General features: G+C 43.1%; 4 protein-coding genes and 2 long non-coding RNA genes across 9 annotated transcripts; 3 read left to right on the top strand and 3 right to left on the bottom strand.

Annotated features, from left to right (window-relative positions):
- The first annotated feature begins 25,015 nt into the window (after positions 1-25,015).
- Positions 25,016-68,335, top strand: FAM167A (family with sequence similarity 167 member A). Of its 2 annotated transcripts, XM_086703822.1 has the most exons (4): positions 25,016-25,372; positions 31,109-31,208; positions 43,917-44,709; positions 65,089-68,335. In XM_086703822.1, the coding sequence occupies exons 3-4, from the start codon at positions 44,344-44,346 to the stop codon at positions 65,350-65,352; spliced, it is 630 nt and encodes a 209-aa protein (XP_086559948.1). In that variant the 5' UTR covers positions 25,016-25,372; positions 31,109-31,208; positions 43,917-44,343; the 3' UTR covers positions 65,353-68,335. The 2 variants fall into 2 exon arrangements, with proteins under 2 accessions (XP_086559948.1, XP_025778169.1); XM_025922384.2 differs by lacking the exons at positions 25,016-25,372; positions 31,109-31,208 and adding an exon at positions 43,398-43,580.
- A 59,910-nt stretch (positions 68,336-128,245) lies between these two features.
- On the bottom strand, positions 128,246-148,172 carry LOC112858162 (L-threonine 3-dehydrogenase, mitochondrial). 2 transcript variants are annotated; one of them, XM_086703820.1, is made up of 9 exons: positions 148,044-148,172; positions 137,402-137,600; positions 135,304-135,346; positions 134,934-135,004; positions 133,031-133,180; positions 132,766-132,938; positions 131,840-131,930; positions 129,337-129,606; positions 128,246-128,757 (listed from the first exon to the last, which is right to left on the bottom strand). In XM_086703820.1, exons 2-9 carry the CDS (start codon positions 137,583-137,585, stop codon positions 128,618-128,620), a joined length of 1,122 nt encoding a protein of 373 aa, XP_086559946.1. In that variant the 5' UTR covers positions 137,586-137,600; positions 148,044-148,172; the 3' UTR covers positions 128,246-128,617. The 2 variants fall into 2 exon arrangements, with proteins under 2 accessions (XP_086559946.1, XP_086559947.1); XM_086703821.1 differs by lacking the exons at positions 134,934-135,004; positions 135,304-135,346.
- LOC147581639 (uncharacterized) lies at positions 147,517-156,034 on the top strand. The gene is made up of 3 exons (XM_086702945.1): positions 147,517-147,527; positions 147,611-149,396; positions 149,795-156,034. Exons 1-2 carry the CDS (start codon positions 147,517-147,519, stop codon positions 148,389-148,391), a joined length of 792 nt encoding a protein of 263 aa, XP_086559071.1. The 3' UTR covers positions 148,392-149,396; positions 149,795-156,034.
- Positions 156,035-156,943: 909 nt separating this feature from the next.
- On the bottom strand, positions 156,944-216,963 carry MTMR9 (myotubularin related protein 9). Of its 2 annotated transcripts, XM_025921732.2 has the most exons (10): positions 216,782-216,963; positions 203,126-203,234; positions 198,401-198,526; positions 187,732-187,905; positions 185,153-185,370; positions 184,027-184,188; positions 181,317-181,458; positions 179,293-179,513; positions 168,696-168,847; positions 156,944-162,767 (listed from the first exon to the last, which is right to left on the bottom strand). In XM_025921732.2, the coding sequence occupies exons 1-10, from the start codon at positions 216,961-216,963 to the stop codon at positions 162,604-162,606; spliced, it is 1,650 nt and encodes a 549-aa protein (XP_025777517.1). In that variant the 3' UTR covers positions 156,944-162,603. The 2 variants fall into 2 exon arrangements, with proteins under 2 accessions (XP_025777517.1, XP_086559945.1); XM_086703819.1 differs by lacking the exon at positions 168,696-168,847.
- LOC147581638 (uncharacterized) lies at positions 189,066-197,732 on the bottom strand. Its single transcript, XR_015250109.1, has 2 exons — positions 194,460-197,732; positions 189,066-194,220 (listed from the first exon to the last, which is right to left on the bottom strand). It is a non-coding gene; the product is annotated as an uncharacterized LOC147581638 (long non-coding RNA).
- Positions 216,964-217,311: 348 nt separating the features above from the next.
- On the top strand, positions 217,312-234,937 carry LOC147581637 (uncharacterized). The gene is made up of 3 exons (XR_015250108.1): positions 217,312-217,513; positions 224,921-224,975; positions 234,736-234,937. It is a non-coding gene; the product is annotated as an uncharacterized LOC147581637 (long non-coding RNA).
- Positions 234,938-243,092: the final 8,155 nt, after the last annotated feature.

Below are 243,092 nucleotides of genomic sequence, written 5' to 3'. Positions count from 1 at the left end.
GTCGTGCCTCAGACAATGGCATGACCACTACAACAACTGTACCTGTGTCCTTGATCTCAGAGCCACGGTCAGTTGACATGTGCTTACATCTTAGACACCAGTACTCCTGCTTCAACAAGCATGTCTGCATCCCAGACCCTGGAGCTACAGTGGCCTGCACATGCTCACACACCACACCTGGCACTATGATCACTTGAATGTGCATCAGACACTGGTACCATCACTGTAGAGAGCATGACTGCACATCAAATCCAGCACCAAGAAAGATCTTCTGGGCCACAACATTGCCCTGTGGGGAATAAAAAGAACAGGAGGACCCCAACAACCTTTGCTAAGATGGACCCCAATACATAAAGACCTATCACCATCACTGTGAACACCTGCCACCTTGGCTGCTAAGAACCTCCACAGTCTTTGGTGATGTTGACCTCAGCTTCCAGAGCCACACAGAGACTACACCACTGTGTCTTCCCCAGATCTGGAGCTAAAACTATGCCCCCAGAGCTGGAGCCATAGCACCTCACCCAGCCAGTTCCCTAGAGCCCACCCAGAGGTGAAGTTCTTTCCCCACTAAAGCCAGTTTGTAAAGTGTGGAAGAGGTTATGGCTTCCTTAAATGTGCAGACATCAACATAAGGCTCTAAGGAAAATGAAATATCAAGGAAACATGGCACGATGAAAGGAACACAAAAACTTCTTAATAACTGACCTCAAAGAAATGGAAATCTATGAATCTATGATAACAAAATAACTGTTTTAAGGAAGCTTAGAAGCTATGAGAGAATACAGACACATAACTCAGTGAAATCAGGAAAATAACACATAAATAAAATCAGAAGTTTAACAAAGAGATGGAAATCATTAAAAAGAACTCAACAGCTGAAGAATATAATTAACAAAATGAAAAATTCAATAGACAGTGTCAACCACAGACTTGATCAAGCAAGAATAATCTGCAAACTCAAAGACTTGATAGTTTGACATTATCTAGTTAGAGAAGAAAAAGGAATACAAAAGTGAAGGAAACTTATGCAGTTTACAGTAAACTAGCAAATAAATCAATTTATGCATTATGGGATTTCTGGAAGGAGGAGAGAGAAAACTTATTTTTAAATATAGTGGCTGAAAAATTCTCAAATCTTGGGAGGAGAAAGGACATCCAGATTCATGAAGCTCAAAAGTCCCTAAGTAAGATTAACCTAAAAAGGACTACATCAAGAAATATTATAATCAAATTGTCTAAAGTCAAGGACAAAAAGAACTTTGAAAGCAGCAAGAGAAAAGAGACTCATCTCATATAAGGAAATCCCCATAAGACTATCAGTGGATTTCTTAGCAGAAATCTTGCATTCCCAGAGAGACCTGGATAATATATTTGAAGTACTGAAAGAAAAATATGCCAACCAAGAATACTATAACCAGTATAGTATCCATTAAAAGTGAAGGAGAGATAAAGTTTTTCCCAGAGAAACAAAAACTGAGAGAGTTCATCATCACTAGACATGACTTAACAATAATGCCCAGGTTCTTCAGATTGAAACAAAACATGCTAAAGAGGATTGTATCAAATGAAAAAAGCTTCTGCACAGCAAAGGAAAAAAATCAATGAAGTGAAAAGACAGTCTATGGGATGGATGAAAATATTCACAAGCCATGTCTGATAAGGAATAATATCCAAAATATATAAGGAACTCATACAACTCAATAACAAAATAAAACAAAACAAGAAAACAAAAAACAAATGGGCAAAGACCTGAATAGACATTTCACAAAAGAAGACACACAAATGGCCAACAGGTACATGCAAAGGTGCTCAACTTCACTAGTCATCACAAAAATGCAAATCAAAACCACAATGAAGTATCACTTCACATTTTTTTAAATGGTTATTATCAGAGGGACTAAAGATAACAAGTTGGCAAGGATGTGGTGAAAAAGGAATCTTTGTACACTGTTGGTGAGACAGTAAATTGGTACAGGCATTATGTAAAACATTGTGGAGTTTCCTTAAAAAATAAAAAAAAATTAAATTACATTACGATCCCATTTCTGAGTGTATATCCAAAGAAAATTAAATCGGTATTTCAAAGAGATCTTCATTCCCATGTTGATTTCAGCATTAAAAAATCACAATAGCCAGGATATGGAAACAATGTGTTTGTTGAATCGATGAGTGGATAAAGAAAAGTTTAATATATATTAAAAAGAAGGAAATCCTGCCATTTGTAACAACATGGTAATAAATAAATGAACAGCTAAATAAAGCTGAGGGAAAAAGTAAAGAGGTATTAAAAAGGTATACCAAAAATATTTTTTCATACAAAACAGGCAATAAAGGATGAACAAAAGAACAAAATGGAGATGACACAAGTAGAAAACAAACAGTAAAGTCATAGCTCTAAATACAAATAATTGCATCAAATATAAATGGATTAAACACTTCAATCAAAAGGCAAAGGTCATTTAAGACTGAAAAAAAAATAGCAAGCTAGCTACAAAACATGCACTTTAAATTCAGACCAACATTAAAGATAGACCAACAAGTAAATTAAAAGATATAAAAATGTATATGAGCAAACAATAAATATAACTGGAATGTCTATGTTAATATCAGACAAAATAGACTTTAAAGCAGGGGCTATCACTGACAAAAGAGGTTTAGTTTATAGTAACAAAATGTCAGTAAAGCTAGAAGATGTACAAAATTATAAACGTGTATGCACTTATACAACAACAACAACAACACCCTGAAGCGTATGAAGTAAAAACTGACAGAATGAAAAAATGTAGTGTAGGGGTGCCTGGGTGGCTCAGTAGGTTAAGTGTCCAACCTCAGCTCAGGTCACAATTTCATGGTTCGTGGGTTTGAATCCTGCATTGGACTCTGTGCTCACAGCTCAGAGCCTGGAGCCTGTCTCAGATTCTGTGTCTCCCTTGCTCTCTGTCCCTTCCCCACTCTCTCTCTCTCTCTCTCTCTTTCTCTCTCTCTCAAAACTAAATAAACATTTAAAAAAATTTAATGTAGTTTATAATACAAAAATTATAGTGAAAATTTTGATAGTGTTCTTTCAGGAATTGATAGAATAAGTAGAAAGAATATCAGTAAGGTTAAGATCTGAGAAATGCTATCAACTAACTCAATTTAACTGATGTGTATAAACACTCCACCCAGCAACATCAGAATACCTATTCTTTTTAAGTCAGCATGGGGCATTTATCAGGAGACTCTATGCTAGGCCATAAAACAAGCCTGCAGTGACTGTGAAAAGATTAAAATTATACAAAGTACATTCTCCAACCACAAGAGGTATTACATTAGATATCAATAATAGAAATAAATCTGGCAAATCTCCAAATATGTGGAAATTGAACAACACATTTCTAAATAACTTCAAAAAAAGAGAAATTAGAAGGGAAATTAGGAAATATCTTGACCTGAACCAAAATTTTAAAAATGCACATCGAACTTTATGGCCACAACAAAAATTTATAGCTTTAAATGTCAACATAAGAGAAGAAAAGAAATATCTAAAATCAATGAAAAAGAAGAGTAAGTCAAATCTGATGTAAGCAGAAAATAGGAAATAATAAACATCAGAGTAGGAATCAGTGAAATAGAAGGCAAACTAACAAAAAGAGAAAATCAATGAAACCAAAAGGTAGTTTTGATAAGCCTTTAGCTAGAGCAATCAGTAAAGAAAAGACCCCATTTTCAATACAGAATCTCCAGAAGATTCAGAAATTTAAAACGAGGGTAAAAGTATACTAAAGAAAAAATAATTAATGAAAGTTTACTTAAAAAGCAGTTAGACTCCACCCTCTTGCTTTTTCTGTCCTACTCAGCACACCTTGGCCTTTGCCTCTCCTCATCCCAGCAAAAGACTGGAGGTTTATTCTCTGTTGAGGTTACAACAAAGAGACTCTGTACTGGGAAACTCCAGGCACAACTGAAGACACAACTTATATACTGATCTTAGAGGGATTAAGTGAAAATTTGCTTACTGAAGATTGAGAACTGCCAACCTCAGCTTTCTTCCCAATGCTGTATGCAGAGCACAGGCATCCAGACCTGTGCTTCCAAGCTGGAGAGTAGAAAGGTCTTCTTTGGGTACTCTGACCAGCCCAGAGTCTAAAGATGCTATCATGAAGAGTTTTCATGGAAACATCCCAAGTCCTGTCATTCTATATTGAGAACAATCCCCCTGCCCCCACCCATGGGCTCAGTGCTTCCAAAGAGGTTTTTGGGTATACCACTCTGAAATATGAGCAACCAATCAAGAATAAGTATTTGAAAAAAAGCATCTACTCACTACATCAGACAAAAACAAAGCAAACAGGAGGGGAAAGAAAACAACTTGGAGGAAACAGAGCCTATGCAGGAAGGGGCAACTTTGAAAAGACTATTACTGATATTCTTAGAGAGTTAGCAGATAATACTGAACCATGAAACCAGAAAAAACAGGATGTTTAAAAAAAGGAGAAACAGAGACTTTAAAAATAAAAAGAGTCTTAGGAATCAACAAAGAAATGGAAGGGCTGAAAGATAAAGCTGAAGAAATCTCAGAGAAAGAAGATAGAGAAAAGTGAAAATTAAAGAACCATAAAGGAGGTCCAACTTTCAAATAACAACAAGAACAAAAACCCCACAAAGATAGAAAAATAAAACAGAAACGTGGAAATTATCAAAGAACTAGTTAAAGAAAATGTCTGAGTTGAAAGACGTAAATTTCCAGATTGAAAAGGCCCATTGAATGTTCAGCTCAGTGGATAAAGATAAACCTACACCGGCACTGCATCACAAAATCTCAGAACAATGAAGTAAAAGGAATATCCACACATTTCCAGAGAGAAAATCAGTGAACAGAGGACCAATGGCCAAAATACCTCCGGACTCCTCAAAGTAACACTAGAAGCTAGAAAGTACCATAATGTCTTCAAAATTCTAAGGGAAAGCTATTTCCAACTTAGAATTCTGTCTTAAGCCAAACTATTAATTAGTGTGAGAGTAGAATAAAGACATTTGGGGGCATGCAACACCTTAAAATGTTGATTCTCAGGTGAGGTGCAGGGAAATCTCAAGAAAACAGCTGTGAAACAGGCTTAGGAAGAAACCCATACATTTTGGAGAAGGTCAGAGGCCTCTGGGGGATTTCTCCAGTAAGGCGATATTACCATATTGCTTTGTCATGTTTGAACGTGTTGAGAAGAGATTTACACAACTAGTGACAATTAATTTGGAGGGGGCTAAATTAGTGATAAGCACATAGATAATTAAGCAAATGAAAAATCAAGTCAGTTATATCCAGGGAAAACTTAATATTGTGCTTTAAAAAAATAAGCATAGTATACTATATCTTTCAACTGTGAGTAGGGTTTATATAATCATAATACAAACAATGAATATTTATCTAATAAAAATTATTATATAGCTATACTGGAAAGATGGTGCTATAAACAGGGTGTCTCAGACAGACTAAGAGCTAAATTTATTTCATAGTAAGAAGTAAAAAGGTCTTGTCCGAAACTGAAAAATCAAGAAATAACAGTCTAAGCATGCTTTTTGGCAAAATGGAGGTAAATGTCACACATATCAGTTGGAAATGCTAAGACTAGGAAGCAGAAAATGGCAGGCAGTTGGCAGAGGCAAAAAAAAAAAAAAAAAAAAAAAGGCTTTTGTTTTCATAGCAAGCCTCTCTTGAGTCTTTAAACCACATACATGTATTACCCTGATAGACACTAAAACTAGATTTTTTTAAAAGAAGAATCAAAAGAGAGATGACCCAGAACATGGGGAGGAAATGTTCTCTGCCCATAGGTGGACTAGTGCCCAGACACAAAGGGAGAATCTGGGACTGTGGCTCTGAGAAAAATTGCAGAGCACTGGATGCAAAAGGCAGCAAGGGAATGTGTTTTTTAGCAGCTATCCTGAAGTTGACCAAATTGGTAGTCCTGTCCCTAATCCTTGGGAATTCCAACAGGAAATGAACTTGTTTCAGAAATAGCTCAATTCAAAACTGGAGAGGGTTCGGGGCCTATCATAAGTATCATAACTCCTGGGTCCTAGAGAAGGTGCCTGAAACCAAATGGTCAGAAGAGCACAGAGCAGTGGCTTCCAATTTTTTTTAGTGTGACTCAGTTTACATTACAGCTCAGTATCTAAATGGGAATAACTAAATGCAAAGTTTTACCAAAAAACACTTCTTTTTATGTGTTTTATTTTATTCTACTGTATTCTATTTTTATCTCTTCTTTCTTCTGCGTGCTTTATTCTTTTCCGAGCTATTTCATTTTTTAAAAGGCTGGTTTTGACATACTAAATTGATTCTCACTACCATTCAGTCATCGAGTCCCAAGGAGCCAAAAACACTGGCATGAAGGACCGTGAAGGGACTTGTGCTAGCCTGGGAAGCAGCTGGATCCGGAGTGAAGAGCACAGGCTTTACTACCACACAGTTTGGAGCTGAAATCCCAGTTTTATAAACTTACTGGCTGTGTCACTTAACTGCCCCCAGCTACAACTTTGTCGTCTCTAAAACTAACATAACGAAACCCAGCTCTGAGGGTTCTTGAGCAGCAGATATGCAAAGTGCCTAGCCCTCAATAGGCACTCAGAAAATGTCCATTATCTTCTCTTTTAAATCAAAAGCATAATGCCCCCAAGAATGTGGGTCCTTACAAGTAAGTCCTCACATATCCCTGAAATAGCTTAAGGGTTAAGACCTTGGAATCTGGAACAAGACTACCTGGGTCAGACCCTGCCCTAGATACTTAACAGCCCCAAGAACTTCGGCAAATGTCTAACCTAGCTGGGGTTAGTTTCCTTGCCTTAAAATGGGGACAATGATAATGCCTTAGGATCTCTTAGGGTTTTGTGAGGATTCAATGAGCCAATATATACAAAGCATTGAGAATGATTCCTGACATATGAATACCATGCACATATTTACTATCATCATTATACTGACACATGAATGCTATGTAGACATTTATCATCACCACATTAACAACACTTGAAGGTTGTGCAGAAGTTTACCATCATCACCACAATTGTGTTGGCTGGGCTTATGAAACAAGTGACAGCGAGGGGGAATCCAAGTCCCCCAGGGAGGGCAGGGAGCACGAACTATTTGGAATGTCCACATTGGCACAGCTGCACTAATGGTTTGCAGCCAGACACTATATTGACTTGTCGGTGTCAAATCTTTTGAAACGCACTATAGGGATACCTAGGTGGTCAGTCAGTTAAGTGTCCAACTCTTGGTCTTGGCTCAGGTCATGATCTCACAGTTCATGAGTTCAAGTCCCATGTTGGGACAGTGCAGAACCTGCTTGGGATTTTCTCTCTCCCCCTCTTTCTGTCTCCCCCGCTTGTGCTCTTTCTCTCTCTCAAAATAAACAAATAAACTAAAAAAACAAAACAAAACTGTACTTGTACCTATTTGCTTAGAAAGGCCTCTCAACCCCCTCAAACTGCCCTCCCTGCCAGGGATGAGAAAGCTGAACATGAGGTAGAATCCAATTTAGAGTAATATGCAAAAATGAGGATGGGCAGAGCCTTGATATGGTTGTTTAGGATTTTCTAAGCACTCGGATTGTCCTAGGATCTGAATTATAGTATGGATTTGGGCAGTTGGCCCACTCATCCATCAGAACCAGGCAAGAAATGAGTGGCAGATGTAGAGTATATATAAGAAAGTCATCAAAGATGTCTGCTAGGGAAAACTGAGAAGGGTTTGGAGCAAAGTTTGCACTGGTAACTTTCTCATGCCCAAAAGACAGAGATGAGAGGACCCCCATCATTGCCTAACTACCAGGAGTGGGCAGCTGAGAGGGTTGGAAAATGTCATAATATCTGTAGTTGCCTAGCTAATGTCCACTCTCCTTCCCCCTTCTAATAAAACTCATTTTTGTGCAGGAATACTCTTCTCTCCTTCAAGTCCAAGTAATCTGAGGAAATCTGGCCCCAAACTACCCATGAACCAATCAGTATATTTCATCCCTGAGACCATAGCTATCAGTTAAATGGTGGAAATTGTTTTAAGTGGATCCAACCAGGGTGAAAAACAGAGTTCTTGCTTGGAATTATAAGATAGGAGGGCTTGACTTGAACTTCCTACTTTCACTAATTCCCCCTCTCTGTGCAATGTGGGAGCTCATGGTAGCTACCTTAGGATCATAGAGGAGTAGGATTAGAGTAAAGCCAACAGTGCAGAAGGAAGAGAAGAGAAGTGTAAAGAAATCAGTCCTTTTTGATGTTGTTGGCTTGCTGGATTAAACCAAGCCTGAAGTCTTCCCTACTTCAAGACTTTCCAGTTTTTCGAGACAGTAAATTCCCTCTAGTTGAGTTTTTAGTTCTTTGCAGCAGAAAGTCTTGATTGAAAAACAAAACAAGCATAACAGGGGTTGCTGGGAGTGGGGGCGGGCAGGGCAGAAGTCGACACAGGATAAAGATGGCTGGCAAATGTTCAAGTCTTCATGTGATATTGTGAAATATATATTTGATCTTTGTTCCAGTTTCTAACACAGGCTCCTAAAATCCTTAGAATTTCTTAAGTGGTGAGATGACAAAGGTGTCTTTTGTTATGCTAATGAGGTGGCTTTTGGAAAACCCCTAGGTAGCCTAAGGATGGGGGCTGGTTGCCGGGGAAACCAACACGTGATTTTACCGTGTGATTACAGCTTTAGAACTTTCAGTCCCACCCCCCAAACTCTGGGGTGTGGAGAGCTGAAGATTGAGTTCAATCACCAATGGCCAATGATTTACTTAATCATGCCTACGTAATGAAGCCTCCTTAAAAAAAACGGAAGGACAGGCTTCTGAGAGCTTCCAGGTAGATGAAGACATGGAGATTTGGGCATGGAAGCTCCAACCCCTTTCACCTTATTGTGCCCTATGCATCTCCTCCATCTGACTGCTCTTGAGATCCTGTTGGTGATTTCCGAAAACCTCCTAAAGTCTGTATTCTGTACATTCCAGAATTCTGTGCATGGAATTAGTCCTGGGCTGAACTGCATCCTCCTCAAAATACATATGTTGAAACTCTAATATCCAGAACCTCAGAATGTGACAGTACTTGGAGACAGGGCCTTTAAGGAGGTGATTAAGTTAAGAAGAGGCCATTGAGGTGGGCCCTACTCTAATCTGACTAGTATCTTTATTAGAAATAGAAATTTAAACTCACAAAAGAGACTCAGGACATGCAAATGAACAAAGAAAAGGCCATGTGAAGACACAGGGTGAAGGTAGCCATCTGCAAGCCAAAAAGAGAGGCCTCAGAACTAAACCTGCTGACCTTCATCTTGGACTTCCAGCTTCCAGAACAATGGAGACAATAGATGTCTGTTATGTAAACAATCCAGTGTGTGGTATTTTGTTATGACAGCTCTAGCCAACCAATACAAACAACTCTAGATGGCCACAGGCTAAGTGCTCCTGAGATATCCATTTAAGTTGACTACTATTGTCTAAGACAGTAGACAAAACAGTTTGGAGCAACCTGTGGATGACGTAGAAGTTGTTGTTTTTACTTTTGCTTTGGTTTTCGTTTTGTTTTGTTGACTTTTTCTAACTGCCTCTCAAAATTTCCCATCTCTCTACCTCTGGTAAGAGACATGTTCCCTAGTCACAGGGGAGGGCAACAACCCAGGGCCTGACCAGCCATAATACCTTACCTCTCTGACAACAAGGATTGGTTTTAGATCCCAGCATAGCCAACAAGAGCTCCTTGATTGCTATACAGATAACGGTAATAACAGCTGACTTTGATTGCACCTTACTATATCCACCTTTTTTTTACACCCTTTAGTTCTCAAATAACTCTACAAGATGTTTTCTTTCACTATTCCCTGAGAGATTGAGTGACTTACCCAAAGTCACTGGGTTAGTAAAAGGCTGAGCTGAATAAATACCCAGAGAGTCTGGCCTTAGTACCCATCTCTCTGCTGAAGACACTAGGCTAGAGCCACTGGATGGGTGTTTTTCCCACAAGGCAGAACACAAAGAAGCTAGGTCCCCGAGCATGAACTGTTCTCTGCTGGACCCTTGGGTAAGTCAGAGCTCATCTGCCCTCTTGCCAAGATCCCAGACCTTGTCCTGGAGATGCAGTAAAGATCCCAACTTGGCTGACAGTCCCAGGTTCCTCCTTAATCAGCCATCCTGCCCCTCAATTGCAAATGGAGATGCCAGTATCTATTAGATAGACTGATTGTGGGCTTTAAAAGGAACTGACAGGGAAAAGGATCTCATACTGGGCAAGGAACAGATGCTCATTAGGGACCCCGTTCACTTTAGTATCAACCTGGAGCAAATGGAGCTTATCTGTACAGTTGCTAAGATGTTTCTTTATCCCAGAGTGCACTGACCTTAGCTGTGTCACCAGAACACAAACCTATAATTTCCATGCCTGATGCAAGGATAAGAGCTGCCATGTGGGGTCTTTGGGGCACCCCTTTACCAGAAGCCAGCATCCTATTTGTCTTCTAAAGTTCTCTCAAGACAAAAGGCTTTCCCCTGTCCAAGAAATCTCCTCACATGGAGATCCTAAGGCCTCAGAGGGTTCTGAACTGCTCAAAGCCAGGCCCCAACCTAACACACCCCAACAACTTCCCAATACCTTTGGATTGGGACATTGTTCCTTTGAGCCTACATAACCCTCTCCCTATCCCCAAAAAAGAGAAGGAAAAATACACCACCAGAGAAAAAGAGGTCCAGTGTCACTGATACCTCAGTGAAAGGTAGTCTGTGGCTGCTTTCCTACTTGTCAGCTAACTGGGAAATGTGCCCAAGGGCCCAGGATGTAACTGGTGTGGATTTTGTGCTGAGAAGTGGGAACAGCCTCAGAGCCACCCATGGAGGAAGTTTGGGACCAGCACTGGGATACTTGAGGCACCGGGAGAGGGGGCCAGTTAGAGGACGTTCGAAAGGGGATGGAGTGGGTGGAACATGTGTAAAGTGCCCTGGAAAGCTGCATCCACACTTCTGCTACCTCTTCACCATGTGTGAGCCCTTTGAGTCTCCTCTATAGTTCTAGGCCACACTTTGAAACAGGGTGCCCAACTGCCTTCATCTTATCCCCACTTGAGTGTCAACCTAGGATCTCAGACTTGACGTGTCCATGACCAATCTCTCAATTTTCCCTCCCAGACTTATTTCTTCCCCAATTCAATGAACCAACACTGCCATTGACTCTTACTCAATCTAAAATGCCCACTAGTCATCCTCTTGATCCCAATCAACAAATCCTTTGGGCTCTATCTCCAATGTGATCTAGAATCTGCTCATTTATCTCCACTCCCATGGCTGTCACTTCAGCACAAGGCATCTGTGGCCTTCTCTGGCACTTTTAACTCCCCTCTCCCTAGTATTTTCCTTTGAGTCACCATTTTATTTGCTTGATAGTATTTATCAAAAGCTCAAGTTACCTTGTTCATTGGTTTATTAGGTTGCTACTGACAGTCTTTGCTCACACTAGAGTACAGATAAGCCCCACAAGAAGGGGGCTTATCTTCTCATCCATCACTGTATCCACAGCCCCTTGAACAGTCCTTAGCACATTGAAGGTGCTAGGTCATTGTTATTGAATAATTGAAGGAATCCCCATCCGGGTCTTATCCCCATTTTACAGAGTTCAGAGAAGGAAAGAGATCTGCTCAAGGCTGCAAGCTGGCAAGCAGTAACAGCAGGACTGGATTCCAGGTCTCCTGACCCACAGTCCAGTCCTCTTTTCTCTCCAACATTTCACTGCTTAGAAAACTCTTCCCAGATTTCCATTCCACAATCCCACTAATTACTGGTTTGAGTTGAGAGCAGATGTTCTGGGAGCTTCAAACCCTGAAGGCTGAGCTGCCACAAATCAAACTTTCTCAGTAGTTTAGAGAGGTCAGCAACATCTCCAGCTTGGCAACTCTAGGCCTTCTCCAGACGACCCCCCGGAGGCTGCCAGGCCTGCTGGGGGCCCACTGCTGGTGAGTCATGGCTGAGTCAGTGGAAGCTCTTTCAGGGATGAGTGCCCAGAAGGGTCCTGGCCTCTCGCAGGGCAGTAGCAGAAGCTGAGACTGAGACAGGCAACTCCGTGGAATACAGACCAAGCCCCAGAAGCATGGAGAAACAGGCCACTGCTGGGGCTGAGGCTTGGGAGACACAGTGGCTATAGGGGATGGAATCTGGGGAATTCTCCCCACTGAGGTGGGAGAGGCCCCCACACAACTTGGGAACCTTCTAACTCACTGGGATCAGGCCCCAAATAGCTCCTACCACTATCTGAAATGCTTTAACTTTTCACTTATATCACCAAAAATCTTTTCATTTATATTACCAAAAAAAAAAAAAAAAAAAAAAAAAAGGACTGAAGTCTAAGTAAAAAGATACACATCAACAATACACTAAAATAAAACATTTTAAAAGTAGATGAGGGAAGAATGAGTCAAAGGATAGAATGAGTAGAAAAGTAAGACAGAGCCAAGAATGAAGACAGTAGGCCCAAAGCCTGCTATGAAGTCCTCTCTACTTGCTAAGGAGGGCCACACATCTGGCTCTGAGTTTTCTAGAACCCAGAGTGAAGAGGGCCCAGAATAAAGAGCACCACAGCTCAAGAATCACAATGTCCAAAAGAGAAAACCAAATCAGTTGCTCAAAGAACCTCAGTTCTTCTGAGGCTGAGGTTACAAATAGTCCATTCATGCTCTGGAGTTATCCAGCGGGTCCCCTTGGGGAAGGAGGGGGCGATGGGACACTATGTCATGTAGGACATAACTCCTCAGTGCTCCTCACAAAATCTCAGGGATGAGACTGTTTTCTGCAGTGCACCATGGTCAGTTCAGGTCACATCAAAGAGTGGCAAGGCCGAGGAAAACAAAACAGGCAGAGTAATCAACAGAATCCCATCTGAAGCCCCTTTCAGCCTTCGGTACTGGGTGAGACAGGGCATGGACAAATCATTTTAACTCTTTGGGCATCAATTTCCTCATCTTTAAAAAGAGAATAATAGGGGTGCCTGGGTGGCGCAGTCAGTTGAGCGTCCGACTTCAGCTAGGTCACGATCTCGCGGTCCATGAGTTCGAGCCCCGCATCGGGCTCTGGGCTGATGGCTCAGAGCCTGGAGCCTGTTTCCGATTCTGTGTCTCCCTCTCTCTCTGCCCCTCCCCTGTTCATGCTCTGTCTCTCTCTGTCCCAAAAATAATAAATGAACGTTGAAAAAAAAATTTAAAAAAAAAAGAATAATAATTACCTTCACAGAATTTCTATGAGGATTAGCAAACTAATATTGGCCCTGTAATGGGCTAAATGTTTGTTCCCCACCCCTACCCCCCCACACACAAATTCATATGTTGAAATCCTAACCTCCAAAGAGATGGTGTTTGGATATGGAAGTTTTGGGAGATGATTAGGCAAGAGGGTGGAGCTGTCATGAATGGGATTAGTGCCCTTATAATAAGAAACAAGAGAGAGATCATTTCTGTCTCCATCATATGAGGACATAAAAAGAAGGTGGTCACCTACAAACCAGGAAGAAAGCTCTCAATAGACACCAGATCTACACCACTTTGTCCTTGGACTTCACAGCATCTAGAGCTGTGAGAAATAAATGTTTGTTGTTAAGCCATCCAATCTATGGTATTCTGTTATAGCATCCCAGAATGACAGACAGATACCGATATATAATAAAGCTATAATAATTAAAATAGTGCAGTATTGACTGATTCAGGAATAGACAACTTGATCAGTAGAACTGATCTGTGCATCAGTAGGATGATCTGTGCATATGTGAACACAAAATATATTAAAATGTTGGCATTTAAACCAGTGGGAAGAGGATAAATGATTCAATAAATTATGGAGTATTTGGGCATCCATATAGGAAAAAAAATATATATGCTCAACCTCAGAGGCAACCACAGAAACAAAAAGTAAAAGCAAGATACCATTCTTCCATATCATTGAAAATATCAGACAATATCAGGAGCTGGCTTGGTTAATGGGTAAATGGGTCCTACCAGTTGGGATGCAAAGGACTACATCTCCATATGGAGGGGAATCTGTTAGTATATAGCAAAAAGGAAAAAGGCTTAGTCCCCCACAATTTCACCCCCAGGAACCTATGTTGGAGAAGCACAGGTAGATGAGGATGATACTGCCCTCCTGTGACTGGGAACAATGGAAATATATCCATCAGGAAGGGAGTGGATCCAAGTGGCTCAGATCAATCTATATTAGCGTCAAATCCTATTGGGGAGGTAAAAGGTAAATGGAGTCAGCGGCTCTTGAAATTCGCTCTGATATACAAGTGCTTTAGGTTATAAGCATTTCTGGAACGAATCATGCTCACAAACCAAGGTTTTACTGTACTCTCTCCACCTCCCAGAGGTCTGAGCCCCTCTTTCTGTGGCCACTGCTCCTCCAACCTACCTCAGAAAGGCCTTTAACCTCCCAGACCACTCCGCTTCCTTCAGGATCTGCTCGGTTCCCAGTGCCACTCAAGTTACAGAATGCATCGCACAGAGAAGCATGGGTGGCTCAGTCAGTTAAGCGTCCAACTCTTGATTCCAGCTCAGGTCATGATCTCACGGTTCGTGGCATCGAGTCCTGTGTTGGGCCCCACTCCACACTGACATCATGCAGCCCACTGCACTCCCTCTCTCTTTGCTCCTCCCCTGCGTGGGCTCTCTTCTCTCAAAATAAATAAACTTAAAAGAAAAAAAGAACGCGGGGTGCCTGGGTGGCTCAGTCGGTTGGGCATCCGACTTTGGCTCAGGTCATGATCTCGGCGGTTTGTGAGTTCTAGCCCCGCATCAGGCTCTGTGCTGACAGCTCAAAGCCTAGAGCCTATTTCAGATTCTGTGTCTCCCCCTCTCTCTGCTCCTCCCCTGCTCATGCTCTGTGTTTCTCTGTCTCTCAATAATAAATAAACATTAAAAATTTTTTTTAAAATAACAGGGAAGAGATCCTTCCCTGTCTTTCTGTAAGTCAGAGTGGGTGAGGCAGGTGATGGCCAGGGCACACCTGAAGTGAACTAAGGGAGTCCCATCAAGCTCATTTCCAGGTGGGAGAGGACAAATGTCCTAGCTTTCAAACCACCCACCCCATAGCCAGCTGCCCATCCAGAACATTCCTGGCATCCCTGATTTAGCTCATTTCCCTCCTATAAGAATATATGCTCGTTCATTCATTCATTTGTTCACTTAGACAAGCATCACTGATTAGGGGCCCATCAAATTTCAGCCCTGTCCCAGGCACTGGGAACAGAAGTAGGACACCATCCTTCACCTCACAGGGTTTGGAATCTAGTAGGAGAGACAGACAAGAGACCAGTGACCTCCCAGTGAAGTGTTAAATAGCTGTTTGCCTCGGGGGACAGGGAAGCATAGATGAGGGGCACCAATCCCAGTTAGAGGAGTGGCTACTGGGAGAAGGGGAGAGAGAGACAGGATTAATACCCTTGGGGAAAAATTGGAAAACCTATGTATTCTAGGATCCGCAAATAGGTACATCTGAACAGATTTATTAAACATTTATTAAACATCTCTACTCCCTTCTAACACTTAAAGTAGATCACACAAGTATAAATAGCCCAGAACCCCATATTTTGCAGGTGCAGGATATATTTGCATAGACATGTTTATATGTGAGTGGGCTTTAAAAATCTTGGTTCTGGGGCGCCTGAGTGGCTCAGTCGGTTGAACATCCAACTTTGGCTCAGGTCATAATCTCACGGTTCACGAGTTCGAGCCCCACATCGGGCTCACTGCTGTCAACTTGTCAGTGCAGAGCCTGGAGCCTGCTTCAGATTCTGTGTCTACCTCTCTCTCCGCCCCTCCCCTACTTGCACTCTGTCTCTCTCTGTCTCTCAAAAATAAGTAAACATTGAAAAAATTTTAAAATCTGATGGCAAGAAATCTTTTGTAAAGACATAGTTCAGAAGTACTATGACGTTTAAAGTTTGGTTCTTATTTTAAACTTGAGACTCTGAGATTGCACAGGCCTGAGTCCTTTGCACAGCTGGACTTCAGGGTAAGAAGGGCCAGTGAGGGGTGGGATGGGGTTGAGAGGATTCTGTGCAGTCGCTCTAAGCTGCGCTTCTCTCCCTACTGCCAACAGGTCATTTTTCCCCCTTGGTAAAATTCAAAGAGAATCCAACTCTTCAGCACCATAAGCCCTGACTTGCAAGGATGCAGAAATGCCTATGTAGGGAACTGGCTCTGGAAATGGAGGTCAGGTTCAAGGAGAACAGAGTGGGTCCTACAGAGAGAAGGTATGTTGAGGCTGTCTTGAGGTGGGGTACACCATGGGTAAGGCTTCGCTGCACAACTCTTGGCCCAGGCTGACCTGGCCCTTCCTACAACAGTTAGACTACCTGGGCCTGCATGGACCAAGACCTTCATCGGAGGGGCAAGGGGGAAAATCAGGAGGAAGTTCATTAGTTCATTAGTTCATTCTGGCTGTGTCGTGTTCACTTACACAGGCTCCTGACTCCAGAAGACCAGGCCACTGAGGAAGAAAGTGTCTTAGTTTTTTGGTCTGCTCTAACAAAATACCCGACTGGGAGGCTTATAAACGACAGAAATTTATTTCTTACAGTTCTGGAGGCTGGGAGTCTAAGATCAAGGCAGTAACAGATTGGGTATCTGATGAGAGCCCACTTCTTGGTTCATAGCTGGTCGTCTTCCCACTGTGTCCCTACATGGCAGGTGCAGAGAGGGAGCTCTCTGGGGTCTCTATAAGGACACTAATCCCATTCGTGAGGGCTCCACCCTCATGACCTAATTACCTCCCAAGGCCCCACCTCCTCATACCATCACAGTTGCAACATAATGAGTTTTGGGGGGACACATGCAGACCGTAGTACCATTCTGAACACATCTTCCTTTTCTTTACCTCCTCTCTCCTTCTCCTTCTCTCCTTCCCCCTCTCTCTCTTCCCCCTCCCTCCTTCCTTCCTCCCTCCTCCTGTTTCTCTGTCTCTCTCTTATTCTGTCTTTCCTTCTTGCAGCTTATGACATCATCACAACCAACCATAGTCAAGGAGGGCTGATTCTGTTTGCAAAACATTTTGAGCCGATCATGAAACATTAACCTGAAAGTGATTTATCAGGGGATCCTGCAGAGGTGATTTCTCTGTGTTCATCCATCTGTCAGTTGCACCTTGGCCTTCTCCCATCCCTGAGTGCAGTATAAGCCCATCTTTGTGTGCTATTCTGTCTCCACTGCCAGTTCTCTCTGTGAATCAGGAGCAGTCCTAGTCATGAGATGTTAGCAGAATGGCAGCCGACCATGCCGAGCTCAAGCTTGCTACCTACATTCCCCACCAGAAAGTGCTCTGAGTCTGTGCCTAAAACCCGTGGCCCAACCACGGGGCATATTTGTCTGCCCCATGCTCCATCCTATTTTCCTGGTGTCAGATTCCAAACAGAGCTACCTCATGTGCAAAGACAAACAAGGCAGCTAAGATATTCGGGAGTACTGCCAGCCTGGTTATTTAACATTTGCTCACGCTGTGCGTTAGACTACGAAGAGCAAAAGGCACACCTCGTTTCAGATGGTACACAATCAAAGAATCAGTTGGCACACAGACAACAGAAGAAACATCATATATTAGGTGCCTACTCTGTGCCAAATGTTATGTCAGGCATTTTATAGGCGTTAATTCTAATCTTCATACTAACCCACTGTGGAAGATACTGTTACCCCCAATGTGTAAGTGAGAAACTGAGGCTCGGAAGCCCAACCACAAGTGACAGAGTCAGGACTAGACCCAAGGTCCCCGAAGCCTGAAGTGTGCACTACAATATACTTCCTTCCAACCTCACTGGTCAGGATGGGGTGCAAGAAAAAGTGTGTATCCCACTTGCTTTAGCATCTATGGGGACAGCTGGTTTGAACTGATGTTAGGAAAGCAGTGAAGTATAAGGGGGATTCTGTCCCCAAGTAGGGAGTTCTGTCTTCTCGCTAGGATTCCTGGAAAAGGGGCTGAATATGAAGATCCACAGACAGGCTTCTCCCAGAATCCCTCCCCAGTGCTCTGTGACAGATGACCAGGACTCTGTTATCTTTTGTGACCAGGTCTTGATCTGTCTGTAAAACCCATGCTTATGGCCTAGGTTTTCTTAGTGATAGAATGATTAAGTTGGACTTCATGCCTGTGTGTGACAACATCTCCTCCTGACACCCACCCCTGACCTCTGGTATCATCAGATGTTGGCTGATGGAAATGAGAAGAATAAACTCAATTAGCAGTAGCTGTTGGATTGGCCTCTAGGAGCGCTGTTCAGTTTGTGAAGCAATTGGGCATCTCTGTGCTCTCTTCCTTAGAGGGAGAGTTCTATGGCAGGCTCTAGGGACTTCATCCTGACTGTGGCTCTGTGACCACCTCATTACCCACCCCACCCCCAACTGGTTTAAAGCAGGGCAGAGAATAAGCAGGCTCTCCTCCAGGATATGGGGGTACAGCTGTTCATGTATGTCTTACCTGCTAGCTCTCATCCCAGCCTCTGTCTAGCTGGCTTTGACCTCTTACTGGCCCAGTATCTGCCAGACCCTCCCACTTCGCAATTTCTGGTCCTGCTCCCTGCCACTGCCCAGCATGACAGATGGGTAGGAAGTATCATGGAATCATGGGTCAGAAGATGCCAGAGCTTGAACCCCTCATTTTGGTGAGAAGGAAACCAACCAAGGGGGAAAGTGATTTGACACAGGTCTAATTTGCCACAGAGCCAGGATGAGAACCTGGCTCTCCTGGTTCTTTTCCAGGGCTCTTTCGATCATTCAAAGGAACCAGGCTCGTTGGGTGAGGTAATGCTTCGAAGAATCTAGAAAGCTCTCCCCTACCCATCAGGACTGTTTCACTGCCATCATTAGTGGAATCATTTCTGGTTTCCATCAAATGCTGCCCATGCCCAGGGATGCCTTCTTCCATTGTCACTAGAATGTGCTGGTTCTGCACCTGGAAATACTCTCTGCAGCATCTTCTAGATGATGATTCTTACAAGTGTCCAAAAGATAAAGGGACAAACTCTGCAGGAGATACCGTGATTCCACGATGGGGGAGAGAGTGCTCCCAACAGCAGTGGCTCCTGTTTGAGTGCAGGATGCAATTTGCTTTGCATCTTAAACAAACCAGAGAGGTAGCCCTGTAATCAGGCTCACTGCTAACATTTGAGAGGTCCAAAGCAAATGTATAAATGGAGGCCCACGTGCCATGTGTCTAAATATTTGAGAGTTATAAACCAGGCTAACAAACTGTTAGATAATATTTGTTCTTTCCTCTTGCCTTGACAAATGTACCTTTATAACAACCTCAAAGGCAGGTTCTAATTCTACACCCTTGGATTCTTGGAACAAGGTGGGCTGGGGGCTGGAGGCTGCCCACCCATGGCCCTCCCTCTTTCTTTTCCTACATGAGGGCCCTTATGCTTAAGCAGGGGACACCGCAACCCTCTCCCACATTCCATAGACCAGGAAAGAGGCCTGCACAGACTCAAATTTGGGCAGGAAATTCCTGGGTCCTGGATACTTAGAGCTCTGAGTAGAAGGGAAGGTGTGGACCTTGAGAGGGCATGTCCCTGGCCCCATGGCCACCTTACTTGGAGCAGGCCCAGAGCAGGGTTCTCTAAAGCACATGATCCAAGGCAGGCCCTCTTGCCCATTATAAGGACAGGACTATTAAAATTATTTCCATTTTAGGGGCACCTGGGTGGCTCAGTCAGTTAAGTGTCTGACTCTTGGTTTTGACTCAGGTCATGATTTTGTGGTTCATGAGTTCGACCCCCACATCGGGCTCTGCACTGATAGCACAGAGCCTGCTTGGGATTCTCTGTCTCCCTCTCTCTGCCCTTCCCCCACTCACCCTCTCTCTGTCTCTGTCTCTCAAAAATAAATAAATAAACATTAAAAAAAATATTTCAATATTGTAGATGAAGGAAGTGCCGCTCAGAAAACTTGAGTGACTTTTTACAGGCACACATCAGCAACCAGAAAATCCAGGGCTTGAACCTGACTCTGCCTGCTTCCAGACACCTGCTGTTCCCCTTCACCACGCTCCTTTCCCCACCACCCATCCTCACCCGGGAAAGGCAGTGAGCCACTCCCCGCCATGGGTCTAGACTTTCATGGCCTCTTACCACCAGTAAAATGGAAACAACCTCTTTATTGGTATCCTTGCCTCCTGCCTTGTCCCCACATCCATCCAGTCTCTCTGAGATATAAAAGCCATGACACGCTCCCTTCTTAACCTCTTGCCTTCAGGATCACATCCAAAGGCCTTATCTGGCCCATCATGCCCTTTTGTAGTCTGCTCAAGTGCATTCCTATCCGGTCCACACTATTCCCTCTCTTGCCTCACTCCACCTCCGGCCTCCCCCAAACCTCTCCCACCCAGCTCCCACTCATCTTGCTCATCTGGGCTTAGATGACAGCCATCAGCTCCCTGACTCCAGTTCTCAGGTCAATGCTTTGCTAATTACCGGCCTACACTAATGAGCTGCAGGTGCTGTACCCCAGTGCCTAGCACCAGGTGACACGGTGAGCTGCCCACATATGCTCATTGAACTAATGAGTTCCCCACAAGAGGGGAAGCTGGTCTCCATCTCCCTCCCGTGCTTCAGCCTGAATGATCCCCTCCTGAGGGATACGGGCAGGAAGAAGCCATTATTGTTGCTAGCACCAATGCCAAATGACCAACGCTTCCTGGATCCTCTTGAAACACTGGGCCCCTGGCTGGAAAAGTCTCTCCTAAAGGCCAGTGGTGGAGCCTAGTGGACTCTGGCCCATGCCTACAAACCCTAATCGCTCCCTGGAGCAGGAGAGTGTCCTCCGTGCACCTCGGCCAAACAAATTTCTTCCTTCCTTCCTGCTCTCATTCAGTGGACGGGCACCAAATTTCAATCACCAAGAGGGATACATAGGAGCCTCAGACAATGGAGTTTGCCCTGGAGTAGCTTAGAAACTCCAGTGGGAACCGGTGAGACTAATTTAGATAAAGCTTTGTGATGTGGGAGGGCCAAGAAGGCAGAGGCCCAGCCCAGCTGTGCAATCTGTGCAGTCCCTTGGGGGAAAGGCGAGGCCTGGTGATGGTCTGTCTCCACCCTGTCACCTCCCTGGTGTCATCTCCCACAGCCCTTGTGACCCTCCCCCATCACTGCCCTCCAGCGTGAAGCCCCCTTGCTCTTCCTTGACTGTGTCAGACATGTTTGCTCAGCAGGCACCTTTGCCCTGGCTGTTCCCTCTGCTAGTTCCCCAGATACCTCATGACCAACCCCCTCATCTCCTTCAAATCTTTCTTCTAAAGTTACCTTATTGGGGCACCTGAGCGTCTCAGTCAGTTAAGCGTCCAGCTCTTGATTTCAGCTCAGGCCATGATCTCGTGAGTCAATGAGTTCGGGCCCCGCGTTGGGCTCTGTGCTGGCGGTATGGAGCCGGCTTGAGATTCTCTCCCTTTCTCTCTCTGCCCCTCCCCAGCTCGTGCTTTCTCTCTCTCAAAATAAATAAGTAAACATCAGAAAAAATAAATAAATCAAGTTACCTTATTAATGAAGTCATCCCTGTGTGCCGCGCTTGGCTGTGGTCACTGAGGCGGCCTTGCTGTTTGCGTCCAGGGACTGGTGCAGTGGCATGAAGTGCCCTAGGCTCAGGTCAGACCATTCTGGGAGCCCTGCCACTACCTGCTGTGTGACTTTGAGTAAGTCCCCTAACCTCTCCAAGCCTGGCACCCTCGCAGGTAAGAGGGAGACTATTTCTTGACCCCCTTATTGCACAGGTTTTCTGTAAAAACAGGAGAGATGTCATCTCACCCATTCTGGGACTGCTGGAAAGGAAGCTGCTTGATAACCTGTAAAGTGCTGTGCTAATGTCAGCGAGGCTGTTGTCCGCCAACACACACACTCACCAAGGCGGTGCAGACATCCCACACATCATTACGCCTTGCCCCTTGAAGGTCAAATTGGATACCTGGACCGACCCACAAGGCAGCCCTAGACCCAGCGTGCTGTCTCAGGGTCCGGACTCGTCCTCCCAGGCTTGGCCCAGTGTTCCCTAGTCCGCATGGCCAACTGGAGGGGAAGAGCCCCCAGATGGCCCTGCTGCTCTGGGCCATGGGGATCCCCTGCCCATCACTGGACTCCAGCCCAGCCTCACAGGACCCCACATAAAAGGCATGAAAGGCCATGCAGAGCAGGAGACACTGGGTACCCCGAACACAGGACCATTTTTAAAATTTTTTTTTTCAACGTTTATTTATTTTTGGGACAGAGAGAGACAGAGCATGAACAGGGGAGGGGCAGAGAGAGAGGGAGACACAGAATCGGAAACAGGCTCCAGGCTCTGAGCCATCAGCCCAGAGCCCGACGCGGGGCTCGAACTCACGGACCGCGAGATCGTGACCTGGCTGAAGTCGGAAGCTTAACCGACTGCGCCACCCAGGCGCCCCGGGGACCATTTTTAGTCTGTAGTAATATTTCCTGATGTTGCCATTCACAAAAACTATGCACTGCAGCCAACAAAGAAAATTAATGCAAGTGTATAGAAGATATTTGAAAGCCTGTTTTTTCTACCACCCAGAGATAACCACAGCCAGTACATGCATATATCCTCCCAGTCTTTTTTTTTCTACACATATAAAAAAACTAGACATTAGATATTAGAATTAAAGCTTTCATAATGTCTCATTTACTTAGACATTTGGTACTCCTATCGTATTTACTTGGCGTGAAATCAGCAGCATTTTCCCACATCCGAATATTTTTTGAAAATATTTTTGTATGCCTACTTACTACCCTATGCTGGAGCTCTACACATAAACTCATTTGACCACCACATATGGTTAGACATTAGGGTTAAAACTGTTCCAACAGAGACCTGGTTCCTTCTCCTTCTCCTCTCTCCCCACTCACTGACTGTCCTGGTCTTCAGCACTGACTGACCACCCTCCTGCCCAGGCATGTGCCAGGCAGAGTGGGAGGCACAGGGGAAAGACCCCATCCCTGCCCCGGACAGGCTGCCTGTGTACGTGAAGACAGAAACAGTGCACTCACAAAAAAGCAGAACAGCAGCCCCATGCCGAATGATGGGTTGATAGGGGGAAGAAAGTTGAAAGCATTTCCAGATGGGATGGGATGGCTCCACCAAGAAGACATCGGAGCACTTATCACATGCCGGGGCCAGAATACACTGGCGGCCAACAGGGCAGATGATCAGTATCCAGCACAGGGCCGTGTGGTCAGGTCCGGCCAGCCCCAGAGAATGCTGAGTCTGGACCAAGCCGTCTCCCTGCAAACATGGTTCCTGCCCCTTTGAGCCTACAGCCTCAGAAGGAGAGAGATATTAATCAAATAACTTCACAAATAAAGATCACATTACAACTGGTCCACAAGGGAGAGGTAGGTAGGGCTAGAGGACATGTAACCTGGGGCTCCCTCGGGAGGCAGAAGTGTGGCCAGCCCCATGTGGAAAGAGCAGGTGCAGAGAAGGACCTGGAAGAGTGTCTGGAGAGCAGAGCAGCAACACAGGATGGCCTCCAAGGGGTGGGCAGAGCCAGGCCCGGTGGGCCATGCTGGGCTTTAATCTTGGGAGGAATGGGGGTTGTTGGAGGGCTGTAAGCAGGGAGGAGTGGGGCTTGGATTTCCCTTTGGAAGAGTTTGCTCCGGCTGTGGACGAGTAACTGGCCAAGGGGTGGGGGCAAGAGTAGACGCAGCACAACCGGTTAAGAGGCCTGCTGCAGGAGCTGGGGCAAGCTGATGGCGACCTGCGCCAGGGTAATGGCCAAGGGGATGGGAAGAAAGGGAAGGACCGGATTGATATCTCTAGGATCAAGAGGTTGGGTCGATGACAGGACTCTCCTAAAAAATGCCCATTCAAATACACTTGCTAGCTTAGAAGCATGAACCTGTGAGCATGGTGCTCGCATTAGCAGGACGTCTCTGTGGACAAAGTCCCTCTGCAGACATCCTAGCGAAGGCAGATAGGAAGAAGTGGGATGGAGCCCAGATGGGGAACCACAATGAAGGACAGAGCACCAGGGGGCAGCACCAGGGGCTGGGCATCTGTGGGGACTGAGTCGTCCCAAGCAGCCCAGCCCATGGGACCTGGGGCAAGTCACTGTGCAGCCCCACACCTCTGTGCGTGGGCACATCTGTCCATGGAGGAAACAACACCCGCCTTGCACCCCCCGTATGAGTGTGATGGCAGATTAGATCACTTTGGAGGATCCTGCCAACCTCAAGTGTCTTAGGAAAGGAACTTGGCCATGTCCCAGACTGCCCTAAGAATGAAGCCAACTTCCAGTAATCAGCCCTGAGGTCAGGGGTTCCAGAAGGAAGTGGAGCCCTTCCGCTCTGGACTAGAGCCCTGTGTCTCCAGTCAGGACTGACCCCAAAGGCCAGGATGGGGCAGCCGAGCTGCTGTCCTGTATGTGTTGTAGGTGCCTGGACCTGTAGACTCTGGTGGAGCACAGACTGGTTCTTAGACCATAACTCTTTCCAGTGGTTGACAGGGCACATAGTAGTTAGTACGTGTCATCAGGCACCCTGTGGTTTGTGGGGAAAACACGTGCTCTGGGGCAGGTCTGGGAGACAGACCTGGAAGACGTCTGTTTCTACTTAACCTCTGGTTTGTACTTAGCCTCTCTGGGCCTCAGTTTTCTCATCCGTAAGCTGGAAATGCCCACATCTGTCCTGCAGAGTCGCTGTGACGGTGTGGCGTAGGTTAGGTCCTCAGTAACGGGATTTGGGCTGGTAGTCTGAACTCAAGCCGCCTGTGGATGGGGTGTAGGCTCTAGGCTCGCTCAGGCCCGCTGGAAGGTCGTTCTCTTGCCCCCTCCACGCACGCAAACTGCTGACACTGGCAAAGCCACGTTGCCATGCTTAGGGGAAAAACTGCTTTGGTTTCGGCTTTAATAATAATAATAATAATAATAATAATAATGGATATTTGGGTTTGGTTTCGTCTAGGCTTTGGCAAACGCCTGTGGTTTGTTTCTACTTGCGGCTGGGCGGCGGCTCTGGTTCAGGTCCCGGCGGGGACCGAGCAACTGGAAGGGCTTTAGGACCCGGCTGCGCGTCTGCGGGACCCCGCGCGTCCCGGTCCCGGGAGCGGCGCGCGGAGAGGCTCGAATGAGAGGCTGGAGGGGATCGGGCTGAAACCGCTCGCGGTGAAATAGCTCCGCCGTCGCCAGGCAACCGCCCTGACGCAACGCAAAAGAAAAAAAAAAAAAAGTCCCTTAAAAAAAGAATAGTGCTGAGAATTCACGGGAGCAGAGAGAAAGGGAGGCAGGAGCCGGCTCAGCCCCGCAGGCTGGGGCCAGGAGGCTGTGGCGAGGGTAGCCCGCGTCCGGAGAAAGAGGCGGGGATCTCTGTGACACCCTTGGAAAGGGCCTCGGAGCGCCTCGCAAGGTAGGTTTGCAACAGGGGCGGGAACGTTCCCAGGGCTGGGGTCCAGGCTGGGGTCGCGGATGGGCGTCGGGCTGGGGATGGGCCGGGGGCTCGGGGCCGCAGGTCCCTACAGTAGGGGCTGGCAGAGACCAGCCTGGCCCGGGGCTGGGGAGCACCGATCCTGCCGGCCCCTGGGGGCTCAGTTCCCTCGTATGGAATGGGACAGCCTGTCGGATTCTATCTCCCTTCTCCTTGCTGGCCCGTTCTGCGGTTAAGATCTGGATGGAGATTTGGGGTACACGGTCTGAGAGGGAGGAGCCCCACTCAGTCTCTCCAGGTCTACTCCCAGACTGCTTATCATCTCTGAGCCCACCCTGTCCCTTCCGTCCTACTTCAGGCTCCGTGACATGAAGTTCCTGCCCTCCCTAACTCAGAAGAAGTGGCCCAGGGCACTTGGGCCCTGGGTGTTCTGAAGGGCTGAGGCCAGTGTGATCAGAGGGGACTGCGCAGCCCAAAGGGCCCCAGAGAAATGAGCAGCTCAGCCTTAAGACTGCACCCCCCACCCCACCCCCTCACTGAGAGAAGGCAGGAAGGTCTTTGGTCCTTGGCTAGTAGACAGGTGTCTCCTTCCACCAAGTCAGGTTGGATATTCTGCTTTTAAAATAATCCCTTATTGCCTATATCTGGTCTTCATTCCCTGTGGCGTATGGTTCCTCCGGAGAAGGTCCGGAAGGCAGGTTGGTTCCAGGCTGGTGGGCCGTGACCTCATCTTAGCCCACAGGCATGTTCTCGCAGATCAAGTTTCCATCGACTCCCAGCCATTCCTGGTGAATCCCAGGTGGGGTGAGCCCAGGTCCCCATCAATAGGGAAATCTCCAAAGTGCCCAAGGGAGACATGGCCGGGAAGCAGCTTTCCTCCTTATGCCCCAGAGATGGTCCTGCCACCCACCAGGCAAGGGATGGCGAGTGTTGGGCAAAGTCCTGGGACAGCGGAGGTGACCATGGCGCCTCTAGCCTGACCACGTCCGCTAGTTTCTGCTAGCATGTTTTTCAGAGGTTTGGCAAAGCAACCACGAGCTGTACTTAGAGTGGATAAAGACGACAGCTCTTTCCTGAGTGCACTTACCAGTCAGGCACCGCTTGAGAATGCTTTGCATCCATTGGACATTTTATCCTCACAATCGCCCTTGGAGAGGACATCGCATCCCCATTTTGCTGATGGGACCCCAAGAGATTCACTAGCTCTGTGCAGCTCAGGTGCCTGGTGAAAGAGCAGGGAGGGTCAGCCTCACGTGCCTGACTCCTAAGACAGTGCTCTCACAGGAAGGCTGCTTTAGGAGATCGGGAGGGAGAGGCCCAGAGAGGGGAAGAAACCAGTGGCACCCAGAGAAAACGAGAGCTGGCTGGCAGGGCTCATCCTGTGTCCTGGGAATGTCCCCTGCCGTCCTGTGGAGCCAGGAAACCCATTTCTTGCATCAGTAGCCTGAAAGTCCCTGCAGTGAGGCCTGGCTCGCTTCAACCCCACTTGCCCCAAGTGGAGAGACGGATCCTGCCTCACCCCCTTTTCCTCTTTGCCCGCCCAAAGTCCTCCAACTTTTCATACACTTGTTCCTGTTTTGTCCTCCCAAATACACGCATAGATTTCCACAAAATTAGTAGTCGCGCTTCTGTGCCTACCAGCTTGGCCTTCCTCCAAAAAAGGGACTCTGGCGGAGAAGTAAATCAAGTCCGTGCCTAACTGTTTGCTGAGAGAGACCCACAGAGCCTCAGGCCCACGGGGAAGAAACCGCTTGTTAGGCTTCTCACACACTCGGGTGGTTTCCTCTAGGTAAATTTTGCTAGTGGAAAACTCCCGTGGCCCCACAAGAGCATCTGGAATTTTCAGACTCCTCTGGGAGCTGTGCTTTAACTGGCAATGGCTCTTTGCTTGACTGGGATGTTGAACTACTCACAAAGCTGAAAGATGAATGATACTCTGAATGCGTGGCTCCCCGTTTTACAGAATAGGAGTGAGGGAGTGCTTCCTGATTGGAAATGTCTGGGGACTAGCCAGGATGGCTCTCAATACGCAAATGTACACTGGGATTTGTATTGGGGTGAGAAGAGAGGAAGTCTTCAAGGCAAATTCTGAAGCCGTCCTCAGGCACAACTGGAAGGCGTGGGGAGGGTCTAAAGAGAGGGTATGAGCAGGAAGGGTGAGCCTGGAGGAGAGAAAGGGCTTTAGCAAGCACTTGGCAATCAGTCTGTAGAGTTTGGGTTGCCCTAGAGGGTCCAGTTGCCCATAGGAGTTTGGAAGGCTGCCAATGTCAGCTTTTAGGACAGTTGCCCTGGTGCGTGAATGCCTAGAGCTTCCCCACCCCTCCCCCCATGTCTGTCTGGAGAAGCTAGGGAGAGAAAGGAATGGAGAAAGAAGTGGGCAAGAGGAGAAGTGAGAGGCTTGCACTCCCCACACCATCTGCTTTCTTCCTGAATGCTACCTGACCCCTACCCCAACCCTGCAACAATGCTCAACCCAGAAAAACGCCTTAGAGATGAGATTGCATGAAGCAGCAACCTGGTTCCCTGTGGGCACTGCCGTCCAAGGAAAGACTCTGATCCCTAGGGGTAGAGGAGTAGCAAGCACTCCAGCAACAGGGGACTTCTCACCCCAGGGCCCCTGCTCAGCAGCCTTTGCAGAGCCCCAGGAAGGGTCAGGGGTTCAGCTTATCCAGAGGTACAGACTGAGCCCTATTTCTTCAAAGCAATCTCTCCAGTATGGCCAGAAATCCCCCTCCCCAGTATCTGATCTAACTGTGGGAGATGGTAGTAGGTCCCAAAAGATTTCCTCATAGGGCTTGTCCCGTGAGACCTCCAAGGGAAGGTCCAGCAAGGAGCTGGTTTTCCGGGTACATAAGGGGCCCAGACAGGGACCTCCACTGTGGCCACAGTTTCGGGGCTTATTGAAGGCTGAGCAGCGTTTCCTCATTCCAGGAAGCCAACAGAGCCTCTGAACATGAGCTGGGCACTTCAGCCCTGCAAGGCAAGCTGGGGAACTCTCAGGGCGATAAGGACCCAGGAAGATCCTGGATGAGGATCCTTGACTGAGAGGCCACTTAGAGCCCTCACTGTGCCCCTACCCTCACCCCCCAGAGAGTTAAAAGTGACAGTACCTCCTTAGTCCTGTGAGCATTTATGTGTGCTGTGCCTTAGGGACACTGAGGCCCGTCTGGTCCTTAAGCCCATTTGGTCATAACTTTAGGTTTTGCTGTGTTGTTTGTTTGTTTACTTGTTTGAAAGAAACCACTAAAAACTATGGTGAAGGTGAAGGCAAATCTTATTAACAGGTTGGATGGAAGCAAGCCTCAGACCAGACTCTGCCACACATGTACACATTTTTTGAACAACTATTTATTTGCAGACAAGTCCCACAGAATTCATAAAGCTCGTTCTGTGGTCTCAGTGAGGTCACAGCCATCTGTCTCTCTAGGCGCCCTGGCCACACCTTCCCCGAGAGCTCCCGAGATTCTTTCACCCTGCCTTTCAAGGTCAAGAGTGCCTCAAATAATTTTGACCAACCCACATATCTTGAATACTTCTGTTTTCACTAAGGAGAATGCATTTCTAACATTTCCTCTGTTAATTATCAAGCCCAGTGTTGAGTAGAGAGCAAGAAAGACACCCAAAGCACCTGTCACAGCCCCCTGTGGAACGCCGACCCTGTGCTTGGGGCTGCTGGCCAGGAGCGGGGAGTCCTGATTTGAATGCACCCTTGTTAAATGCACCTTTGTTGCAGCTAGCCTAGTGAAACCACATAACATCTCACTCCATCTACAAAGGGTTTTAAGATCAATAATGGTCATTGCATCACAGATAAGGCAATAGTCTTGCCCTCAAGGAATGTGGCTTCTGATCAGAGTTGCACATTAGAAAAGACACTTTGTGCAGCCTAGAGTACTGAGCTGACAATAAAGTCATGTTCTGAACATTCTGGAGCACACAGATGTACATGAACTAACTTTAATGGTTTGGTAGCCATTTACCACTTTGACAGGCCAAGGAGAGGCCCAGCCAAGTGTTGATATGGACGGGAGGGGACAGTCCTATTAGACAGAGGCATAACTAAGAATCCACATATACCCTATCTCACTGGATCCTTCAGAGCTTTGAGGTAGGTTCCATTATGAACCAACCCCATTTCATGGATGAGGAACTTAAGACCTGGAGGGTTACCCAAGGTCATAGAATGAGTAGGTGTTAGAGCTGGGCTATCAACCCCTGTCCACCAGACAGCGTGGACATTGCTCAGCAGGCTGAATCCATGCTGGAGGCACCCCATCCCCCACCCCAGCCCCAGCCCCTTAGGACAGGCCCTGCCCAAACACAGGGAAACTCTAAGGACCCTTCAATCCCTGGAGGGGTAAGCACTCCCAGACAGAGCATGAAGTGAACTGACTTGCATAAGCACAGAGCATATCATGAAATTTCTTAGGAAGTCCTTGCTAAATCATTAGGCTTTGGAACTTGTAGCACAGAGTGAAATAGAAAGCCCATCCTCCAAACAAATTCCCATTTGAGCTGGAGTTTGTTTTATTTGAAGTTGAAGCCAATTATACTGTGGATTTGGAGGATCCTAAATCTGCCTTGTTTAAGGGCTGAGACAAATCCCAGTCGGGGGACATTTCAGTGGGCCGCACCCCACAGGGAGAAGGTGCACATCCCCAGGGCCTTTAGCTGTGAAATGGCACCCTGAGTTTCAGTCAACTGTGAACTGTTCCCTACTTTTATAGCCAGAACACCCACTTGAACCGTGTTCTGCTTTGATCTCTGCAAATTGCATTAAAGGCAACTCTGTGTCTGCTTTCTGCCCCCTAATCCCCAACACCATGGCCTTTGGCCAGAAGAGTGCTGTGGTCACATGTGGCATTCGGCTGGGGGGACAACAGGCCGCCTTGGCCCCCGCCTGGGCATCTCTGCCTTGTCAGGCATTTTCACGGAGGAGGACCTTTGCTTTAGACTCCCGAATTTCCCATGGCTAATTCTGTCCCCCCTTTCCCGCTCTGCCCTCTCCCCCGCTCCCCATGGGACTCCAGGATTCTCAGGCACCTTTCTCCCTGCCTGTCAGAGCACAGCAGCCCTTTCCCAGGGCCTCACAGCCTTGGAAAGGACACTGTGGCGTCGACTCTGGGTGGCCCCGCAGCCCCCTCCCTGCAGCAGCTCTCTGCTTTCAGTGAGACAATAAATTAGATCTGCAGGTCCCTGGAGCCGCGCGGCCTCTCCCCACAGCAACAGGAAAGCACAACTCTTTCTTGGTGATTTTCTCGGCAACTTCTTGCACTGGGCAGAATGATAGGCAAGGTTTCCACGTTCCCAGCCTTATGTGTAGCAGGAGGCCTGTGCGTCTGCTCTGAGCAGCCGGGAGCAGAGCCCATCAATTATTCAGCATGGACTGAGCACTTTGAATGTGCAAAGGTCTTAACAAGAGTTTTTTTTATAGCTTCTTGCCTCACTATATCCCAACGACATGAAACAAGGTTTCCTCGTCTTCTAGACAATAGAAGCTCAATTTGAATCAGAGGAAGAATCCAGGCCCAGCCAACCCCACTCACGAAGCTGTGTGACCCCAGACAAGTTTCGTAATGTCTCTGGTTTGCGGTTTGTCTGTGTGGAACTCTCAGGAAGGTCTCTCCAGCCCAGACCATAATGTGTGGGGGAAAAATTGTAAACTTTTTTTTAAGAGAGTGACTTCAAAAATGTTTGTGATTTTTCTTGTGGTTTCAGGTATGGAAACAGAAGCTTTGAATGATAAATCGAGGTGCAGCCATTAGCACTGGACCTGAGAAACCGAGTTTCACTGAGAGACACTCCCAGAGGAGCGTGGGTAAGTGGGTGGCTTTGCCCCCTACCCTCATGGGTGCAGCTCGGTGACATGGTGACAACCCATGAGCTGCTGTGGTCTAGACTCTGTGCATGTCAAGGGGGAAGGAAGCGCAGAGGCCACAGCACCCAAACTGCAAATTTTGCAGGGGGGAAGCAGAAGCCCGGAGGCGGGGGAGGTGAGTTGCCGCAGTCGCTCGGGATGGGGACAGGGTCCCCGGAGCTGACTCTCAGGCCAGGAACTCTTTTCTCTCCCACCCTGGGCTGGGTCTGTCCAAAATGGTTGTCTCATTCCCGACTGCCAGCAGCAGCGCTGTGACCCTGGATGGGAGCAGGAAGGTGGAGGGGAGTGAGGAACACAGGCTACTGAGCCTCCCTGCACCTGCTGGGGTCCCAGACTGGGATCCACACCCATCGGCCCGCCCTCCCTTGCCGGAAGCCTCGGGTCCAGGCATCCCAGCCGCCCCTGGGACTGGCCTGGGAGCCACCGTGCCCCCCAACAGAAACACCACAGACGAAAGAAAGGAGTTCTGTCTCTCATGCCCCCATGCCAGGCACTTCACTCAGGTTCCAAGAAGTCAGGTAACTTGTCCAGGAGGGTTTCACAGTCACGCGCGGCAGAACTTTCCTGAGGCTCAGGTCCTCTCACTGCCAGGCCCTGCCCTCAGAAGGGGGCTCTAGCCCAGGAGAGAGCCCCCATGCCGCAGCAGTTTTGCTCACCGGCGTCAACAGAGAGGGACTGCGGTCTAGGTGCTCGGGTCTCGTCCCCCTCAACTGCCCAGATCAATTTTCTAGGCAAATAAAGCATTGCCATAGTAATATCCACTTTATCTTTTTTTAATGTTTATTTATTTTGAGAGAGTGAGAGAGAGCATGAGCAGGGGAAGGGCAGAGAGAGGGGGACAGAGGATCTGAAGCAGGCTCTGCACTGAGAGCAGAGAGCCCGATGTGAGGCTCGAACTCACGAACCATGAGATCACGACCTGAGCTGAAGTCTGACGCTTAACTGACTGAGCCACCCAGGTGCCCCCATAAGAATATTTAAATGTTGTTATTTGCCCCTGGGATTCCTAAGAACCTGGGCTTTGAAACATTGAAACTATATAATGTGTGTGTTCCTATTACTTTTCTACATATGAAGCTACTTTGGGGACATGGTCACAATGGTGGAGTAGGAAAAACTTGGGCTGAAATGGTGGTTTCTTCACTTACCTGTGTATGATCTGTCAGGTAGAGATAATATTATTCCTATCTCAGGCCATTTCAAGGCTTCAGCTAGATGTTTGCACAGTGCCTGGTACATGATAGCCACTGGAAAATGGTTCTCTTCCCCCTCTTCCTCTTGATTCTAGGAATATATATATATATATATATTTATATATATATATATATATATACATATATACAAATATATATATAAATATATATATTTATATATATAAATATATATATTTATATATATAAATATATATATTTATATATATAAATATATATATATACAAATATATATAAATATATATATATATATATATATATATATATATAACATTTATTTATTTTCAAGAGACACAGAGAGACAGAGTGTGAGTGGGGAAGGGGCAGAGAGAGAAGGAGATACAGAACCGGAAGCAGGCTCCAGGCTCTGAGCTGTCAGCACAGAGCCTGATGCGGGGCTTGAACCCACCAACAGTGAGATCATGACCTGGGCTGAAGTCGGATGCTTAACCGACTGAGCCACTTAGGCACCCCTAGGAATTTATATTTTTATTCCTGCATTCAGAAAGAGAGAAAATGGCCTCTTATATATTTCTTTTATTTATACAGAAAATATGCAATAAAATTGAACTGATGATACCAAGCAAGTAGCTGTAAGAAGCATGGGGAAGAATTGGAATCAGATTGTGCCTAGACAGATCCCAGTTAGTGTAGGGAGGTGACTTAGTCCCCTTTTGGTGGCAGGGGACAGAAGTCCAGCTTAAATTAGCTCAAGTAAAGGAGAGGATTTATTAGTGCATAGAATTGGAGGTTTACGTCTTTGGGCACTGTTGGGTCAATGGCTCTGAAGATGTCATGTCTCTGTCTCTGTCTCTCCTTTGGTTCTCCTTCCTAAAGGCTTATTCCTTCTCAATGCAAATGAGTTTTCTCCATGAGGCTGAGAAGATGCACCTTGGAAACTCCAGGCTGAAAAGCCACCCTATTTCTTCAGATGCCTATATTTAAATCCCATGAAAATATTCAGAATAGCACTGGTTGGCCATGCACACATCCACTGGACCAGTCACTCTTGCCAGAGTAAGGGCTCAAATGAATGTCTAAGTCTGGGTCACATGAGCACCCCTGGGGATGGGGGTGATGGGCAGGGATCTATGACTCACAGTCCCTTCTGAACACTGAAATGACACAGGAATAGTCCCCACAGAAGGGATGCTGAAGACATTTTTGTCCATCTAACAGGTACATCATAAATGTAACAAAGTAATGTGGTCCAAGGAGATAAATGGTCATTACCTAAAACCTAGTTGGTGCAGAAAAGTTCAAAAAAATGTTGTTAGGGGAAGAAGCAATCAGTTCCATTCAGAAAGAACATGTAGAATGAGGTGGTGTTTGAAATAGGCTTAAAGACTTAGTCATAGTCATACATGAGGTCATGGGGGAAGGATAAAACATAAAGTTGAGGCCAGCTCCCCAAGCTACTTGCTCACCAGTTCAGACTCATTCTGACCTTGAAAGTCTTACCTATGATCTTGCAGAAGGTCTTCTACTGGACAGGTGTGGAGGTAGAACTACTCCAGCTAGAATGTGTTCACCAATTCACAACATCGTCATCCTCAGCATTTATGGAGCACCTACTGTTTGCAGAGCCTGTGTTCAGGACACAAAAGAGAAAGTAACACTCTTCTTATTGAGGAGCTAGACATCTGGTCAGGGAAATGGGACACTCCCACAGTTTAAGGTTGAACAGGCCATTGTGAGCGAGCATGCCAGAAACCAGTGCCGGGAGAATTCAGAGAAAAAATGACCCAACAGGTGAGGTGTCCTAGAGAACTTTTGAGAGGGAGCAACCCCTCAGCTGTGCTTTAAAGCAGAGCTTTAGTCTTTGTGAGGAGCAGGGAGGTCCCAGGCAGGCCATTCATTCATTCAATAAGTTTATTGAGCACCTACTACGTTCTGAGTGCTAGGGGCACAGTAGTGAACAAGATAACATCACTGCCTTCACGGAGCTTACATTCTAGTGGGTGAAACATACTGAACAAGGAAACAAATCAACATATAACATCAGAGTTATATGGGGAGTGATAGCAGCTACAAATTAAAATGAAGGGAGGATATCTCCATAGGATGGTCAGAGCCGGTCTCTGTGCGGTCTCTGTCTAGCATCGGAGCAGACATGAGTGAAGTGGGTGCATGAGATCAGGCAGAAGTCAGTTGACGGAACCGAGGCTGCAGGGCAGGGAGTACAGTCCCAGACTCTTAGAAGACATGGCTGGATTGTCACAGTGGCTTGCTTGCTGCCGGGAGGAGTCATCCAGGCAGCAGACAGACGATTTCCAGGAAGTAGAAAATGAAGGGTTCTTCCGGGTTCTCCCCCTGCAGGTGAGCTGTCTGTAGATCATGGGGGCATTGAGGAAGACCCCACTGATGTGCACACCCCGGATACATCCCCCTTCCTTACCGTCATCCCCGACCACATGCCCAGAACACACATGCGACAATATAACCCATCACACACACACACACACACACACACACACACACACACGCACACACGCACACACACCCCACACAATGTCCTAGCACATTTCACCCCCTACCCACCATCCAGTCTGTGCAAGATGTCATTCCCCCATCTCAGGCGCTCCCTTCCAGACACCAACTCAGACCAAGACATGGCATAAAGATGAGCTATGTAGGGCCAGACCAGCGGGTGTCCCCTCCTGCTTCAGTCACCATGGCAACCTCTGACAGGAGAGAAAACACGGGCTTTCTGGCAGCTCCTTGGAGCTCCCTGGCTCCTTTGGGCAGCTCTGTAGGGCGCAGGGCTGTGTACCCCCCACCCCCTCCGGGCCTCTCAGCCTGGGTGTTAGCACTCCTGCAAGTCTGCAGAACACGGACTAGAATTTCACCGCCTGCCTGGGCCACCACCACCCGGAGGTCAGGCCTGAGTGGGGGCCCTGGGCTCTCTGATTAAGATAACCATCAGGGTTTTATGGTTAAACCTAGCCGGAAAAGCCTGCCTTGTCAAAGCTCCGCCTCCACGTCCCAGACCTCTTGACCCCTCACCCACCTGCGGGGGGTGGGGGGGGGCTGGGGGGAAGAATTAGCTGCTTTAGAAAAGGAAAGAAATAAATTCAGGTGTGAGTTGTGGCCTGGGCCACCCTTAATTTAAGTTTATTGAACATGCCATCATCTACCAAGCCCTTTCCCTCACTCTACCTCTTCTCAGCCTCACCACAGCTCTGCAGTAAGGAGGACACTGCAAGAGCCTCACTTTCCAAACAGGGGCCCTTGTGACTCTCAACTAGAGAAGGGACCACCCTGCTCTGAGGGACACATGGAAATGTGGGGAGGGGAGATTTTTTTGTGGTTGTCATGCTGTTTTATGACACTGCTTAGCCCTCAGTTATGTACTTTGTCTCCCCAAATGAATTCTGCATTCCCCCTCATTGCAGTCAGGGCTCTTGGTTGTGAGCGACAGAAAACAGTGTCACCCACGGCCCTTCCCGAACTGGCAGGAGGCAAAGACCCAAGGGAGGAAACAGGGAGAGCCAAGACAGCTCCAAAACACAAAGAGTGGCAGGCACGGCCCTGTGAATTAAATTATTTGCCTGAGACAGACTCGGTGGGGTGCTAGGTTTTTACTCACACGATATCCCCAAAACACTTCTGACTCCAGATGTGTGAGTTTTCCGCACCAAACAACCCTCCGGCTCTCTGCAGGCACCAACTGGGTGTCGTCGGATTTAGCTCCGTTTCGACACCATCTAGCTGAAGTTGGTGTCAGATCCTGCCAGGCGAGGGCTCGGTCCCACCAACGGCAGCCACTTCACATGCCAACTGCAAGTCCTAGGCTGTCGCCTGTACTTCTGACCTACTGGCTCTAAGATGGGAATTGTCCCCAACCCCCACCTCTGATTCACTAAGTTTGCTAGAATGGCTTAGCAGAAAACTCAGGGAAGCATTTGCTTACATTTACCTGCCAAAGGGAGAGGTACATAGGGCAAGGTGTGAGGATGGGGTGTAGAACCCCTCCAGGTGTGCCCCTCCCGAATTTCCATATGCACACCAACCCCTCTTTGAACTCCTTCAGTTAGGGTTTTTATGGAGGTTCATTAGGTATGCATGATTGATTAAATCACTAGCTGCTTGTGATTGGCTCAATCTTCAATCCTCCCCTGCCCAGGGCAGGGGTGGGGCTAAAATTTCCAACCTTCTCATCACAGAGTGACAAGCAGCCCCATGCTTGGGGGGAGAGGGGGAGCTTTCCAAGAGTCGCCTCATTAACATAAACTCAGGTAGGTTTGAAAGTGGGCTTGTCATGAATAATAAGACACCCCTTTCACCTCTGTGGCTCTAGAGCTACTTCAAGAACTAAGAACAAAACCCAGATATGTCAACAAGAAATATTCTTATGCTCTTATCACTTAGGAAATTCCAAGGGTTTTAGGAGCTCTGTATCAGAAACTGGGGATGGAAACCAAACACTGTATATATTTCTTATTATATGTCACACCCTCCAACAATCCTTTAGCAGGGATGGTCTGGCTAAGAGGATGCTACCTCATCTGCACTGCACAGCTGCCTCCAAGGCTCATGCGGCCACAAATGAATCCTAACCATTTTTCCATCTGGGCCTCACACACACCAGATCCTGAGGCCTGGGTCTGGGCATCTGACTGGCCAGGCTCAAGTCACAGGCTCACACCTGGCTGTCAGGGCACGGAACAGGAAGGAGGGAGGATCTGATCCTCCCCTTCCAGTGAAGCAGAGGTACCCAACCTGCCTGCTGTCCAGCACAAAAGGAGGCACTCCCTGAAAACAGGATAAGGCAAACAAACAAGACAAATACCAACAAATATCCACTGTGTTGTTTTATATTCTTTGTCCAATGCATGCTTATGTTGGTTATAAATGTCAGAAACACAGTTTCTCCCTGTGGTGAGCAAGATGGCCCCCAGCAACCCCAGGTCAGCATGGAACACAGCTGGTTTCTGGATAATTCTGGTACAGAAACCTAGGAGAGTTCTGATTAGCCCAGATTGAGCCAGGTGACCACCTACTCAGGACAGAGGGCATGCCCATCCCGTAGGAAACACACAAAGAAATGCTCTTTCCAGAAGAGGGAAAGGACCCTGGGTAGAAATCACCTCGTGATGCTGGACACAGGAGAGGTCCTCCAGTTACACCTGTGATGCTGGAATGCCCTTCGTGCCAGCTCCCAGTCCTGGTGCTTGATGCAAGACAAAGCTATTCCTGTCTTCCTAGGGCCTGGCAGCCTGTGTCTGGGACTCTGAGGTCAGGGCAGGTCTCATAGGATGGGTGGTGAGGGTACCAGGACCAGGTCCCCTCTGCTTCTCTGAGCCCATCCAGACTGGCTCAGACTTGAGCAAGTATAGGCCACAGTGCACCAGGTGGGGGCCGGGAGGAATCTGTTCTTTTGGCTGGTTCATTCCATAAACATTTATTTTTATTTATTTATTTACTTATTTTTAACATTTTTATTTTATTTTATTTTTTTTGAGAGACAGAGACAGAGCACTAGTTGGGGAGGGGCAGAGAGAGGGAGATACAGAATCCGAAGCAGGCTCCAGGCTCTGAGCTGTCAGCACAGAGCCTGATGCGGGGCTTGAACCCACGAAACTGTGAGATCATGACCTGAGCTGAAGTCAGACGCTTAACTGACTGAGCCACCCAGGCGTCCCCATTCCATAAACATTTAGAGAGAGCAGCATGGTGTTAAGTGCTACGTGTTCCAGGATACGAAGCCTGGTTCTCACCCTCATGAAGCTCAGAGTCCAGTAGAGGAACCATCAGGAAAGTGTCCTGTAGAAGTGCTGTGGCTGGGTTGTGAGCCAGCCCGGAGCTGTGCCGCAGCAGTTAAATCCCAGCTTTCCCCTTCGTTAGTCCTGTGACCTCAGGCAAGCTACTCAACCTCTCTGTGCCTCAGTCTCCTCATCTGTGGAATGGAGACCATGCTAATCCTTGCCTTATAGGGTTGCTGTGATGATTAAATGTGTTAGTACATGTACAGCTCCTAGAACAATGCCTGGCGTGGTCCGCTCTGAGTAAGTGTCCGCTAATGTTGTGATGACATAATTGTTTCTCCGACATGCTCTCCTTGCATCCCAGGCACACGCAGCTTGGGCAAGTCAAGGAAGACTTCCGGAAAAAGAAAACCCCTGAGCAATGCGGCGTGGAAGGGAGGGAAGGGTGTTCCAGGCTGAGGGACCGGCTTGTACAAAGCCACGAGGGTGCCAGGGAACGTGGTACTCACTGGGACAGGGGTGTTGGAGAAGAAACGGAACAGTTCTGGCAAAGAACCCCGGACTGGAAGGGCCAGGCACGAGTCTGGGGATCCAGACAGGGAGAGGGCGGCTTCTGAGTTTTTCAGAACGGAGAGCAGTAAGGAGTGGGAGCCACCAAACTACCCAGGCTCATACTACCCTCACCCTTGAGAGAGACAGAGACAGAGAGAGTGGGTTAGCAGTCCCTGTACCCTTCCCTGCCCACGGAGTCCATCTAGGAAGTGGGTTTGAAAGTCGTCCAAGTAAACAGATTAGGTCATAACGAGACCAGGTCATAATTGGCTGAATGACTGAGCTGCACCCACCTGGCTCCTCCAGCGGCTCAGGAATTAGCTTAAGGCGGGCACAGCCTCCTTCGTGGCAACCACGATGGGCCAGAGTGAGCCAGGAGCGTGTTTGAGCAGCGGTCCTCCTGTGCCGTGTATGTCCCCAGGCGCTGGCATGTCACCGCCCAAAAAGGCTGATGCGCCCCTGAGGCCTGTCCTCTGCTGCGGGGAGTTTCATGTTCCCCTGCAGCCGGGTGGCCCGCCTGGCAGGGCACGCCTGGGCCTGGTGGGGTTAGTGTCTGGCCTTGTTCTTCTGGGTGCATCCTCTGGCTTCCCTCCTCCTTGGGCTGTCTGCCTTTGCAAAGCTCAGAGTGAGAGAAAATGTGTTCCTCGGAGCAGGAAGGACTTAGTTTAGATGTAAAGAAAGCCTGTTTGCCCAGGTGTCAGAGGCTTCTTCCTCCCAGGGCCTGCACTCCAGAGTCCCTGGTTTGTCCCTACTGCCCTTTCAGACCAGAAAGCTGTCCAGTGCTGGCCTCTGCTCCCCTGCACTCGGCTGGCACCTCTCCACCAGCTCAGCATCCACTAAGTGCCCACATCCCTGGAGTGACTTGAGTGGGTGACCTTCCGGCTCAGCTCGCAGCAGCCCAGCTGGAGGGGAGGGACAGCTCCATATGGGGCTCTCAGGCACCAGGGCATCCAGAGGGTACGCTCCCTGGGACAACGTCTGATGACCAGGAGACCGGAGAACAGATCCTTTTTCAGCAAATCCTCACCACCTGGATGTGCTGGGGGCATAGGAAGCAGGCTAGGGCTCTGTCCCTGCCTGCTACATGCGACAGGGATGTAGTGATCCCAGAATGAGTCCTTGACTCAGACCTCTCCACACCCCACACATGCCTCAATGATAATAATAATCCTCAGGTGGGTACAGCTCTTCAAAGGTTGCAGAGAGCTTTCATGTACAATCCAACTGATCCTCCCACCATCTTCATAAGGCCGGTTGGGGTAGGAAGCACCCTTGTACAGAGTAGGAAACTGAGGCCGAGAGGAGAGAGCTGAGCCCATGCACTGGGTTTATGGGTAGCAGATCTGGGACCAGGGCTGAGGTATTCGGCCCCCTGCCCTTGCTCTTACCAAGTGGATAACACACTGTCAAGGCTGGATCACCCCCTGGGGATCCTGAGCTGTGGACAGGGGTGTTTAAAATATGAGCAGGGCGGGAAGGGAGTGGGGATACAGAGTGGTGTTTTCCTAAGCTGGGCTGTTTTTCTTCCTGTCACAGGCCTGCTAGTCACCGCCGCATGGGGAGAATCTGAGCAGGAGCCCTGAACCTCTGGGGGGAGGTGGGGCCGGCTGACTTCATCTCAGTTGGCTTCCAGGGAAGGATGTAGGGTGCAGGTCAGGGACCAACAGGGTGACTGCTCAGTGCAGCGCAGAGGGGTTTATGTGGTAAGCTGACTGATGTAGCACTGATAGCTCTCATCATCTTAGGTATAATATTTTTGGGGGGCCTGGGTGACTCAGTCGGTTAGGTGTCCGACTTCAGCTCAGGTCATGATTCCATGGTTCATGGGCTGGAGCCCCGTGTTGGGCTCTGTGCTGACAGCTCGGAGCCTGGAGCCTGCTTCGGATTCTGTGTCCTGTTCTCTCTGCCCCTCCCCCGTGTCCATTCTGTCTCTCTCTCTCTCTCAAAAATGAATAAGCATTAAAAAAAAAAAAAGAAGAATATTTTTTAAAGTATAACTTTGTCTAGGGCTTACTGTATAGCAGGTACCATGAAGGGCTCAGTATTTGTTACTTTAGTCCTTGAAATGACTCAGGAAGTGGACATTATTACCCTCAGGGCCGGCTTCGTGAGCGAGGAACCCAGGCAGCCCCACTGGGCCCGGGCTTGTTAATGCTCTCCTGTTGCCATCTTCAAATTCTTAGTACTTTTTTAACAAGGAGCTCTGCATTTTCATTTTGCGCCAAGCTCAGCAAATTACGTAGACAGTCCTGGTTACCCCCGCTTCTTAGAAGAGGACACAGAAGCACAGAGTGGTTGTGAAGGGACGGGTCCAAGATCACAGAACTGGGCCCCTGGGGGGGGGGGCGTCTAACCCCAACGCCCACACCGTCTGGAGTGGAGAGGCTGACCAGAGTCAGAAGTCTGTGCTCAAGTCCCACTGCTTGGGACTCTCTGTGGTCATGGGTGACTCACTCCATCCCTCCCAGCCTTGATTTTCTCATTTGTGAAATGGGATGATGATCCCCTTTGATCCTCGGGGCCATCATGAGGCTTGAGGGAGAGGATGCACACGCACACGAGTAAGCTCAGAGGATCAAAGGATCATCACTAGCTGACTCACAGCGCATTGGCGTTCCTGTTGATGCCTCCTCCAAGTCATTCTGACACCGTCTTCACGGGCCTTCCCTGTGAGTTAAGAGAAACTCCCCCTGCCCTTAGAGGCGGCCACATAAAGTCATTGAGTCCTAGCTGTTTCCCACCCCAAAGGGAAGACCCTTCCTTTACAGGTTCTCCCTCTGGCCACGGATGCCCCTGCCCTCTGCGGTGAGTGTGCAGCTCGGGGAGAGAAAAGGGGGACTTGGAATCCACATGGTCTCCTAACACAGCTGCGGTGTGGGGAGCGCTGCTCATGGTTTGTCTGCAATTAGATCCTCTCCAAAAATCTTCACTGGAAATAATCAGAGCTCCCCTGTCAGTGGAGAGAAGTCCTATAAGGTAGCACCGCTCAGAGGCCCGCTCAAAACAGATCCTGGTACCTCTGCAAAGAGGCAGAGGTGTCTGGGAGGGGCTGCCAATGGGTCTTTAGATTTGGAGAGAGATTCTAAAGAAGTCTGTGTGACCTTGAGGCTGCCCAGAAACACCCTTAGAGAACACCCCATATTTGCAGAGCAGCTCAACCTGCAGAAAGTGTGAACAAACCTTAGTCCCACAAATCCCCCAAACCTCGGAGGTGGCTATTAGCACCCCCATTTTATAGGCGGGGAAACTGAGGCTCAGCAAGCCTGACAGCACCTACAGCTAGGCCATCTGATCCTTAGCCTAGTGTTTCTATCTCAAGACCAGTGGTTCTCGACCCTGGCCACTCACTCACATCACCTAGGGAGCTTTACAAATATGTGATGCCTGAGTCCCACCCCAGAGCCCCTAGGAGTGGGGCCTGGGGAATCCATTTTGGTGGAAGTTCCTCGGGGGTTCCCAACAGTATGGTTAGAGGTGAGAACTAGGTTTCTCCGCCATTAGTTGGGGTAGAATATTTCTCCTCATTCCTCAGGGATGTCCCAAAACGGGGGCCAGGCTCTGAGCAAGGGGAGGGCCGCTAGATTTCCTTAAGTCACATCACGTTGCAGGTGGGGATTGTAGAAACAGTCCAGAAAGACAGCAATCTCTCTTCTTCTTTTTAAAGTTTATCTTGGGGGGTGGGAAATGAGTGGGGAAGGGGCAGAGAGAGACGGGGACAGAGGATCCAAAGCAGGATCTGCGCTGAGAGTGGAGAGCCCGACGCGGGGCTCGAACTCACGAACCGTGAGATCATGACCTGCGCCGAAGTCGGACACTTAACTGACTGAGCCACCCAGGCGCCCAAGCGCCTCGAGTGTCTCCATTGCCAGGTGGGAAAGAAGCCCCACGTCCCCCCTTGGGGACTGAGCCTGTGTTTTTATTTCCCCCTCCCCACTTCTCTGTTGCCTCCTGTGCCTGCCCACCCACAAACCCCTGCCCAGTTCCCATCATCCAGACAAGTAATCAGAACTCTTTGTTTTAGTTTTTCTCCTTGCAGAGATCTTTTTAGGCGCACACAAGTCAATAAAAAATCTGTCCCTTCCCTTCCTCTTCCACACCAACAGTGTGCTCTCCAGACTATGAGCGTCCCGTTGTGTTTTTTTCATGTAAGCTTTGTCTTGGACATCGTTCCGTGCCAGTTCATTCTTTCTCTGTATGCCTTCTGCACACAATTTTAAAACTCCCCTAAGAACCAAAGATTTCTCTCCCCAGTCCGAGTCAAATGCCCTGCTCTGATGAGCCCATCGCCACTTGCTTGGACCTTGTGGGCACAGGGACGCAGCTGGGAGACTGGGGCCTCACTCTGACGCCTGGTTGCTTCCCTACTGTGCGCTCCGACAGGAGGCAAGAGCCTCAGCTCCGACCACCTCTCCAGAGTTGGGAAGGCCAAAGCAGATCAGAGAGCCACAGCCTTGTCCATAAGGCTCTGCCGTGTGGGCATTTCAGGTGAATATTAGACCCATCTTTCTAGAATGGTGAGTCACAAGCTTGGCTCGGTTTAGTAATCCTCCTTGAGTGAGGTCGGTCTTCCCTCCTCTGCTGCAGGTTTATTTGCTTCCTCCTCTGAAGAGGTGAGGTAAGGTGTTGTTCTTGGAGGAAGAAGCTGAGAGTGTGTAGTAAGACCTGAAAAAGCCAGTGGACGGGGGCTGTGGTGGGCAGGGTGGGGCGGGGTCAGCGGTCCCGGAGGCGGCACAACTGGGTCTGCCTGGGGACCCACAGGTAGCCGTTGCTCAGAGGAGAGACCTGAGCCTTCAAAATCCGACCACCCAGCTTCGTCCTTGCTAATCCCCAGGAGCTCTCTGGTGAGTCATAAACCTCTCAGAGACTCAGGTTCCTTGCGTGTAAAATGGGGACAAAAAGAAGTAACCACAGACTTGTAGTGAGGATTACAGGAGATAATGGAGGTGGAATCGTTTCATAAATGGTGAAACACTGTACAGAGCGTTGAGTCCTTATTAACTTCTCTGCATTGAGTTAAGGCTTTGAAGTTGCCTCGCTTCTAGTCCCGAGCCAGTAATCAGCAGCCTTGTCACCTAGCCTCTCTGAGCCTCAGTTTCTCCTCCTGAGGAGCTCAGGAATGAGGCAGGCCTCCTGCTAGGGGAGGGACCCGTCCTGACATCATTTCATCCTTCCTGCAGGGCCTCCCACCAGCAGCAGCTGCTCACCTCCTGCCCTTCCCCTGTGGAGGGAGCCCAGTCCCGCTTCCCTGCCAGTCTCTGATCCTCCTGTGCCTCCAGAACTGACAGATCTTCTTGGCAAATCTGCCCCCCAAAGATTCCTGCTACCGCTTGTCTATTCCTGCCTTTTGTGAAGCATGGCAGCCACGGGACTCCGGGAAGAATCTTAAATCCTGAACCTCCACAGCCGCTCTGGAGGGAACTCTGCGTGGCTCATCCACAGTCCCTCTCGGCTCCGGGAGCTGCTCACATCCTAGCGATGCCCTCAGGCGCCTTCACCCCAGCTGGATGAGATCATTCCAGAGCTGGACCCAGCCTTGCCACCCACCAAGATTTCCGCAGCGCCCCCCACCACCTCCCATGTCTGGCTCCCCCAGCAGACTCTAGAATGTCCGTGCCCCAGATCCAAGTAGAAGAAATGGTAGGTGGGGAAGAAGAGCCTGGAGCCGCCCTGCCTCCCGATGACCACCTCAGGAGCCTGAAGGCCCTCACGGAGAAACTGAGGCTGGAGACCCGAAGGCCCTCCTACTTGGAATGGCAGGCCAGGCTGGAGGAGCAGACGTGGCCCTTCCCAAGGCCAGCTGCTGAGCAGGGGGAGTGTGGAGAGGAGGAGCCCTCGTCCCCCCAGAGAGAGCCCGGGCAGCATGCTCCACGTAACAGGGGTGCCAGCCGGGCTGCTGGGCCGCAGCCCGCCGGGAAGCTGGAAGGCTTTGAAAGTATCGATGAAGCGATAGCCTGGCTCAGGAAGGAACTGGTAAGTGGGTGCCCCTCCAAGAATCCCCAGAAAAGATGCCTCTCTCTCTCTCTCTCTCTCTCTGTCTCTCCTCTGTGTCTCTCTTCATCTCTCTCTGTCTCTCCCCCTATCTCTATCCCTCCCAATTGCATATCTGTCCATTTTCCTATTACCAAGGGTAGACCTCATTACTGTGCGGTTACATGAGGTAACCATGTGCCAATCAGCCCCTCCTCGCAGGTACTTATGGAGGAAGCAAGTGTGCCCTGTGACCCCCACCTTCTCCATTGCCCCCTGGAGCAGAGTCCCATACTTTCGTCCCTGGACCGCTAAGGGTGTTCCTGGAGTGTGATGCCCCTCCTCTCTGAAACCCTCCCACCCTCCATCCAGCCTGGGGCTGGTGGCTCCTGAGGGCGCTGTGCTGGAGCGCAGGGCTGCGTGCTGGGGGGCTGCTGTGAGTGGCTCAGGTTCAGCCCAAGGTGCTCTGTTCCTACTGAGCAGTGTGTGAAGAACTGCCCAGGGGGTGGCGTGGCTGATCAGGCCTGCAGTGAAAACTCTGGGCTGCCCCCATCCCCCCCCCCAGGATGAGTGGGAATCTGCCCAGAAGTCAGGATGAGGGTGGGGCTGGGGGAATGCGCATGAGCAACAGGTATGTTTGGGGCGTTCACAGCTTGACCTTTTCTCTGCCCACGGGCACAGCAGGCTCCCATCAGTGGCATCTCTGAGCAGGTGAGAAAGGGGATGGTGTTCACAGCTTTGCACCCATAGCCCAGGGGAGAATCACTGGTCCAGGCATGATGCTAATTGTCCCCATAATCTCAACTCCTCTGCCTCCTCATCACCTGTGGCCCAGGTCACACCTGTCCCGTCAGGCCACTCTGGCCACAGGTGAGCCAGCACCCAAAGGCCAACTGACTTCCAGAGCCACTCATAACTCCTGCGTCAACAGGGTAAGCGGAGGCCTGCCTGGTTTGTTCTGCAAAGTCCTGAAAAATAAATCCTCACTGGGGCCTGGAATTCCTCATGGGGTGAAGTAAATAATTGGGGTAGGGGGAGGCGAGGATCAGGGACTCAGGTGTCTGATTAATTGGAAATCTTTTTTTGGTTTTAATCTTTAATGATGAAACTCCTTCTCAAACACACCATTCCGCTGTGTCTGTCCTTAGTAACTGGAGTGTGAGCTGGCTTGTGTAGGAGGCAGGCCACCTGTGGATTCACACTGCGTCTCTGGGTGCTCCACTGCCACTGGGTACTCACGGGGGCGTGGGGGGCAGTTAACAGGTGAGGAAAGAGGGACACACAGTGGCCAAAATGGCCCATGGAAACTGCTCTTTAAATTCCTGAGGCTGAACTGCTTTAATTTGTTTTCATAAAGAGAACAAAAATATCCCCATCAATCAAGGATTCAATTACTTGGCTTTGGGTCCATTTGAGGTTTTATGGCTTCTGGGAGTGGAGGCTTTTGCTTTCTAAATAAATTTAGGATTCTTTGTGGGCCCCCCTTTGGGGCGGAGATTAGAGAAGGAATTCCCTGTGTGTAAACCAGTAGGGAGTTCTCTAGAACTTGTCCTCCTTGTCCTCTAGATAAGAGAGGTGTCTCTCAACCCCAGCTGCATATTAGAATCACCTGGGAAGGCTCAAAACATCCCAGAGCCTAGACAGGCCTCAGATCAATCAAATGAATGTCAGTGGGGCGGGACCCAGGCATCAGTAGATTTTAAAGCTCCCCGGGTGCTTCCAAACTGCAGCCTTGATCGAAAAGCATTGCTACAGATGAGCAGGCTGTGCTCCTTTTTCTTGCCCAGCCATTGCAAACCAAGTAGCATGAGTGCCCTCGCCAGCCTGTGCTGAGAGAGGGCAGGTGGGCCAGGTGAAGGACAACCACGGGTAACGTAGAGAGCAATGCTCTGTAGGCAGAGAGAGACGCGCTAATTGTCAGGACTAACTTGGCTGCCGAAGGCTGTCTTAAAGAAGTACAGGGAATATCAGCATTAAATAGTGCTTTGTATTTGTGGTATTTTCTTTTTCCTTTTTTTTTATATACAGTGTGGTAGGCGTTTTCTTTTTTTAATTTTTTTAATGTTTGTTTATTTTTGAAAGACAGAGAGAGACAGAGTATGAACAAGGGAGGGGTAGAGAAAGAGAGGGAGACATAGAATCCGAAGCAGGCTCCAGGCCCCGAGCTGTCAGCACAGAGCCCGATGTGGGGCTCGAACTCATGAACTGCGAGATCATGACCTGAGCCGAAGTCGGATGCTTAACTGACTGAGCCACCCAGGCGCCCCATTTTCTTGTATTAGTTTTTATTTAAATTCCAGCTAATTAACATGCAGTACAATAGTAGTTTCAGGTATAGAATCTAGTGATTCAACACTTCCATACAACTCCCGGTACTCATCACACACAGCAAGTGCATTACTTAACCCCCATCACCTATTTAACCCCTTCTCTCTGGTAACCATCAGTTTGTTCTCTAAGGTTAAGAGTCTGTTTCTTGGTTTGCCTTCTCTCTTCTTCTTTCCCTTTTCTTGTTTGTTTTGTTTCTTAAATTCCACACATGAGTGAGATCATATGATATTTGTCTTCCTCTGACTGACTTATTTCGCTTAGCATGATACTCTCTAGCTCCATTCACATCATTGCAAATGGCAAAATTTCATTCTTTTTGACGGCTTAGTAACATTCCATTGTCTATGTATATACCGTCTGTTCTTTATCCATTCATCAGTCAGTGGACACTTGGACTGTTTCCACAATTTGGCTATTGTGGATAGTGCTGCTATAAACATGGGGATGCATGTACCCCTTCAAACCTGTATTTTTGTATCCTTTGAGTAGATAGTACTCAATCCTAGGTTGTAAGTAGTTCTATTATTAACTCTTTGAGGAAACTCCATATTTTTTTCAAGAGTGGCCGCACAGTTTATTTGCATGGTATTTTCCACCCTCCCCACCGTTTCTCTGTGCTAATGGGGGTGGGGAACAGTAATCATAATAATAACAATTCTGAGATTTGTCACCAGATGAGTGTTTATTGTGTGTCAGACACTTCACATGCATTACTTACCTCTTTGGATTGTCACATCACTTTCCTGTTAACCCCGTGTTACAGAGGAGACGACTGAGGCTCAAAGAGAAATGTGGCAATAAACGAGAGAGTAGAAATTTGAACCGTGGCCCGACTGGTTGCATTGTCCATGCTTTTCTTAGCCACCATACTACCTAGGATCTTCCAAAGGCAATTGATTTTGCTTTGTGGTTCCTAAAAATGTGTGTTCACAAAGATGCTAGCAGTCAACAGAATGCATGGGAAGGGGAGGGTGGGGGAAGAAACGAGATTGAATGAGAGTCCGGTCCTCCTGCCATTATTACATCAGACCTGTGTGATGGCTGTTATTGTCTCCATTTTACAGATGAGTAAAGTGAGGCTTATAGAAGTCAGATGCCCTGCCTAGGATGATATGACTCGTAAGTGGCAGAGCCAGAGCGTGAACTCAGCCTTTACCACTGAGAGTAGAGGGCTATGGGGAGAGAGGCAGGAGGTGAGGCAGGAGAGGCGGCCCTCCCACAAACGGCCCCATTGGGCATGCTGAATCAGCAACGACAGGGGTGCATTTGCATTTGTGTTCCAGAAATCACTCTGGAGCACCTCTTGGAGCAGTGACTCCCAAACTAATGTACACGCAGATTGCCTGGCTCTCTTGTTAAACTGAAGATTCTGATCCTATTGGTCTGGGATGTGGGTCCATGATTTCAAATTTCCAACAAGTTCCCAGGAAATGCTACACTGTTGATCCATGGACCATACTTTGAGATCCAAGGACTGAGAGGCATGCAAGACTGAGGCCAGGGGACCAAGAAGGGACTTCAGAGGGAAGCCCCAGGGATCCTCAGGCCCGCACCCCGAGCCGTGCTGCTGCCATAACCACCTTTATAGCTTGGGGCTCAGCCAGTAAAAGGGCCTCTGAGAAGGAAGTCCCAGCATCCCACACTGAGCTGTCCGAGAACCAGATTCCATCAGATTGTATGTCTGAGGTCAAAAGCAGCTCGAATGCACACTGGCAAGCCAGCTTGAACGTGCACTTCTGCCCGCTTATCTTCGGGGATTAAATAGTAACAAAGGCCACTTGTAAAATCCTTGGACTGTTGAGCAGAGTTCAGCGTCTGAACAACAAACCCATTCTCACATTTTTAAAATTTTAGTCAAAACAGTAATCTCCATGCCATTTGTTTTCCTAATTCGTCATCTGTTAAGTCATTGAAGATGTCATTAAAAATTAACCTGTTTTCTGAACCCAGTGAAAGTGGTTTCAAATAACCTTTGTTTTATTTTAAGCCTGGAATTAAGTTTTCTCTATACCTGGGCAGGCTCTCTCTGCCAGTTTGTCAGGCTTCTATGCAAATTTGTCTTTTCTCTCGATGTGGCCAAGGTAACAGACTGAAAATCTGTAATTCAGTCAATCAGGCCGCTGATTTCCCTACATGATGCCAGACCCTCAATTTGATGGAAGTTTTGGCTCAGTAGTGGGTTTGTGCCCAGGAGAGGGCAGGCCTGAACAGCCCTATGATTACCGCAGGGCTGTCCCAGGAGCAGTTAATAAACTCAGTGAGGCTTTGTTGTCAATGTTGACTCTTCTAGAGGCAGACCGTGCTGGGTCTGGATGGACAGACTAGTCCACCCCCAGCCTCCTACGAGGCCAGCTCAAAGGCAGAGAGTGACTGCCTGAATCTTATTTTCAGGGCAAGAAAGGATCCTAAGAGCTCCTTTGGGGGTACACTCTTCCTCTCCAATTTCACCACAGGGAAAATGACAAGTCATTCTTGCCATGCTCCGGGGATCTGGGGGCAGGGCACACGTTTCCTTCAGGTTCCTGTGTTGGAGGATACAAGGAAGGTGGAGATCCTCAAACCCCATTGGTGTTACCCCTCCCAGCTAGAAAGGCCTGGCCCTTGGCTTTCCAAGTTTCCAGGGACCCTGTGGCCTTCTGACTATGGCAGGCTCTGTGTTTGCAGGAGACTGACTCAGACGCCAGTCAAGTGGCCGTGGTGCATCTCTGCTGGTTCCAGACTGTTCGTGTTGCTAGCAAGTCCCAGCTTCTGGCGTCATGCCTTTGGGGAGGCCTCGCGAGGTGGCCAAGTGGCCTAGTGTGGGGGCATTCCTTCAGGAAAGGGTGAGCTGGGACGAGCCTGAGCCTGACGCTGTGGGACTCAGCTCTCTAGCTGAGTCTGGAATTCAGAACATTTCACAAACCTCTCTGACTGTGCTTGGTCCCAGAGCTTGTAGCACAAGCGGAAAGGGGACCTTCCCTTCTGCCTTCTCTCGTCAACCCTGCTAAAATGTTCTTGTCAACCCTGCTAAAATGTTCCCCTTGCCAACCTGAAAGAGAAAGAAAAGGGAGGAATCTCCTCTTGGCCTGTGTGGTGCCCAAACTAAAAACAAAACAAAACATTCCAGCTTCCTAAAGGGTTGTCTTAGTGGCAAGAATCCTTGCGCGCTGGCCGATCTTTTTTTTTTCAGCTTCATGCAGGTGTTTGATCCCTGCAGAAAGCCCCCCAGAAAGGTATTTATGGTTGTTAGAAAAAGGGAAGAGGAACCTGACAAGTTTTAATAATTCTAGGGCCTGCCGTGGCAGGTGGCAGGAGGTCATGGACCTGAACTCAGCTGGGCCCTCCGTGGCCACAGCTTGATTTCAGCCTCTCCCGACTAACCCTTTCTTGCCTGTGCTGCCTGCTTGGCAAGCACATGACTGGTGTGTCCCAGGCACAGCTGACAAGGCCGGGGTTATCCATTTCTGCTGAGCCATACAGCCGAATGGCAGTTCAAACTCACGAAGCATCTTCTGGTGACACAAAGTGAGAAATGTGAAAGTGAAGCCACGATAATGCTTCTAGGGAACATCCAGGGAGCATGTTATGGTCCCCAAAGCACTTTTACAGGCAGTATCCTGTGAGAAGGCTTGGAGGTATTTGCTATTCCCATTTTACAAAGGAGAAGATGGAGGCTCAGAAAGATGATAAGCCTGAGATCAGAGAGGTTAAGGGACTTAACCCCAAAGTCATATAATGCAAGGGCATGGCCAAATGAAGACACAGACCCACATCTCCTGGATCTGGATCCAGATCACTCACCTTGTACCAGATATAGGTACTCACGTTCAGTGCTCTAGTCAGTGGGACCAGGAGTTGTCAGAAAGTCTGTATTTCAAACCCTGCCTACTGCATGTGTAAACAGGATGCATGTAAAGGGTTACAGAGAGTTATTAGCAATGCCTCATAATCACCCTTATCCGGGACTGGGGCAGCTGTGGCCATTCCGTGATAAGGATAATCGTTTGCTCACAGCCATCCAGGGAGGTGCTGGCTGAGCTGGGGTTTGAGTCACAAGAAGTTTCTAGTCCGAGGGTTCCTTTGCCCAATTCTAAGTCTTCTCCATGTAGCTGGGGGCTTTCAGCCCGTCCGGCACGAACAGCCTGCAAGAGAAGATTCTGTTCTGTTAATCTGGCCACATACTGGCCCTTTGGTGGTTATTAAAGTATTTGTAAACAAAGGCACCAGCAAAGGAAATAGGACAAAACATCAACGATCTTTCCTTCTGGGTGCCAATATTATTCTTTGGACTTTTCTGTAGCTTCTGAAGTTTCCAAAAAAGGAATATATTACATATAATTGGGAAGAAAAAAGATTTAAACATAAAAGGCAAAAGAAAGAAAAGCTCCAAGCTCCTGTCTTGCCAGTGTAATCGGTACACATTCCTCACTTTGTAATCTACAGATTTTTCTAAAAAGGCATAGAATCTCCTAGACTGAGGTAAGAAAACTAAGGTCTGGATCCCCAGAAATTCCCCTCTCAAGGTGAGAGCTGATGGGGTGGGGTTGGACGGGGGTTGACCAGTGAGATGAAGCCCAAGAATCAGGTCCTGTCTCTTTCCTTCCCTTGACTGTCTTGCAGTAGAGAGGAAAGGGAGACAGGAGCCAGAAGCAGGGGCCTGATGGTGGCACCCATCCAGAATAGCAGCTGTAAGGGACAGGCGGGGTTCCTTTCATCCAGTCCTCTCTTCATCCAGCATAGCCAGAGTCCACTGAATGCCTGCGCTTAGAGGCTGTGTGCGGGTGGGGGCCAGGGGGAATGGGCCAGGGTTCTCTATCAGGTGCCCCCCTTTGTGGAGGAGACAGACCCAAAACACAGTGACACGGTGTGGCAAGAGCTATACTAGAGGTATAGAAAATACAGTTTCAACAGGCTTTAGGGAGCTCAGGTGCACGCGGAGTGGTCACTGTGTTCCAGGCATGCTGGACGGTGAAATTAACCAAAGGGACATACACAGATCCCTAGCTTCGTCAGCACCCGAGTGAATGCTTGGCTTTAAGCATGACTGACATCAGGCTTCTCCTGAGTCCGCATTCACATTCTTCCTATAGTAATTGAAACCCAATTCCTCTGATGGGCACCCTCCCAGTTACAATACATTACTGTGTAGTAACGGTTGGAAGAGGCCCCCGGGGTATTTGTTAAAACTACAGATCCCTCCCAGCCCTCCGCGGAAATTCAGATTCCATAAAGCTAGGGTGGTGTCAGGAGCGTGACAAGTGCCTGAGGGGGGTTCTAATGCAACTGGGTCCCTAACCAGTCACAGGTGAAGTGGGAAGAGCATCAAATGTGTAACTAAACTAGACTTCCAGTCAAGTTCTACTATATCCTAGGTGTGTGACTTTAGGAAGACGAATTAACCTAGCCCTAGGTTTTGTCATTGTGAAATGGAGATAATACATACCTACCTGGCGGAGTGTTATAAAGGGAACATGAGGAGGACAGGGGTGGGGGGGCAGTGAGCACTTACTGAGTTCCTAAAGTAGTCAGGTACTATGTACTAAATGTGTACATTTATATCCATCACACCATGTCATATGCACGGTGCTCTTTTAAGGTAGGCACCAGCCCCATTTTGCAGATGGGAAAACTGAGGTAAAGTAGTTTGGCCAAGATCAACCGGCAGGGCAGGGGTTTGAACCCAGATCTGCCCGACCTCAGAACCTCTGCCTTGAAGGGGAAATACAGATTTCCTCCTGTGATCAAATGAGCACGAACGCACTTTGTGTTTCATGAAGTGTTATGCTCGTTCATCATATTCTCTCAACTCCCGGAACTCTGGCCAATTATCCTCCAAAGCTTACTTGATCTTGCACTCTTTCCAAGAATTCCCCCCCACCCAGAAGTCTTCATTATTCTAATACAAAGGCCACATAGGATCAGAAGAGGCTGTTCAAGCCCAGGCTGAACAGCCCCTTTCTGAGGGATGTATTATTTTACAAGCTTCTGGAACCACCCCTGTCCTCAAGCTGCCACCAGGTCAAAAAAAAAGAAAAAAGAGAAAAGAGCACTGCCCAAAGGCTGTTGTTGGTCACGTCCCGGGGCACAAGCCTGAGCCAGACACAGCCAGTGAGCAGGCAAAAGCCAGGGAAAGGTGACAGAGAGGCTCCCTCAAGGCGGCTGAGCTTTTGGCAACAGAAACAGTTTCTAGGTCTGCACCAAGGGCCTGGCACTCAGGAGCCACGGCCCACAGCCGCTGGGCCAGCCGGAGCCCGCGGGCAGCTCAGGAGCCAGGGGAGAAGGAGAGTCCAAAGCCAGTCGGAAGTTCTGGCTTCTCTGCCTCCCGCACGGCTCCCCGCCCAGGGCAGGCGTGCCCACGAGCATGAGGGCCCGAGGAGGAGCGAACTCCTCTACCAGTGCTCGTTCTAATAGTGCTAGCTAGAACAGGACCGCAGAATGCTAGAGCAGGAGGGAGCCAAAGGGCGGATCACCCTTGTCTTTCAGTGAGGGAGGGACATATGTAGAGAGTGTGCCCATCAGTCAGCTCTCACAGGCCCCCGCCCGGCCCTCTCCAACCTACCCGCTCCTCAGCTCACACTCTGCTGGCAGCCCCCGTAGCCACTGCTGGCCACAGTCCACCGTACTCACCAGTTTGTGACCTTCCTAAGCCGCTGGGGCATGTCGGGGAGGGGGCACCCCCGCCTCATGCTCTAACTCTGGACTGTGACGGGGGAGGTGGGTTCCAGACGCTCCCCAGGCACAGCAAATATTCTCCTGAGGTGGGTTCTGAGTTCACCCCAGTGCCACAGGCTGCTGTGAGGTCCCCAGGCAGATGAGGCCCAAACCATCAGTTCTTCCTAAGGAGGCAGGCTCCAGGGTAATGGAGTGTGAAATGACTTTGGAGAGCAAAATGGCCTCAATCGTGCCTGGAAGGTGGGGCAGAGAATAGAGTGGCTTCGCTTCCTCTTGAAGGCACAGTGAGATTCTATAGATAGAAACTACAGGTGCTTGGGAGCCTTGGTTACACACACAAGCCCCAGTTCCGCAGGGCTCTTGTCCCCACAGCAGCTCTCCGTCACTCGTGGTCAGCCAGTGCTTCTGTCTGGTTCGTGAGCTTGCTTGGCATCAGGCGTGAAACTCCCACTCTATCAGTTTTCAATCCGGGAGGCCCAGAGCCCAGGAAAAGTCTAGAAGTCCCAACACTGGTGATCTATAGGTCTCCTCGGGGCTCTCTATGGATGCCAGGGTGCCTCAGCAGCACCCTTCATTCAATTGACAACTGTCCCGGCCGAAGCTGGTCTCCAGGCAATCTCTTCAGGAAGACATCCCTGCCTGGAACAGTTAGTGCTTCCTGTAGGTGCAAGTTCTGAAGGCAATGCAAGGAGCTCGTGGAAGAGCAGGAACACAGTCCCCGCAGGCATGTCTCCTCTCTGTCAGCTCCCTCACCCAGAGACACCCCAGCAGGGCGTGTTGGAGGAAGCCAGCCCTCCTGGAGTCTGGCTGGAGGCCCCGCTGCAGCCCAGAGTGAGTGGCACAGTTCTAGGACCGGCTGCTGGCCCAGTGAGGCCCCCGCTGGCCGTCCAGGGCAGTGGCTGGGAAGCTGGGGAAGGCCCCACACTGGCCAAGCTAAGATCGCCCTGCCTGGAAGGATCCCCGGCCTCCGTTTCAAACCCTGAAGTGCTTTGGCATTACCAGCTCCGGGAACCCAGACAAGCCATGTGATGAAGGAGATGCTAAGACTCCCCTACCAGCCCCACCGGGCTGTGCTTACATGTGAAAAACAGCACAGGCGTCAGGTGCAAGTAATCACCTGCAACGTGTGTGGGAGGCATGATTTGGTGACTAGCTCTGCTCCAGGCCCTGTTGGGGAGCAAAGAAGAATGATACAGGGCCTCGGCACTCAAGGATTCCTATAACAGTAGGAGTGATGAGTGTCATATGGGAAATAACAAAATGCTGAGCCCTGCAGCTCTGACCGTAAAGAAGGGATAAAGTGGAACTTAAAACCTCTGGAACCTCATGTCCTATACAAAGTGCCTTCTATATGTGTTATTCATTGAATTCTCAGAGCGGATATTATTACTATGCCCATTTCACAGATAAGGAAATTGAAGCTCAGACAGCTTGAGCAACTTGGCCAGAGTTGCACCACTAGTGAGTAGTAGTGAAGGACTTGGAACCCACGAGCCAAGACTCTGTTCATTCTACTCACTGCCTCTCCAAGGCCTGGAGGGTAGCACGGGTGAGAAAGTCAAGAATCGTTGCCCTAGGATTGTCCCAGCTGTAGAAAATCAAAACCTGGCTCTGAGGAGGTATCACCCATTGATTGATTGATTGATTGATTGATTCATTCATTCATTCATTCATTCAACAAATGGCTTTTGAGTGCCAGAGTTATGCACCAGGCACTGGGATGGGCCTGATGAACACAGTCTTCATTTTTCCTTGCTGTTTTACCAGCTGGTGGGGAGACAGATGAGTAAACAAACACAATCGATGCCTTGTGTAGGTGCCGTGGTAGGAGGCACTCAAGGTGAGGAATATCACCAGGCCTGCAGGGTTTAGGGGCAAACACTGGGCCTGAAGGATGATGGGAGGGGAAAGAGTGGTTTTAGGAGAGGGAATAAGGACCTAGCATGACTGCTGTGGAGGGGAAGAGGCTCAGAATGGGAGAGCTGAGGCTGGAGAAAGCAAGGGAGCCAGGAAGGCTGGTTGTACCTTTGAAAGGTTTGAAGAAGGGGAGAGACCTGTCCATCAGCCTCTTGAGTGTAGGGCCCAGCACAGACAGTGGGAGAGGAGGCAGGAAGGAGCCGGGGTGACTGTGAGTAGTGAGTATGCGAGTCTGGGCTTGTCCTTCCCAACATTCCTTTCTCAGGTGTACAGTTCCCAGGCCTACCTCGTGTCCAGGATGCAATCTTATCAGGTAGGGGAAGGTAATCAGCATCCCCTTTCCATATAGGGGTCGCATCACCTGCCCAGAGCCACTCATCTCCTTAGGGCTGATCTAAGACGGTGTCATAGTCCCTTGGTGCCACTGCAACAAAATACCACAGACTGGGTAGCTTATAAACAACAGACCTTGCAGTCTGGAGGCTGCAAGTCGAGGATCAGGGAGCCAGCAGGGTCTGGAGACGGCCCTCTTCTGGGTCACAGACTTCTCACCGAGTCCTCACGTGGTGGAAGAGGTGAGGGATCTCTCTGGACTCTCTCATAAGATCATCAATCCCATTCATGAGGGCTCACCCCTCATGACTTAAGCACATCCCAAAGGCCCCGCCTCCAAATACCATCACATTGGGCATGAGGATTTCAACATGTGAATTTTGATGTCATGCAAGCATTGAGACCAAAGCCAGCTAGAACCAGAGCCTCTTGGGACAGATCTGGGAATTGTTCAGAGTGCATCACTCTGTCCTTCCCAAAGGCCGGCCTCATGAGTAAAGATGCAGTCTGGCCTAGGACCTTTCAAGTTTGAAAACCCAAGACCTTATCATATACATAGAGCTTGACTCTTACCACAGAGGATGGACAGTCCCTGGCAGGACCTGAAGCGCCCCCTGCTCTCTGGGCTGGCTCTGAGGTCTGCTCGAACATTCCTTCCCAGCAGACAATGGCTCCAAGGAGAGCACAAGAGCCCCTCGGAGGAGCCCAGACAGACAGACATGTCATATTCTGCCCCAGGGGATGGAAGCCATGGTGCCCTTCAGGCCACCCACACCCCAGGCCAGCGGCATCCAAGAGAACTCATGTCCAGCTTGACATCTGCCCAAAGGCAGCAGTCGCGGGGAGTGTGTGGCGGCCTGTGAATGCAGCCTCCACTTGCCGGGAACGGTGGCCCACTGCCGCCAGAGTAGGGACCTTTGAGAAACACTTGAGTCAACAGCTCTGCCTGAAAATCAGTCCATGCACAGTTTGGTTTCTAAGGGTGTTTGAAAAAAAATGAAAAAAAATTTCCCAGACCCTGAAGTTGCCTCCAGCAGCACATTTCAACGACACCACTTGCTTTCTTCCCTAACAACGTTATTCTGGCTCTTTCTCAGAGGCCAAATCCAAGATCAAATAATGAATAATATTTTCCCAGGCTTCTAAGTGTGTTCCTACACAGTGCTGATTAAAACAATAATCTGGACCTTTCAGCTAAGTTATATAAAAGTCACCAGACAGCTTACAAAAACTATTTCTAAGGTTCAAGAATTAAGACTCGTGGAGAATAGAGCGCATGCTGTCCTTTCATGCACGGCTGAGAAAATAGCCCGGATTTTATACTCTGCCTCTCTTCAACATCATTCAGAGACTAATTGTAACTGTTGGGTTGGGGTGGCTTAGATACGAGCCTCAGAAATGGCGATTAAACAAAATGCCCTTGATCACCTTGGGATACTTTCTGTCTTCCTGGATTTGTGCTAATCCCAATGGTCCTCAATCCAGCTCAGTCATATCCCCTCTGGTTTGCCCTTGGTGCTTGGGTTTCTTCGGGGTGAGCTTTAGAGATAGATTTGCAAACCTCTGCCCCAAATATGCTTACAAGTGTGCATAGGGCCTTGTCTCATGCCACTGCCCCGTCTTGTTGTTTTCTCCAAATTAAGGGAACAGAAACTTTCAGGGGCAAAGGTGCAGGATCCTCCAGAAAATGAAGGACTAGAGAATATAAATGAAACAGATCACAGATAGGGCTGCTGGGACGTCTTGTGTGGACGGAGGAGGCTGTGTCTGACCCGCCAGGCGTGACCACTCATGTTAGGAAGCAGAGGCTGCTGTGGGTTAAGGCGGCATGTTCTGAAGAATTGCTTCTTGTGCTCCCAATAGTCATAGTCACATGCCTTTTGTATTTTTTCAAACTCCTTAAATCTTCAGGACATTTTAGACCCGTGGATAGCAGGCCCAAGAAAGCATTCGAGCACATCCCAATGGCAACTGGGAACGAAGGCATTCACTTCCCTGGAATGCCAAAGCATCAAGGAGTGTTCTAGACTGAGCAAGTGAACACAGAGCCAGTGGGCGAGGTGTGCTGAGGAAGGAAGCAAATTCTCCAAATCGCCACAAAAATGGCGCTTCTCCCAAAGGCTGCAAGGGCCATTGCCAAAGAACAAAATACAGTGAAACCTTGGTTTGCAGGTAAATTTTTCTGCAAGTGCTTTGCAAGACGGGCAAACATTTCTAATAAATTTTAACTTGATAAATGTGGGATGTCTTGCAACACTAGTCGTATGTGATGCCACAGGTCACATGATCACAATGGAGCCAATGGTTCTTGAAATTCGCTTTGATATACAAGTGCTTTAGATTACAAGCATTTCCGGAACGAATCATGCTCACAAACCAAGGTTATACTGTACTCTCTCCACCTCCCAGAGGTCTGAGCCCCTCTTTCTGTGGCCACTGCTCCTCCAACCTACCCCAGAAAGGCCTTTAACCTCCCAGACCACTCCGCTTCCTTCAGGATCTGCTCGGTTCCCAGTGCCACTCAAGTTACAGAATGCATCGCACAGGGGCGCCTGGGTGGCTCAGTCAGTTAAGCGTCCAACTCTTGATTTCAGCTCAGGTCATGATCTCACGGTTCGTGGCATCGAGCCCTGTGTTGGGCCCCACTCCACACTGACATCATGGAGCCTGCGTGGCTTCTTTCTCTCCCTCTCTCTTTGCCCCTTCCCCGCGTGGGCTCTCTTCTCTCAAAATAAATAAACTTAAAAAAAAAAAGAGCGCAGGGTGCCTGGGTGGCTCAGTCGGTTGGGCATCCGACTTCGGCTCAGGTCATGATCTCACGGTTTGTGAGTTCAAGCCCCACATCAAGCTCTGTGCTGATAGCTCAGAGCCTGGAGCCTGCTTCTGATCCTGTGTCTCCCCCTCTCTCTTCCCCTCCCCTGCTCATGCTCTGTCTCTCTCTCTCTCTCTGTCTCTCAAAAATAAATAAATGTTGAAAAAACAATTAAAAAGAAAAAGAACCCATCACACAGATGAGCCTCTGACCACCAGGATAGGTCCTCATCACCAATGCCTGCAACATCCACACTTACTGAAGGGAGAGTGATGAGCCATCCCTGTTTGCCGGGGAACAGGGAGGCTTCTGGGACATGGGACTCTGGCGACAAAAACCGGGAAGGCCCTGGGCAAATCAAGTCAGAATCATCACCCCAAATCTGTAGTTTTTTCTGTTTCTTTAATTGTGGTAAAATATAACATATAACATAAAATTACCATTTTAACCATTGCTTTATTTTTTAAAGATTAAAAAAAATTAATGTTTATTTATCTTTGAGAGAGAGAGCAGGTGGGGGAAGGGGCAGAGAGAGAGGGAGAGAGAATTGCAAGCAGGCCCCATGCTGTCAGCTCAGAGTCTGACATGGGGCTTGAACTCAGGAACCATGAGATCATGACCTGTGCGAAAGTCAGACACCCAACTGACTCAGCCACCCAGGCGCCCCCCTTTTAACCATTTTTAAGTGTACAACTCATTAGGGACATTCACATTGTTATGTGGTCATCAGCACCGTCCATCTCCAGAAGTGCTTCCTTCTCCCCCAACTGAAACTTTGTCCCCATTAAACATTAACTCCTCATTCTTGTATCCGCCCCCCCCCCCCCCCCAGCCCCTGGCAACCCCATTCTGCTTTCTATCTCTGTGAGTCTGACTACTTAGGTCTGTCATGTGAGTGGAATTGTAAAGTACTTGTCCTTTTGTGTCTGGCTTCTTTCACTTATATATCATCCTCAAGGTTCATTCATGCTGTAGCACGTGTCCAGATTTCATCTCTTGCTATGGCTGAATAATAGGCTGTCGTATGGACAGACCATATTTTGTTTATCTGCCCTCCCGTCGACGGACACACGGGTTGCTTCCCCTATTGTGAATAATGCTGCTATAGACACGAGTGTACGAGTATCTGTTCAATCCCTGCTTTCAATTCGTGTAGGGATATACCCACAAGATGCATTACTGGATCATGTGATAACTCCATGCTTACTTTTTGGAGGAACTGCCATATTGTTCTCCACATGAGTTTACTGCAGCCTTTGTTTTTATTCCACCCCTCCCAGAGGCAGGAGTCAGCCCCTCTTCCAACTCCCCTGAGACTTCGCTACAGAGACCTCACAGCAGAGCCCTCTCACATTGGGTACTTCTGTGAATTTCCTCGGCTGGCCATCCTACATTCATTGGCTATTGCAGCAGGGCCACCGATTGTCCACCAGCTCCTTCGTGAGCTTCCTCACCCGGTAGGGACACAACATTTTACCACAATGTGCTGACATTTCTCCCCCTTTCACCAAGTACTATGCCCTAATTACAGGATTACTGGAATTGTAGGCGCTCCTCTGAAAATCCAGCAAATGCCTTTATTCTGCAGGAACAACAGGCCACCCTGGGAAGGGGGATTGGAAATCAGCACGTCCTACAGTTGAGTCTTTGCCAGGGAGAGCATTAAACTCACACTGATAGTTGAGTCACAAGGACCAGGTTTTAGGGCCAGTGTCTCAGTCTCTTTAATAAAGTCTTAAAAGTGGGAAGTTCTGGCCAGTTTCCACATTCTACACTTTGGCCTGGAGAGAAAGAGCTTAAACGGTGAACCTCTTACCTTTGTTTGACTGGCACTATTCAGCTTACTTGGCATATCCCTTATTATCTAATATGCTTCTCATAGTCCTTGAAATAGGCATTATCGCTTTTCTCTAGATGAAGAGACAGAAGTTCAAGGAGAGTTAGTGATTCGCCCAAACCCACACAACTAGTGAGGAGGGGGTTCCACTGGAATCCAGATTCGAACCCCAGATTCTAACCCTTCTACTGCCTCTGGGACCCAGACCACCTCCAGGTAAATGGGAACCATGGGGAGGTCACCAGCTCTGGGCTCTGATGGGCCCCTGGGTGATCCGAGTGCACCTTGCCCAGCCTGGCTGATCCTGAACAGTCCCTTAACTTCCCTGAGTTGGGTTTCCTCGTCCGTGAAACAGATCGAAATACCTATCATCTAGAGCTGTGAGCATATGCAGTGAAATAATCTATATGACCTGCACCTAACAGTATGTGGCAGGAGATGGGGGATGATGTCACTGTTGCCCACGTGCATCTGTGGCAGACAGGAAAGAAAAAGGAAGGAGGGCCTTCATCCCCAGCCCAGACCCTGCTCTGTAACCATGTCACAGTTCTCGTTCGGCACCCTCCTCAGGATATGCCATTCTCCTGATGTTCCCTAAACATTTCTGAGAAAGTTTCATTTATTAGAAAGCCTCTTAGCCGTGTGAACCTTGAGGACATTATGCTAAGTGAAATAAGCCAGTCACAAGAGGACAAATTCTGTATGATTCCACTTACATAAGGTACATCGAGCAGTCAAATTCATAGAGACAGAAAGTAGAGTGGGGGTGGGGAGTGGGGTGGGATGTTAGTGTTTAATGGGGACAGAGTTTCAGTTTTACAAGATGAAGAGGTCTCAAGATGGTGGTGATGGCCACAGGTCAATGGGAATGTGCCTGCTGCTACTGAGCTGCACACTTCAAAGTGATTAAGATGGTGAACACTTTGTTATGCGTATTTTATTACGATGAAAAAAATTTCAGGGGGCAAAAATCCTTTTAGCCCTGCACATTTTGCTTAGGTTTTTTTTTTTTTTTTTTTTTTCAGCCATGGGAGCTCGTTTCTGTATGGATTTGGTCTGATTCCCAACGGAGTTCCCTCTTCAGTGGGGCCTCAAATTGATGTTTAAGGCACAGAGTCACCCTTGGAAAATCCCTTAGTGCGAATAGGGCCAACACCGTCGATTTTCCCTGTGGTGTTGGAACAAACACTGGTTCTCTGTGCCTCAGATGCAGTAGCTGATTTACATGCAGGGGTCATAACAAAACATATACTCTGAGCGACTCCTAAAGCAGGTACTCACACTAAGGCACCCTCAGAACCAGGGACCGCTGGGGAAACAGCAGGTTCCCAGTCCCCCTCGTGTTCCTTTGGGCACAACGATGGCCAGAATCCTCAGCCCTGTTGAAAGTGTGGTTTTATTTCTCTTCTTTACTTTATGCGGAGTTGAATGAATCCAAGCTAAATAAGTCTGTGAAGTGACTCCACCAAGGTGGACTTTGTCCAGTCAAAGGGAACGGGACATGTGCCTTCCTGTCACTCCTTTTTTCCAGCTGACTCTGATGGGATTTCAGTCCTAAATTGTTCTCTGACCTTTGACTGGATCAATTGGCCATAGAAAAGTAGACCTTTTCCTCTACCAGGCACCCCTGCGGGCTGCATCTCACAGATACTCCCGGACACCTGCTCAAGCCTGAAATTCTCCAACTTTAAAGGATCTTTTCTTTTCTTTTTTTTTTTTTTAATTTTTTTTTAACGTTTATTTATTTTTGAGACAGAGAGAGACAGAGCATGAAGGGGGGAGGGGCAGAGAGAGGAGACACAGAATCGGAAGCAGGCTCCAGGCTCTGAGCCATCAGCCCAGAGCCTGATGTGGGGCTCGAACTCACGGACCACAAGATCGTGACCTGAGCTGAAGTCGGATGCTTAACCGACTGCGCCACCCAGGCGCCCCTAAAGGATCTTTTCAGACCTAAGATCCAACTCCTGGTGACAAAGTTCAAACCTAAAATATGAAGTTCCTATCTTTTCAAAGAGCTCTATCTCCAAATTACAGAATACCCCCAAGGAGAAATGGGGGCGGGGTTCAATCAAGACCCCAGAAGCAATGAGAGTGAGCTGACACTATCTTTCAGACAAACTTGACCACCATCTGCTTCAGAAGGGTTTTACACAACACCTGGCCCCGTTCCAGGCATGACTAAGGGCTGCATAACAAATGAATGAATGACCAACTGCCCTGTGATGAGCCTGCCATCATTAGTTTGGTGCTCTTCTAAATCAGTAGAATTTCTGGTTGGCAATAAATTTGGGTTTTTATGTCCAAGGATTGAGAGGTTAGCTAGTAGACTGGGGGCTATGAACTTTAATACCAATTTCGCCATTAAAAACTTTGCTGATCCCCATGCAAGACTTTTTATCCTGATTTTTCTCATCTACGAAATGGAGAGAAAGGGGATCCATAGAAGTACATTAAAAATGAAAGAGAGCCAAAAAAAAAAAAAAAAAAAAAAGAACAATAAAATGCTTACTGGCAAAGTCACTTACTTTTCCACCAGGGAGGACACTGGGTTCCAAACCTTAACAGGGGACAAGTGCAAACAGTTGTGTTCACTTGCATAACAACGGAAAGGTTCCCTCTGGGATCTCATGGTTGATTTCTCCAAATCAGTTTGGTTCCAAGCACCAGGCAAAAGGCATAGCTGAGCTTGAAGACACAAAAGTACTAAAACAAGAACCACTTGCAATTATAGGCAGAGTAAACAGCGAGAAGGAATCAACTATCATGTCATGTGGGAACAGCTGATAACCTGTCCCAGGGTTGTTAATGGAAAGTGCTCTGTGCTGGGAGCCTGAGGATGTCCTGTGAGCTCCAGCCCCCATCTCTGCCATGGCATAACTGTGACTGAGCAACTCACTGACACCCTTCCAGACTTGTAAAATGCTCATCCAAACTGCCAGGCTGATCCCTCAGGGCTGGCTGTACTGTCCTGACAAAGTCAGCACGTGAATGGATTTTGGAAACCGTAAGGGTGTTAGACCAGAAATCATGAGCCTTTTATTAGTTCACTGAGCACAGACCTAGCTCCATATCAACAATACCTGAAAAGGCAGAACTTCCTTGTCATTAGTTTGGGTTCTGGAGTCTGATTGTTTGGGTTTCTCATCTCAGCTCTGCCATTTATGACCTTTGTGATCACATAATAACTGACTCTGTGAGCTTCTGCCTCTTCATTTCTAAATTGCGGATGATGATGGTGATATTGCTTAGCAGAGTTGTAGTAAAGATTAACTGTAGCGTGTTAATATACTTTTTATGGACTAAATCTTTGGGCCCACCCCCCCCCCCCAGATTCATATGTTGAAGCCCTTACCCGCTGTGTGATGGTATTTGGAGATGGGCCTTTAGGAGATGGTTAGATTTGAGGGCATAAAAGTAGGGCCCCCTATCATGAGATTAATGTCCTTATAAAAAGAGAGAGCAGAGGGGCACCTGGGTGGCTCAGTCGGTTGAGCGTCTGACTTCGGCTCAGGTCATGATCTCGCAGTTTGTGGGTTCAAGCCCCACCTCAGGCTCTGTGCTGACAGCTCACAGCCTGGAGTCTGCTTCAGATTCTGTGTCTCCCTCTCTCTCTGCCCATCCCCCACTCACACTCTGTCTCTCTCCTTGAAAAATAGATAAACATTAAAAAAAGAGAGAGAGAGAGCAGAGCCTTCTATCTCCATCATGTGAGCATATTGCAAGAAGGTGACTGTCTGCAAGCTGTGCAGGAGGCCCTCAGTAATAACGGAATCAGCCCACCTCTTGATCTTGGACTTCCAGACCTCCAGAACTATGAAAAATAAACATCTATTGGTTAAGCCTTCCAGGAGATGGTAATTTGTAGAGCAGCCTGAGCAGACTAATCCATACCTGAAGAGCTTAGAACAATGTGGTTCATAGTAAGACATTCAACAAACATTAGCATGTTTTTGTTTGGCTTTTTTTGAAACTTTGTTAAGAAACACTGCAGGCATTGTAAATTGTTTACAGGTTTGCAGAATAATATAACAGTATACCCACCACCGGACATGAGGTATAGAACATTACCAACACAGCTGAAGCCCCCATCTGCCTTTCCCCATCACATTCCTTCCTTCCCACCCAGAGGTAACCATGCTCCTGAATTTGGTATTTGTCACTCCCATGCATTCCATTATACTCTTACTCCATCCGTACGTACCTGTAAACAATGAGACTGCACTTTAAGCCAGGACTGACATGCATCTATTCCAGGATTTAGACATTGAATCTAGCCTAACACAAAGTACTGTTTGGGAAACCCATCTGTCCCCATTTGTCATCTTGCTATGTATGTCTTTTTACCTCCCAGAGCAGGGAACGTGCTAATATCTCCAGGTAGACCAACTGATGATGCAAGCTATTAATTAGGTCTCCTATCACTGGGTCTGTGTTTGTCAGAGACTGTGGAGCTGTAACCCCCAGCCCAGATCTCTGCTGATGCTCCCTTCCTCCCTTCCAGATGGAGATGCGGCTGCAGGACCAGCAGCTGGCCAGACAGCTCATGCGCCTGCGCAGTGACATCAACAAGCTGAAGATCGAGCAGACCTGTGACCTGCACAGGAGGATGCTCAACGATGCCACCTATGAGCTGGAGGAACGGGACGAGCTGTCTGATCTCTTCTGTGACTCCCCGCTCGCCTCCTCCTTCAGTCTCTCCACACCACTCAAGCTCATTGGAGTCACCAAGATGAACATCAACTCCCGGAGGTTCTCTCTGTGCTGAGAAGCCCTAGAAGGGGGCAGAGGAGCTAGGAGAGAGTGTTCGGGAGGTGGGGAGGGGACACGGGAAAGGAGTTGAGGCTGAGTCACCCTGAGTGGGTCTCCCCAGAGAAAGGGCTTCCCTGTGACTGGTGAACCGTGGACCCCCAAACTCCTGGCAGGTGCTCTCTCAGGGGTCCCAGCTTGCTGTGGAACCCAACAACCCTTGACTGTCTGTGACCCCGGTGTTCATCTCCATCCAGATGTTCAGTGAGACCTGGCTCCCAGGATAATATGTCTCCATCCTCCCCTCACTGACCTACATTCTTGTCTCCCAGAATCACTGGTGCTATGATCTGGGATCCCAGAGGGGACCCCCAAAAGCTGTGATTCTTGCCAAAAGCTTCACCAAGAGCACTGGGCATCCAGGGAGGAGATGAGTAGGTATGTCAGATGAGCCCATCTCCTGTTGCCGTCTTCTAAGTACTGGCTCAAATTCACCCTAAATAGGTGACTCAGCAGCCCTGACAGGGACCCACCAGGAAGGGGAAACCAGAAGGAATGAAGAAGTGGAGCTTGGGAACCCAGGCCCCACAGCTGCAGCCAGTGCCTCCGGTGAGTGGCTGGGCCAGGCTGCTGTCGGTCTTAGACCTCGGCCCTACCAGTGCCATGTAACTTGTTTCTAGCGTGTGCCAGGACACGCCCGTGCAGCTTGAGGGGGGCAAGCACAGATGCCCTCTGTTGCCTGCCCTGGCCACACACACCAATCCCAGTCTCCAAAGAGCCCTGTTGCCGCCACCCTGCTCCTCCAGGGGCGTGGCTAAATGGACTAGGCAAGTCTGTCAGCAGATTTCCCACAACCCGAATTCTCCTGGTGGTGTCACCTCTATGTCCTTCTTGCCCTCCCCAGAAAGACTGGAGGGACCTCAGAAGCTTGCCCTGAGCCTCCTCTGAGATTCTGTGCCTGATTTAAATAACTAATTTTAATTGAATCAGACTGTTACTAATCTGTTGCTAACTTGTTAATAACTGTTTGATTTTTGTCCAAATGGTGATGCCAGTTGGGTAGGTCAAGTCCAGAAGTTAAGGATTTGACTTTAAAAGGTTCTCCCTAACAACAAGCATGACAATCAGAAAGGTGAGGACTAAGACCTCAACAGGGTAGGAAAGCGAACCTGGTAGAATGCCACGTGGCACGTGTTCTCCCACCAGCGGGGTGGGGGGAGGGGAGGGTTGGCTTTTGACATCATCTGGTCACGCCTTCTTGTTCATAAAGGAGTACAGTGAAGCCAGGAAAGGCAGATGACTTCCCTTAGGTTACACAGCAATTTAGTGGCTATAGAATATAGACAGGTTTAATCATTATTAATAATGCCTAGACAGATCATTTATTAATGAACTTGAACCCCAAAGATGGTCCTAATGCTTTGCCAAACCCGCAAACTGCCAACCCCTCTCCTCTCCACCTCCTTCAGCCCCCATATGTAGCTCTCACTTTGCCATTCAGAATATTTGGGTCAAACTCAGAGCAATGGCTGGAAAGTGGACCCACAGAACACATATTACCAATCACAATTCCGTAGTTGAAGTAAAGTGTTCTTTCATGTTTCATCTTCCTGTATAGTCTCATCAGGGCCCATGCACACTTATACACATGAGCGTGCACACACACACACACCCTGACCCACATGAAGAAGGTTGTTTTTCTTTTGTGGACGGGCAGTGAGAGGATGTAAATGAATGTTCCCTAATTAGGAAAGAACATGGTCACTTTCTTGTGATTTCAAAGAGCCAGAGGATTTATACTTCCTTCGAAGAAGGTATATCAACATAGCTAAGATTTGTTTTCAGCCTGACTCTCTAAGCAGTGAGGGAAGTCTGAGGACCAGAGGATTGGTCCACAGAAAAGACCTCAGTGGAATGCCTGGCCCTTTAGACCAGCTCCCCTCAGGCAGGAAAGGAGGGAGATTTTCTCTACCCCACACTGTCTCTCCTCAGGGATTATGTACAAACACTGCCAAGCCCTCCAGAGGCATTCCTTCCAGGCTTCTCTGAGATGAGTCCTGGGGATGGTGGGGTAGTGGGCTGGCCTACACCCCACTCACCACTCACTCTGGAAGGGCACACAGGTACACATACTCAAACTACGCAGGAAAGCCCGTTCCATATTCAGCAAATAATGCCAAATTGCTTTTTTCTTTCTAGAAATCCGTCATTACAGTAATTGAAAAAAATTGGACTCAACTAAAGCCGAGTGATTTTGTTGATTTTGTCAACCCAATTGAATCGGCGTCAACTGGGCAATTTAGTTGTTCGGTTAACCTAATGGTCCCTTCCTTGCTTTGTTCTCTGAGAGGAAACCGAGATCAAGGCATACTTTTTTGAATAGGTCTCAGCTCTTTTGCTTAGTTCACCCCAAGAGAATTTTATTTTGGAATAAGGACGGACGAGAAAGAGGAGGGGACCAGAGAGAAAGAGTGGAGGGGGAGAGACCAGGTACGTCTCCTTATTCATTATCCAATGTCTGTTAGCTCCCTTATTTTCACAGGGAACACAAATAACTCAACAAGTCAGTTCAGTTTTGTGAAAAGCCTGCCTTGTGGGGGGCCAAGAGATGTCTGTGAATCAGCTGCAGGCCCTGTGTCGCCAGCACCCTAGGACAATGCTCTGGCTTACCGTGTGTATACAATACTGTTTGCAGTTTCATTCATTATCTGCCCATCTCTCTGTCGTCCCCGAGGACCCTGGGTGTAAAACGTGCGGTTTCCATTGACACTACTGTGCACGGCACTGTGTGATGCCTTCATGGACTCAGCAGAGATCACAGAGGCCTGGAGAGCCTGGGTAGGCTTGAGCTGGCCTGATCCAGCCCCAGACCTCCTCCCTGTAGCAATACCAAGTGCTATTACATAATCAATGGACAATTTATAATCTTATTTTTTATGATTATTTGTTTCTATATTGCTGTTAGAAGAAGTGAAATAAAAATATTTCAAAAGAGGATACTATGTAAGGAGAAGAAATTTTCTTTCTTTTACCTTGTTCCTTTTATAGCAGACACACAAAGAAAGAGAAAGAGAGAAAGGGAAGGGACAGAGGGAGAGAGGGTAGTAGGGTGGGAGGAGAGGAAGGGAGGAAGGAAGGAAGGAAGGAAGGAAGGAAGGAAGGAAGGAAAGAAGGAAGGGAGAGAGGGAGGGAGGGAAGAAGGAACGGTGGGTGGGTGGATGGATTTGGGATTTACTTTGGTACACACTTTGGGATTTACTTTGGAGGTAAAGCCAACCAGACACACTGATAGCTTGGATGCGGCGAGTGAAGGAAACAGAGGAATTAAGAACAGCTCTCTGGCTGGCAGCTGGATGGAGGGGGTGCCATTTACTGAGATGTAGAACACTTTGAGAGGCGCATGATTGGGGCAGAGGAGCGGCCCCAGTAGTTAGGTCCCAGCCATGGTACATTTAAACACCTATTAGACGTCCAAGTGGAGAGTGAGTAGGTGGTTGGATAAAGGGACCTTGACTTCAGGAAAAGGCCAATGTTGGAGACATAAATTGGGGGTTCTGGATCTGGGTATGGGGATGATTTTTAGAGCACCATAACTGGATAAATTCTTCAAGGAAGAGAGAGAGGACATAAAAGAAAGGGATTAAGTACAGCATCCTGGGACTCCAACATCTAGAGGTCTGGAGACTGAATGGAAGGTGATGACCAGAGTATGGGGAGAGCAGAAGTGATATTTCAGGTATTCTTCAGGTTCTCCAGGGACACAGCCTGATGTTACATTAGCTGCCCCGTGGCCCCAGCTAAGTGTATGTCTCAAGGACTGGTGACGACAGTCAAAACAGAGGCTTCCAGAGCCTCCTGCCGATCTTAACTATCTTGTTCGGAAAGGGGGTTTTGAACTGTGTTGACGACATTCCCTTTGGCTTCTCAGCAGGAGCAGAAGCATCTCCCTGGTCCTGGTTCTATATCAAAGCCACGCAGCCTGTGCTCTTGCCAGCTAAGGGAAGAAGGCTGTGGTGGGAGCCTTGGAGGAAGAAGGCAGTGGGGCCAAAGACGTCCCTGCCAGCCCAGTCAGGGCGATCACCACCTCAAGCCCTCTCGGATGGGAACCACTCAGGCACACTGACGCTTTCAGACTCGGCTATTTTTAAATACCCTGTTCACAGGCTCAAAGCAAACAGTGATGGAGACAGCGAGGCGGTCGCTGAAGGAAATTGATTCAGGAAAGGAAACCTCAAATGTTTGAGGGCTCTGGAAAGCAGTCCTCCACCACTCACTGCAAGGTGATAAGTTCACTGTGGACATGTCCCTGACTGACAGGGACAGGCACCGGGACTGTGTGGTATTTCCCTGGGAAATAATCCAGCAAGGCCCAGTTCGGCTTCATGTAGTGTATTTCCTAAACCATTTCATCGATCGCTCGTCTTCCCACCCGTTTCTCCACGCTGGGACGGCTAAAGCACTGAGAAAGGCTAACTTGCTGAAGAACATCCCGAGTCCTAAGGGAAACCTGAGTTAGGAAATGACAAGCCACCCCCCTCATCTCCCTCTTGGAGACTCGCCTTCCCAGGCACCGAAGGGGAGGCCTCCGCCCACTACACTGTGAGCCTCCCCGGAGGGGGTGCCATGGCTGGGTTCGGGTAGCATGAGTAGCACCGGGCTGGAGGGCAGAAGGAACGCTCTCTGCCCTGTCCTATCTGTACCAGTCAGGCTTTGGGTGGGAAAGTGCAAGTGTCAGCATTCCAGGAAGGGAAGGACCTGATTTGGGAATTGGGGGCTACAGAACGATTGGAAGAGTCGCTGGGCGAGGTGGCTCACGGAGGCCATCTTGAAACTGCGCCGGATTTCCGCAAGCTGGCAGGCGCCTTCCGGGGCTTCCTGCAGGGCTTGCGTGGTGACTTTTCTAGAGCCCATCTCTTCTGCCCGTGCCTCCTCTGGAAAGTAACGGCTTCGAATGCTGTCATAGGCTGTGTTGTGTCCCATGTGATTTATGTAGAGATAGGGCCTTTAAAGAGGTAATTAAGGTAAAATGAGGTCACTAGCATAGGCCCCAATCCCATAGGACTGGTGTCCTTACCGGAAAGGGACGTCAGGACACACACACAAAGGGACATGTCCCCCCATGTGAGGACACAGGGAGAAGGTGGCCATCTGCAAGTCAAGGAGAGAGGCCTCAGGAGAAACCAACCGTGTGGACACCTTGATCCCAGATTTCCAGGCTGCAGCGCTGAGAGACCATACCTGCCCGCTGTTGAAGCCACAAGGCTGTGGGCCTTTGTGCGGCTGGAGCAGACTAAGACCCTTGCTGTTCCTCCGTCCCTCCCTCTTCCTACATCCCTGGTTCTTACAGCTTACCGCCCCCCCCCCCCCCCCCGGAAGTGATTCTGCCCTTATTTCTTTGCTCATATTTCTTTGGCCAGAACAAATCATGTGGCCAAGCCAAGCCTCCAGTGGAGGAGGAAGTGCAAGCTTACCGTGCACCCAGTGCCGAGGCGAGCCGGAATGTTTTGGAACAAGCTATTAGTGAGCACCCCACCATTCTTCCCCACCTCACCCCGAGTGACCTGCAAAAGCCCATCGGCCTGCGGCCCTGCAGACACCTGGGCCAGCAGACCCCCAGGAGTGCATCAGACACGCAGGAGGGGGTGAGAAAACAGGACAACTTCAGCCATGTTTTTCGTCTCTTTCTGTTTTTAATATGCTTGAAATGTGCACAATGCATTTGTACAGTGATGTATTGTATGAAGGGTGAACCTGTCGGCGGTGGGGGGGATAAGCACAAAACTTTTTACCGATGGGGCACAACATCAAACAAGCGTGAGATCCGGCCTTAGCCTGCAGAGACAGGTACTGGCTTTATTCTGCTGCCGGACCCTGGGCTGGGCCAGATGGGATTCAGGGATGGATGCTTTTCTTCTGAGAGGTCACACAGGTAGGTCCTATGGCAAATGTCCCTCTGTGGGCACCAGCAACTTTAGTCCTTTGGTAAAAGATACAACATTCCTTCCAGTTGGCTCTGGGCTCTGCTCCCCTTGACCACAGAGCAGAAAACAGAGGGTGGAAGAGGAAGGGAGAGAGGAAAGGGAGAGGAGGCCAAGAAAGAAAGAAGGCAAAGGAAAAAACAAACGAGGGGAGGATTTTCTAAAGCACAGAGTTGACATCAAGTCAGAAAACATGAAATAACCTTCTCTTCCTGCACTGAATCCCCTGCCTTTTTTTACTTTAAAGTTTATTTATTTATTTTGAGAGTGAGAGAGAGCGGGGTGGGGGGGTGGTGCGGAAGAGAGAAGGGGAGAGAGGGAGAGAGAGAGAATCCCAAGCATCTCTGCACTGTCAGTGCAGAGCCCAGAGCTGACGCGAGGCTCGAACTCACAAAATCACGAACCCGTGAGATCATGACCTGAGCCAAAACCAAGATGTTTAACCCACTGAGCCACCCAGGGGGGAGCCACCCCTCCCCCTTTTTCCTAAGGTCCTTAGAACAGGGCCCAGAAATCACAGTTTCCAAGTTTGACTCTCAGGGAGCAGGCGTGGATCCAAGGCCTAGCAGCCAGAGGAATTGCCAGGCACCCCACAGCCTATTTGAGTCCACACCCCAGGTTGAGCAAAACCGCTGATCTCAGTGCCTGCTTGGACTGTCTGTCCCACCTTTGACAGGCCACCTCCCGTGCAGCTCCTCAGGGGCCCTGCTGAAATGACCAGAGCTCAGCCCACAGAGGGCGAGGCACCTGGAAACCCTGGGGAGCCTGGGGGCCAGACACAGGGAGGAAGGAGTTCTCTACTGCTGCTTCCTGCTGGAGACAAAGGAACACAAAATGTCATCTGCTGAATCCTCCACCCCCTTCTCCCCCCTCCAACCTGAAGTTGGGGTGGGGGCTGCTCCCTGAGCTCTGCTAACTCTAAGGAAAGACAAGACTGAACGAACCATCATAAAAATGTTCCAGGGGGCCCCAGGAGACAGGACTAGATTTTCTAAAAGCAAGTTTCTAAGTTTCCAGCCACTTCTATTTCTAGCAGAGGAGACAGTGAGTCTCCCTTAGAAAAGCCTCCTGAGTGGTCTCTTTCAGGAAGTGGATGAAAGGCAAGTCAGCAACTACTCCTCTCTGGGAGGGTGAGCCAAGAGCCTTGGCTCTGACAAAGACCGTCCTCCCCAGCTCCCACTGCGATTGCTAGGAAGGAGTAGACAATTTGGGTCGGGGCCTAGAAGCCTTCCAAAGAACGGCATCTTGACTCCTTTACAGATTCTGAAGTACGGAAGCATCTCTGAAGCGCCTCTAAAACCGAATGCCTGACTCCTTCAGTGGGGAAGGCTGGATGCCGTCAATCACAGATGTGCTGAACTTGCAGGACACCCAGGAGCCTCATCACAGGGGCTGTGACACTAGGAGCCCGGACCTTAGAGGAGTTGACAGCCTCCCCTTCAAGGGGGCAAAGCAGAGGGCAAGGAGCAGCCTCGGGGAGTGACGAGTCTCAGGGGAGAAGGGAGAGGAGAGACACAGACTTGCCATGTTTGAACTCATGATTAACTCACAACCAGAATTAAATCGTACAAAGTGTAAAAGAAGCCAGGGCCTTATACCGACCCCACCCTGCTGAGGTGGGATATGATGAGGGAAACAAAGGCAAGAGAAATGTAGCTTACGTTAACTCTCCTTACAGCTTGCATCCCACTGAGAGACACCTTCCTCAAGCAGCTCATGGCTGCCTTACTTAATGTTTTCGTTTTATTAAAGACTAAAAGTAACCTTATGTTAACAGCAGCTAGCCCCTCAAGGCCTCCAAAGCCTTGCTTTCCAATTCCTTAGAGACTTACGCTATCCCTAACCCCCACTAACTTAAGAGTATATAATCAGTCACTCCTCACAACCCAGGGCAGCTCTTTCTGCCCACGGGTCTTGTCCCCATACTTTAATAAAAATCACCTTTTTGCACCAAAGACATCTCAAGAATTCTTTCTTAGCCATTTGCTCACGAACCCCATCAGGGTATATCACATGCTGTCAGGTCAGAGAGCTTTAGCCATCAGAAAGTGATCTTTTCCTCGTACAAAGAAGCAGGTCCAGGGGCGCCTGGGTGGTTCAGTCAGCTAAGCATCCGACTTCAGCTCAGGTTATGATCTCACAGTTCATGAGTTCGCGCTCCACGTCCGGCTCTGTGCTGACAGCTCAGAGCCTGGAGCCTACTTTGGAATCTGTGTCTCCCTCTCTCTCTGCCCCTCCCATGCTCACACTCTGTCTCTCCTTCCAAAATAAAAATGAACATTAAAAATATATATATTTTTAAAAAAGACAAAGAAGAAGCAGAAGCAGGTCCAGGAGCTGAAGTGACTAGCTAGGGTCGCTGCCCAGCTGGTGCAGAGCTGGGAATGCATCCTCCTCCGGGACTTCCCAACACCTTCTCTTCCCTGCAGCCCCTCCATCTCTATGTCCCCTTGCCAGAACCTTCCAGAGGTCTGAGAAAACAAATCTGTGAAATTCTTCCTTCTGTAAACACTCGGGTTTTTTGGACCTTTGTCATCCAGACCCAACTGTGTTAAAGAAATCCTAAAGTGCCCTCTGCTGGAGAAACTGAGGAATCTATTTACATGTGGTATGCCCCCCTCCCCCCACCCCCCCGCCCCCAAGTTTTAGCAACACCAATCATTTTCACCTTGGTATTTGCTTATTTTCTTGGTGTTTGCGATTGCCATCACTTTCCATGTTTGCTGAAAAATTCCAAGTTCGGATGCTATTTCCACCACTCAGAAACCAAAATCTCTAGTTGGAGCACTCTGTCACCATTTAATTAATCTGCGAATATATTTTAATATCCAGTTGGATTCTGGATATTAAAGCACCGCACCAGCTCCAGGGAAGCAAGATGGTAGAAACTGATGGCGTATATACAACACTTTGGTTTCCTTCCGCTATCTCAGCTGAAATTCATGTTTTATCTCCGTTCCAGAATGCAATCCTTTTTAAAGAAAATAAAATAGCCATTAACCTGAAAACACTACAAGTTTTGAAATCTCTTGTTTCATATGGTGCTTTTCCTTCTCACTTTTTCGAGCTCCAGTTCCTAGTTATTGTGACCATCTTCCCGATTATAATGGAGAAGCGAGTAAGTTTTGCATCTTTCCATTTGTTGTTCTCTCTTGTTCTCTCAAAACTACTCCTGGACTACTCCAGAGTTTCCCCTTTCGCTTGATTCCAAAGCTCCCGCCATCTTCCTCAGCCTGCAGCTAAAATCTGGCTTTCTTTCCAGAAGAGAGAACTTTCTAAGACCATGACTCAAGTAATTCAATTTGCTTCTTCAATCTGTCTGCTGTCTTTCTCTCTCTCTCTCTCTCTCTCTCGCTCTCTCTCTCTCTCTTCCCATGAGTTAGAAACAAAATGATTACATTCATAAGCCCTTTCCCTTCCTCATGACTGATTGTCTCAGTTGGATATGTCTCCATTCATTTTGATTTTATGGTCTTGCTTGCTTTTTTGTTGTTGTTGTTGTTGTTGTTTTTTAACCTTTCAGGGGAAGATGCCTCTCTGATTTGCACCCCTATCTCCAGATGGCCACCTTCCTTTCTAGCAGACAGTATTTTTTCACCTTCATTGCCCCTGGCAGCATACCAAAATGTAAACTAGCACTGCAGCAAAGTCCATGTGATACATTACTAACAGAGTTTGTTTAAAAGAGGGGGATGGGGTGGGGAAGGGGCTTTCTACAGCTTAATATTAACCTAAGTTCAAGAAATAATGCAATTTATACCTATAACTTTTTTCTCAAAACCTGAATGGAAAAATGACTGAAAGGAAGGAATAAACAATCAAAACCACATAAACATCCTCTATAACCTGAGGAGTTTGGGCGTGTGACTCTCTTTCTGGACGAGCTCAAGTTCCAGCCTGCAGTTTGTCACCAAATGTCCAGTTGTTAACCGTGAACATCTTGACTTTACACAAATAAACTGTACAATAACTCTTAACATCAGAATATTTCTGACCAGCTATCTAGATAAGTGATTAATATATGTTAATATGTGTGTGTGATTTTATCTCTGCCCCTTTACACATTTGATGTTCTTTTCCTGTGCTTATGCTGACTTCACAATAAGACTGTAATTTTCCTCTTTATAAACTCCTGGGACCTAACTCAGTACCCAGACTGGTCAGGTCCCTCAATAAATGTGAGGAAAATGAATAGCCTCAGAATTACTTTATGTCTCATCTACCTCAAGTGTTTACAGAAATTGGCTGTCTGGATCCTGAGAAAGAAGAGCATTGTCCCACCGCTATGATTGAGCTGAGCCGGAAGTGGGCATTCAGGGTGGGAGGTCACTTCCCCTGGTCTGGGTCTCTGGCTCCCTCTGCTGGTGCTCTTTCCACTTGTCCACGAATAAGGCAAATCAAGACTTGGCCTTCTAGGCATGGCCAATCTCAAAGTTTCCTTGGTATGAAGACTTCACACCTGAATCTCAGAAAAAATCAGACTTAGGAATCAGACAGAAAACATTATTTTAGAACATATTAGAGATAGCTATTGAAAAGAAGCATCTTGAGCATCCCACATCCTAGAGGAGCCAGAGGGCATGAGTGGTAAATCAAATGAGCCTGTGCAGATCTGTCCTTCCCTAGACCTATTTGAAAAATCCCCAAATAATTGGAAAACTAAGCAGCATTTTACTAAATATCTCATGAAGCAAAAAAAAAAAAAAAATCAAGGGGAAATTAGAAAATATTTCAAGCCAAGCGAAATGGATGATATATCAAAATTTGTGATATTCCAATTAATGCAATAATTAGAGTTTGGGAAATTTGCTTTAAATATTTATACTGGAAAGGACTAAAATTCCAAAATAAATTTTATAATCTTCTACGTTAAAAACTTAGAAAAAAGAGGGGCGCCTGGGTGGCTCACTCCATTAAGTGACTGTTGATTTCAGCTCAGGTCATGATCTCACAGTGCGTGAGATCGAGGTCCACATCAGGCTCTGTGCTGACAGCATGGAGCCTGCTTGGGATTCTCTCTCTCCTTCTCTCTCTACCCCTCCTCTGCTCACACTCTCTCTCTCTCAAGATTAATAAATATTTTTTTAAAAGAAAGAAAAAAGAGCAAAATACCCGATATAAGCAGAAGGAGGCAAATAATAAATATTAACACAAAAGTCAATTAAATAGAAACAAAAACCATAGAGAAAATCAATGATACTGAAAGTAAGTTAATTGGAAAGATCAGTAAAATTGATTGATAAGCCTCTAGCTAAAATGATCAATTAAAGAGAAAGAGGGAGATTACACACAAATTACCAATAGCAGGAATGAATGGGAGGGGCCCCTGGCTGGGTGAGTCAGTAGAACATGTGACTCTTGATCTCTGGATTGTAAATTCGAGTCCCATGTTGGGGTAGGGATTACTTAAATAAATAAAATCTAAAAAAAATAAAAATAACCGTACTGAATGGGAGCAGCACTATAGATTCCTACGGAAGTGATAATAATGGAACATTATGAAAAAACTCAAATCTAAATTTGACAATTTAGATGAAGTGGAAAAGTTCCTTGAAACACAGAGATTATTGAAACTGACTAAACAAGAACAAAATCTAAGTAACTGTAGGTACTACAGAAATTGAATTCTTAATTAAAAGCCTTCCTACAAAGAAAACTCCAGGCCTCATTGGTCTCATCAGTGAATGCTTTCAAATAGAAAGAAAAAGAAGACCGTTTTATGCAGTCTTTCAGAGGATAAAGGAGAACATATTTTCCTACTCATTTCATGAGAACTTCATTATCCTGAAATCAAAACTGGACAAAGACTTACAAAAAGAAAATAGAAAAGTATAGATTAATATCTCTCATTAAAAAAATACTAGCAAACTCAATGTAGCAATATACAGAAAATAAGATTTATCCCAGCTATTCAAGGTTGACTAAGATTCAAAAATCAGGGGCACCTGGGTGGCTTAGTCAGTTGAGAGCCTGACTCTTGATTTCAGCTCAGGTCACGATCTCAGAGTTGTGGGATCGAGCCCTGCATTGGGCTCCATGCTGAGCACGGAGCCTGCTTAAGATTCTCTCTCTCTCTCTCTCTCTCTCTCTCTGTCTCTCCCCCTTTGTTCTCCCCAACTCACACTCTCTCTAAAATAAAATTTAAAAAAATTAATTCATATAGTTCACCATAACAGGATAATTAAAAAAAAAAAAAAAGATCTTCTTTGGGGCACCTGTGTGGCTCAGTTAAGCCTCCCACTCTTGATTTTGGCTCAGTTCATGATCTCATGGTTCATGGGTTGGAGCCCCATGTCAGGCTGTCCTGCTTGGGATTCTCTGTCTCCCTCTCTCTCTCTGCCCTTTCCCCGCTCACACTTTATCTCTCTCTTTCTGTCAAAATAAATAAATAAACATTTTTTTTAAAAAAAGACCATCTTCACAGACGTAGGAGAAAAATTGAAAAGTTTCTATTTTCTTTCTTTTTAATGTTTACTTATTTTTGAGAGAGAGAGAGCTTGTGCATATGTGTGATGGAAAGAGGGGTGGGGGAGGGGCAGAGAGAGAGGAGAGAGAAAATCCCAAGCATGCTCCATGCCATCAGCACGGAGCCCAAAGGGGAGCTCGATCTCACGCATTGTGAGATCATGACCTGAGTGTAATCAAGATTTGGACACCTAACTGACTGAGCCACCCAGAAGCCCCCCAAAATTCTATTTTCATCTATGCTAAAATCTCTTAGCAAATTAAGAATAGAAGACTTCTGGGGAGCCTGGGTGGCTCAGTCGGTTAAGTGGCCGACTTTGGCTCAGGTCATGATCTCGCGGTCCGTGAGTTTGAGCCCCGCGTCGGGCTCTGTGCTGATGGCTCAGAGCCTGGAGCCTGTTTCAGATTCTGTGTCTCCCTCTCTCTGACCCTCCCCCGTTCATGCTCTGTCTCTCTCTATCTCAAAAATAAATAAACGTTAAAAAAAAAAAAAAACTTAAAAAAAAAAAAAGAATAGAAGACTTCTTCAAACGGATGAAGAAATATGAAAAACCTAGAGCTGACCTCATACTTCATGGCAAAAGACTGAATGCCTTCATCCTCAGTTTGGAAACAGGTAAAAAATGCTCTCATAGCTTCTTTTCATCACTAAACTGGAAATTCTAGCCTATGTAATCAGGAAAGAAAAAGAAATAAAAGGCAGAAAAAGTGGAAAGTAAAATTGTCTTTAGTGCAAAGTACATGATCATGTATACAGAAACCCCCAAAAAACCTACCAAAAAGCTATTAGGACTAATAAATGAGATTAACAATGTCTCAAGTTACAAAGTCAGTATACAAAAGTCAATTGTATTTCTATATATTAGCAATCAGAACTTGAAAAAGTTTTAATAGGCATCCCAAAGCATGAATAATTAGGGATACATTTAAATATAAATATATCAAATATAAATATAAATAAGATTTATAACTGAGAAATATAAAACATTGTTAAGAGAAACCAAAGAGGCCCAGAATAAATGGAGACACATACCATTTTAATGGACTGGAAGACTCAATCTCCCTAACAGGTATCTACAGATATGATACAACTCCAGACAAAATTCCAGGAGGGCTTTCCTGTAGAAATCGACAAGTTGATTCTGAAATTTACAAGGAAATACAAAGGACTTAGAAGCACCAAAATAAACGTAGAAGTACAAAGTTAGAGGCCCTCACTATCTGATTTCAAGACATTATGCAGTAACAGTAATTAAGACACTGTAGTACCAGTGTAAGGATAGACATATAGATCAATGGACAGAAGAGAGAGTACAAAAATTGACCCCCACATATATGATTAGTTGATTTTCAACAACTTGCCAAAGCAATTCAGTGGGGGAAAGTGTAGCCTTTTCAATAAATTGGACTGGAACAACTGGATACTCCTATTATTCATACAGAAAAAAAGTGAACCCTAGCCTTCACATATACATTAAAATCAACTTGAAGTAAAGCATAGACCTAATACAAAGGCTAAAAGCATAGCACCTTTAAAAGAAAACATAAGAGAAAATATCTATGACCTTCAAGGAAGCAAAGATTATTTAGAAAAACAACACAAAAGGCATAAACCGAAAAAAAGAAAAAAAAAAGAACTAATTGGACTTCATCAAAATTTAAAACTTCTGCTCTTTGAAAGGTATTGTTAATGGAAAGGTAAACCGCAGGCTGGGAGAACATATTCTTCATATATGTGTCTGATAAAGAATTGGTATCCAGAAAATATAAACATAAAAATATAAACATTTAGAAAACATTTTCGTGGGGGGGGTGGGGGGTGACTGGGTGACTCAGTCGCTGAAGCGTTCACCTTTAGCGCAGGTCATGATCTCATGGTTCATGAGTTCAAGCCCCACATCCAGCTCACTGCTGTCAGCACAAAACCCACTTTGGAACCTCTGTCCGCCTCTCTCTCTGCCCCTCCCTCTCTTGCACTCTCTCTCTCTCTCTCTCAAAAATGAATAAACATTAAGGAAAAAAAAACATTTTGGGAATTTCTTACATTGTTGAGCATATACTTACCATGTGACCCAGCAACTCTACTGCTAAGTGTTTATGCCCAAGAGATAGGAAAACAGATTTCCACACGAAGACTCGTACATCAATGCTCATAGCATCTTTGTTCATAATAGCAAAAAAAAACAAAAAACAAACCTAGAAACAACCTAAAATGCCCTTTAGTAAATGAATGGATAAAAAATTGTGGTATATTTATACAATCGAACAGTATTCAGCAATCAAAGGAATGAGATACTGATACAGTAGCATACATGAATCTCAAAAAGATGATGCTGACCCAGACATACTTTACACACTGTATGTTAGCCAATTTGACAATAAATTATATTTAAAAAAAAAAAAGTGATGCTGAACAGAAGAAGTGAAACAGAAAAGAGTACACGCTGCATAATTTCATTTACAAAAGACAAATTCAATTTACAAAAGACTTCACTTGAACTGAATTTACAAAAGACAAATTCAAAAGTCCATGCTAGACTCTCCTGATCAGCTCAGGACAGTTTTCTCCTGGGTGTGGTCCTAACACCAACTATTATTTCCTTCTGAAATCCTGCGAGATCACTCGCAGACAGAAAGCAGATCAGCGGTTACCTGGAGCAGAGGCAGGGGTTGAGTGGGGATGAGACACAGGGGATTTGGGAGGTAATAGGAATATCCTGTATCTTGGATGTGGTTGTATGAATGTATCAATTTGTTTGAACTCATTGAAATGGGGTTTGGTGGCATAATAAATTATACCTCAGTAAATTATAACTCAATGAAGTTAATTTAAAAAAAAAAAAGAAGGTTTTCTGGAAAAAAAGAAGGTTTAGGAAACACTAACAAATAACATGAAAAGGAAAAGCACCACTTTATGGAGTCCTGGAGACAGGGGCCAGAAGAAAGGAGACGTAAAGCAAGTGAAGTTCTGTGAAACTCCTTTCCCCTCTCTTGGCCTCAGTTATACCCATGGCACAAGGGACAGGATCCTGTGTGTGCTCATCTGTGTAGGTTCTGCTTTTTCTCCATTATCAGTTGCCGGCCATGCCTATGCACAGTTACAATCACCATCACCATCAGCCTTTCATAGCTGCATTGGACGGGATGGTCTGTGGCCAGACGTCTTCACCAATGCTTCTTATTCAACCCTCATGTCCACTCTTGGCTAAGAGGCTGTGTGGTCTCCATTACTACAGGAAATGAGACTGAGGCTCGGAGAAATTAATGACTTTCCCTAGATCACACAGAACACGGCAGACCCTGGATTCAATTCCGAGTGCCAAGGAACTTTGTTTTCCATTTTCTCTCACGCTTCGCCGCCCATCCTTTTGTCCCTGGAAAAAGTAACTCAGTTGTTATGTAATTGACTAGAATCATCAGAAGCAACAACGTATCATTAACAGAACAGAGTGATAACAGATCTAAGAAGTAGCGCTGTGATGTAAGGTTCATTTTCTTGCTCATCCCATTATTTCCCAAAGAACCGAGTGGCTATGACTCTGCTTGTTGTGTTTAACTATGCTTTACTTAGTATTTCAGTTCAACAAATATTCTGCGAGTGAGGCATTATTAGAAAGAAGCTGGGCAGTCAACAATGAATGAGACGTGGTCTTTGCCTTCTGAGAGCTCAAAAGTCAGTGCTAGACTCTCCTGATCAGCTCAGGACAGTTTTCTCCTGGGTGTGGCCCTAACACCAGCTATTATTTGCTTCTGAAATCCCACAGAGTCACTCCCAGTGACTCACAGAACACAAGGGGAAGATAAGGGTCCACGTCCGGATTTTCTGTTTTCCAAGAAGTACAACACAGGCAGGATCGGACAAGTGCCAGAGCACTGGTGGCCACCATAGGACAGAGTAATTTAAATCAGACCTAGCGTGCAGAATCCAGAACAAAATGCTGTCCTGTACAGGGCTGTAAGCCTCAAGTCTGACATCCTCAAGCTACTTGAGAATTTCTAATGTTACTTTACAGTTTGGGGTGGTTTTTGTTTAATGTTTATTTATTTTTGAGAGGAGAGCGCATGAGCAGGGGAGGGGCAGAGAGAGGGAGACAGAGGCTTCAAAGCTGGCTCTGAGCCAGATGCGAGGCTCAAACTCACGAATTGAAAGATCATGATCTGAGCCAAAGTCTGATACTCAATCTACTGAGCCACCCAGGCACCCTGAGGTTGTTTTTTAACATAACCGCCAAATCAAGCAAACACAGTCCACAGATCTCCTTATGTCTTCCCCTACAAATTTTAAAACACCCGTTTCAAATCACAAACATTTCTCTGGGAAAGGAGGTGGTGTAGAGACACCTTTGTGATAAGCACCATTCCCTTTATTTATGGCCAGGCTTCTGAAGGCAGGGGGAGGAGAGCAGAGGTTGTTATTCTTGTTGTCCAGGGTGAGAAGCTCACATACCAAGAGGTAGTACCATCAGGACAGAATGGACACCCCTTGCTTTTGAGATCCTCGATCCTTTTTAAAGTTTTTACACATTCATCTTTGATTCTCTGATGCCACATCACACACATTCATTTGAAAAATTAAAAAAGTGAACTACACCTAACTTTCTTCCTGTCAAAACATGTAACATTGATAACCTTCAGTACATTTTCTTCATGTGAAACACATATGGAGCAGACAGCATGACACAGACCTGAGTTTTGTCTTCCTCGGACACACATGGTCCCTGCATAAATGACCCCTTGCTCATGACACACAAAATTACCTTTGCCTGTCTTCTCACAGCCAAGTTCGGCAAACACCAACCCATTAAATGCTTTTTCCAGTTGGGTCTACCTGATCCACGCTGGGGTGCCCTCTGGTGGCAGAGATTTGTATAACTCGAACACCAAAACTGTTCACTTTTTTAAGTCACTCCGTATTTGATTATGTCCTCTGCCTTGATGTAAGGTCCATGAAAGACATAATCTTTACCTTCCTAGCTCCCTGAAGTATCCCTTACAGTTAAAACAGTGTCTGGCACGCAGTAGGTGTTCTATAAATATTGATTGAACGAGTAACTGAAACGATGAGTAAGTTCTCCTGCCCACACTAGGCTGTCTAGTAGGCTCTTTTGTGTTTTATTTTGTTTTTTTAACGTTTATTTATTTTTGAGACAGGGAGAGACAGCATGAACGGGGGAGGGTCAGAGAGAGAGGGAGACACGGAATCTGAAACAGGCTCCAGGCTCTGAGCCATCAGCACAGAGCCCGACGCGGGGCTCGAACTCATGAACTGCGAGATCATGACCTGAGCTGAAGTCGGACGCTTAACCAACTGAGCCACCCAGGCACCCCCAGTTCTTTCATGTTTTTGCTCGTATTCATGTGCAGTGTGTAGCTGAAGCCCATCTCCTAACTTGTCAATTGAAACTCAGCCCCAGCCTCTCCTCAATGAGAGGAGCTTCCCGTGCAGCTGCAGTCTGAAAGTACTTAACAGAGAGAATGATCATGTAAATCATATGCAAATCAAATCAGCAAACATACTTTTCTGTTTCATATCTAAACAAACTGAATTATATGGATACCACAATGGCTTATCAAGAGATATAACTTATTATGAAAATAAACCATCAAATCATTCTAGTAGTTTCCAAATCATGTCTTCATTTTTAGAAGTTTTTGCAGTAATTTCCTTTTTTTTTTTTTTTTTAAATTTTTTTTTTCAACGTTTATTTATTTTTGGGACAGAGAGAGACAGAGCATGAACAGGGGAGGGGCAGAGAGAGAGGGAGACACAGAATCGGAAACAGGCTCCAGGCTCTGAGCCATCAGCCCAGAGCCGGACGCGGGGCTCGAACTCACGGACCGCGAGATCGTGACCTGGCTGAAGTCGGACGCTTAACCGACTGCGCCACCCAGGCGCCCCATCCTTTTTTTTTTTTTTTTTTTTTAATGGCTACCAGATGACACTCTTGCCTGAGCTATAATTCAACTTAGAGAATCACATTAAACTCTTTCAACAACTTCCACATTAGATTGGTATTTGGTGGTGGGTTTTTGTCTTAAAAAGTACATTTCTTGGGGCTCCTGGGTGGCTCAGTCAGTTAAATGTCCGACTCTTGATTTCGGCTCAGGTTCATGATCCCAGGGTCATGGGATCAAGTCTGCATGGAGCTCCACACTGTGCGTGGAGCCTGCTTAAAACTCTCTCTCTCTCTCCCTCTGCCCCTCTCCCCGACCTCTGTGCTCTCTCTCTCTCTCAAAAAAAAAAGTACATTTCTCTTAGCATCAACAATTTAGTTTTTGGTGCTGACTATTCTCTTGGCTTCTACCAAACTAATGGCAACTTCACTAAAGAACTTCTTAGCACATGTAATACTGTTTGATATTCCTATTTATTCAATATTTCTATTATCAAACAGCTCATAAAAATGTTTATTGAATTGTCATATTAAAGATTTGGTTTAATCTTGTCAACCGTGTTCATCAGCAATTCACAGAGCTTTGTGAACATTAATCAGCCACACTGAGAGAGTTTAAATTCATTACGACTTTTACTTTTGTCATCAAAAATGCATTTACATATAATTCAAGATTAATAATATTTCTCTTATAATTGATATCTTCTTTTATCCTAAAATGACATACCTCTTCACTGTTTCCTCATTTGTTATATCTTCTGCTTCGCTTATTATCTCTATTTAGATTGACAGGTTAATTATTTTATCATTCATCAAAATAGTCTATCAGCTTTAATACTGGAAATATTTTCCTTATATAGCTGAACAAAGTTTTGAGTTTTGGTACAATATTATTTACTTAAGTAAGTAAATAATTACTTTATTTTTTTATAAAAAATTTTTTTTCCAGGGCACCTGTGAGTGGCTCAGTCAGTTAAGTGTCCGACTCTTGATTTTGGCTCAGGTCATGATCTTGCCATTCATGAGATCGAGCCCTGTGTCAGGCTCCATGCTGCTGACAGGGCTGACTGCCTGGGATTCTCTATCTGCCCCTCCCCTGCTCGTGCACATGAGCTCTCTCTGTCTCTCTGTCTCTGTCTCTCTCTCTCTCTCAAAATAAATAAACTTAAAAAACTTGTAACCACTCCTATTTCACAGTTTCTATGTAAGTGACTATTTGTACATCTAAATGTGATTTCCAGCCTGCGCTGCAACACTAACAAGTCAGATTATCCCTTAAGGTTATTAAACATTTCAAATATCCCCTCTGCTTGTTAGGAAATTTAAGCACATTATCTGTAGGTCCATGCATTGGAAAAGATTTCTGCTCTGTAGGAATAGTGTAAGTTTCACATTTAGCTCCAGAGTCCTCAGCTGTTAAAGCCAAAGAACCTTTCCCTCCATAAATTGTCTCATCACCAAGCAGTACTCAAAAGCACGGGGCCAGGCCATTTGTATCCACTGCCCTTGCAATAGGCACTGTGCCAATGGACCGATGCTAGGTACCCAGCGCCTGGATGTGCCTGATTGCCCTCATATTCGTTCCTCACCCTCTCCCTGCTCTGCTGTGTATTAAGGGGGCATCCTGAAGCCTGCAAGCCTCCTTCTCCACTGTCAGCTGGGTTTACCCCAATGGGAGGCACTAGTAGGGACAGAAAGGTGGGAGAAGAGAGAAGCCAGAGTATTTCTTTCCCTCCATCTCTGCTTCTGGGGCATCTCTAGAAGCACCTGCATCTCATCAGCTGTTCTAGTCCCTCTGGGGCTCAGATTCTGCCAGGGGACCTGAGCCCCTGGCTCTGAGGACCCTCATCACGTCTTCCTTCTGTCCCTTCAGCTAGGGATGGAATGTCTTTCTGCCGTTCCTGTTCTTGTACTGCCCTGCTTCATTTTGAGCCGCTCCATCACCTGGATAACCAATTTTTAAATCTGCATTAAATCTCCTTTACAATACATGCATTTTCCTGGTTAATCTTTGACTGATGTGTGGCCATTTCAGAGCCAAATAATAACATTCCAGGAGGAGGCTCTGCATCTCTCCCCTATTGGCCTCATGCTCTCCCTTCCACATCTCCCACAGCTTGAGTCTGCCCATTTACCATTTCTTTCCAACTCTGCCTTCAGCAACATCATGTTTGTGGTTTGAAGCCACCCGTGAAGAGAGCGGTCACACCATGGAAATCTGCAAGCGCTATGAACCCGGCCCACGCCGCCCACCCCATTCCACCCCAAGCCAGTTGTTGAACATTTACCAGCACACCGCTAGTGGAGTGCTTGATGAGTAGCATAATGGACACTTGGCCATTTAACTAGGGACAGGGCTTCTCTGTGGAGGTAGGTTTCCAGCTTGCCCCACCTCGTCTTAATTTTTTTTTTTTAGAGACAGACAGAGCGTGAATGGGGGAGGGGCAGAGAGAGAGGGAGACACAGAATCCGAAGCAGGCTCCAGGCTCCCAGCTGTCAGCACAGAGCCCGACGCAGGTCTCGAACTCACAGACCGCGAGATCACGACCTGAGCCGAAGTCGGACGGGCAACCGACTGAGCCACCCAGGCACCCCACCCCACCTAGTCTTTTTTTTTTTTTAAATTTTTTTTTCCCAGCGTTTATTTATTTTTGGGACAGAGAGAGACAGAGCATGAACGGGGGAGGGGCAGAGAGAGAGGGAGACACAGAATCGGAAACAGGCTCCAGGCTCTGAGCCATCAGCCCAGAGCCCGACGCGGGGCTCGAACTCACGGACCGCGAGATCATGACCTGGCTGAAGTCGGACGCTTAACCGACTGCGCCACCCAGGCGCCCCATCACCCCACCTAGTCTTAAAAGAGAACTGGCCCAGTATGAACATAACTGTATGGCCCTGGGAAGCCTTGGCTAAGTGCTGTCTCTGGAGCAGGGTTGGCACTATGGTGAGATGAGGCAGGAATTTGCTTCAGGCACAAAATTTTAGGAGGCATCCAAAAACTCAGTAACCAAGATGACTGGTATTTTAATGCAATATTTTTCAAAGGTCAAAATTAATATCCCCAAGCCCATGATAAACAAAGTAAAAAAATTTTAGGTAAGAACGGGACTGGACAGGTCTGACATTGGGTGAGGTGAGTAGGGGGAGTGATGCTGAGTCTAGGTAGACTTTTGTGTTGGTTAGATTTCGATAGCTGATTCATACAGGGTTTTTTGCATTAATTTTGATTTCCTAGTTGCATTAGCAATGATTTCTTGGCTATGACACCAACAGCACAGACAACAAATAGAATAGATAAATTAGGGCTCACCAAAATAAAAAAACTTTTGTACATCCAAGTACACCATTAATCTGATTAAAAAGACATGCAAAGGGGTGGCTGGGTGGCTCAGTCAGTAAGCATCCGACTTCGGCTCAGGTTATGATTTCATGGTTTGTGGGTCCAAGCCCTGCATCGGGCTCTGTGCTGACAGCTCAGAGCCTGGAGCCTGCTTCGGGTTCTGTGTCTCCCTCTCTCTTTGCTCCTCCCCCGCTCACACTCTGTCTCTCTCTCTCAAAAACTAAATAAACATTAAAAAAAAAAAGACATGCAAAATGGGAGAAAATACTTGCAAATTACATATCTGATAAGGAATTAATAACTACAATATATAAAGAGCTCTTAAAACTCAACAACAAACAACCCAATTTAAAAAAAGGAGCAAAAGACTTGAATAGACTTTTCTCCAAAGAGGCTATACAAATGGCCAAATAAACGCATGAAAAGATACTCAGCATCACCAATCATCAGGGAAATGCAAATCAAATTGAAAATGAGATACCACCTCACACCCATTGATTGAGATGACCAGGATTAATAAAGCGATTTTAAAAAAGAAAAAAACAAGTTTTGGAGAGGTGGAGAGATTGGAATACATCCATCGCTGATGGCAATACGGTACAGCTGCTGTGGGAAGCAGTGTGGCAGTTCCTCAAAAAATTAAAACTAGAACTACCAGATGATCCAGCACCTCTGCTTCTGGGTCTGTAGCCAAAAGAGTGGAAAGCAGGGACTCAAACAGATATCTGTACCCCCATGTTCACGGCAGTGCTATTGATGATGGCCAAAAGCCGGAAGCAACCAAGTGTCCATGGACAGATGTGGAAATAAACAAAATGTGGTATGTCCATACAATGGAATAGTATTCAGCCTTAAATAGGAAGGATACTGTGCCACACACGGCAACATGAATGAACCTTGAGGACGTTATGCTAAGTTAAACAAACCAGTCACAAAAAGTCAAATACTGTTTGATTCCACTCATATAAACTTCCTGGAGTAGTAACATTCATAGAGACAAATCAGAATGGTGGTCTCCAGGGGATGGGAGTGGGCTGTTTGGGTTTAATGGGTACAAAGTTTCAGTTTAGGAAGACGAAAATGTTCTTCAGATGGTGGTGGTGATGATTGCACAACAACGTGAAATGTACTGGAAGCCATTGAACTATACACTTTTTACCACAATTTTTTATTTTATTTTATTTTATTTTATTTTATTTTATTTTATTTTATTTTTAATTTACCACAATTTTTTAAATACAGCATTAAAATATGATTCACGTTGGCACTTAAGGGGTTTTTGGCTCCTCCTTAAATTCTGCACCTGAGAAGAGTACTTCATTGACCTCACCCCAGTCCCAGGCCTGCTCTTGAACATATGTCAGGCAAGTGGAAACAATTTTCTGGTTTTCTTGGTAGTAGAATGACACCTCTCCTCTACATGAGCATGGCCATGGCTGCTGGTAACATTCTGCCCCTGATTCCAGCAGCTGGAGAGGAGGACCTGGTTTGGGGTGGGGGCGGGGAGGCAGAGTGTGGCTGACTATGGATTTGGAATGCTGAGTGATGGACTAGCCATGGAGAAACCTTTGAGGCAAGATATAAGGCGCCAAGGAAAGAATGGGCCCATGGGAAGTGGCCCATTACAAATGGCAGCAGAAAAGTGGTCTTCAGAGAGCAAGCATGCTGGCCACACAGTGTGGTCAAGACTTTCTCTCAGCCTCAAGCCACTCCAAGAGGGCTGGGAAAGGTGCTGGAGAGCATGTAGGATTGAAGGAAGGGCTCAGGGACAGGGCCTCAGGGACAGGAAAGGCCTTGGAGCTTCCAGGCCTTTCCCTCTCCATCCATCTTTTACCTCTGTCTACCTGTCTCAGTTCTGAAGACAGCTTTTCTTCCCACATCTGGGAAAGAAACCTCCAACACCCTGGTTCACATTTCTCCAGCTTAGCAAGTTTAACAAACAAAGAATATTCTCTTTCCATTGTCCACTTGCCTTCTTCAAAAAAGGAATTATTAGTTTGCTCAGGCTGCCTTAAAAAAGCACTGCAAACCATGGAAAGAGCCCAAATGTCCATTGACAAGTGAATGGATAAAGAAGATGTGGTGTGTGTGTATATATATATATATATATATATATATATACCCACACACATACCATGGAGTATTACTCGGCAAACAGAAAGAATGAAATCTTGCCATTTGCAACCATGTGGATGGAACTAGAGGGTATTATGCTAAGCGAAATAAGTCAGTCAGAGAAAGACAAATATCCTATGACTTCACTCATGTGTGGAATTTAGGGTACAAAACAGATTAACATAAGGGAAGGGAAGCAAAAATAATATAAAAACAGGGAGGGGGACAAAACATAAGAGACTCTTAAATACAGAGATCTAACTGAGGGTTGCTGGAGGGGCTGTAGATGGGGGGATGGGCCAAATGGGTGAGGGGCATTAAGGAAGACACTTGTTGGGATGAGCACTGGGTATTATACCTAGGGGATGAATCACTGGAATCTACTCCTGAAATCATTATTGCACTCTATGCTAACTAACTTGGATATAAATTAAAAATAAATAAATGAATAAATAATTAAATAAACAAGAACAGCCAATAATAAATTCAAAAGAAAATAAAAGCAAAAGCACGGCAAAACAAGGACCTTGAATAACAGAAATATACGGTCTCCCAGTCCTGGAAACCAGAAGTCCAAGATCAAGATATCAATGGACGGGCGCCTGGGTGGCTCAGTTGGTTAAGCATCCGACTCCGGCTCAGGTCATGATCTCACGGCTTGTGAGTTCGAGCCCCACGTCAGGCTCTATGCTGACAGCTCAGAACCTGCAGCCTGCTTCAGATTCTGTGTCTCCTTCTCTCGCTCTCTGCCCCTCCCCTGCTCACACTCTGTCTCTCTCTGTCTCTCAAAAATAAATGAACATAAAAAAAAAAAAAGATATCAATGGGGATGGTTCCCTCCGAGGGCTGTGAGGGAAGGGTCTGTGTCAGGCCCCTCTCCTTGGCTTGTAGATGACCGTCTTCTCCCTGTGTCTCCACATCATCTTCCTTCGATACATGTCTGTCTCTGTCCAGTTTTCCCCTTCTTATAAGGATATCACTCATATTGGATTCGAGCCCACCTTTACGATTGTATTTTAATTTGATTATCTAAAGACCCTACCTCCAAATAAGGTCACATTCTAAGGTGCTGTACACTAGGACCTCAACATAAAATTTTTTAGGGGGGACCCAATTCAACCTATAACAGATATCATTGGACACCACTGTTGCCAAGGAGACAAGGACACTAAAATAGATCACACAGCATCCCCACGGCAAGAGGTGAGGTACTATGCGGATTCTCCCTTCTTCCCCCAAAGAAGGAACATCGTGAAGATAATAAAAACATTGGCCAGTACATTCAACAGTAAAGTTTATTGAGCAAATCTTCCCTTTACACTGAGTTGAGGAGATTTTATGCTTTGACTCTATGTTACAATGTGAAATAAAATGCACATAAATTATGAGGTGCCTGTCCTGTCCGTCATGTTTGAATTCATAGCCGCTTTTACCCAGCGTCACTATTGTGTGTGTGTGTGGGGGGGGGGGGGGACAGCAAAGTAGAGTAGAGCTGTGAGGTGGAAACATTTCCAACTTCCTCGTTTTCACTTATTCAGAGATTGGTATCTTTTAGGCCCTGAGCTTGTGAACCAGTATTAATTTTAATATAAATAAGAGAATGCCTGGAAAAAAACAGCATACTAGAAAAAACACTGGTCTGGGGGTAGGAGGCCTGTCTGGAGGCCCAGCTCCAGTGTCAACAACATTTCTTTCTCCAGGACTCAGATTTTTCGTGTATAACACGGGTCTTACGCTGTTCAGGAAGTATCTGGAAGATGCCGTTGGATAAAAAAAGCAAGGTGCATATCTACGAAAAGAATTGAAAGCAGGGACTCAAGCAGATATCTGTACACCCATGTTCACAGCAGCATTATGCACAAGTCACCCACTTGAGTGGACGCGACCCAAGTGCCCATCACGGGTGAATGGATAAGCAAAATACATACAAATGAGTATTATCCAGCCTTAAAAGGGAAGGAAAGACTGACACAAGCAACAGCATGGATGAACTCTGAGGATATTATGCTAAGTGACATGAGCCAGTCACAGAAGGGCAAATATTGTTCGATTCCACTTACGTGAGGCCCCGAGAGCAGTCAAATTCGTACAGACAGAAAGTGGAATGGCGGTGGCCATGGGCTGAGGAGGGGAGGGAAGAATGGGGAGCTGTCGTTTAGTGCGTCGAGCTTCGGTTTTGCACGATGGAGAGAGCTAGGAGATGGATGGTGGTGATGGTGGCAAACCATACGAATGTACCTAATAGCACTGAACTGTACGTCGCAACACGGTCGTGAAAATACAGGAAATCTCATTTGAAATGACTCCGGAAGCCCTGACCTGGGCACTGTCATGCGTATACCACTCCCGCATTCTGTACAGCCAGCAGGAAGAAGGAAGGTAACTGTCTTGATTAAGGAAGACATTTTTACATAGGAATTTTATCTCCTGATTTGAAGGGGGGAAACAAAGGAAAATCCACCACCCCCTGCTCCAGCAACAGGGCACTCACCACTGCCGGCAGTCCACGGAAACTGCTACAACCTGGAACTCTGGTTCTTCCCCTGTGAACTTGTGATTAAAGCAACCTTCCCCTAATGTCTTCCTAAAACCTAATAAATCTGACCTTCCCTTTGCCTCTTCAGGCCTCCCTGTGGTTCTCCAGAGTTTGCTTGTCCCAGAGTGTAATTCCTCTACTATTCCTACATAAGCTCGTTTCACTGGTAAAATAACTGGCTATTTTATTGTTAAGATCGACATGGTTGAGATGATAAATTTTATGTTATGTGTATTTTTGCACTTTTTTTAAAATTGAGGAATAAATGAAAGGTGCAAACCAGTATATGTTAATGGATTACTTTTAGGTTTAAAAAAAGTGTGTCAGGGAGGGGTAAGAATTTAGTATTTGATTTGCTTGGATTTGCATTTTTTTAATTTTTTTTTTTTTCATTTTAGAGAGAGTGTGTGTGTAAGTAGGGGAGAGGGGCAGAGGGAGAGAGAGAGAATGTTTTTTTTTGTTTTTTTTTTTTTTTTTTTTTGAGAGAGAGTGAGAGAACACAAGTGGAGTGAAGGCCAATGGGGGAGAGAGAGGATCCGAAGCAGGCTCAGCACTAACAGTTCAGAGCCTGACGCGGGGCTCCATCCCATGACCCTGGGATCATGACCTGAACTGACATCAAGAGTCAGATGCTCAACCAACTGAGCCACCCAGGCGTCCCTGGACTTGCATTTTTAAACCTCTGGAAAGATGCCTACGAAACTAAGAATAAAGTTTACCTAGGGAGGTGTGGGAACTGGGCAGCTGGAGGACCAGGGCAGTTATGACACTTGTCACAGTATCCTTTCTGAGAAGTCCTAGTTCTATATAAACAGGTCTCAGAAATTCCCAGCTGCTTATGGAAAAGCAGAAATACCCTAACTCGAGGGTTATATAATGATCACATGGTCTCAGAATGCTAACACTTTCTGGCAGGGGTTTACCTTGACCTGTCATTACCCAGTGCCTTGTTTTCTATCTTATCTCACTTGAAAACCAGAACGAGCCTTCAAGCCAACCCAGCAGAGCACTTTTCTCTGGAAAGAGTCCCGCTCCCTTGAGAGGCATGGGGCCAGGGGGCACTGAGCTAGCTCAGCCGGGAACCTTCTCTCTGGGGGTAGTTCCATCTTTCTCCTTGCCTTTCTGTCATCTCCATGGACATCTTGCATTCGGGGATCCTGTGCTGGCCAGTTCCCAGCCCTGCTTGCCAAGCTCCTCTTGGACTACTAGGAAGGTTCCAGGGAGCCCTGTCTCGAGTTTTACTGAAGGTTGACCACACCTGTGGTCAGGAAGCAATGAGAAGCCGTGCTGAGAACGGACACGCTCGGGGGCGTGCTCCCTTCACTCCGAAGTAGCTGCTTTTTACCTCTCCCCTCATCTTTCCCTGCTCAGGGAGAGAACCCATCGCCCCAAGTCCTATTCCACGCCGCCCACCTCTTCTGGGGCCTGGACCTCCAGTCTTGCCCTCCACCTCCCACACTGGAGCCCTGCCCGGTTAGCACCGTCCTGCAGTCAGGAGCTCGCACATGGGTTTGAATTCTGCTTACCAGCCGTGTGTGACCCTGAGGGAGGTATTACCCTACTCGTGCCTGGGGTCCCCCCGTGTAAAATCATAATAAAGTACCATGAATATGTGCACTCTCCTGGAAGGAGAGTTTCTGGGTAATGGCATGGTTCTTCTTGAGCTAGTTGGTGGCCTTGCAGGACTTTTCTTTATAATTATTAAACTACATTTTTGTTTTACGCACGTTTCTAATACGTACGTTCTGTTGTACAGTTTCCCCAAAAAAGTGATTCAAGAAAGGCGGACCTACAGAAGAAAATGTTAAGTGTTGAATGAATGCCAATTTAGTCACCCTCCCCCCTGCCACCACCCCACCCCCCGCCCCGGCTCCATACCAACTCAGTTCTCGTCCTTCTAAAATCCCTTTGATTCTCCACTATTGCAAGTCTCTTCTTTTTCCCAGCCATGCTCCTCAGATGGCTAATACAAACCTGCCACCGGCACTTGTCTCTCCCCTGTCTTCTTGATGAGCCAATCATGGGCGGCAGGCCGTGCCTTGACGCATCTGATTCCCCACCACATTGCTCTCGGCCATGGCTGTCAGGAGAGTGTCTCTTTCCCAACGCTAGTCAGCCTCATCCAGATGTACAAGGGTATTCTCGGGCACAATTCCAGGGGTTAGGTTCTGTAAGTGATATGAAGCAGTATACCTGCGCTCGCATCAGAATTACCTGGGTGCTTTTTTTTTTTTCTGAGAGAGAGAAAGACAAACCAAAAAACCCTCTTTTTTTTTCTTTTTTCTTTTTTTTTTGATTTATTTATTAATTTTTGAGAGAGAGAGACAACACATTCAGGGGAGGGGCAGAAGGAGAGGGAGAGAGGGAGAAGTTCCCAAGCAGGTTCCACACTGTTAGCATGGAGCCCAACGTGGGACTCGAACTCACAAAGTGTGAGACTATGACCTGAGCAGAAATCAAGAGTCGGTCGCTTAACTCACTGAGCCACCCAAGCGCCCCTACCTGGGTGCTTTTAAAGACACTGATTCCTCAAGGCCCACCAGGGAGGGACATGCCAAGAAGAAACCCCAAAAAGAAAATTCTCATCCACCAGACACCTACTATGGTACCAGGTACTTCCATACATCAACCTATCTAATTCCTCCTCTAGCTCCATGAAGTTGGTGCCATGATTGTCCTCATTCTGCAGGTGAGGAAACTGAGGCTCAGAGAAGGTGAGTAATTTGCAGTGGGTCACATGGGCGGGAGCAGTGGAGTCAGGATTTGAAACCACGACCTTGTGGCTCCCTCGGCCATTTTTCCCCCTGGGAAAAATTCCCTGAGAATTTTTCCCCCATGAAACCATGCTTTTCCATATCACTAACTTAGTATCTGGTAAAGCAGCGTTTCTCAAAAACATTCGCATGCCCTTGATTTGCCTGGGAGCTTGCTAATTCTGACTTGGTGGGTGTGGGGTGAGGCCTCAGAGTCTGCATTTATAACAAGATCCCAGGCGGTCGTGGTCGGTGCACCTTGCTGTGAGTAGTAACACAGGAGAAGAGGCAAAAGTGCATATTACTGGGACCCAGGCAATCACTGGAGTTTCCATTTTAAGGGTGGGTAAGCTAAGGTGCTATAGACTGAATGTGTCCCCGCCAAAATGCGTCTGTTAAAAACCTGTCTCACAATATGACAGTATTAGGAGGTGGGGCCTCTCAGAAGTAATTAGGTCATGGGAGTGGAGCCCTCATGAATGGGATTGGTATCCCTGTAAAGAGATCCCAGAGAGCTCCCTCTCCCCATCTGCTGTGTGAGGACACAGAAAGAAGATGGCCACCCATGAACCAGGAAGAGGGCTCTCACCAGACAGGGAATTTGCCTTGATCTTGGACTTTCGGCTTCCAGAACTGTGAAAAACAAGTAAGTGTTGTTTAAGCCACCCAGCCCATGGTATTCTGTTATACAGCCGGATCAGACGAAGACGTAAGGGCAGGGTAACTAGATGATCCCCCTCAGCCTGGTGGTGCCCTCACCATGCTGCCTCTGTTCTGCCAGTTCAATCAGACACAAAGCCCAGCCCTCTCCCCACTTTCCCTGAGTACTTGAGACCTTGGGAACTTCACTATAGATGTGAGAGGCGACAGGGAGCAAGCTCGTCTCAGGCCACATGCCAGCATCTCCCTCAGCTCTGCTGTCTTTCTGGAAGGCCACACGTAGGACCTGTAGTCCCCTGGGAGGCGTGGTCAAGTCCCTGCTCCCGAAGTTTCTCTCTCAGGGAGCATCTACCCTGACTAGGTCTCTGACGTCCTGGGGAATAAATGCTCTTGGTTACCTCTTCCACTAAGAAAAATATTGACAGCCCTTTACAAGTGTTTGTCCTTGTTGTTTTTAATGTAAATTCTCTCCCTACATGCCACAGAAAGAGACCAAACACGATCCTTACTTGTCTCTTCCAGGCTTTCTCCAACTCCTTGTCCCATTCCTAAGGATTCCATGGGGCCCTTCTATGAAGCACCTTTTGCAGTGTGGCTTCCTGGCTTAGTCTAGGATCAGTGTCGCCCCACTGTTTCCACCTTGTGGCACACAAAGGAGACGAGAATACGCATGCCACATGGATGCACCCACCGCAGCTGAGGTGTGCTTGCCCCGAGGGTCCCCAAGGGTCCCTGAGGGCCGTGGGTATCCGTATCTCTGCCCATTTGTGTCGCATTTACAACACCTCAGCTGAGAAGCCCTGGGTGGAGATTCTTGCCCTCCCTTTGAGGACACTGATTTCCCACACATTCTACTGATGCCATCTGTCCTAGTGGTAACTGGTTAAAGCCCACATTTTTAGGGCTTTATGGTGACCTGGAGGTGGATCTGAGTTCCAAGCTCGGTCCACAGAACACAAATCCACCCCGTACCACAGAGAGGGAGCCCTGCCTGCTCTTGTCCCCCCTCGGGGGACAGAGAATAGTGAGCTAGAATGGTGAGCTCTCTCTCACCACCCCCCACCAGAATTGTTCATCACTCTGTCCCCTCTCTTGTACCCTGGCCTGAGGCCCTGTTTCTCCACATCTGTGCAACCTGCTACGAGATGCCACACAGCAATGGGCAGGAGCTTCTTCTCTGGATCCCGGGTGGCCCCTATTTCTAACCCTGCCCCTCCAGGGCCTGCCCAGCGCCAGCAGGAGAGTCTGCCCACAGGCACATTTGCAGGAACAGTCATCAATGTCATCGACCAAAGCAGCAGACAGGCTCAGGCTTCGGAGGGTTGCTTTCAGACCAGAGGTGGGGACCTGCTGGTCCTCGCTCCCTGAGGCTGCCCATTCAGTCCCACTCCAGGAAGCTGAGTATCTTCCACTGCACCTGCCCCCACCCAGCCTGAGCTGGAACCATCCATTCCAAATGGGTCGTTTGGTCTCATTTCCCAGCGACAACCAGCGTGGCCTCCCTCTCTCCCCCTTATGAACTGAGTTTCACAAAGAATGAGAAGTCAGGGCCCTCTCAGATCTCAAAGTTCTGGAGCTATGATTTTGCCACAGATCACTCCCGCGATAACTCGCCCATCGGTGCTGGCGTGTAGCCTACATTCCCCTCAGATGCCTTTGCGGTCAGAACTTGCTTCTTCCTTCTGGTGGCGTGGGGTAGGGTCTCTGGTGTGGACTCCTGGCAACCACCCGTCGTGTGCCGTGGGATGCCCACGCAGCTGAAGGCCTCTGCAGCGCTGACACCGCAGAGAACCCCTGAGTCTGCCAATGCTCAGCTGATGTCCGTCTCTTCTCCATCTGCAGCCTGCCCCTGTCACAGTCCAGGGACGTTTGCCGACCATGGGTTCAAAGCTTCCTGCCCGGGTGCCAAGGCCACATTCCCGCATGTGGCTCAGGTGTCTGGAAGCACAGGGCCCTGCCAGGGTTCCTGCCAGGGAGGAGAAATGTCCATGGGGCCAAGATTAGAAGAACGGTGATCTTCCTTGACAACAGACCCAAGAGAGCCCGAGGCAGGAGAGAGATGCTGCCCTTGGATCTGCTGTAGGGTCTGGAGGATCAAAAATGAGGAGAGAAGCCAACGGCCCTGCCGAGATGAAGGCCAAACACACCTGCTGCCTTAGCAACACCGCGGCCTTCAACCCCCTCTCCAGGAGCTGCCACCAGCTTCACAGGCCCCCGGCCGTGTTGACTCTGGCAGTAGGGGAGGATGCTATCAGCTCTCAAGGTCTGAGCCTCAAGGCAAGGGCAGAGTGGCTGATAAGCTAAGTGGGGCTTGGGAACCACTCCAGGCACAGGCACACGACCCACCACCTTGCTTTTCTCTGGCCAACAGCTGGGACTGTGGAGGATCGTCCAGCCTAGGCCTGAGGCCCCGACCAGAGGGTGGGAGAAGACAGTCGTACGTGCCCCTAAACATGAGCTCTCTGAATTTTCTTCCAAATGTACAGGTGAGGATCCCCGAACACCACGTTCTCTACCTTCCGGGGTAGAGGGGGACCTTTGAGAACATGAGGAAAGCCAACATCTTCTGCCTGAAAAGTGTTGCACCTAATGTGCAGCTGAGTTTGGTTTTCAACTCGTTTGAGACCTGGTTGATACACAGACAGCGTCAAGGGGTGGGAAGGCTACTTGGAGGGTGGGGCAAGAAGCTGGCAAAGGTCTCTGAGAGCCTGGAGAAGGGGGAGTGAAACTGGGAGAAGCCTTAACTAAGGTTAAACCCTGAGGTGACAGGAAAAGATGTGAGTAAATTTAAAGATCTAGTTGGCTTAATTCAACCATTCCTGAACCCAGCAGCCTCCCACCTAACAAACAGAAGGCTGCTCTGAGGAGTTCAAACTGGAAGGCTTTTATAGGCAGAAATGAAGACAAGAAAGTAAAGAGCCAAATGAAGAAAAGATTATTTCAGGTGAGCTCACCTTCCCTTAGGGGGAAGGGCAGGGGTCTTATCAAGCAGATGATCTCACTCCTCACTCACGCTGATCAGGAAATTCTGGAGTGTTGGGTTTAAAATTCCTCTCTCTTGGGAGAGGCTAAAACTGCAGTTAGGTAAGATAGGAAGTCTTTCTTTTTAACAATGGGAAGGACTATCTCTCTGACATGGCTGAGAAATAATAAAAAATAATAATATAGAAAGGATACCATATCCTAAAATGGTGGGGTTAGGTGTTAGCAAAGCATTTTTGGATGGTCCTCACCTGACCACCTGGCCAGGGAAGACTCCAGCAGAAGACCAAGAAGAACATAATTCAAGAAAGGCTTTGGGAGTAACGTGAAGTATCTCTACTTCCTTTTCTCTTTGGGTCTTAGTAAGTAATATAACACGTCATGTTGAACTCCGTGTTGTGGCTTTCAAACTTGGCCATTGTAATGGACAGACTAGAAGGTGGTACCCACAATCCACGCCTCCTGGGGGAAAACCTCTCCCCTTGAATGTAAGCAAGATCTTGCTTCTAGCCAATAGAAAGCAAGCAAAGATGAAGGAATGTCACTTCCTTAATTAGGTTACATTATGTAAGACTCCAGCTTGCTAGCAGACTTATTCTAGAGACTCTTCCTTACTGGCTGGATGAAATAAGTGGCTGTGTTGGGGAAGCCTATGCGGCAAGAAACTTCCCGAAGTCTCTAGGAGCTGGGAGTGCCTTCTCGGAGCTAAGGGTGACCGTTAGCAACAGCTCACAAAAAGCCAGGTCCCTTGGAGATACAATCTCAAGGAAACGAATTCTGCCAGCCATCTGAGCTCAGAAGCAAATTCCTTCCCAGTCAGGCTTCCCAACAAGAACCCAGCCCTGGACAACACCTTGTTTGCAGCTTTGTGTGACCCTAAGCAGAGATCTTTACCTGGACTCCTGACCCACAGAAACTACAAGATAATAACGATGCCTTGTTTTAGCCACTAAGTTTGTTACACAACAATAGATAACCAATATGGCCATGGCCTGAGAAAATAGATAAATGGCTTTCTGTACCTGGGTTGTAGTGATTGGAAGTGTCCATATCAGTTGACAAAAGCAGAGAGATTCCAGGACGCGGATAAATGGTCTCTCATTGTGTCTCAGGAGTCACAATGTTGGCTTTGAGCTTAGCATTTATAAAGTCCTGGACGTTATACTGGAAGAGAATTCCTTTTATCCTATGCATTCATTCTATATCTAAACCTTCTCCCTGAAACCTGTTATTACAAGCCACTATCTAGACTTCAGGGGACCTGGATTCGTTTCATCCTCAGAAGAACCCAAGATAGAGATGAGATGTGCAGGAATTACTGATGGTTGCAGAAGCACAGCCCGCAAAACCTGTTCAGGTACTTCAGTAGAGTCTGAGTTGTCCAGATTGAGTAACCCTACCCATCTGGAGAGCTTTTATGTAACTTTGGATTACTTGTGTCAACCTGAATTCTGGCTACCAAATCCTTCTCTGATCTGGCAGTTTTCCCCTTAACTTTCGATTCGTGGCATTAATTATTACATAAAGCTAACATCTGTGTAATACTCAGTGATGTATTTCTTCTCTTCTATTCAGCTAGCATTTATTAGGCATCAACTGTGATGCCAACGACCAGGGGAGTTGACAGATGATGGAAAGTAACCCAGGTTGCTTACATGACTTGCTCGCTCACATAGGTCACAAGTGACAGGGCTGAGGCTTGACTCTGGTCTTCTGGCTGCAGAATGCTTCTGGTCATAATGTGATATTGCAGGAAGATCCCTAACCCCTTTTCTTCAAGGCTGTCCTTAATCTTTCCAAGAACAATCCTTCTTGCTCCTATTCAATTCAATCCAGTAGACAATCATTGAACACCTACCATTACAGTCTCAGAGACAAATACTGGGCTGAACGGACCACCTAAGGAACCTCTTAAGTCTGAATATCAAGGCTTTTGAGAGGCTCTGAAGATGGCAAATGGGGGCTTGTGTCCCTACATATACCCTGTCTGGTTTTCAGGGCTCCATGTGTGGGTGGAAGACTCCACCCTCAGGCTCTGTTGATCAAGATCAGGCCTTCCATGACAAGTTCCTGAGAGCAAAGATCTTGTGACTCACTGGGTTTATACAAGAGCCAGCCAAGGAGAACTAGGACTCTGTGCTGGGTGTCAGGGTAGGGCAGTATGATACTGTGATATGACAAATATATATATATATATATAGACCTTCATCCCCAGACCTTGGCCAGAGTTCCTAAAACCCTCATAATTTCCTAGGTGACAAGAGTGACGGGAGCATCTTATTGGTTATAATATTTTATTTTTGTCCTTAGCTCCCGAGATAGCTCTAGACTGATAAAGATGAAAGACACAACTTTTGTTATTTGCAACATGCCCCTGTCAATGCCACCTGAGTTTATGTGAATGACGTGGCTTTTGGGAAACCCCTCAAGATGGGGTTGCTGGCCAGGGAAACCAACCTGTGTCCAGAGGGTTGGAACCTTCGGCCCCGCCCAACTTCCAAGGAGGGGACAGGGGCTGCAGCTGGAATTGATCACCAACAGTCAATGATTGAATCAGTCATACCTGCAAACTGAAGCCTCAATAAACACCCTACCTGAAGGAGTCTGGAGAGCTTCATGGTTGGTGAGCATGTGGAGGTCCCGGGAGGGCGGCATGGCTGGAGAGGGCATGGAAGCCGTGCACCCCTTCCCCATACCTTGTCCGCTGCATCCCTTCCACGTGGCTGCCTCTGAGTTGTATCCTTTGTAATAAACCACTAAGAGTAAGTAAAGTGCATTCCTGAGTTTTGCGAGCTATGCTAGCAATTATCAAACCCAAGGATGAGGTTGGGAGAGACCCTTGAGGTCTGGACTTGCACTTGACATCTGAAGTGAGGGCAGGATTGTGGGAGTGGGTGCTTAACCTCTGGGGTCCACACCAACTCTGGGTAGTGTCAGAATTGAACTAAATCATAGGACACCCGGTTGGTCCACAGAGAACTGCAGAGGTACTTGGTGTGGAAAACCCATCTATTTGGTGTCAGAAGTGTTGAGAGTAGAGGAGACAATGTTTTCCCTTGTTGGAGGTTTTTACTTTTATGAAGACATTCCTCCACCATCACCACTCCCGCCAGGCTCAGCTTGCTCTCCTAGAGTTCATTCTATCAGGAACTTTGTCCACAAGAGTGGCGGGGACCTTGGAAGGTTGTTTGGGGTTGAGCACCCGGGGCTACTTCTCCCTTTCCTGCTTCCTGAGCTCCCACAAATCCTCCTGAGTCTCCTTTCCTCCATCTACTGCCTGGCCCCCACCTCCTCTGGGTCCATCCCTTATGCCTCCTGCCTCCTGATACCGATCCCCACTTTGGAGCACCCTCTCTTCTCTTTCCTCCCTGAGCCCAGTGCCAGCAAGGACGACATCCTTTTTGGAGCTGCTCTCCTTAAGCCGTTCATCAGGGTGTTTCCTGAGCCTTGCCCCCTCCTGGATGGCTCCTAGAACACCTTTGCACAGGTCCTTGGTTCTGGGGACAGACCTGGAGGACTTCACCGAGGACTCTCTCCTTTTCCTGAATGTCCCCCTGCCTGTGCAACCCGATCCTGGCCCTTCATCACCTGCCCCACTGCATGCTCCAGGGCTGCCTCCTGTGCTGACACCCTAGACCAAGGGATGGGTACTCCTAAGACCCACATTCTCCTTTATACAGACCTCCTCAGCAGCACCTGCAGCCCAGGCTCTGTGTGGTGCTGGCCGCTATGGGAGGCTGGGAGCAGGTTTCTCCACCTTTCTTTTCTTTTTAATGTTTATTCATTTTCTGAGAGACAGAGAGAGACAAAGCTCGAGCAGGGGTGGGGCAGAGAAAGAGGGAGACACAGAATCCGAAGCAGGCTCCAGGCTCTGAGCTGTCAGCACAGAGCCCGACGCAGGGTTCGAAATCACAAACTGCGAGATCATGACCCGAGCTGAAGTCGGACGCTTAACTGACTGAGCCACCCAGGTGATCCTCTCCAGCTTTCTTAAGGGATCCTGGTATCTTGACTCCTGTGGCGTTAAGTACAAGCTAGCTGTTCCCCAGCAGCGGAGAGAGAGTATCAGCACATGGCCAAGGATGAGAGCCCTTGGTGAGGCAGTAACTGGATGGACTTGTTCCCAGGGGTGGAGGGCTGTACAGATAGAGCCTGGCAACCTGTCGCCAAGGGCGGGCAGGAAGAAATATACCCAGACTCTGCCACATCAGACTGGACAAGACTGGCCCTCCTCGCCTCTGAATGCATCCTTTCCATCCTGGCTGAATCAGGTTCCTTGAGAGGCAAAAGTCTTGAAATGCCCCTTTTGGATCCTGCCCTCAGAATTTCACTGGCTCCACTTGGAGGCTGGTGAGTGCCCAGGCTTCCAAAGAACTAACACTTAACTTACATGCATCTGCTCCGTGGCAGGCACTGTGCTCTCACGACACTTTTGCATTCCTTTCCCACAGCAATCCTCTCAAATACTATTTTACACAATGTTCATGTAGCACGCCTGTTTCCTGGCATCTAGTTCAATAATGCGTAAATGTGTTTTGGGGGGACTGAGAACACTCAGCTATCAGAGAGCTGGCTCACATCTCAACAGGAGGCACACTTGTGAATAATAACAATGCTTTCCTTGGGAAGAAGGGCCCATGGTAGTCTGGGTCCTCTGAGCATCTGATATCAAGATGGGATTAGATGTGTAAGAGATGTACTGTGCGGGGGAGGCGATGCCCGTGAGGAAAACAGGGGCTCCCAAGAAGTTTGAGAATCACTGCTTTAGGGAGGAAAATGCTTTTTCCTTGAAAAAACAAAAGCCAAGTATAGCTGTATTACTCTGTCCCTATTTCTCCATGTAGGGCCCCAACCATCAGGTTACTTTTATCTGAAATAGAAGGCACAGAGGAAACTTCTATTTCACTGAGGAAACTGGGTGGGGTGAGGGAAGGATGGGGAGAAAGGAGGGTAAGAGAGACCTGTTTGTCTGACACAAGCATGTGAGCAGAATGGCAAAGCCCACAACCACACATAATGCAATGTTCTGCAGCCACACGTGTCCCTTTTACGTCTTCAAATGGCAAAAATGAACTCAGCCATTAATATGACCCCAAGATACAGCCTCTCTATAGCATAAAAATAAGAAGCAACAGCATATAAAACTAAAATTATGTCAGTGATCAATGTTTGGGTATTTTATTGTGTTTAGACATTATCTAGATATCCGATGATTATCACCAAACTAATTCAACAATATCAGTCCAAGGTTGTAGATTGCCTTAAAATCTTGGAAAGTTATCTTTCCCTTATAAAAACTTAATTGCAGTTGGAAGAAACAGTTTTTCAGAATAATGATTGAATGTAGTTGAACACATATCTACATATTTAATAATCCTGTTAAGTAACATTAAGTATTAGATTATTTAAAAAGTAAGCTTATCTACATTTGGGAAAGATAAACTAAAATAAAATGTATGCTTGCACTACACCCTGATAAATAAGTGAAGTGACATGCTATTTTTTAAATAAAAATGATTAAGGGTACATGGGTGGCTCAGTCGGTTAAGCATCTGACTTCAGCTCAGGTCATGATCTCACAATTCGTGGGTTCGAGCCCCACATCGGGCTCTGTGCTGTCAGTGCAGAGTCAGCTTCAGATCCTCTGTCCCCCCTCTCTCTCTACTCCCTCTCTCTCTCAAAAATAAACTTTTGGGACGCCTGGGTGGCTCAGTGGGTTAAGTGTCCGACTTCGGCTCAGGTCATGATCTCACGGTTTTGTGAGTTCGAGCCCCGCGTCAGGCTCGGTGCTGACAGCTCAGAGCCTGGAGCCTGCTTCATATTCTGTGTCTCCCTCTCTCTCTGCCCCTACCCTGTTCATGCTCTGTCTCTGTCTCAAAAATAAATAAATGTTAAAAAAAAATTTTTTTTAAATAAAAAAATAAACTTTCAACAAAAATGATTAAACTAGTCTCATTTGCCAAAGGTTAATTTTAATTATACAAATGTGGATTCTAAAATGCTTCTGAATTGGTATTAGATACTCAATTTCCTTATTTACAACAACAACAAACATATAGAGAGCTGATAGGGTTTTTTTTTTTTTTGTTTCCACAATTTCAGTTACAGGTCAAGATCAAATTGCACAAACACAAGAGTATCAGTTAACCTTGTACAAAATAGTAAAGAGCTGTTCTTCCCAATGATCACAGAATTCTTGACCGACTTGAGCGAAAAAGAGACAAACAGAAAAACTAGAAAAAGACGAACAAACCAGATTCTCTGTTGTCTTTTAGTCACTAGAGAACAGATTCAAAAAACTCACAAAATCAAATTCCCTCATTGCTGCTACCTGGGGGAATTGTTTACAGGCCACATGGAAACCAGAAATAAAAAGAAAACACAAGATCAATAGAGAGGGGAAAAAATAAAACTAAAGAAACAAAGAATCACCACATTTACAGTTCTGTCGCTGTTTGGATTTCCTGTGGAAATCTGGAAAAGACATGCCCAGGCTTATGTCAGCAGAGAGGTACCCTTCTCTGGCTACACAGTTTACCTTGCTCTGTCACGTGGATACGTTGCACCTCTAGGTGGATGGCCTTTGATACGATTGAAAGATTTTTTTTTGAAAAAGATTAAATTATGACTCTCATACAAACATAAAATACACAAAGATTGTGTTTAACTCATTCATGAATGAGGGAACCAGTAAGGTGTTACAGGTGACTCAAAAGAGGACACACACACACACACACACACGTGTGCATGCACAGTAAAGAATGCCAAAATGAATTTAATAGATGCAAAACTGGCTTCTTTTTTTCTTTTTTTTTTAACTGGCTTCTTGATGAAGGAAACCAATTGTAACTCCAAGTAAAATCCATTTGCATTTCTATGGACAAGAATAATCTGCATTCCTTGCAGTTAATTTACAGAGCTGTGAAATAACTAAAAAGTAATGAAAGGCACAGATAACCCAGAAGAGTGTGCTAATAATCTTCTTGCCCTTTTCCAGTCCTTTCACAAATTTTCCTGACAGCAACAAGAGATCTATTGTGGACAATCCAAGTTTGAGACGCCATTTGTATGTCCAACTGGAGATGTTAAAAATTCAGTTAGATGTACAAGTTCGCAGTACCGAGGCTAAGTATTATATTTCACCTCTTTTTAAAAATGTTTTTATAGGGGCGCCTGGGTGGCGCAGTCAGTTAAGCGTCCGACTTCAGCCAGGTCATGATCTCGCGGTCCGTGAGTTCGAGCCCCGCGTCAGGCTCTGGGCTGATGGCTCGGAACCTGGAGCCTGTTTCCGATTCTGTGTCTCCCTCTCTCTCTGCCCCTCCCCCGTTCATGCTCTGTCTCTCTCTGTCCCAAAAATAAATGAAAAAAAGTTGAAAAAAAAATGTTTTTATAGGGGCGCCTGGGTGGCTCAGTTGGTTAAGCGGCCGACTTTGGCTCAGGTCATGATCTTGTGGTCCGTGAGTTCGCCCCGCGTCAGACTCTGTGCTGACAGCTCAGAGCCTGGAGCCTGTTTCAGATTCTGTGTCTCCCTCTGTCTGACCCTCCCCCGTTCGTGCTCTGTCTCTCTCTCTGTCTCAAAAATAAATAAACGTTAAAAAAAATTAAATAAAAATAAAAATGTTTTTATATATTTTTGGGAAAGAGAGCACGATCAGGGAGGGACAGAGAGAGGGAGACAGAGCATCTGAAGTGGGCTCTGCACTGACAGCAGTGAGCCCAACTCGGGGCTCGAACTCACAAACTGTGAGATCATGACCTGAGCCAAAGTTGGACACTCAACAGACTGAGCCACACGGGTGGGTGTTACATTTCACCTCTTGAGGAAAATGCTTCTGACCAACATCCCCCTGGAACCACAAGACTATATACTCCTTCCTATAAATCATATGTGAACTTTTTTTTTTTTTTTGCAAGAGAGAGCAAACAAGCGGGGGAGAGGGGCAGAGGGAGAGAGAGAGAGAGAGAAAGAGAGAGAGAGAGAGAGAGAATTTTAAGCAGACTCCAAGTCCAGCATGAAGCCCGATGTGGGCTCGATCCCAACACTCTGGGATCATGAGTCGGACGCTCAACCCATCCAGGAGCCCCATATGTGGACTTAAAAAAAAACTATTATTTAGTATCTATTATAGTTTTTTGTAACCGCCTTTTGACTTGTTCCTGTTTCTCTCCACTAGACTCTCAGGCACTCAGAAGACGGCCCATTTCTTTTTTTAGTGTAGGATCCCCAGCACCCAGCAGAAACCCTTGCCAAGAAAACAATTAAGAGAGATAGGGTTGCAGCCACACTGTTCTACCATTCTGAGATTTACCTAAGTGTTTGATAAGGAACTTGATAATCCCGTGCTGACGTCACGGTCCTCTGTGTCCTACGGTGGAAGTCAGAGAAGAGGTTGGAATGATAAGAATGTAATGAACTGTATCCACTCCAGTCATGAATAAATTAGTTAACAAATTAATTAATGAACTAGTGACTTGGAAAATCAGGGAAGCATTGACCTAGGGTGACTGAGCTCGCAGAAGTAGGAATGGCCAAGCAGGAAAAGACGCTTCAGGAAAAAGAGAGAATGGATATAGAGGTTCCGAAGCAAAGGAACAGGAAATGTTTGGGAAGCCACAGATTGGTCAGCATTACTTGAGCTGAATGCAAGGGAGCTAGTGGGAATAAACAAGGCTGGATAGCAGATAGGAGCAGAAACCTGGAGGGTCCCATAAGCCAGGCATGAGACATTATGCTGTGGGCAGTAAGAAGTTAACTGAAGAATTCTGATCAGGGGTATGGGTCAGATTTATTATGCTTATCAGTGCAAAGCTTTGATTAGAAGAGGTGAGGGGCGCCTGAGTGGGTCAGTTGGTTAAGTGTCTGGCCTCCACTCAGGTCATGATCTCGTGATTCGTGGGTTCGAGCCCCATGTCCGAAGAAGATGAAACTAGGAGCAGAGTGATGAAGGCAGCTTGTGAGTCTCATATACCACAATCTTGCTAAAATCACTTATTAGTTCCAGTAGGATCTTGTGCATTCTATACATTTTTTTTAAATGCTTCTTTCTTTCTGACTTATGTCATACTGGCTAGAACCTCCAGTAGAGTGTGGAATAGTAGTGGTGAGAGCAGTCCTCCTTGTCTTATTCCTATTTATTTATTGATTTTTTTATTTTGAGAGAGAGAGAGAGAGAAAGAGAGAGCATATGAGCAGGAGAGGGGCAGAGAGAGAGAGAGAGAGAGAGAGAGAGAGAGAGAAAGGGAGAGAAAGAATCCCAAGCAGGCTCCACACCATCAGTGCAGAGTCTGATGCAGGGCTCGAACTCATGAACTATGAGATCATGACCTGAGCCTAAATCAAGAGTCAGACACCCAGGTGTCCCGTCTTATTCCTGATTTTAGGGGAAAAGCATTCAATTTTTCACCATTAAGTATAATATCAGATAATAATATTATATTAATAATATAATAATATTAGAATTTTTATAAGTATTCTTTGTAACATTGAAGAAATTCCTCTCTATTCCTCCTTTTTGGTTTTTTTTGGAGAGATTTTATCATAAATAGGTGTTGAATTTTGTTAAAGTTGGGTTATTTTTTTTTGCATAGATTGATATGATCATGTAATTTTAATTTTTTAGTTTGTTAATAGGATGGATTACATTGATTTCTGAATATTGAAATAACCTTGTATCCTTGGGATAAACACTTGCAATGGTGTATAATTCTTTTGATATACTGCTTAATTCTATTTGCTAATATTTTGTTAGGGATCTTTGCATCTATATTCATTATAAGTATTGGTCTGTAGTTTTCTTTCTCTGTGCCATCTTGTCTGGTTTTGGTATCAGTATAATACTAACTTCATCAAATTAACTGGAAAGTATTCCCTCCTTTTCTATTCTCCAGAAGAGATTGTATAGAGTTAGTGTTAATTCTTCTTTTAACATTCGGCACAATTCCCCAGTGATTGTACCAGAAGATTTCCTTTATGGGAGTTTTTACTCCGCTTAGTCTCTGAGTCCCTGTGGTTTGGTTTCTGACATTAATTTGGGGAAAATCCTCAATCATGATTGTTTAAAATATTTCTTTTGAACGGGAGCCTTCTTGCACTGTTGGTGGGAATGCAAACTGGTGCAGCTGCTCTGGAAAAGTGTGGAGGATCCTCAAAAAATTAAAAATAGAGCTACCCTACAACCCAGCAATAGCACTACTAGGAATTTACCCAAGGGACACAGGAGTGCTAATGCATAGTTGCACTTGTACCCCAATGTTTATAGCAGCACTTTCAACAATAGCCAAATTATGGAAAGAGCCTAAATGTCCATCAACTGATGAATGGATAAAGAAGATGTGGTTTATATATACAATGGAATACTACTTGGCAATGAGAAAGAATGAAATCCTGCCATTTGCAGCAACGTGGATGGAACTGGAAGGTATTATGCTGCCTGAAATAAGTCGATCAGAGAAGGACAGATATCATATGTTTTCACTCATACGTGGATCTTGAGAAACTTAACAGAAGGCCATGGGGGAAGGGAAGGGGAAAAAAATAGTTACAAACAGAGAGGGAGGGAGGCAAGCCATAAGAGACACTTAAAAACTGAGAATAAACTGAGGGTTGATGGGGGGTGGGAGGGAGGGGAAAGTGGGTGATGGGCACTGAGGAGGGCACTTGTTGGGATGAGCACTGGGTGTTGTATGTAAGCCAATTTGACAATAAATTATATTAAAAACAAATAAAACAAATTAAAGTAAAATATTTCTTTTGTTCCTTTTTCTCTTCTTCTGGCATGCCCATTATGTGTGTGCTATACTTTTCACAGTAGTTCCACGATTGTTAGATATTCTATTCTGAGGTTGTTGTTTTTTTTGTTTTTTTTGTTTTTTTTTTTTTTTTCCAGTCTTTTTTTCTCTTTGGTTTTCAGTTTTGGAGGTTTTTATTGAGATATTCCCAAACTTAGATTGTCTTTCCCTCAACCATGTCCAGTCTACTAATAAGCCCTTTAAAGGCACTCTTCATTTCTGTTACAATGTTTTTGATCTCTAGCATTTCCCTTTTATTCTTTCTTAGAATTTCTCTCTCTGTGCTTACATTACCCATCTGTTCTTGTGTGTTGTCTCTTTTACCCATTAGAACCCTTAACATAGGAATCATAGCTATTTTAAATTCCCAATCTGATAACTCCAACATCCTCGTCATAACTGAATCTGGTCCTCATGCTCACTCCAGCTCTTTAAACTGTGTTTTATACCTTTTAGTACGTCTTGTAATTTTTTGGTAACTGAGCATTAAGTATTAGGTAAAAGGAAATGCTGTAAATAGGCCTGCAGGAAAGTGCTGGTAAGGTGTGGGGGAGGAAAGAGCTTTCTATAGTCCTGTGAGTAGGTCTCAGTCTTATCTAAGCCCTACCTCTGGACTGTGAATTTCACAAAAGCTTCTTAGTCCCACAGCCTACCCCCCTTAGGTGGAACCCGCTGGCTAGAGTGGGCTGGAGCTGGGTGTTTCCCTTCAACTATATGGAAGGCTAGAACCAGGGTAGTTAACTGATAGAACCAGGCTCTGGCTAACCAGTTTCTCCTTGTTAGGAAGAACAGAATGCTCTGGCATATTTCAAATTTGTTCCATTTCCCCCTCTTCCTGTCAGACTCACGAGGGGAATTTTTTCTAATGTTCTTGTGAGAACCCAATCAAGCTCCTGAGTAAAATTCACAAGAGTAGGGGGCCCTTGATGACTAAGTCTACCTGGAGTTTCCAATCTCACCCATGCTGAGCCTCCAGGAGCTCATCAATTCCAGTGCAAGCTTCCTACCTCGTGCAAATGCCATAAAGGTTTGTGCTCCTGGTTTCTGCTCTGGGGAGTTGTAATTCTCTATATTCACCTGTCAGTTTCTCCGATTTTGGAGACAGCAGTTTGCCCTGTGACCTCACTTCTCTGACAGATGTAAGAGTTGCTGATTTTTTCTGTTGTGAGGACAGAGTCATGACTTCCAGCATCTTACATGCAAAACCGGAAACCGGAAGTCCTTATGGGATTTTTACAACTATGAATTCAACTTGCTTAACAATTATAGGGTTATCCAAGTTACCTATTACATGCTGCATGAGATATGGTGGTTTGTGTTTTTCAAGAAATTGGTCCATTTCATCTGATTTGCCAAATTGATGTTTGTAGAGCTATTTGGAGTGTTTCCTTGGTATCCTTTTGATGTCTGCAAGATCTGTAGTGATATCCTCTGTTTCATTCCTTTTTTTTTTTAATGCTTATTTATTTTTGAAAGAGAGAGCGAGAGACAGAGTGCGAGCAGGGGAGGGGCAGAAAGAGGGAGACACAGAATCTGAAGCAGGCTCTAGGCTCTGAACCATCAGCACAGAGCCCAGCAAGGGGCTCTGATCCAGAAACTGGGAGATCATGACCTGAGTCAAAGTCCAAGGCTTAACTGACTAAGCCACCCAGGCGCCCCTTGCATGTTTCATTCCTGATGCTGCTTGATTGGGTCTTTGCTCTCTCTCTTAATTTGTTACCTTCCTGGAGGATTGCCAACCTTATTAATCTTTTCAAATAACCACCTTTTTGTTTTCTTTCTGTTTTCTTTTCTTTTCTTTTCTTTTTTTTTTTTTTCTGTTTTCAATTCCATTGATTTCTGCTCTTATTTTTATTTTCTTCCCCCTGCTGGCTTGGGGTTTATTTTGCTTTTCTTCTTCTAAGTTCTTGAGGTGGTTCCTTAGATGACAGATTTGAGGCTTCTCTTTTTTTCTAATATATGCATTTAGTGCTATAAATCTGCTCAGCACTGCCTCACCTGCTTCCCACAAATTCTGATATGTTGTATTTAAATTCATTAAATTGTATCTAAATGTATTTTTTAAATTTTTTTAGGAACACTTATATCTTCTTTTTCTTAACATTTTCTTAAATTTTTATTTAAATTCCAGTTAGTTAACATACAATAATGTTAGTTTCAGGTGTACAGTATAGCGATTCAGCATTTCCATACAACACCCAGTGCTCATCACGACAAGTGCTCTCCTTAATCCCTATCACTTATTTCTTTAAAACTTCCTTGTGGACCCATGGATTTTTTAGGAGTGTGTTGTTTCATTTCAAAGTGTTCAGATAGTTTCCTGTTATCTTTCTGTTATGTATTTCTCCTTTGACTCCATCGTAGTTAGAGATCACATTCTATATGATTTCAGTCCTTTTCAATACATTGAGGTTTGCTTTATGGACCAGGATATCTTGGTCCAGCCTCTATCTTGCTAGAGGCTCCATGGGCACTTGAAAAGAATGTGTATTCTGCTGTTGTTGGGTGGAGTGTTCAATAAATATCACTTATGTCCTGTTGGTTGACACGGTTTTTGAGTTTCTCTTATAGTCTGACAAGGGCGGAAGTCTAGGCTTTCCACTTGATATTTGTTCGTGTGGGTGGGAGCTGGGCCACATTTTTTTCTGCAGCCTTTTCCATTCAACAGAGTGATTATTTTCTAAATTTTTTCTGTCTTGTTAGGTTGCCTCTTTCCTGATTCTTTGGCTAGAGAGAGCAAGCTTTTCTTGGGCCTCTTTTGTCTGTACCCATTGGCATTTCCAGGTTGCCAGCTTCTCTAGCAAATTCTGATATGTTGTATTTAAATTGGTTAAATTATATCTGAATGTATTTTTTAACTTTTTTTTAGGAACACTTATGCAAGGCAAAAAGAAAATCCAGGGAACTAAGCACCATGTCACTGTTTGGTCTCAGGTTCCCAAGTCAGTCTGCCCTCATCTCTACACCTTTCAGAGTAATCTTATGTTTGTGAAGCCAGCATGATTTCGATAACAAAAATCTTATGAGGGCATACAAAGAAGGAAAATTATAGACTAATGTCCCTCATAAACATAGGTGCAAATATTCTAAACCAAATATTAGCAAATCAAATCCAAAAATGTAGAGAAAACTAGTATCTCTAGGAATGCAATTTGATTTAACCTTCAAAAATTAATCTGTGTAATCGGCCACATCAACAGAATAAAGGAGAAAACTCATGTAATTGTTTTAATAGATGCAGAAAAAGCATTTAATAAAATCCACAGTAAGAACACTTACAGCAAATCAGAAAGGGATTTTCTTTAATCTAATAAAGGATATCTATAAAAAGCCTACAGCAAATATTATACTGAATGGTGATATCTTGAAAGCCTTCCGCTGAGACGGGAACACACAAATGTACCTACAGGTATCACTTTCATTCCACCTCATGCTCAAAGTCGTACCCAGTGTTAAAATGCAAGATAAAGAAATGCATAAAGATTGGAAAGGAAGAAAGAAAGTTGTCAAGATTCACAACTGACATGATTTTTTAAAAATAGAAAATCCAGAAGAATCTATAAGTAAACTATAAAAATTAATAAGGAATGTCAACAGGCCAATACACAAAAGTCAACTGTATTTCCAGAATAAAAACAAAACAAAATAAAAAATTTTAGAAATACTATTTAATTTTTTAATGTTTATTTATTTTTATTTAAAAAATTTTTAATGTTTTATTTATTTTTGAAAGAATGAGAGAGAGACAGAACACGAGCAGAGAGAGAGGGAGACACAGAATCTGAAGCAGGCTCCAGGCTCTGAGCTGTCAGCACAAAGCCTGAGGCTCAAACTCATGAACCTGAACTCATGAACTCATGAACCTGAGCTGAAGTCCAAAGCTTAACCGACTGAGCCACCCTGGCACCCCTAATGTTTATTTATCTTTGAGAGAGAGAGAGAGAGCGCACAAGCAGGGGAGGGGCAGAGAGAGAGGGAGACATAGAATCTGAAGCAGGCTCCAGGCTCTGAGCTGTCAGCACAGAGCCCGATACGGGGCTCTAACTCACAAACTGTGAGATCGTGATCTGAGCCAAAGTCTGATGTTTAACTGACTGAGCCACCCACGTGCCCCTAGAGATACTATTTAAATTGCATTGAAAAAAAATGGAGTATCTAGGAAACTAACCATGAGAAATCCTAGAACAGTTGTTTACTTTTGAGAGTGGGGGCAGAAGGGAGCCTCTGGGGTGCTGGAAATATTGTATATCTTGATTTGGGTGGTGGCTCCATAGGATATGTGTATGTAAAAATTTCTTAAACTCTAGGAAATAATTGATAGGCAAGAGTTCTTTGAAATTAAAGGCTTCTGCTCTGCAAAAGACAATGTCAAGACAATGAGATAACAAGTCACAGACTGGGAGAAAATATTTGCAAAAGACACATCTGATAGAAGATTGTTATCCCAAATACACAAAGGACACTTAAAACTCAGTGATAAGAAAATGGAAACTCTAACTAAAAAATGGGCAAAGACCTGAATAGGCACCTTACTAAAGAAGACCTATGGATGGCAAATAAGTGTATACAAAAGATATTCACATCACATGTCATTAGGAAATTGAAAAAGCAAAATGACAATACCACTAACCACCTATTAGAATGGTCAAGTTTTTTTTTTTTTAATCTTTTTTAAGTTTATTGGTCTGTTTTGAGAGAGAGACAGAGAGAGAGAGACAATGGGGAGGGACAGAGAGAGAGAGAGGGAGAGAGAGAATCCCAAGTGGGCTCCACACTGTCAGCATGGAGTTGAATGTGGGGCTTGAACTCACAAACTGTGAGGTCATGACCTGAGCTGAAACCAAGAGGTGGACACTTAACCAACTGAGCCACTGGGAACCCCACTATGGCCACATTTCTAAACACTAGCAACACCAAATGCGGCCAAAGATGTGACATTCATTGCTGGTGGGAACTCAAAATTGTGCAGCCATTTTGGAAAGCAGTTTGGCAGTGTCTTATAATACTAAACATTCTTACTGTACGACCCAGCAATCTCATTGGTTGGTATTTACCCAAAGGAGTTGAAAACTTAACATCCACACGACAACCTCCACAAAGATGTTTATAACATCCCTATTCATAATTGCCAAAGCTTGGAAGCAACCAAGATGTCCTTCAATAGGAGAATGGATAAACTGTGGTACATCTACACAATGGAACATTATTTACCACTAAAAACAAATGAGCTATCAAGCTGTGAAAAGACATGAAAGAAACTTAAGTGCGTGTTATTAAATGAAAGAAGCCAATATGCAGAGGCTACATACCTATGAGTCTAACTATATGACATTCTAGGAAAGGCCAAACTATGGAGACCTTAAAAAAAATCAGTCATATTTGGGGCCACCCAGGGACTCACACACACACACACACACACACACACACACACACACACACACACATCAGTGGTTGCCGGGACGGAGGGATGAGTAGGTGGAACACAGAGGGTTCTTAGGGCAGTGAAACTGTTCTGTATGAGACCATAATGCTATATGCTTGTCATTATACACTTTTACAAACCCATAGAACCTGCAATGCTAAGAGTGAGCCCTAATGTAAACTATGGACTTTGGGTCATTGTGATGTGTCAATATGGTAGGTTCACTGATTGTGCCAAATGTACTACTCTGGTGGGGGATGTTGATAGTGGGGAGGTTGTACATGTTGGGGACCAGAGGATATATGGGCACTCTCTACTTTCCACTCCACTTTGTTGTGAATCTGAAACTGCTCTAAATAATAAATACTATTGAAGTGATTAAAAAATTTTTATTAAGCTCTAAAAAAAAAATTTAACCAAGCTCCTCTGCCCATAGAATTTGTACATTCTTGTGCATATATATCTCAATAGAAATTAGAGAAAGAAATAAAAACCACAATGAGATCTTATTAAGTCATTCACCAGAATAACTGAAATTAATGACCCTGCCAATGCTAAATGTTAGCAAGGATGTGCAGAGCTCACGTCCTGTTCGTTGGCACTGTTAGGTAGGATACACCAACAGTGAGCTTACACTAGACCCAGCATATGCTATATAGGGCCTAGGTCTACACTCAACAGAATTGAAAACTTACATTCACCAAGAGATACATACAAGAAAGCTCATGGCACCCTTATTTATAATAGCCCCCAACTGGAAATAACCCAAATGTCCATTAGAATTAAAATTGATTTTTCTGGGGGTGGGAGGATTTAATGACCTGGTTTTCTCCCACCCAATTCCCCAGTGTTAGTATTATTATTACTATAGGAATAAAGGATTCCTGAGAGCCTTCTGCCCTCCCTTCCCTTGGGCCCCCCCTTGACAGGACTCATCCCCACCAACCCCCACCCCTGGATTTTTGGGGAAGAAAAACAAGTGAAAGAGGGTGAGGCTCAAGTGTCAGGGAATCTGAGAAGTGGTGCAGAGGCTGGGCCAAGCCCACGGGGATCGAGGGGGAGTATCCAGGTCTAGCAGGCCTAGGAAAGTCCCTCCTCCTACTCCCGGACCCACTCCGGGGTCTGCAAAAGGAGGATAATCAGTGTTGGGTTCAGAAAGGAGGAATGGAGGGCACACTCTGTCCAAACCCAGAGGGGCATATTGCAAATCACTATAATACTCAAAAGCCTATTGTCTTTGGGAAAATTGATTTTTTTATGTTGATTTTGTCATATTCTGCAACTATACAGCAGTGAAATGAACTATTATGTCTATACATAGTGACATGGATGAATCTCATGAACACAGTGTTGAGCAAAAGAAACCAGGCACCAAAAAAAGGACTCTACACTTTTATTTATATGTAAGTCCAAAACAACGAAACTTATATGTAGTGTTAGAAGTAAGGGTGCTGTTACCTCTGGGGCAAGATTGGTAGTGACAAAGAAGGGATATGGGAGGGGTTCTGGGAACTCATATATTTTATGTCTTGATTCTAGGTAGTGGTTGCATAGATTTACACATCTTTAAAAATGCATCTGTCTGGGGGCGCTAAGGTGGCTCAGTTATGCATCCGCCTCTTGATTTTGGCTCAGATCATGATCTCATGGTTCGTGAGTTCGAGCCCCCACATTGGGTTCTGTGCTGACAGCATGGAGCCTGCTTGGGATTCTCTGTCTCCCTCCCCCTTTCTTTGCCCCTCCCCCACTCGTGCTCGCATGCTCTCTCTCTCTCAAAAATAAATAAACATTTTAAAAAATAAAAATGCATCCATCTGGACACACAAGCTTCGTATACTATGTTATGTTATACTTTGATAAAAAGTGTTTAAGAATATTGGGATCTAGTAAAATTACATACGCATTTACCCTCACTAGAGTCGATAGCAACACATGGCACACAGGTGAATAAAATAAGGGGAAACAAGATTGTAAATATGCACGCATCTTTTAAGTGAAAAGGGAGAAATACCAAACAAAATTTTAAAATGTCTATGGGAATAGGATAGGTGTAAGTGATATATTTCTTAAATTATGAAGTCATTCTGGGTTCCCTGATATTTGTTGTGAAAAATGCTAGCAAAACAGAAGCACTTACTAAACAGACTATTAAAACACAAAATAAAGGGGTGCCTGGGTGGCTCAGTGACTTCGGCTCAGGTCATGATCTCACAGTCCGAGAGTTCGAGCCCTGCGTCAGGCTCTGTGCTGACAGCTCGGAGCCTGGAGCCTGCTTCAGATTCTGTCTCCCTCTCTCTGACCCTCCCCCATTCATGCTCTATCTCTCTCTCTGTCTCAAAAATAAATAAACGTTAAAAAAAAACACACACACAAAATAAAAAACACTGTTTATCTGTGCGAAGGAGTCTTTCCAGGGAATTGTAAATTGGCTTTATTGAAGGGAAGTGTTGGAAAGTTTCTGTACAATTATATAAACTATTACCACACGACAGGAATTCAACACTAACAGGGACAGTTTTTAAGTCTTTTATTAAAACAGATTCTCAAAAATTATTCATTTCTGCCCTTCAAACAGAATCCCATCTGTTTCAAGACTGACTACATATGTCAGCATAGTACTTCATTTCCAGAATTTAGTAAACATTGCAAAATTAGTTTCAAAGCATATGGCAGATATTTAGCAAATTTCCTTTTCCCCAACAACTCTAGGGCTTAAGGAGGAAACTAGGAATTTTCAAACTGTTGCAATAGGTTCTACCTATTTCACTGAATGGAATCCATTATTTAACAATTATGTATTCCCCAGCAAGACACCAAATAATTTCGCTTTCATAGGAACGTGCTAAATAATTTTAAGAAAAGTATTTTGACACTAACGGAAAAAAAGAAATGGAAATATTGGCTCATCTTTATTATAACTTTAATGTCTCTCAAGAGAAGTGGCATCCTTAGCAAGTCTGGTGCCCGCCTTACCTGTCCACCCACCAGCAATGTCAAAGGCAGGTAGTTGGCCCAACAGTGGCCAACAGTGGCCAACAACGGCTGAGCTTCCTTCTTCATTTCAGCCCTCAAAATGACACCCAGGGCAGGGTGGGGGCTGCCCTTGGACTCCAGTAGGTACAAATGCAACCATATCTATCCATCATAGCTACCTGTGCTAAGACTCACATTGTCTTCCACACTTTAATGTCTTTGAAATCAGGCTGCACCTTATAACTGCTGTTGACCAGTGACAGTGTTCATAGTGTTGGCATCGCCTAAAAGGCACCTTCAAAAGCACAGTCTAGAAATCTGCAGGGTGGGTGTCAGCTTTCAAACCCTTGGGAGCCAGAGGGGTGTAGGTTGGGGTGAATCAGATCTATTTAGCCACATTCCTGAAGTAGGTTCAAAAGTACACTAACTTGGTGTAATTGTAAAGCTGATTTACAGCACCAATGATTTTTAGTTTTTATGAATTCTTTTAAGAAATGCCCTATCATCAATACTCCTGTTGGCAAAGAGAATAATGCTGGGTAGAAAAAGAGACACTGAGTCAAAAGAGATCCAGAAAAGTCAGACCCCAAGTCTTAAGTATACCAAAGATGCATTTGACTATTTCTCTTTTTATGTATGCACAAGCGATAAAAATCTGTATCTAGTACAGTCAAAAAGAGTGCTCCAGTAAGATATAAAATAAAAACTCCAAGAAATGTAAAAGCATTGTCTGTTCAGTTGGAAAAGTTTTTTGTTTCTTAGTGGAAAATGGTGTGTTACAAAAATAGCATATTCTAATGACATTTTAAAATTATGCTTTTAATGATATATTTTCTCAGTGCCTTGAGTGTGAAAAAATTGGGAAAGCACAATCCTTGGGGGAGGGGAGCTTACCCTGGTGAATTCTTGCACACTGTAAATTATCCTTAAACTTTTCTCAATAATCTATATAGTTTCCTGAAGTTACATGAGAAGTACACTTAAATTTATTTTTTTTAATGTTTATTTTTGAGAGAGACAGACAGAGACAGAGACAGGGCATGAGTGGGGGAGGGGCAGAGAGAGAGGAAGACACAGAATTTTTGAAGCAGGCTCCAGGCTCTGGACTGTCAGCACAGAGCCCTTCGCGGGGCTCGAACTCACAAACCGTGAGATCATGACCTGAGCTGAAGTCAGATGCCCAACCGACTGAGCCCTACCCAGGCAGCCCTACACTTAAATTTAAATAAAGAACTGGGAAAAAATAAAAATGCTTGTTTCTTGTTAATACATTTCCTAAATCTTTTTTTCTCAAGGACTTAAATATATCAATAGAGAATATATTACACGTGCCCCAATATAAGGCAAATTTTTCTTCCAAAAGTATCCCTTAGAGAGGGTCGCTTTATAAATGAGACATCACAGAGTCTTTTCAATACCCTAAGCACCTCAATAACCTGAACAGAATGCTGTCTGGGGAAATCTATTTTTAGCCTCAGACGACCTTCAGCGATGCTAATTACCTGGTGCTGGTGGAACAGACTATAAAGACGGCGGTAAATTAACGTATTTGCGGGGGCGCCTGGGTGGCGCAGTCGGTTAAGCGTCCGACTTCAGCCAGGTCACGATCTCGCGGTCCGTGAGTTGGAGCCCCGCGTCAGGCTCTGGGCTGATGGCTCAGAGCCTGGAGCCTGTTTCTGATTCTGTGTCTCCCTCTCTCTCTGCCCCTCCCCCGTTCATGCTCTGTCTCTCTCTGTCCCAAAAATAAATAAACGTTTAAAAAAAAAAAAAAAAAAGAATTAACGTATTTGCGAATGCTCCCTGGGATCATGAAGCTACAATTTCAAGTGTTAGGTGTTTAAAAATCCCTGAAAGCAATACTGTAAGTGACTGTGTGGCAATCACAGGATGGATTTTGAATGGTATTATGCAGAGGAGTACTTGTGGTTTGGGATTAAATTTCCACCCACAGCATCACACATGGATTAAACAAGGCTGCATGTAGGGACGCCCCACTGGCTCAGTCAGCAGAACATGTGACTCTTGATCTCAGGGTCATGAGTTCAAGCCCCATGTTGGGGGTAGAGTTTACTTTAATAAAACAGAAACAACGCTGCATGTCAAACAAATTGGAACAAAAGATTATTTGCTCTTGACTTGTGAAAACACAAAAGTTAATGTCAAAAGTGAATTTGATATTTGAATAACATTCACGAAAGGTGAATATAATGAGGAAAAATCTCGTTTCTTGCTTAACAGATGAACAAATTTGAAACACACAACTAATATTAAAGGTATATATTTTATCATCTCATCTGCAACCCTAAAAGCTATATATTTAAGTTGGGCAGAAAGGCTTTGGGGGATCTTCACAGTGGAAAGATGAGGCATTGCCTGTTTAATTTAGTCCCCTCATGGTCAAGCACACATATTAGAACCACAAAAACTGACATATGTCTATTTTCAAAAAGTGAGTACCCAAAATTATCTTAATAAAATGTGATTTAAAAACAGGATTACTATCTCATGGGTGGCTTATGGAACCAATACCCTGAGCTAGAGGTAGTTAGCCAAGATCTGGTTATCTATATCACATTAGTTCAAATCTCTTTCAATTAGACTCTTAAGATTCTCCGGAAAAAAACTAAGTTTATATTCCCCCAAATTTTTACAAAATAAAACTTTTTTTTTTTTTTAAAGCAAAACGTTTAAAGAAATGTAGACCATATCATGGTAAATAAATATGTACCACAAGAAGGAATGTTGATGGTAGAGCAGAATTTCTAATTTCATACATTAATTCAATTTTTTCTCAATAGCAGTTTCTTTCATTTTTAAAAAATGTTCATTTATTTTGAGAGAGAGAGAGTGAGTACAAGTGGGAGAGGGGCATAGACAGAGGGAGAGAGAAAATCCCGATGCAGGGCTCCATCTCACGAACTGGGAGATCATGACCTGAGCCAAAATTAAGAGTTGGACGCAGGGGTGCCTGGGTGGCTCAGTCGGTTGAGCTTCTGACTTTGGCTCAGGTCATGATCTCCCACTCCGTGGGTTCGAGCCCCACATCAGGCTCTGTGCTGACAGCTCAGAGCCTGGAGCCTGCTTTGGATTCTGTGTCTTCCTCTCTCTCTGCCCCTCCCACACTCACACTCTCTCTCTGTTTCTCAAAAATGAATAAATGTTAAAAAAAAAAAAAAAAAAGAGCTGGACTATTAGACTACTGAGCCACCGAAGTGTCCCTCAATAGCATTTGACTACATAAAATTAGGAGGCAAATAGTGTTCACATACTTTGGCCAAGTAATTGTATTTCTAGTTTCCACACTTAGCCAAAAGGCCAAGAAGCGATTGTATTTCTAGTTTCCGAAGAAAAGCAATTAAAATGTAAAATTGTTACATAATTATGGTATTTTATTCAATGGATTATTAAGCAGCTATTTTTTAAGTGGTAACTATTAAAACTACATTTAAGTTACTTGGAACACATATGAGAAGACTGGATGGAAACATTAAAAAAAAAAAACTAGGGGTGCCTGGGTGGCGCAGTCGGTTAAGCGTCCGACTTCAGCCAGGTCACGATCTCGCGGTCCGTGAGTTCGAGACCCGCGTCGGGCTCTGGGCTGATGGCTCGGAGCCTGGAGCCTGTTTCCGATTCTGTGTCTCCCTCTCTCTGCCCCTCCCCCGTTCATGCTCTGTCTCTGTCCCAAAAATAATAAATAAACGTTAAAAAAAAAAAAAAAAACTAGTATGTTAGGTGGCAAAGGTTGCAAGTGATTCTTTCCCAAGAAGTTTGGCAATGTTGTCTTAGCCCTTTTACAGTTTAAAAAAGAAAAAAAAAGTTTGATTGTCTGATACTATACTGTAGAGGCACGGGGGGAAATATAGATACACATTATGCTGTTAACATCACTTATTGATTGGGTTTAGAGAAGACAACTTTTTTTTTCATTCTATATCTTTAATTGTTTGAATTCTTAATATTTTTAAAAGATCTAAAAGGGTTTTGTTTGTTTTTGAAGACTCATGCCCTTACCATAAACTACAGTAACAAATCGGCAACTTGGCCTATGCAAGTTAAAAAACTATTAGCGTCCACCCCCTTCTACAGGAAATGTCCAAAACAGCAGTAATACTCTCTGCCCAGAGCCTGCTTCTCAATTTTGAACTTTCCTGATGGCAGCTGTGAGCCGTGCCGTCTGTGGAGCGACACAAAGGCACATTGCGGCCATGCCACACGGAAAACATGGCAGCACGACTAACGACCACGTTGGTAGTCTGGGGAAACCTTCAAGATCTAAGACAGCCAAGCAAAGTCAACCTTTATAGTCTTCCTTTTTTCATTTAAAATCAAAACACTATTTTTGTAGTTAAATCCCCACTTTCCCCTTGGAAGAAGCTCTTCAGATCATTTCCTTTTTTTTTTTTTTTTAAAGTTTAATGTTTTTATTTATTTATTTCGAGAGAGATAGAGACAGAGAGCCTGAGCAAATGCAAGCAGGGGAGGAGCAAAGAGAGGGGGAGAGAGAATCCCCAAATGGGGCTCGATCCCACAAATAGTGACCTGAGCCTAAATCAAGGGTAGGACACTTAACCAACTGAGCCACCCAGGCTTCCTTCCCCAGATCATTTCCAAATGAACCGTAAAAAACCTTTTCTCCCAACAGAAAGGAGTCTTTTATAGCACAACATTGAGTCATCTCCTGGGATCCCAAGATGTGCCTCAGATATTGCATGTTTAAACAGAAAGGGCAACTCTAATTTTAGTCATTTTAAATTATTATTTATTTTTTTAAATGTTTATTTTGAGAGACAGAGAGAGAAGGAGAGAATGAGTGGGGGAGGGGCAGAGAGAGAATCCCAAGCAGGCTCTGTGCTGTCAGTGCAGAGCCTGATGTGGGGCTCAAACTCACAAACTGTGAGATCATGACCTGAGCCAAAATCTAAAGTCAGATACTCAACCAACTGAGCCACCCATGCACCCCAAAATTATTATGATAGAGAAAGTGGGGAAGGGCAGAGAGGGGACAAAGGATCTGAAGTGGGCTCTGCGCTGACAGTAGTGAGCTGGACATGGGGCTCAAACTCACAGACCATGAGATCACGACATGAGTCAAAGTTGGATGCTCAGCTGACTGAGCCACCCAGGCACCTCTCTAATTTTAGTCTTAGAGTGCAAAATGCCAGTGCAGAAGAACTCCTATATTTTTATTAAAAATTTTTTTTCAACGTTTATTTATTTTTGGGACAGAGAGAGACAGAGCATGAACGGGCGAGGGGCAGAGAGAGAGGGAGACACAGAATCGGAAACAGGCTCCAGGCTCTGAGCCATCAGCCCAGAGCCCGACGCGGGGCTCGAACTCACGGACCGTGAGATCGTGACCTGGTTGAAGTCGGACGCTTAACCGACTGCGCCACCCAGGCGCCCCCTCCTATATTTTTAAGTATTCATTATTCTTTTACACTCTTCTCAGGTTTTCCTCAAGGTGCATGTATAGATTTAGAAAGACTGAAGGAAGCCATTCTAGAACAAATCCCTCCAAAGGGCCCCAATTGTGAGGTCATTCAAGGAAGCTGGTGGAAACAGTGGAGACTAAGGTCTCAGAGTCAAAGGTCAGCCTCAAGTCAGTTGCTTCTTCCCTTCTCATGGAAAGAATTCACTTGTGTTCCTTTATAATAGAGAGTAAATCAGGGGAGCTTAAGAACTATTTTTCAAACTATGAACAATAATAAGTGAGCTTCAAAACACGCTTATCTACACAGATATTTGTAACAGCATTAATCCATAACTGAAGCATGCAAACCAGCTAAACGTCTCCCAACTGAAGGACAACATGGAGTAGACCCATACAACGTAGTACTATGAGCAATGAAATGGATGGAGTATTGACACATGCTACATCATGGAGGAACTTGGATGCTAAAACTTTATGCTAAATTAAGGAAGCCACTCCAAAAAAGACCACATATTTTATGATTCCACTTATGTGAAGTGTCCAGGACAGGCAAATCCACAGACATGGAAAGTAAAGACATGCTTGCCTAAAGTAGAGAGGGCTAATGGGCAACTTCTTTGTGGGATGTTGATATGGCCTAACATTACAGTGATGGTTGAACAACTCTGTGAGGATACTGAAAAATCACTGAACTATAAAGTCCAGTGGATGCCAACACAGGTTGTTCCTGACTTTGCTCACCCTCCCTCATAAGAACAAGACGCCACTGAGAGAATCCTAGAACAGAGGGCTGAGGCAGTAGCACACCTCTCCTCTACCTCTCATCACACAGACCAAGACATGCTGCATTAGAAGGGTAAGAGGGGCAGCTACACGTTGAACTCACCGCCCCTTCCCCAGGCCAGTGCAGCGCCACACGGAGGGAGGCCTCCCCTGAGCCTCTCGGTTCTTCCAGGAGGAAGAGAACCCAAAGGTAACGACCAGCTACGGCCAGCATTGTGGGTCACTTTGCAGGAGCCTCTACTCTAATGTTGCACCACAGGGATTGCTGGGGAATCTACAGGGCTCAGCCACTGGGAATTTGATTGTGACAGAGGGCAGAGGGGCTTGCAACACAGCACACAGATTTTGGCAGACCAAGTTCATATCTGTAGTCCCCAAGTAGTAATCCCAGCCAGCAGCACTGCTCACCTCCAGAACCAAGTTGGGGATGCACTCTAAGGGCCTTGGCGGGGTGTAGATACATCTGCCTGATATAGATCCTGAAACTAGAAAATTTGCCAGCCTTAGAGCCTGGTTTCCCCACACCCAGGCAAGGCGTTGAATCACAGTCCCACCCACTGGAGAGAGTGTCTTGCAGTCCCATCAGACCAGAAGCTGGAAGCTATGTGGTCCAGCGGTGATTGAAGTGACAAGCAGGTGGGCAGAGCCAATTGCTCCCAGAGCAAAGCCAGTACCATACATGGGACGGTCCTGTGCTTACACATACAGGCAGGGGGATTAATCCATAGCCAAGGCTGAGGATAGCTCCTGGCCCCTCCCATCTGAAAAGCCTTGACTTGCATCTTGATAATGATTTCCTTTTTTTTTGGATGTGACAGGGACACCTAAAGCTCATGCAGCAGGATAAAAAACATCAAACTAAAAAGCTCTGCACAGCAACAGAAGCCATCAACAAAGTGAAAAGACAACCTCCAGAATGGGAAAAGTATCTGCAGAGCACACATCTGATGAGGGGTTAATGTCCAAAATGTATAAGGAACCCATACAACTCAATAGCAAAAAACCAAATAACTCAATTCAAAACTGGGCACAGTACTTACATAGGCATCTCTTTAAAGACATACAGATGGCCAACAAGTACATGAAAAGGTGCTCAATCACTAGTCATTAGGGGAGTGCAAATTAAACTCAACACTGAGGTATCAACTCACATCTCTTAGCATGGTCATCATCAAAAAGATAAGAGATAACAAATGCCTGTGAGGGTGTGGAGAAAACGGACCCCTTATGTTGCACTGTTGGTGGGATTGTAAACTGGTGCAGCCACTATGGAAAACAGTATGGAGGATCCTTCCAAAAATTAAAAGTACAACTCCCATATGATCAACCAATTCCATTTCTGAGAATAGATCCAAAAAAGCCAACACTAACTTGAAAACACACTTGTACTCCCATGTCCACAGCAGCATCATTTACAAGAGTCAAGACATGGAGACAATCTAAGTGTCCATCAATGGCTACATGAATAAAGAAGTTATGGTATATATACACAACGGAATATTATTAAGCCATGAAAAATGAGGAAATCCTACCATTTACAACAGCATGGATAGACCTCGATGGCATTATGCTAAGTGAAATAAGTCAGACAAATACTGTATGACCTCAGTTAACATGTGGGGTGTGGGGGATAAAGTTTAGGAATCCCCCAGGTTTACACCAATGGGTTAACAAGGCATAAAGAAATACAAAGTCATAAAATGCTCACTCCTGAGTTTGGGTAAATCAGATTGGCACCACAAGAATGGGGGGGGGGGGTGCAAAGACACACCAAGAGTAGGGAGGAGCAAAGGTGCCAGGATTAGGGAGGTGCAAAGGCACCCCAAAATAGAGAGGGGGTGCAGAGCCCCCAAAATAGAGGGAGAGGCAAAGGCCTAAAATAGAAGTGGCACAAAGGTGCCCAATATTCAGGTATATGAAATGAACAAGATTAGATTTTCAGGGCAGAAGCACCCCCAATTTAGTACTATGGCAGAAAAGCTGCTTTCGCAGAATAGGACCAGGTTAGGTAAATTGGTGAATTGGATTATGGACCACTGCGCTGCAGGCAAATCAGCCCAGAGAGGAGATGGTTAACAAAAGAACAGGTGCCTTATTAACCCTGAGGTTATTCCCACGGTCTTATCCTCTAGGCTAGCTAAGATAACAGGCAAGGCGCCTCCTGTCTGCCATTAACAACCTTCCTCCCGACTTGCCCGGCGCCCAGATTTTGTTTTATATTGACCCAAACCCCAAACACTCGATCTTCAAAAACCCCCTTTCCCCTCACGTCCCCAAGTTAATGTTCCCAGTTTGTCTCTTTGTACACGTCCATCACATTTGTAAGCCTTCTGATCTGAATAAATACGGGGCAAGGACCCTTATTCGGGGCTCTTGTCTTTTCCCAGACATTAGCCATCTCTCGCTTTAATCCTGTGTCTGCTCTTTTGCTGGCCAAAAGAGAACTTTAGAATTAGAGCCTAGGACAGTGGGGGAAAAAACCCATCCAGTCTCATAGAAAAAGAAATCAGTCAGTATTGTGGTTACCAGAGGTAGAAGATGGTAGAAGGGGAAATTGGAGGCAAGTGGTCAAAAGGTACAAACTTCCAATGATAAGAGAAATAAGTACTCGGGATATAATGTGTAATGTGATGACTGTAGTTACCACTGCTGTATGAGCTATAGGACAGGTGTTAACAGTCAATCCTAAGAGTGCTCATCACAAGGAGAACTTTTTTTCTTTATTCGTTTTTATCTTTCTTTCATTTTATTGTATTTCTATGAGATGATGGCTATTAGCTAAACCTATTGTCATAATCGCTTCCCAAACCACCACGCAGTACACCTTAAACTTATACAGTGATGTACATCAACTATTTCTCGATAAAACTGGAAAAAAACCCAAACAAAACTATACATGAGTAAATTCAACAGCACAAGAAATATAGCTCAATAAAGTTGTAAAAAAAAACCAAAAACCAAAAAACAAAAAAAAGGGACACCTGGGTGGCTCAGTCAGTTCAGCATCCGACTTCGGCTCAGGACATGATCTCACAGTTCGTGGGTTCGAGCCCCACATGGGGCTCTGAGCTGATAGTGCAGAGCCTACTTGAGATTCTCTCTTTCCCTCACTCTCTGCCCCTCCTCTAGTTTCTCTTTCTCAAAAATAAATAAACATTAGGGGCGCCTGGGTGGCGCAGGCGGTTAAGCGTCCGACTTCAGCCAGGTCACGATCTCGCGGTCTGTGAGTTCGAGCCCCGCGTCGGGCTCTGGGCTGATGGCTCAGAGCCTGGGGCCTGTTTCCGATTCTGTGTCTCCCTCTCTCTCTGCCCCTCCCCCGTTCATGCTCTGTCTCTCTCTGTCCCAAAAATAAATAAACGTTGAAAAAAAAAATAAAAATAAAAATAAATAAATAAATAAACATTAAAAAAGAACTCATTACTGTTTGGCTTTAGAAAATAATACACATCAATATAAGCTTCATTATATTAAGTAGGGAAAAAAACTATATCAAAATAACTATTAAACAATTTATTAAAAAAATTTTTTTTTAACATTTATTTATTTTTGAGACAGCACGAACAGGGGAGGGTCAGAGAGAGGGAGACACAGAATCTGAAACAGGCTCCAGGCTCTGAGCTGTCAGCACAGAGCCCAATGCAGGGCTCGAACTCACGGACTGCAAGATCACGACCTGAGCCGAAGTCGGCCGCTCAACCGACTGAGCCACCCAGGCACCCCAATAATTCAATTATTTAGAAATTCTCCAGTTAAAAGTTAAATAGATTTTAAATCCAGTTATACCTCCAAAAAAGTTCACATTTCTACCCTGCAGTTAAAAATACCAAATACAGGGGCACCTGGGTGGCTCAGTTGATTAAGCATCTGACTTTGGCTCAGGTCACAATCTCACGGCTCATGAGTTCAAGCCCCACGTTGGGCTCTGTACTGACAGCTCAGAGCCTGGAGCCTGCTTCGGATTCTGTGTCTCCCTCTCTCTCTCTCTCTGCCCCTTTCCCACTCATACTCTCTCTCTCTCTCTTTCTCAAAGATGAACATTAAAAAAAAAAAAATCCAAATACAAAACATTGACAGTAAGCACATAATAGAAATGTCTTTTAGTCCATGACAGCTATTGTCCAATATGCTCATGATTAATCTTGGAATTTCACTCTCCAGTAATTCCACAGGTATCCGGAGGTAGCTGGAAAAAAGTCAACCTGTATACATTTACATAGGAATTGCTTCAGAGGGTATAGAGCAGGTCTTCTGAAAGCTCAGCCTAAGTGTGTAACAAAAAGGCTATCACAAGAAAAGTTCTCTTTAGAAAATAGTGTTTGGACCTGGTCCAGCAGGCCATAGCTGGAATAGAATAACCAGTGGCCTTTCGAAACTCCCACCCCCATTTGTTGAGTCATCTGAAGGGATGGGGCCCAGAAATCTGAACATTGAGAGAAGCTCCTCGGGGAGATTGACAAGGCCAGGTGAGAGAACTACAGTCCTGGTAATCAACACTTAGCTCACGACCGGGAAGGTAATCAAAGTAGGAGGTGCTACCCATTATTAGTTAGATCATCTTTGATACTCCTAATTTCCTACAGATATGTCTTTTTACAGAAAAATAAATGAGAAGTGATAATTGTTGAAGAAGTATTAAAATCTCACGTATATTATGAACATGGGATTATATGTCAAACATTTTTAAAGTCCTGATGGGATAGTAAAGTATACTTACAAATTAGGAGATCATCTTGGATAGTCTTTAAAATGTAATCTTTGGTCTCTAGTCAAGAGAATAATGGAGTCTTAGGAGTGATACGAAAATTAAATTTAATTAAAGACAAACATCACATACTTCCACCTTCCCCAAAATGGTCACTTCATCTTAATTAACCTAAATGGAAACTATTATGACTTAAGCCTTCATTCTGTGATATGCGTGTTTGGGCAAGTTTAGGCAAACAGCAAAGATTGAGAACTCCTACCACCAAACCTATAGCACTTTGAAAATGCAAAAGCCAACTTGATTCTCCAATCTGGCAATTCAATATGAGCTGCCAAAATTTCCTCCAATTAGTCCTTGCACTCCTGATAATCGAGGTTCCTTGGGGTATATAACCTTGGGGTCATTATGGTTTTCCCTTGACAGCTGTCCAGGATACAGGAGTCCTCCCTTATGATTCTCTCAGTTAGCTTGGGCAACTCTGGTATCAGAGCCATGGAAGTTCAACATCGTCGTCACCAGCTCTGGAAGATCAAAGTCGTGTTTCCACCCCCAGTCTTTCCGAGCATTGCTGTCATCAAAATTCATCGGCCAACTATCCGCTAGGAAAAGACATGGAACAGAAACTTAAGGTTACTCAGGCTCTAGATTTGCAAAAAGGTCTAGAACATTTTATATGAAGGTCTCCTGTACAAGGTACACCAAGGAAATTCACTCTTTGAAATTCTTCCTTTGAGCAGACCAGTGGCCATCATGTGCATTCACAGCCACCTTCTCTTAACATGCCTCCTGTCAGACACTGTGAATTGTGACACACTATGAAAATGTGACACGAAGTTGTAAGGTAGGAATCTTATACTCAAACAGTGCTCAAGGGCCACAGTGGCAGAGTCCCAGCATTGGAAACCCCAGGAATATTTTCTTACGCTGTCTGCTTGTTTTACGTCTAAACTATAAAATGGCAAAATGCTGATAAGCTGTTTATTTGGAACAGAACTATTCCACCCCCTTTAGGTAGGATTTCCCCAAACTGTAGCAACTGTTGGCTGAACAGCAGCTCCTTCTGCAGAAAGTGTCAGGCCCTCCTTATCCACCACGCTTTGTGTCCTCAGGGGACTCTCAGCCCAGCCCAGACTGAAGCTTAACTTTGGTTGTCATGGGGTTCGCAACAATGTACCAACCTATGGCCTGTCGAACAGAATCCACATTGTATGTGATCTGGAATTCTGGTATGTGCTTGAGAAGCTCCTGGGCCAGGTCCTCAGGGGTGAAACTCATGGCATTGACATTGTAGGTCCTCATGGACAGGGACTCTGCTGGGGCCTCCATGACTTCCAGGGTGGCCCTGAGGCAGTCATCAATATACATCATTGGGAGCCGCGTGCTGGATTTCAGGTTGCACTCAAATTTGCCATTCTTTACAGCATCGTGGAAGATCTGGACTGCATAGTCTGAAAGAGAATCCTGTCCGTGGGTCTTCTTAAAACAGTGAATGAACCTCTTGCATTATAGGGCAGTGGTTCTCAGAAGCCTTAGTCTCAGAGCTTCTTTATACTCTTTTTAAAAAAAAAATTTTTTTTAACGTTTATTTATTTTTGAGAGAGAGAGAGAGAGTGCAAGCAGGGGAGGGGCACAGAGACAGGGAGACACAGAATCCGAAGCAGGCTCCAGGCTCCAAGCTGTCAGCACAGAGCCTGACACGGGGCTCAAACCCCTGGACTGCGAGATCATGACCTGAGCTGAAGTCGGAGGCTCAACCAACTGAGCCACCCAGGTGCCCCTGAGCATCCAACTCTTAAAAATTTTTTTTAATGTTTGTATTTATTTTTGAGACAGAGAGAGACAGATCATGAGCAGGGGAGGGGCAGAGAGAGAGAGAGAGAGAGAGAGAGAGAGATTGAGAGAGAGAGAGAGAGAGAGAGAGAGAGAGAGAGAGAGAGAGAGAGACACACAGAATCCGAAGCAGGCTCCAGGCTCTGAGCAGTCAGCACAGACCCTGATGCGGGGCTTTAACCCACAGACCACGAGATCATGGCCTGAGCCAAAGCTGGACGCTTAACCGACTGAGCCACCCAGGTGCCCCAGAACTTCTTTATGCTCTTAAACAACACTGAGGAACCCCCTCCAGGAGGTCTTATTAGTGGGAGTTACATCAGTACCTACCGCACGAGAAATTAACTGAGAATTTAAAAAAATATTACATTTTAAAATGACAATAAACCCATCACATGTTCATATATATATGATATTTTATATGAAGAACATATTTTCCAAACAAAAGAAAATTTAGTGAAAAAAATGGCATGTTTTACTCATTTGACAATCTCTCCACTGCTTGGTTTAGAAGGAGACAGCCGGGGTCTGCGGCCTGCTTGTGTGTCCAGGCCACTGGGCCACCATACATCACCCAGCCTTTTAAAAAAGTCCTCCGTGCCCTCATAGAAGGGAGTGAAAAAAGGGCAAACAACATATTAGTACTGAGATGAAAACAGTTTTGACCTCTGAGACCCCCTGAAAAACACCAAAGATCCTGAGGGATTCCTAGGAGAGGCACTGTATTAAGGCAAAAGCTTTTTCAAAAATAACCCAAACCAAAATCTCCTTTAAAATCCCTCAAATTTTGTCAAGATTTATCTTTTATACTGTATCTCAGGACCCCTCATATAGGGGTTACTGAATATAATGCATGCTTGAGTCCAAATTAATTATAATAATACTTAAGCTCCTTTTAAAATGCATCTACTGGGGCGCGTGGGTGGCTCAGTCGGTGAAGCGGCCGACTTCGGCTCCGGTCATGATCTCGCGGTCCATGAGTTTGAGCCCCGCGTCGGGCTCTGTGCTGACAGCTCGGAGCCTGGAGCCTGTTTCGGATTCTGTGTCTCCCTCTCTCTGACCCTCCCCCGTTCATGCTGTCTCTCTCTGTCTCAAAAATAAATATAAATGTTAAAAAATAATAACAAATTAAAAATAAATAAATAAATAAATAAAATAAAATGCATCTACTCCTGAAACCAATATTGCACTGTATGCAAAAATTTTTTAAAAATCATAAAAAATAAAATAAAATATGCAATGCATACAGTCCATTTTCTGCATTAAGAAACAAAGCTCTTGGGGCGACTGGGTGGCTCAGTCAGTTAAGCATCCAACTTCAGCTCAGGTCATGATCTCAAGGTCTGTGAGTTCGAGCCCCACATCAAGCTCTGAGCTGTCAGTACTATTTCAGATTCTGTGTCTCCCTCTCTCTCTTCCCCTCTCCTGCTCACACTGTCTCTCTATCAAAAATAAATAAACATTAAAAAAAATTAAAAAATGGAAAAAAAAAAACACCCCAACCCTCTCTGCATGAAGAAACAAAGGCTGCATTAAAAAAAAAAAAAAAAAAAAAAAAGGAGGCTATTTCCTGTTTGGTGTCTTCCTACATTGCGGGTGACAAATATGTCCTCACACGCGATCTGATTCCACCACTGTGGGTGGCCAATCCTGAGCTGGATTTGCAGCACCAGCATGAGCTGCCCTTAACAAGTTCAAGTCAAGAGGATTCCGTGAGTTTCTCAGATGCACCTCCCAGAGGGGATGTGGGACATCTGTGAGCACACAGCTAAAAGACGGCCGGTCCCCCACCTCTTCACCGCACTAAGAAAGCCCTTCTCACATGGGACAGAAACAGAAAACAACACTTACCAGTTGTTCCTCCACCAGGCTGGGAGTCCGCGGAGATGATTCCAGGGTATCTCAGGCATCGGAAATCTAACCCATACCGGTAATGATAATACTAGAGAAAAGAGAAAAACTACTTTAAAACCAGTCTTTTCAATCAGAGCAAAGAAAACAAACAAACAAACAAAAAAAACCGCTTTTTTTGGTGAAAGATCTTTCCATGCAGTTCTATTAAAATATTCCTTAAGGAAAGGAGACTGTAGGATTTCTAAGAGTCACTCATTTTTCTTTAATAAATAATCCTGAGGTTTTTCTCTTCAAAAAATCATCACTCTGGTAACATATTAACACGGTAAATAATAAATCAGCCCGCACTAGGGGCTTCTGACTTTCTTTGGAAGCAAGTCACTGCTCATTGTCCTGAACAATTCTCCACGGGCATGTTCCTGCAATGCAGCACTGGAAAGTGCAGGGGGTGGGGGGGCAGGGCGAGAGGAGAGCAATAACTGATTTATTAGCTAAAGGAACAAACACCAATTGACATTTGCTGTAGAGTTATAAAGACAACGATTAATTAAAAAACTAAAACCCAAAGTCATTTGACGTTCTCTAGAACACAAAGTTTTAAAATCACCTCCAGTAACTGCCAGTACCTGGAGCTTTTTGAAAGACTGGACCCGCACACAGAAGAGAGGCAGCAGTGGAGGAGAGGGTGCCATTTGAGAGGCCTCTAGGAAGGGCTGAGTGTTATCATGTGGCCAAGGGCTGAGGAGTTCTTCTGGAGCTATCAGGACCCGCCACTTGGCAAACACAATCAGTTTAGGAGCACTTCTGGGGGCTGGGAAGGGGCGGGGGCAGGGAAAAGTCACCCCAAGCATGAATCAGCAAGTGTTCGAGGCAAAAACGAACAGAAAAGGCAACACGGAGTTATCTTGCCAAGCAATGCTTACTTCTCCCATGAGCTCCGCATGGACCTTGGACACCCCGTAGATAGTCCTGGGCCTCTGAATACAGATATCGGGAGTTGGATTCCGGGGAGAAGTAGGTCCAAAAGCTCCAATTGTGCTAGGCACAAACAATCGCAAATTGTGCTCTGCTGCAACATCCAGGACGTTATGCAATCCTGAAACGAACAGACATGGTCACAGTCTGAAAAGTCTCTTCCCGGTGAAGTGAAAAAACTGGCAAACAGATCATTTGGGGCAAGAAACTTACCAGTGATATTTACGGCTCTGGCCAAGGACACGTTTGCTTCTCCAATGGCACTGAGCAAAGCGCTATAATGAAACAACCAGGTAATGCGGTTGTTTACCACGATCTCCCGAAGATTCTTGTAATCCAGAATGTCAGAATAAATAAATGGGCCTACGAGGAACACAGCAAGACCACAGATGCGCAAGTTTGGGGTTTAAAAAGCTAAGTGAACTTTCTCTTCCTCTCCTGTTGGCTTGTGAATTCCAGTAGGGTCAACTTGGTAACTAAACCACTTGGACAATATGCAGCATTTTTCTTATGAAAAGAGTAACAAACCCCTACCACCCCACAGGTACTAATAGCTAATGCTTACACAAGACCTACGCTTGCCAGGCACTGTCCTACGGGCTTTCTCTCTCTCTAGCTCTCCTACAGTTTTTCAGGGAGATACATTTTATTGAGGAGGAAACTGAGGCACAGAGAAGTAAGAACTAGTCAGGATGAAACAGAGAGCAAGTGAAGAACTGGGGTCACAACCAGGCAGCCGGTTCCGGAGTTGGTGCCGTTAATACTACCCGACATGCACACAGTGATTTCACTCTGTTGGAAAGTTACCTATTTTAAAAGGAATATAAAAGTGGAGTTTTGAAAGAATATACAGCTTGGTAGAGAAGAACCATAAGCAGGAGTTCATCATACCCGGTCAGGCTGGAGGAAGAGCCAGTTTCGTTCAGTGGCAACTTCCCCCGCTGCCCCCAGGGGTCACATGATAACACTCAGCCCTTCCTAGAGGCCCCTCAAATGGCACCCTCTCCTCCATTGCTGCCTCTCTTCTGTGTGCGGGTCTAGTCTTTCAGGCTCCCAGTACTGGCAGTTGGTGGAAATAATTTTCAAGCTTGGTGTTATGGTAAGTACCGGTAAGCCAAATGCTGACGTGGAGCCACAAAGGACTCGCAGACGTTATAAAAAGGTTTCCAGGGTAGGAGAAAACTTGAGTAGAGGAGTCTGGAGGCCTTGTGTGTATGCACAGTAATTTAAGAGCAAGCCTATGCAGCAATAGATTAATTTCTATTAATTTCTATAAATTTTTAAAGCTCCCTTTCCTCATTAGAGCACTTGATTTTTATTTTCCCTCTGAGCCAAGAAGTTAACTAAGCACTCAAAAAGGCAGGAATCAAAGTTTTTATTCCAAAAATACTATCCCAGATAACACCCAAAATATTCCAAAACTTTACTTCAGGTTCAGAACTCTCCTGTTCTTGTAACACTTGAGCAAACAACAGCATCACTGCAGACATTTCCCAGAACTACTAGGGACAAATGTATGAGATTTTTATTCTATTTTATTTATTTATTCATTTATTATTTTAATGTTTATTTTTGAGAGAGAGAGAGAGAGAGAGAGACATAGAGCATGAGCAGGGGAGGGACAGAGAGAGAGGGAGACACAGAATCTGAAGCAGGCTCCAGGCTCTGAGCTGTCAGCACAGTCCCATGTGGATCTTGGACACCTCATAGATGATCTCAGGTGAGATCATGACCAGAGCCAAAGTTGGATGCTTAACTGACTGAGCCACCCAGGCATCCACAACATAGGAGATTTTTAACAGTGACACAACTCTGCCTCAAAAGTGCTTTCTTCCTTTCTTTTCTTTTCTTTTCCTTTTTTTTTTTAAAGTAGGCTTTACTCCCAGCATGGAGCCCAACACGGTGCTTGAACTCACAACCCTGAGATCAAGACCTGAGCTGAGCTTGAGAGTTGGACACTTAACCAACTGAGCCACTCAGGCACCCCAATAATGCCTTTCTTTTCATCACAAGCCTGGTTATGAGCTGTTGTACACAGTGATTCCATGAACTGCCTCTCTAACTGGAATCTGAAAATCAAGAGCTAAAACAAAAGCAAGACATATTGATCTCTTACCACCGTGGAAGATGTGATCAGGTGGTTTCCTTATGTCGGACAAAATCACATTGTCCTTCCCAAAGCGTTTCCTGAAGGACAAAATCAAAACACATGAGTAGGTACATCTAGGATATAACTGGTCCAATGAAAACACTCTTTCAAACAGGGAAAAGGAAGAGCGTGGGAGAGGATGAGCCATGGACCTGTTACAAGTGTATGATGTTAAGAGGCAAAATAAAACGTATTCTAAACAGCCAGTTAGCTGGGACACCTTTAAAATGGTAAGGGGCAAGAAGGAAGAGAAAAATTAAATAATAAAATGGCACCAAAGGCAAGCTGTACATACTGAAGAATTCAGATTTTCAATCTTAGCGTTTTGGGCTCTTACCTCAAAAAGTTAGCAAGCCCCACTCCAAGCTGGCCAAGACCCCCTAGATGAAGAAGAAAAAAGTGGACCTTTAATCCAAATCTAACCGATTCAATTATTCCCAGAACACAATGACACACGACGACTATATGACAATCTCAGCTAATTAGGGAAAGTGCTAGTCTGACCTGACAGAACTAAATTACCTCCTCCAAGCTAAGACAGAGATCAATGCAGGTAACATTAGTTTCAGAGACAAAACTCTTCCCAGCACGGAGTAGTTGTGGGAAAGAAAGCAAGGGTGAAGGAAGAGAAAAATCACAAGAAAGCCGGACAACCTCCTAGCTCCCTGGGCCAGGAATTGCCTCTCATTATTTGATGGGCTCTGATGCTTGTGTGCGACAGGTGCCAAGACATTCAAATATAAGGGTTTGAGGTCAGCCTCCAGTGGGATTATCCAGAAGCCCATCCTCCAGCAGAACTGGGCTGACAGGAGAGGGGAAAAAGGGGACAAACCAGGAAGTCATCTGAAAAGGGGGCAAACATCTGAATCGACAAGGAGCTATGAAGAAAATTAAAAATGTATCTTAGAGCTTCCTGATTAGAGGCTTAAAAATGCCACTGACGGGGGCGCCTGGGTGGCTTAGTCTGTTGAGCGTCAGACTCTTGATCTTGGCTCGGGTCATGATCTCACAGTTTGTGACTTCAAGCCCTATGTTGGGTTCTGTGCTGACAGCACAAAGCCTGCTTGGGATTCTCTCTCTCCCTCTCTCTCTGCCCCTCCCCTGCTTGTGCGCATGCTCGCTCACTCTCAAAAGTAAATAAACATTGAAAACAAAATATGCCACTGACAGAAGTGGGAGAGGTTGGGGCTATGGGTACATTTGGGGGAATGTAACTGCAAATTCCATCTGAGAGAAATAAACGAGGCGGGGAGATACAGAAAGTGGGGTTTCCTGTAAGCACTTGTTACCGTGGGACTAGAACCAAGCCCACTAACATCACCACTGGGTTCTAGAAGATGCTCTGTTGGTGGAAGCAGGAAGGAGTAAGCCAGAGAAGCAGGTAAACCAGGGAGGACAGTGCAGAGGGGAACTGACTACACCTGAAGTCAGTCTCCAGCAGGAGAAGAGGCAGCGGCAGTAACAGAAACACACACACACAGTGTGAAGAAGGTAGGAAGCCAAGGGAAGACAATCTGGCAGGAAGGAGGAAATAAAGCGTGCCTGTCAAATCAGAGGTGGGCTTGGGGGGGCTGGAAGGACGCGGAGTGCCCTGTGAAGCCCAGAGCGAGGAGTATACATCAGGGGCTGGGTGTACACGAGGCCAGGAGCACAGGGTGTGAGTCCGGCGGTGAGATCAACAACATTGTGTGATGTTGGCAACGGGTTCCTCAAGCCCTGACCTGCCTTCTCTGTTGCCCACACACAAACACGCAGCAGCTGCTTGGGACAGGTGATGCCAGGTTCAGGTTGAGGGGTTTGGCCAACAAAACCTGTGCCTGATGCACAGTCCATGCCCCAGTCCCTGCATATGACCTATCTGTGAGCCCTCGCCCCCCAGGCCATCCCAGCAGCCAAGGACACCAGAGCTCCACAGCAGCTTCTTGGCCCCCAGGTCCCTCTATCCTCCCTTCAGACCATAAAAAATTACAACAAGGAGGGGCACCTGGGTGGCTCAGTTGGTTAAGCATCGGACTCTTGATTTCGGCTCAGGTCATGATCTCGCGGTTCGTGGGATTGAGTCCCCCATTGCGCACTTCGCTGATAGTAAGTACGTAGCCTGCTTGAGATTCTCTCTCCCTCTTTCTCTGCCCCTCCCCTGCTCGTGCTCTCCCCACCCCCCTTTCTCTCAAAATAAATAAACAAACATTAAAAAAAAAAAGATTGTGACAAGAAAATGAAGCACCGGCAACCGTGACAAAATAAGGATTTGGGGCTTGCAAGATTCTGGAGGAAGCCAATAGCAGAACAGGTAGTTTCTGATGAATATGTTAGCTGGTGACATGGCAGACCTTCCAAACACAAAGTCACACAGAGACAGCACAGAAAAGAAAATAAGAATCAAGTTTCAAATGTGGAAAAAAGAAACAAAAAACAAGAACAAAAAACACCCCAACCTGTAATTAAGACGCGTGGCTGGTCTGTTCCAGAGAAAGAGGAAGAGTAGAAGTTGGCATCTGCTGGAATTTGCCGAGGGGAGGTGCCCAGAAACCGGGCCAGCGGGGCAGAGGTCCAGCAGCCACAGGCTGGTCTCCCCGGCATCTGGCCCACAACCTGCCGCAGCATCCTGGCGACCGGCATCGCTCTTCAAATACCCTGCAGTAATAAAGGAGCAGAGCTCACTACACAATCTTCTATTCTCCCAACGCGTCCAGACTCAAGCTCTTTAACTGAAATGAACACTAAGATTGTCAGCTCATGACCCAAAAACCGTTTGGAGTCGTGAACTGAACTAAAGAGGCTACCGAGTGGGAAGCCGGTCAAGAGCCTGCCATGAGCCGTGCTCTGTGAAAAGGGCATCAAACACTGTAGGCAAACAAAAGCCGGGCAGAGATTTAGAACTGAAATCGCACAATGGACATCAATGGCATCTAACGGTCACAGTGGAGGTGACCGTATATACAGCCAGAAACACCAAGTCAGTGGATTCCAGTGAAGCCTTCAAATCTTTACAACTGTTACCAGTCTGTCCACGCACCATCACAAGGCACAAACAGGTCCCAGGTTTCATAAGCCAGTGCCCTGTAGATCTTGTGCTAACACTCAGATGTTACCTTTAGAATGAACCAGACTAGAAAAGCAGATGGTTAAGATAAAAAGGCCCTTGGCGATATTTAATAAGCTGTAACTACTTTGTTTACTGCCATCTCCTTAGAAAGGATCATTTAGAAAAGTCATTTTTGGGGCACGTGGGTGGTTCGGTCGGTTAAGCATCTGACTCTTCTCTCAGCTCAGGTCATGATCTCATGGTTCGTGAGTTCCCGCCCTGGGTCGGGTTCTACACGGACAGTGCTGAGCCTGCTCGGGATTCTCAGTCTCTCTCTCTCAAAAACAGATGAATAAACAACAACAACAACAACAACAAAGCCATCTTCTCCTTTCCTTCCAGATCACGTACATTTTAGTCTCCCTCCTCTTCCTCACCAGTTTTATTGCTTACTGACCATGAAATCAGTTCTGGCCTTAGGAGGCCAAGATGGTCCAATCATACATGGCTTGAGACCAGATCCGCATGCAGGGCTTTTATTTTCCTGATTCCATGCCCTGCACCCAGACAAGCATGTCACAAGAGTAAATCAGAGCTACCCCGCTTGCTCTGCTGGTTCTGACCCTCTAAAGTCAGGCACTCTGCACACGGCCCTGTGGCTTCCACAGTAAGCTTTCCAACAGAGCTGGGAGATAAAGCTTCAGAGCCAATCCTGCTGGCCTGCCCCTTTACAAAGAGCTGACAAGATCTCCACCACCTTCTGTTTTGCATCATACAAGGAGAAAAGGTAGATGCCAGTTTTAGATCTGACCTTGGCCAGCTACCACGCTCCGCTCAGCGCCTTGAGGCAGGAACAGTAACACAGCCCTTCAAAGCACAGGGGCCCTTAGTCCCAGCCAACTTTGCCAAACAAGCAGAGGAGAGCCTTCTGCTGGAGCCTCTCTAGCTTGCTGTGGGGTGGTCAGGACTGGACAAAAGGCCCCCCTCCTCTGGACTGCATTACAGGAAAGGCCCAAGCATCTCAGAAAGACCTTTGTTTGGAGAAATCACCCTTTTAGTCATGGTTGTCACCCGACACCAGGTAAGAACAGGATTCTTGTTCTTCTTCTTTTTTTTTTTTTTGCGGGGCCAGGTTGGGAGGCAGGGTGGAGTAAATTGTAATTTTTTTTAAATTGGAAACCAAACACACAACTTGGAATGGATTCGAGGCAAACTGTGCCATAGCACTTTAAGTGGCTACACAAAATTTAAAAAGCAAGTGGGGCGCCTGTGTGGCTGAGTGGGTTAAACATCTCTTGATTTCTGCTCAGGTCACGATCCCAGTGTCACAGGATGGAGCCTGGCGTTTGACTCCAGACTGAGCGTGGAGCCTGCTTAAGATTCTCCCCCGCCTCCTCTCGCTCATTAAAAAACAAAAACAAAAACAAAAACAAAAAAAAACCACTCTTCAAAAAGTAAGGAGCTATCAAAAAAATGTTTCTAGTATGGGACCAGTAGTGCAAGAAACAGCATGTGAATACCTGGATAATACACCCATTTTGCAATAGTGCAACGCTCAAGTACATATTGCTGACTGTCCATACTCCACACTGAGTCTTGGCTCCTCGCTTCTACAAGACATTTCCTAAAGAAAACTACTTAAAAAAAAGGCATAACCCAGATCTTTCCTCCTTGACCCACTCCATCTCAGTTTAGGTGTTCAGAAGGGCCTAGATTAATCCAGAGGCAGCCGCATGCCACATGTGACTAGATCAGTTTTCTCAAGGTTTCAGGACCATGACAGTAAGATAAGGGAAGGAAACACGGTGGAATGAAGTCCTAATTTCTATACATGCATATTGTTGGACAGCAGGGGGAAACCTTTTACAGACAAGTTACCAAAAAAAGGCAAATAACTTGGAACACATCGTGCAGTATCTGTACATTGCTGTCACTGCGTGTACTAACTCTTCATAGTTGGACTGAATATCTGCTTCCCTGATCGTTTTATCAGCCTACCATCTGCTCCCTTTTCCACCAAATTTGTCATCACATGGCCAAGCCCCGCACTCACATAGCCACTGCCATCCTTAACAAACACGCGGACTGCTTCTCCAATTTCTTCTTCACTGTGCCTTTCATTTTTTTTTTTGCCATCATCGTCAGAAATTCCAGGAGGTCAAGTGTGTCCTTATCATCAGCATCCACTTCACTGATCGTGTCCTGTAACTCTGCTTCTGGGAGAATCTGCCCAAGAGACCCGGTTACAGTTCCCAATGCTTCTGTTGTTATGGTTCCATCACTATCCTTGCCAAATGGTGGAAAAGCTTCTTGGGATTCTGCCGTCTGCTCCTTGGTGCTGCATGCTGGTCTCTGAGATGCCACCATCCAGCATGCCCCACTGGACCCAGATTTCTGACGCTTAAAGCTGCTTTTTTCAGCAAGTGCCAAGGGGATGGCAAGGAAGCCAAGAAGCAGATAGATTTGGCAGAACATTTAAATATCAAGACAATTCTCCATTCCCCATAGCAAATAATGGGTGGCTAGTTGAAAAAAGTGGGTTTCTTTTTTTTAATGTTTATTTTTGAGAGAGAGAGAAAGAGAGAGAGAGAGAGAGAGAGACCCCAAGTGGGGGAGAGGCAGAGAGGGAGGGATACAAAGAATCCAAAGCAGACTCCAGGCTCTGAGCTGTCAGCACAAAGCCTGACAGGGGGCTCAAACTCACGAACCGCGAGATCATGACCTGAGCCAAAGTTGGACGCTTAACCAACTGAGCCACCCAGACGCCTCTAGTTTTTTTTCTTTTAAGGTTAAAGAAGGGGTGTCTGGGTGGCTCAGCTGGTTAAGCGTCCAACTTCGGCTCAGGTCAGGAGCTGCGGTTCATAAGTCAGAGCCATGGGCGGGGCTCTCTGCTGTCAGCTCTGAGCCAGCTTCGGTTCCTGTCCCCCATTCTCTCTGCCCCTCCCCCCCCCTCAAAAATAAACCTTAAAGAAATGAAAATAAAGGTTAAAGAGACTGAAGTCAGGGAAAAAGCAAACCTTGAAGATACAAAAGACTTGCGACTCCATTCATCTCTTTCCCCACAAGGAGAAAGCATGGAGGAGGCTCACATTCTTTTTTTTTTTTTTCAACGTTTATTTATTTTTGGGACAGAGAGAGACAGAGCATGAACGGGGGAGGGGCAGAGAGAGAGGGAGACACAGAATCAGAAACAGGCTCCAGGCTCTGAGCCATCAGCCCAGAGCCTGACGCGGGGCTCGAACTCACGGACCGCGAGATCGTGACCTGGCTGAAGTTGGACGCTTAACCGACTGCGCCACCCAGGCGCCCGAGGCTCACATTCTTAAACGAATATAAAGCTTTTTAGGTTAACAACGTGGACAATTCATAACTGAGTTGGTTCTTCTTATCTCACTACTACTAACAGCTAACATTTGAAACTCGCACTCCCACTATATGCCACGGGCCAGGGAGTCAACCAGTTAGTTCTTAAACACCAAGCCACAGTACTGTCGCCATCATGGGACCACTCTGATTAACCATGCATGGGCACTGAAAACAAAACTGCCAACCATCTATAGCATGTCGCTTTTCCAAGTCAAGATTATCACCTCGCTACTTACGGCCAAGTTCAATTTCATAGTCTTAAGGCAGCAATTCTCAGGTATTCTGGTCTCAGGACCCCTTTACATTCTTAAAAATTGAAGACGAAAAAGAGCTTTTGTTTATGTGGGTTACATCGGACAACGTTTGTTGTGTTAGAAAGCAAAATCGAGAAACGTTTACCATAAAATTCACTTAAAACCAATAAACAGATAAACATATTTTTATGAAAATAACCACATTTTTTAAAAAACCTAGTGAGAAGAGTGCCACTGTTTACATTTTGTACATCTTTGTTGTTTGCCTTAATGGAAAACAGCTGGATTCTCACACATGCTTCTGCACCCCATCTGTGACTTAAATTGAAGTATGTATAAAAAACTCCAGCACACGGCAAAAGAATGGGGAAAGGGAGCAGTGTTTTAAAAGCCTTTTCAAGGGTGCCTGGGTGGCTCAGTCAGTGAAGCATCAGACTCTTGATTTTGGCTCAGGTCACGAGAGTATAGTGAGTTCAAGCCCCACGTTGGGCTCTGAGCTGGCAGTGCAGGGCCTGCCTGGGATTCTCTGCCTCTCCCGACTCGGTGCTGTCTCTCTCTCTCAAATAAATAAATAAATAAAACTTAAAAAAATAAAATAAATAAAAGCCTTTTCAGAGAATTCTGGATACTCATCTTTGCTATCCCAAACTCAACACATGGTAGTTTCTTAAAGGTTACCTGCAAAGTAGAATCTGAAGCCATTATCAATGCACCCCATTACATTAAAACCCACTGGTCTATCTAGTGCTTTGAATGGATCCTTTACCCCTGAATGATTTTGTAATCTCATATACTGGTTCAGCAAGTTAAGCAGGGCTTCCAAATGTTAACACACTTCACTATACAATATCAACAAGTCACACTGATCTCATCAGAAAACTTCTAAATACTGGGAAGCTATCAAGCTCGCAGTGGTGGATACCAGTCACTTGGCAATAAACACCATTAGCTGTTTTCTTGAATTGACAAGCTCACTTGGTTCATTTTTTTAGAAAATGTATTCCAGGGGCGCCTGGGTGGCTCAGTTGATTAAGGGCCCATCTTCGGCTCAGGTCATGATCTCACAGTTTGTGAGTTCAAGCCTCACATTGGGCTCGCTGCTGTCATTGGGGAGCCCACTTCGGATCCTCTGTCCCCCTCTCTCTGCCCTCCTCCCCCGCTTGCACTCACACACTCTTTTTTTTTTTTTTAATGTTTATTTTTGGGAGAGAGAAAGAAAATGTATTCCAACCATCCAAGTATGAATAACCCTAGATTTTCAGTTATTCATTGAAACAAAAATAATTTTCCATTAAAAACAAAGTGGGGGGGTGGGGAAGGAGGGTGGTTCACCTCACAATTCAATCATTCAGGTGCTTTACCTCAAGTAAGCCGTCCCACCTCGACATAGAACAGGTGCATCCACTTACCACATGGCATCCTAAAAAGATAGGTCCTCCAGGGTCAAGATTTAATAAAGCTTCACATTTTTACTATTATATAAAGGGCATTTGTAAGTAAATCTGGCAAATTTTTCTTTTCTTTTCTATTTTTTTATTGAAAGCCCACGAAGAAGACCATCTACTGGTCGTTTGATGCCACGGCCTCGATTCCTGTAAAGGCACCAGTAGTTTTAGTCAACACTGTTTTTGCCCCAGCAGTGCAAATTCAATGCAGTCGTCCCCAGATAAAGCCTGAAATCTAAAAGTGTTCTTCTACGCTGAATACTTTGGCACCACTTGTATTTGCTGCCAAGCACCTCCTGAAAAGATGCTCTCTGGTGAGCGGTTTGGTGCTGATACCAAAGGAATACAAACAAAATGACAAATCTAGCCAAGGCTGCTAGTTCTTCCATTGATTTGTAAGGTAAAATTCGCTTCTGTTAAGATACTAATGCGGTCTTCATGTGTGCAGCGAAAGTTTTAATTTGACAAGCTTCTGTATTATTAGAAAGTGACAGTGCTAATGATTCCTTTCAATGCTTTTTCATCCCAACAAGGCTTTATTGTGTTTCTCCAGCCACCGCAATTGGATAACCTAGCCTGCCCGAAGCTTCAATAGCTTTTTCGTTGCTAGTTTGGAAAGCTGTGACAAATCATTTCTGGCTTTTAAAGAGCTCATCATAGCTACATTTAAGCCATTCAATTCATTTTTTTCTTTAGAGGACTCTGCATGGTTGATCTCAGAATAATGCTACTGGTACCATAATATTATTCAAAAAAGGTTCTGCTGCATAAGACATATAATGTAAATTTCTAACATATGTAAAACTGACACAATCTGTCACATTTTTACATCTTTTTTAGTTCTGTCTACTTCTCTGTAGTAAATTCCTCCCTTCCATTATTCAGACAATTTTGATAGACCATTTCATTTTTTCCCCCAGCTTTTATAGACATGAATGGTACATTTTTTTTTTTTTTTTTTTTTTTTCAACGTTTATTTATTTTTTGGGACAGAGAGAGACAGAGCATGAACGGGGGAGGGGCAGAGAGAGAGGGAGACACAGAATCGGAAACAGGCTCCAGGCTCTGAGCCATCAGCCCAGAGCCTGACGCGGGGCTCGAACTCACGGACCGCGAGATCGTGACCTGGCTGAAGTCAGACGCTTAACCGACTGCGCCACCCAGGCGCCCCGAATGGTACATTTTTGAGTAGAAAAAAATCAAGTTTTCTAATATCTTCCTGTTTAGCAAACAATCTATCCTTATATATAAAAAATATATAAATATCCTTTATTTTAGAATAATTTTATATCATTTAAAAATTTAGAAAAGTTTTCAAATCAAGACTACAAAGCATACTTACTTTTTGTGTGTTTTTTTTCCATATATGCAAAACTTAGAGATTTCAAAGTAATGACTTAATAAAAGAAAACGAGGTCACAGAGGTGATAGTAGGTATAACTGGATAGCTAGTAAGCATGTAGAAGTACTAAAAATAAACTGAGTTTATCTCTGAAAACACATATTTATACTCCAAGCCTACTTACCCTTAGAAAGTTCTAGAAACATGAGATTCTAGAAGACACAAGCACACATTTCATTAGCCATCAGAGGAAAGGCTCATCACAAGTCATGGAGACTCCCACTGTATGCTTGTCAGAGAAAGAATGAAAATGGCGAATAACATCTCAGTCTTATTTTTAAAACAGTTTGACCTCATAGACCCTAAAATCTGTCTCATACTTTGAGGAGAGCTGCTCTAAAGTAAAATTTGCCTTGCCAACCTAGTTATTAAATGTATAAAGGGAAACCATCAAAGATTCTCTGTCCCTCTTTAAAGATCAGATTATAGTCCGTAGACTCTGTCCCAAGCACCTTGTTTACTTTAACTGCAAAGGGATGAAAAAGAAAAAGGTCAACAACAGACTCCTCCCCAGAAATAATGAAGTGCCTCCCGAACCCAGGCCTCTCCAGGGTGGTTACTATACCACTTTTCCCATCTCCTGGCATGTACCCTATCTGCATGAACCACAGAACTCTAAGACAGCAGTGACATCAGGAAGAGAGTGGGGGTGATACAGATAAAGACTCAGAGCTCAAGTGGCTTTGGTCATTGTACAGATATGGCAGGGCTAGTTAAGGAATTAAGGGGAATAATACTGAGGTCTCTAATTTGTGCTACAGTAAGAATGGGCTCCCTGGAGAAGCAGATCAGGTGAGAAGACAAGGAGTCTGCATTTGGACATGTTGGTTTTCGGTGCCAGGAGACAATATGGCTGTCTCTCTCATAAAGTTGTGAGTGCTTATGAGCAGTTCCTAGGAGTACCTGATGTATGTCAGTACTCACCAAACACCGTGTGTAACAGATAGACCGGAAGGAGAAAACAGGAAATATCAAGGGTTTGTCTACACCACACAAAAAATACAGAATGCCCCTGTTCTCTGAAAAAAATTACTTCAGTTTCTCAGGGGAAAAACTTACTTCACTTGTGATTGCTCTGAAGATAGATAATTCTGTTTCAGGAATATTAAAAGAAACTCTAAATTGAAACACTTCAGTCCAACAAAATAGGCCTTTTCCTTGAGGGTACACCATCAATTTCCCTTCATGTGCTTGTTGCCTTGTGATCTCCTTCGATTCTAGCCCTAATCATTCTTAGCCATGGAGATAGTAACTAAGAACTATTAAGTCATATCTCCAGCACTAACGCATGAAGGTAAAAGTATCTAGCCACTGACAGATGAATGGACAGACAAAATGTGGTATATACACACAACAGTATATTATTCAGCCTTGAAAAAGGAGATCGTGCCACACGCCACAACATGGATAAACCCCCAGAACATGCCAAATGGATGAGTCAGTCAGAAAAGGCCAAATACAGTATGACTCCACTCTTACGAGTTCTACAAGGTACGGAAAGTAATGAAGATCACAGAAAAAGGAAGTAGAAAGGTAGTTGCCAAGGAGTGGGGGATAACGGGGAAGGAATATCAGTGTTTAATTAATTGACATATGCTTTCAGTTTTCTGAGATGAAAAAAGTTCTACAGATCTGTTGCACAGTAACATGGATATACTTAATACCACTGAATTGTACATTTAAAAAAGGTTAACGTGGTAAATTTTACATTATGCGATTGGAACCACAATTTAAAATAAAATTTAAATTCATTTTTTTTAAAAATGTTTATAAACAAGTTGAGAGGGAGCACTGTGTGCAAGCGGGGGAGGGGTAGAGAGAGAATCCCAAACAGTCTGGGAGCCTGACACCGGGCTGGATCTCACCAACCCTGAGATCATGACCTGAGCCGAAAGTAAGAGTCCAGCGCTTAACCAACTGAGCCACCCAGGCACCCCTAAATGCACTTTTAGAAAAAGTTTCCAGCACCAACAAATGGTCTGCACAGACATATGTTGCTGAGGAGCTAGAAAATTTGCCCAGTAGAGATCAATGCTGTCTCCAGAGACCTAACAGTTCAGTTGGTGCCTACCATCTCCAGTCTCACCCAAACTCCCAAGCCCTTTTCCCACTTAACTCCCCAATTTGTTCTCCTCCCTCTGCTGAAACCTCTTGTGTTCTACCGGCTTCATCTTTTCTCCCAGTCTCAGGTATCTCCAGGACCCACCGGTTGCTCCCAACCTTCATTCCCTACTCCTCAAAGTGGGGCTTCCTAACCCTCCAATCGGTGAAACTGCTTTCAAGGAAGATGTGCCCTAGCCTAGTGGACGATTACTTTCTTTGCTCCAGTAAACTGCTGACCACGCCCACCTTCACTTCTCCCTCTTAGCCTGTTTTAAGGACCAATAACACTTATAAAACACATGCAAGGCAATCTCTCCTTTCAATCTTCCGGTTGACTAAATAATACTAAATGTGTACTCTTAACAGTACCGACCCAAAGAAAAACCAGGCACCTCATAACTACTGACCATTGATCAAACACCTGCTTTCCTGAACTCTTACTGAACCCTCACGGTAACCCTGAAGCTGACATCTTTTCTCCGTTTGGCAGGATGAATTGACCTGTCCAAGGTCAGGCAAATACTAATCACCAAGAATGGGTAGGAAACCAGATTCGTTGAGTCTCAAACGCTCCTTCCCACCATCCCTACTCTTCTCCTACAAGAAAAGAGATGCGATCAGGTACCCAAGAAGACGACAAAGAGGAACATCCCCGTGGTCGCGCAGAATGCCCCCCCAAGCCCCCTCCAATGCAGTTCCTCTGCGCCCCTCCCTAGGAGGACACCCGAGCAGCCTAAGGGGTTCAGGACACCGCCAACTCTCTTGCTGTGAGAGCCTGCCTACACGCCTTTGCCAAACTTCAAGTTTCCTCAGTTTTAGAAAGGGGAAAGTGATGGGACCACCACACTAGATTACTGAGAGGATTTAATGGAGCAATCTAGTTAGAGCACTTAGCCACACTGCTAAACGCAAAGACTCCATCAACGAGCTGGTAAAATCTGGACTTATTGTGGGGATGAGCCGAAAGCCAGAAATGGTCTAGAAAAAAATGCCAGAGTTTTAAAAAGCATGAGATACAGAGGGTCTCAGAGGGCAGTCTGGCTCTGAAGAGCGGGTGTCCTCCTCCCATGCACACTTGCCGGGGAGAGGGGACCCAAGAAGACGCGGGGGGTGAGCCGCACACGGGTCTCCCGACCTCAGCCTGGCTCCTGGGGAAAAGGGTGTGGGGTCCCATCCTCCCTGGGAGTTGACCGGGTAAACCGGTTTTACGAGAACAGCCGCGCCTATCTCTATTCCTTGGTGGAGGTTGCCCTTGCAAAGTGGAAGGGGTCGGGGGTCGCGTCCGGTCGACCGAGCGGCTCCCAGTCCACCCCCGGGCCCGGGCTCCCGGCTCCCAGCTCCGCGGCGACGGCTGGAGACCCGCGCTCACGGCCGGGTCACATCGATCGGAGTCCCAACGGGAGCCGGGGAAGGCGGGGGGCGGTGGTGGATCTGCTCTTGGGTACAGCCGCCGGGGTAGCGTCCGGCCACCTCCGCACTGACCTTCCGAAGGAGCCTCCCAGAGATGCTGAGCTGCGAGAGCCCACGCTGCAGCAGCACGTGGCCCGAGATCCTAGCGCCGCGAGCGGAAACCCGAGCGCCTTTATCCTCTCTGCGCCCGAACCCGCCCCTCCGCTCACCAATCCCTTTCTTCAGCCCGCGCCCGGGCGGCGGCTCCAGGTCAGCAAGGGGCCGGGGTGCGGGAGGGGTGTGTGCGCGGAGGGAGGGCTCCCGTTGCCTTGGCAACCCTCCCCCGCCAGTATAGGCCTCCGCCTCCGACCGACCCGGTGGAGAATTAAGCCACTGCGAGGGACGCGCGCGGTGTACCGGGCTTCGGCGGTGCCAGCCTGACAGCCTTCACGGGGCACCTTCAGGGTGCCGGCAGCTCTGCGAGGGCGTCCCACTACACGGAAATCGGCCCCGCCGTACGCCTGGGAACCGGCTCGGGCTGCTGTTGAGCGGCTCCGCAGGGAACCTGGGGATGAAGGCGGGACGCCGAAGAGGAAGCTGGAAGGATTGGCTCAGGAAATACCCCGGGACCCAGAGACAGGAAACCTGGTATGGGAAGACCCTGAGCGAGTCATTTCATCTTGGGTTCCCACATGGGAAACATCAATGTCAAAGTAGATGGCCCCCAAGGCGACGGACCAGCAGAGTCAGCATCACCTGGGAACTTGTTAGACACGAAAATCCGGGGCCCCATCCCAGACCTGCAGAGTCCTGATCTCTGGGGGCGGGGTCCCGCCAGCTGTGTTTTAACAAGTCCTCCAGGTGATGCTCATGCGCGCTAAAGTTGGAGAAGCTCTGGTCTCAGGCCCCAGTTCTCAGACTTCGCTGCCTGTTAGAATCACCTGGGAGTTTTTGACTCTCCCAATAACCAGACGGTACTCTGAATCAAATGAATAAGAATCTCGTTTGTGGGGTTGGGGGAGGAGGAGCCCAGGCTTAAGTATTTTTTAAAAGCTCCTCAAGAGATTCCAATGTGCAGTCAAAGCTGAGACAAAGCAGTGCCCATCCCCCCACCCGGATCTACTGAATCACTGTCTGCGTTTTAAAAGATCCCCAAGCGATTCTCACGCACATCAGGATTTTGGAAAACAGCTCTAAGGAAGGTCTCCTCCAACATTAAGAATCTATGACCTCATTAAATAGGTCTAATTTTGTTTTACAGACACTTAGAATGCTCCATTTCTTCAACATTTTTTCATATGACATAATCCTCATTATGTGTTTTCTCTGTTGCACTTGAACTCTAAAATCTTAATTATAGGCTTTTTAACCTCTCAGGAGACTTCAGAGATTATGAAGGGCACCATACCCCCTTCACAGTGGAAAAGGCAAAGACCCTTCCAGAAGGTAAAGACATTTGCTCAAGGCCAAGGGACTAGAATGCTGCCCCAGGCACTGGGTCCTTTCTAATACATCGTATCATATCACGAGGTTTTGTTTTTTGTTTTTGTTGTTTGGTTTTGTTTGTTTTCCTCAAACCTTGTGATGTCATCAGAGAGCCGGAGCTTGCTCTGAGTGGGGTTGGAGGTGGGGAAGTTGCTGAGTGGAGCAACCCACTGACTTTGCTGCTGATCGGGATCCGGGATGGGGTAGGGGAGAGAGAGGCGTGGCTTAAGCCTTTGTTTCCGAGGAGGAGGGTGGATTTACAAGGGACTGAAAGCTGCGTGGTTTCTGGCTACCTACCATCAATTTCCTCTCTTTCTCACGGAAACAGTCTGGTAGTAACATCATCAGCCCTCTTCCAGCCAAGAGAGAGGCACTTCCAGTGGATTTGAATCCTGGTTGGAGTGGTTAGAGAGGCTGAAAACAGCAGAACCGGTCCCCAGCAACCGAGGTCCCCTCCAAGAAGGTCAGTCCTGCCTAGGGGCCACTGCCTGGGGGCTTCCAGACTCCCAGACGCCTTTCCTGGCTAATTCTCCAGCTTTGCCAAGTCTGTCTTCCTCATATCCTTTGGATTAAGTCATCAGAGCAGGATTCTGTTACTCTAATTTAGATTCTGATAATATTCAGACTTTCCCTCCATTTTCAGGGTTGAGGTTTTCATTCTCAGATCACAAACCCAAATAAAAAAAAATAATATAAATATCCTCTAGTCTATATTGATATAAACAATGAGTAAATAAATGAAGTAGAAGAGACAACTCTTTCTTACAGAAGAATTCCAACTAATAAATGTAGAAGAAATGAGGGATATAGACATTCCCTGTAAGAACACCACGGCAATAGTTGCTGCAGGGAGCAAATTCTTCCTTCCTCTGCATTTTGTTCTATTCAGGCTCTCAACGGATTGGATGATACCAACTCACACTGAGTAGGGCAGTCTACTAAACCCACTTATTCAAATGCTGATCTCATCCGGAAACATCCTCACAGACACCCAGAAATAATATTTAATCATGACACCAGGGGCACCTGGGTGGCTCAGTCAGTTAAGCGTTTGACTTTGGCTCAGGTCATGATCTCGCGGTCAGTGAGTTCAAGCCCCACGTCGGTCTCTGTGTTGACAGCTCAGAGCCTGGAGCCTGCTTCAGATTATGTGTCTCCCTCTCTCTGTCCCTCCCCTGCTCATGCTCTCTCTGTCAAAAGTAAAAATTAGAAAAAAAAATTTTTTTAATTTAAGAAATTAAAAAACAAACAAATAAAAAAATCATGGTACCATATGGCCCCATCAAGTTAACATATAACACTAACCATCATATAGTCTCCATAGTTTTGCCTGTTCCAGAATGTCATTAGCTGAATTATACACTATGTAGCCTTTTCACATTGGCTTCTTTTACATAGTAATATGCATTTAAAGTTTCCTCCGTGTCTTGTCATAATTCTGAATAATATTCATTGCTTTTTTTAGCACTGAAAAATACTCCAATATCTGGACATACTACAGTTTAACCATTCACCACTCCCTTGTAATCTTGGTTGCTTCCAAGGAATCTTGGTTGCTTCCAAGCTTTCTCAATTGTGAAGAAAACAGCAGTAAATATCCATGTGCAGGTTTTTGTGTGGACGTAAGTTTTCAACTCCTTTGGGTAAATACCCAGGAGAACAACTGCAGGATTGTTTGGTAAGAGTATGTTTAGTTTTGTGAGAAAACTCCCAAACTGTCTTCCAAAGTGTCTGTACCATTTTGCATTGCTACCAGCTAACAATAAAAGTGCTTGATACATCTTCACCAGCATTTGGTGTTGCTTTTATTTTTTTTAGTTAATTTTTTTTACACTTATTTATTTTTGAGAGACAGAGTGTCAGTGGGGGAGGGGCAGAGAGAGAGGGAGACACAGAATCCTAAGCAGGCTCCAGGCTCCCAGCTCCGAGCTGCCAGCACAGAGCCCAACTCGGGGCTGGAACCCACAAACTGCGAGATCATGACCTGAGCTCAAGTCGGACGCTTAACTGACTGAGCCACCCAGGCGCCCCTCTGGTGTTGTTTTAGATATTCACTGCACATGTGTGGTGGTATCTTGTTTTAATTTGCAAATCCCTATTGACATGATTTTAAGCATCTTTCCATATATTTGCTTGGCATCAATCTTCTTTGGTGTGATATATGTACAGATCTCTTGTTCGCTTTTAACTGGTTGTACATTTTCTTATTTTTGAGTTTTAAAAGTTTTAAAAAATACTTTTTGAATAACTGTCCATTATCAGGTCTTTTGCAACTAACTCCTTCTCTGTGGTTTGTCTTCTCATTCTCTTAACAATGTCTTTTGCAGAATAGAAGTTTTTGTTTTAATAAGTCCAGTTTACCAATTGTTTCTTTCATGAATTATGCCATTGGTGTTGTAACTAAAAAGTAATCACCATATTTAAGGTCATCTAAGTTTCCTCCTATGTAGGATTTTTATAGTTTTGTTGTTTCCATTTAGGTCTATAAACAATTTTGAGTTCATTTTTATGAAAGGTGTAAGGTCTGTGTCTATATTATATATTATATATATTTGTGTGTGTGTGTGTGTGTGTGTGTGGCATATGGATGTCCAGCTGTTTCAACACAATTTATTGAAGACTCTTCTCTATTGTGTTACTTTGTACTTCTATGAAAGATCTATTGCCTATATTTGTATAACTTTCTGGGGTCTCTACTCTGTTCCATTGATTTGTCTATTCATTCTATACTGTCTTAGTTACTGTAGCTTTATAGTAAATCTTGAAGTTGGGTAGCATCAGTCTCCTGATTCTGGCCTTCTCCTTTACTATTACGTTGACTATTCTGCTTCTTTTGCTTCTTCATATAAACTTTAGAATCATTTTGTCAATAACCACATTTTTTTCCTTGGGATTGCATTGAATCTATAGACCCTTTTGTGAAGAACTGACATGCTGACAGTATTGAATTTTCCTATCATTAACATGGAAACTATCTAGTTCTGTGATTTCTTTCATCAGATCTTATAGTTTTCCTCATTGAGATCTTGTACAGATTTTGTAAATATTTCATTTTGGGGGAGGTGTGAATGTAAATGGTATTGTTTTAAATTTCATATTCCACTTGTTCATTGCTGGTATATAGGAAAATTATTGACTTTTGTATATTAACCTTGTATCCTGCAACCTTGCTATAATCACTTATAAGCTCCATTTTTTTGTCAATGCTTCCTGATTTTCTACATAGATTATTATGTCAGCTGCAAAAAGTTTTATATCTTCCTTTTTTATATGTATACCTTAAATTTCATTTCCTGTCTTATTGAGTTAGCTAGGACTTCCAATATAATGTTGAAAAGCAGTGGTGAGAGGGGACACTTTTGCTTTGTTCCTGATGTTAGTGGGAAAGTTTCTGGGTTTTTTTGTCTGTTTTTTACCAATAAGTATGACATTTGCTGTAGGCTTTTTGTAGATGTTCTTTATAAAGCTGAGGAAGAACTTCCTCTATATTTAGTTTGCTTTCAGTTTTTATAATGAATTGGAATTGCTTTTGGTCAAATACTTTTTCTGAATCCATTAATAGGATCATGTGATTTTTATTGTTTTTCTGTGATGTGATGAATTACATTAGTTAATTTTTGAATGCTGAACCAAACTTGCATACCCAGAGGATCATGGTGTTTTTCAAATTTATCCTTCTATTACCTTCCTTTGATTGTAATTTTTAATCTATTTCCATTTAAAATAATTAATGATAAAAAAGAAATTTACTTCTGCATTTTGCTATTTGTTTTCTGTACGTTTTATAGCTTTTTTGTACCTCATTTCCTCCATCATTGCTATCTTTTGTGTTTATTGTTTGTAGTGACTTTAGATTTTCTTCTCATTTCCTCCTCTGTAGATATTGTTTTTGTGGTTACTATGAGCCTCATATATAGCAACCTAAAGTTATAACACTCTAATTTGAATTGACATCAACTTAACTGTAAGAGCTTACAAAAACTCTGCTCTTATGTAGTTCTGTCTCTCACTCTTTGTTGTTATCACAAATTACATCATTATACATTGTGTGCTGAATAACATAGATTTATAATTTTTTTATGTCTTTGTCTTTCAAATTCTGTGGAAAATTAAAGTGGAGATACAAACCAAAATTACAGTAAGATTGGTTTTTATATTTGTCCATTATTTTACATGTGCTGGAGATACTTATTTCTTCTTATGGGTTTCGTTATCAACTAGTGTTGTTTCACCTCACCTTGAATGACTTCCATTAGTAGTTTTTGTAGACTAGGTCTAGTGGTAACAAGCTCCCTGAGCTTTTGTTAATCTGGGAATATCTTAATTTCTCCATTATTTTTGAGGACATTTTTCTGTATATAGAATTCCTAGTTGACGAGATTTTTTCTTTTAATATTTTAAATGTATCATCTACCTGTCTTCTGGCCTCCATGGATTCTAATGAAAGATCAAATTGATAATATCATTGAAGATCCCTTGTATGTGTTGATTCTCTTACTGCTTTTAAGATTTTTTCTGTGACTTTTAGTAGTTCGATTATAATGTGTTTCACTGTGGGTCTCTGAGTTTATGCTACTTGGAAGTCATTGAGGTTCTTGGATTTTTAAATTCATGTCTCTTTTTCAAATTTGAAAGTTTTCATCCCTTAATTCTTCAAATAATCTTTCTACTCCTTTAACTTTTCTTTGTTTGATTCCCATGTTGGTCCATTTGATGGTGTCCCATCGGTGTCATAGGCCTGTCCACTTTCTTCATTCTTTTTCTTTCTGCTCCTTAATCATTTCAATTCACCAATCTTTAAGTTAGCTGATTCTTTCTTCTGCCTGAGCAAATAATTTGTTGACTCGTGCTAGTGATTTTTTCATTTCACTTGTACTTTTCAGCTCAAGAATTTGTTTGGTTCCTTTTTATAATTTCTATCTTTTTATTGGTATTTGCATTATGTTCATACATTTTCTGGATTTCCTTCAGTTCTTTGTCCATGTTTTCCTTTAGCTCTTTAAGCCTATTTAGGACAGTGATTTTAATATCTTTTTCTAGTTACTCCAATGTCTAGAATTTTTCAGGGAGACTATTTTGTTAAATTTTGTAAAACTTGTTACTTTGAATGGGTCATACTTTCCATTTTTTTTTTTTTAGGTTTTATTTTTTTGCATGCCTTGAGATTTTTTTTTTACTGTTATTGTTAAAAATTAAATGTTATAATGTGGTCACTGGAAATTAGATTCTTACCCTTCCCCAGAGTTTGCTAGGGGCTTTTTGTTTTATTATTATTTAAGGTTGTAATAGTCTATTTGTTTTGTTACTTTCCCAAACTATTTTTGCAAGAACTGTATTCCTTGTCATGTGTGGCCACTGAGGTCTCTGTTCCTTCAGCTCCTGTTAGCTTAATGTTTTGGCAGAGATTTCTTGGAATGCTAAGAGCTTAAAAAAACAACTGAAAACAAACCAAAAAAAATCCCTCTTCCAGTCTTTGCATATCTGTTCTGTGTTGTGGCCCTCCTCCAACACTAGTCTTGCACTGACCCTAGGGATCACTTGTAAGTGAAAACTTAGCATCTTAATACTTTTCTCAACATGCATCTTTGCTTTAGGTATGTATACAAGTTCTTTTGAATGTCTTGATTTCCCAAAGAATCTTCCCCAGCTTTTCCTATCAGGCCTTAAGTATCTTGACTGTTACATATCTTGACTATATTTTGCCCCAGGTGTTTGCTGGTTGTTAGTTCTCCTTACAGTATTTTGGATCAAAGCCCCACTGCCTTTCAGCCTGAGTTCTGAGTTAGGTAAAAGAGAGATGAACACGTTGTTAGCCCTCCAGGTATCCTCTAGACAGGTTACAGCAGACTTAAGTGTATTTTTGACTCAAGTGTACTCTGCTCTCTTCAGAACCGGATACCAGGGTCCACGATGGTTAACATAGGCTGGCCCTATTTCAAGACTGCCACTGTGCTGGAGATGGGGTGGGACAGTGGCATGTAAAATGCTACAAATTTTCCCGAGTTTTCAAGTCATCTTTTAATTTATTCAGCATTTGCTTTGTTGCTACAAACCTTTGACTCTTTTCCAGAGTTCTGACAAGCTTGGATCTGAACTTGTTTTTGGACGTTTCTGTGTGAGGATACAAGGTTAGATCTGCCTATTCCATCAATTTGTTAATATCACTGTATATGCATTTTCAGTGATTTTATTCCAAACATTGCAATAGTTTAAAAAGATTTGTAAACTGGAAAGTAGGTATATTAAAGTCATGTTATTTCATTATACATTTTTAAAATAACATAAAATTTACCATATTAACCATTTTTAAGTGTACAGTTCAGTATTAAGTATATCCAAATTGTGAATTTCTACAACGTGAATATACTTAACAATACTGAATTTTTTTATTTCGCAAAACTGAAACTCTATACCATTGAACGGTAACTCCTTATTTCCCCTTCCATCCAGCCTATGGCAACCACCATTCTCCTTTCTGTTTCTACAAATTTGACTGCTGTAGATACCTTACATAATTGAAATCTTACATTTGTCTTTTTATGACTGGCTTATTTCTAAATGAAATATAATAAAAATGTAATAAAAACAAGTTCCATCCATGATGTAGCATGTGACAGAAACTCCTTTTTAAACACTGAATATTACATTATATGTATATATCATATTTTCTTTATCTGTTTATCCACGGATAGATATAGGTATTTGGGTTACTTGGCTATTGTGAATATCACTACGATGAATATAGGTGTCCACATATCTCTTATTTTAGATTCTTTTGGATATATACCCAGAAGTGGGGTAGCTGTATATGGTAATTCTGTTTTTAGTTTTTTGAGGAACTGCTAATACTGTTTTCCATAGTGGCTGTACCATTTGACATTCCCAGCAAAGAGTTCACAAGGATTTCAGGTTCTCCACATACTATTTTCCTCCTTTCTAACTAGTAAGTGTTTTATGGAAAGACACTTTGGGACTATATGCTTTTCCTCACAAACTCACCTGCCAATTTTAGCACCCACAGATGATGACCACCTAGATCAATTATTACTGCGATGCCTGCAAGATAGTGACTTTCTAATTTTGTCATTCTTCCTATATCTCCTAGTTGGCAATCTATTCTAACAGAGAGATTTCTCTTTTTCTTTACTGATTTATTCATATCAATACAAACTAGGTAAATAGAATAAGACATACACCTAAATCTTGAGAGACACCTCTGAAATATTTATGTAGAAAGGTCATGATGTCTACAGCTTACCCTCAAATATTTCAGCAAAATAATAGTAATAACATACACACTCACATAATTAGGAGTGCCAAGTTAAATGTGAAAATTGTTAATTATTCAATTTAGGTGAACAATATATGGGAGATCATTGTACTGTTTTGCAACTGTTTTTGTGGATCTGAATTTTTTCAAAATATAAGGTCTAGACATAGCAGTTTTAATTGAGACACTGCCAAAACCTTCACGAATATTTGGAAAAAAATTAAAGTCAGCCTATAGGTTTAATTTACCAGCATTTGAATATATTCAAATTTTATTACCATTGTCTATAGACATTTAAACTAGCATCTGTGCAACAGTCCTCTGAGGCAGAGAGCACACCGCACAAATCTTACATACTAAGATAACGGTACCATGTTCAACAAGACTGTTTCATGATTAAGTAAACCAAGCTTGACAAAGCGGCCAACTCACGATGGATGATTCCAGTTTTAGGACATAAGTGAACTTACTACATAGGGAACATTACAAACAATATTAAAATGTTACAGAGACTTTAAAAAGTTTATATTTTTTCCCTAAGACTATATATAGACATGGTTCACATAATAGAAACCTGTACATTACAGCACTCAGAGGTTTTAGCAAAGCATACATTATAGACATATTTGCCATACAGTGCAATTTTATTGTGTAAGACATGAATCATAGTGCACTTAAATCCAAGAGTCACATTCAAATATATCAAGAATACAATCCAAATACCTGGCTATTGAAGAAATACATATTCTTTTTTTTATGTAATTAAATTGTGCAAGTACAACATTTTTAGTGTAGATGGTGACAGATCTATAAGGATTTGAAGCAACAGAACTCAGGGTGTATTCGTGTAGAATAATCCACGTCTCCAAAGATATGTGCACTTTAAAAGTGAAACAAATGACAAATGTCTTGGGCAGAAAGACACAGGCAGTGTGGCACAACTTGCTTTTATTACAAATTACCAACACAGTTCATCTGTATACTCATAGATGGCTAGACAAAATGGTTCTAGAAGTCCGTAAGCTCCAGGAATTATTTTTCACGACAATGTAGTGTCTACAGTAAGCCCCACTATCTTTCACTATACAAACTATAGTTCTACAGTGTAGTTCAAAAATGGTACTTTCTTAAAGGGGAATTTAGTTAAGTTCAAACTTTCTAAAACCTCATCCTACAGTTTCATAGGGTCTCTTCCCAGCCATTGGTTTCAAAGAAGAAGATGTGGTGGACACTAGATCATAAAGACTGAGTAACGGTAGTTTTATTCAAGAAAAAAAAAATCAGAAAACCGATACTGTAAGAAAATTAGCATTTCGTGTCATCTGAGAATAAATATTAATGGAGAAATCAGTCTTTAAATGTTTTTTAAGATGGTGAATTACATAAAAATACTATCTGGTAATAAGTTAGCATATCAGCTCCAGAGAGGGGAAAAGATCTAACCCATGTCAAAGAATAAATTATCTATGTTATCTTGAGGTATAGCATAAACCTGTACCAGATGTACTGAATGACTTCATCCTCTGGTAAATTTCAATGCTGCCAGAACAGGGGATCTACTCTTCTAAAATTTGCCAATTTTTTTTGTTCAGGAAATAACTTCTGATAAGGGTGCTCATAACACCCTCTTAGTTTTCACTCATTAAATCTGGATATGGCTAAATACCAAAATTTTGCCTCAGGTTGGGGTCTGGTAATAAGTAACCTGATGGATGACCTGGTTAAGACTGACAATAAGGGGCGCCTGGGTGGCTCAGTCACCTGAGCATCCAACTTCAGCTCAGGTCATGATCTCAATGCTCATGAGTTCAAAACCTGCATCAGGCTCTGTGCTGACAGCTCATAGCCTGGAGCCTGCTTCTGATTCTATGTACCCCTCTCTCTCTACCCCTCTCCACTCATGCTCTGTCTGTCTCTCTCTCTCTCAAAACTAAATAAACATTATAATTTTTTTTTAAAAACCTGACAATTAAAATAGCTAATCCTGGGGGCACCTGGGTGGCTCAGTTGGTTAAGCATCCAACTTCAGCTCAGGTCATGATCTTGCCAATCTCGAATTAGAGCCCCGGGTCAGGCTCTGTGCTGACAGCTCAGAGCCTGGAGACTGTTTCAGTGTCTCCCTCTCTCTCTCTGCCCCTCCCCTGCTCGCACTCAGTCTCTCTCTCTCACTCTCTCTCAAAACTAAATAAACATTAAACAAATAATAATAATAATAAAATAGCTAATCCCCAAACCAGATTAACTACAAGAGTTACATCTTTCTTTTGTTCTTTTTCTCTTTTTCTCTTTCTTTCTTTCTTTCTTTTTTTTTTTTTTTTTTGAGAAAGAAAGCATGAGCAGGGGAGGGGTGGAGAGAGAGGGAGACACAGAATCTGAAGCAGGTTCCAGGCTCCGAGCTGTCAGCACAGAGCCCGACGCAGGGCTCAAACTCATGAACTCATGAACCGTGAGATCATGACCTGAGCCAAAGTCGGACACTTAATGGACTGAGCCACCCAGGCGTCCCAAGAGTTACATCTTTAAGCAGATTTTATTAAATGCAGCAAAATGTTCCTTCTATTTTTCACTTTAAGAGATAACTACTGGTCAGATCTTTTCCATGACACTGATTTTTTAATGTAACATAAATAATGAGTGAATCAAAGACTAAATTTCATCCTTTAAAATGAAAAGCAATGACATATCACCTCTTTAAATCAGGATTCAGAGTTCAAAGAAAAGCTTTTAAATTACCCATATGAGATCTGAAATGATCCTAATCTGTTGTCTTCCAAAGTTTTCCCCAAAATCACTTTGAACTCTTGCTTCAAAGCCTAATTTTTCTTAGAAGTAACATCCATTTATAAGAGTTTTAATCCTGCTAAATTTTATAATTTCTGCTTTTGTTCCCATTTAATAAAAACAGAATGAAAAATTCTGATCAATTAATTACTGAAAAGTCTTACCACCCAAAAAGTTTCAAAGTCTTAACAACCCACTATGTTCTTCTGATTTCTACAAAAATTGTTAATTTAAAATCTAAGGATCCTTGTATTGCTGACAGAGGACTTTAGCAATCTTTTGTATTTTTAGAATATTCTTTGTACGACCTTCATTTGCATCCCAAAAATGTAAGCCAGGCTTTACTATGCATTCATTTATAGTATGCTTAATATACATAGACTTGATTGTATCTCACTTGATTATTATTGGCTCCTGTGGGGCAATTTGTTTGCTAATTCTGCCACCACTCTCTTTATTAAAGGTTTTTTTTTTTTTATGTTATTTTTGAGAGAGAGAGAGAGAGCACGCACGCACGTGCGCGCGCACGAGCAGGGGAGTGGCAGAGAGAGAGGGAGACAGAATCTGCAGCAGGCTCCAGGCTCTGAGCTGTCAGCACAAAGCCTGATGCAGGGCTTGAACTCGTGAACCACAAGATCATGACCTGAGCCAAAGTAGGACACTTACCTAGTGAGCCACCCAGGAGCCCCTTCATTAAAGTTTTTAAAGCCACGTTTATCAAAGATGATTCTCCAAACTTAATGTTTAGTAAGTATTTTCTCATGAGTATATCCACTGTATATATTCTTCTCATGCAAGGGATGAGTAACTTCATAGTATTACTAAAACCCCTCTTTAAATTATATTGATAATGTACTTTTGACATGGTTCTTGAGTTTGGGAAAATCCTAATATTTGCATTATTAGATGTCCCCTTTGAAAATGGATACCAAAGTTTGTTTTTATGACCTATAAACGAACTGAAGGTTACAACCCTTAATTATAAATTAGTACTAAAATGCAAACTTGTCCAAACAGCTTAAGATTGTTGTCTCAATAAGGAAAAAAAAAAAAAAAAAAAAAAAGAAATTGAAACACTATTCTATTATTGGACTCTGGCTCACAAATAAAACGTTCATCAGGAAGACAGGTATAAATCGATGGCATACAATTTCTCCATGATCAAGCCTAATAAAAACTTCCACCCACAGAAGCCCTATGGCCAATCAATATCATCAGTGGCAGTCACTTCTAAAGAATCACTTAAAAAAGAAAACTCTCTAAATGTTTTCCCTTACGGATTTGTTAGCTGAGAAGAAAAACGCTCCTTCATATCTACTCTTGAGACAAAAATAGGAGAAAACAAAAAGGTCAGCTGCATGAACAAATGCAGAGAGCAATTCTGAGGGGTGATAAAAAAGCCAGGATATTTCCTCTTTTAAAGTATTAATATAAACATTTTGTACAATACAGAGATACTGAGAGCATGATTTCCTTTGCTCCTTGCCTTAGCCTTTTTGTGAGAGCTTTCATGCCTGGAGACTCATAACTATAGCCAAGAAAATAAGAGAATAAATATGGGCTTGGAGGAGAAGGCAGGCAAATATACCAAAAGAGAGTTCTGATACGCATGGTTTTCCAAGCCTTTTGCTACAAGTCTGAGAAAACAGAAAAAAAAGATGAAGCTTGGGCAACTGGAGATAGAAAGTATTTTGCTACTTTCTAAGGCTTCTGAATGTGGCCATAGATGATGCTAGAGGTGATTTTTTAAAATTATATTTTTAGCTTAATACACAGCTCTAAAGCAGGGTTCAGTTTTGGTGTGCTTTACACTGAAATGGTTATATACAGATGGGGTGGAAATAGTATTAAACATTATTCTTCAACTATCCTTTTAATGGAAAACTAGAATTCATAGTATTTGTTAAAATGAACAGTGTCACAAAACAAACGTATATAGAAAGAACTGAACCACAGACTTTAAGAGTAGCAGGCATGAACTAGCATAGCATACGGTCATAACATTGAAACATTTCAATCTGTTTCTGAAGTTTAAAACATAGCTTTGTCATGTTCATAAACTTTCACCTCCACTTCAAGTAGATTTGCCTAACATATAATAGACAAATCAGCAGAATCCAGATAAATGTTCAAAAGGCTCAAGCCAACATGAAAGTTTTAAGCTTAGTATTAGTAAACTCTCAGAATACTTAAAAATAAGACACAATAAAACTTAACAAACACAGATACATAAACCAGTGCAATAAGAATTTCAGACAAGGGCAGTGCATCTCTGGTTTAAGGAAACTGTATTTGTAGCTTAATTATAACAAATTAACATCTACCCTAAATGATGGTTTAATACGATATCCAGCATTTGATATGCACTTTATTATGTATTCTCAAAAACCTGAAAAATCAATTCAACAGTAACAATACCATATCAGTAACAAATTCCTACTTTGTTTCTATATTGCACATACTTTTACGGTCTACTGTTAAAATTTACTTCTTAACGTAAATATCGGAGGATTAAACCTATAACCCTTGCAAAAATAATTTACCTTGAATAAATATTCAGATTTTCCTTTCTTGACAAACCAGAATGAGAATGAATTCAGCTTTGTTAATCCAAAGCTATTTTAAAGAGAAGGGCAAAGGTACTGGAAATGGCATGTTAATCACAAAATTCTTGGTTTTTCAACCATTTCAGTTTTGAAAAATATTTCTATATTTGGAGTGTTTAAAAGTCTAATCTTTTTTAAAACTACCAAATATTTCCTAAAGAGATTAATCATATTCTTGACCGGTCTAGAGCAGTGTTTGGAAAGTAGACACAGAAGAATAAATGGCATATAACGCAAATGGCATTAAATAGGTCACCTGTTTCACATAAAATAAAATGACTAGCACCTCCTTTCTGCTCCCAAAGTAAAGAGGCCTAACAGGCCACATGAAACATGAGTAATTACAGTATATTTCACTCATAAAGTATTGAGAAATCCACTACATTTAGAGGGTTCTCACATCTAAAGCCTTAAGTTTAAGGCTACTGTGTAAAAGTGAACTGAAGGGCCAAAGGAAAGAGAGGTGGATACAGGTCCAGGAAGGTCCTTACGTAGGTCATAGGGAGATCTTTCACGGACTCTCCTGCATCTCGTCCTCAGTTTCCAGTTCTGCCAACTGCCTCCTAAGGATATTTACTTTTGCTTGTAATTCCTTGTTATATTCAATGATGTTAACCATTTCTTCATACGCTTCATCCAGATACTTGGAGGATCTGTTCCAACGTAGGAAAATACCTATTGAATTCCAGGAAAGGAAGACAGAAGGGAAAAAGATACACATGGTGAATTAACACTGACATTATTCCATGCATTATACATTCTTTTCTCTTTTCTTCTTCTTCTTTTTTTTTTTTTTTACAGTTCACATCTATTTTACTATACTCTGAAATAAGCAGGAATATTGGCGTACTGAAAGAGTATAACTAAATACACTATTTAAAACATCACTATTTCTATGTACATAATCATTCATTCTTCAACCCCCCCATAAAATTATGATTTTACAATACCATTTTCTGACATATTCAGGAAAATAAGCTGATAATTTACAATGCCATAAACTTTACAGTTTCACAATATAAATTTTTTATTCAATTATAGAACTTTACTCAGACCTGTAGGACCTCATACATGTATAAAATCGCTTTCACTGGGAAAATGACGGTTTCGGTAACAGCAAAACTACACACACTGTTATTTAAAAACCTAAACTTCCCAACAAACAAAAGTTCAGGATCAGATGGCTTCAGAGGTAAATTCTACCAAACATTTAAAGAAGTGTTAATACTTATTTTTCTCAAACCATTCCAAAAACTTGAAAGAAAGGAATGCTTCCAAACTCATTCTATGAGGCCAGCATTACCCTTGATACCAAAACCAAACACAACACAAAAAAAGAAAATTATAGGTCAATAACCCTGATGAACATAGATGCAAAAATCCTGAATGAAATTTTAGCAAACTGAATTCAACAATACATTAAAAGCATCTTATGCCACAATCAAGTGGGATTTATTCCAGCGATGCCAGGATGGTTCAATATCCAGAAATCAATCAACATAATACGGCACATTAACAAATAGGATAAAAATAATGATCATCCCAACAGATGCAGACAAAGCATTTTATTAAATTCGACATCCATTTATGATAACTCACAACAAAGTGGATATAGAGGCCATAAATGACAAACCAACAGCTAACACCATATACAACAGGGAAACGTTGAAAGCTTTTCCTCTAGCTCACAGACAAGGAGGCTTACCACTTCAACACAATATTGGAGATCCTAGCCAGAGAAACCGGACAAGTAAAAGAAAAGGCTTCCAAACAGGAAAAGAAGTAATAAAACTGCCACTATTTGCAGATGACCTGATACTATATATAAAAAACCCTAAAGACTCCACCAAAAAAACTATTAAAACTAATAAATTCAGTAAAGTTAAAGGATATAAAATTAACACATAAATCTGCATTTTTGTATACGAAGAATGAACTATCCGAAATTAAGAAAACAATTCCATTTATAGTTCCATTAAAAAAAGTACCTAGGGATAGGAGGAAGATCTTGCACTGAGGAGGTAAAAGACCTGTACTCTGAAAACTGTAAGACATTCATGAAATAAAATGAAGAAAACGCAAATAAATAGAAGGACATACCATGTTCATGGATTGAAGAACATTGTCAAAATGTCCATACTACCCAAAGCAATTTACAAATTCAATACAATCCCTATCAAAAGGCATTCTTCACAGACATGAAACAATCCTAAAATTTATATGGAACCACAAAAGACTCCAAATAGCCAAAGAAATCTTGAGAAAAGAACAAAGCTGGAGGTATCATCCTCCCTGATTCCAACCTATACTACACAAAGCTACGGTAATCAGAACAGTAGGCTAACAACACAAAAACAGATACACAGATCTATATAGATCAGAATAGAGTCCAGAGGGGTGCCTGGGTGGCTCAGTTGGTTGGGCATCTGACTTTGGCTCAGGTCATGATCTCACTGTGAGTTTGAGCCCCGCGTCGGGCTCTGTGCTGACTGCTTGGAGCATGCTTCAGATTCTGTGTCTCTCTGCCCCTCCCCCCCACTCGTGCTCTGTCTCTCTCTCACTCTCTCAAAAATAAATAAACATTAAAAAAATTAAAAAAAAAAAGAAGTCTAGATATAAGCCCACACTTAGATGGTCAATTAATCTTGAACAAAGGAGGCAAGAATATACAATGGGGAAAAGACAGTCTCTTCAATAAATGACTGATGCTGGGAAAACTGGACAACTACGTGCAAAACGATACTGGACCACTTTCTTACATCATATACAAAAATAAACTCAAAATGAACTAAAGATTTAAATGTAAGAACAGAACCCATAAAACTCCTGAAAGAAAGCATAGGCAGTATGCTCTTTGACGTCAGTTTTAGCAATAACTTTTTGAATATGTCTCCTCAGGCAAAGGCTAACAAAGCAAAAATGAACAATAGGACTACATCAGACTAAAAAGCTTTTGCACAGTAAAGGGAAGCATCAACAAAACACAAACTAATGAATGGGAGAAGATATTTGCAAATGATAGAAATGATAAGGGGTTAACGTCCAAAAGAAATAACAGAATCCTATAACTCAAAAAAAAAAAAAAAAAAAAACAACAAAACAATCTAATTAAAAAACTGGCAGACAACTTGAATAGATATTTCTCCAAAGAAGGCATACAAATGGGCCAAGAGACACACAAGAAAATGCTTAACATCGCTAATTATCAGGGTGAAATGCAAATCAAAACCACAATCAGAAATCAGCTCACGCTTGTCAGAATGGCTATTATCAAAAAGACAAGAAATAACAACTGTTGGCAAGGATGCGGAGAAAAAGGAACCTTCATGCACTGCAAGTGAAAATGCAAAATTGTATAGCCACTATGGAAAACATTATGGAGGTTCCTCAAAAAATTAAAAATTGAACTACCATATGACCTAGCATTTCCACTTCTAGGTATTTATCCAAAGAAAATGCACACACAAATCGAACAGATATATGCATCCCTTATGTTCACTGCAGCATTATTTACAATAGCCAAGATATGGAAGCCACCTAAGTGTCCATCGATAGATGAATGAATAGAGAAGATGTGGTATACATACACAATGGAATATTACCCAGCCATAAAAATGAATGACATCTTGCTATTTGCAACAACATAGATGGACTTGGAGGGTATTATGCCAGGTGAAATAAGTCAAGTAGAGAATGATAAATACCATAGAATTTCATTTATTTGTGGAATCTAAAAAACAGAAACAAAACAAACAAAATAAAACAGAAACAGACTCCCAGATACAGAGAACGGTCTGATGGTTGCCAGAGGGGAGGGAGGTGGGGCAACGGACAAAACAGGGGAAGGGGATTAAAAGGCACAAACTTCTAGGTATAAATAAGACAGGGATGCAACGTATAGCAGAGGAAACATAGTTAATAATAGTGTAATGCCTTTGATGACAGGTTGTAGCTAGACTTATTGTGGTTATCACTTTGTAACATACATAATGTTGAATCACTGTGTTGTATACCTGAAATTAATATATGTCAACTACACTCCAATTAAAGAAAAGGATAGAAAAAATAATGCTCTCCCTGCCTGTCTCTTAAGAGGTGGTCTTCCAATTCTACAGGCAAGTCTTCTTTCCCCCATTAATAATTATCCTTTTATTATAGACTAAAAGGAGACATTTTCTCCTCTGTATAGATCTACGTTAACTATATCAGCCCAACATAATGGCTTAAAGATAGTCAAATAAGGAGGTACAGAAACTTTCCAGGCAGCAACATGTCAGTAGCTGGTAACTTCACAAAGGTTTTATGTTTCTTTAAAACACTTTTTACAAACCAAACTGCCAGGGCCTTAAATCCTGTATGTCCAAATGCTACTCTTTATCAGAAAGGGAAAATAGAAACATAGCTTAAAAACTATCTCCTTTGTTGATTTTTCTGTTATATGAACCTGTATTTAAAATCCTGTTCTTCAACCCAGGAATTACCTTAAATTAATGGTTAACTATGATGTAAATATAAACAAGAGAGAGACATTTTAAGGTCAAAGAGTAGTCTCATTATACAATCCAAATACCTACTGTGGGAAGATTTTCCCTAACAAAATTTCTTCCAGTTCTAAGCTGAGGCACTAAACACATATGGAAACTCTGTTCTTTATGGAGCGGTAGGAATTTATTCATGTAACAACAAAGATTTCCTCCAGTCTCTTAATTTCTAAACTCTCAATGAGGTTTACTCATTGTAACTAGTAAACAAGTTAAACTGTCCTTCAGGCCATTCAATTCCAAAATGTGGCTTTTCTCCCAAGTAGCTAGTCTCTCACTTCAGTTATTAAACATGACAGTGGCTTCTAGGCAAATTGTCCCAGAAATCTTTAACAAAGAAATCACTTTATCCTGCACCTGTGACTATCTACAACAACCAAGAAAGTAAGCAAAGAGAAGTTCTGAACAGCCCAAAATTCCCAAAGCACCAAAGCTCAGGCTCAGAGAATCTGCAGACTATCTGAGGATACTTTCCCCACAATTCTAACTTGGGGACACCTCAACAGATAAGATTAGAAGCATAAATTGAGGAGGAAGGAAGCAGCTAATGACAGATATGCCAAGAGGAACAAGACCTGAGGGCTGACATTCAAAGAAGTGACAGAAGCAGACTCAGTCCCAAACTGAGAGAGCAAAATGATCTGAGGCCTTTTTGCACACAAAAGGCAGTTTCCCACACATGGATTTGCCCTGTGGGCATAACATATGAAAACGTGGTATAGTTAACTGACATGTATGGTAATTCAGTTCAATTACCAAACAGCTACCATTCCTCTGTGTAGGCTCTGTGCTGTTTAATACAAAGATGAATAAAGATGCATTACTACCTTCAAGATGATTAAAAAGAAATGGTATTTTATAGTCTTTGTTTAATGGATAGCTAATATAGTCTAGATAGATTTTGGTTATATTTTTAAGAAGCAGCTTTAGTATTTTATAGAACCTTACTAGAATGACTAGCTAATTAACCCTTCAACAGAAGAACCTATCCTAATGGCTGCTTAATAAAGGAAATAGAAACCATCTCCTTGGAGCTTAAAAATTTATTCCTGTCCCAGCTACCTACCAACTCTCTCAGACAAAAAATAACATACTTTCCCTCATTACCCATCAGACTGGCCACTACCAAAGCGGGGAGAAAACCAAAAATATAGGAAGTGGTGGCAAGGATGTAGAGACACTGGAACGCTTGTGCACTGTTGGTGGAATGTAAAACGGTACAGCTGTTATGGAAAACAGTACAGAGGTTCCTTAAAAAATTAAACATAGAATTCTCATATGATCCAGCAATTCCACTTCTGGGTACACACCCAAAAGAATCAAAAGCAGGATCTTGAAGAGGTATTTGTGCACCTATGTGCCAAAAGATGAAAGCAAGCCAGCTGCCCATCAAAGTATGAACGGGTAAGCAAAATGTGGTCTACATATACAATGGAAAACTATTCAACCTTAGAAAGAAGGAAGTCCTCTCATATGCTACAACATGGATAAATCTGAGGACATGATGTGAAGGGAAGGAAGTCAATCACACAGAAACAAATACTGTATGATCCCACTCATATGGGGTACCTGGAGTGGTCAAACTCAACACAGAAAGCAGCATGGTAGTTAACCAGGGGCTGCAGAGTGGAACAATGGGAAGTTGTTTAGTGAGTAGAGAGTTTCAGATTTACAAGATGAAAAGTTCTGGAGACCTGTTTCACAACAGTATAAATATACTTGGCAAGACTGAATTGTATACCTAAACATGGTTAAGTTGGTAAATTTGTAATCACAATTAAAAATAGAAATGTATCTTTCTATCTGGGGAAAATAACCAACATAAACAGCAGTACCCATTGAATTATCACCGTTAATGTCTGAAATGGGGACTGAACAAAAAAAGTGTGACCAGATCATGGATATGAAAGAGAGAACCATTCCCCACATTGAGAAAAAACAGCAATAACACACAGGTTTGAGGGTCAGGTCCACCACCTACCATCTTCAAATACAAACAACAGCATGTTCACAGAGGATCCTTGGCTACTGAAAACAAATTTACAAAGGATGCACAGCTTACCTTCCCATAGCTGAAGACTCTGCGGAGCAACTGAAGGCCAGATGACGAGATTGTTGGCTTCAAAGAGAGGATTGGTGAATTTACTCAGTTCACTGGGCCGATTGACCCAGGACCACAGAGACATCGTTTTCTGCTGCAGCTTTAACTTACATCTGATTAAGGAAGAAAACTGCCATTAAAGCAGTTAAATTATAACCACCACTATTAAATGCTCCTAATAGGACAAGTGCTTCTCTACGTGTGTTAGAAGGCAGAACACAGGACTTTTAACAGAGGAATAAAATGTTGCAAAATAAAAATATTTGTGGGATGCCTGGGTGGCTCAGTCCATTGAGTGGCTGATTCGGCTCAAGTCATGATCTCGAGGTTTTGTGGGTTCGAGTCCTGTGCCGGGCTCTGTGTTGGCATCAGAGCCTGCTTGGGATTCTCTCACCCCCCACCCCCCCACTCTCTCTCTCTCTCTCACTGTGCCCCTCCCCCACTTGTGCTGTCTCTGTGTCTCTCAAATAAGTAAATAAACTTTAAAATAAAAATATTTGTCAGAAAGTTCAACCAACATTACAACTCTCAATAACAACAAAACTATTCCACAGGCTCTCAAAGCCAGCCAAAAGGATAAAACCAGAATCTGGTCATGTCAGGTATGGTGTTAAGCAGAACATTACTATACCCAAAAGCCCTTTATTGCATCTGGCATTGTGTTTTAATTTAAAATAGCTAAATATAAAACTAACTCTCCTTTTTGTTTTGACAAGTCTAGAATACAAAGAACAGATTACAGACATACTACAAACGGAGGTTGAGTCAGATCTCAAAACTTAAAAATTTTAGACACTGAGATTTTAGGACAAATAAATTACATGTACATAAAATATACATGGACTGTCAAAGATTAAAAATAAAGATGTGTCTTGTGTAAATACAAATACAGATTTAATCTACATTTATATACAATGAACAGCTTCATAATAACCCTGAAGTTCTGTAACACTCTTTTATCACAGAATAAACTCACAGGGATGGAAAATAAACTGGTACATTTTTTGAAAAATAAATTTTAATAACAACTGGAAGATAATTTGTGGTCAAAACCTTACATTAAGTGAAAAGATAGTACATTCAATTTTCACAGGATCCTATTGAAGTTTTACTATAAGATTGGTTTTGTCTCTGAAACTACTTGGTCATTTACAAGGTTCACACAAGTTAATTATGTGCATCCTTTTTATGCCAGCAATAAAAACAATCCACATAATCCCAGAACCCATGTGCTGGAACTTAACTGCTAGGATAGCAAGTCCCGTACTATGTCCCCCGGAACCAGGCATGGCGAGAATAGGAAACCACTGCACCAATTGCTCCTGCAGAAAGTGGTTTGGCCCTGCCCCCCAGCCCTAACCAATCACTGAACTTTTTCCACCTGAGCCCACCCCATACAGCTTTAGAATCCTTCTCAATCAGCCCTACTGGTAGAATCTACCAAATGGCAATCAGAATGTGAGATAAAATGCATTTGTGACCCCTTTATTAAAAGCTAGTTCTGAAGGATGTTAGTAAGTATAATTCCAAAAAGAAATCCATAGTCAAACGTATAACTTAATTTAAATGCTGAATTAAAGGGGCGCCCAGGTGATTCAGTCGTTTAAGTGGTTAAGCATCCCACTGGATCTGGCTAACTCAGGTCATGATCTCACGGTTCAATGGACTGAACCCCATGTGGGGCTATGCACCGGCAGTGTGGAGCCTGCTGGGGATTCTCTTTCCTCTCCCTTAAAATAGGTAAACTTTAGGGGCGCCTGGGTGGCTTGGTCGGTTAAGCGTCCGACTTCGGCTCAGGTCACGATCTCGCGGTCGGTGGGTTCGAGCCCCGCGTCGGGCTCTGTGCTGACAGCTCAGAGCCTGGAGCCTGTTTCAGATTCTGTGTCTCCCTCTCTCTGTGACCCTCCCCCGTTCTTGCTCTCTCTCTGTCTCAAAAATAAATAAACGTTAAAAAAATTTTTTTTTAATAGGTAAACTTTAAAAACTAACTAAATAAATGCTGAATTAAAGTTACGTACATTGCTTTATTGAAGAGTGGCTTAAAGCTTTTAATAATTATTTTGTGACTCTCTGAGAGGGGACTACATTATGCCACATTCCCCAAATTTATCTATGTAAATCACCAATTCTCTTCCTTGCCCCATCAGAGTATAGTCCAGGGCTGAGTCAAACATGTTTTAAGAAATGGCAGGAGAGGGGCGCCTGGGTGGCTCAGTCGGTTAAGTGTCCGACTTCAGCTCAGGTCTCTCGTGCTCTGTCTAGCTTTCAAAAATGAAAAAAATTTAAAAAAAGAAATGGTGGAAGATATTAGATTTCTAAAACATTAAGTGCCATAAAAAGAATTGCCTTTGTGATGATTATTGGGATGTAATTTTTAATCCCCTAAAAAACAGGCCAAAACCAAAATAAAACATCAAAGCCTTGACATACGACTTTGTTCAGTTCTTTTTTATTTTATTTTAATTATTATTTTAACTCAGCATTTTTATAAAAAATTATTTTTTATTTCAGAGAGACTGTCAAGCAGGGGAGAGAGGCAGAGGAGGGGAGGCAGAAAGAGACAAAGGGAGAGAAAATCTTTTTTTTTTTCAAGATTTTTTTTAATGTTTATTTATTTTTGAGACAGGGGAAGACAGAGCACGAGTGGAGGAGGGGCAGAGAGAGAGGGAGACACAGAATCCGAAGCAGGCTCCAGGCTCTGAGCTGTCAGCACAGAGCCCAATGTGGGGCTCAAACCCACAAACTGTGAGATCATGACCTGAGCCGAAGTTGATGCTTAACCAACTGAGCCACCCAGGCATTCCAAGAAAATCTTAAGCAGGCTCCATGCTGTGTGGAGCCAGATGCAGGGCTCAATCCCATGAGCCTAGGATCATGATCTGAGCTGAAATCAAGAATTGGAGGATCAACCGAGTCACCCAGGTGCCCCTGTTTTGTTCAGCATTTTGTTTGTTTCTTTTTGACAGACAGCAAGCATGCCCACACAAGTGGGGGAGGGGCAGAGGATCTGAAGCCGGCTCTGCGCTGACAGCAGCAAGCCTAATGTGCGGCTCGAACTTAACGAACCAGGAGATCATGACCTGAGCCACCCACATGCCCCTTGCTCAGCATTTAAAAAGTATTTCTGACCACGAATCCTTTTTGGTGTAATACCTTTTAACATTGCTTGGTATTAGTGTCTATCAAAGAAACTGTAAATACATTTCATTTCACATGCTGACTCCCAACTGCTAAAGGTTACCAATTCTCTTTCCTTTTTTTTAAGCATCAGGTGACAAAGAGCACAGTAAATCAGTGGTAAGCTTTGGGCTCATGTCTAAGCAGGTGATAGAAGACTGAAGGAGGAATGAATGAATGAACTGACATTTTTTAAATGCCTATTTTGTGAAAGGCATGCTAGGAATTTTCACATGTGTGCTATTTGAACCTCCCTATAACCCAGTCTGGCAGAGATTAATTTTTGCCTTTAACATTAACAGAAATAGATTCAGAGAAGTCACATGGTTAGTAGGTGGTATGGTGGAGATTCAAACTCAAATCTCCTAACTTCAAGTCCTGAACTTTTTCCTTTTAAAGTACGTTGGAGAGAATGAGGAAGGGGCTGATGGCAGTGAAAAAGAAAAGTCCCTCGAGTTTCTCGGAGTATATTTTAAAATGTTGCCTTTGGGTGTGGGACTTCTAGAATGGTAGTGAGGATCTCTGCATATCTTCTCTAAAAAGTCATGAAAACAGTGGCAAAAATGGTCAAAATTAATTACTTTTAAAACTCTGGGAATTAACAAAAGGCTTGGGACAATCTGAGGAATACTCATTCAAGAAAAACTAATGAGACTCTGAAAGAACAGCAGGATTTGTGGCATTTTAACTTGGTCAATGCCAACACCCTTTCCCCAGCTCTGCAGTAGCCTTGTAGCCACCGGAAGGGCAGGCCAAGTTTGGAGCTCCTCAAAGAATAACACCCCCAGGGGCGCCTGGGTGGCTCAGTTGGTTAAGCGTCCGACTTCAGCTCAGGTCACGATCTCGCGGTCCGTGAGTTCGAGCCCTGCGTCAGGCTCTGGGCTGATGGCTCAGAGCCTGGAGCCTGCTTCTGATTCTATGTCTCCCTCTCTCTCTGCCCCTCCCCCATTCATGCTCTGTCTCTGTCTCAAAAATAAATAAAAAACATTAAAAAAAATTAAAAAAAAAAATACCACCCCCAGAGCACGGTCACTATTTGATGCATCTTATAGCTCCCTGGCAAAGCCTCCTTTGCAGAGTGTTGTAGTTATCTGACTTGACTCACAGTTTTCTTGGAGGGAAAAACCCTATTCCCCAGGGTGTTTGTCAAAAATAATGAGCAGAAACTAACATCACAGCTGCTTGAGGCTGCCATAACAACTGGGGCAAATAAGAGCCTGGGAAAAATCGTAAAAGTAAGATTTGGGGAATGAGATGTCCATGGGCAACAGGGGATGGGGGTGAGGTGGGGAGGGGGCTATGTGAAGCTCTGACATATTGCTGGGAATTTAAACGGGTGTGCACATGCCCAGAAAATGCTTGAGATAGCCCCAGTCTTTCTCCTCTGGCTGAACCTGGGGCCCTGTACAAGCTGAAGGCTGAAGCAGAGTTGTAAACCACCTGAGAGTTGAAGTCATGCCTAACACACACATAGGGCCCCTCAGCAAAGGGTGAATGAGTTATTCATTCAGAGGGTGGAAGATCTAATTTCCAGATTTGCCATATTATATTATCTAAAACATCGGTTTTCCAAAAAACAAATTATAACGCACATAAAGAAACAGGAATGCATGGCCCATACTCAGGGGTAAAAAAAAAAAAAGGAAGTCAAAAGAAACTGTCCCTTGGATGAGGAAGGACATATTGAACTTACCAGACAAAGACTTTACATCATCTATCATAAATATGTTCAAAGAGCTAAAGAAAAATGCCTGAAAAGTTAAAGTATGATAACAATGCTATACCAAATAGACAATATCAGTAAAGAAGTAAAAATTATAAAGAAGAACCAAACAGAAACCCTGATTTGAAAGTATAACTGAAATGAAGAAATGACCATAGGAGGTCAACAGTAGATGTAAGCTGGAATTTGAAGATAGGTCAATTGAGATTATTAATTTCTGAGGAAAAGAAAGAAAAATTGAAGAAAATTTTAAAGAATCTCCAAACCCATGGAATACCACCAAATATACCAACATATGCATAATGGGAGTTCCAGAAGGAGAAGAGAAAAAGGGAGAACAAACGTTTGGAAAATAATGTCTAAAAAGTTCTCAGGGAGCCTGGGTAGCTCATCCGACTTTGGCTCAGGTCATGATCTTGCTGTTCATGAGTTCGAGCTCTGCATCAGGCTCTGTACTGACAGTTTGGAGCCTGAAGCCTGCTTCGGATTCTGTGTCTCCCTTGTCTCTCTGCCTTGCCCCTGCTCGTATTCTGTCTCTCTCACTCTCTCTCTCTCTCTCAAAAATAAATAAACGTTAAAAAAAAATTAAAAATGTCTCAAGTGTGATGAAAACATTATCTACATACCCTAAAAGATCAAGGAACTCCAAGTGGGATAAATTCAAAGTGTTCCACACTAGGACACATCAACGTCAAACTGTCAAAAGCCAAAGAAAAAGAGAATTGTAAAAGCAGAGAAAAATGATCCATTATGTACAAGGGACCCTCAATGAAAATAGTGGCTGACTTATCAGAAACCACGAGGCCAGAAAGCAGGTATGGCATGTTCAAAGTGCTGCAAGATAAAGACTATTACTTCAAAAATGAAGAGCGATGCCAGAAAAAATGGCAGAGTAGGCAGCTCCAAATGCCCAACCCTCCACAGGAACATTGAAAATGCAAGCAGAAACTGTTAAAACCTACTTTGTCAGGAGCGCCTGGGTGGCTCAGTTGGTTAAGCATCCAACTTCGGCTCATGTCATGATCTCATGGTTTGTGGATTCAAGCCCTGCATCGGGCTCTGTGCTGACAGCTCAGAGCCTCGAGCCTGCTTTAGATTCTGTTTCCCTCTCTCTCTGCCCCTCCCTGGCTCACACTCTGTCTACCTCTCTCTCAAAAATAAACATTAAAAAAAAAAAAAAATTAAACCCTACTTTGTCAGACTTCTCAGAAATAGTCCAAAGTTTATAGCACACAAGCAAATGAAGAATCAAGGAAAAGGGGACTTAAAAACAATCACAAAGCTTTATGGCATTTTTATTTGCTCTTGCCTCACCCATTTCCTAGCTCCTGGAGGTCTTGAAGAGGGCAGCCCATGTTCTCAGTATGGGACCCTGGTCCCAGCTCCAGAGGGAACACAGCAGTCCTTATTCACAAAGAATTGTGTCTCTCTGTTCTAAATTATCCAAGGGTTCGGACTTGTCTTTGTCATGTCTAACTTGGAAATCACCGTGGGCAGAAAGGTGATGGGCATTCTTAGAAAACATAAGATGAGCGGGCAACCTGCAGTCTTCTAGGGGAAAAGATGATGTGTGAAGGAAACACCAGAGCACCAAAAGCCTAGGGAATAAGATTCTTTGGAAAACCAGAGTATTCAAAGGTGCCCATGTATACTGAGGAATTCAGAAAGCCACATGCATGCCCAATGCAGGAAACCTGCTCAGAAAGGGCCGAAGAAGGTCCCAAGATTTGGGTTCTGGCTGATCTCAAGGCTCAGTGAGAGCCGGAAGTGAAGGCTGAAGCTTAAGCACTGAAGAAATATTCCAGCACAAAGCCCATCTGCAAAGACTGCAAAAGGATTTTTCCTTTGTCTTGAGTGGTTTTCCCTTTCTCTTTTCCCTCCCTCTTTTCATCTCTCTCTTTTGGTTCCTGGCACTCAAGAAAATTGCTGTCAAACACTAGATGAACACAAACTAAAAGAACAGATACTTCAGAAACCACACATGAAAAAAAATATATACGCTTTACAATATAGTTTAGAAAATGACTAAATAAAGCGATGAATCACGTGAAATCTACCCCCAAAACCAAGAGCACACTGTGTTAGCTACCTTGACAGCAAATTATATTTTAAAAAACCCAGAAATGACCAAATAAACAGCTACAGCCCACAGCAAGCAATAAATACAAATGCTGAGGAGTGGGAAGAATCTGATTTCCAGAGAGCCACATTATATTTTAAATGTCCAGATTTAAAATTACAAATAATGCAAAAAGAAACCCTAGAAAGTATGGCCCATTCATAGGAAAAAATTAACAGAAACTGTTCCTGAGAAAGCACAGACTTGGGTTTTACTAGATTTTAAACCAACTGTCTGAAATATGCTCAAAGAGCTAAACAAAACAAAACAAAAAAACTAAGGACAAAGAACTAAAGGAAACCAGGAGAACAAGGTCTCAAAACCTAGACTATATCAATAGACAAAATTATAAAATAGTACCAAACAGAAATTCTGAAACTGAAAAGTATAATATCTGAAATTAAAAAAAAAACCAAAAAACGCACTAGATGGGTTTTAATTACAGATTTGAGCAGGCACAGGTATAAACAAATTTGAAGACAGGTCAACAAAAATTCCCCACTCTGAGAAGAACAAAAAAAGAATAAAGAAAAATGAACAGAGCCTAAGCAATATACCAACATACGCATAATGGGAGTCCCAGAGACAGAAGAGAGAAAGGGAACAAAAGAATATGTAAAGAATTCATGGCCAATTTGTCATTTATACCTCAACACAAATGGGGAAAAAACACAAACACAAAAAGAACCACACACACACATGCAAATATTAAGGACTGAAAACTCCCCAAACTTGATAAAAGACACAAATCTACATATTTAAGAAGCTCGACAGGCTCCAAGAAGGATAAAAGCAACTCACTGCCCATACTGAGACACACCATAATCAAATTGTCAAAGCCAGACAGAGAATCTTGAAAGCAGCAAGAGAAAAGCAACTTCTCAAATACAGGGATCCTACATGATCCCTCCAGAACAGGTTTCTCATCAGAAACCATGGAGGCCAGAAGGGAGGGCAATAACACTTTTAAAATGCTAAAAGAAAACCAAACTACCTATGAAGAATTCCACATCTGGCAATAAAATAAAAACTGAGGGAGATCATTGCTAGAAGACTTGCTTTGCAAGAAAAATGCAAAAAGGAATCCTTCAAGCTAAAATGAAAGGACACTAGACAGTAACTCCAAGTCATGTGAACATACAACTCGGCAAAGATAATTACATAGGAAAGAATAAAAGTTATTATTGCATTTTTGATTTGTAACTCCTCTTTTTATTTCCTACATAATTTAAAAGACAAATGGATAAAAATAATAATAAATCCATGTTAATGGGCATATATAGGAATATAACTTGGGATAACAACACATAGAGGAGTGGAGCTATAGAAGAGCAAAGTTTTGTATGCCATATGCTTACTGAAGCTAAGTTTGTAGTCCAGTAGATTGTTATAAATTTAGGATGTTAACTGAAATCCACCTGGTAACCAGTAAAAAAAACCCCAAAAAACTGTTTTAATATACACAAAAGGAAACAAGAAGGGAATCACAATAGTATACTATAAGGTATCAATTAAACACAAAGGAAGGCAAGTAATGGAGGAGATGAAGAACAAAAGAGTATAAAATAAACAGAACACAAATATCAAACTGGCAGAAATAGCCATTCCTTTTCAGTAATCACTTTAAATATAAATGAAGTAAATTCTCCAATCAAGATGCAGAGATTGGCAGAATGGATTTTAAAACATGATCCAACTATATATTGTCTACAAAAGACACAAACAGACTGAAAGTAAAAGGAAGAAAAAATATTTTTCATACAAATAGTAACCCAGAGAGAGCTAAGGAGGACAACTTACATCAGATGAAATAAACTTAAGGACAAAAACTCTTACAAGAGACAAAGCAGGACATTATAAACTGGAAAAAGAGTCAATCCATGAAGAAGATAAAATAATTACAAACATATAATTTATGGCACTTTGCACCAGAGCCACAAAATATATGAAGCAAAAACTGATGTAATGGAAGAGAGAAATAGATAATTCTACAATATAGTTGAGGACTTCAATATCCCACTTTTGATAATGTATAGAACTAGACAGAAGATCAATAAAGAAATAACAGGATTTGAATAAAACGTGAAACAAATATATAATACTCTGCTCAACAATATCAGAGTACACATTTTTCTCAAGTGTACATAAAACATTCTTCAGGATATATCATATGTTAGTCCACAAAATAAATCTCAATAAATTTTAAAAGTTTAAAAGCCAGCTAAGTATCTTCTCCAACAGCATGAAATTAGAAATCAATAACATAAGAAAAAATGGAAAATTCATAAACATGTGGTATTATATAAAGCAATTTTAAACAACCAATGGGTTAAAGAAGAAATCACAAGAGAAATTAGAAAACACTTAACAGACGAATGAAAAGAAACACACAACGTGCTAACACAACGTGCTAACACAACATATGGGGACCCAGTGAAAAGCAGTGCTCGGACGGATATTTATAGCAGTAAAAACCTCTATTAAAAAAGAACAAATACCTCAAATCAAAAACTTAAATTTTTTTTTAGTGTCTGTTTTTTTATTTTTGAGAGAGAGAGAAAGAGACAGAGTGCAAGCGGGGAGGGGCAGACAGAGAGAGACACAGAATCCAAAGCAAGCTCCAGGCTCTGAGCTGTCAGTACAGAGCCCGACATGGGGCTCAAACACATGAACCATGAGAGCATGACCTGAGCCAAAGTTGGAGGCTTAACCAGCTGAGCCACCCAGGCGCCCCCAAAACTTTTAAATCGATAACTTTATATCTTAAGGAACTAGAAAAATAGGGGAAACTAAACCAGTGCTAGCAGAAAGAAAAAAATGAACAGTAGAGAGTAGATGGACAAAACAGAAAATAAACAGATAATAGAGAGCATCAATGAAACCAAAAGTCAGTTCTCTGAAAAGATCAACAAAACTGTCTCTTTAGCTAGAATGACAACAGAAAAAAGAGAAAGCCTTTTGACTGTGCCCAATTGAAATTACCAGTTGATCACCTTTAAAGATCATTCTGATATGAATCTTCTAAATAAACCTATGAACTTGACAGAGTGTAGGCTGTGAAGTGAGACTGTCACTCTGGGCCTGAGGGCAGTTTCCAGGTGTAATAAAGAAAGTCTGGAGCAGGAGTAGAAGACCTGCATCCTAGCCCTACTACTGGTGACCAACTGGCTGCGTCATTTAACTTTTTGGATACCCTCCTAATCTATAAAATTGGATGGAGGGCCTCTTCCAGATATAAGATTACCATGATCTTAGATAAGGAAATTAACATTTAAAATGGTTGCCGAATTTACTCAAAGCTTTTAAATCAGTATGTAGACTAATTTTAATCTAACAGAACAAAATCTAGGACATGTTCTCACCTAGCATGTGATAGGCTCATAATAAGAACACACATTATGTAATTTACCTATACTAATTGTAACCTCTACCATCTTACAAATAACATTAATATGGAACCAAATCCTGGTCTCTTTTAGGAGGTCACCAAAACAATTACAAACAAAATGGCCCCCATCCCATGTAAACAGTGTACTCACCTTTCACTTTCATTGTTGCCGAGAAATGTTCCAAACTGTGAGGCATATGCATGCTCAAAGAGCATGATGAGGAAATTCTCATTAAATTCAAAAGAACAAGGAAATTGACGAAGTATCTGCCACACACAGTCCAAGAAGAGAAGAAATACAGGTGACTCCCACTTCTGCTTACTATTACAATAGGCTGACTGTGCGCAGCGCTGCTGAAATGGGTGACCAGCCTAAGACAGAAGATGGAAAGGTGACAGTCATAGCCTACACTGAGATCACATTACAGCACATTCTATTAACATATTTCACACAGTTACAACAAAACTTATTAAATGGAACATCATGTAATTTGGATGGCTGCTGTTTACATTAATGATTTCTTGGCTTAAAACAATTTTTAGCATCTAAGGAAAGAAACACAACTTCCAAACATGTAACAAGGCCATGCGGTTACGGCATAACCATAAGAACTGCAATTATCCTTGGTGAACTTCATAAAATAAAATTTTCTAGGCCTGTGTAATTTGTAGCAAAGTCAAAGAATGTAAGGTCTTCAAGTACAAAACAAAAGACAGCTATCACGTTTTATCTGTCCAAAGCACTGCAGATTGTTGTAAGCTACGTAAGCCTCACCACTAAATGGAAATAAATCTGGGGCTCTCACAGACAAACTCTGTAAAGTCACTCCTGATATTCAATTTTTAATTACATATGGGAAAAAAGTTAGTGTCGTGAAGAGATATTTATGAATACTTTTATATTAGAGATAAAAATTGTCCCCAGTTCCCCTCTTCTCTCAAAAAGAATTGGAGGAGTCTGACATGTACTGACTAAAGGAAATTCAAGAATTATTTGGCTCTCTGGCCCACCCAGAACCTGAGTACTGACCTTGTCCCAAATGACACCCTTCTAGGTATTTCACAAACTTGCTTTATCTTTGGATCCTTATACTACTTTACCAGACAAAGATAATGACATCAGCATTTTCTAGTGGCTAATGGTACTTCGATACTCATTAAAATGGTAATATATGAGTAAGTAAGTCACATTCATTTTATTTGTTTGCTATGCATCATGAGGAATGTGGCTGAATAGATTTTTGCCAAATATTTGGGATGGTCTGATTTGAACAGAGATACAAATCAGTTGTCAGGCAAGATAGACAAGGTATCCATAACAGCATTAACACGCAACAAACCTGAATTTTAACTAGAAGGTCCAGAAAAGATTTTTCTCCAGAGATACTTCCACTTTCAAGATAGATCTAAACATCTGTTCTCAATCACAATTATTTGGTAAGTTATACATTGTATATATATTTATAAGTTAATCTCTGACCTGGAGGTTTCAATCTATTTCATGAGAACTTTCTTTCAGTTGTCATTCAGTTTTATGTGATAGCACTGCATTGTGTCCTAGGGATAATAGAGCAGCTGCGCATGGTTCCCTGACCTCAAAGGAATCACTTTATTTGGGTCTAGGAAACAAATCATGAAGACAATGGATGGATTTTATCTGTGAAGAAGGTTAAGGTCCCAAGACTTCAGGACAGCAGTGACATTTAGCTGTATCTTAAAGCATGAGAAGGATTTCACCTGGTTGGGCAAGAGGATAGAGGGGAACCAGACAAGCAAAAGGCAGAAAGCACTAAAGCACACGTCTTATAATTACAAATCCCCACATCCCTTTCCTGCTTTATGTTTTTTATCTCTAGCAAAATTAAGCTCTGCAAGACAGAGACTACGTTTTACGCTCTTTGTTCTTTCCCTTGTAGGTAACAAAGTACAACTAGTGAGAGCTTGTTAAGGGAATAAAATGCCAAATGAGCAATATAAGCAAAGACAGGTACAAAATTGAGAGGCAGTAAAGATTATAAACATTTACTGAGAGGAAGACAGATTATTTGCCTCCAGAAAATTAAACATATAATGTAAACATTTTAATCAAAACTTCATACATTATGTCTGTCCTACAACTAGGATGACACCCATTATTATTAGCAGTTCCTGTGCACATCAAACAGTGTTTCTCACCTGCAGCCACTCTCTTTCTATCAGGGCCTCAAAACCACGGATGGTCCTGCTTCTCGGTTCCAAGATGATCTGGGCCAGGGAAGTAACCTGAAGTGTGGAATCAGTTCCTTCTGTTCCATGAATCAATATGGATGCCCCTTCCCTGATAGGAAAATCCAGAGTACAAATGGGATACTCCCAACATGGTCAGTCAACTCTGTTAATAATAAACATTTACGGAGTACAGTATTTCAAACTCATACATTCTGGTCTGTCCAGCAGGGTTTAGAGTCTAAGTAAGGCAAATGAAGAGAGCTTCTCTTAGGAGAAATAAATAAATAAAACTATAAGTTCCAAATTTCACATGGCAAGAACCTCTTTAACTTACAACAAATTTCACAAAACTTTTTAGTTGAATTTTTTCTCCCTTTACAAAACCCAAAAGCAGTCCTTATCATGCACAGTAAGCACTTATCTTTTCTGCCTATTAAGTTAACTAAAGCCTTTTCTCATCACACCTAGGAACACACACTTAAAGTTATTTTTCTGTATCTCTCTGACTTGATTCTATCTTTCCACCTCAGCTGACTGTAAGGATGCCTTCATAAACTGTGACATAATGAATCTAGGAAACAAGTCCTAAACCACATTTTTAGAAACATGAAAACAAGATACATAAAACAAAACATAAAACTTTCAATCTAGAAACTCAGTGGCAATGATACTATTATACCACAATATTTAGGAGGAGTCTGGGGCCCAATATTCTAAAGAGAGTGGAAGGAAACACCAAAAACTAAACTAACTACATTTTTTCCTCTCCCCTTCTACCTCTTATCTTGAAATGACAGTGAATAAAATTTCCCAGAAGAGTCTCCAGTTTGGTTACTATTAATTCTTTTCCCACATACATATATACTTTACGTAGCTATAACATAAGGTAATTTCTTACTATTTCCACTTTTATTATAAACATTTTCCCATGTTTCTATACCACCTTTAGAAGTATTGTATTCATGGTTATATAATATTCTATTAGGTGATCAACTATAATTTGCTGAAATGTCTGAGAATTAGACATTTAGGTCATTGTCAATTTTTGTTACACTACAGATGACATACTTAGCTTTTTGTCTTTTGCTGGATCATTTGAGAGTTCTTAATTTGAAAATAAAGGTCCCTGGTTAGGTTAACAACCTTATTCTAAGAATGAAATCTCATGACTGGGTAGAACGGTATGAGTAAATAGTTTAAGGCTTCTGATGTATATATTGAATCTATATATCTTAGTTATCTGTGGCGTATTTTAAATTCAATTCAATTAATTTAAGGTCTATTTTTACATTTTGAGCAGTTAATTATAAGGGCAGACTTTTATGGAGGTATAAATAATAAGCCTAATATCAGAAAAGGTAACTCAATCATGGCAAAATAAACCAAAACCTTCAACTCTTGTTAAGAATGTGGAAGTCGTTGTTTAAGGTGGCCAGCTGACTCTAAACAAAGGTGGAGATAGCAAATACTGTTCTGCACCTAGGGTTCCCTTAATCTGCGGCATCCCATTATTATGGCTGCAAATTTGGACAACACAGTGAGAAATGTTTATTACGATTTATGGTTCATAAGAAAACAGAAGCTCTGCACTCATCATGTAAGGGGAAATCTTTTTAACTTGGGTTAAAAAGAAACAGAACCCTTAATAACAACACCTCATCTTTCTGTAGTATTGATTTGTCTGCCGTAGAACCTCTTCTTTAACTCCCATATTTCGTTAGATAAATGAGCTTTGAGCTTTGCCTAAAACAAAAAACTAGTGACAGCCTGAGAATCCAGACCAAAAATCTCTACCCATTTCTGGTGTTGTCACTAATTCACCACATGACCTTAAGCAACCCATTCTATTACCAATTTCTCACTAACCACAAAAAAGTTACATGTCTATCCCTAATTTGGAAGCACCAATAAGACAAATTACAGTTTCAAGGAAAAGTGTCATCCAACTATGTAGTGGCAATACTTACACCTACCTATTGTCTCAGAAGAATCCCCTTCTTAAAAGGGGCATTCTAAGCTTCTGCAACAACTTATACCAGTTCTCTGTTCAAGTCCTCTGCTTCAAGTCTCAAGGATTAGCAACCTTCAGCTGAATGAATAAACTAAACTCACTTCATATACTTTACGTCACACTGCCATCGGGTTTTCTCAACTTGAGATCCTGTTATAATGGCACGTATCAAGTACTTTGCAATAAGATATCTGAGAGATTAGAAAGAATCATTTTACCGTGTAACAAAATTACATGTTTCCTCTCATTGATATTTCGAAAGTAAGAAGGCAAGCCTGGCCCTCTGAGAACAAATAAGAAAACTTCTTTTCATTCTTGTTCACAGTTTAAGCAAAGGAAAATAGGTAGATTCACAATTCAAGGATTTTATAGAAAAAAAGAGTTCCTTTAGTATTTAAAAACTTTGTGTCCTTGAAGATGTGTGCCTGTGGTTCATATCTGTTCAACAAACATTAATCACCAATTAAATGCCAGACTCTATGCACACACTTCATTGATAGCACTGAATGGCATTGACCACCTTATACAGTAATTTATGCAATGATCTCAACATAGAATAGAGACTAGACACAAACTTTTAACACAATAGATAAACACATGTCTGGATAAAAGCAAAGTCTAGTTAGCGCTGTGTGTCCCATTTCAGAATACCGAAATACACTCTACCTGTCGATACACTGAGCCGCTAGACAGGCAGTTGTAAGAATCTCTTTGATGTGAGTCAGCCAGTTAGAAGCCTCCAATTTACTGAGCCATCTGTCCATGTTATGTGTTTGGTCATTACAAGCTTCCACGAGTTTGATTAAGCTCTCCTGAAGAATGTGATACCTTTAAAAAATAAGAAAAAGTAAAAAGAAAATAGAAAACACACTGATGAAGAGAGAAACCAACCAAAACTTCAACCTCCAATATATCCAAGAGGAAAAGTAGCTCAAAATGGTATAAAAATATTTACCTTACTACACAATAACTTGATGATTAAACACTGAAAAAATAATATGTAAACATGGCAGCAAAGATACTTAAAATGCCTGTCATGGTAAACCATTCCTCACCTGAACAGATTAAACCCAGTTTACATAGCTAAATTACCTGACTGGGGAGTGGGCCAGAACACCGCATTTTGTAAGAAGTCACGAGGCCGCACCACTGACATCTGCAATCCTATTTCCACAGATCCAACACTGGATACCCAGTACCTTTAGCAGGGATGCCCAGGGCCAGCTCAGACCCCACTGTTTTATTAGCTCCAACTCCCACCCACCCTTCCAGAAGTCCCTATAAACCTCTAATTGTAGGCGTAAACAAGATGTAGGTGGAGGAAACAGGGTGGGAGAATAGGTGGGTGTGGGGGAAAGTTGTCTAGTCTTCTGACTTAGAAAAATATACTTCTCCGTGGCATATCTGTTCAGTAAGTTTGATGACCACTGATCTTACAAGGAGAGGAGCAGACCTCTGACCTTGCGGAGATGAAATTTCAGAGTTAACTTAAGAGGAAGCATGCTGGATGTAAATTTAAAAAAATAATAAATAAAATAAAAATAAATAAATATATAAAGCATTAAAAAAAAAAGAGAGAGAGAGAAAGCATGCTACCTGACTAAAAGTCAGCTGTGGGCATCCAAGATAAGTTTCCTGCTTATCTTATAAAACGCGACAGGAGATCCAGCCGATTTCTGACTCTAAGTTAATGCGTAGGTTCATTTGAGAACTTGTGATTTTTGCAGCTAAGGGCTCACCCATTCTAATTCGCTTCAAATAAGAGCCTACTACTGTCTCCAGAGTCTGTTACCTCTCAATGGACTTATGAATCCGCCTCCACTGGGGATAATGGGCTTCTTGTTCAAAGCCGCCGCCTTTGGCTCTAGCTTGCTGAGCTACATTTAAAGACCGTGTGTCAATGATGTAGCCACGTTTCCCTGCCCTGAGGGTAGCATTTATCAGCTTTTCATCTTCTTTGCACCTTCTCCCATTTGTGCCAGTGAGTGGCTGACCGCTTCGCATGATTACCTAGAAGCACGATGCAGTTTAAAATTTAAGAGTAGCTGCTTTGAAAGTTTCTGAAAATAGAAATAAATTAGCTAGATTAAGAGTATCTCAAAAACAATTGTGTGGCACTTTGAAGATGAATATGATCGTAAAACAAAGAAGTATCTCCACATATTTGCAATAGTTAATAACTAAAACAAAAATAAGCCTTGCACTTTAACACAATTTTTCTTCCTACTTCTCAAAATACTTCCACATAATAAATTACAATTGCTAAAAAGATCAATTATCACAATTTGTTTAGTTAGTAAATTGTTTACTGGACATGGCCCTGTAACAGAGATAATAATAATGGCCTATGTGCCAGTAAACTTTTGCTTCAACTACATAAAGAGGGTTGGCAGGTATAATCAAGAATTATAAAGAGATGGGGTACCTGGGTGGCTCAGTCAGTTGAGCGTCCAACTCTTGATTTTGGCTCAGGTCATGGTCCCAGGGTCATAGGATCAAGCCCTGCATCAGGCTCCATGCTCAGCATGCTCTACTTGGGATTCTCTCTCCCTCTCCCTCTCCCTCCCTCTCTCCCTCCCTCCCTCCCTCCCTCCCTCCCTCCCTCTCTCTCTCTCTCTCTTTCTCTCTCTCTTTCTCCCCCTCTGTCCCTCTCCCCAGCTCAAGTGTACTCTCTCTCTCTCTCTCTCTAAAATAAGAAGAAGAAGAAGAAGAAGAAGAAGAAGAAGAAGAAGAAGAAGAAGAAGAAGAAGAAAAAGAGGGGCGGTTGAGTGGCTCAGTAGTTTGGCGACCAACTCTTGATTTTAGCTCAGGTCATGATACAGGGTCATGGGATTAAGCCCTGCATCAGGCTCTGCGCTGAGTGTGGAGCCTGCTTGGGATTCATTCACATTCATTCTCTCTCTCTCTCCCCCCTGCCCCCAACCCCTCTCCCCTCTCATGCTCTCTCTCTCTAAAATAAAAATAAAAAAAGAAAGTATAAAGAGAGAAAAACTATAAAGAGAAAAGCCACCAATGGTAAAATAAAGTTTATGTACTATTTGTGTTTGGGGAATCATTTTTAATATCTTTAAAGCTGCTTGTCTATTATTTATTCTCCTGTTACCCTCTTTCACCCTGTTCAGTATTTCAGGATTTAGAAACTTATTTCCAAAGACCATCAACTATATATTTTGAAAGGTTTGATTTTGAAACCTTTCATTTTCTCAAGAAATTAATATTATACAGATCTCTTCCTTGGTGAATGGTTTAGAGTTATTTCACTTTCTCCCCATAATATATGCTGTTATCTTAACTACCTTGAAATTTATTATGATCAAGAAAGGTCATCCAGAGGATGACAATGGCTAACTCCCAGACTGCACTAACCATGTAAATGGACATATAGTATATTTAATATCCCTTTTTAAAATGCTTTGTAATGAACTCTCTAACAAACAGAAATATTACTATGCAAATGGGATAGATGATCTGATGCCAAAGTAGCAAATTTTTTGGAAATTTTTTTACCCTAAATATCCATGCTTGACTTATTATCCAGGGGAAAAAAGGCAACGGAAAATGACCATAACTTATCCACTATTTTACTATTGGTTTCAAAATGAGAAGCCGAGTTTATTGACTGAGAGAAAATAAGAGGACAGAAACAGATTTAGAAAATATTTAGGAAACACACATACAGCAAGCACTATTCAATTACTGACTCCTGTGTTTACTTAAATTGTAACTAATAACGTGTCATTCTTCTCCTTTTTGAAAATAAAAATGTCTGCTCAATTTACTTTTTACAGGGAAATTTGGGTAAAAATAATTTAAAAAAAAGAATTCTACCATTATTCTGGTCAGAGAAATTTATTTTTCTACCTAACAGTGTTATTTTAAGTATCAAATAAACATTAGTTCCCTTAGTACTGAGTCCTTAAGATAAACCTGCCTGTTTTTTTGTTTTTTTTTTAAATATTTATTTATTTTTGAGAGAGAGAGAGCAGAGGAGGCCCAGACAGAGAAGGAGACACAGAATCCAAAGCAGGCTCCAGGATCCAAGCTGTTAGCACAGAGCCTGACGCGGAGCTCAAACTCACGGACTGCGAGATCATGACCTGAGCTGAAGTCGGACGCTTAACCGACTGAGCCACCCAAGCACCCCACCTGTCTGGCCTTTCTAATTTTGAGCAGCATCATGAGAAGAATTCAAAGTCATATCCTAATCACGGAAAACACTCTACTCCTGATTCCCTAATGTTTAAAAGAAGGAAGTTCTGGCAAGGGAGACTAATCACATCAATGAACAAGTACACAGAAAGTGGAACATTTCTAAGGAAAGATCTGCAAACCAAGGCATTCACAGATCAAGCAGCAATACTGTATACTTACCATTCCATTTTTCTTATGATAATAGCTGAGTACTGGGAAGCGTCCTCCATGCCGAAATGTAGCTACCTTCCGAAGAGCTTCATCATCAATGGATTTGGGCACTATGACAATTGGCGGGTAAGAAGGACAGACAGCAAATTCCTTATTGACATAGCTTAACCTCCATTCACTGGTCTGGAAAACACAAAATACTTCAAAGCTAAGCAAGTATCTCAATGTTACAAAACAATCTGAAAATTTTAAAGGACCTTAGAGATCAATTTTCATACAATGAAGAAGCCATCTCTCGGGAATTTAATATAAGGATACCCAACCCATACTTAAAGGAGTTCTATTCTTCAGAGTCCGTTTCCTACATTGCTAGGTATTCTCCATTCCTAGAAAGTGCTTCCTTATTTTGGGCAAATGTGGCTCTGTAACTTCCTCTATTGTTTTTACATGGCTTCAGTCCCAGTTTCCTATTTCACACGGCATCCTATTAAATATGTGAAAGACAGTTGTTTCCCCTGTAGTCGCCTATTCTCCAAGTAATATATATTTAAGCATATCCATGCTATCAAGGCCAATATCATCCCATTCATCCTTTTTGGGGGAGCATTTAACTTTATTTTTGGTATTCTTAAGTACAGCAACAGGAAGACTGTAATATTCTAGATAATGCTTATCCAGATGATAACAATAGAGCTACTACCTACATCAAATCCCTTGTTCCCTTCTGTTATTTAAAAATGTAGAAAGACTGGTGATATCTTTCTTAAAACAATAACCACTTAATGCTAAAAAAAATTATACTTAGGAATCAATGAAATAATTTCTAACTCAATATACTGAGGACTAAGAGTATACAATATAAGATTATCAAATGACAACTTATTTTAAACATCAAAAATAAAAACCACTTGAAGACAGTAAAAAAAACTTTTTACAGTTAAAAAAATAAAGTTATGAATATGCAAATTTTGATACATTCCGATAAATCAGATTTGGCTTGACATACTGGCCAAGTGGTGCAGTACCAGGAAGATAAAATTGAAGCATATTCAACATACTATAGGAAAAGAGAATTTTTTTAAAAACCTTTTTACAAGATGCAATATATTTTTTAATTAAACCACTTACACTTTTCTATGTTATTCTCTTACCAATTTTAAAGACAGTTTCTAAAAAATTCATTAGTTAAAAAAAGAAAAAAGGAATTTACCTGTTTCCTGTTCACCTCCATCTCGTAATTCCCTTTCCCCAGAGGTAATCATTTTCAACTCATAGCTTTTTATTTCTAGCGTTTACATCCAAATTTCTTTTTTTTAATTTTTTTTAATGTTTTATTTTTGAGAGAGAGAGAGAGACAGACAGACAGACAGACGGAGCACATGTGGAGGAGGGGCAGAGAGAGAGGGAGACACAGAATCCAAAGCAGGCTCCAGGTTTTGAGCTGTCAGCACAGAGCCCAATGTGGGGCTCAAACCCACCAACCATGAGGTCATGACCTGAGCCCAAGTTGGAAGCTTAACTGACTGAGCCACCCAAGCGCCCTACATCCAAATTTCTAAATAACGTGATTATACTGTTACTTCTTGAATTTCACTATTAGACATTACTTACTGATTTCCTACTCTGGAGAATGGTATGATCATCCATTGACCTGCAATGCCACTTCCGGCATATATTAAGTTCCCATACGTAGAAGGTTCGCTATTCTGTCCCACTGGTTTATTGTAGTAAGTCCCATAGCTTTTAGAATAAACTTGATATTTAGTAGGCTAAGTCTCCTCCTCCCTCTTTGTTGTTCTTCAAGAGTACCTGAGCTTCTCTGTGCAACTTTTATCTAATTTCATGTAAAAACCCATTGTGGTTTTAGTAAGACTGCATTGATTTTATGGATTCATTTCAAGACATCTTTAAAATATTCTATCTCCCTGTCCATGAGCATAGTGTCTCTCACCTTTTTAAAGCTTACTTAATTTTTTCAACAAAGTTGTACAATTCTCTCAATAAAAGCCTTGCCTAACTTTTCTTCGATATATTCCTAGAAACCTTATATTTTTGTTGCATTTTAGTTATATGTTTTTCAAAACTGTGGTTGGTATACAGAAATGCTCACAATCTCAAGACTCTTTCAGTTTCCTGTGTAGACAAACATATAAGTAACAATGACAGTCTTGCTTCTTTCATTTTAATCTTTGTATCTTTTATTTTTCCTTCTTGTCTTAATGAACCAGCAAGTAGTGGTGGTGGACAAACTTGTCTCAGTCTTGAACTTAAAGAGAATGATAAAAGACTTGCTTTTTTGTATGTTTTTGTTTTGGGTAGCTTTATCAGACTTATCAGACAGCATTTATCAGATTATATAAATGCCCTTCAAATCCAATTCCGCTAAGAGCTTTTATCATGAATAGATGTCTAATTCTATCCAATTTTTTTCTATTCTAATTTTATTACACCATATATGTAGTTTCTCTTTTCTCTCCGACTTACTTTGTGATACTCTCTTTGCCTTACGATTTAATAGCTGGACTACAACACATCTAACTAAAGATTTATTTTTTATTGTCTTGCATAGTGCTTCCTGGGACACTTTAAGAGTTTGTGGCTTTCATCAATTCTGGAGAACTCTCAACCATTACCTATTTGAATAGTGCCTTTCTCCCATTTTCTCTATTATCTTCTTGAACTCCCATTTAATGAATATTGGATCTTTTCCCTTTATCATTCATACATGTGTCTAACTTCTCTATCATTTTGCACATCTTCCTTGTTTCTCTGCTCTGCACTCTGAGCAATTACTTCAGATCTGTATTCTAGATCACTCTTTGTTTCCAATCAGGTACTTAACTTTACATTAAGTTGTTTCTCTTCTTTTTAATCAATTTTGAGATTTTATTATTTGTATGGAAAAATAAACTAGATCCATTTACAGTGCATGATTTCATGAGTCTTGACAGCTATATACACTCATGAAACCACCACCACAATCAAGATAACAAACATTTCAATCATTTCCCACAAAAATCCCATGTGTATTTTTGCAGTCCATATCCTCTTCTCCACATCTCAAACTAGGAAATCATCACTCTTTTTTCAGTCACTTGTGTTCTATCTAAAAAATCTTTGCCTAATCCAAGGTCATGAAGATTTTCTCCTGTGGTTTCTTCAAGAAGTTTTATAGTTTTAGCTTTTATTCCATTCATCAATAAGTCTGCCCTTATACCAATGCCACACTCTCTTGATTATTATAACTTTATATTACGTTTTGAAATCAAATACTGTAAATCCTTTCTTTTTCACAGTTGTTTTGACTATTCTAGTAACTTTGCATATCCACATAAATTTTAGGATAATTTTGTCAATTTCTATTAAACACACCTATTGGAATTCTCATAGGAATTGCACTGAATCTATAAAGCAATCTGGAAACAACTGTGATCTTAATGAGAGGTCAGCAAACAATAGTCCACAAGCCAAATCCAGCCCACTGCCTGTTTTTATAAATAAAGTTCTATTGGAACATAGCACTACCCATTCATTGGCATGTTATCTATTGCTGTTTTCACGTTGCAACAGCAGAGTGGTGTCGTTGTAACAGAGACTGCATGACCGACAGAGCCTAAAATATTTACTTCGTGGTCCACTATGTAAGTAAGCCCACTACTGATCTTAACCCTATGGTCTTCTAATCCATGAACATGGTGTATCTCTCCATTTATTTAGATATCCTTTAACTTCTCAGCAATGTTTTGTGTTTTCCAGTGTACAGAATCTGTACCTATTTTGTTAAATTTATTCCCAAGTGTTTTATTCATTTTCAGATTGCTTGTTGCCAATAATTTAGTTCGGGTATATTTATATTGTGGGTATATTTATATTGATCACCCTTACTAAACTTGCTTATGAGTATTTTATCGATTTCTGATCTTATTTTTATGATTTCATTCTTTCTAGTTACTTTGCTTTTTTTTTCCCCCTAGCCTAATTTGGTGATTTTAGACCTTTTCTTCTTTTTTTTAATCTAAGCATTTAAAGCCATAAGTTTCTCTTTAAACTTTAGCCGTATTCCACAAATTATGATGTTGCATTTTTATAATTCAGTTCAAAATATTTTCTAATCTCCCTTATGATTTCGTTTTTGACACATAGATTATTTACAAGTATTTTGTTTAATTTAGAAATATTCTGGGTATTCCTAAATACCTTAGTGTTATTGATTTCTAATTTAATTCCTTTGTGGTCAGATATTACACATTGTACAGTTTCAATTTTTCTAATACTGAAATTTACTTAATTGCCTTGCATACAGTCTCTCCTGGGGAACATACCATGTACTCTTGAATACTGTATATATTGTACAGAAGTTAGGAGTGGCATTCTATAAATATCAGATAGTGTTGTTCAGATCTTCCATGTCTTGTTTTGTTGTTGTCTAGTTGTTTTTGTTTTAGTCTAGCTGTTCTATTAATTGCTGAGAGGACAGTGTTAATAATCTCATACCATGATCACAGAACTACTCATAACTTCCATCAATGTTTGCTATATATAGTTTTATCTTCAAAATTTTATTATTATGGAATGACCCTCTTTATTTGATATTTTGTGTCTTGGACTATTTTTTTTTAATCTGGAGTTAATGCAGCTACTTCTGCTTTTTTATCCATGGCATGTTTTCCCATTTATTTATTTTCAACCTATGTCTTCATATTCAAAATGCATCTTTTGTACATGGCTTATGCTTAGATCTTTAATTCATTTTTTTCTTTAGTTCACTCTGACAATCTTCATCTTTCGATCGGAGTGTTTAGCTCATTAATACTAAAATAGTTGTTGATATGGCTGGAATTTAGACTACTATTTATTTGTTTGTCCCTTCAGTTTCTATTGCTATTTTTTCTTTCCCACTTTCTGTTAGATTTAAATACTTTTTAGAATTGCATTTCGATGTACGTATTAACTTTTTAAATTATACCTCTTCACATTTTTTAAAAAGGGATTGTTCTAGGACAGTGGTTCTCACCCAGGGGTGATTTTGCCAAGGAATAGCATTCGTCAATGTGTGGAGACAACTATAGGTGGGGTGAAAAGAATCCCACTGGCATCTAGTGGTGCCAAAGATGCTGTCAAACATCCTACAAGGCACAGGACACATTCTCACGGCAAAGAATTATCTAGTGTAAATGTCAATAGTGCCAAAGTTCAGAAACCCTGCTCTAGGTATTACAATATATATCTTTAACTTAAATATTTGCCCACATTATATAAAATGTAAAAACCTTAAAATTGTACAAGTAGATTTACCCAAACAGCCACACCATAGCAGTCACCTTTAGTAAAAGCCACAATTTCCAAACAGAATAGATCTACATACACTATTAACATCACAGAGGCAAGCTGTAACCTTTATTCAAATAATCACGTATATGTTAAAGACATTAAAAAGGAAAAAAAAAATAGCCTGTTGTATTTACCTAGGTATTTAGCATTTCCAATATTCTTCAATAAGTCTAAATATTCAAGTTTCCCTCTGGTATTATTTCCCTTCAGTCTGAAGAAGTTCCTTTAACATTTCTTATGGTAAAGTCTTCTTGGCAACAAATTCTTAGTTTCCTTTTAATCTGAAAATGTCTCACCTTCATTCTTGAAAGATACTTTCACCACATACAAAACTCAAGGTTGGCAGGTTTTGTTCCTTTCAGCACTTTACAGTTTTCTCTTCTGGTTGCCATGATTTCTGATCAACAGTCCACGCTCATTTAAATTGTTGTCTCTGTGTATGTAATGTGGTGTTCTTACCTGGAAGCTTTCAAGATCTCTTCACCATTGTTTTTTGATGGTTTGACTATGATGTGCCTATGCATGGTTTTCTTCAAATTTATCCTGTCTGGGGCTTGCTGAATCTTGTTGAATTTATATTCATTCATCAAATTTGGAAAGTTTTAAATATTATTTCTTTAAATATATTTTCTACCTTACTCTCTCTAGTCTCTCCTTCTCGTTCTCCAATTACACATATGCTAGGCATTTTGATATTGTTCCACATCTCTGAGGCTCTGCTTGTTTTAGTGTAACTTCTTCCCTCCCTCTTCTTTTTACTAAATAATTTCTATTGCTCTAATTTCAAGTTCATCGGTTCTATCCTCTGTCATCTCTGCTTTTTAGCTCAGCTAGTGAATTTTTAATTTCAGGTTAATATTTTCTATTTCTCTGTTGATATTATCTGTCTTTTCTTTGGTTTTAAGCATATTTTCCTTTCTGAGAAATTGGACAGTTTTAAGAGCTGCTTTTTAGTCTTTGTGTGATAATTTGAACATATGACCCATCTTGGGGTTGATACTTGTCAACTTTTTTCTTCAGAATGGGTCATAATATCCTAGCTCAATTTTAGATTGTATCCTGGACATTGTCAATGTTATGTTGTGGAAAACCTGCATTCTATTATAGTCTTCCGAAGAGAGTTCATGGTTTTTGTTTCAGTAGGCAAATAACTTCATTAGATTTAAACTGCAAATTCTTGGGGCGCCTGGGTGGCGCAGTCGGTTAAGCGTCCGACTTCAGCCAGGTCACGATCTCGCGGTCTGTGAGTTCGAGCCCCGTGTCGGGCTCTGGGCTGATGGCTCAGAGCCTGGAGCCTGTTTCCGATTCTGTGTCTCCCTCTCTCTCTGCCCCTCCCCCGTTCATGCTCTGTCTCTCTCTGTCCCAAAAATAAATAAACGTTGGAAAAAAAATAAAATAAAATAAACTGCAAATTCTGTCACACCTGAGGTGCATGGCAGCTCAGATCTTGGTTCTGACTGATCTCAGTCTACCCCATGCAAGCAAGGTTCGAGATCAGCCCGAAGTTCAAGGCTGCACACAAAATCAAGGTTCCCCTTCTCTGGCTCTCTGGTTGCCCCAAACCGTTCACCCGGCTCCTCCCACCAGAAGAAGGTGGGCTTTCTATTGGAACGTTAGCTGTTCCACATTATCAATGCCACAACTATGCTGACCTGAGGACAAAGCCGCCCAAATAGAAATCCCACTCTGGCATTCACTGTCTCTATGTTTTGATTCCTCCAAAATAATGCTGCTTTCTGTTCAATTACCAGAGCTTTCAGATGGCAGTTTTTTGTGTTTTATTCATAGTTTGTCATCTATCTCTGCAGGAGGTCTTGTCAGATAGGAGCTACTCAATCAAAAGGAGGACCTCATCACCTTTTTATATATAATTTCTAAAGTGGTAGATTGGGGGAGTACACATATACTGTGTATGTGTACTTCAACAAAGTACCTGAAATAATTTTTCATGATATCCTAGAATAAAAAGCATGCTTAACATAGGAGGAACTCTAGAGATCACTTTGTTCAATACTTTCATTTTGTAGACATGGAATCGGAGTCCCAGAAAGTCAAGCAGCCAATAATATATCTGGGATGCAACCCACAATATCCTGATAGCTAGTTTTAGTACTAATTCAATACCACACATTTCTTTTGGACATAATAATGAAGTAGGGACTGGCTAATATTATAAAGTTTTTACATGGTTAAAAAAAAAAAAAAAAAAACTTACTCAAAGAATATTAAGTGATAGATGTCTAACCTGGCAGAGGATTTTTAATGATACATAGAAGGCTTTCCTGTCCTTCTGCCCTATCCTGAATAAATACACATTCCTACATTCATTCACTCAACAAATATTTACTCTTCGTTGATCATATGCTAGCAATACAGTAGAAAACAAGAATGACATTGTTCCTGCCCTTGTAAAGTTAATATTCTAGCAGCTTATATTCTACGCCGTGAAAGAGAAAATAAACAATGAATAAGAAGCTGTCCACACTGTTGACTCCCTCCTATGTGAAACTTGCTCTTTTCTTGGATTTTTCCTCCATTTACCTCTTAAATGGTTCAATCCTTAGCATCCTTTTTACTTTGGATGCTCCTTAGGCAATCTCAGTTTCTCCTCATGGTTTCTACAATGTATTTGCTGGTTAGTCTCAGTTTTTCATTTTTAACACATCCCTCAAGTAAGCTCTAGACTATCTCTTGTATACATTCAATGACATGTACCATACAGGCCATTCGAATTGCCATGCCCCAAACTAAACTGAACTCATTCCCTCTACACATATTTCTTTTTCTGCCTTTCCTATCTCAGTGGTAGCATCCTTTTCACATCCAGTAAGTGGGTCACCAACGCCTTTTAATTCTACTTTCTGAATCTTTCTGTGCTATATCCAACCACCTTTATATTATTACAGTAGCCTCTTAAGCAGTTTCTTGGCATTTTGCTTCAGAATTGATTTTTTGTAACACAAATTTAATTATGTCATTTTCCCTGTGCCTTGTGGATACTTTTGTCAGCACTTATTTTTGTTGTACTTGATTACTTAAATAATTGCTAGACTTTGAACAAGTAGAAGGAAGGAACCATGCTTTGCTCATCTTAAATTTCCATAATCTAGTAATACCTCAAACAAGGCATTGAAGATGTTCTCATTAAATCTGTGGATTACAAAATTTGCAGGAAAATACCAGAACTTCAAACATACAAAGTGCTTAAATAATTAGCTGAGCCAAAAAGAAAATGTCTACAAGGAGAAGTACTGAATCTGAGTAAAAATTAGTATGTAAGTAAAATAACAGAAACATAGGGAGGATCCCTTAGTAACACATGTGAGATGCAGGAATTTTCACTTATTTCATTAGTAACTTAATTCTCAAAAATGCTGATTCAAACTTAAGCTGCCTTAAAGTACCAGTCATAGTTCCAATCTATACCAAGTGCTATGGGTACCATATGTTTAAGAGAATAAATGACAAACTGAAGGCCCTGTTGGGAAGAGCAACCAGGACAGTGTGGGGACCTGAGGTCACTGTTACTAGAAGAAAAGTTGAGGTAAATACTGGCATTTAATCTACAGAAAAGAAAACTTCACGGGGACATAAAAGTTCTTAATTTGAGGAACAGTTCATGGTAGAGGAATAAGATAAATTGGGTAACACAAGGTAACATCAGAAACATTGGCTCTGTGTACAGGGAGACGGAGCTCAGCTGAGCATAAGAGCTGTCCCCAAATGGGGCATCATTGTGTTTTTGCGAATTCTCCCGCACTAAGAGTTCAAGCAGAGGCTAAACAACAACATCATGGTTGTTTTTTCGAACAGGAGATTTCTGCACAGAATAGGAGACTAACTTGAATGTTGAGTTGTAGAATGTAGAATTACACTGGTTCACTCACAGCACCTATCTCCAAGATAAATCACAGGCAGGTCATCTGTATGGACAGTTTTGGGTAACCAAGCAAATCATCCAGACATCTCTCTTTCTGACCACCATGTGACAGCCATTTGCCACTTAGGAAATAATTGAGGATTCCCCTAAGGTAACCATTAGGTGGCAGCTGACACAACAGAAAAGCATCATGCATTTAAGAGTGTTTACTATGCAGGCACCTGGGTGGCTCAGTCGTTTGGGCGTCCAACTTCGGTCAGGTCATGATCTCACAGCTCACGAGTTCAAGGACTGCGTCGGGCTCTGTGCTGACAGCTCAGAGCCTGGAGCCTGCTTCGGATTCTGTGTCTCCCTCTCTCTGCCCCTCCCCCACTTGTTCTCTGTCTCTTTCTCTTTCTCTCAAAGATAAATTAAAACATTAAAAAAAAATTTTTTTTAAAGAATGTTTACTATGCAGTTTGTAATGCAATAAAAACACTAAATGTAAGTGTAAATACACGTAGTTATCCACAAACTACACAAAAATGCCCCATAAATAAGAATGTGAACTTCTTGTTCCTTTGACACTTTGCTTGCCATGAACATCTTTATTCTTTTTTTTTTTTTCAACGTTTTTTATTTATTTTTGGGACAGAGAGAGACAGAGCATGAACGGGGGAGGGGCAGAGAGAGAGGGAGACACAGAATCGGAAACAGGCTCCAGGCTCCGAGCCATCAGCCCAGAGCCTGACGCGGGGCTCGAACTCACGGACCGCGAGATCGTGACCTGGCTGAAGTCGGACGCTTAACCGACTGCGCCACCCAGGCGCCCCTGAACATCTTTATTCTTTAAATTACATAGCACCCTGGTCCCTACTTCTTCATCCCCATGCCCCGCCCCACCCCCACCGGGTCCATTTACATAGGTGTGATGGAAAAAGAAAGAAGTAAAATAGTGAAGAATGAGAAAGAAAACCTCGTTCTAGTAACATGGTCTTAATAACCCAAGTTCTAAAAACATAAAAATTATCCCCCAGAAACAAACGTGATCTATGTTTCTCTAATGCTGTCTAAGGTACACAGTGGGTTCAACAGACTTCTTTGGGATAGCTCAGACCCTAATTACTACATATAAAATTGTATCTATGGAGACACTTTTAAAATAATCAACAATTAATTCAAACATGTCAGGATTACCTTTATGAAGATCTTAATGTTTTATCAATGTCATTTTCGAAATTAAAAAAGTAATATTTGGAATACAGCAAATCTACTAGTGGAAAAATCACTTGAGCTACAGCATTGAAAATAAATTACGCAAATCTCTGAATGGCAGAAGTTGCATTACTAATCACTACCAGAAATTTCTTTTAGGCATAGATAAGCCAACAACACCTTACTACTTGTCAAAAGGAAGTGATCATTTTCACAAGTAAGGTGCTGGGTTATTTCTCATTACATATAGATCTCTCAGAAAAGTTAACTCACAGCTGAAGAGTAGAGTTCAAACTCTTGCTCAGGAAGGAAAGAATGCCAGCCATCTTCTATCACTTCAAACATGGGTCGGTAAAAGAAAGGGTACATCAGAGTGATAGAGTCCAAGGTAGACAGTGCCTAGGGCATAAAAAGGAAATTAAAGAAAGGAAAAGGAACATACTGCAATTTCAACACTTTCTAACTGCCAAATTGGTATTAAATACGATCAATAATGATACACACCCAATATATTTCTCCAGCATTGTACTTACCACTAGATATATAGTTTATTGAAGCTAATTTCCATGCTTTTAGCATCTAACAAGGTATGTATCTGGCACATAACATACACTCAGTTATCATTTGCTGAATGAACACAAGGACAAGAAAAGTGTGTACACCTATTCTAGGAGAAAAACTAACTCCTTTTGACACCACTTAACAAAGCCTAATAAAAAGGTCCAAATATTTCTGGAAATCAGAAAATAAACACGTTTTGTTAGCAAACAAGGTCATGGCTCAAAATCCCAGCCATCAACTGTATCAACATATGTAAATTACATAAAATCAGTGTCTGTTAATAACCATAAATAAGGGTGTCACAGGTAAGTGGCCAGAGTCAGACTACAGCCAAACTGCTAGACTCAAATTCCAGATCCCAGTGCAATAATGGTTAACTAATGTAACCACTCTAATGCCTCCATTTCCTCAGCTCTAAAATGGGGGGAATTAAAGTACCTATCTCATAGAGCTATTGGTAGCATTAAGAAAGATAACGTATATAACAGGCCTGTTAATAATAGTGCCTGGCACATGATAAACCCTGAAATTGATCTTGGCAATTATATGCTTCACATATCATATGCACCACATATGCTCCATCAATGTTCATGTTCTACCTCCTTAGAATGATATGCCATTTGGTCATGTATCATATTATCTTTATGTTACAATGACCCATTCTCAACCTGCGGCATTAACTCTGTGGTCCCCAAAAGAGCCTGTGTTCATCTGGAACTCTTGAATTCTGGGTAACACCACCAAGAAAATCTGACTAAATGGGAGGAACAGACAGATGAAATATCCTCCAGGTGATGGAGGCTATTTCAACCTTCTGACAGGGGAGTTATGAAAAGCACTTCTATGGCTGCAAAAAAAGGCACCAAAATCAATTAGCATAATTCAAATTCCAGGAACTATGGAGACACTCTTCTGGAGGAGGGTGGGGCCCCAACATCATGCTAGCTCCCCGAAACTCTCAGAATAAAGCTACCTCCCACTAGGTCACAGAAGGATCAGTCTCACAAAAGAATGGGCCCAAGCCTTAGTAAAAAATAGACTGGACATGTAGTTCAGCAGCTTAACAAAAACATCCCCATCCAAAGCTATTCTTCTGTCTGTTCATAAATCATGACACCTTCCCCCCAGAGCTCATAAAACAGAAAATATGGAGAAGCAGGGCTGGATAATCCATTATCCACTTCTGTAGAGTCTTTGGCTTCCAATCACACTAAACAGAAACAGAATGGCCAGTGTCCACATCTGACCTAGGCCAGAACTGTCATCGTTCAGGACAAACATTATTTTATTTAATTGGTTTATTTTTTTAATTGGTTTAAGATATTTTTTGCAATATTTAAAAAATCTTTTTGGGGCGCCTGGGTGGCTCGGTCGGTTAAGCATCCGACTTCGGCTTAGGTCATGATCTCGTGGTTCACGAGTTCGAGCCCCGTGTCGGGCTCTGTGCTGACAGCTTGGAGCCTGGAGCCTGCTTCCGATTCTGTGTCTCCCTCTCTCTCTGACCCTCCCCCCATTCATGCTCTGTCTCTCTCCGTCTCAAAAATAAATAAACGTTAAAAAAAAAATTTTTTTTTAAAAAAAAAAAAATCTTTTTTCATCTTTGCTGAAGTAAAACTACCAAAACTAAGAGATATTTCAAGTGATGATCTGATACACTGTGAAAGGACTCCCCCATTGAGTCAATTAACATGTCCATCACCTCACATATTTACCTTTTGTTGTTAAGACCATTTAAGTTCTACTCTCTTAGAAAATGTCTGTTATACAATACAGTGTTATCAACTGGAGGGACCATGGTATATATTAGATCTTAAGACCTTATTCATCTTATAACTGCAAGTTTGTAACTTTTACCAACCTGTCCCTATTTCCCCAGCCCCCAACAACCACTTTTCCACTCTGTTTCTATTAAGTTTTGTTTTTGTTTTTTAGGATTCCACATATAAGTAATAACATGCAATTATTTGCCTTGTCTGTCTGATTTCACTTGACACAAAGCCCTCCAATTTCATTCATGTTGTCACAAATATTAGGATTGCTGTTTTTTAAGGCTGAATCATATTCCATTATATATATAGATTACGTGTCACATTTTCTTTATCCAGTCATCTGTTGACAGATACTTAGGGTATTTCCATATTTTGGTAATATGAATAATGCTGCAATGAACAGTGGAGTACAGATACCTCTTTGAGATAATGATTTTGTTTTCTTCGGCTATATATCCAGAAGTGAGACTGCTGGGTCACATGGTAGTTCCATTTTTAATTTCTTAAGGAACCTCCTACTGTTTGCATACTGGTACAATCATGATTTTTTTTTCTAATTTTTTAAAATGTTTTATTTATTCTTGAGAGAGAGACAGTATGAGCGGGGGAGGAGCAGAGCAAGAGAGGGACACAGAATCTGAAGCAGGCTCCAGGCTCTGAGCTGTCAGCACAGAGCCCAATGCGGGGCTCGAACTCACAGAGGGTGAGATCATGACCTGAGCCGAAGTCGGACGCTTAACCAACTGAGCCACCCAGGTGCCCCGTGATTTTTAATGCAAGTCAGCAGTCACTTTAGCAGTTAATAAGCACTCATATTCTGACTTGTTGTGATCACAATTTGTATCGCTAGAGGTAGGACTTTTCCTTTAAACTCATTAACGCTGAAAGAACTGAAAACATTTCAACTCCAAAAGACAGTAGAAACTACATAGAAAAAAGCTTCATCAGCCTTCCTACTATGATTTAGAAAAACGAGCACTTGCAAGTTATTACTCCAGTGGGATTCTATTTATGGCAGCAGAATATATTTGGGTATATGGATTCTTGATTGCAAAGAACAGTTCAACTGTGCTATATAAGAAATTCACTTATTACTTCCAAGTTATATTAAGATATATAGGGGAGATGGGAAAGAAATTAGATACCAGCAAAAGGCAAGAGGCCACGTTCACTATGGACATTTACTACGTTGTAAAAATAACCAGTAGAGCATTCACTTCCTAAGGTCAAATTATGAGAATGGCTCATAATTCATAGCTTCTTTTCAGCTGTAAGGGTTTCTATATAATCAGTTTCTAAAGGATTTTAGGTACTATATACAGCTAATGAAACAACTGATTAGTGTCAGATGCTAACAAAGCTAAGTAAATGCAATCAGAAAGTGGGTTAATAGCTTTGCCCTATATTTCTTCACCACTATCCTTCACCATATGCGATTTCACTGACACCCACCAACCAGCTATCTTGTACCCCATAAAACAGATAAAAAGAAAAATGCAGACTGGCCAGTGAAAATCCAAACCCACAACTGAAAAAAAACAAAAACAAAAACAAAAACAAAAAACAGGCTGAAATGAAATGGGTCAGTAGCATTTCCTTGCCCAAAGAGCAGGACAGTATTTCAGCTTAACTGCCTAGAAACCACAGTGTGTTTCTTACCCATGTTAGCGAATGTGGCCAAATCAACATTACTCTGTCACTTCCAAATGACAGATATGTAAGACAAACAGTTCAGCTCATCTTCTCATTTCCTTTAAGGAAAATTTAGCAAAGGCAGAAGGTAAAATGGTTACATGCCATTTTCTCAGCACCACAACAGTTGTTTTTTTATTTCTCTGTTCTTGTTTAGAAACCAAACATGATCCTAGTTCTAGATTTTTAAATCTTTCTGCCTCCTTTTAATAGTTAAGCCACTAGCATTTGTTTTGGATACAAAGACCAGATTAGTTACTCATAGCCAGAGGGAAAAGAAATCAGTGTGTCTATAATTATCTAGAAAATACCATAAACATAAAGTTAATTACTATAATTTAGTAGCAATGATTTAAAATAAGGCAATTTAAAATTTGAGTGTAAACCAAAATAGTTGGTTTGAATGGGGAAGAAAATGAAGTGAGCTCCTCAATTTAAATATTAAATTATCCAAGTAAAATTTCTATTATTTGAAATCTGAAGAGACAGTCAATACTGTTTATACAAATATAAAACAAACACACTTTTTAGTCTTAGGCAAACATTTGCCTAAGACAAGCAAACATTCTCTGTTTGCTTCAGACTTGCTAAAAACAAACACAGGGCTATAATCACTGGTGATAATTATTTGCTTTGATAAAAGAAGTAACTTCTAACAAAAGCCTTACCATATACACATACAATGGATTATCATCCAGCCTTAAAAGGGAAGGAAATTCTGTCAAATGCTACAATGAGTGAACCTGGAGGAATAAGGAACCCAGAACACTAAAAACTGCTATAAGTCAATAAAATCCTAATACATTCCTATAACAATGAATCCGGGTGAGGCTTTTCCTAACAATTTTCAATATGTGAGTCATAGAACATGACCAAATATCTAGTAAAACAAACATAAGAGCTATACTGAGTAAGAATATAAGGTTCTTTTTTATTACTATTTACTTTCACCAGATTTTGCTTCTGAAACATTTACCTCAATGGAACTGGCAATATTCAAACATTCCTCCATTCCAGGAATATCCAACTGAATTATTCGAAAGTCTTTACATTTTATGATGATGGTACCCAGTGGTCCCACAAATCTGTAAAAAATTACAAATTATGCTTAGGAACATATACATTTCTATCTTTTTCAAAAAAGTATATTTATTTATTTTGAGAGAGAGGAAAAGGGAATCCCAGGCAGACTTCACACTGTCAGTGTGAATCTCAATACAGGACTCAAACTCACAAACCAAGAGATCATGACCTGAGCTGAAATCAAGAGCTGGATGCTTAACCAACTGAGCCACCCAAGCACCCCTATGTATGTCTCTATCTTTAAGCATATGATTATTTCCTTGAAAAAAGAATGTAGAAAAAAGAATTACCATCTACATTCACCTTTCTTCTCCCCAATTAGTCTAGTTAGGGAAGAGGCAAGCCTGCATTACTAAAATGTGAGCCATAAATTATTTTAAATATATGTACTTAAAAACATTTCAAATTCATAAAGTAATTCATACTAGGCCAATTCATTTAATGAAAATTATTTGGGACCTTGCTTCAAAGAATGAAGAAAAAAGATCTGTAATTAATGTGATAAGTGTTTGTACAGAGGTATTTCTGAAACATAGGAAAACACTTCATTTCAGATTTTACTTAATAGTTGATTTTAAATATAAATATCTCTTTTTCAGTCTTTAAAAACTATTAGCTTGCAATATCTATTCTAAATCAATGTCATATCTAATCACAAATTTTGTATCAGTAAATTTTGTGCAAATGTAACTTTACCTTTATTGGAATTTTCGTCTTTTATTGTAGTTGTTTTGTTTTGTCAGTACTTGCTAACAGCTCTGATTTTTCTTTTGCTTTGCCACTGGTTGGCCCTAAATCTTTTCCATTAATAGTTCTGGGTATTCCTTAACTAGGAATTCTTAGATTGTCCAAATGCTGTTCATTTAACCTACTTTTTGCCCAGTTTAGAAAGACATCTCCTACAGCCACTCTTCTGAACGCCATCTGAATTGTAAGCATCCCTATGCCTCTCACCACTGCGTTGTTAACTTGGACAAGCAGACGTTATCAGCACGGGTCAAATCCTAGTAAAGATAATTCCACCAGACATCTACAACCTATCAACACACTAGAATGCCGCTTATAAAATTTATTTTGAAAACTCACATTCTTGGCACTTCTACTTCTGGCAAAGGTAGAGTAACAGGGACCAGACTTACCTTCCCACCTGAAACAACCAAAATAACTGGACAAAATATAAGAACAGTTTTCAAGACACTGGACATCAAGCAACAAAGAACAGAGATCTCTGGGAGATGGGAAACAAGATGAGTCCTACAAATACCCCAGTTTACTGTTTTGAGTTCCAGGCCACAGGAGAGGGAACCTGGGTGGGGCTGATAGTCTGAGGAGAGCATCTATATTAAAAAAGAAAGTTTCATAATAGTGACTTCAGATTCCAGGATACTAGGAAAAGAAGGGCAAATTAAATCCAAAGCAGAAGACTAAAGATCAGAGCCAAAATCAATGAAAGAGAAAAAAGAAAATTATAGGGAACAAGAAAAGCAAAAATGATTGTTTGAAAACAATAAAAGCAATAAACCACTTGCCAAAGTGATCAGGAAAAAAGAAAATCTGTCTCAATTTACCAATACCAGTAAGGAGAGAAACGAGAATCTCTACAGATTCTACAGGCATTAAAAACATTAAAGGAAATACTAGTAACAACTTTATGCCAATAAATTCAACAAGGGAAATGATATGGACAAATTCCTAGAAGACACAAACTCAAGGAGAACCTAATTAGTTTTATAGCTATTAAATAAACTGAAATGTTCATTAAAATCTCCTCCCTACTACCACCAAAACAAACAAACAAAAAACAAAAACAAAATAACCTTCAGGTCTAGGTGGCTTCACTGATGAATTCTACAAAACGTTTAAGGAAAAAATACTATTCAAGACAAACTCTTCCAGAAAGTTGAAGAAAAGGCAATTATTTATCAATTCATTCCATGGGGCCAGCATAACCCTAATATATATATTTTATTTACTTTTTTTTTAAATTTTTTTTTCAACGTTTTTTATTTATTTTTGGGACAGAGAGAAACAGAGCATGAATGGGGGAGGGGCAGAGAGAGAGGGAGACACAGCATCGGAAACAGGCTCCAGGCTCCGAGCCATCAGCCCAGAGCCTGACGCGGGGCTCGAACTCACGGACTGCGAGATCGTGACCTGGCTGAAGTCGGACACTTAACCGACTGCGCCACCCAGGCGCCCCATCTAATATATATATTTTAAAAAAAAACACATTACAAGAAAACTACAGACCAATATATTTCATGAACTCAGATGCAAAATTTCTAAACAAAATATTAGCAAATTAAATCCAACAATACATGAAAAGGATAATACATCATAAACAATTGGGGTTTATCATTTGAAAATCAAAGCAATTTATCATATTGCCAAATTAAAAAAGAAAAACACCACATGATCATCTCAATAGATATAGAAAAAGCATTTGACAAAAGTCAACATCTATTCCTGATTTTAAAAAACAAAAACAAAAAACCTCAACTCTCAGCAAACTAGGAACAAAAGGAAACATCTTCAACAGCATTTACCAAAACAAAACAAAACAAAAACAAAACAACCCTACTACTAATTACAGACTTAACAGTGAAAACTAAATACTTTTTCACTAATATCAGAAATAACAGAGATGTTCACTCTCACCACTTCTATTCAACATTGTATTGACAGTTAATAGCCAGTGCAATAAGGCCAAAACAAAAGAAAACAACAACAACAACAAAAAAAAAACACAAAAAAACAAAACCAGAATGAATAAATGGCATCCAGATTGAAAACAAAGAAATAAAATGGTCTTTAGTTGCGGATGACATGATTGCCTATTTAGAAAAGCCAATGAAAAATACATAAAAGCTATTAGAATTAAAAGATGAGTTTAGTAAGGCTGCCAGATACAAATTCAATACACAAAAATCAATAGTATTTCTATACACTATCGCAACAATTGTTTAAAACGCCCAGGATTTGGTTTTTATTCAGGATGGTGAGGCTGATAGATCAGGAGATAACTGTTACTGAAAAGTTATTTTGTTACTCACATTTCCCAACAGGAGAGGCAAACTATGTCACTCAGAGCCACATGGGGAAGCATCTGGGTCAGTCAGGAGGCAGACAGAGCGAGAGGAAAGGATGGGCCAGAACTTCTGTGATGTTTCACAGAAAAGAATGGGAAAGGCAGGGTAGGTGAGCTGAGCAAGTTTAGGATTAGAGTTTGAATAATTCTGTCAGGCTCTGGGTTATACCAGTGATCCCTGGTTGTCTGGTACCTGGCCCTGGAAGAATTTAGGACAGGAGAATTTTAGTGGTCCTGACTGCAGAAGCCTGATAAGAGGAAGCAGATGCGGGTATGGACTTGAGATTGGTTGGTCTGCATATCAAAGATGTGCTTGCAGGCAATTTTCTTGCTATCTCTAGGAAATAGCTAACCCTGAGTGGAAGCAGTCCCGCTCCAGGTCTGCAAGGGGCTTAAGACATCAATGTATTATAAAATACAGAAAGTAAAAAACATAATTAATACATATGAGCAATTAGAAATTGAAATTTTTAAAATACCATCTGAAAGAGCATCTAAAAATGTGGAATAGAGGAAAATCTGTCAAAAGATGCCTAAGACCTGTAAGTGAAAATTACAACACATCACTGAAAGAAATTTAAGAAGACCAAAATAAAATAAATGGAGAGATTCACTTTGTTCATGGGGCAGAACACTCAATATTAAGATATCAGATGTTAACTCTTACCAAATTCATTTATCAACAGATTGAACACAATTCTCATCAAAATCAGAGGCTTTTTTTAAAGAAATTGACAAGCTGATTCTAAAATTCATATGGAAATGCAAATGACCTGAAATAGACAGAACTTTTAATTAGAACAATTATGTAATACTACATAATTTCAACTTAATATAAAGCTACTGTAATTAAGACAGTATGGTAGTGTGGTAACAGCATCAAGATAAACAGATCAATGAACCAGAAAAAAAGAGTCTAGAAACAGTTCTATTTATATATGGACAAAGATGCAAAGACAATGCATTGAAAGAAGGGCAAAACAATCAGATATCCATATGCAATATATACACATACACACATATATATGTATACGATAAACCATATATAAAAACTCAAAATGTATCCTATACATAAAGATAAAACCTAAAACTATAAAAGTGCTAGAAGATAAAGAGAAAAAATCTTTGTGACCTTGGGTTAGGCAATGATTTCTAAGATAAGACACCACAACCCCAATCTATAAAAGAACTGGTAAATTGGGCTTCTTCAAAATTTAAGTCATTTTCTCTTTGAAAGACACTGTTAAAGAGAATGAAAAGCCAAGCCACAGACAGAAAATATTTGCAGATCTTATATAATAAAAGACTTGTATCTAAACTATATATTTTTAAAAACACTCAAAACTCAGTAAAGGGAAAGATTCTGGGAAGATGGTGGAATAGAAAGCACCAGGAATCTGTCTCCCAACCTAGACAGCAATTTCATTGGCATGATCTGTTTGATGTGACTGTTTTATAACTCTAGAGTCTATTAAGGCTTGCAACTTCCAGAGTTCCAGAGACCTGGATGGTAAGTTTTGGATACATTCAGCTCTTAGCAAAATAGCAGCTATGCATCCTACCCATGAGGTGGGCAGCTGTGCACACGTTCCTGGAGCAACTTACAAACAGCTTGAGGAAGCTAGGTTGGGCAAAAAAGACCCTGTCCTCCAAACATCAGAGAAAAGAGATCCTGTCCTACAAATATCAGGATTTGTGTGCTAATAGCTGATTGCTGCTTCTGATCACAGAAGAGCAGAGGCCAGTGGACATCTGGTTATTGCATCTTTCCCCATTGTTGTAAGCCTCTCCCCAACAAGTGACTTCCAGAGTTTTAAACAACAGTCCCCTTTCCCCTCCCTGCCTGCATTTCATTTTTCACTCTTCTCCTTTCAGGAGACAGACATTAAAGACTAAGACATTCAAAGACAATTACATAAATCAGGAAAATTAGGATTGGAAATGCCCAGGGAAAGGCTCAGAAAAAACCCTAAGACGACCTTAAATTTATACTCTAGGCTGATCCTTGGCATAGAGAAAGCTTACAACAATAAATAACAACATCAACAACAATAAGTAAATAACAACAACAAAACAACAACAAAAAAAGAGCAAACCTTGGGGTAGGAGAAAAACATGATTTCCAAAATCACCACATTATTAGATCAAATGTTCAATGTTCAACCAAAAAAAAAAAAAAAAAAAAAAAAATCACAAAGCATACAAATAAACAGGAAAGTATGGGACAGTCAAAGGAAAAAATACATCAACAGAAACTTTCCCTGAAAAAGACCTGATGGTCACTAGACAATGTGACTAGACACTAGACAATGATTTTAAAACAATGTCACTAGACACTAGACAATGATTTTAAAACAATTGTCTTAAAGATGCTCAAAGAACTAAAGGAAGATGTAGAGAAAGTCAAGAATGTGATGTGTGAACAAAATGGAAATATCAATGAAGAGAGAGAAAACCTAAAAGGAAACCAAAAAGAAATGCTGGGGCTGAAAAGTGTGATAACTGAAATGAAAAATTCACGAGAGGGATTCAAAGGCAGATGCGAACAGGCAGAAGAAAAATCAATGAACCTGAAGATAAGAAAATGAAAATTATTGAGTCTGAGGAACAGAGAGAAAAGATTGAAAAAAAGAGAACAGAGCCTAAGGGACCTGTGGGATACCAACAAGAGAACCAACATACACATTGTGGGAGTCCCAGAAAGAGAAGAGAAAGGGAGAGAGAGAATATTTGAAGAAATAATAGCTGAAAAATTCCCCAATTTGATGAAAGACATGAATATAAACATCCAAGAAGTTCAACAAAATCCAGATAAGATAAACTCAGAGAACCACATCAAAACACATTTTAATCAAACTTTCAAAAGACAAAGAGAAAATTTTGAAAGCAGCAAGAGGGAAGTAAATTGTTACATACAAGGGAGCCACAATAAGATAATAAACAGACTCCTCATCATAAACTTTGGAAGCCAGAAGACAGTGAGCTAATATATTCAAAGTGCTAAAAGAAAAAATTGTCAACTAAGAATCTTATATCCAGCAAAAGTGTCCTTCCAAAGTGAGGGAGAAATTAAGATAATCCCAGATAAACAAAAGTTTAGGCATTTATGACCACTAGAGCTACCTTACAAGAAATGCTCAAGGGTGGGGTACCTCAGTGGCTCAGTAAGTTAAGCATCTGACTTCGGCTCAGGTCATCTCATGGTTCCTGAGTGTAAGCCCTGCATCAGGCTCTACACTGACAGTGCAGGGCCTGCTTGGGATTCTCTCTCTCTCCCTCTTTGCCCCTCCCCACCTCATGCTTTCTCTCTCAAAATAAACTTAAAAAAAAAAGAAATGCTCAAGGGAGTCCTACAAGATTAAATGAAAGGACACTAGGCAGTAATTTGAAGTTATATGAAAAAATAAAGATCTCAATAAAGGTAAACACATAGGTAATTATAAAAGCTAATATGTAATAATAGTGTGTAATTGCACTTTCTGTTTTCTACATGATTTAACAGATTAGTACATTCAAAGAAAAAATTATTAGTATAAAAGTTAATATTACTGTATTACTGTAACTTTGGTTTATAACCCCAAATTTTGTTTACTACATAATTTAAGAGAGTAATGCATTTTCAATAATTATGAGTTTATGTTTGGGGGCATACAATGTATAAAGATGTAATTTTGTGACATTAACAATGAAAAAAAAAGTAGGGACAGACCTATAAAGAAGTAGATTTTTTGTATGCTATTGAAGTTAAGCTGGTATAAATTCAAACTAGAGTGTTATAACTTCAGGATGTTAAATGTAATGCATATGATCATCTCAAAGAAAATAGCTACAGAATATACATAAAAGTAGACAAGAAAGTGGGGCGCCTGGGTGGCGCAGTTGGTTAAGCGTCCGACTTCAGCCAGGTCACGATCTCGCGGTCCGTGAGTTCGAGCCCCGCGTCAGGCTCTGGGCTGATGGCTCAGAGCCTGGAGCCTGTTTCCGATTCTGTGTCTCCCTCTCTCTCTGCCCCTCCCCCGTTCATGCTCTGTCTCTCTCTGTCCCAAAAATAAATAAACGTTGAAAAAAAAAAAAAAATTTTAAAAGTAGACAAGAAAGAAATTTAAATATTTCACTACAAAAAATCAACTACATACAAAATAGAACAGTAATTAAGGGACTAAAAAGCTATAAGGCATATAGAAAACAAACAGCACAGGGGTGCCTGGGTGGCTCAGTTGGTTGAGTGTCCGACTTCGGCTCAGGTCATGATCTCGCAGTCTGTGAGTTCGAGCCCCGCATCGGGCTCTGTGCTGACCGCTCAGAGCCTGGGGCCTGTTTCAGATTCTGTGTCTCCCTCTCTCTCTGACCCTCCCCCGTTCATGCTCTGTCTCTCTCTGTCTCAAAAATAAATAAACGTTAAAAAAAAAATTAAAAAAAAAAAGAAAACAAACAGCACAGTAACAGAAGTCCCTCCTTATCAAAAATTACTTTAAATGTAAATGCATTAAACAAACTGTTCAATCAAAAGACAGAGACTGGAAGAATGAATAAAAACATGACCTGGGGGTGCCTGGGTGGCTCAGTCGGTTAAGCATCCTACTCTTGGTTTTGGCTCAGGTGGGATTGAGCCCTGCATTGGGTTCCGTGCTGAGTGTGAAGCCTGCCTCGGATCCTCTCCCTCCGCCCCTCTCCCCCACTCACACACTCTCTCTTATCAAAATAAAATAAAAAACTTTTTTTAAAAATGTGTTTAGGGACACCTGGGTGGCTCAGTCGGTTAAGTACCTAACTCTTGATTTCAGCTCAGGTCATGATCTCGCAGTCGTGGGATGGAGCCCTGTGTCAGGCTTTGCACTGACAGCATGGAACCTGCTTAGGATTCTCTCTCTCTGCTCTTCCCCTGCTCTCTCTCTCTTGCTCTCTCTCTGTCTCCCTGCTCTCAAAATAAATACATATGTAAAAAAATGTATGATCCAACAATATGCTGTCTTACAAGAGACTCAAGATTCAAAGACACAAAGGGGTTACAAGTGAAAAGACAGAAAACAGATATTCCACACAAATAGTAACCAAAAGACAATAGGTACAGTTATACTAATCTCAAACAAAATGGACTTTAAATCAGAAGTGGTTACAAGAGACAAGGAAGGGCTTTATATACGAAAAAAGATTCATCACAGCAAGAAGATATAACAATTATAAATATTACACACTTAATTACAGGCAACCAAAATATATGAAGCAAAAACTGACAGAAATTGAAGGAAAAAATAGTTGGAGACTTTAATACCCCATTCATGATAGTGGCTAGAACAACCAGACTAAAGATAAATAAGGAAATAGACACTTAACACAATAAACCACCTAGATACATCAGACATGTACATGCTACACAACAACAGAATACACATGGGACATTTTCCAGGACTCACATATGTTAGGCTACAAATCAAGGCCTCAATAAATTTAAAAAGATAGATATCTTACAAAGTATCTTCTCTGAATACAATGGGATGAAATTAGAAATCCAGAACAAAAGGAAAACCGGAAAATTCGCAAAATTATGGAAATTAAACACTACACTTATAAACAACCAAGCCATGGGCACCTGGGTGGCTCAGTCGGTTGAGCGTCCGACTTCGGCTCACATCATGATCTCACAGTTTGTGGGTTCGAGCCCCACATCGGGCTCTGTGCTGACAGCTCAGAGCCCGGAGCCTGCTTCCAATTCTGTGTCTCCCTCTCTCTCTGCTCCTCCCCTGCTCACACTGTCTTTCTCTCTCAAAAATAAACATTAAAAAAAATTTTTTAAACACATAAACAACCAAGAGATCAAAGAAAAAAAAAATCACACAGTAAATTAGAAAAAATAGAAACAAATGGAAACAAACACATAACATTACAAAACTTATGGGACACAGAGAAAGCTATACATATATGAAACCACTTGATATATGTTATGATGCATCAGTCAAGAATGGGTTGCTACATGGGGAAAAACACTTGAAATGAAGGTAGAATCCAAATGAATTAAAGTACTAAAAGTGAAGGGTAAAAGGATAAAGCTAATATGGAAGAAAATGTAGAGAATATCCTAGTGATCTTCTTCAGTATGACTTAAAAAGCACAAACAATAAAGTAAAAATTGATGAATTCTGAATTAAAATTAAGGCCTTTTGTTCAACAAAGAACACCACAGAAAAGTCAACAAATGGGGGAGAGACTAGAAGACATTTGCCATGTCCAAGTAAAGAATAATACCTCAAGAGTATACACAGAACCGGTGCAAATCAATGCTAGAAAGACAACAAACCCAACTTTTAAGCATTTTTTTTTTTTTTTAAGAGGGAGAGAGGGGCGCCTGGGTGGCTCAGTCGGTTAAGCATCCGACTTCGGCTCAGGTAATGATCTCGAGGTTTGTGAGTTCGAGCCCCACGTCGGCTCTGTGCTGACAGCTCGGAGCCTGGAGCCTGCTTTGGATTCTGTGTCTCCCTCTCTCTCTGCCCCTCCCCTGCTCACGCTCTGACTCTCTCTGACTTTCAATAATAAATAAACATTAAAAAAAAAATTTTTTTTAAAAGAGGGAGAGAGAGAATTTACACATGAAGCAGGGGAGGGGCAGAATATGTCGTGACATCAGGAAGTTGGAGGTTCTCTGGAGGGTCAGAAAAGCAGAATGTGGTAGATAATTTGGGATTCTATTCTGCCATCAGAAGCAGTGAAATGGATGTACACACAGCAATAGGAAGAGATCCTGAACAAGAGTACTGAGTTAATGTTGAGAAATAGAACAAGATCTGCAACATACTCATACTGAGGGAAATTAAACTCACACATGATGGTGCTATACATTTTATAGGAATATACATATATCCAAGGACAAATAGCAACACTCAGCATAACTTGCCTACAGGGACTGAGGATGAGGGAGAAAACAGGCATGAAAATTAGGGCTTGAAGACGAATCGAATTAAAAAAAAAAAAACAAAACAAACAAGAAAACCTTCTAATGAATCCATCCTGAAAATGATGAGTCATCAACTGAGTAGGATTAACTCAACTCTCTACATGTGAGGTCCATGAAAAGAAAAAGGTATAATTGTAAAACCTGTGTAACACCTTGTGTGCTGAAAGGACCACATCAAATTATGTATGCAACGTGCACGACAGCACTACATGAGCCTGTGACGTGTTACCCAAATAGAAGTTACTACTAGATACGAGAAGGGCTGTCTTCCTCTGTGTGACAGAAGTGATGTTCAGAGAGGTTAAGTGGCTTGTCCAAGGACACCTACCCCACCGGAGGCAGCACTAAAAGAGGCATCCTTAATACTGCTCTTCCTCTCACATCGCATTTACAACTCACTCACGAGGCATGGCAGCTCAGCCTTCAAAACACACCCCAAACTGGCCTGCTTCTGATCACGCTACTACTGCTTCCACTCCTTTTTTTTTTCAAGTTTATTTATTTATTTATTTATTGAGAGAGAGAGAGAGAGGGAGAAAGGAGCAGAGAGAAAGGGAGAGGAAGAATTCCCAGCAGGCTCTGCATCACCAGTGCAGAAGCTGATGCGGGGCTCGAACTCACGAACCGTGCGATCATGCCCTGAGCAGAAGTCCGACCCTTAACCTGCTGAGCCACCCAGGTGCCGCCGCTTCCACTCTAAAGTCACCACCGCCTTTTCCCTGAACTATTCAACAGTCTCCTAACTGGGCCCACTGCTTCCACTCTTCCCCCTCTGCAATCCATTTTCTGCCAGCGACCGGAATCATCTACAAAGTCTGTCTGCTCTTACTTCCTTGCTTTCAACTCTCCAGGGGCTTCCTGTGAAAACCATCACACCGGCAAATAAAGCCCTACACCATCTGGCCCCTGCTTATCCCTCCAACCATTTTCTGCTATGCCTCTAGCCTCTATCCTTGCTCACTGCCCTCCAGCCAACTGGTCTCTATGTTTTTCCTTGTCTAATCCCAGCATATTCCTATCTTTGCATTCCCTGATCCCTCTGGCTGGAATGCTCCTTCTTCCCATATTCACACTGCTAGCTTTCTCTCTTCATTCAGATGTCATTCATTTAAATGTCACTTGTCTTCTCTGAAATTCTTTCTAAATACACTGGCATTCTCTACCCTCCCATCTTTCTTTATTTTCCTTCCCGGAACTTATTACCTGACATCGATTTATTTGAATCTCCTCCGCTGGTACACAAATTCTTCAACCTTAGTCACCACTGTACCTGCAGAGCCCAGACAGTGATCAGCACATAGAAGACACATGGAAGTACTTCTTGACCACAACAATTAAACAAACTCTGGTCTGACCACCTAGCTCGTGTTCTTTCCATCACATCATGCTGCTTCCTGGGGAAAAAGGTAAATGTATACACAATTTGTCATTTCTGCCCTAACAGGTTAAAATGTCATGTCTTATATACTTTGTTAGCCTTACCAGGCCTGGCATGTAGTAAATGCTACGTAAATATGATGAAATGAAAGTGTGAAAAGCAACCATAGAAAAAGAAATAAGAAAAAAAGAAAAGGGAGTTGGTGGTGAGGAGAAACTCTGCTTCAGAGGCACCTGGGTGGCTCAGTCAGTTAAGCATCCGACTTTGGCTTGGGTCATGATATCGTGGGTTCGTGGGTTCAAGCCCCGCATCAGGCTCTGTGCTGACAGTTCCGAGCCTAGAGGCTGCTTCATATTGTGTCTCCCTCTCTCTCTGCCCCTCGCCTACTCACATTCTGTCTAATTCTCTTTCAAAAATAAATAAAAAACATTTTTAAAAAATTTAAAAAATAAATAAGTAATTTGTATTCTATAGCGCCACAGACCATTTGGGGGTCAATCCATCTTATACTTCCTATATGCCTATCTGCCCACATTAGGAGTTTTGAAAGAGATAAAAATTAACCAAATGTTAAGTACTGACTTCAAGGAGCTAACATCTATGTAACTATCAAAATACAAATGGTAACATACACTTATTAAAGAGGTATAATTAAAGAGCTAAAGGATTTCAAGGTGAGAATTACTTCTAGTTGTGAAAATTCCTTCTTTGTAGGAAGAACCTACAAAAAGAGGTGGCAGTTAACAGGGTTAAACTAAATATTGATAGACGAATAGAGGTTGGATGATGGCCTATGAAGTCCTGAAAGACAAGAACTATATTTTATTTATCTCGATGTTCTTAAAGCCTCCCAAAATGTCTAGACCCTAACGACATTCAATAAATCTTTAACAAACTTGGGAGGAACACGGCATTCCAGGCAGAAGGAAGAGCATCGATAAGATATACACAAGAGAATGCAGGACACGGCGAGCAAAAATAAAGAGTGAGGACTGGCTAATAAAAAGGGTTCGTGAAAGGGAATGGCAAGAACCAAAGTGAGAAAAGTAAGTTAGGGCCACACACGGAGCACTACAAATGACAGAGTTAAGAGGTTTATGCTTTATTATGCAGGCCAGGAAGAGACCATCGAAAACTTTTACACAGGAGAAGGTTGATCTGAGGAGTCTAGCAAGAATCCTCTGCTTGAAAAAAAATAAATAAATCTGTCACCAATGCATCCATACCATTCAAATTCTACCACTAGAAATTATTTTCTTTTAAGGCATAACCCCTCTAGGAATCTTCTTAATATCCAAGTTTTCCTGAGAGGTAATAATAAAGGCTGTTGTCATTCATTTACACTTTAGTGTAAAGTGGATGATCAATTCACCTTCTCCTGACTAAAGTACACAGAGCCATTGGGGAAGTAAGAATTTTGACTGCAGATGGATGTATAACTTTTTGACTCTGAGACACCACCTTGGAAAGACAGAGTCTGGGGTGCAAAAAGAAAAAAAAAAAGAGGTTAATGAATTAATATTTTTGATTAAGAGCCAATTCTGTTTCTTCCAAAAGCAGACCCTAGTAAGGATAAATAAAAGATATTAAATCTCCTATGGTAGGAAGTATTCCAATTGATGACCCAGAAGGTAAGAAATAAGGAGAAATATGATCAACTAAACATGTTTGAGGGAAAGGAAAAAAAAGTTTTGTGAACTTTAGACACTACACACGAAGTTCTTGGAGTTTTCCTCAAAAGTGGCAACTAAAGACTTTACCTAAATCACACTCAACCACTTCAAGAACTGTGACGGGCAATCAATAATCAATAATACAAGGAATATGATGGTGCAAGAAGAAATTTTTTTTAAGGTTGAAAATCCACCCAAATGATGTTATGTGCCAAAAATGATAATCAGGATAACCATGTGACAACCCTGGAAATTCCACCCAGATTTAACGGAAATCAGGCATCTCGTTTGAATGGTTTTCTGCTTTCTAAAATTCCTATCCTCAATCTAGGCCAGAGAGGGCTCATGTTGCTGGCGGGTTAGGCGATGGGGCGCAAGGAAAACACTGAATCGCGTGGCCTCAAACGTCCACCTAAGGACCCCCAAGCTCCCTACGGGAAGGGGGTGGGATGGGCACTCACCGCTTGTCGATGGCGTCGATGTTTGAATGGAGAAGCCACAGCTCCTCGGTGTTGTCCTGCCGAGAAGACAGGATCAGGTGGTGACCAGTCAGACACAAGGTCCCTTCGACGGCGGGATAAAAAGGCCGGTGCAGCACCACATTGTCCACCCGCGGGGTCTTAATCAGCTCCGCAAACTCCATGTTGCCCCGCGGCCGGAGCCACGGGACTGCAGAGTCCCGGAGGTCCGAGGCGGCTACACCGCCGCAGGGCTGGGGACCAGACTGACCTGGCTCGGGGCAGGCCGGAGGGGCGGGGACGGGGCGGGGAGGCCGGGCCCCGCCCCAGGCTAGGGTGGGCGCGGCGAGGCCTGTGGCCACCGTCACTGGCCGCGGGAAGACAGGGGCTGGGGCTGGGCCAGGCCCGGGCGTCTCTCTTGTGCTCCCGGTGCCCCAGGTCCAGGTCTCGGGCCGAGAGAACGCTCCGCGACAGGCCCAGCAAGCCTCTGCCGCCACCTGGGGCCCGGCCTCAGGTGGGCAGGCTGGAGGGAGAAGAAGGAGGCCGCTTTAGGGTCAGTTTCCGAGACCGAGCTGCTTGGGACTCCTGGCGGAAGTAGCTGCTCGGAGCCGGAGCCTAGGGCAACTCTGGGCGGAAGCGGTGGAGCTCGAAACTCGAAAGGCAAGGAAGTCAGAGCCGGAAGTCGGTCCCCTCCCCAGGTCCGAAGAGAATGTTTCCGGAAACAAGGACCCGAAGGTTTGTGTTCCTACCAGGAAAAAGAGCCTTTCTGCCTTCACGCCCACCGCCGTCCCTCTCACCCCTTCCAAATATTTATCAGAAAAGGCCAGGGAAGAAGGGACGACGAGAAGAGGTCCTTGCCTGCCTCCCCGCACTTTAGTAGTCCCTGCAAGGGCTCGTCACAACGTGGCGCTGACGTAAAGTGTGAGGATTTTCTTCCATTCTCCGTGAGATGGCAAGTGTGCGATCGAATCAGTGATTGTGACCGTAGAGAAACCGCAGGTGTAAGGGAGGAACCCAGGGCCGGCACCGCAGACTCCCAGAGAGCGCCGCGCCAAGGTTCTGTGACCTTGAACGAGAGTAAGAAAAAGCATGCAAACACCTATGAGAGGGACCTAGGTAGAAATAACACACAATGCGCAGAAGAGGAAAAATTTAATCCTATCCTGTGAGGAAACTCAAATGACTTGCTAAATCTTAGTCTGTAGCGGAGACTGGACTTCCATCTAGATCTGTGAAATCAGGGTACCTGGGGCGGGGGGGCGGGGAGGACATTGGTCACCACCACATAGCCACCCCATTAAATACAGTGCCACTGAACTACTCCCAGATACCTAAATTATACCAGAAATTTACTCAAATAAATTCTTGCTTAGTGCCCCCTTCTTTAAACTATTTTCATAACTTCATTAACCTTTGAAATCCTCACCATCTAGTACCTAAGGACAACGGATAGGCTAAAGTCTCACAGCAATCAAAGTCAAAATGAATTGCCTAAAATCTCACCTGATATATATAAATAAATAAATAGAGAGAGAAATAAATAAATAAAATCTCACCCCATCACCCAACAGTGTCCCTGCTTCTGGCCTTGCCCTTCCTAAAATGTTCCTTTATTAAAACAAACACTTTATAAGATTGTTACAGCTGAGAGTCCAGTTTTATTTGTCTCCAAACGAAAAAAAAAAAAAAAAAAAGGAACCAACAGAAAAGAGAAAATGAGGGAACTGGTTTATAAAGCTATTTTTTTAATTGGAATTTTTATCGTCCTTCCACTTTGTGATTCATTATAACAATTCAGAATTTACTTCCAGAATGAGGAATCAGGGAAAGTTTTATGGAGAAGATATCATTTGAAACAATGACCTTGAAGGATGAGCAAGATTTACACTCTGAATGGAATGTAGCCAAGATGTCTGTCTTGTCTTAAGTTAATGATGTCTGCTTGAGGTAGGGAAAAATTCTTCCAAAATTCTGTGACCTTTTCTTTTAGTTTAACTGAAAAAAAAAAAAAATCCTATGAAAAAAAACCAGTGTGTCATTACATTTTAAAATGTTTAATATTCCATAAAGGCATAAACTCTTTGCCCACAAGAGAAAATTGTCAGTATCATGTTGGATTGCTATAATGGAACACCAGAAACTTAAAAAATTACACCTACTCTGGGTTGAAACTCAAAGCATAGAAAGCCCCTGAGATCTGCAGAAAACAAATATTCAATAGCAAAGAATAGAGCCGAGAGGGAGCGCCATTTGTGAACTTAGTAAGTACCTGAACAGTAGGTGGCAGTCGAGCTCAACAGTAATAGGACAGGCTTCCATTCTATTACACTAAATTCGAGGAGGCTGTAGTCAAAACAAACAGCCTGGTTGTAAGGGTCTCAGATGATTCTGATAAACAAAAGAAGATGATGGCATTTTTAATGCATGTAAAACACTCAACACCTTACAGATGTTATTACTTTTATTATTATTTTGTGAGATAATAAATGGCATTAATGTGTAATCATCTTGTATTCTATCAAATAGTCACCTAGCATGTATGATTAGGTGCCTACTGGGTCATCAGCACTTGCCCTCAAAAAGTAACAGCTAATGTGGGAAGGCCAACACACCCTACACAACTGATGAACAAAAACTAAGAGAGTAAGTACGGAAATTTTGAAGTACAGGTTTACTTTCCTGGCTCTGTGTTTCTCTACCAGGCCTTGAGTAGTTAGTAGAAATGGAGCGTTTGAAAGTAGTTTGAAGAAAGCCGATCTACAGTTGCCAAAAGTAGCAGGAGCACTTGAGATAGAGAAGACACTGCCTGTATGTGCCATTGATGAGCAGTTTTTCTCCATGTGCTTGACTGTAGCAGGCAGCTGAGTCAAACTTGATCACCTTGTGCCTATCTTCCTTGTGTTCTCCCTCCCTTCATCCCGTAAGCAAATCGATCACCAAATTGTGATCTAATAACTCTTGAAATCCCCCACCTCTCTCCATCACCAAGGCTGATGCCACCACCATCTCTCACAGTACTTAAGGAGAAAGCCTCTTAGTTGGTCTCATTTCTTCCAACAGGGTTTCCCTCAAGACTATTTTTCCATTTGGTAGCTAAAGCCCTCTTTATGTTCTAAATTTCTTTTTTCTTTTCTTGTAGGTCCTTTTGTGATCTAGCCCCTTAGGCAGTGATCAACATCACAGATCTCATCGTTCCTATTCTCTCTCTCTACCTGGCACGACAGTTCCCAAACCCCATTCCCAGCAGTTTGCACACCAGCTATCCTTAAATAGCTGACAGTTTCCTCTTGAGATTTTACACCCAGTTCAAACCTTGCTCTGGTGGGGAAGTGTAGGACAGGGACCAGCATCATTAGCATTCCCTGGGAACGTTATTAGAAATATTTCACTCCAGGGGCACCTGGGTGGTCAGTTGGTTAAGCGTCTGATTCTTGATTTCAGCTCAGGTCATGATCCCATGGTTTCATGAGTTTGAGCCCCACATCAGGTTCTGTGCTGACAGCACGGGGCCTACTTGGGATTCTCTGTCTCCCTCTCTCTCTGCTCCTCCCCAACTCACACTCTCTCTGTCTCTCTCTCAAAAAAAAGAAAGAAAGAAAAAAAAAGGAATGTTTCACTCCAGAGCTACTGAATCAGAATCTGCACTTAAAGAAGATGCCTAGATGATTTTTATGAACATCAAAGTTTGAGAAAGCACTGATTTAAAGAATCTGGGTGTTCTTTCTGCCTAGTATACATTCACCTCACCCCCAATACCTTGTACCTTGGCCTGCTAATTCCTGTCATCCTTCAGATCTCCTCTCAGCTGTCACTGCCTCTAGGAAGCCTCTCCTGATTTCACACCCACCAAAGCCCCCAAAGCTATGGGCTCCACTTTATGTAGGCTCCACAGCATTATGTAATGGTAACAATAGTTCACACTGTGTTCCAGACATTGTGCTAAATGCTTTGCATGTATTGGCTCATGTAGTCCTTGCGCAATTTTCTGAGATTAGTTTGTATTCTCCTTTTACCAATGAGGAAACTGAGGCACAGAGATCTTAATAAGTTTTCCCAGGACAGACAGAAATAAGTGGTGGAAGGAGGAGTCAGACCCAGGCAGTTGGGTTCAGACTCTGTGCTCTTCACCACCATGCTCCATTGCCACCCATGAGACCTGAGCCCACCTTGGTTACTTTCCCTGATTTCACCTCTTAATAAACTGTATTGAGGGACGCCTGGGTGGTTCAGTGGGTTGAGCGTCGACTCTTGATTTTAGTTCAGGTTGTTATCTCATTGTTTGTGAGATCAAGCACCACCTCAGGCTCTGTGCTGATAGCGTAGAGCCTGCTTGGGATTCTCTCTCTCCCTCTCTCTCTCTCTGCCCCTCCCCTGCTCTCTCTCTCTCTCTCTCTCTCTCTCTCTCAAAATAAATAAACATTAAAAAAAAAAAAAACTAAATATGGGCACCTGGGTGGTTCAGTGGGTTAAGTGTCCAAGCTCTTGGTTTTGATTGAGGTCATGATCTCATGGCTATGGTTTCAAGCCTGGTATCGGGCTCTGTACTGATAGTGTGGAGCGTGCTTGGAATTCTCTCTCTCCCTCTCTCTCTGCCCCTTCCCCCCCTACTCTCTCTCTCAAATAAATAAATAAGCCTAAAAATAAATAAATAAACTGTATTGAAATAGATTCCTGAGGTGTCCATAACATTCCACTAGACAATAAGCTCCTTGAGGGCAAGGACCATTTCTTGATTATAGTATGTCCAGCAACCAGCTTAGTGTCTATACATAGAAGCCATTCAATGTATATTTGTTGAATAGATACCCTGTATTTTACTGAACATATTTCACCCTGGCCTCTCCTCCCAAATCTGACTGATCTTAGATATTATTGCAGATGTTTATAGCAGTGTTCTGATGAGAGTAGGAGGAAGGTGGTATTATATTTTTCCCACCTTGCAGATGAGGAAATTAAAAGCAGATGAATAACTTGTCAGTGATGATGATAATTTCTTAGGTTTGTTTGGTCACTATGTTACAATTCACGTTATATTTTCAAATATGTTATCACATATGCCTCTCTCAATGACCTGGTGAAGTAGGTTGGAGTGGAATTGTTCCTGGCTCAGAGAGGGAGAACTGAGCCCAAGGGATGGTGATGTCCTTTAAATGGCAAAACCAAGCAGAAAGGCAGAAACCCAAAGACAACACTTACGAGTCTAAAGTTCAGTGCCATCACACTAATGTAATTAGACTTACTTTGCACTGCTTTTGTCTGTTGAGATCCTGAGCTGTGGGTGTTAGGAGAAGATAGCCACTGCTATGTCAGCAAAGGAGGGCTAAAGTTTCATGACACAACCACAACAAAAGGAGAGCTCTGGGGACAATGATATGATCAATGGGCCTATATTCAGATACATTCTAATAGCCACATTCCTTATGTCTGTTCACTGAGCCACTTTGGTTTTTGGAACCAATCAGAACAGCAACCCGGCATCTTAGAAGAAGGTGACAAACTGGACGGATGAGGGACTGGTGCTATTGCACATAAAATAAATCAGCCCAAGCATGGTTGCTTAAAACAACATCCAGCAGTTGGTAGCTAGAGCTGGGGTAGTAGGAGGGGGAGAGGCTGAAGCATCTGGGCACTGCCCAGCACCCTTCTCTGTAGTCTCCGGGACTCTCCCATGGTTTCCTTGGGAGTCAATTTGGTATTTCTCCTAGTAAGTTGGCCACAGGGCAGTTGGGCTGCATACAAAGCACTCTGGAGTCCAGAGTGAATATTCCCAAGGGTAAAGCAGAAGCTGCATCAACTTTTATGACCTAGACTCTGATGTCACATAATGTCAATTCCACAGCACTGTCTTGATTTTAAACAGCACAAAACCCCACCCAGTTTCAATGGGAGAGGGTGTAGACCCCATGTCTCAACAGGAGCAATGTCAAATGAATGCATGCCACAGGGATGCAGTTGATAGTGGGAAACCTATGTGTGAACTCAACCACCCCTGCACACTCTGGCAGCTGCAAAGAGGAATAAAGAGAATATTCAGAATGTCAACACACTCTTTTTGGCAAAGTGCTTCTCTGCTCATAGCCATAATGAAATGAACTAAGAATATGCAATTACATCTAATTGGATATAATTAAAATAAAGAGTCACATCTAAAATAAAGGCATAATTAAGAAGTGGGAGAATTTACTAGGTGGCAATGTCAACAATGCTAATTAAGTGATCGCTATTGGAGTTTATTTTATCGTCACTGAACCTAAGTTGGGGTCAGTGTCCAATAAAGCAGGGAAGCAACTTCAGTCTGCCCTCGACTCTTTTAGTCACAGCTACGTTGCTTCCCATTTTTTCCCCCACATTATTTACAGGAGGCTTTACATATAATTTTAAATGTGACATGTAGTTTTGTTTTCAGTCCTTTAATTTGTTCAATAGACTATGACAACTGTTCCACTTTCCCTCCCCATGTCTTCCCTTACTGTGCTTCTTTTGGCTTTCCTCCACTGTCCTTTCCTTTCCCATCCTATTCTGCTCTTCTTACCCCATCATTTTTTCTCAGAGATGACCACCCAAAGAGGACAGATCCACAAGTGTCAAAGGAAAAGCATATCTTTATAATGGAGAGATCTGGTGATCGTCACGATAACCAAGTGATCAACAATGCAACATCCAGTCATTCTGAGCCTCCTGCTGTGAGACAGTAATAGACACACAACATCTCCTGGGATATGCCCTGGCCAGATGTGCTTACCTCGAATCTAAGCCTGAGAAACCACCAGACACATCCACAGAATGGGATATTCTACAAGGTAGTTGGCTTGGGCTCCCCTAAACATTCAGTGCCGTGGAACACCAAAACAAAAGCAAAAGGCAAAAGGCCCGTTCCAGATTCATAGGAGGTAAAGAAAGGGATGTAATAACCACGTGCAAGGCAAGAAACTTGATTAAATCCCTGCCCCCCCAAAAAAAAACCCCAAAAAACTACAGAAGACTTTGGGGCGAAGTGTGAACATGGATTGTATGTTAGTTGACGTTATTGAGTTAATGTTGAGTTTTTATAGATGGGATAATAATAATGTGATTGTGTAGGAGGAAATTGTCTTCTTTCTCAAGATACATGCTGAAATGTTTAAAGATGAAGTATCCCGATGTCTGCAGCTTCCAAATGTTTCAGAAAAATATATATGGATTGTATATGTGTGCATATATATGCATGCACACATAGAGAGAACACACACATATACACATACATAGAGAATACACACACACACACACACACACACACACACACACACACACAGGATGAAAATGTGGCAAGTTATTGATAATTGGTTAATTTGGGGGAAGGATTTAAGGATATCTCAGGTACCAATCTTCCAACTTTTCTATATTCGGACATTTTTCAAAATTGAGATTGAAAGAATCAAAATAAAAAAAAAGACATACTGTAATATAATGGTCATTAATGCAAGTTCTGGCAGCTAAACACCATAGCAGACTTGGAGCTGTGGCTTAGCACTGTATCTAGTCTGGAGTGGCTTGGATTGGCAATTTGATTTTAATACAGCCCTGACAGAGAAGTATAATTGAAGACCCTTCTGAGAAAGTTTAGATTCCAAAAGATCATCAAAGACTACGGAAAGACTGGGCACTAGTGACTCCTGCTGTGAACTTCATTGTTTTATTGGTTTTTTTTTTTTATTGTTTTATTGTTTTATTGTAAGGGGTTACTGGTAGGAGTTCAAATATGAGTTGCCAAATCATGCATTCAAAATTTCAAGTCCACACAGTGTAAACTTATACCAGCCAGAATTTCTGTACATCTGACATTTTTAAATCCTGAAATTCCACCTTCTGACCACAGTTTCCTTTTCCTAGCCTTCTTTTACACTCAACCTGCCCTGCTCAGGTGGACTCTGAGTCCCTGCCAGCCTTCTTTAACTCACTTCCTTCCCTGCGCAGGCCCCATGCCCTCGTCCGTATCTTCCGGGACACTCTAGTATTCACTCCTTCACCTGTATAAAGGCAAGGACTGGGTTCCACTGATCTTTGTAGCCCCGGAGTTGAGCACAGTGATGGGTACATAATAAATATTTAATAAATACATGTAAATGATATAGAATAATCTAATCCAACCCTCTCATTTTACAGATAAGGAAACTGAGGCTCAGAGATGCAAAACAACGTGCCTAAAACCAAACAACTGGTGAGTGGCAGACCAGGAAGGAAACCCATTTCCTTGGGGCTTTCTTTTTTTGGGTGTTTGTTTGTTTGTTTGTTTGTTTAGAGGGAGAGACAGAGCACAAGTGGGGAAGGGGCAGAGAGAGAGGGAGAGAGAATCCCAAGCAGGCTACATGTTGTCAGCACAGAGCCTGACGTGGACTCAATCTAATGAACCTGAGCTCATGTCCTGAGTTGAAAGCAAGACTCAGATGTTCAATCAACTAAGTCACCCAGGTGCTCCTTCTTATAACTTTCTTCTCAGTGCTCTTTCTACTGCCAAAGCTTCCTTCTCCATCACTTAAGTCTAGTTTAGTTTTTATTTTTTGAGATAGGATAGCTGGGGAACAGGAAAAGAATGAAAAGCCAGTTTGTCTACACATACCAGCTAATGGCCCAGGACATGTCTCTTCATCTGGCCTCTGCTCTCCACTTCCTCCATCTGCTCGTCCCCAAGGAGCATGGAGGTGTATGTGACTAGGCACCAGGAAAGATGTGGTAGTTGCATCCTCTGCCGGATTTCTGCTGCATTTTTAATCAGTGTCTCCCTGGTGAAAAGTCTCCGGTACCTTGATTTACTTTCACTTTTTCTCCTTGGTTTCAGTGTGTGTGTGTGTGTGTGTGTGTGTGTGTGTGTGTGTGTGTGTCCCTCCCTCAGGGTTTTGTTTCTAAGGAGCAATGGAAGTCTATTTTCTACAACTTTCAATTTCTTACCCGAAGATTTAAGAGGATATTCTGCAATTATCAGTGTCAAAGATGAAAAAAGCCAGACACGAGCTAAAGTGGTCAGGACAGATTGTAATCAGTAATACATTATTGCAGTAGGGAAGGGTTCAGAGTGAACTGAACTCAAGTTCAGTTTGTTCAGAGGTGACTGGGCATTTCCAAGGGAGAATGGGAGAATAGGAAGGGGGCTTGCACAGAGGCATGGAAGTGAAAAATTACAAAAGCTTGGTCAGTGTAAATGCTATTAGGCCAGCTGTGTCTGTTAGGGGACAGTTAATCGAATTTAAGGTTCTATCCTCTCACAGACTGGGAGACAGGGGCCCTATACTTCCTGAGGATTGTATTTCAAAGGAATGGCTTTCAGGTCTGTGAGAAATTCATTCCTGAGTTGTAGGAGATACATATCCATCCAGAGGGACAGAGGAAGGATTCACAATTGTAAGTCCCTTTTAGCAAATTCTCCATAGAGGCTGACGGGGGCCTATCATCAGGTGTTGGCTAGAACAAACAGAAAATTCTTTAAAAAAATTTTTTAACATTTATTTATTTTGGGGAGAGGGAGAGAGACAGAGCATGAACGGGGGAGGGGCAGAGAGAGAGAAGGAGGCACAGAATTGGAAGCAGGCTCCAGGCTCTGAGCTATCAGCACAGAGCCTGATGTGGGACTCGAACTCATAAACTGTGAGATCGTGACCTGAGCTGAAGTTGGAGGCTCAATAGACTGAGCCACCCAGGCACCCAAACAGTAAATTCTTTCGGCCACCTTGAGCTTTTGTGTTTTAAGGTGGGTAAGGGTCATCCAAGGATGTGGTCTTGAACTGTTAGAAATGAAGTTAGTGTGTATATAAAATATATACAATAATGGAATATTATTCAGCCACAAAAAAGATCATCCATATATAAAAAATATATATGAATATTACTATCACTGATGGACCATATATTCCATTACATTGACACTGGGGCTGTTTCCATAATTTGGCTATTGTAAATAATACTACAATAAATATAGGGGTACATGTATCCTTTGAAAAAAAAAAAGAAATCAAGTTAGTGTGTATTCAAGGATTCAGAGTGGGGGTGAGGGGAGGAAGGGGGTTGGATAAAATCATTTGTGCAGAGTCTGCAGTTTTTACAGACCAAGGATGAGGCCTGATCAAGAAGGCCCAGATGACCTGACTAGAGTCTGACCGAGGAGAGACTTTTTGTCATCGCTACCAAGGAAACATGAAACATATTTTTTAAATGGGCCTCATCCTCTGTGCCATCAAATTTTAAATCTGAAAACTGAATATGGCCACATATCTATGTGGCTCACACTTGACATTCCTTTACTCATTCCCTCCTTTCTCTCCTTTGTAATATTCCCAGTCATATTAGTTTCTCACTAGACCATATGCTTTTTTAGAATGACAGGTCTATATCCTATTTATCTCAGTGCTTCCTCCCCTCTCAGAGCTCCTCACAGTGCCAGGTGCATAGAGGACGCTGGGCAAATGTTAATGAAATAAAGGAACAATCAAAAAAGGGGTAACCATGTCGGTCATCAGCTCCAAAAGGCCAGAAGATAAAGTTGGGGAAGCAAGGTGAGGGAAGTTCTGACACACTACTGATTTCAAAGGAATCATCTCCTTGGGGCATCCTCTACCACCATCACCAAAGATAGTTATTTGCCCTTGTTTTCTAAAGAACCAAAGAGAATTCATTCTTAGAGAGAAAGAGAAAGAGAAAAAGAAAAAGAGAAAAGAATAGAATAGAAAAGAAAAGAAAAAGAAAAAAACAGTGTTATTACCCATCCTGGCCATTGGTAGGAAAATTGACTCTGTAGTAAAACAACATTTTCTCCCCATGTGTGTTTAGGGTTAGAGGGAGCCCTCAACAGATCATATTAACACACGCTGCTAGTCACATAGGGGTGGGATGGTTACTTTTACTCTTGTCTTACCTGCAAAATCAGGCTAGCAACTCCTACAGAACCAAGTTATGCTAAGCATCGAGTACTGTTTATGAAATAAAGCTGTAAACTGTAAGGTGCCATGGAAATATAAGACGAAGATATGTTTAGGTTTCTATTACAGCTGAGTGTGTTGTTGGAATGATGGTACATTCAACCCAAGTAGCATCTTCTCATTGTTTTAGTCATGCAGGAAAAGGGGAAATTAAGGTACACATAAGAGAAGCTAGCGGGTTATCGTCATGCAGGAGAAAATGATAGGGGAGGACTTAATGAAGCCAAGCTCTGATGATCCGTGCTTTAACCACTATTTTCTCCTAAGAGGAGGAGTGGGAGAAAGCTTGAATAGGCAGGTATGAGCTGACTTGTGTCCTTCCCAAATTCATATGTTGAAGTTCTAACCCCTAGTGCCTCAGGATGTGTATTTGGAAATAAGGTCTTTTAAGAGGTAATTAAAGTTAAATGAGGTCATTGGGGTGGGCTCTAATCCAATATGACTAATGTCTTTATAAGAAGAGGACAGTGGGACACAGACACTCTCAGAGGGAAGACCATGTAAGGACACAGGAAGAAGATGGCCACCTGCAAGTCAAGGAGAGAGGCCTCAGGGGAAATCAACCCTGCCAACACCTTGATCTTGGACTTCCAGCCTCCAGAACATAAGAAAATAAACTGTTGTTTAAGCCCGCAGGCTGGTATTTTGTTATGGTGGCCCTAGCAAACTAGAACAGATGGTCATCCTGTTATTTAAAAACAAAAACAAAAGCTATATAACACAAAAGATTAAGAAAAAATTGACAAGAACAATCCAGGTGATTCCAGTGTCCCTTACTCCTCCATCATGGTTCTCCATGTGACATGACTCTCATCTCTGGGTCGTGTTTGAGCCACAGCTCATCAGTTTGTCCTCATAGCTTCCCCACCCTGGCAGTAGCCCTTATCCTGGACACAAGCTTCCATGCCTGCCCACCATGGGAGAAGAAAATCAATGGAGGAAACTGGAGAATGCTGTGGACTAAGCAGGCTGGACCCCTAGGTCCGTACTACTTTAACAGAGGGCACACCCTGGGGACAGCAGTGGCCAGTGGCAGAGAGATGCTGCTGTGTGGGTCAGATTGTACCCTGTGGCAATCCAGAATTCTTCCACAGGCAGTCGACTCAGAGAAAGAATGTGGAGGCCTGCCTCAGTACTTATCAACTGTGTGGCCTCAGGCAGTTTACTGAACCTCTCTGAACTTCAGTTTTCCTACCTATAAAATGAAAATTACCGGCCCCACATGCTGTCAAGAGGATGGAATGGAATTATGTAATTATTTGAAATTCATAAAGCGGCCAGCACAGGCTTAGCACACAGCTGGCTACATCTCAAGTATTGATAAAATTGGAAACAGGGCATTGTTGTTTTTTGGTCCTCTGGGCACCTTCTCCTTGACTCCTAGGACCGTTCCTGTAAATTTGAACTTTTTATGATGGTGAGAAATGCAGATTCCTTCTGTTCCTAGGAGGATTGCCAAGACCTTTCCTGTGACCATTTTTATAGATTCCAGGAAAGGGCATTTTGATAGTGTATCTCATACCCAGGTGTCCTGTACAGGTCCTCTAGAAGGGCAGGTCTGGAATGCTGGAGGCCGCCCCTACAGGTGTGGAGACTGATTTCTGTAGCTTGTTCTTGAACTGCCTTTGAAGAGAGCCTCCTCCTGCTTGCCTTCACCCCCTTGAGGTCACCTTGGCGGTGACTGCAGATTATTTTTAGCTGTAGGCAGTGTTTCTTACACTGTGTGCAGAACATTTATATCAGAATTTTGGTGGGGGGCGGGGGCAGAGGGAAACATGCAGATTCCCAGGCTCCTCCCCAAACCTATGGAATCAGAACCTCTGGGAGCTTATGCTTGTTCCCCTAGCTCCTCAGGTGACTCTGAAGCTGCAGGTGCTGTCACCTTGATACAGTGAGTATTCAACTAATGGTGGCTAGCGTATGTATGTGATGGGGAGGTGAGACAACAATAGTTATCGAACATTTACCATGTTCCGGCCCTTACATACTGTGTATGCTTCCTATGGATGCTGTAACATATTACCACAAACTTAGTGGCTTAAAACAGCCCACCTTTGTTCTCTCACAGTTCTAGAAGTTGGAAGTCTGAATCATTTTCACTAAGCTAAAATCAAGGTGCTTGTGGGCAGAGCCACACTCTCCCAAAGGCTTCTTGCCTTTTTTACCCTCTACAGCTGCATCCCTGGCCTCGGGCTCCTGCCTCCATCTTCTTCTTGCTTCTGTAGCCACCTTGCCTTCTTCCTCTGTAGTCAACTCTCCCTCTGCCTCCCTCTTATAAGGATACTTATGATTGAATTTAGGGCCCACCAAAATAATCCAGGATAATCTCCCCATCTTTTAATTTTTTTAAGTTTATTTATTTATTTTGAGAGAGACAGAGACAGTGTGAGTGGGGGAGGGGCAGAGAGAGAGGGAGAGAAAAATCCCAAGCCGGCTCTGTGCTGCTTGCGCAGAACTCGACAAGGCACTCGAACTCAGAAAACTGCAAGATCACGACCTGAGCCGAAACCAAGAGTTGGACACTTAACCTGATGAGGCACCCAAGTGCCCCTTGGATAATCTCCCCATCTTAAGATCTTCGACTTAATTACCGTTGGTTTACAAATCGGTCCCCATACGTGGAGCGTAAGAAGAGACCAAAGAAAGAGGCAGACCGTTCCAGATTGGTAGATGACAGGTGTAATAAACAAGGGAAATTCACACAGGATTCCTATCAGGCAGCTGCAAGACCAGTGGATCTCCATGCTCACCCACCAGAAACTTAAAAGTTTAAACAGAGGCCTTAACTGGGTTTGATCACATATACTATCTAGGTGGTCTCAAAAACACATTGCTCTCTCAAGGCTGCATTCTTGAAAACACCATTGTGGAAATGGTGGCAGAATGTACATTCCAAGCACATGGAAGGGGGTGAAGAGCCTCCAGTTGTCTGGGTCCAGCTGGTGGGTCACATCCTCTCAATGGGCCTCTAATAATCACATCTGCCAAGTCTCTTTTGCCATATAAGGTAATATTCACAGGTTCCAGGGATTAGAACCTGGATATTGGGGGGGGGGGGTCATCATTCACACACATTATTTTTTAATCCTCAGAACAATACTATGAGGTGGTTAGTGTTATCCCCATTTTCCAGATGAGGGAACAATTTTTAAAGTGCAAACCACACAGCTGGTGGAGGAGTTAGGATCTGTGCCCAAGACTGACTGGTTTTAAGACCTGTGATTCCTGCTAGACATCAGATTGAACTATAATACCTGACACAGGAATACTACCAGTCACAGCTTGTCGGTCTTTTAGACGTCTAAGACAGCCATTAAAATGTCCCAACATGATGCTATTCTCAGTCTCTTTCCCAAATACAGGTGAGAAGTCCAGCTCTTGAATTCGAGTGGGTTATTGGAAGACAGGGTATTGACAGACAAGCCAGGTCCTTGCCAAATTTTTGGAACACCCGAGAAGATATAGATGATTACCAAACAGCCCACTGGGTCGATTCTTGAGATGGGAGCGGCTACTTCCATTTAGAGCCCTCATGGTAGTTCTGCACAATTTAAGTAAAAAAGATTATAGAGGAGGGGCGCCTCTGTGGCTTAGTCGGTTGGGTGTCCAACTTCGGCCCAGGTCATGATCTCACAGTTCGTGAGTTCGAGCCCTGTGTCGGGCTCCGTGCTGACAGCTCAGAGCCTGGAGCCTGCTTCGGATTCTGTGTCTCAACCTCTCTCTGCCCCTCCCATGCTCATGCTCTGTCTCTCTCTGTCTCTCAATAATAAATACAAAACGTTAAAAAAAAATTTTTTTTAAAAAGATCATATAGGAGAAGCAGCTAGGCTAGGTCTCAAAGAGAGCCTTAAAAAGGCACATCCAGGATGTGTTAACCAACCTTACTGTGGAAATCATTTCACAGTACATGCTTGTATCAAGTCACCACACTGTACAACTTAAATTTACATATGTTCTATGTCATCAATAACTCAGTAAAGCTGGTCGGGGGTAGGGCGGGCGGAAGCCGTCTTCTTATTCGACAGCATCTCTGAGGTTGCTATGATTCTGCAGTGCCCAGCCAAGTGCAAAAGCAGGACCTGAAGAACTGTTGTAACAGTGACTGTAACAACTATCGGGAGTGTGTAGTTATTGGAATGTCTGTAAGTTAGCACTATGGAAACACAATGGCAAATGCTTCATGAAGCCCAGCCAGGTAGAGATAAGTAAACAGGGGAACCTTCTGAGTAGAGAAGCAGAAAATAAGAAAAGGGATATATAGGCTTCACTGCAGGAAAAAACAAAGTAAAAATAGACTGTTAGACTTCTATCATATAGATATAACTTAATTACAATATCTAGTTTGCAATAAAATACAGTGTTCTCAGAAAGGAGAGAGACTAAACTTTTTCTATTCCAAAGTGTAGGAAGGAATCCCAAATTGGATATTTTAACCTTTAAACAGAACATAGTCTCCACTTAGCGTTCTCTCATTTCTAAAAAGGTTGTGCATTGTAATTTAAATCACTGTGAAGCAAAACCACCTTTAAATTCTGGTCAATGGCTTATTTATATGTATTTGATATATCAAAGAATTAGGATGGCTCTCCAAAGTTAATTGCAATGGGATTCATCCTGGGTTCTAAGTTTCTGTATTTAGATGGGCTTGAAAATTCAATACTTACTCTCTTAGCACCCTCAGATTGCCTTTATGTGAACCCAAACTCAGTCCAAAGTGTTTGAATCTATCCACGATCCTAATCACCCATCTTTATTTAGGTCCCACCTTCCTAGAGGAGTCAGGAAGAACAAGTAGAAGTTTTTCTCAACAGGAAAGCTCATCAGGAAAAAGCTAGTGTATGAGAACAGAGGAAATGCAATGAAGGAAGCACTACAAAAAAGAATAAAGGTCATTTCAACCTTTTGTATCAAAAGGAATCAGGACTAGTGTGGGTAGCAGACAGTAACCAAAGTTATGAAGGCAATCTGTTTATTACTTGACATTTGCTTTTGTGTATCCTTTGTCTGTAAAGGTGAACTCATCAAAGTTCCTAACATACACTCACTCAGTGCCAGTTTCCCATTGCACCTTTCCTTTTATGCTGTTTGAGTCTACAAAAGTGAAATATAGCCCTATCTCAAACTAGAGGCACCTGGGTGGCTCAGTCAGTTAAGCGTCTAGCTCTTGGTTTTGGCTCAGGTCATGATCTCATGGTTTGTGAGTTCGAGCCCAGCATCAGGTTCTGTGCTGCAAGTGTGGAGTCTGCTTGCCCCTCCCCCACTCATTCCCTCCCTTCCCCCCTCTCAAAACAAATAATAAAAATTTTTTTAAATAAGTTCTAGCTGAAATAAAGCTCCAAGTTTAAAGAAACCATGCTCAGCAACATGGCAGAATGCAAACCCTATTAATCCTTTTAGCATAAGACACCTACAATTGTCTATTTTTAAAACATTTTTTTTTGAGAGAGAGAGAGGGCGCAAGTGAGCGAGGGGCAGAGAGAGAGAGAAAGAATCCCAGGAAGGGCAGCAGGAGAGAGAGAGAGAGAGAGAAGAGAAGTGGGGTTTACCCAAAGCGGGGCTCGTGTTTTTACCTGAGGTGGGGCTCAGGCTCACCCGATGTGGGACTGGAAATCACGAACCCTGAGATCATGACCTGAGCCAAAGTGAGATGCTTCATGACTAAGCCACCCAGGTGCCCCTAAAACAACAAATATTTACAAATATTTAAAAAAACAACAAACTATTAAGTGCCTAGCCAGCTTAGTAAAAGTAAAAGAAAATCCTCAAAGACCAAAATTAATGTAAATCATGGATTCAGAGAAACAAGCCAGGATATGGAAGAGTTACTGCTCAAGGAACATCTGGAGGCCTGGAGTTTCCGTTTAAATAGTTTCGTTAAGGGGGGCGCCTGGGTGGCTCAGTCAGTTAAGTGTCCAACTTCAGCTCACGTCATGACCTCACAGTTCTTGAGTTTGAGCCCCGAGTTGGTCTCCACACTGACGGTGCGGCGCTTGCTTGGAATTCTCTCTCTCTCCCCCTCCCTTGCTTGTGCATGCTCTCTCTCTCTCTCTTAAAGTAAATAAAAAGTTTTATAAAATAATAAATGAATAGTTTTGTTGAGGGGAAAGGGAGACAAAGCCTAGTACCCACACAGGTGAGAAGTCTACCTACCTAGAGACCTTTGTTTATAAGGCTGGGACCCTGAAAACCACACTTCATTTGGTAATCCAGGGGAAAAATCCTTTCTCTCTTTTGAGATATTAAGGAAACCTGTCTCTCTTGCCCTTTCCTCTAAGTGAAAGGGAGACAAATATGTTTAAGAATTTGCATTTTACCCTCACACAGGTGTAGGACCAGAATGTATACTGTTTGAGAATCCTGGAAGCACCAAACTGATCATTTACTTTAAAGACATCCTGGATTGCTAATACATCAGGTGCTTGCAAAAACAAATGTAAATATTCACTCAAGGATTACACCTTAAACCCGAGTCAAAGAACTATTACAGATAGGCTCCATGGAACACGATCTCACAATGATAAATTACAAGACACACGAGGAAACGGTCACTTGAGCGACAGTCAAGGGAAAGAAGAAACAGTAGAAACATTCGGAAAAGACTGAAGACGTTACAAAATAAAGCAAAATAAATATTGTAATGTATTGATTGAAAGAAATGGGGTGTTAGAAGTATGACCTTGGAGCAAACAAGAAAGCATTCTGCCAGCTTTACAAGCAATAACTGAGACCTGCCATGATTTGTAATACACAAACAAAAATTACAGAGTATCTGCTCAACACTCTACAAAGACATGCTAAGATACGGCCATAAAATCTTAACTGATATTAGACAAGATAGTATTTTACAAGCACTTACTTTAGCAAACAACCTAATGTAAACAACATAGTTCTGCATTAAAAATCTTTCCTCCAAGACCCTCAGGGGATCTGTTATTTGATTGTCTACTATACGTACCGTAAAATTTTGACAAGGCTTAATTCTGTTTTCCCTTTGTGTTAACATTTTTGGAGGTCCAACAGAGATTACCCACTACTCAGAGCTTGCTCCTCAACTCCTGAGCGGGGGACATTTTGGCAGCATGCCAAAAGATCTTTGTCTCTCTTGACCTTCTCACCTGGGAAGCCATCACTGACCAGAGAATCCAAGTTGTTACAGTGATCGGGAACCACCGAGGTATTACCTGTCAAAACTCCTGAAATTGGCCATGAGATTATTGAAGCTGAGTGGCGAGTACATGAAGGGTTCACCATAAGCTGTCTTTACTTTTGTATGCATTTGAAATTTTACATAACAACTTTAAAAATAGAATCTGCTGGGGGCGCCTGGGTGGCGCAGTCGGTTAAGCGTCCCACCTCAGCTAGGTCACCATCTTGCGGTCCGTGAGTTCGAGCCCCGCGTCGGGCTCTGGGCTGATGGCTCAGAGCCTGGAGCCTGCTTCCCATTCTGTGTCTCCCTCTCTCTCTGCCCCTTCCCCGTTCATGCTCTGTCTCTCTCTGTCCCAAAAATAAATAAAAAACATTGAAAAAAAAATTTAAAAAAAAAATAGAATCTGCTGTAGAACACTCCTCTCAACAACAGCAAAATGTATATTCTCCTCAAATGCACGTGGAATATTCTCCAGGATGGATTATATGTTAGACCATAAAACAAACCTTAATAAGTTTTTAATGATTTAAATTATGCGAGTATGTTCTATGACCACAATGGAATTAAATTAGAAGTCAATAACAGAAAGTAATTTGGAAAACTTAAAAATAGGTGGAAACTAAAACAATACAATCCTAAATAACCAATAGATCAAAGTATAAATAATAATGGAAATTAAAAAAAATATTTTGCAATGAATGAAAGTGAAGATACAACATACCAAAACTTATGCCGTTATGGGAGTGCCTGAAGGGAAATTTCTAGCTGAAAATGTCTATATGAAAAAAGAAAAGATCTCTAATCAATAACCTAACCTTCCATCCTAAGATCCTGGAGAGAGGAAACTAAACCTAAAGCAAGCAGAAGGAAGGAAATACTAAATAAATATTAGAACAGAAATTAACGAAATAGAGAATACAAAAACAATAGGAAAAAAAGCAATGAAACCAAAAGTTGATTATTTTAAAAGATTGAGAAAATCAATAACAATTGGCCAAGAATGAAAGAAAGAAGGCTCAAGTTACTAGAGTCAGAATGAAAAAGGAGACCTTACCACCAACCTTACATAAATAAAAATGATTATAAGGAATATTATGAAAAACTGGTAATTAAAAAAAAGAAAAGAAAAATTGGTGATATATAGATAATTTATATATGATGAGGTCGGATGCATTTAGGGTTAGATGACCTTAGACTACTTGTATGACATGGACAAGTTCTTAGCAGGATGCAAACACCTGAAAACAACTCAAGGTGAAATAGAAGATTGAAACAGACCTATATCAAATAAAGACATTAAGTTAGTAATAAAAAAAACTACCTACAAAAAAAGCTCAGGCCCAGGTGGATTCATCGGTCAATTCTACCATTTAAGGAAGATTTAATACCAATTCTTTACAAGTAAGAGAAGAGGATACTTCTCAACTCATTCTATGAGCCAGTATTACCCTGATACCCAAACCAGACAAAGACATCACAAGAAAACTACAGACCAATATCTGACGAATATGGGCGCAAAAATCCTCAGCAAAGTGCTAGCAAACCAAATCGAGCAGCATATAAAAAGGGTTACACACCATGATCTAGTGAGTATTATCCCAGGAATGCAGGTTAATTTAGCACCTGAAAGTCAATTAATGTAATACACCGTATCAATAGAATAAAAAAACAATACACATAATTATCTCAGTAGATGAAGGAAAAGCCCTTGACAAAATCTAACACCCTTTTTTGATGAAAAAAGAAAACATATTAGGGGCGCCTAGGTGGCTCAGTCGGTTGAGCTTCCGACTTCAGCTCAGGTTATGATGTCACAGTTCATGAGTTCGAGCCCCACGTCAGGCTCTGTGCTGACGGCTCAGAGCCTGAAGCCTGCTTCAGATTCTGTGTCTCACCCTCTCTCTGCCCCTCCCCTGCTCATGCTCTGTCTCTCTCTGTCTCAAAAATAAACAAGACATTAAAAAATAATAATAATAAAAAACATATTCAACAAACTATAGAAAGGAACTTCCTGAACCTGATAAAAGACATCTATGAGAAACCACAATTCACATTATACTAATGGTTCCCTAAGATCAGGAATGAGACCAAGTGTTCTTGCCACTTCTATTCAATATTGTACTAAAGGTTCTAGTAAGGCAATTAGGCAATAAAGCAAAATAAAAGGTATCCATCCAAATTAGAAAAAAGATTTTAAAAAATAGAGAAATAAAATTATTTCTATTCACACTCAACATACTCTTGTATATAGAAAATCTAGGGAATTTACTTAAAAAGAAACAATTAGAACTAATAAGTTCAGCAAGGTTGCAGGATGCAAGATCAACACATAAAAACCCATTGTATTTCTATATGCATGCAATGAGCAATCTGAAAATAAGGTAAACAATTCCATTTACAGAAAAGAATAAAATACCTAGGAATAAATTTAACTAAAGAAGTATACAATTTATGTTCAGAAAGCTACAAAGTATTGTTAAATGAAATTTTGGAAAGGTATCCCATGTTGGTATATTGAGAGCCTTAACACTGTTTAAAAGACAATATTCCCCCCAAAGTGATCTGCACATCCAACATAATCTTTATTAGAATCCCAGCTAACTTCTTTGTAGAAATTAGCAAGTTGATTATAAAATTCATATGAAAATGCAAGAGACCCAGAATAACCAAAACAATCTTGCAAAAGAAAAACAGAGTTAGAGGACTCACACCTCCTGAATTCAATTTACTATAATGCAATGCTAATCAAGATTGTGTGATAATGGCATAAGAATAGGTTATAGATCAATGGAATAGAATTGAGAGCCCAGAAAGAAACCATATGTCTATGGTAAATTGATTTTCAACAAGGGTTCCAAGACCATTCAGTGGGGAAGAATATTCTTTTAAACAAATGGTGCCAGAACAACTGTGTTGCCAAATGCTAAAGAAAGAAGTTGGAGCCCTACCTCACACCATATACAAAAAATTAACTCAAAATGAATCAGACCCGAATGTAAGAATTTAAACTATAACATTCTTAGAAGGAAATATAGGGCCAAATTTTCATGATGTTGGATCTTGACATAGATTCTTAGATATTTCACAAAAAACATGAGCAAAAAAATAGATACATTGGGCCTCATCAAAATTAAAAACTTTTGCACTTCAAGGGGCACTATCAAGAAATTTAAAAAACAACTCGCAGAATGGATTAAAATATGTGCAGATTATATATTTGATAAGGGATTTGTATCTAGAATACATTTTTTTAAAAAACTCTTACAACTAAAGAATAAAAAGACAAATAATCCAAATTGAAGATGAATAAGGTCTGAATAGACTCTTCTCCAAAGAACATACAGAAATGGCCAAAAAGCACATGAAAAATGCTTGAAATCAGGGGTGCCTGGGTGGCTCAGTCGGTTAAGCATTGGACTTTGGCTCAGGTCATGATCTCACTGTTCGTGGGTTCAAGCACCACTTCAGGCTCTGTGCTGAAAGCTCAGAGCCTGGAGCCTGCTCTGCATTCTGTGTCTCCCTCTCTCTTTGCCCCTCCCCCACTCACACTCGGTCTCCATCTCTCTCTCTCAGAAGATGAATAAACATTTAAAAAAAAAAACCTTTTTTTTTTTAAAGAAAAATGCTTGAAATCAGAAAAATATAAATCAAAACTACAATGAGCTACCACTTGAGATGTCTAAAATCAAAATGTATACAAGAATGCTTATAGCAGCATTATTCATAACAGCCAAAAGGTGGAAACCCAAATGTCAATCCACTGATGAGTAGATAAGCAAAATGTGGTCTATGCATACAATAGGATATTATTCAGCCCCAAAAGGGAGTGAAGAACTGATACATTCTGTAGCGTGGATGAACTTTGAACACAGCATACTAAATGAGAAGCCAATCATAAAGGACTTCATGTCGTATGACTTCATTTATATGAAATGTCTAGAAAAGGCAAATCTACACGGAGAGACAGAAAATACATTGCTGATTGCTCCGAGCTGGAGGGTATGTATGGTGAGGATTAGGGGATGATTGCTAAAGGATATGGCATCTCTTCTTGAGGTAATAAAAATGCTCTAAAATTTCTTGTGGTGATGGCTGCACAGCTCTGTGAATGTGCTAAAAACCATTGAACTGTATAGTTTAAATAGGCCATGGGTATGGAATGTGAATTATATCTCAACAAAACTGTTACAAGGAGAGGGCAGAGAGAGGGAAAAGCTGTAAGGGCAGACATACAAGTTAATGTAGGGGTTCGTGCTTAACCTGTAGTAAGCCATGTTTCAGAGAATTGCTCTAAATCAGCACTGTTCAATAGAAATTTCAGTGAGGGGGCACCTGGGTGGCTCAGTCAGTTAAGCATCCAACTTTGGCTCAGGTCATGATCTTGAGGTTCATGGGTTCAAGCCCCACGTCGGGCTCTGTGCTGCCACCTCAGAGCCTGGAGCCTGCTTCAGATTCTGTGTCTCCGTCTCTCTCTCTCTGCCCCTCCCCAGCTTGCACTCTGTCTCTCGTTCTCTCCCAGAAAAAAAGTAAACATTAGGAAATAAATACATAAAATTTTTTTTTTAAAGACTGTAAATGTAAGCATGTGTATTTAATGAGAGTTGCAACAACTAATGGCTGCATGTGAAACACTGCAAATTATGTGAGCCTCTAGAATCAATCACTCCACCTTTACTGCCTGGGTCAATTTTTAAGTGTCATATTTTTCTTACAAATTTTTAATAAAAACAGTGATTATATGTTTTTCAAGTATAATCCTAAGATTCTTAATTAGCTTGAGACCTTTAAGTTATCCACTGAGGTAATTAGGGAGTAATCTTTATGTATCTGGAAAATTTTCAAAGGAAAAATTTCAAATTTGTAAATAAAGAGAAAATAAGGCCCATGCTCATGTTGTTTTGGCCTACATCTTCTTGTCCATATAAACACACATAGCTTTAAAAATGCTGATTCGAAGGGGCACACGCACCCTGAAGCTTATAGCAGCGCTATCAACAATAACCCAAGTACGGAAAGAGCCCAAATGTCCATCGACGGATGAATGAATAAAGAAGATATGGTGTATATAAATACCATGGAATATTACTCAGCGATCAAAAAGAACGAAATCTTGTCATTGGCAGCAACATGGGTGGAACTAGAGTGTATTGTGCTAAGTGAAATAAGTCAGTCAGAGAAAGACAAATATCCTATGATTTCACTCATGTGTGGAATTTAAGAAACAAAACAGATGAACATGGCGGAAGGGAAGGAAAAATAAGATAAAAACAGAGAGGGAGGCAAACCGTAAGAGACTCTTAAATAAAGAGGACAAATTGAGGGTTGCCGGAGGGGTGTTGGGTGGGGGGATGGGCTCAATGGGCGATGGGCATTAAGGAGGGCACTTGTTGGGATGAGCACTGGGTGTTGTATGAAGTGAGGAATCACTGGGTTCTACTCCTGAAACCAATACTATACTATATGTTGACTAACTTGGATTTAAATAAAATGAAAAAAATGAAGAAAAAAATCATTAAAAGTAAATAAAATGTTTACAAAATTTAAAAAGCAAACACATGTATCTTTAGGACACTCAGTGAAGATAGTAAAAACTGATCTATTATAAACATTGCCTAATAACATGCCTGGTAAGATGAATTATGTGTATAAAATTAGAGTTTCAAAGGGTTAAATAGCATCGGCGTTTAAACATTATCTGGGCACAAAGCCAATCCAGGCAAGTCATGGGGGAGCCCTGGGAAGTAAGAGGCGATGGGCCATCAGGGCCTGCGGGGAGGGGTCCCCACCGCGATAGCATGGGACCTGTTCAGGATTGCCATGGAACCTTGCAGGGTAGGGCTGTGCCCAGGACAAGCCCTGTACCTACTGGTGAGCTTTGCCACAACGAGGAAATGATAGGCCTCTGGGTGATCCTACAGAGGACTGTGAGCTCCCGGCTGAGGGCTTGAACTTTGCTCTCCCAGGTGACTTGTGATTTGCCTTCTGTGCTGGCTGTAGAGCCCCTAGAGATTGTCCCCACTCTAGGGGGTGCTCTGGCTTCTGGAAAAGACTACTAACATTTGTACACAGTTGGATTCACCTTTTGGATACTTCCGGACTTTATGCAAATTCCTAGTGTTTGTAATATTACCTTTGGGCATTGTTGTTATAAAATATATGAGACCAGTTAATCATGCAGCCAAGATAATGGACATTTCTTGTTTTCTTGTACCTTTGCTTGTATCTTAATAAATTAACTAGTCTCTTCTGTTTTAATTAAGAGACTTTATTTTTTATAGCATTTTTAAGTGTACAGAGAGTTCTTGGGGCACCTGGGTGGCTCAGTCAGTTATGCGTCTGACTCTTGATTTCAGCTCAGGTCATGATCTCATAGCTTGTGGGTTTGAGCCCCACATCTGCACTGTTAGTGCAGAGCCAGCTTGGGATTCTCTCTCTGTCTGTCCCCAGTTCATGCGCGCTCTCTCTCTCAAAATAAATAAATAAACTTTAAAAACAACTTTACAGAGAGTTCTCATCTACTCCTACCCCACCCCTACCAAGCCAACACAGTTTTCCCTATTATTTACATCTTGTATTATAATGTACCTCTTTTATAATTAACCAATACTAATACATTATTATTAACTGAAGTCCACGGTTTCCATTAGGGTTCACTCTTTGTGTTGTACCTTCCATAGGTTTTGAAAAATGTGGAATGACATGTCCATGATTTTTGTATTGTGTCGAATAGTTTCACTGTCCTGCAAAACCTCTTCCTCTAGTTTTCAGTTTAGTTTTAGTTGTATTTCTTTATATATATGTATATATATATATTTTTTTTTTTTTGAGACAGAGGGAGACAGAATGTGAGTGGGGGAAGGGCAGAGAGAGAGAGAGAGAGAGAGAGAGACACAGAATCTGAAGCAGGCTCCAGGCTCCGAGCTGGCGGCACAGAGCCTGATGCGGGGCTCAAACTCACAAACTGTGGGATCGTGACCTGAGCCGAAGTCGGACGCTTAACTGACTGAGCCACCCAGGCGCCCCTTTTAGTTGTATTTCTGACATCGAGCCCCAGATTGAGAACCAGGTGGGTTTTTTTATTTTCCCAAAATGGCCTAAATGGTTTTTTGACTACCATTTTTGATTTTCCCAAAATGGCCATTTGGTGATATCCGGAAGAATATACATACCTCAAGCTCGAGGAACATATGCAGGCTCCAAAGGCAAGAATCAACACCCAAGTGCAAAAATGCCCAGAGGTGGGGAAATTTTATTCATTTGCATAACTAGTTGCCTCATTTGCAACCAGCATAACCTTCAAATATCTATAAAGGTGTGGTAAAGACATTACACATTGCTGGGTCCCTATGAATTGGATTTTCAGTGCTTCTTGACTACGTCTTCATAAGCATGTGTATTTTCAGAGTAGGTGAAGTCATTCCCTGTCACAAAGCACTCCCTTATCCTGTCAAAGACATCAGGACAGTATGTCATTCTTTCCAACCTGGAGAATGATGTCAGCTCACTCCACAGACAGAGGCTCACTTTATTGAACTGTTTTTTTGTTGTTGTTGTTTTGTTTTAATTTTTTTACGTTTATTTATTGTTGAGAGACAGAGAGAGACAAAGCATGAGCAGGGAAGGGACAGAGAGAGAGGGAGACACAGAATCCGAAGCAGGCTCCAGGCTCTGAGCTGTCAGCACAGAGCCTGATGTGGGGCTCGAACTCAGAACCACAAGATCATGACCTGAGCTGAAGTCAGTCGCTCAACCAACTGAGCCACCCAGGCACCCCTATTGAACTGTTCTTTTGCCTTATCAGGCTGGTTTCTGGGGCCATTTACCAGTTTTACTATTCATACCTGTATCTACATTTCCCAAACACAGAAATGTGAAACACATTGATACAAGTGTCAAAACCAAATTGGCTAATCTAGTGAGTGAAACTGAAACGTTTTGGTCTCTTTCCTCTTTACTCATGAGAATTCATTCCTCTGCGCAAAGCAAACAAACAAAAAATACCACTGAATCCTTATGAAATAGCTCCTGGAAGGCCTCTGCATTTTCATGTTATATCCCCATGAAAGGACACTACTTGGGGTGACAATACATCCTAGTTTTCCCAGCACAGTCCTCGTTTATGCTGTTGCCTGTGATGGTTCATTTTCTGTGCCATTTTGCCTGGGCCACAGGAGGCCAAGATAGGTGGTTAAACATTATTTTGAGTGTGTCTGTAAGGGTG

This window comes from Puma concolor, chromosome B1 (genome assembly GCF_028749965.1).
Source record: "Puma concolor isolate L17-30 chromosome B1, mPumCon1.1.hap2, whole genome shotgun sequence".
Lineage (NCBI taxonomy): Eukaryota > Metazoa > Chordata > Mammalia > Carnivora > Felidae > Puma > Puma concolor.
Note: the sequence above shows the minus strand (reverse complement) of the source record. Positions and strands in the feature narration are given on the sequence as shown.

Coding starts and splice junctions, on each gene's coding strand:
- FAM167A (XM_086703822.1), top strand. CDS start 44,344: ATGTCCGTGCCCCAGATCCAAGTAGAAGAAATGGTAGGTGGGGAAGAA. Junction 44,710..65,088: donor CCTGGCTCAGGAAGGAACTG/GTAAGTGGGTGC, acceptor CCTCCCTTCCAG/ATGGAGATGCGGCTGCAGGA.
- MTMR9 (XM_025921732.2), bottom strand. CDS start 216,963: ATGGAGTTTGCGGAGCTGATTAAGACCCCGCGGGTGGACAATGTGGTG. Junction 184,189..185,152: donor ATTCATAAGTCCATTGAGAG/GTAACAGACTCT, acceptor TATTTTTTAAAG/GTATCACATTCTTCAGGAGA. Junction 168,848..179,292: donor GGCAACAATGAAAGTGAAAG/GTGAGTACACTG, acceptor TTCCTTAATCAG/ATGTAAGTTAAAGCTGCAGC.
- LOC112858162 (XM_086703820.1), bottom strand. CDS start 137,585: ATGCCGGTCGCCAGGATGCTGCGGCAGGTTGTGGGCCAGATGCCGGGG. Junction 135,005..135,303: donor GGGCTTGCTAACTTTTTGAG/GTAAGAGCCCAA, acceptor TTTGTCCTTCAG/GAAACGCTTTGGGAAGGACA. Junction 131,931..132,765: donor ATGCGGAGCTCATGGGAGAA/GTAAGCATTGCT, acceptor TCTTTTCTCTAG/TATTATCATTACCGGTATGG.